At 36.9% G+C, this 269,021-nt stretch overlaps 11 protein-coding genes, 1 long non-coding RNA gene, 4 other non-coding genes and 2 pseudogenes across 20 annotated transcripts in view; 13 read left to right on the top strand and 5 right to left on the bottom strand.

Annotated features, from left to right (window-relative positions):
- Positions 1–2,615: 2,615 nt before the first annotated feature.
- LOC145781437 (uncharacterized) lies at positions 2,616–6,294 on the bottom strand. The gene is made up of 9 exons (XM_082593220.1): positions 6,177–6,294; positions 5,860–5,953; positions 4,423–4,529; positions 4,253–4,321; positions 3,909–4,049; positions 3,766–3,819; positions 3,247–3,340; positions 2,891–2,959; positions 2,616–2,713 (listed from the first exon to the last, which is right to left on the bottom strand). Exons 1-8 carry the CDS (start codon positions 6,198–6,200, stop codon positions 2,925–2,927), a joined length of 618 nt encoding a protein of 205 aa, XP_082449346.1. The 5' UTR covers positions 6,201–6,294; the 3' UTR covers positions 2,616–2,713; positions 2,891–2,924.
- A 5,312-nt stretch (positions 6,295–11,606) lies between these two features.
- Positions 11,607–21,567, top strand: LOC145780582 (fatty-acid amide hydrolase 1-like). The gene is made up of 11 exons (XM_082592208.1): positions 11,607–11,855; positions 12,382–12,489; positions 12,620–12,766; positions 13,122–13,255; positions 13,898–14,121; positions 15,617–15,765; positions 17,156–17,336; positions 17,736–17,875; positions 18,450–18,657; positions 18,789–18,934; positions 19,252–21,567. Exons 1-11 carry the CDS (start codon positions 11,607–11,609, stop codon positions 19,375–19,377), a joined length of 1,812 nt encoding a protein of 603 aa, XP_082448334.1. The 3' UTR covers positions 19,378–21,567.
- Positions 21,568–34,115: 12,548 nt separating this feature from the next.
- Positions 34,116–39,624, top strand: LOC145780848 (protein YIPF4-like). Of its 2 annotated transcripts, none has more exons than XM_082592495.1 (6): positions 34,116–34,250; positions 35,241–35,399; positions 35,594–35,702; positions 36,911–37,037; positions 37,275–37,466; positions 38,025–39,624. In XM_082592495.1, the coding sequence occupies exons 1-6, from the start codon at positions 34,181–34,183 to the stop codon at positions 38,160–38,162; spliced, it is 795 nt and encodes a 264-aa protein (XP_082448621.1). In that variant the 5' UTR covers positions 34,116–34,180; the 3' UTR covers positions 38,163–39,624. The 2 variants fall into 2 exon arrangements, with proteins under 2 accessions (XP_082448621.1, XP_082448622.1); XM_082592496.1 differs by lacking the exon at positions 34,116–34,250 and adding an exon at positions 34,398–34,542.
- Positions 39,625–43,260: 3,636 nt separating this feature from the next.
- On the top strand, positions 43,261–43,372 carry LOC145781483 (U5 spliceosomal RNA). The gene has a single exon (XR_014290771.1). It is a non-coding gene; the product is annotated as a U5 spliceosomal RNA (small nuclear RNA).
- Positions 43,373–46,598: 3,226 nt separating this feature from the next.
- LOC145781451 (U5 spliceosomal RNA) lies at positions 46,599–46,753 on the top strand (annotated as a pseudogene).
- A 1,782-nt stretch (positions 46,754–48,535) lies between these two features.
- LOC145781474 (U5 spliceosomal RNA) lies at positions 48,536–48,647 on the top strand. The gene has a single exon (XR_014290764.1). It is a non-coding gene; the product is annotated as a U5 spliceosomal RNA (small nuclear RNA).
- Positions 48,648–56,797: 8,150 nt separating this feature from the next.
- Positions 56,798–56,909, top strand: LOC145781482 (U5 spliceosomal RNA). Its single transcript, XR_014290770.1, has one exon. It is a non-coding gene; the product is annotated as a U5 spliceosomal RNA (small nuclear RNA).
- A 180-nt stretch (positions 56,910–57,089) lies between these two features.
- On the top strand, positions 57,090–57,208 carry LOC145781452 (U5 spliceosomal RNA; annotated as a pseudogene).
- A 1,144-nt stretch (positions 57,209–58,352) lies between these two features.
- On the top strand, positions 58,353–58,464 carry LOC145781461 (U5 spliceosomal RNA). The gene has a single exon (XR_014290754.1). It is a non-coding gene; the product is annotated as a U5 spliceosomal RNA (small nuclear RNA).
- Positions 58,465–61,482: 3,018 nt separating this feature from the next.
- LOC145781185 (otoferlin-like) lies at positions 61,483–159,355 on the top strand. Its single transcript, XM_082592961.1, has 45 exons — positions 61,483–61,561; positions 62,292–62,350; positions 63,246–63,334; positions 65,504–65,603; positions 65,771–65,907; positions 71,652–71,752; positions 72,325–72,427; positions 72,961–73,015; positions 73,144–73,338; positions 73,693–73,854; positions 74,600–74,679; positions 76,943–77,129; positions 77,781–77,967; positions 82,497–82,614; positions 82,867–82,972; positions 83,276–83,384; positions 83,655–83,844; positions 84,488–84,608; positions 84,919–85,113; positions 86,150–86,266; positions 86,803–86,955; positions 87,352–87,532; positions 89,602–89,726; positions 91,905–92,039; positions 97,911–98,072; positions 98,693–98,782; positions 106,907–107,029; positions 130,808–130,966; positions 131,515–131,674; positions 138,994–139,106; positions 139,956–140,054; positions 140,513–140,636; positions 144,024–144,151; positions 144,276–144,491; positions 145,471–145,652; positions 146,292–146,462; positions 148,118–148,275; positions 148,422–148,564; positions 149,660–149,748; positions 149,854–149,952; positions 151,075–151,210; positions 152,197–152,296; positions 152,947–153,131; positions 153,313–153,413; positions 157,282–159,355. The coding sequence occupies exons 1-45, from the start codon at positions 61,483–61,485 to the stop codon at positions 157,460–157,462; spliced, it is 6,003 nt and encodes a 2,000-aa protein (XP_082449087.1). The 3' UTR covers positions 157,463–159,355.
- Positions 118,055–123,293, bottom strand: LOC145781051 (uncharacterized). The gene is made up of 3 exons (XM_082592773.1): positions 122,999–123,293; positions 121,379–121,786; positions 118,055–119,416 (listed from the first exon to the last, which is right to left on the bottom strand). Exons 1-3 carry the CDS (start codon positions 123,239–123,241, stop codon positions 119,105–119,107), a joined length of 963 nt encoding a protein of 320 aa, XP_082448899.1. The 5' UTR covers positions 123,242–123,293; the 3' UTR covers positions 118,055–119,104.
- On the bottom strand, positions 124,921–127,679 carry LOC145781221 (uncharacterized). Its single transcript, XM_082592999.1, has 3 exons — positions 127,608–127,679; positions 127,000–127,080; positions 124,921–125,145 (listed from the first exon to the last, which is right to left on the bottom strand). Exons 1-3 carry the CDS (start codon positions 127,644–127,646, stop codon positions 124,921–124,923), a joined length of 345 nt encoding a protein of 114 aa, XP_082449125.1. The 5' UTR covers positions 127,647–127,679.
- Positions 158,997–161,352, bottom strand: LOC145781186 (uncharacterized). Its single transcript, XR_014290707.1, has 2 exons — positions 161,173–161,352; positions 158,997–159,712 (listed from the first exon to the last, which is right to left on the bottom strand). It is a non-coding gene; the product is annotated as an uncharacterized LOC145781186 (long non-coding RNA).
- Positions 161,353–174,458: 13,106 nt separating this feature from the next.
- Positions 174,459–178,685, top strand: LOC145781174 (transmembrane protein 47-like). Its single transcript, XM_082592950.1, has 3 exons — positions 174,459–174,759; positions 176,434–176,574; positions 177,302–178,685. The coding sequence occupies exons 1-3, from the start codon at positions 174,495–174,497 to the stop codon at positions 177,499–177,501; spliced, it is 606 nt and encodes a 201-aa protein (XP_082449076.1). The 5' UTR covers positions 174,459–174,494; the 3' UTR covers positions 177,502–178,685.
- Positions 178,686–178,735: 50 nt separating this feature from the next.
- LOC145781353 (uncharacterized) lies at positions 178,736–183,864 on the top strand. The gene is made up of 10 exons (XM_082593136.1): positions 178,736–179,364; positions 179,600–179,729; positions 180,022–180,268; positions 180,694–180,871; positions 181,041–181,575; positions 181,836–182,022; positions 182,254–182,496; positions 182,690–182,861; positions 183,004–183,152; positions 183,362–183,864. Exons 1-10 carry the CDS (start codon positions 179,138–179,140, stop codon positions 183,556–183,558), a joined length of 2,265 nt encoding a protein of 754 aa, XP_082449262.1. The 5' UTR covers positions 178,736–179,137; the 3' UTR covers positions 183,559–183,864.
- A 77-nt stretch (positions 183,865–183,941) lies between these two features.
- On the bottom strand, positions 183,942–185,304 carry LOC145781354 (uncharacterized). The gene is made up of 2 exons (XM_082593137.1): positions 184,813–185,304; positions 183,942–184,335 (listed from the first exon to the last, which is right to left on the bottom strand). The coding sequence occupies exons 1-2, from the start codon at positions 185,019–185,021 to the stop codon at positions 183,942–183,944; spliced, it is 603 nt and encodes a 200-aa protein (XP_082449263.1). The 5' UTR covers positions 185,022–185,304.
- Positions 185,305–189,210: 3,906 nt separating this feature from the next.
- On the top strand, positions 189,211–232,197 carry LOC145780775 (uncharacterized). 4 transcript variants are annotated; one of them, XM_082592406.1, is made up of 41 exons: positions 189,211–189,348; positions 194,095–194,247; positions 195,524–195,634; positions 200,572–200,646; positions 202,826–202,942; positions 205,263–205,346; positions 206,195–206,322; positions 208,089–208,254; positions 208,544–208,681; positions 208,941–209,075; positions 209,398–209,553; positions 210,114–210,334; positions 212,580–212,730; positions 213,018–213,217; positions 213,466–213,648; positions 214,291–214,435; positions 214,637–214,783; positions 214,888–215,118; positions 215,925–216,118; positions 216,498–216,625; positions 216,918–217,087; positions 217,212–217,346; positions 219,391–219,570; positions 219,830–219,973; positions 220,268–220,351; positions 221,056–221,217; positions 221,854–222,006; positions 222,906–223,073; positions 223,876–224,113; positions 224,203–224,335; positions 224,692–224,832; positions 225,068–225,203; positions 225,562–225,807; positions 225,890–226,069; positions 226,210–226,350; positions 226,630–226,749; positions 226,879–227,028; positions 227,157–227,357; positions 227,467–227,589; positions 227,957–228,145; positions 231,188–232,197. In XM_082592406.1, exons 1-41 carry the CDS (start codon positions 189,274–189,276, stop codon positions 231,263–231,265), a joined length of 6,210 nt encoding a protein of 2,069 aa, XP_082448532.1. In that variant the 5' UTR covers positions 189,211–189,273; the 3' UTR covers positions 231,266–232,197. The 4 variants fall into 4 exon arrangements, with proteins under 4 accessions (XP_082448532.1, XP_082448533.1, XP_082448534.1 ...); XM_082592407.1 differs by lacking the exon at positions 200,572–200,646; XM_082592408.1 differs by lacking the exons at positions 189,211–189,348; positions 194,095–194,247; positions 195,524–195,634 and adding an exon at positions 200,268–200,388.
- A 34,745-nt stretch (positions 232,198–266,942) lies between these two features.
- The window catches only part of LOC145781399 (uncharacterized), a 3,564-nt gene continuing 1,485 nt past the window's right edge, over positions 266,943–269,021 (top strand). Inside the window, exons 1-2 of the mRNA XM_082593191.1 lie at positions 266,943–267,292; positions 268,890–269,021. The exon at positions 268,890–269,021 is cut by the window's right edge and continues 173 nt beyond it. Coding sequence (XP_082449317.1) covers positions 266,995–267,292; positions 268,890–269,021 — 430 coding nt within the window. The 5' untranslated portion in view covers positions 266,943–266,994. The remainder of the gene's footprint in view (positions 267,293–268,889) is intronic.

Here is a 269,021-nt window from a genome sequence, read left to right as displayed (position 1 = left end):
ACTTTAACGGCAAAATTTCATTAACTGTCGAGAAAACCTCGAGCCAATCAGAAGCTACGTTGTCTGTGACGTAAAAACGTCAAAATCATGAATGATCATCGCACTGTGTTTACTTGCCAGCGCATACAATTATTATTATTGTTGTTGTAGTGGTTCACTTCTGTGAAAGATGGCATGAAGTCCACTTAAGACTATGCAGAGAAACAGCAACAAAACTTCTTGTTGCACAGAAACGAGCATATGGTCGTATAAGTCTTCCCGTTCACTTAATCTAAATCAGGGGTGACGAACCTTTTTGCGGTCGCGGGCCACTTTGTCAATTACACATGGTTATCGGGCCACACAACTTAGCGCTTGTCAAAATTCTATGACGTCACATATTGGAATCGACCAAAAATACAAGGTGAAGTTGGTGAATAGTGTTTTAACAACTTTGCCTTATAGCTTTCTTTTTTCTAACTGTATACCTTGAAAGTTAGTGTTTAGGGCAAGAAAATAGCAAAGGAAAGGTGTACCAGTGAATGCATAAAACAGCTTTGAGATGTCTTTAATGCATGAGCGATTGTTAAAGAGTTTTGCGGGCCTCACAAAACTCTTTGACGGGCCGCAGGTTCGTCACCTCTGATCTAAATCTTCAACCACCTGGCGTGAGCCTGGATACGACAAAAAAACTGCTCTTCATCTTCGGTACTATAAATCCCAATAACTTTGTGAAATTACTTTAATCAAACATACTTCTAGCTGAAATGTGTAAGTCTGCACTCTGCCACATTTAAAAGTTTAGCTCAATTAGCTCCAACTGCCTTTGTCTAAATCTTTTCTCAACTTTTTCTGCCGCTGCGGTACCCAAAATATATAATTTTTGTTTAACATGTGCGGTATAAACTTTTTGTAAATAGCCAATGCACTATGGCACTTCCACTATTGTTAGGCCAGATCATCATCCATGTGTCTCTCCTCCCCTTGCCTAGATGAGACCTGCCATTTGTCCTCGCAACCCTTTTTTTCCCGACCAAACTGAGAAGTTTAGAGTTTCGTTATTTGTTGGATGTAAGTAGACGCATGCTAACAGTTTTTACCACCTTAACACACTAAACCAGCTTCTGCTCAACATAGCCTACAGTTTTCAATTTTTGTCCCAGGAATTAACTCTTCAAGCAATACTTTCCCTAGTTTGTGTGTGCATTAACATCCTCAATTATATGTCGTCGTTAACAATTGCGACATTTGTGAATTCATTTGAGGCTTTGGTCATCGAAATCAATATATTTGAACTAACAAATTCAGTCCACAACACTTTCCATTAGGCTGTTATTTAACACTAGCACGTTAAGTTAAGCACGCATATGTGCTGCGATTTGTGACCGTGTTAGCAACTGAAAAAAACCTTGGTGTGAAGATCACAGAACTGTGCTTGCAACTGCACGGTGTTATCAACGTGCAAAACAACTCGGCTCCAGGTCCCCTGCGGTCACAGACACGCATATTATCCCTGAATTGGGGGGTATCGCGTTTGCCAATCGCTTATCAACTTAGCTGAGCAATTGAACTTCTTTGAACCTTGCGGGCACAGGTTCCTACGTACGGGAAATGTTGTGATCTGATAGCTGTGAAAACATGAGTCGCATAAGTGTTCTCACTTCAACGAACCTTATAGTTCTCACTTCTTTATACGACATTTAAAGAACTTTCCACTCAATTGTTATTACTTTCACAGCTAAGTTGAACAACTCATACAATACATAAAGGAATCACAGTAAAGCTTGACAGGAAAGTAATAAATGATATGGAATAAGGAAATAATGCTATGGTGCTTTATTCTCTTAAATTAATGCAAAGCCATATCTGAAGTGAATTATTGAACACAAGTATCCAGAAAAGTAACGTACTGCTCGGGAAACAGCCAACTCTCGTTTTCTATCATTCCGCACTTTGTTGTAGTCTTTCCCATGCTGACACATCAATGCAACACTTCTGGAATTGATGTACGGTGTATCAGATGAAAGATCCCAATGAATACGACTCTTTGCAAAATCTATCAATACATAGTACATACACAACATTTAAAGAATTTGTTGTAATAAAATATGGAAAAAGTGGTGTAAATTGTACTGCTTTCTTTCTGCCAAAAATAAACTAAAAAACTACACAGTCATGTCAAGTTTTAACACAAGTAGTTTTGCTGTATGTGATGAACTTGGTGGATGTGGAAGTTTCAAACTGCAGCACTGAAGATTGAACCTCATCAAATGAAGGTAAGTTCTGCTGGAAGATATTTAATAGGAATTGACAATACTAACCTACAGTAGACACACCGACACAACATAATACACAATTAAAGTAGCTACGTGAGGAACAATACAAAATCATATACAAAACCAATCACATTGAATCACTGAGTTTTATGTACACGATACATCATTGTAAATACAAACCCGAACAAACGTATCACGTTCAGGAGTATCGTAGCCTCCGTCAACTTCTGCGGAGTTCTAAAAGTTACAAAGAACATTTGTTATGACACAAAGTAATCTCCGATACGCTCCTTTTCAACCTCACTGTGGACATTCACCTGACATGGATGGTTGTGTTCATTTAGATTGGGAAAAGTAACACAGCATCCAGTCGTGCTTAGCCTTGCTGTATTTCCTTTCAATACTATTTGCAGTTGTTTGCTCATGTCCCATTTGGTCATGGAAGTTGGTGTAGACACCTTAACAAAACCAGAGGTAAATGTGGCATATTGTCAAAACCGAGTATGATATAGAAATACTTAAAAAATTGCAATTACCTTAAAACGAAAAATCATGGACAGAGTAATAGGGTACTACGAACATTATGATAAGTGATCATGCTAAAACCGAAACTCAATATATATGTGATAAGTTACCTTATATTCTGGAAATTCAGCAATTTTCCAAAGTTTAATTGTGGCATTGCACTGATCCGTCACTATGACCTGTCATGAAATTCATAGGATAAGTTGAAACAAGAAACAAGATGAAAAGTTGATGAAACAGAACACATTTGCAAATCTTTATAGCTTTCTTTTTATTGCAGTTAGTAAACCGTTTCCTCTTTTGTGATGCCTAACCTCCACTTTGGTGAAAACACTGTGCTTTGCAGAAACCTTTTTAGAATCTTTGTCAACAAGGAAAAGGCTTATTATTGTAGTATGAATATCAACACTTAGTACACTAATGAATTGCAATGGCAAGATATTAAAAATCAACATTAACATGGCACCGTATGCTTGTTTCTGAACAACAAGAAGTTTTGTTCCTGCTTTTGCTTCGTACTCCTCAATGGATCTCATGGCATCTTCCACTGAAGGCAACCACTACAACAAAAAATAATTTATTTTTTATAAGCAATCAAAGCATTTATGCCATAGCCTAACAGTGAAGAAATGCAAATACTACACACATGCAACAAATTTGGATTTAGCGAGTATAAGGTAGCTGATAGTTTGAAGCTCCAGTTTTTCTTCTTTCCTTCTACTATAAATAGACTATTTCATCACATTTAGGTTTGTTTTATTCTGATGACAGCTCCTGATGAGTCAGTAAAAAAAAAACTGCAGCTTCGAGCTACCTTTTACTTGCTATTTTCAAGTTCTGTACTACCATTTACTATTATAGAAGAGTTCAACGTATAGGCTACCAATTGTGTGAAGTTGGAAACAGTAAAATAGTTGAGAATTGGTTGGTGAACTGTTGAAGGTCTTGTTGGGCCCTAGTATATTGCAGCAACTACATTACAAACCTGTACCAGTCCATGACTTTCAGTGTCATCACTTTCCTCAACTTCTGCAGAGCTCTGAAAATCACAAAGAACATTTGTAATGACACAATATCTTTTTAAACTATTTAATTATGCTCTTTTTTAATCTTACTATGGACATTCACCTGACAGGGATGGCTCTGTGCATCTAGTTTAGGAAAGGTGATGCAACATCTAGTCGTACTTAAACTTGCTTTGTTTGTTTTTAAAGCCACTCGGAGTTGTTTGTTTAAGTCCTTTTTGGTTGTGGAAGTTTGTGTGGATACCTTAAAAAAGTAAAGGTAGAACACACTAGAAAAACTGGATGGTAAAATTTAAAAAAAAATTTCCTTCGTGTTAACATGATCATTTAAGCTGTAGAAAACCAATATCATTGAGTGTATAAGTTGAAGACACTTTGCAATGATACAAAAAATGTAAGAATTTAAAGATAGGCCTACTGGTGAAATCACACAATAGTATAAGTTACCTTATAATCGGGAAATTCAGCAATTTTCAGAAGTTTAACTTTGGCATTGCACTGATCCGTCACCATGACCTGTTAAACAATCTGTCATGAATCGTTATAAAATCCATAGGATAAGTTGATTTTACCTGAAGTAATGTAAGCGTGAGGCACTACATAATTTTGCTACATACCTGAGTACTTTGCTGTAAAGCTTCTTTTGGTCGACATTTGAACTGGACATATTCCAGCTTAATATATGGCGTATCACCTCGCCAATAAATCATGCTGTTTGAGATTTCTGCAATAATTGTAGTAATGTGTTTGGGTACCCGGACATTTTGCCGAAACTCATTTTGCCGAAAAGACAAATTGCTGAAATTATACAAATGTATTATCATTAACACATAAATATCATTCGCAAACAGATCAGTTCTTTCTGCAATTAGTCCTTTCGGCAAAATGTCCACACACGTGTGTTTGGCATGTTACACAATATGCAAAATCAAAATGTTGCTTATCAATACACCCGGTAGTGCTTTTTTAATTATCATATCAATTTATTTTTTGTCATTAATGCATCCGGAATGAAAACGATACCATTAGTTGAGGTACCGTAGTCAATACCCCAGTATGTAAATGAAAAGGTGACATGGCCAGTGGCCACAAAAATCTGTCCGCCCCATTTGCTCAGTGGTTAAGCACCCTACTAAGACCAAGCGGCGCTGATTCGACTATTGAGATGTGTTCTTGAGCAACACATCGAAAGGACAACTGTCCATTCAGCAGAACCTAGTGGATGCTGCACAATCTACTTCATAAAACAATCTGCAAAAAACTCGTGGTATATACATAATGCGGTGATAGTAGCAACACTCAAATCCTGATAAAAGCACTTCTCGTTGACATATTAGCCTACATTTTTATGCCACTTGAAAGTGAAGATACCACTTTTTGAAAAAATTGAGTACTTCTAAAAACGTTACTTCAAAACCAATACATCGAATTGCCGTAAAAAGATAACATTTACACAAGCTATGATAACATTATAGCCTGGCTAAATAAACTTTAAAATTTTGGATGCAACCTAGTTCGTACACTGAAAAAATCGAAAAAAAAAATAGCGCAAAGCCGAAGTTGCTGATCGCAGTTTCCGCAAACAAACAAAAACTCTTAGAATCCTTACCGGAAATTCTAAAATGTTTGCGAAAACTCCGATCAACCATAACCCTTTTAAAATGTTTGTGGAAACTCCGATCAGCGACTTCATCTATTTTTAATTTTTTCTTCTTGATCTTTTCCTAACCCTAACCCTTTTACAATGTTTGCTGAAACTGCGATCAGCGACTTCGGCGAACTCTAAGGATCATTACCGGAAATTTTAAAATGTTTGCGGAAAAAAGAAAACTCCGATCAGCAACTTCGGCTTTGTGGCAATTTTTCTCTTGATCTTTGCGATCACTGCGATCAGTGGCTTCAGCTTTTTTTATTTTTTCTCTCGATCTTTTCAGGGTATGAACTGTTCAGGGTACGAACTAGGTTGCACCCAAAATTTCTACTGTCAACAAAGGTAAACCTCTACAGTTCAGTATGAATTTTGTAGGATGTTATGTAGCAAACAACATACACACCATATGCTCGTTTCTGTGCAACAAGAAGTTTTGTTGCAGTTTTCTCTGCATACTCTTCAATGAACTTCATGCCATCTTCCACAGAAGTGAACCACTACAACAACAATGATAATAATTGTATGCGCTGGCAAATCAACACAGTGCAACCACATGCCATGTAGCTGACAACTGTTGAACTTCAAATACCACTACTTTAGTAAAAATATATAGCCTACTCAGTACTCATACTGTAAGATCTAAATCAAATATAAGCACTTTTTGTAGTATTAATAGTTTACCCTGAAGAATAGATCTGACTTAACTGAAACAAACCTTACCTGAGTTTCAGGATGATCATTCATGATGTGGGCTACTTGCGTTTTCCTGCACTACGCTGCCTGCTATGAAGCTAATAATGCAAATGTCAGCTAATGCAAATGTCGTCACACCGCCAGCTATGAAACTAATGCAATTTTGCAAATGGCGTCCATTTGGGTTTTCGCGCGTTTTTTATGATTTCACGTCACAGAGAACGTAGCTTCTGATTGGCTCGAGTTTTCTCGACAGTTAATGAAATTTTGCCGTTAAAGTGCTTACCGCATAGATGACTTGGCGTTGTCTTGCGAGTCGGAGTTTCCAAGCAAAAACCTCAAAAGTTGTGCAACAAAATAAAAACATGAAAATAAAACACAAAAGTAAAAAATATATTAAAAATGAAATTTTTATCTCTACATTAGTGGGGGGGTACTTTTGCATTAGTTACCCCCCACTCTGATTAGGGGGGAAGTAATCACCCCCGCGGCCCCCCTCTAACGGAGCCCATGAGTGAATTAATCATTGCTTTTTGACTAACGACTTCCAACCCTGGTAGTCATCTAGTCAGCCACCAGCTCACCACCCCATAACAGTAAATTAAACTACACATTCATACACACTAGTGTGCAGAGACGGGCACACTACTTCAATGAATAAAAAGGGTTTGCCACTGAGATTGAGAAACAACTGCTGTTGGTTTGAATCTCCATTCTTAGACTGAGTAAGCCGAGGATGAAAACTCAAGCCGCAGCGACCAAGAATTAACCAATGACCAATATGTGATTGTGTGCTAGAATACGCTACAGCACTTGCGATAAAAAAAGTGTCCAAACAGCAAACACTTCACTAATGTCAGGCAATCTAAGTAATTTTTCTAAGTAGCCTAAGGTCTGTTTTTTGTTCTTGCTTTACCAGAACTGCCAAATTTCTTTAGCAACGTTGAAATTTCTTTGAATTATACAGCTTGGGTAGAGAGTTTGTCTTGTTGAACCATGGGCATACGAAGCCGAGCAACGTTATCAAGTTTAACATATTAAAGATTATTATATTTACAAAAAACACAAAACTACGCAACAATTAAATATCGAACGTTTTCGACATCACAAGATGTCCTCTTCAGGAATAATATACATACAATTTAACTACATCCCCGACTACATCTGAATAAAATACAATGGTTAACTAAATCTCTAAACAGGAAAAGACAAAAACTCCACAGTACTTCTGACTAGCTCAAACTCAACGATATAGGCTCCACGAGAATCAAAGGTAACTGCATCAAAAGGTGTTAAACAGATCACATGATATGGTAGAAAGGCAAGGTGCGAAAAAACTAATTTTAAAATACAGAGAGCAAGAAAGACGAGCCGCAAGCATACAATTGTCTGTTCAAAAGTGGATTGTGACGTTTTATGTTCTTTGAATTAGATGCAGAATATTTCATTTGGCAACGCTGATTGGCTCAACATCATCCTCAACTGGGTTTTTATAAATCTATTTTTCCATTTCCGAGCATTTTTGTGCGGAAATTAAAATCATACTTTATTAAAACTAACTTTAGTAATGTCATGTTTTTGTGCAGTTTTTTCTGTTCAATGACTTTCAACGCAGCTGCTGAATCATAAAGTTTGTTTCCACCTTTAAGTTTTTTTGTTTTTTTAAATTATTTCGTTGGCATCACTGTTGCCACAGGAATTTAAAACGCGTTGTTTTTCTTTTTTCTGCACATCAAAATTTGGACATTTGTCATGTTGTTTATTATCATTATTACAATTTCATTGCAGACAAAACTTTGTGCATAGTCACCACACAAAAACGACAAAACAAGAAAACCAGACAGTATGAAAGAGCCTGCTGATAATATTTGAAGTGGTCTGATCTGTAGAAACAGTCAGAATTCACCAAAGACGTTATCATACTGTTGCCTGAGTTGATACAGTGCTGGATAAAGGAAAACATAACTAGGAACATGTGATAGTCCATGAACTAGCACATGACTAGGGAACTGTGTTCTGAAAGCTAGTGCAATTCACTATTACCACAGAGAACTCAGCACCAGGCTAAAATAGGTCGTTAATAGCAACGGTACCGTACATTGTGAAGAAAGGAAAACATGTTCTTTCCTAATACGGTAAGGCATGAAAATTAATAATATTACAATCAATTTGATTTTCACGTGGTGTATTCACATAATGTATAAAATTTAAAAGCCTTACGTAAAAAATTACGCCTCTTACGAATAAGCCTCTACAAGTATGTGAAACTGCCAGGAATAACCTATCAAGGCTTTATCAGTCCGAGGATAGAGATTTAAAACCAACCAACCAGTTGTGAAGCATATAAAGGTGGACAGAATAAGCAAAACAGAGTATTCAACAGTTGTTGGACATATGTAATATTTGCAATTTTAATTTGTTGGCAATGCAGTAAAGTGAGTGCATTTGTCGCGATATATCCAGTTAATCAGATAAGCAGTTATGTATATAAACACCTAAGTACTTAACCAACTTAAAAAGAAAATTTTCTCAGGCCCAAGTGAGATCTCTGGGCATCGAGTAAGTTTAAAATGTTGAGAAAATAGCGAACCAAAAGATTTTCTACAATTAAAAACAATGTTTTGTTTGGAGGCATACTGTAATCGTCATCGGTCCTGCATAGTTTGTTCACTGTACCAAGACTTCAAATACGAACAAAACATATTGGAACATTATGCAAAATCATCAAGAAAATGAAATATCTTCTGACAGATGTCAAACCCACAACAATGCTTGATATGAACGACTCGGTTACATGTCTTGTAATACAAAGGAATTTATTTTTACACGAGTCAGTTCAATCATAAACAGCTAAAAATCAATTTCGATCATCTAGTAGCTAGATCATCTTCAGTTAAGCTTATTCAAATAACTGAAGATGATCTAGCTGATCGAAACCGATTTTTAGCTGTTTATGATTAAACTGACTCGTGTGAAAATAAATTTGTTTATATTAAGAAAATGACTTTTTAAACAGTAGATGATGATTTACTTTGTCAAAGGCTTTGGAAGCATCATGAAAAGTAGAATAAACTGGAATAGAATTGTTTATATAAGATGACACAACTTTTTTCAAGAGAAATGCGCTTATGTCGGTTTGTGATTAGCTTTAAAACCAAATTGATCATCGGTAGCATTTAAGAATGGCAATGCATGACTGAGAATAAACTGTTCAAATAATTTAGAAATAACTGTGGCTACACCGCCTTGACCCTATCGAACATTTCAGTTTCAACTTACACAGTACCGGTAATAGCCCAATAGTATTTTATCTTCTCTGTTTTACTAAATTTACTTCATTGTTAGTTTGAAATCACCCCCAGACTGCCCAGAGGTAAATTTTTCCACTGTCAAGAACCTCTGTGTCTTTTATCGGAGTGGCCCGTTTTGGTGAGTCCGATCCCTATTCGGTGATTTTTTTTTTTTGTAAATTATCGGGTACCGTAGCCTAATTATCATTGCCGTGTTAGGGTTAGAGGTTAGGAACTCACCGAATAGTAGCAGACCCGTCTTTTATGCGTACTGTTGTTGAGTATGGGACACGCGCTTGAACAATGCATTATAAGGACTGCTCTCCATGGAGCGGCACCAAGTGGATGGAGTAATTCCTCACCAACAACACTTAACATTTCAACAATTGGAAACTTCACTTTGTTAATTTCTGTGACCGGGCCTGTGTCAGTAGTTCAAAGCTTCTACATAGTCTACAAGTATGTGAGATTGCATGGATTAAGTTTTTAAAGAAGGTTTCCCAGTCCGAGAATAAAGTTTTAACCAATCAATCTTTATTAACAGACAGTAATGTTTTTTTTTTATTGTTATGATTGTCTTTTTCATAGTCAAGATGTCATCCCATTCAAAAGTTATACATCTTGTGGATGACTATGTTTATCTGACTGGGAATGCCTTTTTGAGAGCTCAATTCTGGCAGTTGTTATGGTGGTTTGCAGAAGTTTTGAACCATTGACACCCAGTCACCCCAAGATTGACAGAGTAAAGTTTCTGCTAATTGAAGTGCGTAGTATTGTTTATAAATTATTCTACCCACTAGATGCCACTGAATTGAGAGTTTTTGTGCTTCTTAACCAACTCAGCAGATTATAAAGTAAAGTAGGTAGTCAATGGTAGTTGCAGAAGATAAGTGCTTATTTTTCAATTATGCCATTTTCATTCACCTCCCAGCTACAATTGGTTGATGGATGATCTGTCTGTATATGAGGTGTAAGAAATTTGTATTTCTGAAGAAAAGGCAGCCAGGTGATAAGAACTGGTTATGGTAAAAATTCATTGCTTACAATTCCCAAAATTTTCTTAACAAGACGCAGGATTGCGCTAAAAGCCTGCCATATTTGTACAAATCAAGTGGATACCAGCGCGCGTGACATCAGAGAGAGTGCTCAGGCGCTACATTATTCTACTTTCATTAGTTCCAACGACTTGAAATAATGATAACCTTGTTTTCATTACTCAAATTCTTGGTATCAACTTTGAACTACCTTTACCTTTTTTATTGTTAAGCATTCGCAATGAAGTATACCACTTTAGCCTACTACAGTTATTATTGAAGAATGAATAGTTGAATCAAAAAAATAATTTATGCTAGCTTAAAAGTTACATTCAGAAGATGTTGTAGCCTAACTGTGTGTCCAAACATATTCTTTTCAGCTGTTTCCTGTTGTTTGTATATTTTTTAAAAGTTTGTTTCCTGCATGAATTGCTCTTTGGCTATGGAGAAATGGAAAAAGAATCGTAGCGGGCTAAAGAATAGCTTTTGAAATTTTGTAAAAACAGATATATTTATCTTGGACTCATAGCTGTTATTTTCTCAGTTTGTGGCTGATAGTGATATAGTCAGTTTGCTGGTCAGTGATTGATTTGTAGCAATCAACATTGCTTATAATAATTGATCAATCAAGTCAATCACTCATCAATGTCATCATCGTCATTTTTTAGCCTATTTAATAATCATGTATTTTATGCTCTTTGTGGCAGCATACAGTATACTACAGATTACATATGCAACACGATTGAGGCAGCTGAAAGTAGCAAAGGGGCTACTAGTTACTGACTCAGCTCAGTTGCTCCTAAATATTTTGTATGCCATTATGTGTCTGTGCAAGTGCTCTCACTACCGTACTCTTTCATACTGGCCCTGGCTGTTCCAATAGTGGTTAAATGAGTAACATAATACTGTATATATATAACTGACTGTTCCAAGTTTTTTCCAACATAGCTCACTTAAGTGTTCGTGGCTTTTGTATTTTGTTGTAGTAGTGGAATACTTTTATACTTCTTAAGATATTGGAAATAGATAAAGATGACTGATCGAGCTATACTGTAGCATACTATAGAGTTACCAATAGCTAGACCAGGGCTAGCTTTAGCAGTCCTCATCAACGTTATAGGCTATTGACTTATATGACAAGTGCAAAACGAATTAAAGTGTTGTACATTATCATACAAAAGATGCTGTCAATAGCTTTAATTAAAGAATTTGATCCTAGAGCTGTTAAGTTAGCTGCATTTGGAGCTGCTTCAGTTTGTGGGCTGTCATTTTTTCTACTGAAATGGAAGAAACGATATACTTTGGGAGCTAAATCAACACAAAAAAGAAATGAAGAAAAAAGGAAGATTGAACAAAAGCTTCAAGAATTACAATATGAAGATGTAATAGAAAAATAAATTTTTATGAAACAAATCAATTTTATAATCAAATTTGAATTTTTATTGGATATCATATTGCTTGAACATAGCTGCTTTATTGAAGACCTCTGCTTTTAACTCCCTGTTGCAAAATCTTGATTTTTTTCAGTGTGGTTTCACTTTCTATATGCAATTTCTTAGATATGTTCAGTGTTTGTTCTTGGTTCTTTTGTTTGAGAAATCTTTGTGACTGTACTATAATTTACACAGCATTTGTTTATGTTTCAGTGGTGCTAAATCCAAGTGTGTTTTCTTTTCATGTTGATAAAGTAGAGAAGAAATGTCATTAGTCTTTACCCTATGATAAAACATAAATGCATATTGAGCACAATATTTCGGTTTTGTATATATTATGAAAAAGTGCATTTCATTGCCTTCACACTGAATCTGATATTACTTGCAGAATTTTGAAATGTTTTGTTTATATATATTATATATGTATAACTTGCTTTAATTTTTAATCTATATTAACAGACATATATGTTTTTAGATTGATAAAATGAAAAGAATTTTGGCAATGGATGCTTCTAGTCTCATTGCAGCAGCCCAAGAAGGAGTATTTGATCCAGTTCAAGTAATCCGTGCATACTTGTATAAGGTGCAAATGGTCTGATTTTTGTCACCAAGTTTGTCCGTTTTAAATGTTTCATTTTGATTTGTATTCAAATATCGTTCTGTTATCTTTGATTAAGTTTTTTCTTCAAAACCTTATATTTTTATGTGTTTAGGCATGCACTGCAACAAAAGAATTCAATTCTGTTACTGCGTTAATACCAAATGCAGAGCAACAAGCCTTGGCTTTGAAGTCCAGAAAGTCTCAAAATAATTCATTGTATGGATTGCCAGTTAGCTTAAAGGATTGTCTTTTCACTAAAGTATGTTATTTTATGATTACAATACAGTACATTATGAACAATTCTGTTTTTTTATTTATTTCATTACAGCAACAAAACAACAAAATCTTGAGCAATAGCATAGGTCAAGAGCAAAAGTTAAGAGAACAAAACATAGACAATGCGATGTGCTTGAAACCGAAATAAAATAGTTACACAGTAGGCTACCCAAACTTGTAATGATTGCTTAATACTACAGACAGCCTGCATTCAACAACTGTTGCCTTTACCAGAAGAAAACCAGTGTGATTTGTGATGCGACTCTCCTTAGTGGGACCAAAATAACCAATTTGTTGGCTATGGCCTTCCCGAAAAAACTGCTATTTTTTGTTTCTAGGGGATGGACGCAACGATTGGCGTTTCATATTTCATCGACAAACCTGGTGCGGACGATTGTGTGCTTGCCAAGGTTCTTAAGCATTGCGGAGCCATCCCTTTTGTTAAGACTAATATTCCTCAGTTAATGCTCAGGTAATTCGGCATTTTGTTTTGTTGATACAAATCGGTGCAAGGGATTATTTTTTTATTCCATTTTTCAAAGCAAGTTGTGAAAAAGCTACATTTATGGCACTTTTTCTCTTCTTTTGTGCAACCATGTTTTGCACTAAGATAATTGAGCTGATGATTATTATACATTCCAAAAGTGCATATAACTTTTATTTTTATAACTAAACTATATACGGAATTGTAACAGTGTGTTACATTTTCTTGTTGCGACGCCAAATTAAAAGTAGAATTTAAATCAACCAAAAACATTTGTCCCAAATATCATAGTCGAAGTAGGTAGTCTACACTCTACAAGTCTCCTAAACTATTTTGCTTCAGTTTTTTCATACCTTTTACCCTATCCTTCCCAAACTGCCCAACGGTAACCTGGTAAGTACCAGGTAATTCTTGTGAATGTATGTCGGAATTAAAACTACAGCCCATAACTTACAATCAACTCTACTGTGATTATGCATTGTATCGTTTTAAATCTTGACGATACCTCTGCTGGTGATTAACATGCGAAGTTTACGAGCGGTGGTGGTCTGCGCGTAATCTACACGTCCATGGTTGAATGAACGTTTTGTTGACGTAATTCTGATCATCAGTGTGCAATTTGCTTTTTAGTTTTGGTAGCAGCAACCCAATCTTTAAAAATAGTGGAAATCCTCACAACAAAAACTTCACCACTGGAGGCTCCTCATCTGGAGAAGGATCTCTGATAGCATCCGGTGGATCTTTGCTGGGGTTTGGCACGGATATTGCCGGAAGCATACGAAATCCATCACATATGTGCGGTATAGCGGGGCTGAAGCCGACAAAAAATCGATTGAGCGCGCTGGGAATACAAAGTATGTTCTGCAATATTTTTTTTAATTTTTTACCACTTTCAACGATTTTCATACTTTTTTGCAGGTTCAAGTGGTGAAGTGGTGTTTTGAAACATTGTACTTTTTGTAGAATACGAATCGGATGTCTGTACTGAACAAAGCATGACAAAAATGATCTTTGCTATGTTTGGCAAATGTTGTTTTTTGTTGTGATGGTCTGAAATAAGAAAACAAACTGAAACTGAATTATATAGCCTACAAGTTTATCACGAAAAAAGTTTTGAGTTGCTTGTACATTGATTTTTCATAGCACTTACATTGTCATAAAGTTAGAAATTTATCTTGTTTCACTGATGTTTAGCCCAGTGCCTATCTGAAACCTTTTCTCAACACAAAAGCTATGAGATGGGTTTCGTAGGGCTGTTGACTATTTTTCAGGTTCAGCTTCTTATGACAAAATCATGTTCACCTGTGGCGATAACGATTTTCCGAACTTCATGTTGTTTTTCAACCAATCCAATGTGAATTTTTGTATTTTTTACGATTTTGTTGACGCTATTTATTGCAAACTATATGATCAGCCTCACCACACAATGCGCTGATTTTTTTTATCAAAATTTTAAAGTTCTTGAAACAGTTGCTTTCTCAAACAACAATGTGACGAAATGCGGCGGAAGGAAATAGAGCCGGTTTTTTTAAGGCTTTGTAGTAGCAGCTGTCTGATATGCAGCTATAAAAATCTTGTGCAAGAGGTCAGAAACCATGACAATTTTTTTATGGTGTGTAATTTGAAGTCTTGTTTAAACTAAAAAATGCTTTATGGAGGTTTGTTAAGAAAAATTTTCACGCTGACAACTGTATAATTCACAGTTTGTTAACATCCAAACAAGCAATGTTAAAACAAATAGCTGCTTTTAATAAATACTTTATAAAAATAGCTTCATAGAGCCATTTTTCAGTCAACGTGTAAAGTTGAAAACCTAAAGTTATTTTCACATGATGAAAAACAACATTTGTGGCTGCAATAGGATTCGAACTCATAATCATAATAATGGTGTTGCCAACAGCAGTGCTTTTTCACTTTACATGATAAATTACACAATAAATACACAAGTGGAAATAAAACGAAGTAGAATACCACCAAAAGAAACCATAGACAGAGAAACAAACATCAAAAAAATAAAATAAAGTGAAATACTACCTGGGGTATATCGTACACAGCACTGCCAGACACATCACGTCTACACAGCGGCACAACGAAGAAACTGCACAAAAATAAACAAAAAACAACGAAAAACTCCGGGAAACATTACATAAGACGGGCACCTCTCATGTTACACGATTGACTGGTAGCATTTTTTTCGTCAAGTTTTTCCAAAATGGACTACATCATAGAGATGCGTGGTGCTAAAGGATTTCTTGAACGCTCATCATTACTGACAGCAATGTTCGGTTCTCAACTGAAGTTTAATGTCGCATTTGTCGAACATTAACATCGCTTCAACGTGCTTTGTAGGTGGTACTCCCGGTCAAACTCTGTTGGCATCGATGCTGGGACCAATGGCACAGAACGTAGACACTTTAGCACTGGCCATGCGAGCCTTGTTATGCCCGTACATGTTTGAACTTGACCCTTCTGTTCCTCCGATGCCTTTTAACGAGAAGGTGAGAGTAAAGTACTGGCAATATACAAAACAATCTTACTCTGTCTCTGTGCCGTTTATGTTGTTGGCATAATCGAAAGACTGGAATTATTTTTCGGAGCTGCGAAAAAAACAGTTTCATATCAACTTTTTGGCCTGCAAGATAATCTTTGATTGACATTACATTGTGACAAGGTGTGCGATGGGCCGATGGCGATATATGACTACAGGCGAAGTTTACCTTCTTTGGCAAAAGTTTTATCGTCTGTAAATTTATGACCCGTTCTTTTGGGCAATGTTCTGACAAGATGGCTATGGCCTAAAATGCAAACACGCAAGGTTTTCTTTGTAGGCCTATCTAATGATTCTAAGATAAATAGAAATACCTTGAGCAACTATCCTTTCTCATTTCGATGAAATATGAGTTTTATTTTTTCTTTCTTTCTAAGTTTGGTGGCTGTGCATTTTTAAGATAGTGTTTTCCAAACAGTGTGTTATCGATGCATATTTTAAACCTTTCGGTTTTGTCATCTTTTTCTTTTGTTGGTGTTAAATTCATGTATTTACCTTATCGTTTTCTACGTGCACGGACATTTTGCCGAAAGGACATTTTGCCGAAAGACGTTTTGCCGAAAGACATTTTGCCGAAGGGACATTTTGCCGAAAGGACATTTTGCCGAAAGACATTTTGCCGAAAGACATTTTGCCGAAGGGACATTTTGCCGATGAACAAATTGCCGAAAGGACTAAGGTTGTGAACGATAGACTAAAACACATTGTGGAGAATATCGATACATATAACACAAAAATGAGTTTCGGCAAAATGTCCATTCAGCAAAATGTCTTTCGGCAAAATGTCCTTTCGGCAAAATGTCTTTCGGCAAAATGTCTTTCGGCAAAATGTCCTTTCGGCAAAATGTCCGGGTACCGTTTTCTACATGTTTGCGCCAGCAACAAAATAAATTGAATTGATAAAATATTTCTTATTTCCATTTCCTCAAAAAGAAGGATTGTTTTCCTGAAAATTTAATAAGAGTGAAGATCTCTACCGGAGCTCAGTTGCTGAGGCTCAAGGAATGAGAAGATAAGGTTCTCATCATACTCAGCCTTCGACAATTGACACTAACGAGAGTGGCCAGTTCCTTTCTCTTGGCTGGCTTTAGCAACACCTCACCTAATTTATCACCAACACCTCACCTTACATCCTGGAATAGAGAAGAGCAGTGTTTTTGAACAACCAACTTAAGGCAGGTGTTGAACCAGGCTCGCATAAACGGAAAGCCAATTCCTTATCCGCTACTCCATCACACTGAAAGCTTGATACAATAATATAAAGAAAATCGCGATTTGGACTGGCGATAAACTTACGATCAGATATAAATGGACTGGTACATTTTCTCGTGCCGCCGCAGGTGTTTAACTCCAAGAGAAAGCTGCGCATCGGCTACTACTTCACCGATGATTACGTGAAGGCAGTTCCTGCTTGCCAGAGAGCGGTAGCCATCGCAAAAGATGCTTTGGAACGAGCTGGTCACACATTGATTCCATTCAAGATTCCCAGAGTGGAAGATGCCATTCGACTTCACACTGCAGGTTAATCCACTGTAGCAATTATATTATTTATATAGACCATTTACAGTCTGCTTTTTGTGAACAATTTAGGTACAATAAAACAAGCCTGTGTCCCTTGAAGACTTAACTGTATCACTTTTTAGTTCTGTTTAATAAGGAGAAAAAAAAACTTTTTCAGCAGTATTTAATACGTATGCTATAGATAGAGTATAGATAGAATGACTAACTCACTGGCAATATGTAACGACTTTACATTGGCAACTTCAGCGACAAGTATATGGAACCGAGTAATATTGGGGCTTTCAAACGTCTTTCAGTCCGAGGATAACAATTTCTATAATCAATCAAGTCACTACAGCAAAAAGTATTAATTTACCAAGCTATCTGAAATCAACAATTTATCCTAATGCATTTTTTCAGCGGTTTATGCCGATGGTGCTCAACACTTATTGAAGTTTTTACGCTACAGCGAAGTGGAGCCTCGTGTGATGGGAGATTTCCGAAAATGGACATGTCCTCGTTCAATCAGAGGAATTCTTTCATTCCTCATTGGTTTGAAGGTTTGTGAAGCGTTTGTCGATTTGAATACATTAAAGGCAAATTAAGACCGAGTTTTCACTTTTTAGGCTACCGGTCGAAACATGCGCAGGTGGCCACAGAGAAATTGATGTTAGCCGTCGTCCTTTGAGTCACTATGACCGCTAGTTTAATATTTTGCCATCCCAAGTTGTCAGTGTTTGCCCAGGCTTCAATGAGATGCTATAAGGGGAAGCTAATCATTTGCAAAAGTTAGCCAATATTTTATTTGCTTATTAAAACAGCTGTTTCGACATGGCGCCTTCTAACTCCATTTAACAGAATCCTAACAATCTCCTAGTGTGATTTAATCATCTAACACGTATCTGTCCATTTAGTGAAAAACTAACTGAAGACGGTGTAATCCGCCAACCTATAGTTGCCAGTCTTCAAAGGGACGATAACTCCACTTGACTCGGCTGTACTGAAACACTGGCATGTGAGCCTACTGCGGTACGAATGCAGAACTTGTGAAAAGTAGTAGGCTAGCTTCAACTTATGGATTAACTCACAAACCGAGGCGACCTGTGGAAAGTTTATTCCTTTGCTCGCTTTCAGTGGCCCCGGGTTGCACAAGATTTCTATTTGTACGGAGGCGGAGACGGTTCAGCTGCTCGCTTGTGGGATCTGCAAGTGGAAGCTTTAAAGTATTCACGAGAGTTTTTATCTGCATGGAACCAAGGACCTGAGAGCTTAGATGCGGTCATTTGTCCTCCTTTTCCCGCCCCAGCCGGACCGCAAGGGTCTATACTCGAGAACATGACAAGTAAGAACTCGCTTTTTTCCGCTTTTTGATTTTCAGATATTTTACTTCGCAGCTTTCTAATCAAAACGGTTTTGACAAAGTTACATCACATGACCCACTTGTTACTAGCTAATAGTAGGCTATCTTTCTAGAGATGATGAGTTACACAGCTCTTTACAACTTGCTCAATTACCCTGGTGGGGTGGTACCAGTGACTAAAGTTAACCAAGCCGATATCGAGGGCTTGAAGACGTACCAAGGCCATTATGATGACCCATGGGAAAAGCAACTTAAAGAGGTAATTTTGTTGAATATATAGTATACTGTATATAGTAAAACAAATTGTCTTCCTCAGTTTTACTTACATCAGTGTGCTTGTGTAAGCATAAATACTTTTAGGTCGAATCTTGTTTAATGTTAACATTTAGTCATGCAAGCAGTTATTAATTGTTACAACTGCTGCCTACACTGCTGATTCCTGCTTTTACACATGGCAATACCAGCTGTGTCCGATATGCAAATTCTACTGTTTCAAACCGGTTTATAGCCAGTTCTGAAAGCTAAGGAGCAAGGAACTGACTGCTAGTTTGAAGAAAATTGACCATCGTTTTGCAGGCTTCTGAATCGAGCATCGGAATGCCAGTAGGTGTTCAATGCGTCACTCTACCCTGGCAAGAGGAGATGTGCTTACGCGTGATGAAAGAAATCGAAACCCAAGTTAAATATCAAGTGCAGGATTAGTATGAAGAACAATGACAGTTCCTGCTATGAACAGGGACACTATTTTAATTTGTCGCAAGCATTTACACTACAGCATAATCTCATGGTTTATTGTTGATGTTTTTCTACATAAAAGAGGTATAGTTGTAAATGATAGTTGTGTGTAAGATTTTATGTCAATCTATCGACGTGCATAAATTATCGCTTTATTAGATTTATTATTGTTTAATAATTATGCAATCCGCAAACTTTGTTTCCACTACTCTTCCTTTCAAGCTATTGCTGTCAATGGTTGTCGATGTGTTTGATCTCTCGCAGTTTTAACGCGGTGCTGGAGCTACACTGATTCGACATTTTTCACTAATTTTAACTAGGCCTAATTCTCTGTCGCACTCCTCTGGATGCGGTTGGGACAATAGCCGTCGATATACACAAGCATTGCCAACGTGCGACCTAGAGCTCGATGTAACTTCAATTTTGATCTCTAAGCTAAATTTACTTTATATCCATCTGAAATGATAGTTTTAAAAATCTAATTGCTAATGTGTGATTACTGGCTCTCAAGTTACTGCAAAACTACTAATTTTACGTTGAAAAAAATTACAAACCTTTCCCTATTACCAGTGTTGCCAGACGCCTTTTGGATTTCCACTATAAGTTCCAAAAATCTAGTCCAATGTTTATATGATAACAAATAGCACAAAGGTGGCTCAAAATCACACAAAATATACGCAAAGACCATGTTTATTAACTACTAGGCCTTCTTAAACTATCAATTTATATTAGCGATTTTGGCTACTACCAGCAGATCGACCTCTAGCCAAATTTTAAGCTGCACATTGGCATGGCCTGTGTATAATACTAAAAGGTTGCCATGGGTTTGGATTATAACAACATGTTGAGAAGTGACCTCCAAGGTCTAACTAAACTGTAGAGTGTAGATCTAGCTAAACTGAATAATGTAATTGGGCCTATATATTGCGCTACCCTTGCTGATTGTGAAACACCGCCAATCGTGGTATTGTGTGGGGGAGGGTGACTAGTCCTCACACCTGTAGGTCGACGTAGCCTCATGCAAGAGTGGGAGCTCCTGCCACAGTCGTTTATCGCTGCTTATAAACTTGTTTAATGTTTATGTTATTCTTCATTTTAAAGCCGTGTGTGCTCGAGTAGCCAGTGTCGATGCAGTTTGGAGTTTATGTGCATATCCATTCAGTATGTTTTCATTGCATGTATGTTTCATTATTTAACGTACACACTATACACAGTCGTTGCAATAATAGTATCGATGTATTGTTTAAATAAGATTCAAATCATTTGGTGAAGAGCTATAGTAAAGAACATTTATTATGTTGAATTGAAGAAAATTGATGCGGAAGCTCGTCTTTCATTAGTAGCTTGCTACGGTATTGGAAGGAAACCAGCTAAACTTCTGGTAACCGGAAAAACGTTCCTGGAGCTAGATCAGGATGAGAAAATACTAAATACGCTTAATGTAGGCTATTTTGGTACATCTGTAAATTTGTGCACTTTATGTTGTGCCTAACTTTGCAAAATCTAAAAACAAACCAATAGCCTAAGTTATTAAGAGTGTGGGGACCATGATGGATGTTCATTGTTTTCAAATTTGTGCAAAATGTTTTTCTCGTATAATATTTGCGTTCCTTAAAAAAGTCTTGTGTTGTAAACAAAAATCATTGATAAATCGTTTTTCACCAATCACTCAATCACAGCTTTTACCAGGATTCTGTTCAATAGCGATTGATCGCTTTCAATTTTCTCCGTTTTAGCAAAATGTTGCATTATGACGTCAAATCGGTGATTTCATCAACAATAACTATTAAGAAATAGCGTCAGCTTCAAGTTGCTGTGAAGTAACAACTATTCAATATCTCCGCAATTCACCTCTATGACGAAATCTTAACATGAATTTACCCTTGTTGTTTTACAATCGTAAACATTGTTGAAATTTGCCAATTTTAAATTACGTAATTACTTGCCTTTTCTTTTAATTTGTAAGTGTTTTATACGCCTCCACACAAACAAACTTTGCCGTAAGATAACACATCATTTCATTTGCAAATTCAAAATCTATTCATTCTAAAAAAATCGCCAATTCAAAAATTGGTGTTGCCATTCGAAATCACGAATAAAATAATTCCTTGAGATTCATTTTTGAGCGTAGTTACGCCAGCAGCGGTTTTGCTGTCATCAGGGGTTATAAAATACAATAAAAAAAAACTATTATCGTAATCAAAGCTTTGATTGCCACATCCATCATCTCAAATTCAAAGATTGTCACAGATTCCCCATTTATGATAAAACTTTTTACAACAATGCACGCCGTTATCACCAGTCCAGTCCATTTGACAGTGACGTTCGGTGGCTTAAACCGTTGGGAAAGCAACTTGGAAATATGCTACAGCAAGGTAGTAGGCACGAAGGGCGTAACCGTCGGGCGAAGCCCGAAGGCGTGTTGCCGAAGGCAACACTTCCAGCGGGGGGTGTGGGGGGCCTCCCCCAAAAATTTTTGAAAAACACTTCCAATTTGGTGCGCTCTGAGAGCATTTCCAAAACAAATCAAAAATAAAAATCTGTCAAATTGTACTTCGCCTATGTCGTGATCATACATCCATTTAATGTTTAGAAGTCATAAACAATCTTAATTTTAACGTTGCCGGACCAAAATCCAGTGTTAGACATGGAATAATAGTTGTCTAAATATTTAATTCGTCATGAATGTTCATTCTCAGATATTCAGTTAGGCCTAGGCTACACTACAAAAACTAACACTTAGGCCTAAACATTACTACCGCAAGCAATTTGTACAAAAAGTTGGATAAGTTTGCCTCCTGCGCACCTATAGAAGCTTAACGAACTAAATATTGCATCCGCACCTGAACGTTCATTGGCGAAGTAACGTTAGGGGAAGGTGGGGCAAGATGGGACGTGGGGCAGGACGGGACACCGTGGATATTTTTAAAAGTATTAGCTTTAGCGTCCTCTACCCATTTAGATGTTAAAGGACACCATAATTCTCGATGACTTGCAAAAAAAAAGAGATGTTCAGAGAAAAAACGTGGTCGTGGCAACAAGATAACTGATTAGAGGCTAGTTGCTATAAGAAATCTTATCAAAACTTTTCACATTTTAGCATGATTTCAGAAAAATTTGGAAGATGATACGTGGTCTGGAGATACAGTAATAAAAGTGCTTTTTGGGGTATCTGACTTTTTAGATGTGAGTTGCATATATAAAAAACAAACAGAAAATTTCAAAATGTCAGTCATTGGGGCAAAACGGGACAGAGCTGCTTGGGGCAGGATGGGACATCTGTTCTGCTTATAATGGGCATGGCAATTTTGTATGTGATTTTTATGGAAAAAAGTAGTCTGTCATTTTGCCCTGATGTAATTACGTGTTCTGTAAATGCAAGTCATTTTTGAAATTACAAGGTATTACCAGTAGATTTGTGGTTTTACAGGTGATTCCTCATATGAACAATACGCGTCCCGTCCTGCCCCAGGTGTGGGGCAAGATGGGACAGATTAATTTTTTTTGTTTTTGTTAATTATAAGGTCATGCGATACTAACTGAGTCTTTGTATCTTGCTGGTTGGTAGTAGTGTGCAATAGAAATAACATGATACCAAAGTTACCGATATTGATAAAAAGGAATTCTGCAAAACATCGATTAAAGTTAAGTGTCCCGTCCTGCCCCACCTTCCCCTATATCAACGCTGTAAAAAGGGCAAAGGCATGAGTATGAAAGCTAGTAGGCTAAAGTACATGGCGAGGAGACATAAAAAACAGCAACAATCTTTTCGCCTTTATGATGCTGTGCTGTCTACCGTGACGAGAGACCATTCTGTGCGTATGACGAGATAGTCTAGCGATTGTACGCATTGACGTCACTGGGAAAGCAACTCTAACCATAACACATCTGATTGGCTAAGCAGCTGGTGACGTTTTGCAAAACGAGTGAGGATTGGATAAAACGAAGGCGTTTTTGAACGTGGGGAAAGCAACTTTGCAAGTTGATTTTCCTGGAGCCTCAGTGATTGTTTCTGACAGAAGCGTTTGCGTTAATTGGCATTTATAGGCAAGACATGCGGTTTGGTGAGGACTTAGACTACTCACAAGCGTTACGAGTAATTCTAGTCACGAACACCGTAATTTTCAAGTTAAAATAGACGTGATAAAAATAACCTAGAATTCAGTCATTATATTTTTGCATAGTTTTCGCTCAGGTAAGCACTGCTTTCCCTCACCGATCGATACGAAATTTAAAAAACTTGCACAAAAAATTATGTATTTGTAAAAAGTAGGCTAACTCTGAAAACAGGACTGCATAGCCAGGAGGGTTTTTCTTGGGAGCCAGCACAAAACTGAGTAGCCTAGTCTCCAGACTACACACGCTAGCTATAAAGATTATCCAATCAATCAGCCTGCTATGTTTCTAAGCAGCCGATTGTTGCAATACAAAATTTCAACCTCCTGCAAACTGTTACTGTAGGGCGTAGGCTAACAGCTTCGCTGTGGTAACAAAATTCAAACGTGATAAGTTTGTCAGTCGGATCCTGTATAAAAACTTTTTCCTTCAGCAATCTCTGTCGAAAGCAGATAGGCCAACAAAAAAAGCGTAGCTCATATCAAAAGAACTACAGATTTAGTTGTTTGATCACAATGAGATTGCACCGTTTGCAAAAACGAAGCCTAGCCTTAGGGCTACTCCAACTGTATGAAAACGGGAGAACAGTGAAAAAATAGCCTACCATAAAACAATAACCTGATGTCCCATTCAAAACCGTACGTCTGGTCACCCTTTCAGACTGTTTGGCAGGAAATTAAATTTCTAAAATTACACTTCTGACTTGGGAAATTTGTAAACCCTTGGGAAAAGAATCAGATGGAGCCAGTCAATAATTAAGTTTCAATTCAATTTGTCCAGTTTCTACAGGAAACATCGACTGAGGAGGTTTTGAAGACCTTTTAAAGAGATTATTCCAAATTAGGCGAAAAAACTCTGTTGAAGGGAAAGCATTGTTTAGAGCAGAGGTGACGAACCGGCAGACCGTCAAAGAATTTTGTGCGGCCCGCAAAACAATTTGACAATTGCTCATGCTTTTAAAGACAAAAGATATCTCAAAGCTGTTTTATGCCTTCACTGGTACACCTTTCCTTTGCTACAGGTCGAGGCTGGCTGACAGATGAAAATCTTTATGTGCAGTTGAGAGTTGCCACATCGTCTGTTCGACCTAATATTGAACGCTTAGTCGAGCAAAAAACTTTCCAAAAATCCCACTAAGCAAAAAAATTCAATGCTCCAATCAGGGATATCTAGAGAAGGGGATACGAAGGCTTTTATTACGTCTGACAATAGAAGGGCTTCTATTTATTTTAAATAATCTCTGTTTATGATACAATGACAATTGGCACATACAGTAGCCTATAGTAATTTAATAAACTTTGTTATGACAACCTGCATTGCACTATTACAACCAGGTATGGATATTCAATGAATGCTCATAATCACTTTGTTAATTCAACTACCCGTATACTTGCTTTACACCTAGCCAACTGCAAAGGTTTTGTAAAAAAAAACAGCTAAACTGGCAGGGCCGGATTTAGCTGATGGGGGGCCCGAGACACTTTTAGATCGGGGAGCCCCGGGCAAAAATTTTTTTCGAGCCTACGGCGCAAAAAACCACCTCTACGTCTACAGTAGCATTAATCCAGCACTGCACAGCATTTTGCAGAAACTTTAAAGGCTGAAAGAAAAAAAATAACATAAAATCACATTTTTTCCACGTAGGGGGCCCTTCAAAAGTCGGGGGGCCCGGGGCACCTGCACCCTCTGCCCCCCTAAATCCGGGCCTGTAAACCGGTAACCTTTCAACTGTCTTTTCAAACAAATATTCTTTAAATATGTTCTACATAACACTTGCTAACTGTCTTGTGTAGCTGAGTGTACCAGCTGCACTACAAAACTTTCTGCAATTTAAAAAAGAACTGCATGTTTAACGCGGTACCAACTACCGCCCTTCTAGTGTCATGAGAATCAGTAATCGCTCTGAGCCTTCGTATCCCCTTCTTCAAATATCCCTGGCTCCAATGTTATTTTTTAAGATTTTATGCTTCAATGCTACATTAGATAACTTCAGCTGTATGATTCGCATGGGCTTTTGTTTGTTGTTTGAAAAAGAAATTTCATTAACTGATTTGTTGTTTCGAAGCATAATGGTCGAAACATTTCGTCAACTTGAGCAAACATCCCGCGCTGCATTACTGAAGCGCCTGGCAGGCTCTAGCTGGGGGGCGAGGGCTGACACTTTGCGAATAGCGGCCTTAGCCCTTGTCTACTCTTCAGCAGAGTACTGTGCACCTGTCTGGTGCCGCAGTGCTCACTGCCACAACATCGACACTGCCATAAACAGCGCCCTGCGCACAGTGACCGGATGCCTGCGTCCCACACCATTGGACAATCTCCCCATTCTCGCTGGCATCCAACCTGCTGAGCTTCGTCGCGAAGAAGCCACTCTGTCCCTCGGTCGACGGGCACTGGAGCCTAATCATCTTCTCCACCACAAGATCTCTGCCTTTCCAAACGGGCACCCCCGCCGACTGAAATCAAGACACCCATTCGTGCCAGCCGCTCGGCTTCTGATCAACGAAGCTGATGAACAAGACATCTCTGCGGCTACTTGGGCGGACCATAAATGGAATTCTGAATGGAGGTCAAGCACCACCAGACTCCATTCATTCATCCCCGACGCCGACACGCGCCCAATCGGCCTGACACTACAAAGACAGGCATGGGTGCGCCTCAACCGTCTCCGTACGGGCGTCGGCCTTTTCCGCTCAACCATGCACCAATGGGGAATGGTTTCTTCCTCCTCCTGTTAATGTGGTGCCGAGGAACAGACCGCGGACCACATCATCAATGACTGTGCCATCTTCAGGCCACCTAACGGAGTGGAAGGTTTGCGCGTCATGGATGATGAAACTAAAGACTGGCTGCTCTCTAGCAGCCTTCCAGTGTAGTCCGGGAACATCGTGAATCTGAGGTGGTAAAAGGATAGACCCTCGGCCCCAGAAGCTCAGACGACGACGACGAACTTGAGCAAAAAAGGATAGAGCCAAAAAAAGCAGCAATCATACTCATATGAAAGCAAACGCTCAAACTGGAAAATTAAACTTAGAAAATTAAACTGTCGTCAGTGCAAATACTGTTGCTCTATCCTTTTTGCTCAAGTTGAATTGTTTTTATTTTTACTGCTGTATGTTTCGATTCTGCGTAAGATGATTTCAACTGTGTGGGTTTTATTCAGGGTTGCCAGATAGCCAAAATAAAAAAAGCCAAACTTGCCTTTAAAAAAAGCCAAATCTGCTACAAACTCTAACAAACCTATGTTTTTTCCTTAAAAGACACAAAACTACCTATAAACTAGCTTATAAGAAACAAAATCAGTCGCGACAAGACACTAAAAGACAAAAATAACAGTTTAACAATATCCTAAAGCGACTGGGTCTGTAGCGAATAGACAAACATAGCAGTCATCTAGTAAAAAAATTTAAATGGGATCATCGTCTTCTTGCAGCAGCCACAAAAGACTTTCTTCGTTTACTGAACCTTTGTCAACTTTGTCAGTTTGATACATGTTCTTTGATGTAAACAAAGATAACATCCTTGGTGTTTCTTTAAAGTGTTTACAGCATTGCTTTGAGGAATGCAAATGCGGTTTTATTCTCAGCAATGAGTCCAACATTTGCAACCGCATTCTATTTCTCTCCTTTGTTTTGGTCAAAGTGACGGTAGAAGTAATCCCTTCTACAACTGCATTGGAGGTTGGCATGGTTAACCTTTTTCTAGACCTCTGCAGCTCTGCTATGTTTGTCATAGGCCTATATTGTTTTTTGTTGTTGTGGCGGTCGGAAATAAAAACAAACTGAACTTAACTGTTAAACAAGACAAAGCATATGTGGCCAAGTTTGTAAATCCATGTGTACTTGCAAAATTTGTATATGTTTTGACAACAATCCAAAAATCTGCTGTATCTTTTGGGATTTTTCCAGCTAATAAGCTACTTCAGTTTCAGATGACCAGAGAGAGAGAGAGAGAAACCTTTTATTTCGTCTGTTGCGACAATAGTACGGTACAATTATAAACAATACGAATAAAATAGTACCATAGCTATCTAAATACCACAACAGACAGGAAGCAGCGAAAGACTATATCAGTCATCGAGTCAGCTGCTTCCCAGCTCTTAATGTGACAAATGTCAAGCATCGGCAAATTACGTTGAAACAAGATAGGCTGATGTTCAGTAATATTAATGAAAGAAAAAAAAATCATGTGCTGCTGCGATCCTTAAGTGAAGTCCTGTGGTTTTATTCAAATATAAACTTTATTCCGGGTGATTAAAAATAGGAAAAACTTTTGAAATCAATAAACTCTTGTAGCAAGGGCGTTTAAACTTCAGTGCAACCAAGAAAAGTTCAAGCCAATAAATAGTTCAAGGCTACGAGTAAAAACATTTTCAGTAACAGTATTACAATACAAAAATAATCACAATTTAAAAAAAAGGTATAGCCTAGGCCTATTGTTCTGTCATAAAAGAAATGGCTGAGTGACTCTCAGTGGTACCTGTTGGCTGCATGAAACTAGCGCAATGTGACTATATAATTTGACAAACAAATTGAATAGAATGTAAATGAGAAATAATTGAGTGTAACCGAATAACACAATAGGTCAATAATGTTTTCTTCAGACGAAATTTAACAAAAATCAAATCCAGACGACGTATCATTACAAAGTTTGAGCCCAAAATAACAATTTATGACAATTTTTGTCACTTTTCCACTGACATAAAGCAACAAAATTTAAATTCAATTAAAAAAATCAAACACTTCGCATTGAAATAAAAGCAAGAAAAAAAAAAGCATTTTTGTCGATTTAGGCTAAGTGCGATTGATCCAAACTTGTCTGGCAGCCCTTCTTAAAAACTGACTAGGCTTGATTGCTGGCCAACGTTCGATTTTTATGTCAAAAACTAAGTAAATTATCATTAAAAACTCTTGCGCTGGTTTAATTAAATTGATTTATACCGATACAAAACACACTAATCCAGAAAAGTTTAAAAAACAACTGAATTTAAAACAAAAAATTTTAGGACAAACTTTGAACCGATTTGATAATGGGCAGCAAACAAGATGTTACACAATAGAATGTAAAACAATTAATCCACATGGCTTACTAATGGTTGTTTGATAAATTTTCTACCGTACTGTACTTCAATTGCTTCACTGGATAATAATTTACTTTCCTCATTCCTATTCTTTCAAAGCTGAGGCTGGCGAGTCAACAGTCAACCAGTCAATAAAGCCTATCTTCCTGTATTGTTGCTCTATTTTCTGTACATTATCACCTTGGAGAAATCTCATTGGCAACTGATCAAAAAGGACTCGAGCAGTTTGGGAAAGGACTTTGAATAAATGCAAAGCACTTAGGCCTTGAAAAATCATCGTCATCCCATCACAACATGTTACGTTAGTTCAGTTCAGTTCTAGTATTTATTGAATTAGCACTTCAAGGTTTTCAAGGCAATTCTTCTCTTTTTGTGATAGTTTGATCTCTTCTTAACATAATACTCATGAAATTTTTGAATGAAACAAAAAAAAAGCCTAAAAAAGCCAAATTTCATTTGGATTTTTTTTTTAAAACAAAAAAATCCAAAGTGGTTCAAAAAAAGCCTAAATTTTCAAATTTGGCTTTAAAAAATCCAAACTGGCAACCGTGGTTTTATTAATTTCATTTGCCGTTTGTTACTTTTCATGAATAATATCTTGAGTCGTTTCTAAAAGATTTCATAGTAGGTTACGATTAAGAAGTTGTGTGGCCCGATAACTCATGTGTAATTGACAAAGTGGCCCGTGACCGCAAAAAGGTTCGTCACCCCTGGTTTAGAGAAATACTTGAGTAAGACTGAGATTACGGCTGGGGTCTGGGAAAATGCTTGTGAGATTATAAAAATTTTGAAACAGAGGTCATTGACAAATGACATGGAAAAATTCACTAAATGGCTTCTGGCAACACTGACAATTAAAACTTCTTTTTGACTGGTTGTAATAAAAATGGCAATGCAAGAGGGTTACTGAGTACCGAGTATAATACTGAGTAGGCCTAAGGAAAGCTGACTTAAGTGACTTTGTTTACTCTGTGATCTTTTGCTGTCATCGCAATACCAGTACCATAATCAGAATATTTATTTATCTGAGTGTTAGGTCGGCTGAGTGGTGAGAGCCATGATTTAAGTTTAAAAGGCACTGTTTGACACCAATCAAGAGTATGTGTCTTTAGCAAGGCATGCCATAGATTCACGTTTATTGGATAATGGCACTAGGCAGGCTAAACTATAAATCAAGGATGTTTGGCTTGGCCTTTCAGTATGGTTTATGGTTTTGAGCTAATCAGTACTGGTATGGTACCGATCATGCGATCATGCTATATTGGACCGAACTGATCTAGACACGATATTACTTACAACACAAACTCGTTATTAATTTCAAAAACAATCTATTGATTAGCACTGTAGTAAGTTGTATTATGTCACAATCAATATAGCGGTGAAAAAAAATAAGCCTAAACTTCACCTACTTTCTTGGAATGCCACCGATATCGTCCCCTGAACACATCGTCCCACCGATATCGTCCCAGGTCGATATCGTCCCCATGTCGATATCGTCCCTTGAGAACAGTGTTGCCAGAACCTCAACTTTTGCCTATTTAACAATGCACTCAATGTAGGTAAAAATCCAAAAAAATATCGTAAAAAAAATCGTAAAAAAAATCCGTCGGTTCCCCCACATGTCAAAATTGCCTAATTTTCGTCATATATCAACTTACGTACCTTTTTATTAGAACATATGATGCAATACCAATACTCCAACTTCGTTGTTTCTTTTACTAAACTGCGGTACATATTCCGTGATATTCCTGTTTTACAGATACGATGCTGCCATTTCTGACATGAGTCGCATTGGAGTGCTTCTTGTCGAGGACGAACAGAGTTAGAACAGACAGGGCAAATATCTGACATTTCGGCGAGTAGTTGTCGAACGATTGAAACCGATTTTAATAAAGTGTAGTAGGTAGATCCACAGCTTTTTATAAGGATGTCTTGCCCGTTTTTTTCAAGCTAAAATAATTAACACAGCTTCGTGTCTTTTTTCACACTAGGTGCCAGACAACCAGATGTAATTAAAATAGATCCACACAAAAGCATTGCGATCTCACCAGGGATTATTCTGCTTAGTTTGCCTGCAATTACACATTTTTCTCTATGATTTGGCACCTAATTCTTTGTTTTAGCTTGGAAAAGAGGTTGCTTTGTTGAACAATTCATAAACAGGACTACTATGTTTCTTTTTCGATAGTAGGACCAGGGGTGCGCAACCTTTTTGCTATTGCCGGCCGCATTCAAATTAATTCTGCAAAACACGGCTGCTAGAGAGTTTTAAACGGGATTTTTTAATTTGCGTTATTTAAGAGAAGAATTTATTCGTTAATATTTACTAAACTTATCATACTTATACGGTTATACCTAATAGTGCTATGAAATATCAAACACTTTTGAAATGAATTTATTCCGTCTGCGACATTGCAACTAGTGACTCCCTTGATTTTGCATATGAGAAGATAAAATTGCTAAGTTGGGAACCTCGCGAGATACAGTCGTACTTGAGACTCCAGGTTTCCGTCCAACAATCGCGTTCGGTAGGCTACGGTACTCCTTTTTCAGGTACTACTTGTGAAAAGGCAGACTCGCACACATAGCCTAAGACTAAGTGCTTCCGAAAAGAACAAAAGTTTCTCTTGCCAATTCTCGCAACATTGGATAATCAAGTGCACTTTTCACATTTTTGACACAGGTTTTCCTTGACTCGTCTAATTTTGCGTAATTGTGTGACATATGACGACGAAAATGCTGCTTTGCATTATCTCCTTAAACAGTTTTAACTACGGTACTTGACTGCATATTAGACACATCATAGCATGCGCTGCCGGCTCGATCATGAAATAATCCAACTTCCATTTGGAATTGAATACCCTTTTCTCCTCTGCTAGTGTTCTTTTTCTTTTTAAAGACTTAATGCAATGTAGGCTAATGTTACAAAGAAATTGTGTTGAGGAAAAGTTTTGTCTCTAAACGATTTTAACAATACAGCCTAGCCTGCAAAAACTTATGATGAAAATGTTTTTCAAGCTCTAAAATTTGAAATTTTATATAGGCCTATAATTACAAGGGTATCCAGTGGTTCTAGATATCCCTGTAGCCTATATTTAAAATACATTTCATTTTTTTAATAAAATAATTTTTTCATTTCAACAACAGGGCACGGCCGCCTATACATGCTTATGAAATTACGTGTTAACGGCGGCATAATTATTCATCGACGGCCGCAGGTTGAACACCGTTGGTATATAGACTACCATAGCTATATTCATAATTAAACCTTTAAAATAGCTGTGGTTTCAAGTGGACGGGGCGGCATTGCTCAACATTTTACTGGAATAGGCCTAAGTCAGACTTGGACAACTAGATAATTCTAGTTGTCTAATTCGATGAATGAAAGAGTAAAATGTTGGTGATGCTAATTCCAATTTAATCTGATAAAAACTTGTTTACTCTAGTTCTAGTTTTAATCTAATCTCCGGTTTTGCTAAAAATTTTACTTTGTCCAGCAGTGTTTTTTAGCAAAAGAAAGGGAACTACGCTCTTATCAACTTCATGCAAGTAAAATGCAATAAAACGATCAAGATTAAAGTGTCACTCTATCGCTTGAGCAGCGAAGTCTTTAAAAACTCGATTAATTCACCTACATCACAATGTGTAGCCTACTATGTCCACATAAAAATAATAATGTTTGTATTTATATAGCGCTGTATCCATCGCAGAATGCGTTGCTCCTCAACGCACAGAAGAATTAAAGCAGTGTTTGTTAAATTTTATTTACAGTTCGAAATTCAATACGTCTAGCTTTCATTGATGTAAATCCATAAATTATATCGTCAAAAGGTAAGGTCTCGACTAAATCACTTTCAATGAACAGTATTGCTAGCGCAGATAGCCTGCTCCTCCCATAGTCGATCTTAAGCAAGATTTCATCAACTTAGGTTTTAAAAAACTTCTTTCACAGCTTGCGATATAAAAGGCAACGGTGAGGTCACACATGAAGATGAAGGAATCCAGTCTATCTACCACAGACAGGTGGTAAAGGTGACAGTTACTCGATGACCTCACGGTCTCTTCTTGTCTCCACGCAAAAGTGAAATAAAATGAAAACTTATCTAAACTTAACTATACCGAAGCTAAATTGACAGAGCATTGTTATAGCGCACAAGTAACAGCAGACATTCTATTATGACTTCAACAGCATGAGTAGCCTATCATTATACAGTCACAAATACCACATAATGAGTCACAATCTAAAAAAGTTGCAAAGTAGTTTAGAGGCATAACTTGTGTAATTTTTTGGCTTCACTTGATCAGTGTTAACTTAGGTCGTTTAAGTCTGAGTCTCTTTGAAAATAAGTTAATGTGACTGTCTTTGTTCGTTTAAAACATTCTCACATTTTGCAGCCCTTCAGCAACATGCCGCCCCTGGATTTATCCACAAGATCCATTGGGTAGCTACGCCGCTGCTTCAAACTGTGGTTTCCGAATTTCACTGCGCTATGGGTGACCTTTTGAATTTGTCTGGGCAACGTAGTGTGACTATCAAAAAGCCAAACCATCAACTGCGTGACAATGTTTTTATTTGGAGAAGCACTTAATACCTGAAGGGCCATTTCACTGGCACCAATTTGCACATTTAAACAACAATAATAATTAATCGTCCATGCCAAAACTAATCTGCGTTTTATCTTACCTAAATGTAGACCAACACCAAGCAGAAGTAATTAGCTTGATTTTTCTGTAGACCTAGGCCTGGAGTTTAGGATTTTATTTTTAATTTTATATAAAACTGGTTTTGTTATAATTTGAAGAGAGAAATTTAGTGTATTTGAATGCTTGATTTGTTAATTTGGTGTAACTTTACAGAAAAGATTGTTTGTACACGGTATCAGGGATGTAGCCCAGCCTTAGGCTTAGTAGCTTAGACTAGGCTGAGCTGTTTTTAAGTCTTGATCATCATTCAAATCATACTTTTTTGTATTTGGCTTACCTATTACACGATAGCGTATTTTCAGACACACAATTAAACGAAAGTGAACAAATTTATATAGTTGGTGGTGCAGTAAATTCAGTAAGCCTATACTGTGCTCTCATCACAAACAAAATGGTTAACCCAGCCTCGCAAGCATCTGAAAAAAATCATAATAGCCTAAGTGATCAACTTTTATTTTGGAAATGTAGTCGAATAAAATCAGAGACTTTGAAAATGGTGCGGTATTGATTGTTTTGTTTTGTGTTTGTAAAACTAATGAATGTAGGCTACTCATGTTTACACATGAGCATTAACGCTCCAGCTGAAATCCAACAGCCCGCCGCTTATAAAGCTTTATCTGGCGGTGTAAATACTTGCAAATCTCGTTGAGACGATATCGGCATTAACGCTCGAGTTGAAATCCAACAGCCCGCCGCATTTAACGCTTTTTTCTGGTCGCGTAAATAATTGCGCATACCGATAAATGAGGGGACGATATCGGTGGGACGATATCGGCAAGGGACGATATTGGCGCCACCCCTTTCTTGTCTTGTGTCAGATTATAAGGTTAAACAGGCGATTTTAATTCTTTGTTGAATTAGCCTCGTGGAGTGATGGAAAAAGAACAGTTACCTACTGGATCTAGTTCTGTTTCGTCAGAATTTACCTTTCTTTCTTCTTCTGGTAAGTAAAATAGGCCGTGAATTTTTTTTGAATGTCTTTAGGAATGCTACTGGTAATGATTTAACACTGAGAATACCTCTGTGCAGAATTTTATATATATAATTGATTATTTGTTCTTAAATAATGGCACTAAGCAGTCTCCGCTGAATTGAAGAACTGTCATTGACATGCATTTTTGAACTCTTACATAAGAGTTTGAACGATCATCTGTTCAGTCATCTTGCTATTTCTTCATGCTACAAGTTGGATGTCCATTCACCTAATCATCAAAGCAAACAATAATAATTTTAAGGTGCTCATGTTAGATTGTATATTTATTGTTTATTTGTTCAAAAATCAAATACATGAGTAAATATAATGTCAAAATTTACTGTGTATTTATATTCTGTAAAACTAATGGCACCAAAGGAATTAATTAATGCAAGATCAAGAGTTTTTGTAAAGCTTCTACATTCATAGACCCGTAAGTTTGCATCACAGCAATTTTTGTTAACAAACCAATTCTGCATGAGCTGTTTCATGTTCATGATATGTGATGATAAAACATGAATTCTTGACTGTTTAATTAACAGCAAGCTGTTTCTTGCATTTACTGGCACTAGACAATTAGTTTTTTAACAGTTTCAATGAAAAGGTTTTTGTTCAATTAAAATTCTCAACAATCATAATTTATCAGTACGTATAATCGTATATTACATTAACATAAACTGGTTGTCACAAATTGGAACTTGCAATCCCATAACTTGAAAGTGTAAAAGTAGACTGACGATGTGAAAACAAAGTGTAAAGATTCGTTGCAAATTCATTTATATCTTGTACAGAGTGATGTGTCATGAAGCACAGTGACAAGAGTAAGTCAAGTTCTACTGTATATATATATATATACATACAATCTTTCAATATTCTGTATCATGTAGCAAAATCTGAATTAGTTTTAGCTTAAACCTTTTAAACCCTTTCAAAACTCATTTGATTGTTATTTCCTCACAGAATCATCAGAGTCGTATAAATACAATCAAATGTCTGCTTCAACTGGCGAAGTTGCTTTGGATATGATGGACCAGTCATTTTCTGGCAATCTTGCTGCACCAGAAGCATCATCTGTAGATGCCAGTGATGGAGCCTTTGGGTCAATTATAAGGAAAAGAGGTCTGGTTTTTATTAAGAGAAATATAATACTTTTGTCTCTTTGAATAGATTCTTACTTCATTTGATGACAACTATGTCAGTGGTTTTTAATATTGCTATGCAGGATTTAAAGCAGCCATTTAATACCTATCATGTATGATGCAGGTTGCACACTGCACAGTGCTGTTACGTAATGTTGCTTGGACCGGTTTCAGGTTATGGTTGGCTTCTTGAAACTGATGACACAGACAATGCTTCAGAAGATGATCGACCTCTTTTGGAAGAACTTGATATTGACCTCACTGATATTTATTATAAAATCAGGTGGTACTTTTTAGAAAATAAATGAAAACCTTGTCTTTATATATTATTTGACTAAAAATGGTATAGGCTATACAAAAATTTTACAGATTTTATTTCTGAAACGTTGTTTAATTTTTTTTATAATTCTAACTTAGTTTTTGTTGTTCTTGAGACACTGCCTCTTTATATGTGTCCAATTATGGTCCATATAATTTCAGTAGTATTCTCAGTAGTCATGTTAACATCATATAACATGCATGTGACTGTGAGATAAACGCTCTTGCATTGTGCTATCAGCAAGGCATTAATTGTTGCCTTCTGTGAGTAGATCACTCCATCAACTGAATGATTAATGTTTGCTGCAAATGTTTTCATATTTTGCACGAACAAACACCGTATCATATATACATAATTTCAATGTTGATCGGTTGCGGCGCGCCATTAACAGTGTGGATGGTTAATGTGGGGGACATATCTCTTAATGTGCCCCCTTCCACTGACCTGCAATGGCCAAATCTATTGAATAACCATAAGTTGCAGACTGTAAATTGTAATTAGTAAAATAGGTAGCCAGCCGTAATCAACTTTTTTTGCACTTTTTGCAGTCTAAAAATGTTTGGTGACCCTCGCTTTAGAGTTGATAGCCTACTATTTTATAATTGATTTGCTTTTAATTTAATAGCCCATTTGTAAAAAGTCATGACGCGACAATTTATCGAAAGACAATTTATCGAACGGCAGTTCATCGAACGACAGTTCATCGAACGACAGTTCATCGAACGACAGTTCATCGAACGACAGTTTATCGAAAGACAGTTCATCGAACGACAATTCATCGAAACGACAGTTTGTCGAAACGACTGTTTATCGAAACGACAGTTTATCGAACAACAAAGCACATATGCAATGGAATACTCAGGGTTAGGGGTTAATGGTTAGGGGTTAGGAGCTAGGGGTTAGAGGTTAGGGTTAGAATTATGGTTAGGGATTAGGATTATTGTTTGGGTTTTAGGTTAGGGGTTAGGTTTTCGATTAACTGTTGTTCGATAAATTGTCGTTCGATAAACTGTCGTTTCAATAAACTGTTGTTTCGATAAACTGTTGTTTGATTAATTGTCGTTCGATAAACTGTCGTTTTGATAAACTGTCGTAGTACCGTAAAAAGTCATTCCAAAAGGTTTGTCACAAATTTTTTCCCAACAAACGTTTTTTTCATCACCTGCATATAGATGTGTCCTGCTACCTCTCCCATCTCTTGGGTACAATCGTCACATTGTTCGCGAAAATCCTGATTTTTGGGGTCCATTAGCGGTTGTTCTACTATTCTCAATGGTTTCTTTGTACGGGCAGTTCCGAGTGAGTCTTGTTTAGTTAAAGCTGTTCACTGTCAAGTAAAGTTTAAACAGTGTTCGCTACAACAATTACTGAAGTAGCTATACAGTATGCTACTTTTAACAGTAACATCCATTGCAAGGTCGAATCAGTGTCTTGTTACCACTGTATTGTTTTTTTTCAAACCGTCGACTACTCATACACTTATTTTCTCCGAACCCGATCTCCCCAATAGACGTCATTTACAATCGACTATTTCAGGTTGTGTCGTGGATTCTGACAATGTGGTTGTTTGGGTCAATGTTGATTTTCTTACTTGCTCGAGTACTAGGCGGAGAAGTGGGTTACTCTCAGTGCTTGGGAGTCATTGGTTACTCCCTACTGCCTCTCATACTCACAGCAGGGCTGTTGGTACTGGTCGGCCACATTGAACCAATCGCCTTTCTCATTCGGGTAAGCTGTGGATTCACGTTCAATTTACGAGTGTGTGCAAAAAATAGTTTGTTTTCCTTACCCTTTTTTATTTACTTGTCACTTTTTTCATTCTATCTGAATTTAAATACCTGGTAAAGCTCACTGTACTTAAAAACGTTTGACTTATAATTACACTGTGGACAAACTTGTAAATCAGCTAAGCTTATTTCAAGACATTATGATGACAAAATTTAAAGAGCTTAATAAAATAACTACCAGTTTGTGAAACACATTATGAAAAAGTCTATTTAGCAGTTTCTTAAAAATTGTTTTTATTTATGCATTTCATAATTCTGTCAAATTTTCGTTTGACGGTAGGAACGTCTGAACTTGTTTTGTCACAAATCACTGTGATTGATGAAACGTCAGAGCAGACGTAGAAAGCTATCACTCACAACGTCTTGTGAGAATTTGGCGTTTGTAGACCGCAACATGTCTAAGATACCTGATGAACAGTCTCCGGACCAAGAATTTTTTAGCCTAGTGCTGACGTTCGTACTACATGCTAATCGATTTAATAAAAAAAAATTCTTGCAGACTCTCGGAATATTTTGGGCGTCATATAGCGCCGGATCTTTGCTTGTGGATGAATCCTATAAGAAGAAAAAGCCTTTGCTTATCTACCCAATCTTCCTTCTTTATGTTTATTTCTTTTCTTTATACTCTGGCGTTTGACGAGTTGTAACAGGTTTTAACCAACATTCAAGTTTCTTTTCCTATCTTTTATTTTTTTAAATTACATAACGTGCGGGTGAAAAACAATTTGTTGCGTTCCTTTTTGCAGTAAAGAATGGATCTTTAACGTTCTTGTGAAAGAAAAACGGCGAGTATTTCAACTTTGAAGCATTGAATGTCACACACACGATTTAATTGCACACTCTTTGAAGTTTCAAATGTAATTTTTTCTTGGAAGAAAAGATCCTTTGCAAAATTACATGTTTGTTGCCTATACCTGCTTTTGTATTTTATATGCACGCGGTGTGCTTAAGCAGAAAGAGTCCCTGTTGAACAGCATTGTTTTTATTGGTTACAAAAATTGTTTAGCCACTCGTCTCAAACTACTTCATGGGTTATTTGTTGAACTAAACGTAGTTGTACGAATTGTACGCATCCGTTCGGCTTTCCTTGCTTTGACCGAAAACTCTTCCACTTTCCATCGAAAGTGGAATTTATAATTAAATAACTGACGAGTTATTACTTTTTTTTGTTTTTTGATCTATTTCATGACCTCTTCAAAGTCATGTTAAATCATATGTTTGAAAGGTGCGATATTTTTCCACTTCAGAGCCTACCCGTGTAGTTTTCAAATTTTAGGACCGACAATCACAACGAGTCAACTTTCAAAGCGTTTGCTTTACCACCAGTTTTCTTTCTGTATATTACTTTATTTTTTGTGTGCCTTCCAAAGCAACAAAGAGTATAGTTGTCAGTAATCGCACCCACAATCCCACATGTCTCTAAAATGTCACTAAATTTATTCAAACGTCAACCAACCCTGCAATAGTATTTTTACTCCATCTAATGTCAAAATTTGTTGACTGTTTACGGTTTGCAAAAGCGAGCTTCTTTATTAGTTTGCGTGACTTCATCTTGGCCATAGCATGCAACTTTGTGATTGACTTTTCAAATGTTCTGAAAATGAAGTGGCAATCTCGTTACCTCGATTTGTTTCGAGATATTTAAGCACAATGTGACACCCCTTGACAGAGTCAGAATTGCCTCAATGCTGTGTGATGTGTCGATTTGAAAAATGTCACATAGTGGTCGATTTTATCTCATGTGGAGAAGATAAAAAAAAAGGGTGAAGCGTAGTGAATATCCCCTTGGCTACTTCACCTTTTTCCATAACATCGAATACTGTAGCTTCAATGTGTTCGAAGTATAACAAGCAACGTTTTCACACCTATCCAGATTGCACAATTGTAATTGGCCTAACGGATACATTCTTCCGTGATTTACGCCGACTTCTGTCTATGTTGTCGCTGCCCGGGTAGCAAATCAGTCGCTGTTTACATTAATTTTTCCATGTAAAAATGACTGATTTGCTGTCTGGGTACTTGCAGTAGGGTTAACGTGACTTCTTAAGTGTATATCCGTGGTGCGTATAATACAGAGTATTTATTAAAGTTATGAAGCTACGAAACTCATCGTCTGTCATTTATGGAAAATGTTGTACATGGCGTCCATAAAGTTACAATTACTTTATTTAGCAACTATATATTTAAATTGTTATATGAGCCGAGAGTCTCTCCTTTTGCCACCCTGGATTTGCATTTTCCCAAACTACACTGGAAGGCTACTAGAGAACAGCTAGTGTTTGGTTTCATCATCCAAGACGCAGTCTTTAAGATAGGTCTACCCTGAAAAAAACTAAAAAAAAACGTTTTTTTTTTTTAAAACACTTTTGGAAACTCTGAGATGTCTAGTTTTAAGTGGTAGGCACTTTAGCAAGCAGATTTCTAATAATCTACGCGCGTATCCAATCCAACCACGAACCAATGAGATGCTACGTTATCTGCTATTGTGACCATTCCAGCATTCAGCCAGAGAATTAATAATTACTTTGAACTTTGTTTGGTAATTACAGAAGAAAAAAGAGCTATAGCAGAGATGGGAATTAAACCCACGTCATTGTAATGACTACTACCGCCCTAACCCAATGCGCCAAGCCAACCGATGGCAAAGCGATGATTTAATTTAGCTAGAATTTGCGTTTTTCCTTTATTCTTTCCAAACGCAATCTTGATGACGTCATGAAAAGTGTAGCTTCTGATTGGTTCGTGCTGGATTGGATATCTGCATGTTAAAGTGCCTACCGTTTTAAGTACACTTTTGAATTGCGCGTAATGAGTAAACTGTGGAAAATGCGAATCTGAAATATTACTAATCAATAGATGAGATAATATCCCACTAAACCTGAAAATTTCAAACTTTTATCGTGTACTTTTTGCGCAAAGCGAACATATGTGAAAAGTATTAACTGACCAGTGACCAGCCCTCCCCCTAATGATACGGGATTTGATCACTTTTCTTGCTGAGCGCCATTTTTTGTCTTATATTGAAGAACCATAAATGTTATAGGCCTAGGCAGTAGCTACGTTACCGATGTTAACGTAACGACGCGAAAGTTAGGCTACCCTTCGCATGAGGATCTCTTGCATATGCGCCACTGTGTAGTAGTGTCTAGCTACAGAAAAGTACAGTATGAAATTTTATTAAAGAATGAAATTAACTGTTAGGCCTAAATTAGCAACCTTCCTTGAAACATCAAATTCATGACTGCTTGAAAATTTGCCAACCTACTAATTGTGGACTGAACCACCCGCGATCTGTGAATGTGGCAAAGAGGAACGAAACGCAAACCTCGTCGGCCGTCAACTGGATGGATGGTCATTTTATTTTTGTTTGGATGTTAAATGTACATAAAACAAACACGTACACTCAGACTACTCAGTGTGCATCCAATAAGAGAGTGCGAAAAACCGTAGCCCTGAAGGCGTAGGGCGTGTATCAACTGACCCCTACCCAGAGGTGGGCAGTAGCGCGCTACTTTTTAGTTGGAGTAGCGGCGCTATTTTTATTCCAAAGTAGCGGGAGAGGCGCTTAGAATGTGTTTTCTATAACAACGTTAATATGACAGCGCAAACGAATGATAACATTCGTTTTCAAGGTCATTTTTGCGTCACTAGGGACGAGTGTTTCCTAGTGTAATTTTAGACAAAAGTAGCGGAAGAAGTAGCGGTAGCGCGCGCTACTTTGGCCCAGGTAGCGGGTAGCGCGCTACTTTTGTGAATTGGTAACGGTAGCGCGCGCTACTTTGGCCCAAGTAGCGGTAGCGGGTAGCGCGCTACTTTAAAAGTAGCGGGTGCCCACCTCTGCCCCTACCTATAAAAATAATGCAATGTCCATTTTTGAAGTAGCCTAATTACCTATGCAGATAAGCAAATAAAAAATATCTTAGTTTAAAACCTCTATTCTGATTAATTTAAAACACTATCCCATTTTATCTGATAAGTTTTCCGGTTCTTACAAGACGACGATAAAAAACATTAAAAAATTTACACCTAGTTTAGTCATTCCGTTTTTTTCAAATTACATCATAGTCTTTCGGGCAAATTCATTTAATTATGTTTTCACTGTGGCTTTTTAACCTGAATTATCGCTAGCTGGCAATACTTTTCCGAAAAGTTTTATTTTTCCCTGGAAAGGGGGTGTAGCCTATCAATTGACCTTCCATATCAACTCACCCGCCCTTCCCCTATCACAACCATCATTATGGTGAATCAGATTTGCTCGTTGAAGATTGTGTTTGCTGCTTGGATCATCTTAATCTATCAAAACAGTGTCTGCCACTACATCAGGGATTCATACTTGAATCATGCTATGAATCCCTGCACTACATACCATTCATTACAAAAATAGTTCCCCCTGATAGCTCAGTTGGTTAAGAACCTGACTTTACAAACAAAGAAATTACAAGATCAAGCGTAGTTAGTTCGCCTCTCGGGATGTGCGCTAAAGCATTTCAAGGACAGCTCTCCATTAGTTCGCCTCAATAGCTCAGTTGATTACCGCGTGACTTCGTGAACGAAGAAGTTTTAAGATCAAGGGGCGCTGGTTCGACTTGCGAGGTGTGCGCTTAAGCAACGCATTCTAAGGACTGCTCTGCATTCAGCGGCACCTAGTGGATGGAATAGTTTCCGGAAACAACACTTCAATAATCGGAAACTTCACCCTGTCAATCTCGGTAACCAGCCCTGCGTCAAAAGCCTGTACAGTGTACAAGTATGCGAAACTACCAGGAATAACCTATCAAGGGTTTGTCAGTCCAAGGATAAAGATTCAAAACCTACCATTTAGCGGTGCCTGGAATAATTCACAGACAACACTACTTTAATAACAATCGGTAAATGTACTATGTAAACTTGTTGACCTGGTCTGCGCCAATGGTTCAAAGCCTCTACAAGTAGCCTCAGCTGCCTCAGCCTATGTGAAACTGCCAGGATTAAGCTCTCAAAAGAGCTTTTTCAGTCCGTGGATCAAGATATAGTCAAAATGGGGATAACCAGACAATTTACTAACTTACGGAGTAGTTTTTGTCGAAAGTTAAAAGAAACATTACATTATTACCTCGCCCTAAAGGTAAAGGTGGGTCCCATATTTGATTCAAGCTTTGGGGGATGAGAAGATAAGGTTCTCATTGTACTAAGCCTTCGGCACTAACGAGAGTAGGGTGGCCAGTTCCTTTCTCTCGGCCGCCTTTCCTTCAGCAACTACGCCCACCCAATTTATTACACCCTGGGTACAGGTTCTTCTTCTTCTTCTTCTTCTTCTTCTTCTTCTTCTCTCGTTTGACTTGCAGTAGCTTAGATTGGCAATGCCTCCTCGTGCAGCCAAGATACGGTAGTTGGGTCCAGTTGTCGAATACCAGTGATTCCACTTGGGGGTCGTAAGATGGGACATTCGTGGAGTATGTGTTGCATTGTTTGTTCTACCGCTCCGCAGACACATATCGGCGAATTATGCAATCCCCACCTAAACAGATTAGCTCCAGTACAGCCAACGTCACATCTGATCCTGTTCAATGTGACCCATGCCTTTCTTGAGAGGTCTGCTCCAGGAGGGATGGAGAGTGCTGGCATAACTGAGGATGGAGAAGTGCTGGCATAACTGGGTACAGGTGAGCGGTGTTTGTCAACAACCAGCGTAAGCCGGGAGTCGAACTAGGTTTGCATAATTGGAAAGCCAACGCCTTATCCGCTGCGCCATCCCACCGCATGGCTTCTCCAGTTCTCCTTACAGAAAAAATCTTTCGCCTTTTACTAAAGATTTCCGTGGGAAGGAGCAATGCAATGAATCATTTTTTGACCTCGCTAAGGCGGGATAACAATTATCTTATGTTATTTTTTTTAAATAAATTTTAAAAGATGTGGCAAAAACTATTCGGTGTGTCGGTGTGTAAATTCCCATCGATGGATTGAATCTTTAGCCTCATACTGTAAAACTTAATCCTGGCAGTTTCGCGCAGTTATAAAGGCTTTGAACCACTGACGCAGGGCGGTCATCGAGTTTGACTGAGTAAATTGACCGAAAAAGTGTTGTTGTCTTGATCTTGCAGTTTCTTTGTTCGTAAAGTCAGATTCTTAACCAACTGAGTTATACGGCAAAACTATTTGTGTAATGTATTTTATGCATTGGCAATGGTTGACAAAGCAGGACAAAGTAAAGAATGAAATCATCAGAACGAACTCAAGTCGGAGAGCTGAAAGACAAGCTGAGAGAAACACGATTTAAGTGGTTGGGTCACGTCGCAAAGAGAGATGAAAATTATGTCGAAAGAAATACGATGCAATTGGAAGTTCGCAAAAGAAAGCGAGTAGCCTAAGACAAAAAGAAGAAGAAAAGATTGTGTGACAGAAGATATGGAAAATAGTGGGAGTGAAGGAGAAAGATTCTGCTGACAGAGTGACGTGGAAGACTTTAATCTGGACCGGCGATCCAACTTAACGTTCGCGTTTTGTCGCTCCTACCTTTTTCTCGACCTTTGCTATGCTGACGTGCATTGTTTTTGATATGATGGTCAGAAATAAAAACAACTGAACTGAACTTGAAGTGGGAATAAAGCCAGAAAAAAAAAAGATTCTACGCTGTGGCGGATGGAAACCACCAGACCCGTCATATGCTGAAAAAAGGCTGCGTGTCTTGGATGATGACACCAAGGTCTGGTGGTTTTTAATGATGTTACAGCGCAATGCAAACTAACAAGCCAAACAAGGCAAGCCCTTACCCCCATTTCTTGCTTTTTTATGATTTAAAATTTTTCAATTATCGTCCATTTTTTTATTGGAACTTTAGTATTCCACTAATTTCTTTTCAAAATCCGCTACTTGGTTGGAAGGTCAGCCTCTCCTTGTTGAGCTTGAAATTTGAAATTGTTGTATTGTTTGAAATACGTTGCTCAAGCGCACACCCCGAGAGTCGAACCAGCGCTCCGTGATCTTGAGCCGGGCGCGTAACCAATGAGCTAACTGGGCGGGCGCATAATATAACCTACTGCAACTTTGATAAATAGGCTACTGCTGTGTTACTGTTATTGTGTTACCTGTTACAACTACCCACTTTGGATGAGTTGGCCGCGAAGAGCTCCACAATCACCCCTCCAATAAGGAAAAAAGTGGTGCCGACCCTCCATCAACACAATGACTTGTGGTGGAGGAGACAGTGGGAATCCAAACCTGACCAAGGCAAGACGGTCAGTGCCCATTGCCTGTCTGGATTTTCAAATTCCTCGACCCGGCGCCCGGAGCTCCTGGATCACGCGGACCGAGTATTTGCGTACAAAGCTAGATTGAATCTAATGCCACTTAAATCAAAACCAAGCCATGGCCGCCGTTACCTACCTGCCATGTGTCGTGCGTGTGGGAAAGCGGAAGAGACTCTCCCCCACATATTGAATCACTGCCCTACCGTGATGACTGTCGTCACGGAACGACACAATTCAGTATTGAGGGAGATCGTGGGGCACGTGCCTGCCGAATGGCAACCCGGGCTTTCCATAGACAGTACGGTTCCACAGCACGCGGAAGCGGCGGTACCGATCTGCGTCCTGACATCGTCTTGCAACGCCCTGACCGTGTCACGGTCGTATGTGACGTCACATGTCCGTTCGACAACGGCGCGGATTCTCTTCGAAAAGCCGCCGACAGGAAACACGACAAGTACGGCGAGTTATGTGTAAACATAAAGGAAGACAGGAAGCGCCCTTGCAGGGACGTCCTGTCACTTCCGTTCGTCGTAGGCTCCCTCGGGAGCTATGCCCCGACGAGCTCTCGAGCTCTGACGGCCTTGGGCGTTCCTTCTCGTGGGGTAGCAGAGGTGGCTAGAAAAGTGGCTTCCCTCTCAATCGAAGGATCCTTCCGCGTCTGGAAAGCTTGGAACGCCGGGCTCACTTGTGGAGGGGCTACGTCATAGAAAAGACGACTTCAGCGATCAGAAACTTATTCCCCAATAACAGAAACGTTGCAGTAAGTATCCGAGCGCACAAGACAGCAAACCGTTTAGACGTCATAACCTTATATCAATAATTGTCTTAAAATTCATCACCTTATGTCTATAAACCAGTGTCATCTTTTTTATAATGCTCCAGTCTCATCAAACCCAAACATTCAAAAATGAACAAAGGAAAGGAATAAAATGTCTCATGCACATTGTGAATCGAGACTGGTTTAACAGCAATTTAGTAACTTCAATCATCACTAGATCTCTATGTATTAATCAATCAATTGTTTCGAATTATCTTACGCTGCCTTCGCCTTGTAACGCTGTTCTTGCCCGCTCGGATCAACCTCGCTCTGCTTTCAACGCATTGATCAACACGATCCCCTGATCAACTCGATGCAGCCTCAAAATTTCCACCCCAATTTTCTACTTTTTCCTGGTAATGTAGCCTATCAGTGCCTCTGGTTTTGATCGCTAGCCTCCCCGACCCAGCTGGGCGTACCTGCCTCAACGTCTGGCCAGCGCACACCCGTGCTCGCCGAATCAAAGCTTACTCTTCTCTAGTGAGTATGTATTACATTCCTACCTATATTTTTTGTTTCTATTGATTTATCGAGCCTCTGCTCCACATTTTTATTTGAATTTCGTCTGCCACGAGAGCCAAATTATCTTTAAATAGTTGACTCTCTTCCTCGTGGTAGACCCCAATTTTATCCGCTCTGCCTACTGGCAGACCGGGTTTAAGAGTCAAGTACCTGCGCCGAGGTCGCGTGAAGGAGACGTGGGCGCCGCCCGGCATTCAATTACTGCCGGTTCCAGCGTCCACACGCGACGGGTCGCCCGGCCCGTCGCAGGCCATCTTTCTGGGCTATGCAGAAAGAGCCTGTCTCCCTGGCCCGCTCCGCCATTCTAAATTTGCGGACGGGTTATGTAACGTTTTCGATCCACACTCTCCCTCCACAGGTACCTCGACTCCTCAGCCTGGCCCCCGCGACCTAAGCTGGTGGACTTACCCCTCCGGGTGCATCGTCACCCCTAAATCACGCCGCTCCCCGCCGCCGCGGGGTGTGGCAGGCCGGTTTCTGAAAGTCTTCGACCTGGCTATGTTTGTTTGTGCTCTCTCGCCGTGTCAATCCTTTGTACCCGTGCGCTGTTGATGCAAATAAAACAGTTGAACACATAAATCTTTCGCCTTTTACTAAAGATTTCCGTGGGAAGGAGCAATGCAATGAGTCTTTACCAATTTTTTCACCTCGCTAAGGCGGGGTAATTTATGGCAGCATTTTTAAAAATGGCTTTTAAATATTGCCTGGTGTAAGGGGTGAAACACGATTTAATTAATTACAATCGATTTTAAACTCACTGTAATGTTACAAAACACATCGTCGATTCGGGCCGGTTGTAATGTTTTCTCTCTGATTTTGACGTTGCATAGATATTGCGTCAATATTCGTCCTGACAACGTCATGTTTAGGTCTACATTTATCGCCAGTATGGTGGCGTTTAAAACTCTCGATACGAATCACGTGGAGTCATAGGACAGCGACTTTCTTTCTCTCTCGCTATGATGTCTGTGTTTTGTTGTTCAACGTAGCTTCTGTGTATTTAGTAAGATATGGGCCACTGCTTTCTAAGCGCAAAATTGTCCAGTAGAACGCGCTTTCCATCCATCGTCCAATTTATTTGACCAGTTTTAGTAGCTTGATGTGAGCATAGCATGTATTCGTACTTTTAGTGCAGCTTCATTTATGGTATGAATATAAACAGTAATAGTTTTGTACTATCTTTCAGATTTAAGCTCGTTGTAGGTATTTGCCACAACTATTCGAAATCTCTCTCTTTTTCTTTGTCTAAATACCAATCTCAATTTGATACCTAGTTTATTTCGAATTTGTCTATTGGAAGCGTACTGTCTTTTGAGTAGAAACGTTGGAAATTAATAGAGATTATTTGAGAGCATTTCGTTTGGTACCTGCAGACGAGAAGATTAGCGACCCAATTGCCTAAGAAAGCAGCACCGTCTTATCTTAGCTATTCAGGTTTGGCGAGAGATCTCAATAGGTGAAATCGCTTGCTACGTAGAACATAGGGTTCTACAGTAAATTCAAATGATTTAAGTGAAAATGAATTATAAGTATTTTTTTCATAACAAAGCACAATATCTGAAAACGCAAATGAATGTACTGCAAAGGTCTTTTCATCACAAATTCTTTTGTGTCACGAAGATGTATCCAATTTGAAAATTCATTTACATTTTGGTTTTAGCTATGTAGTCAGTACAAAAAAAAGTTTTATCCCAAGCAAGACGAGTTCATGTGATTAGCAAATCCATAGCTTAATGAATATGGAATGAAAACTACAACCAAGATTCTCCCTCTCCGGCGCTGATCATTGTCCCATCGAAATGCTTGCTGTTACAGACATGAATGTGTCTCAATTCTGCCGTTTTTGCACCAGAGTTATAGTACTTTCACACGCACTGATGGCAAATCACAAATTTTCTTTCGTGAAGTAAGTGGCGTTGACCAGCCAATAGCAGATCACAATATCGACCACTGCGTCATATGCTAAACAAAGACTGCGTGTCTTGAATGATAAGACCAAGGTCAGGTAGTTCTTTAATAATATCACAGTGCAGTGCAATCTTAGTTAACAAGACAAGTCCCTGTAGCCCGCATTTCCACATTTTTTGCCTTTAAAAACTTGCAGTTTTACTTTTTAAAGCATTTTTTTATTCAGCTTATTGGAGCTTTGATACTCCAACAATTTTTTTTTCAAGATTTGCTTCTGGGTTGGAGAGTCAACCTTCCCCTATTTGAGTTTGATATCTGAAATTGCTGTAGGCCTGTTGGTTTTTCATGGGTTTATCACGCGCGTTATCAAGTAAGCTTATTTCTTTTCATTATGATGAACATGCGACAGATGTGTTATTGTGTGTCTTTTTACAACTACCCACTTTTGGTGAAATATGGTTGCTCTGCTCCTCTCCTTACTATCCACAAACGAGAGTGAATGTTTGTTAATGACTTGGAAGCTACCGATGACATTCGTCACTCTGGCTTCTTCACACAGAACAAATCTTTCGCCTTTTACTAAAGATTTCCGTGGGAAGAAGCAATGCAATGGGTCTTCACAAATTTTTCGACTTCGCTAAGGCGGGGTAATTTATGTCAGCATTTTTTAAATCGGCTTTAAAATATAGCCTTGTTTAAGGGGTCTAACACGATTTAATTTATTACAATAGATTTTAAGCTCACTGTAAATTCAAATGAATTAAAATTATTTTTTTTTATAACAAAGCACAATATTTGAAAACGCAAATCAATGTACTGCAAAGGCTATCTCATCACAAATTCTTTTGTGATATACTGTCAAAAAGATGTATCCAATTTGAGAATTAATTTGCATGTTGGTTTTAGCTGTTTAGTCAGTAAAAAAAAAAGTTCTATCCTTAGCATGACGAGTTCATGTGACTAGCAAATCCGTAGCTTGATAAATATGGAATGGAAACTACAACCAAGATTCTCCCTCTCCGACGCTGGTCATTGTCCCATCGAAATGCTTGCTGCTACAGACATGAATGTGTTTCAATTCTGCCGTTTCGCACCAGAGTTATAGTAGTTTCACACGCACAAATGGCAAATCACAAATTTTCTTTCTAGGAGTAAGTGGCGTTGACGAGCCAATAGCAGATCACAATATCGACCATTGTGTCATAACTTGTGTCATTGTGTCATAACTATCATAAGCTAAACAAATACTGCGTGTCTTGAATGATGAAACCAAGATCAGGTAGTTCTTTAGTAATATCACAGTGCAGTGCAATCTTAGCTAACAAGACAAGTCCTTATAGACCCATTTTCCTTTTCTTTTTGAATTGAAAATTTTGCAGCTTTACATTTTCATGCATTTTTTTATTCAGCCTGTTGGAGCTTTGGTACTCCAACAATTTTTTTTCAAGATTTGCTTCTGGGTTTGGAGGGTCAATCTTTTCCTCTTTGAGTTTGATATCTGAAATTGCTGTAGGCCTGTTGGTTTTTATGGGTTTATCACGCGCGTTATCAAGTATTTCTTTTCATTTTGAAAAATAGGCGACCGCCGTGTTATTGTGTATCTTTTAACAACTAGGCTACCCACTTTTGGTGAAGTATGGTTGCTCTGCTCCTCTCCTTACTATCCACAAACGAGAGTGAATGTTTGTTAATGACTTGGAAGCTACCGATGACATTCGTCACTCTGGCTTCTCCACACAGAATAAATCTTTAGCATTTTTTAACCTCCTAGCTCATCAAACTTATTTGCAGTACCGTAATTAACTGATATTCAAAGCCTAATTCTAATTGCATTTAGTAACGTTGAGTCTATGTAAAAAAAAATAATTATCAAATTTTAAGTAGTAACCTCTGATTCAACCCTCTTGTAACCCGCCAGTAGTTCTTTGTTTTTGTAATCCGTTACTTTCATTTTCTAAACTTTGAGCTGTCCATGTAAACTCCGAAACATCTTAAACTTAACCAACTTTTTATATATTATATTTATACATTTTCTACTGAATATGTCACGCCATTTAAGTCGCACAGGTTCAAAGACTTTTCAAGATAACCTGGCCGGTGTTGATATTACCTCCCCGTCTGCTGAGTCCACTAGTTTAGGCTGGCCGACGAGGAAGCAGGTTCCTGTGAGTGGGCACTCAGTCCCACTCAACCCAGATGGTGAAGCCTCAGCGGTAGACTCTATTGCTTTCACGAACTCGTTGCTTCGTCGTGGCGACGAGTGTCCGATCCGTGATCCCACACCACACAGTGGCTTACCTGTCGCATGCCACGAGTCAGCTCCACTATATCTGAGGTCGAATAGACTGCAGTCCGTCTGCCCTATTCGCCTCACCCTCCCCAATCTATTCCCCCTTCTCTGTCCTTTCTCCACTTGCAGGAGGGCATCTCGACCTTACCGAGATGTGCAGGCGTATCAGGACCATATGCGAGCATTCCATGGTTCGCGCGCCGAGTTCCTGATCACCTGTAGCAGGTGCTGCCGTGTTCTCCCTCGAGCTTACAAGCTGGATGGGGCCTTAGAGCACTGGCGATCCTGCCCCAAGGGCCTTCAATTGCCAACCTGCCTTCCCTGGCCGAGCAATGACCCGACGCCGTCGGAGAGCCAAACCAGGCCCCCTATGATGACCAAGCCTGGGCCTTCCTACGCCTCTGTTGTTAGGCATGGAAGGCGCCGGCCCTCGACTGCAGGCGCATCGGTCGAGGGGTCATCTCTTCCTTCCTCTTCCTCTGTCATCCGCTCTCAAGTCTTCTGGCACCAAGACCTGGAAAGCACTTCCACTTTGCTCCCCCCACCTGACTTTATACCAGAACTTTTCCGTACTGTTCTATCCCATTCAGGCAAGACTTCGCTCAGCCCAGCTGATGCTGACAGCTTGCCTGATCTAGATGTGCTGTTTCTTCCTCGCCTGTCTTCGGCCGGACCTGGGTCGGAAAGTGGGGACTCTTCCGACTCGTCCGACTCGTCGAACAGCAAATCTCTTTCCTCTTCCTCCACTTCCTCGCCTGATAGCCCAACCACGGACGGTTACGGCCCTACTGTCAGTGCGAATCCTTTTCTATATGCACCTCTACGCAAGCCGACCTCCACCGGAGCCGTGGCAGTGGACTCGCTCGGTTTATCCAAGCCGGCTTCGCGCCCATCTTCTCTGCCTCGGACGGCTACCACCGGAGCTGAAGCTGGGGACTCAATCAGCTCTTCCAAGCCGCCCATGCAGACCTCTTCTTCTAAGTCTCTCCAACACTACCCATCTCACTCCTCCTTATCTTTTAATCCTGTTTCCATCTGTCCTATACAATCTTGTACCTCGACGCTGTCTGCCGAAGCCCGACCCTTTACCCCACCTACCCAAACCACCCACAATGAATTCCATTCCACTATCTCTTCCCAAACCTTGACTCGACCCCGAAGCGACACCATGGCATGCAACCAAGCCACGCATGACCCCGGACTCCCACAGACTACCCCAGGGATGTCCATCACACCCAACACTCAACGATCCATCCAAGACCCTGTTGAACCGGTCAGGGAAAGTAAGACGAAGAGCTCCAGGCGGGCTCTTTGCAGTTTAGTGAACCTTACTTTAGCGGGTGGCATAAATTTCGACCAGTTCTGCATTGAATTAGAAGAGTGGACCGCTGGCACTTCGCCGCCCAAGAGGACACGTCCTCGCAAACCACGCTTCAATCGTGGCGCCCGGGCTCGCGCGGCTCGCCGTCGTTCGAACGGGGGCTCTCCTCGGTCGGACGGCGGGGGTTCGCGCGGGAACGGAGCCCGATATCGTAGGGGAGTGGAGTTGCGAGCCGCCTTCTCGCGGGACGCGAAGGGAACGGTCCGTCGGATCGTTGAAGGAAAAAACTGCGACCTTCACTGCGAAATTCCCCCTCAAGAAATTGAGGAGAGATTTCGACGTGACATGGCCGCTCCTAAAGCTGGGAGTTGCTCGCAGATACCTGAGTGGATGAACGCCCACCGTTACGAGTATGGCAATGTAAACCTCTCCCTCATCGATGACGGTGAAGGTCCCATTACGGCCCGGGAGGTGGAGGCGGTCCTCCAGTCGCTTGATGTCGGTTCCGCCCCTGGTTCTGACGGATTGTCCTACGGTTTCTGGAAGACCCTGGACCCAAGAGGGGGACTCTTGGCCAGCCTTTTCGAGACCTGCCGGATCAACCGTCGTGTACCGGACCAGTGGAGAACCAGCAGGATCACACTCATATGCAAAGACCCTGAGGGTGATCTGCACGACGTCAGCAACTGGCGGCCCATCTCCATCTGCCGAAACATATATAAGATTTACGCCGCCGTATTGGCCCGACGCCTGCAGCGATGGGCGGTGGGGGGGAATGTTATCAGCCGAGAGCAAAAGGGATTCATGCCCACGGAGGGCGTCTACGAGCATGTGTTCATGCTCGACACCATCCTCTCGGATGCACAGTCACGCAAAAGGCCTGTGTCGGTTGCGTTTCTGGACATTCGAAACGCCTTTGGCAGTGTCCGGCACGAATGCATAGCCGAGGTCCTGCGTCATTTCGACGCCCCCACAGACCTTATTGAGTGCATCTCCGACATATACGTCGCTAACACCTGCACCGTCCGCTGTGGCAATGGTGAAACCGACCGTATCCCTGTGGGGCGGGGAGTCCGTCAGGGCTGCCCGTTGTCTGGGCTGCTATTCAATTTGGTCATCGAGGTGCTCCTCAGGGGCGTCCGTGACAAAACGGATTGCGGCTACAACCTTCCTGCTAAAGAAGACATTAAAGTACGTTGTATGGCATATGCGGACGACATCTGTCTCGTTTCTTCCGATCGCGAGCAGATGATCTCCCTCTTATCTACTACTGATCCCTTCTCTTCCTGGTCCGGGCTACGGTTCAACCCACGCAAGTGTGGCACCTTATCCTATAGGAAAGCGTCGGCGTCCCGTCTGCGGGTCGACCCGGAACCTTTCTCTCTAGCCGGGGGGGAAATCCGAGTCATCCCCAAAGGCGAAACGTACAAATATCTTGGCGCTCGAACCGGTTACGCCTCGGATGCGTCCCTTACCCAACCTTTCATCTCCACCCTGGAGAAACACATTTCCTCTTTAATGAAATCTTTCCTTACTCCAAGCCAGAAACTTCTGGCACTTAATTCTATCATTCTTCCGTCCGCGTCATACCATCTGCGAGTGCGGCGCTTCAGACAGTATGAGCTTCTGAAGCTCGATCGATTGGTATTGCAGTGTTTGAAGGTGGCGTGGCGTCTTCCCAGGTGGGCGTGCAGCGCTTTCTTTTACTGTAAGCCTGCATTGGGGGGCTTTGGTGTGTTGAATCTGTGTCGCGAAAGCGACACGCTTTCGATAGCCCAGGCCTTCAAGATGCTGACGTCTCCTGACGACCGTGTCTCTGCCATCGCTTTCGGGCAGCTTAGGCGTTGTGCCAGTCTGAGGTTCGGCACTCCAGATCCTACCCCGTGCCAGCTAGCCAGTTACTTGAATAAGGACCCCCCACCTGAAGGTGCCCGTTCTCGACCGTGCCCAACAGGCGAAAGCTTGTGGGGCCGCGTCCCGGCGGCTACCCGTCGTCTAAATGTACGTTGGTCCGCACGCCCGGATGGCGGTCTCGAGTTGACCGCGGGGAGCTCCAAAATCACCCCTCCCATAAGAAAAAAAGTGGTTCCGACCCTCCACCAACACAATGACTTGTGGTGGAGGAGACAGTGGGAATCCAAACCTGACCAAGGCAAGACGGTCAGTGCCCACTGTCTGTCCGGATTTTCGAATTCTTGGACTCGGCGCCCGGAGCCCCTGGATCACGCGAACCGTGCATTTGCTTATAAAGCCCGCCTAAACCTACTTCCCTTGAAATCAAAACCAAGCCATGGCCACCCATATAAACCTGCCATATGTCGCGCGTGTGGGAAAGCGGAAGAGACTCTCCCTCATATATTGAACCACTGCCCTACCGTGATGCCTGTTGTCACGGAACGACACAATTCAGTATTGTGGGAGATCGTGAAGCATGTACCTGCCGAATGGCAACCCTTGCTTACCATAGATAGTACGGTTCCACAACACGTGGAAGCGGGCGGTGCTGATCTGCGCCCTGACATTGTCCTGCAACGCCCTGACGGTGTCACGGTTGTATGTGACGTCACTTGCCCGTTCGACTACGGCGCGGATTCCCTTCGAAAAGCCGCCGACAGGAAACACGACAAGTACGGCGAGTTATGTGTAAACATATTGGAAGACAGGAAGCGCCCTTGCAGGGACGTCCTGTCACTTCCGTTCGTCGTAGGCTCCCTCGGGAGCTATGCTCCGTTGAGCTCTCGGGCTTTGGCGGCCTTGGGTGTTCCTGCTCGTGGGGTAGCAGAGGTGGCTAGAATAGTGGCCTCCTTCTCAATCGAAGGTTCCCTCCGTGTCTGGAAAGCTTGGAACGCCGGGCTCACTCGTGGAGGGGCTACGTCATAGAAAAGACGATTCCAGCGATCAGAAGCTCAATTCCCCAACAGCAGAAGCTATGCAGTAAGCATCCGAGCGCGCAAGACAGCAAACCTCAAAACCCGCCAGTAATTGTGTGACGTCATAGTATGTTAAATCCATTGTTTCATTATCAATTTACCTGTAAACAATTGTCGTTTCATCAGCATGCTGCAGCTCAATGAAGAATACAATCATCATCAATAAAATAAAATAGCAATATATGAATTAAGTATATATTGCATATCGTGAATGGACTCATATCATCATCAATGACGTAATATCATTAACAACACTGGATCTGTATTTTCTAATTTCAATATTTTAGATTATCACACACTACCTTCTCCCGATATGCTGCTCTTTCCCGCTCGGATCAACCTTGCGTTGCTTTTAACTCATCGATAATCATGATTTCCCGATCAACTCGATGCAACCTCCAAAGTTTCATCCCACTATTCTATATTTTTCCTGCTAACGTAGCCTAGTCATATCTACGCTTCGATCGCTAGTCCCCCCGACCCATCTGGGCGAACCTGCCTCAACGTCTGGCCAGTGCACACCCGTGCTCGTTGGTTCAACGTCAACACTTTTTCGGTAGGTAAGGCATACAATATATTCCCACTTACCATCTTTTTTTTTACACCAATTAATTGAGCCTTTGCTCCAGATTTTATATAATTTTCGTCTCCCACGAGTATTCAAATCGTCCTTGTAGCTAAGCTTCTCTTCCTCGTGGGAGACCCCAAAGTTTATCCGCTCTGCCTACGGGCAGAGCGGGTATAGGAGTCAAACGTACCTGTGTTACGGTCACGTGATGGAGACGTGGGCGCTGCCTGGCTTTATAAAACTTCTGTCGCCCGGCCCGTCGTGAGCTGACCTTTTTGCGTTTGCAGAAAGCAAATCCCGTCTCCCTGGCCCGTTCCGCCATTCTAACTTTTGCGGACGAGTCGCACAAAAATCTCGATCCACACTTTCCTTCCACAGGTACCTAGACTCCCCAGCCTGGCCCCCGCGACCTAAGCTGGTGGACTTCCCTTCCGGGTGCATCGCCACCCCATAATCACGCCGCTCCCCGCCTCCACGGGGCGTGGCAGGCCGGTTCTTTAAAGTCTCTGACCTGGCTATGTTTATTGTGTTCTTCTCGCCGTGTCAATTATTTTGTACTCGTGCGTCGTTGACCAAAATAAAACAGTTCATCATCAATTTCCGTGGGAAGAAGCAATGCAATGAGTCTTTACCAATTTTTCGACCTCGCTATAAGGCGAGGTAATTTATGGCAGCATTTTTAAAAACGGCTTTAAAATATAGCCTTGTGTAAGGAGTGAAACACGATTTAGTTGATCACTATCGATATTAAGCTTCCTGTAAATTCAAATGATTGAAATAAATTATAAGTATTTTTTTCAATACAAAGCGCAATATCTGAAAACGCAAATAAATGTATTGCAAAGATCTTCTCATCACAAATTCTTTTGTGTTATTGTTGCAACGATATGAAAAAAATCATTTACATTTTAGCTATTTAGTCAGTAAAAAAAAAGTTTTATCCTTAGTAAGACAAGTTCATGTGACTAGCAAATCCATAGCTTATTAATGAATATGGAATTAAAACTACAACCAAGATTCTCCCTCTCCGGCGCTGATCATTGTCCCATCGAAATGCTTGCGTTACATACATGGGTGTGTCTCAATTCTGCCGTTTTTTCTCCAGAGTTACAGTACTTTCACACGCACAAATGGCAAATCACAAATTTTCTTTCCAGGAGTAAGTGGCGTTGACGAGCCAATCACAGATCACAATATCGACCATTGTGTCATAAGCTAAACAAAGACTGCGTGTCTTGAATGATGAAACCAAGGTCAGGTAGTTCTTTAGTAATATCACAGTGCAGTGCAATCTTAGCTAACAAGACAAGTCCCTAGCCCCGATTTTCCTTTTCTTTTTGAATTGAAAATTTTGCAGCTTTACATTTTCATGCATTTTTTTAGTTAGCCTGTTGGAGCTTTGGTACTCCAACAATTTTTTTTCAAGATTTGCTTCTGTGTTGGAGGATAAACTTTCTCCTATTTGAGTTTGATATCTGAAATTGCTGTAGGCCTGTTGGTTTTTATGGGCTTTTCACGCGCGTTATCATGTATTTCTTTTCATTATAATAAATAGGCGACCACCGTGTTATTGTGTGTCTTTTTACAACTACCCACTTTGGGTGAAATATGGTTGCTCTGCTCCTCTCCTTACTATCCACAAACGAGAGTGAATGTTTGTTAATGACTTGGAAGCTACCGATGACATTCGTCACTCTGGCTTCTCCACACAGAATAAATCTTTCGCCTTTTACTAAAGATTTCCGTGGGAAGGAGCAATGCAATGGGTCTTTACCAATTTTTCGACCTCGCTAAGGCGGGGTAATAATTATATGATGTTATTTTGTCACAAAAAAAGATTGTAAAACATGCGACAAAAACTACTCGTTATGTAGTTTTATCCGACAAATACTTAGTAGTTAAAAACTAAAGTAGTTTTATCCCACAGACAAAAACTATTACGACAAAAACTCCTCGTTATGTATGTAGTTATATCCCAATCAATTGATTGAATCTTTATCCACAGAAGAAAAAAAATCTTTCGCCTTTTACTAAAGATTTCCGTGGGAAGGAGCAATGCAATGAGTTTTTACCAATTTTTCGACCTTGTTAAGGCGAGGTAAGTTATGGCAGCATTTTTAAAAACGGTTTTTGAATATAGGTTGGTGTAAGAGGTGGAACACGATTTAATTGATTGCAATCGATTTTAAGCTCACTGTAAATTCAAATGATGAGTATTATAAGTATTTTTTTCATAACAAAGCACAATATCTGAAAACGCAAATGAATGTGCTTGCAAAGGTTATGTCATCCCAAATTCTTTTGTGTTATTGTTACAAAGATATGAAAAAAATCATTTACATTTTGGTTCTAGTCAGTAAAATTAATATGGAATGGAAACGACAACCAAGATTCTCCCTCTCCGACGCTGATCATTGTCCCATCGAAATGCTTGCTGTTACAGACATGAGTGTGTCTCAATTCTGTCGTTTTCGCACCAGAGTTATAATACTTTTGATTGAGTTTCGCTTTTAGCAGCATGATCGTTGCTTACTTCACAAGGTAGATTTAAACGATCTGTCTTAGCCTGATGCTGCGAGTTTGCTGTGGCAATAGTAAGTTGCGCTAGCTTTCGGAACACAGTTCCCTAGTCATGTGCTATGATGAATGTAATACTTTGATGAGTATAATACTTTCACACGCACAAATGGCAAATCACAACTTTTCTTTCCAGGAGTAAGTGGCGTTGACGAGCCGATAGCAGATCACAATATCGACCACTGCGTCACAAGCTAAAGAACGTGTGCGTGTCTTGAATGATAAGACCAAGGTCAGGTAGTTCTTTAGTAATATCACAGTGCAGTGCAATCTTAGCTAACAAGACAAATCCCTAGCCCCCATTTTCCTTTTCTTTTTAAATTGAAAATTTTGCAGCTTTACATTTTCATGCATTTTTTATTCAGTTTATTGGAGCTTTGGTACTCCAACAATTTTTTTCAAAATTTGCTTCTGGGTTGGAGAGTCAACTTTCTTTTCTTTGAGTTTGATATCTGAAATTGCTGAAGGCCTGTTGGTTTTGATGGGTTTATCACGCGCGTTATCAAGTATTTCTTTTCATTATAATAAATAGGCGACCGCCGTGTTATTGTGTGTCTTTTTACAACTACCCACTTTGGGTGAAGTATGGTTTGCTCTGCTCCTCTCCTTACTATCCACAAACGAGAGTGAATGTTTGTTAATGACTTGGGAACTACCGATGACACTCGTCACTCTGGCTTCTCCACACAGAATAAATCTTTCGCCTTTTACTAAAGATTTCCGTGGGAAGGAGCAATGCAATGAGTCTTTACCAATTTTTCGACCTCGCTTAGGCGGGGTAATTTATGGCAGCATTTTTAAAAACGGCTTTTAAATATAGCCTGGTGTGAGGGAAGGAAAATGTTTTAATTGATTACAATCGATTTGAAGCTCACTGTAAATTCAAATGATTTAAGTGAAAATGAATTATAAGTATTTTTTCATAACAAAGCACAATTTCTGAAAACGCAAATGAATGTAGGCTACTGCTTAGGTCTTCTCATCACAAATTATTTTGTCAGATTGTTACAAGATATATCCAAGATTTAATTTACATTTTGGTTTTATCCATCTAGTCAGTAAAACTCGTAGCGGTGGGATGGCGTAGCGGATAAGGCGCTTGCTTTCCAATCATGCAATCCTGCTTCGACTCCAAGCTTGAGCTGGTTGTTTAAAATACCGCTCACCTCTATACCCAGGGTGTAATAAATTGGATGGGCGTAGTTGCTAAAGGAAAGGCGGCCGAGAGGGCTACCGTGCTCTCGTTCGTGCCGAAGGCTTAGTATAGTGATAACCTTATATCTTCTCATTCCCCGTATGCTTGGATTAAGTATGGGACTCACATTTACCTTTTAGTCAGTAAAAAAAAACAAGTTTTGAAATAGATTGTAAAAAATGCGACAAAAACTATTCGTTGGGTAATGCCAATGATTTTTCAAAAATTTAGTTTTAATTTGTGGGTTATTAAGTCAGGCTGAAATATCACATCTAGTCTGAAATGCAGAAGGAGCAATATAATTGGCACCTATACTTGTAATTACAAAACTAAATATGCCTATCATTGCAAGACCTCAGCCTTTTAAATGGTTTTAATTGTTCGCAATTTACTGCTCTACATGTACAGTGGCAAACAGCAAAAAAATTTGGTTTAAAATTCGAATACGAGCAGGAAAGTTTTAGAAAAGTGAGTTGAAACACGAGCTTTTAACTTAAATAATGTTCATTGTAAACAACGACTGATTTGCTATCTGAGATTGTTGCTGAGACTTGGGGGCGTACAACGTGATATGGTAATCTTGATCGAACAGTTTGAGCATTTTTTTCTTCGGGTAACTTTAGCAATTTGACTCACGGAATTAGATTTCTAATTCTAGTTCCATGATCCATGATTTGTGATCCATTGCAACGTTTGATACCGTAGGCCTAAAACATCAACGCAACCAATTTTAAGGTTGATTTGCATCAGCACAAGTTTTTGTTGTTGTTTTGGTTAATGCCAAGTGGTGACGATTTCAAATAAAGAACAGAAAGAAAGGAAAGGAAGGGAAGGGAAGGTTGTTTTTTTTTTTTTTTTTTTTTTTTTTATTGTAAACTTTTCAACAGTTTTACTGTACATTGTGTTTTGATTTATTGTACATATTTTTCGCAGCGGCCAATAAACAAACAAACAAACAGCTTAGTATCCAACTTCAGATATGGCCTCATTATTATAATAATAAAACTCTGTTTTAGGCAAGAGTTTAACTGAAGCCCTTTCTAATGTCGGTTAGTAGACATTAGTTTTTAGAAAACAATTACTTTATTTGTTCTCCAGTAACCTGCCATATGACATGAAAAACTTGTGAAGGCAATTCCTTGTGACTTCATCTTAATTTACAAGTTCAACATTTGCGTAGGTGGTCAAGGGTTGTGTCGTGGTTGATTGAAGGCATGCTATTTCATTGGCCACCTTTTTTGGATTGGCTTTTGCATGCAAGTGTACTTGCGATTGAAATCAAGCAAAGGATGGGATATCAGATTAAAGGGAGGTTTGGAGAGGAGCTGGTAGGTTTGTAGCCTACAATGCATTTTACACATTGTAAGTATATAAGCGTGGATTAGAGGTTTTTGAAACAATTTTAGCTGGATGAAACGAAAGTTTCCTTTATAAAAATCCGTTCAAAATAGAACAAAATGTTGTTTTTATCCATCAAAGAGACTTAGGCTAAATCGACATGAAACGAGGCAAACTAGTTTTTTGTTTTTAGAAGTTTTTTTGATTCAAATACTTTTAAGTTTTAGTTAGGACTGGCGAAGGTTTAAAGAATGTGAAAGAAAGCCAACGTCTTAACAATTTTACGGTGGATTCTTTTGCACTTAATTTGCTTTTCGAACGCAAAGCGAAAGTTTCCGAATGTTGAAATGACTTGAAGCAAAACATTTCATCACAAAACCATCAGTTTGCAAGCCTTGGTTTACATTTTTTCATTATAGTTTAAAACAGTGACATTAGGGTGTGATATATTGAAAAATCTCTTTTTTCGTTTGTTGACTTACACCGCAATATCCTTCTTTCGCCATCTTGACATACACCTCGGAGCGTAGTGACGCGCTGTACAAATATTAGCCAACTTCAAATCAACACAGCGGTCAAAGAAGAAAAGGAATGTACCTCAGTTTTCTGACAAAGAAACGCAACGTCCAGTTATTTACAAACTTTGAAGAGCAGGTTGTTTGAGAACGTCATGGCTGAAGTTGAAATAGTTTTCTACAAGCGACAAAATCGGTTGCGCTGGCTTGATTTGGTTTTTCAAGGCGTTACATTGACACAATGACACTCATACAGGGATTTACGTTATGAAAGAAGCTGAAAAGGCTTGTGATAATGGAGAAAACTTTAGTTCTTTGACAAAGAATAAGTTTCAGATGTTAAGTTGCTGCTTATAGCATGAGATCAATGAATAGTCAATTGAAGATGGTAAAAGTACAATGGCTACACGTTTGAAATATGCGGATATTTGAACGTAAGGATAAAAAACTGCGTTGGTAGCTACAATTCGTGAAAAAGCATTTGGATAAGTGATCAAAAAATATACCCAGTAGGCTACATCCAGTTTATGAATGATTTCTTGGTAAGTAGTAGGCCTTCACATTTTTGTGAAACCCAGCGACATTCAATGAGAGTGTGCGGCTGTCTGCTACTTACAAATTGCTTTCTAGTGATGATAGTTTTTGTTGTTTAAAATATTGCCTTCGGCATTTTTATGCAGTTTCTGCTGAATTTAATTATAGTCTATCGGCCCTTAGCATGAAACGGGATGATGACATTTAAGTAATAGGATGTCGCTTCAAGTCAGAATTTTAAGCGTGACGGGGCTCAAAGGAAAAGGAGCAAGAAATGCCAAAGTCACGTTCAGAGGTACAGTGGTTAAGTTGTGTTTTTTAACTTTTTTTTAAATAACTCGGCTTTACTTTAAAGCAGATCTATTGGCTGACAGATGTAGCCTATGAAGACGTATGAAGGAATGCGATTGACAGAATTGTAGTGACAAAGTGCCGACACGATATTGATACATTCTATGTAACACATGGTTTAGTAAAGTTTAGTCTATAGAAATAGATGATTGCTGTGATTGCTACGAGTCAATTTAATATTCCCATCCTGCCCAAGATGAATAATATTAGAAGAAAAAGTATCATTTGATTTTTTTTTGCTTAAAATACACTTAACCTTTGGGCAGCCCAAAAGGTTAAAGAAAATATAGGCTTCATATTACCATTCACATCAAGTTCCATGGTGTGATTTATTATCTTATTACACAGATTGGCAAAGGAATACGTATCTCCCATGTTTTCCACATGGGCGTCGGCATTTTCTGCTCAACCAGACATCAGTGAAAAATGGTATTTTCCTCTTCCTGCAAGAAACAAGTAGCGGACCATATCACCAGCGATTGCACTACCATTCGTCAACCAAGTGATGCAGAAGGCTTTCCTATCATTGATGATGAGATGCGGTTTCCAGTCGCGTCTCACTTACAATCCAAGAAAACAGTGGCATTCTTGGGTGACAAAAGACCCCAGAGATTCAAACGAAGAAGATTGAGGGATGCTTAATTTCGTTTTTAATTGTTGCATTATATTTTCAGATTTATCTTATCGCACTAGAACAATAGAAGATTGTGAAAATGAAGCTGATTTCCATGAGGTATGTTTATTGTCATACTATTAATAACACAAACAGTTGTCAGTCATTTACATAACAAGCCTTTTGCCGCAAAAGCTCAAAACCAGATTTGAGTTGCTCAATGCTCAGCTGGCAAACTTGCTTTTTGTAGGCGATGTCGTTTCATTGTCGGTAGACCTTGAAACAACTCAGAATTTTCAGCTGGACTACCGAATAAACAATTAGCGTAAAACGCCTTGTTTGAGTGCACGACAACTGAACTGAACAATAAAGCCTTCGAATTTGTTGTATGGAGATCTTTTTGGTTAGTTTCAAAGACGCAAAACTACTTTCTGCTCAAGCTCAAACGGTTGTATTTGCATCCAACGTCTGCATTGCAGTTTGCTAGCAGGGGTACTAGCAAAATTTAAGATTTCTAAGATGGGAATATTGTTGTCTTTCTTCATTTCTTTTCGGCATGTTTTGTAACATGACAGTTTGATTTTATTCTTCCGTATTGTTTGTGTTTCTAACGTAAATATTCATAACAATTGTATAACCAAATATTGAAAGGTTTGGATGTTCATCAAGATTTCTTACCTTTCTTACAGCAGTTGCAGTGCTCAACCAATAAATTCGAAAGTGCAAGCAGAAACACATGAATATATTTCTTGCGAATCTGTATATTTTATTATGTATTTCCTAACTCATCGAACGAGCACTGCGGCTAAAGCAAGAAAAACATAAAATACATTGAATTACATTCTTCTTGTGTTTTCGTTTCATGTTTTCTAATAGATTCGTTACTTGTGTTCTTAAGTAGATTAGTTTTATTGGTTTTACAAATACGTTAACGTGTGTAACGTAAAATGATGTTTTTGGGTAAAAGAAAGTTAACCGCTTGTACGCACTAATTTACCGATATTTTGTGAAACAGGATTTTGAGTGGCCTATTGCCAGTCAGATTGAAGACACTGACATGCTTATGGTTGATGTCTATAATTACAGCAAAGTTTTTTCTAATAGGTGAGTAATTTTAGCTTTCATTTCAAATAGTTGAACTATTGATTATTTAGTGGTATAGAATTTGAAGATGGCGAGGATAAAGATGATCCATTGCTCGACGTACGTTTGCAGACACCAAGCTGCTTGCAGAAACAACACCACAACCCTATTTTAAAAATTGCAAATTTTCGAAATTTTAATTTCAAAGCTTTTTGCAAAGTCAGTTTTGAAAAACGTTTTTATCACACTGCCATACAAATCAGTACATGGAGATTTGTTTGAGCTTACGAGTGTTATACCACTGTGAAATCATTGATAAGAAAACGAATTGACAAAATAAACCACAGTTTTATAAATGGTAGCAGAAAAAATATTGAGAGTAGCATCTTTGTGGCATTACGTATTTATGCCCTTAATATCGTTAATTGGATTGATAGCCCATACACTACGTTGTAATAATCCTCTCATGCAAACGAATATATCTTTTTGAATCTTTCGAAATACACTATACATTTTCTTTTTCATCAAAATAAGCATAATAGCAGAACTGTAAGCGATTAAAGCTGAAACAAAACTGGCTCTTTGCTATTTATTTGCTGCTGGGAGAAACCTTGAATTTTATAGCCACATGTTTTTTCGTGTCTCCAACAATGCAATTGAATACGTGAATTCAAAAAGGGCCCAATTCACACAAAAACGTTTTTGAGATAATGCCTTTATTTATTGTAGTCATTTACTTTTGTTGTGGAATTTCGATAAAGATTATATGCTTAAACATACGGGAAGAAGTATTATGCCTGAAAATGTCACTCGATAAAAAATTTGTGGAGAAACTATTGAAAATTTGAGGCCCAATTGCTGGAGTTAGGCCTTTTTTTAGAATCAATGGAAATATTGAGGGGGGTATTTTTCATGTTTAGGCTTAAAAAATTTTGCCTTTTTTTGACACTGACCAGAATGGGAAAAACATAAAATGTGAAATTTGAAAAAATTGAAATTGGGCCCTTTTTGAATTCACGTATTCAATGTATATCTATTAAAAAAAAAAATGGAAAAACGAATCGATGCCTTCGAGCTCTGGTCATACAGGCAAATGTTAAAAATTTCATGGAAACAAAAAATCACTAACGATGAAGTATTATCCAAATTCAATTCAAGTAAAATTCTCTTACAAATAGTCAAAAGAAGAAAATTGAAGTGTTTCGGACACACAATAAGGCAAAACTCGTTACAAAGATCATTAATAGAAGGGAAGATAAATGGTAAAAGAAACAAAGGCAGACGAAGAATGATTTGGACATCAAACATCACTAAATGGACAAAATTAAGTTATGAAAAAGCAGTACGAACAGCTCATGGTCGAGAACAATGGCGCATTGTATCCAACCCTCAATACGAGGAAGGAACATAATGATGATGATTCAATTTTTACATGGGCAAAAGTAGTACATTTTGTTTTCTGCTTTGTTGTACTACAATGTATATGTATCATGTGTGAAACATAGTTTCTTGATTGGTACCACTCGTCAACACGATCTTTTTGTTACATAAACTTTGACGTCTGATTGAGGATAATTTAGAGAGCTGGATCTGAATCTGAACTCAAAATTCTTTTATCCCGTTAGGTATTTAAGATACTGTAACAAAAATTGTTATTTTTGTCAAAAGTGGAATATTTGACGTTGTTTTTATTTCACATAGACCTCTATGCTATTATATGTCTAATTTGTGGCATAGGAAGGAAATGCCTTAAATAGGCCCAGATTTGGTGCCAATTTGTTTTATATGCAAAATTATTAAAAAAGAAGGAGTAAAAAGCTAAAACGAAAGTTGAAACCCTCTTTTCCAATGCTTTGTACCAAACCACATAAATTGATGGAAAATTTTGACCAGAAAACTTTTTTAAAGCTATTTTGCCACTCTGACATAATGCTTTGGTTATAGCTCCGCATATAAGTGGCACTGCAACGTAATTTATGAAGCGTTTGTCAAAACAGTGAATTATTTTGTGATACCTCACAAAATTACGTAAAAAAATTGCGAACTAATATTCGGATTCATCAGCAGCTCGAAATGACCTTAATTCAGCTTTTAAAGTTTGAACAAACAATTGAAAAGGTGTTTTTTGGTCGAGGTTGACCTGTGTATTAAAATTCTCACTTTACTATATGTTCTTTCTTCAATATATAGACTTATTGGAAGATTTCAAATGGTTCTACAACAAGTTGTGAAAAATGGAAAGGTATCACTCACGGAATCTTTACTTGATCAGAACAATACCGCACTGAAGGTAAACGAATTTATGTTAACTTTAAAAAATGATGTTTGAGTGATCTTTGTATCAGTTGATTGTAACAACTACATTTAAAAAGTTGAGTATACAGTAATCTCAATGCAAATCATCACCTTTCTTTGAGGAAAATTTCTGCACAAAATAAAGAACTCCGTTTTCACCAGGTGTTTGTTAGCCTTGAGATTAAGTACATGGCTCCTGATGGGACGGTGGGAGATTGGTTTGTGGAGGATTTTATTCCACAAGCACCGCAGGATAACTTCAGCATTAAATCAACAACAACAGCAGTGTCTAAACGCAGGTTACTTTTGTTGTCTTTTTTTATTTATCCTGAAAGCACATAAATTTTATAGAATTTATATGCACAGAGCTTTAGTCTATAAAGATTTCCATCAATTCAAAAGGTAAAAACAATGTGCGACAAATAAACTGAAGCCAATAACTCCGCAATTGATATATGCTAGTACAGTGTACTGGCAATTGAAATTACTAAATGCAGGTTTCAGTAGGTAACATAGGCTAACAAGTTGCATAAGGCCGTTTCAAGTTGGGCTAATATACTTTTGATTTGTATGTAACAAGTTATTGCCATTGCTGCCCAGAGTTATTTAATGAGATCTTATTTCGTATAACTTTTTTAAACTTAAATTAAAAAAATATTCAAGCAGATGCCATGACCATGAAGGTACTATGCCACGATTAAGATTTTCATTACCTTTTATTAATTTAAGATTGAGATAGTGTATCTACACCAGTATATAATTTTATAAGAGTTCTTTTTATTTGTACTTTCAATTAGAGATGAACAGAATTATCCGTTTTGAAATATTTTACCTGGTATCTGTTGTGAAGTAATTTCAATAGTAAACTTTATGTTTCACATGTTTATGCGTATCTGGGGTTAAAAATGATAAGTTTAACTCTAAGTTTCGTAATGCAGCAATAGGCTACTTAGAATGAATATTAATATATGCATTAAAATCAAAAGTTGATTGATCAATCTTTACAGCTATTTTTTTCCCTACATCTTTTGGTAATCACACCATCGATTATTTGGTTAGCCTTTAGCAGCAGTAAGTACTTTATCAGTGGCAGAAAGCTTAGCTTGCATTTTGATTTTAAAATGATTGTGTTATCTTAAGATAGGCGTTTTTTTGTTGCTATTTGTTGTTACTTTTCACAAACTTAACATTGTCATCACCATTTATGTTGATTTAACTTTTTCGGACGTTGAATCAATGTAATGTTTGCCTAACATAGTGTTGAACGAAAGGTATTTTTATCCATTTTACGGAGAAGCACAAGCTCATTCTTCAAAGGATCTCAACCACCTGTACACTCAAATAAAAGGTACAGTCTAAGCACAATTTCTGCATAATCTACTTCTTGTCAAGGACTTCAAAAAGACAATTTTTTAGTCAATAGCGGATTGAGAAAATGTATTTTTGTGAGCGCCACTGTTTGGTTTTCTAATAGTCACGGCTAAAGGAGGCAAAGATTTAGCCTTAAGGAGCCCAGCTCTATCTAGCCTTTGTCTTCGTCACACCTTTTTACATTTTTTGCAGTTCTCAGATTAGACTGGACCAGAGCCAGAGTGCGTGACAAAATTTTTCCTTTCTCAATCCGCTACTGCACCTAGCTAAAAATGTTTATTGTATTGGGAAAAGATTAATTCTTAAACCATCAAGTCTTACACCTGCTGTTAACTGCTCTGTATATTCGATGTGTATTTTCTAAAGGATTAAAAAGTACCGTACGTAGCATACGATGGTTGTCGTGATTAAACTGATGAGGAAATGATCACCAAATTTTAGGCCACGAAATCTCCTTCAGTGTAGCCTATATGAAATAGGCATGCAATATTGTTTGGTTTATTACGACCAAAAGTACTCTCACTTTAGCTGTTTCTTATAAATTGGCCTAAAAAGTTACTTGTTTTAAATTAACTTCATTTTCATTACCATCGAACACCCTTTTCTCTTTTTCTCAAATTACTGTCAGCTAGCTCCATCGTTACATCTCGTTTAGAACACACGCCAAGATTAATTCATTTGTTACACGCTTATGTTAATTCTTTCGTCGCTCTTGCATCGGCACGTGTAAAATCAATTTGACTTACAGCAGGACATAACTCTTTGGTAAAGAGATCTTACTCTTTTTAGTTCTTTCTCTGTCGCTCAGGTAGCCTACCAGAAAGTGATTTGGCTCCAGTCAAAATTTTATACGTTTTTCATTGCGCAATAACATCCAACCGACATCGTATAGTTGTCTGCTATAGGCTACTTTCTTGCGGTAAAGTCATACAAAAAAATATTGACATTTTTACACAATCTACTCTAATCTATCAGACCAAAAAAAATGTTTTGATCACTAACAATTTTCAAATATTCTAATAAAACCGTCGCAATGCACTATATTACTTGGGTACATACAAAAAGCTAAGCGAAAACAATCCGGGTGTTCTTTGGGTTTTATCATGACAGAAATATATTGCAAAGCTTAGTGTTTAATGCCCATGTGTAATCTTCTATAAACGTCATAAAACAAGCATTTGAAAAGTTAGAGATTGGATCTGTCGTACATGTTTATGAGGTTGCCTAACATGAGATTTCCAAAAAAAAATCTTTGCTTTCTGCTGTCTTGTTTTCTGTTCGATAGGTAGATTAGCATTACTCTATGTTTATTTTACGTAAGCGTAGGTCACAAAATATCTAAGTTGAATTGCATTCGATAATACGTTTTTTTGTGGCTTAGTGCTCTTCAGCCATTGTTAAGCGACCAAGATTACGACACCAGGTAAATACAATGTTCTTTGTGTATCTAAGGTTGTCCAAGTAGCTACATATATTTCCCTTCACCGTGTCTATGTGAAATCTACAGTATGAAAACTTGATCTTTAAGAATTTTTGCGTTTGTTTTTTGCATGACAAATGTGAAAATTAAGAAAAATAATTGCTTTAATAAAAATTTTCTTCCGACTTTTACAATTTACATGGCAAAAGTCGCTACAGTTCAAATGAAAGATCTTATTCTAAACGGTAAACAACATGTTACTATGGCTATGGTTCTCAAGCGCACAGATTAAGCTTTCGACCACAATAAGCGTTAGAGTTTAATGATCTCGAATTGTCTCGAACAGGTAAACTTAAGTTTTCATGGCTTAATTATTTGCTTCTCATGTGAGGTAGACATTTGGCGATAACTCGATATGTTTGATTATCGAAGGCAAAACTTTTAACTTTGAATTAACCAGCTTAAAAATAAAATCAATTTTTAAGTTTTTAAAAATGTTAAAGGGAACGAACTAGTTATACGGGATTCCTTACGATTACAACTGTAGCTCAGAAGAAAATTTTGAATTGCTTTGCTCTGACATTAAGTTCTGTGTTTTATGCGCTTTGTACCAGAATATTTATTTACAGTAGTTTCAAAATCTTAAATGTTATAATTTTAACCTCTGTCTCACTCATACTGTAATCAATTGTGGTTGTCTGTTTTTCCACGTTATACCTGATGATTTTAAACCCTCGTCCATTTACTCAAACTCATGTCTGATTGCAATTTAAAACTATAATCCGTTCATTGTTTCGTTAATGAATGCTTTTTGTTCTTTTCATCAGTTCATGGTAAGTTTGTTTATTATATTGCTGCTGGTGTTGGGTCCATTTTGTGAGTTCGCAAATTATGCATTTGCTGCTTCTGTGGGTGTCATCCTTTTGGAGTTGTAAGCCTGGTCAGGTGTTTTGGGCTTATTTCGTCCAGATTCAGTACCAGCCAAAATTTGAAGAGATGTAGCTTTGCCTGAAGTCGGAACGCCAGCGCTTGATTTTGGAAACCTTTGCACAGTCCAACCAATATCCAACTTAAATTTACCGTTTAAAATGTTTAACTTCTTGGCTTAGTTGAGTATCAAACTAATCGTCGGGTTGTGGTTGGGTTCAGACTTATATTTTTGGGTTTGAACCAAAAAAACAAGGCTTACAACTCAGCTGTCTTGAACTATCTTCTCTCGAATAACAGCGTCCATTGGTGTATTGTTACGCATTTATAACGTCTTTTAACATTGAAATGGTGCAACTTTATCAAATTCTTGAATTGCATGACAGTGCAGAAAAAGAAAATGGTAACGTTTGTGTTGTGGTTTCATCAAATTGCAGATTTTTCAACATTGTAGGGAACCACTGTGTTATCACAAGTTGTCTATTTAGCGTCTAGCGTGCCGTCTGGCAACGTTAATGCGATGTAAAAAGACAAGTTTTGTTGGTTGACTCTCAGACAGCAATTCACCTGTTTTTTTTTACATTGATTCAACTTATGCAGACGTTGAGTTAATGTAAAAAGCGAATGATTTGCTGTCTGTGTTGGGGCTGCTGCTGTTTTTCATGCCACAATAATTGTTAATGTACCGTGATTTTTCTAAGGCTCAATAAAAGTCAGATGTCCTAGCAACAATATACATTTTTTCATGCATGAAACAAACGTTGCCTAATCTTATTCTATCAGCCAAAATCAACACAAACCTAGCATTTTACTGTTCTATTTTTGAGTTAAAGTAACAACTTTAGTGAAATATCAAGAAGTCAAAGTTACAATTCAAGAAAGCACGGGTCAAGCTTTCTATAGTGAATAACTTTCGTTTTTAAGGTTTTTTGTTTGCCAAGTGAATATTCAGAAATCATATGCGTTTCCATTGACATTTCTTACGCTTTGACGTAGCCACACACTTTTGTTTGCCGTCCGAGATCTTTGAAATGATCGACGACTTGTTAAATATCCTGTTCATACGTTGCTATTTTCCCAGCTGAAAACATTACTTCTTTTTACTTTGATTTAACGTCTCCAGTCGCTTAACCAATGTTGAAAACAATTTTTGCTATCTGATTTTATTTCAAAGATTACCGCTAAAGCTTGTACACACTGTATATAAGCTACGAATTCGTATTTCTCGTATTTGTAAGGAAAACATGCAGTTAGGTTATGTTGTGCTGCACTGTGAAATTTTAAAGTTGATGGCAAAACGCAGGCACACTACTTACTTCCAGCTTCTAATTACTGGGTTGTCAGTTTTTGAAAAAGGTCTCATTGATCACAATAAGATCCACACAAACCCTCGTGAAACTGGTACAGTATAGGCCTGTTTGGGTTCAAAAACAAGCATCAAGGCTACAAATGCAAGAGTGATTCTGAGACAACTAGTTTGCTGCAAAAGTTGCAACATTCATCGATGTTTGCACGTGTTCATTTATTTATTTCTTGATGCCCATTTCGCATGCTACACTTTATTCAATAAGCCAACACTTTTGCTGCAACATCTCGCATTTGCAAATATTACTTGGTGTCTTTTTAACATTCTGTTTAATGATTATGTCAACCTGTCATTGTTTTCTTGTAAAATACTGAACATTCTACTTTAAAAAAATAAAAGTTAATATTTGTGGTAAGTAAATGGGAGAATTGAACAACTTGTTTTCTCAAGCAAGCTTACACTGCTTGCCAAAACCAGGGAATTTTACTTAAAATTATGGCTGGTGAGCTTTGTTTTCGTTAAAGTTGTTTCTGGTACAAATCTCTGCTGATGCTACTAACGGTGAAGTAAAAGCTCATCTCAAGCACTGGCTCCTATATTACTAACTTCATTGGCGAATGCAGAAAAACTTTTCCTAATAGTGGTGATAGTGCTTAAGAATTTGGCTTGGTTTTGTTGCTTGAACGCTCTATATTGTTACAATTTAAAATTATGAGCTTTGTTTTGAAATTCGAGTGTTTTTAAAATTTTCAGACTTTAATTTGGTGAATATTTTTGTTTTCTGAATTGCCTTGCTTTGTAAGAAATTCAGTGGGCTACTTAGTTTACAATATAGTTGGCATACAATTTTGACGTTCGTTGCGAATACCCAAATTAATACACTTGTTTTGAGCATTTACTTTTCGTTGACGGATATATTACGACTATTTTGAGAACGAAGGAATCACCTAGATGCAGCTGATATTAATTTGCAAATATAAAATAATCAATGCTGTATTTTTCTGTTTGTTGTATTTTAGTCAAAAACCAAAAGGACTTCTCCATGCTGTTGGCATCCGAAGCAAGAAAAGGCCCAGAGAAGAAGAAGAAGATTTAATAATTGCAAATGGAGGAGCTATCGGTATGTTCCTTGTGTTACTGAATAGCACTTCTATAAACAATTACTTTTCGTGTCGAAACGATTATTTCCACAATTCGAAGTGCAAAAATTAAGAGAAAGAAACAACGAAAACGAAATTTGCAACCGCAATAACTACTGTGTGTCATGAATCAAACTTTTACAAACATAAAAGAAAAAGGGTTCTCCGAGATTTTTTTTAATGTTTTTAAATTAAAGAAGAAAATACTCACAAAAAAATAGAACGGCTCACCTAGTGGTGGATTGTGATCATTTGCAATAGAAGGGGTGCAATCGTGATTCGATTTGTTGATTTGAGATTGCCTGATGAGCCCGGAAAACTAAGGTAGCATATTCATGCATAAATAAAGTCTTACATACAATAGGCATAGCCGGTACTGTCGAGAGAATAATTTGGGCTTGTACCCCCAGATTCCTATTTAAAGGTATTGTTTTTGATATTGATAAAAAAATTTGGTTTGGAAGGCATTTAAAGCAGCATTATAATACCCAAACTACTTTATAAAAAACGCAGTACGCGGCCCCAAACTAATAGAAGGTATATTTGATGCCAGGTTTGGTACCTACGACAAATCGGGAACCGAAAATTCTCATTCCACTTGATACACTGTCAGTGGCTTCTATGACTATGTTCGATCATCCTGTGACAAATAAGAGGTAAATAATACATTTGATATGAAAAACGTATAATCAAAGTATTCATTTGTGGTGTAGGACTTGCAAATGGCATGGAGGAGGTTTCTCGTTACTCAAGTTGCACTTCTTTTAACCTGACTCTCTTTAAGAGCTTGTCACCAGAATAAAGTCAACATGTGGTGAGCTCGGTCAGACGAAAAGTACTGCAGCTTCAAGAAATGACAAATCTTCTGCTCGCCAATAATCAAAATGCTTAATACTTAATAACAGAAAGACTTTGAGTTTCAATAAAAAGTTGGTTGAAGATTGATTTTTGCAAAACATTTTTAGTTTAGTGAAAAAAAAATAGCAGCAAACTCCATTACACTGATCAGTAGGGCTAAACTGTAGTAACAAATAGCGTTGTTGTATTAATGTAACTAAAGGTAACTGCGCTTAACGTCTTGAATTCAGCACGCGTCTTGAAATTCAGGACGCGTGCTGAATTTTCCTCAGGCAAATTGCTTTTATGAAAGCAAAACGATTGAACTTTTTTACTTCATGCTTTGTTGTAGGTCTAAGCCTGAACTCAAATACGAATGCGGAGTGGCCAAAGCGAAAGATTTTCAGGTTAGTCAAAAGTTATAGTACGTGGAAACTCCAATTATTAGCCTACTTTAACACTAAACATTAGCCTAGATTTTGACGGCAATGCTAAGATATACAGTTTTAAAATTGTAAAACGAGCCAACATCCAGGTTTCTGTCACGGTGATTGAAGCGAGACAGTTGAGTGGAACAAATATAAACCCGGTTGTCTCAGTACAAGTGGGAGAGGACAAAAAATACACTACACAAAAGGAGTCGACAAATTGCCCTTATTACAATGAGGTTTTTGTGTTCGACTATCATACGCCCCAAGAAGTACTTTTCGACAAGATCCTCACACTTTCCGTAAGCATGTTTTGAAAATTTGGTGTAAACTAAACGAAACTATCACAATTCTTTCAGGAGATAATCCCCGTTTATTTATATTCACATTTAAACGCAGCTTGTCACCTGGAACAGTTTGTAATTAGCTTAATTTACTCCAGTAGGAGTAGAGCGTCTCAATCCGTCTCATGTTATTGAAGTAAATGCCTGGTGAACAGCCTATATGCGAATGTTAAATTTGTCATGACAGCCTACAAAACACATTTGGTTTAGCATGGTTTCATGAACTTTAAAAACTCATCTGTTCAAAGTTAAGTCAACCATGCGAACGCAAATGGCTGACTACTTGTCTTTATCTGTTTATCAACTCGTTAGGTCGTTCATTCACGAAATATTTTGCGATCTGGAACCTTGTTGGGAAAGTTCAAGATGGATTTGGAAGCTGTCTATTCCCACACAGATCACAACTTTTATCACAAATGGGCTGTTTTAACTGATCCAAACGACCTCAATGGTGGCCCGAAAGGATTTTTGAAGGCTAGTTGTTATAAAATGAAGTACCTATCGTAATTACAAAGCTTTCAAAGCTATTTTGTTGCTTGGTCAAGGTTGATTTTGACAATAAAATCAATCATGAGACAAGTGAATTGCCGCGCATGTGTGTAATATTGTTGCTTACGACTTGTAAAGTGATTTACTATTCAACACTCCGTTTCAAAGTTGCTGTGCACATTCATTTATCACTCAAGTTAAAAAGCTTTTATTCTTATGTCTTTTCAACGTCTGTCCATTGTAGGACTATGCAAAACTGGCAGTTTGTGTAAGAAAATTATGTTTTGGGGTCATAGAACAGGCTAGAATTTAATTTTGTTTTAATAAATTTCAAAACTGAAGATAAACAGAATCATCTAATTATAAAATATGAACCTAGATTATAGGATTATTTTGTCATTATGCTATGGCGAGAAAGATGAAGGATGCGTAGGCTGTAGCTTTTGATTACCAAAAATTAACGCAATATGATGGCTTTTTATATGTACAAACGTTGTAAAAACAACAATGGCAGCTTTAAACCACACCCTTATGAGTTTGTTTCATTCATATCACATTTAAAATCGAGAAGTGCTTGCAGGTTTGCTCTAGTTCAGACTCTCAACTCATACGATTGAACTCAATGTAATTTTCCAAAGCGAAAAGACCTGATGCTTTCACTTGAAAAGATTTTACCACAGTCAATGTTAAATATAACCGTCTTTGTTGATTGTTGTTGTTGGTTGATCAGGTTGATGTGTCTGTTGTTGGAAAAGGAGACAACATCAAGGTTCCAAAGTCAAACGATGGAAACGAGGACGACATTCAAAGGTAAGTGTTGACGTTTGGCCAAAAACGCATGTCACAGTTGCTGATAAAACTTATTTTTTATGCCACTGTCTCATTCATGGTGAAGGTTTTTCCAAGAAACAAAATACAAGACCGGGCCATACAACCAAGGGGTGGAGGTAGGCTACATGGTGAGAAAGTATGAAAGCTACAAAAAGGCTCATTCCTAAAGGACGATTTGAAAAATGTGTTAGATTAATCGGCTTCTGTAAAGTCTACCAAGGAATTGAAGGTATTTCACAATAAACACGCAACTTGGAAGATTCCACGAAAGGTTTTAGATTTTCTTGAAGTATTTTCTTGGAAATCTGCGTGAGATATCTGTGGCTTCACTTTGCGCAACAGAAAGAGATAAAAGTAGAAGAAAAAAAAACGATTGACGATTTGCTGTCTTTTGTAGTCTCTCAGCAATTTGCAAAGATGCAAGATCATCGAGTGGCCTACAAGTTTATGTTGAAATACCAAACATACAACCAGGGGCGGAGGGTACTGTAGGTCTAAGGCTGTTTACTAGAGAAGGGCCTATTTTTGCAAACCAAGCTACAAAGAGTAATAAAAATACATACATGAAAAAATGAAATTATTTACTGCAAAATAACATAAACATAACAGAAAAATGGCTAATGATGGCGCATAATTGGTTTTGGAATTTTTTCAAGTTTTATTGTCAAACTTGAAGCAGATGGAAAAGATTTTGGAAAGAAAGAAATACTGTAGATAGTAGGCACCTATGGTAATACGTTACCTAATGACACTCTAAACCAGGGGTTTTCAACGTTTTTTCCATCGCGACCCCGTCAGAGCAATCAATGTAGTCTCGCCCCCCCCATCCATAAAAGTATTCAACAAGAGCATATTTATTGCAAAATTTAACCAAATTTGATTCATGGCGACATCCAGTTATGTTTAGTTTTGTTGTTCCAACGAAAACTTCCGAAACAAAAAACTTTTTTTGCGATGTTATCACGGCTTTTATTACATTTCCTCCGACTGTTATTTCCATTTTCTATCAAGCTTAGCTAGATAATAGGAGAAAAAATAATGAGAATAATCTACGTTTTCGCACTGTCACCGGTTGAATTTATTGCAATCTTTTAAGGATTTATTTAAATCAATCTCAATGAGATGGTTGGTGCTGCACATTTTTAACTATTAAGTTTGTCAATGCGTGCACCTGTTGCTGAAAGAACTTTCAAACAAAATAGCCGACACCACGGCTGCCGACACTAATTTTTTTCAATGCCATTGAAAACGATACTGAGAAATCTATATTTTGCATGGGATTCTACATAGTTTTGCTTCTTTTGCCATAGTGCTGTTACTGGTTAACTTTAGTCTGCACAAAACAACGAACAAAAACTTGGTGAAAAATATCGAATGCTTTCCTATAGTTAAAGCCTTTGCAACGTCTGAAAGCTTAAACGATATACTGTAATAACCTCAAGTAGAGGAATAGGCGATTGTGAAAAAAACACAGTTTTTAACCTTTTCTGGCAAAAAGGAATTGAAAACAATACACTGGAATTTCAAACGGCCCGTGACCCCCAGGTTGAAAAGCCCTGCTCTAAACTCAAAATTTGATAAAAGTGGCGCCTACGTGGTTTTGGAAATGGGCTCTTCATATGTATTGACTCAACTTAGTCATTCGTTTTTAAGCAAAAACTGTACTGTAAGTAGGCTACTGGTACTGGATCTGTATCACTATCAACCTTACAAAAATTGGGGGCCGAATTTTTCCAGGGCCTAAGGCTATAGCCTTATTAGCCTAATGGTTAATCCGGCCCTGCATACAACCAGTGAGGCGAGTCATTGTTTTTGTTTTGTAAAAAGGCTTTCGCAAGTATGTTAAAGATGCCATTGAAATTCACAAATGAGGCGAGTTTAGGCGCAGTATCAGGTTTGCTTCATAAGCCATCAGATAAATCCACCTTTTAGCTGGTCTTCCAGTCAGCAAAAACAAAATCAACGGTTTAACAAATTTCCTCTGTACATTTTTCAAGGCTTTATGCATTTATTCAATGTATCTTTTACTAAAAGCAAACCTAAGCTTAGTACTTTTCTTTTGTTTTGTACAGTTGTGGTATTACTATTATCGTATAGATTTACGTAATTATATGTAAAGTATGTGAACTAATTAGTCAAAAATGTGTTTTAGTATTTGGCTTTGTTTTCAATGCTTTCCCATGCCGTAGTGATGTAATTTTTGTGAAACGTAACCACCTAATATTTATTTCTGTATTTTTAGTAATCTATTACTTCCTGCTGGGGTGATTGCCGAGAGACAAAGAGCTCGATTTATCTTCAAGATCTACCGGGCAGACGGACTTCCTAAAATGAATACGGCCATCACTGAAAAACTGAAATCAGTTTTACAAGGAGAAGCAAGAGATTTAGTTGACCCCTACGTGGAAATAACGTTTTGCAGTCAGAAGGTACGAATTCATGAAAGTTACAGGAGATTGCATGACATAGGCTACCACGACACAAAAGTTTGGTTATAAATTTTGATATGTAAATGAATTGCTCTTGGTAAAAATTCACCGGTTGTTAAAATAGATGTGCATAAATTTTGGCTATGAAGCAACTGGAAAATAACTGCTTTAAACTCCTAATAATAGCTCTAATTTTCAATGTTGAAGTTTTCGTTACACGTGTATGGTTGTTCCAATTAACCAGTTTACTCAGCAGGTCGTGCAATGGTGCCTTAGAACAAACGCCTTGGAAGTGTGTTAATAAACTGCACGGACCAGTAATTAAATGCTATAGTTTATCGGTCTTGCAATTTACTTGTTTACGGAACCAATATTTCGTGATTAAATCATTATTGATGGGCGTACACGCCGTACAGTAGCTTACCTCGTTTACTGAGCCTTTGTTTTTGCCTGGTCCTGGCCTTGCCAAAGCACTGCTTTCATTACGTAATTGTAGTAATGGTAAAACTTTGTGTGTGGGTTATTTGATATTCGATAATTTCTGTTGTCAAGCAATACTTTGTAATTTTTTCACAAACCTTAAGCACTTAAAACATTGATATTTTCTTTTTATAGAATAAACTACACGTGATTTTTTGTTTTGTTTTTTAGGGCCAGACTTCAGTAAAAAAGAATTGCTATGAGCCCTGCTGGAACGAGCAAATTATTTTCACCGAGCTCTTTCCCCCTTTATGCAGAAGGATCAAAATTCAAATTCGTGATAAAGACAACATAAAGAACACTGTGATTGGTACAGCATTCATTGAGCTGGATAAAATATCGAATTCAGGAGACAGAGGTAAACACTAAGGTTGTTGGCTTGATTTTGCACTCGGATATCTTTTTACGTCAGAAAATAGAGGTCAAATCATTGTGTTTGTAGTAAGATTGCATTCATTTGCAAGCAATCACACACTGGTTCATTTGTAACACACAACCAAAACAGTAAGCGTAATTTTGATATTTTAGTTTTAAAAAATCTTTAACACCTCACTGATTCTTTTTAGTTGATACCAGATATATTAATGTAAACATGTTTACTCTTATTATTTCAACAAACGGTTAAACGAACGGCGTTTGTTTTTTAAAGTAAACTTAATCATATATGCAACTGCATAGGGATATTGTATGAACATTGTTCAAGACAGCTAATCCATAACTGACTAATTATGCAAATCTTTCTGCTCGCACGAAAAAACAAAACTATCAGACAGTTTAGCATTCTTGTGCATTGCAGTCACTAAAGATGACTATGTGTTTGTTTAACTAGCAGCTGAAGTGTTGCTACTATTGATTTATTGCATCTGACAAAAGTATGTTGCTCAAGTGGATCTGGCTAAAGCCAAACTTGCGTTTCTTGATCTTACGGTTTCTTAGTTCGCAAAGTGTCTAACTTATTTACTGAGCTATCGGGAGGGATGCACAAGTTTAAACTCAAGGGCAGATTTGAAAGTTTTTCTGGCGCTTAAGTTGGCAATGTTATACAGAAGCACTGCTATGTAGCCTATGCACCGCAAAAAGGTCACTGCAGCACTTTCACTAGCACATTTCTACATGCCAGCAAGGTTTATTATAGATAAGCTATGCTTTATTTAGAGGTTTTTATTAAAAAACTAAACACTGCATTATCTTTTATGAGATTGTTGTTTTCTACTAGTGGCGTACGCAGGAAAAAATTGGACTGTATTCCCCCCCTCTTGTTTTTTTCTTTTTTTGGATAAATTTTAAACAAATGTATCCCAATCCCTAACTTGTCCATGCTTAGCTTGCGCCAGTTTATAAATTTGTGCCAGAGCTGTCAGAGCTGCCAGGTTTGCTAAGATGTTGAGCTATTTGCCCATAAGTCCATGAGTTGGCGTTAAAATTGGACGTTTTGAATGTCACCAACTATGGCTAATGTTTAAATAGGGCACAGTGTGGCCATTAGTCAAACTTAAACATTAAACATGGACATTTTTGGTGTTCTGCTAAAGCATACCTTTCATTTTATTTTATATTTTTTGGATAATTTTGTACTGATTATAACCAAATAGGCTAGCTTCAGTAAAATATTTTTTTTTCTTATTTTGTGCCAGCTAAAATTCAACTGCTAAAGTCACATTTTTTAAGTGGCTGCCTCGAGAAAATCTTGCGTACGCCACTGTCTAACACCCTCTTGCGGTAAAAAGAAAAAAATCTTCGACAATGTTTTTTAGCTTGTTGTATTTTATTGTTTCATATAACTGTGCCTGTGTATATTGTAATATTTATGCAGTATTACTGTTTATATGACTTGATAAAATGTAAACTTCAAACAAGTTAAGTCAAATTTTTATCTAAATCCTCAACAAATCTTAATGCATCATGTTGCAGGAAAAAATTAAAGTTACAATGAAAATTTAAAAAAAAAGTTATGATCCTACCTGTGGTAGAGCCGGACTTAATTGTTGAATTAGCTAATTAGCTTAGTTATTTTACGTACTTGACAGTAGATAGTTGTACTCTTTAGGTTTCCAAATATGATTTGTTTTGACTAGCAATATAAATTTTGCTTTGTTTTTCATGATTGGATTGACAGTCCATTTTGGTAATATACATGTGTGGCAACGTGTGTTACTTTAATTAATCATTAATGCTGATTGATTTTAACAAACGATTGCAGACAATGAGAGCTTTGATTTGTAGGCAGCATCAGCTAAATTTCAGAATGTTGTGATATCAGAACGCTATTCTGTGGTTGTTCTCAGCCAGATGTTTTTAATTTTAGCTGTGCATAAGTAGCCTACTAACCCTTTTTTTATTGACTTAATGTTTGAGTTGTGCACAAAACTTTACAATGCTGAATGCTTGGATGACGATTGTCATCTTGTTTTGAAACACACTAGAAAATCCGACAAATTCGTGCTTTGTAACGCTGACATTTGAATTTATATCAATGAACAAGATTAGGAAAAATAATACACAAAATACACAAAGAATTAAAAGCTTTGTAATTTTTGTACGTTTGTTTTATATTGTTCAGTAAATGTGCATTGATATAATGTGAAAAGGTGATAAAACCACAGCGTTATAAAAAACTCCATCTGCAGTCCATTCCACTATCTCATGCTGGTACTTTGCAGAATCATAACATTATGCTTCAAATGAGATGAAAACTTTCAATGAGAGACAAACAATTATTTTTTTTCGATTTGGAAATGAATGCATTTTGTGACAACGATTTGCTGTGCAGTAATTCAATTACACTTCTTCCCCTTTCTAAACTGTTTTTAGGTTTAGGTTCTTTTGGCAATGTGAATAATTTTTGTGCACTTTTGTATCTTTTATCTTTGCTTGAATTTCGTTTCTGCCTGTTTTGTACCTGTATTTACAGACCACCTATACAAATACTCTTCTTTTAGTTGAAGTTTCAGTTCACACACGAAAGCAAATCAAGGCGAGTGTGGTGACTGGTGATGGTGTAGTGAAACATTTTAACTTTTACGTTAAATAGTCTTGCTGCGCATCACTACACTGAACTTTCGTGGTGTCAAATTTTTAGAAAAAATGACTTGATTGGTCCTCATTGGGCATTGTTTTAGGTATTGAATCTTCATACAGAACGCAGTAGCAGACCCAAGCGGAAACTTAGTTACTTGCCCTTTTAAACAATGAGAAAAACATGCGTTTTACTGTATCTTTGCAAAAGCTTCTCGTTTACTCTTTCAATAACGCTTGATTACGGTCACCGAATCGATTCAACAGTAAATTCAGATGAAAAGTTTTTCAAGTACCCTTACCCCTCAAACTTCGGCAGCATAGCCGAGTGGTGAGAGCACTGGCACGACACTCGAAAGGGCGCCGGTTCAACACCGCTCAAGAGCATGCGATTGTGTCTTTGGCAGGACACTTTAAATGCATGCCTGAAGGTAGACATGAAGATTGGTTTTCTTACCTTTCCGTCCACTTAATTTTAAATCTTCAACAACCAGGTGTAAGCGTGGATACGACAATAATAACCCCTCAAAAACTGAAAAAAGTAATACCTTGAAGTAAGAACATTGCTCACTCAACTAGTTAATAATTTAACCTACTTCAGCGTTAATGAAGGTATATGAGATAAAAGCTGCCTTGTATGCTAGTAGGTTGGGACATCTCGGACAAAATAGTGAAATTTCACTTGAAGACTACAAGCCCAAAATACTCAATAAACCTTTGTCAAAAAATAATATTAGTGAAATCCTTCTGTTGCCGTGAAAAAGACAATTAGATACGGTGCTGAAGTTTATTTGTAAACAAAAAAACATTATTCCATCTCCTACAAAAATCTAGTTTTTATTTGACAATCTCAAATTTCGTAAAATCCAAAGTGTGACAAAGTCTTAAAAAAAAGCATTGTTGGGACACAAAATACACAAAAAGGGATCAAAACAAGACAAATTTGTCAAAACTTTTTGGGCGCAATCTCCTCAACATCTTTTTGCTACTGAGGATCTCTTCTTTTACATTGTCCAATTTCTTTTAGAGTTTTTTTCTTCCGTGAAACTCCTATACCTCAAACATTTTTTGTTCAGATCCGCTACTGAAAGAATGTGCATGCCTCTGATACTAATTTTCTGATTTTGCAACAATCTACTTCGCGTAGGTGCATGTTAGTTTTGTAATTATGATTTGTTATTATTCAATTTTGTTACAGAAGATTTTGAAAAAATTTGAAATGGATGTTGCTAACTGACAACTAAGTAATTGTTGGTCTTTTTTATGCTGATTTGGTTTGTGCTCTCACTTTTAAATGCGATTTCACAATTGTCAACTAAATTGGGTCAGGGTTTGCTTTGGTTAGAGATCACTAGTTTTCAATTTATTGTTTGTGAATGTATTGTGAACCTCAACCGTAGATCATAGGACGTAAGGCCAATAAGCTCAACAGGCTGCATTGGGTTATAGTTAAAGAGGGAGTGCTACCATAGCGGTTTATTGTAAATCTACGTAAGATTAGTTTTCTGTTTAACACATTTTGAATACGTTTTTCTAAAACTAGAGCCATATGACCATATAAGACGGGCCTGCTCTGGCCCATGGGCCGAGTGTTGGACGTCTCTTCCTTAAGCCAACAAATATCAACTAATTATACAATTGTATTTTGAAAAACGTTGAAATCAGATAACGAACAGAACTATAAATTGTCCTAGATCACATCACTTTTATGATTTTATTATACCAAACAAGCATCGATTTATTTTTATGCAACAAATGGTTATGGACAAAAAAACTTTTAGATAGCAAAAAACTTTTGTTCTTTTCTAAACCGATCCCTTTTAATTGAAGCTAAACAAGAACTGAACCTTTTTACTTGCACAACCACTGCAGGCTTCCTTCCTACATTCGGCCCGACCTTTGTAAACATGTACGGTTCACCTCGCAACTACACAATGGTCAATGAGCATTCGGATCTCAACGAAGGACTCGGAGAAGGTGTTGCTTTCAGGTATGCGTTTACTACAAAATTCGAACTTAATCTTCATTTTGGTCTTCGTGTAAAACTGCTCGTCTTGATCAGATTTGGCCGATTTTTCGCATCTCACAATATTATCTGCTATATCATTTGCTGATGGATACCAGTCTAAAATAAAGAACTGTGTGCCCAACTTTAAAACATGCTATTGAAGTCAATTGTACTCTTACATGTTTCACGCATATCATGAGCATACTGAGTAGCCTACTGCTGTTCTTGCTTCAGAGCTCGGCTGCTTATGGGCTTATCGGTTGACCTGGTCAACGTCAACTCAAGCGAAGGTCAAGGGTCAGCTGACGTAGAGGTGGAGCTCATACCTGCTTTGTCAGAGGTATTATGAAATAGCTATGAGCAACACTACAGGAAGAGTGCTCAATGTCAAGCAGAGTAAATGATTGTAGTTTCTATTTGAGAACCGGTATTAAGTTTTTACAAATTTCATTTTAGGATGAAACAATCTGTAACATTTTTTGAACAACAGTAATTGACTTGATCAACTGGTGTCTTTTTTGCTTTTGGAAAGTATTTCATGGAACTAGTTTGCGTGAGTTTTTGTTTTGTGCAATTTTTCATTTTTGAGATCTTTTTTCTGATGTCGGGCAATCGAGTTATCTCAATCATTTTTGTTCTTCAGCTTGGAGCAGGAAAACCTGAAGAATTTTTTCTATTTGGATCGTTTCTTGAAGCCAACATGATCAACAAAAAGTTAGCTGATAAACCTGTGACTTTTGAGGTTACTATAGGTCAGTAGTTTTCTGTTGTTTCGAATTTATATAATGTGATCAACTGATCAAATAAGATTTAACTGGACAAGTATAGATTGATCAAGTACCTCTTCCGCTGTAAGTACATATTTACGAGAGCAAAAGCTCAACGAATATGCTTTACATTATTTATGATTTGCTATGATACCTTTAAAGGTTATTGTCAGTTCATTGTTTATGTGAGAATATAAAATATTTCTAAGCTCTCATTGCATTCCATGTTTGCAATTTTATTGGTTCAATTTGTAGGCAACTGTGGGAATGATATTGACGGAAAAAATCTGAGTCGGAAAAGAAAGAGAAGTGATGCTAATGACTCAGATGGATCACTAGAAGACACAGACGATGAGCAACAAAGCTTGTTGCAAAACAATAAAGAAGAAGATGACCCGAATATTCGACCTTTAACGCCAGCTGAAAAACCGCTTTCTTCTGATGGGTAAGTACTGCATTCGTATGGCTGGTGTTGCGTTGTGTTGGCTTGATGCTTTTTTGTACACTGTACGTGTACAGTGTACAGTAGAAAGGAGGTGTTTTACAATCTCGGTGTGGTTATACTAATACGTTATAATGCGGCCACCAACGTTCTTTTACCTAACTGTCGGTCTTAGCAGACCAGTAGGCTGCTGTATGATCCAACAAGTACGACCTACTGTACTTTGCCATACCTACATAGCACCTCCATAACTTTGTACCAAGACGAAGGTTTTTCTAGAGAATTACATTTAAAATGTAAAGAAGAACTAGCAGTTAAATTATGGGTTACCATACGCGTCTTCTTTTTAAAAAATTTGTCTTTATTTGAAAAAGCAAATGACTTGTCCTTCAAAGACGCTTAAAAATGACAAAATATATTATCACGATCAGGAAAGTTTTTCATCAAAACGTTGTGCTCCAGAGCTTAATAAACAAGACTTAGATAAACGTCTCTTTGCTGCATATCTTGCTCTTTATCAGGTCTATAGTTTTTTTTTTGTGATTTTAATTCTAGTATTATGACAAAGAAAAATTAAATCTCTGAAGTTATTGCAGTATATAGATCAATAAGAAATTTCTTGAAATTGGTCTGAATTATTTTTCAGGTTCTACCATCACATGCCTTACTTTGAAAAAAAGCCTTGTGTCTATCTCACCAGCGTCTGGCACGACCAGAAGAAACGACTTTATAACTCAAACATAATGCACCGTATTGCCGACAAGTTGGTGAGTGGCAAATATGTGAAGCAAATTAAGACCTTTTTGCCACTTTAAAAACATGTTGCCAAATGGCACAAAATGGTCAAAATTGAACAATTAGTCTTTTGTTAAATGTGAAATTTCCTGCCAATTCTGCAGACGTCACAAAAAGTAACACACAATTTTTTTTGGCTCAAATTTGATACGGTACACGATGCCAGGCGCAGTTATTGTAGTCGTGTCCAATTAGATACCAATCTGAAATGGCTAAGGACAAGCGGACGTACTCTGACGTACACGTTTACTCTTATGACGCAAATTGTATTGACGTCATCAGGAAGAAGGGATTGATGACGTAGAAGAAATGCTGAAAACTGGAGAAGAAAGACCAGACAGGCGACTAAGGGGCGTGGCTGAAGAACTGTCCAATGGCTGTGAAGCATACAACCGCCTGGTGAAGGGAACGGGTGGAGCGGCCCTGGGAAGGACAAGGCTGGATCGTGAACGCCACAAGCTGTGCTTGAGAGAAATTGTAAGTTTTATCTAAATTCAAAAAATAAAAAATGAAATCATTGTAATGTCATTAGATTATGCTGCAAAGTGTACAAAGCACACCTCGTGTGGGACTATTTTTTATTGATAACAGAACAAAAAAAATTTTTTTTTACGTTGATTATTCTTCTCCGCTGATTGGCGCTCTTGTGCTAAACATTCTGTTTTAATTGAGTTGACTTTCTCGTGATCATTGTTTGAACCGTTAATTTTCAAACTCTGCTTTTTCAAATACTTTTGGATCGGGTACATATAAGTTCAACACTGGTTATTGAAAGCAAAAAATGCTGATACTAAAGACAGTTTCTCGAGACATGTTAGTTTAAATCTTCTTCTTCTACTTAAAAAACCTAATTTTTCCTTTGCGATGAAATTTGTTTCATCGGATAAATATAATTTCAGGATCTTGAGACTTCTGTGGCACATATAAAAAATGATTTGTGATTTTTGCTTGCACTGTATGTACTTGCTCAAGGTTTAAATTTTGCTTTGGAAATCCGCACTCTATTCAAATGTTACACACCTTTACGTCTTTAAAGTCACGGTCACGTCTTTAAAGTAAAAAGTATTAAAAGCATTTTAAAGTCAAGATTAATAAGAACTTTTCATTTACTTGATGTCGGTCTTCAATACAGATTGAAACAAAAATATGAAAAATAAATTTGAAATTAGTTTATTGTCCCAATTTAACATTTAAGGGTTAATCTGCTTAAGTATTTTCAAACGTGTTATTATGAGAAAGCATCGCAATTATAACGTCAATGCTGTGCCTTGATATGGTCAAGGAATGCAAAGACAGCGTTAGTTGGACAATAAGCTTTAAATGTGGAGTTGGTAAAGCGACATGGTTGATGACATTTCATGGATTATGGTACCAGTCTGGTATCTGCACTGCGGTGTTTGTGGAATTATTACCTCTAGCGATATGCAACTCATGCAGTCACATGCAATTTTCTGCAAGATGGTGAAAGTTTTTATTAGTTTGTATCATAAGCTGATTTTCTTTATCATGCAAGGATTGGATCGGAAACGAAGCTAAGAAGATCAAAACGCAATTAAAGTTGACAACCTTAAAAGACAAAATGATCCGAATGAAAATCCTCCTTTCAAAAATCAAAGCTCTATTCGACGACGTGAGTTGAACATCGACCATTTTGCAATAACTCTGAAATTTAAAACAACTTTGAAGACGAAGAAACTTGCTAGACACAACTAAATTCCCCTTTCACCTCTGGCAAAACTCGTAGCTTGTTTATCTTTGCAGCAGGTATTGCTATTTATCTGTTATTGTGACCGTGGATGTCGTCGAGATTAATCAGATTGCCTGATAATTTCCACGCAACACGTTTAGTAGTCTAGCCTGAAGTGTTGTGATTAAAACCTCGAGCACGTTCTTCATTTTGGTAGCAGCATTTCCTTTGTTTGTTCGTGCAAAAATTGGAAAAAGGAAACAGTAAATATTGACGTTGTTTGGGCGTTAAGTGATAAAAGCAATACTAATCCTTGTATAAACATTGTTGATTGCAATCGAGAACAAAAACAATTACTTTCATAAAATTGTTAGGATTTCTCTGCAATTAATGTTTACTTTATGATGAAACCTAATTTCAAAACTTCACAATATGTGCCTATCTTTGAAACACTACAACAAAACCTATGCATTTTTCAGCCTCAAGATTCTATTCCTGATGTGTTCATTTGGATGCTAAGTGGTAAAAAAAGAGCGGCCTACGCAAGAATACCAACTAGAAAAATTCTTCATTCTGTAAGGCAGGAAGAAGCAGGTGTTCATTGCGGAAAAATACAAACCATCTTTCTCCGGGTAATGGCTTGTTTTTTTATGCAGTAAAACTCACCCTTAACTTTCGTTTTACACTCTTTTTTTTTCATTGTTTCATGCTTTATTAGTTTATCAGAAATTATGTAAGTAGCCGAGTGGTGAGCGCTCATGCACAAAGCTTGGAAAACTGTTAATTTTACACTTGTCAAGAGCACGTGACTGTATTTGTTGAGACACCGAATGACGTGCTTGAAGATGAACACGAAGATTGGTTTCTTTGCCTTTGCATCCACTTAATCAAAATCAACTACTGCGCATTAGCCTGGATACGACAAAAAGCTGAAAAAAACTTACTTTCACAGCAACTTTGAAACCTGGTTCTTTTTTAAAGTAATTTGAAATACCTGGCGGGATTGTAGCTGATTCTCTTGTTCGCAGTTGCCTGGGAAGAAGAGCGTGGGTCCATCTGGCTGGAAGATTCAGGCAAAATTGGAGGTTTATCTTTGGTTTGGGATGACAAAGAACAAAAGAGATTACTTGAAAGGTCTTCCATCGGGTTATGAAGTCACAAGAGCTGCAAAATCTGTCAACTACCCACCTTTGTTTTTGACTTACAAAGGTAAGATATTTAGGGATCAAAGAAAACGTTCTAAACATTAAAGATGAACAAGCTGATAAAACATGGTTCAATTTAATAATTAATAATTTATAAAATTACTCACACTATTTTAGCCTGTAATCTCATCGTTTTACGCAAAGCTTAACTAACTCTATGTTCATTCTTTGTAACGTGTAGGAACGGATACAGCAAAGTTTCACGGGTGGGCGATTTTAACAAAACGCAAATATGTGAGAGGTGTTTACATTAATCGGACCTTACAGATACACAGTAAATAAAGTTACTTTTCTGTGTGGAAGAGGGTCTATCACATCCGCTGCCCCCTTCCTTAGATCCGCCATTGATAACATGTGAAGAATATAGTATACCGTTCTCTACACAGTAGGCTTACTTTCTTTTAAACTTTCTGTAAAAAAATTTTCAAATACAAATTGTCACCATTTTCTTGGTTTTCTTCCACCCTTTCTTTTGTGACGCAGAATTTGTCACCAACTTATAATGCCCTGCAACTTTTTTGATCCCCGAGGGACCGAGGGTGTCACATGTTTGATCGTCTCTTAGGTGATTTCACTTGTCTCGGGATTGTGGAATTTAAAGTCAACACTCAGTACCGGGATTACAAACCGCTTTTAAATAATGTACGAACGATTTTCCAATTACACAAACAATAATATATTCTAAGTAAATTTCCAAGAAAACATTTTCCAATTTTGTTGCCCTGCTAGCTGGTGTCCGACGTTTTTTTCGTAAACAATTGTTCGTAAACAATTGTTCGTAAAGTTAATTCTTCGTAACACAATTCTTCGTAAAGCATTTCTTCGTGCGTGCAATTGACCGTGATACTAATTGTTCGTAAAACAGTTACAATTCTTTACGAACAATTAATTAGGGTAGCGTATATGCTGGAGATGTGCTACATGTGACGTGCTGTAGACGAGCAGACAGAGTGTAGAGTCCCTGATTCACAATGGCAGCGAAAAAGGAAAGCCAAAACTTTTGTATGATGGCCAGCTTTATTGCAAAGATTATAGTGCACTTAACGCACAAGGGCAAGAAACTGCTTATTGGAAATTTGAGCATTTTCAAAGGAAATGTCCTGCACGAATAACAACAGGGGCGCCGAAACAATTTTTGACTGGGGCGGGGGCAGGATTATGAAAAAAGGCACTTTTGTTGCTGAAAGGCCAATTTTTTTTAAACTTTTAAGATAAGATATAGCGATAATGCTCATCTATCAGCTCACTATCGAGTAATGATACAAGTGTCCGGTATACAAAGAAGGACATCATGCTATGTTATAATGATATAACCTACTGTGTTGCAGAATTTGTGCTGTGAATATTATTTTGAGCTTTTGATTGAAAGCTTTTGATTAACGATTTCAAAAATATTTTCATTGCCGATTATCTCGAAAACTAGAACCAATTTGAAAAAACTAAGTGCATTTTCGGAATCAGGGGCCTTGAAATACTTTAAAATGACTCTCACCTTTATTTGTGCCAAAAAATTTTTGTTGGCCTGTGTTATAATTAGGCTAAAAGCGAATAGCAGAAATTTTTATATTGCAAAATGTGCAGCAGCTTACATGACTATAAAAGGGCACCATTGCCCCCCTGTCCCTCCATGAAGCCCCCCTGCCCCCCGCTTCCGGCGCCCCTGAGTAACAACTGAAAAATTGTTCACAAACATTTGACCTATCACCTGTTTACGAACAATTCACTATACGAACAATTGATGTATACGAAGAAATGATTTACGAAGAATTGTTTTATGAAGAATTAATTTTACGAACAACTGTTTACGAACAATTGTTTTACGAACAACTGTTTACAAACAATTCACCTATAACCTTGGTAGCTATAGACATATACCCGACTACCCGTACTAAACAACTATTCAAGTAAGTCTTTCAAAGTTTTGCCACCCTTTTCCCTTTCATTGTCGTGCTGGTATGTCGATTGTTATTTTAACTGGTAATATTTTTTTCGTTCCCGCAACACGTTAATGACGAAAAATGATATGATATGACAATGTGAATGCTTTGAAGTATTTCATATCATCATTTTCAGATCGGCAACAGTTCGAGCTCCGTACACATCTCTATCAAGCTCGTAGCCTCCTCGCAGCAGACGACACGGGGCTGTCGGATCCGTTTGCCAAGATCATTTTTTCCACAAGCACGGCCACTACTCAGGTATATACCGGCTTAGGGGTTTTAGCTCATGAGGAAGTGAAACTACATTCGCTTTTGGCTTATCCGCCACATTAGAAGGGTTACGTTTTTTCTGATTAAAAAAGTAGGCTAATGTACATTTTATGGTTAATATAACAGCAGTGAAGTTTCAAGTAATTTAAGGTTTTTGTTGAAAGTAAGTAAACTTATAGCTAAGCGAAAAAATGTCATATTGGCAATTGACTCTTCTAATGTGGCCGGAAAAGCGGATTGGCCTCCCATAAAGTATGATGTCCCAAATACTGGCTAGGTATGCACAGCACAGATTTTAGTGCTTGAGTTAATTTTGGATCCAAAACGACTCTTCACTAAGTTGAAGCGGTTGAAGGTCTTCAGTTGTGCAATAATAGATTCTCAGAAAAGCCACGTTCTTCATTAAGCATGTTTATCCTAATCCGGTGATAAAAGCCAACGTATTTAGTTTTCATCTTCGTTTTAACTTAATTCACAACCATTTGCAACATTTCTTGATGGTTTATATGGGAAATCAGGCTTGCTCACGAATTTTTTATTTTTAAAGAAAATTATTTTTTAATTTTAAAAGTGTGTTGTTACCACTATAAAAATTCTATTTTAAGTGTCAGGTTATTTACTTAAACACAAACTTGAGAGCTGTTTCACAATTTATTCCAGTGACGTAGCTAGAAAGAAATTTTTAAAGGGACAAAAGCAACTGTTGGGGGGATATTTTGAAGTTTGAAACAAAGAGTTTATTCAAAAATATATCTATTGAATGCAGGCAAACATTCATGAATTTTTCAGTATCCATTTGTGAAGCGTCATTCCACAAGTAATACTTAAAAACATATTTTTTGGGGCGGTTGCCCCCCAACTCCCCTGAAACAAACCCTTGGCTACGTCTCTGATTTATTCAAAGTGCACTTCCACCATTCTGGCGCAACCACAATGGACAGAAATCTTTTCAAAATATATTTAGTAAAAGACTGGATAATTGAGTTTGTGTGTTTCTTGAATACTTTTTGAAAGTAAAGTTTTAGGACTTCTCCTCATTGAGAGTATTGGTTGTATGGAACTGAAATTTCTATTGAAATATGCATAGCGGCACCGCTTTGGTAGATTAGACCAGTGGTTTCCAAACCTTTTTGCTCCATCACCCTCTTATCATTTCGGAAACAATACTCCCCCCTTTTTAACTTGCAGCAAGCAATCACCCTAGAAACATATTTAATTGTTTCTGATAAGGGATTCATAAAAGTTATTTTGAAAACTACATTGCCATCTACGTAGGCTATGCGTCATAAAACGCTTGTGGTTAAATAAGTACTGCTTGTTTGCTAAGCAATGATATTTAACTGAAACAGCGGATCTAAAAAACCAAATTTTGTTGGCACTAAAGTACAATAAACAAAATGTCTGGAGGCCTGCTCTCAGAAAATTTTGCCTTTATTAAGTCGCGTTTTGAGTACGTTTGTTTCAAATATGCTTTTCGTACATCATCATCATCATCATCATAATCCATCGTCGGTTTGTTCCCCACTAGTGGGGGTGGCCGATTGTTTCCGCGCAGCAATTGTTTTAATCCCTTTTCTCCATTTCACCCTGTCCCTTGCATCTTCCTCCTTCAGTCCGACTTTTTTAAATTCATCCTTCACTTGTTGTTTCCACGTTCTTCTTGGACGACCGCGTTTCCTCTTCCCATCCACCTTTAGATCTAGTGCCTTTCTAAAAAAACTTCCTTCCTCCCTCCTTATCACATGTCCATACCATCTTACTCCATTTGCCCTTGCCAGTTGGTCTATGGTCTCTCTCATCTCTAGCATATCCAACAATTTACACTTTGTGTTTAATCATGGCCTCATCCTCAAGTCAAAGCTAGATTTTTGCAGTTTTAAAATTTTTATTACAACCGTCGTTTTTGAAATATCTTTGCTAAACTTTTTGCAGTACAAAGATCATGAAATCATACAAAACAACATTAAAGTAAGGATTTGTTTGTCATCTCGACTAATTTTCTGCATTTGCAATTTATGCGTGATTTAGCTGAGAGCTGATACCTAAATCGAAATAGGCTACATGTACATGCTTCGAACTCTTCATACAAACTCAGTCATCAAGGTTGAAAGTTTCACATACTGCATGTACTAAGTTTATCAAGTTGTGTTGATATGTCTTGTGCAGATTTTGGAAGAGACGCTTAATCCCACATGGGATCAAACTTTGATCGTTCCAGACATAACCTTATTTGGGCGTGCAGAAGAGCTGAGAGACGATCCTCCTTTGGTTACTATTGAAGTGTTTGACAAGGACACATTGGTATGTCAGTTATTCAATTATGTAGCTTTATTCAGATGAGAATCAGCAGTGTTGCAGCCTATAAAACAAGCAAAGTAGTAAAATATAATAGATGGAGTTTCGCTTTTAACAGGAGGATCTTTGTTTAGTTCACCTGATACTGCGGGTTCGCTGTTGCAGTAGCGGTTTTTACTAGCTTTTGAAACACAGTTCCCTAGTCATATGGTATGACTATTCATCATAGCACATAGCACCTTCATCATAGAACATGCTGGCTAAGGAACTTTTTTCCGAAAGCTAGTGCAAATCGCTACTGCCACAGTGAACCCGCAGCATCAGGCTATAACAGGTCGGTTGTATCTATATTTGTGAAGTAAAATAATAAAAGTTTGGACTAGCTTTTCATAGAATTTCATTGTGTGTTTTTGAGTTAGTTCAGCTGTTACAAAAATAACATTATGTAGCCTTCTAAATTTATTGATTGCGCAATTTGTTACGTCAACTTCATAATTTTTTGGAAGGAATACTACTGAATAATCCGGGTGTGCCATAAATACAATTATCATAGATTACACCGGTTTTAAATTTGGTCTTTTCGATTCTTTATAAAGCACAAGTGAGCAGTCCCGTTGTAGTTATACTCTAACATATAGCTTCTTTCTGATACGGTTGAAAACGACTGTTGTAAAACGAATATAGCCTGCACAGGAGTGGCTATACAGCCGCGTTACGCCTTGCTGATAATCCTGGTAGAGAAATGAAATAGAAATATAACAATAGTGGTTTTGACAAATTCTAAGAAAAACTATCAACCAAAACTTTCCAAATGTGGTTCAAACGTCACATTGATCATGACATCATTAGCAAAACGCTGGTTACGCTTTCCTAAAGAATTAGTATCTGATTAGGTGAATTTTAAGTTGCGAAAATGGAAACAAAGCTTATAGAAGATTGTGCATTGTGGTTATTTTGCTTCAGTACTTTACACATGACATAAGGATTTACATCTGAAAAAGTTTGACAATGTTTCTACGAAAAAAAGGGATAAAGCTGTTTGCTTTAACTTTACAGCAAAAATCATCGATAACTTAATTCTTGTCACTCTGAATTAGGTTTGTATATGGCGGCTCAAACTTTGGAAAACGAAAAATTATTCTGGTAACTTGGACCATTGCTATATTAAACGTATTTTAGAGAAATTATCTGTTAGTGATTTTATCTGGATTACCGGCGTTGTAATATAAGCGAAAATCTTTCAGGCTATGTGTCGATCAGAGCTTCTATTATCAGCGTTTTTTCACCGAAAAAGCAATACTTAATTTTAATATAAAATTGGAACTTGCCGCTGGATTTAACGAAAAAGGTCATTTCCAATTTTAGCTAACAAATTTGTTCTTACGCCCAAGTCTGCCTCACGATAACATCATTTTCTTTTTACTCACTGTTGCTCACGACAGTCGACTGTCAAGTTTTGTTGAAATATGTGATTGGTATTTTTTATGCCTTTAACTTTTAACCAACGTAGGCCTACTTTGTTACAAATGTAAACTAAGTTCTGAAAAGCCTTTTCACATCTACCATGATCCGTTTAGCTCTGAAATAAACTAAAGATGCAATAATAATGGGGAAAATGTTGTGAAAACTTCAAGCAATAAGACATGAAGTCAGTTGTGGAGATTTCGACGATGGTTGAAAAAAGACAATTTTGCTTTAGAAATGTATGAACTTTTCAACCGATCAATCTGGAGATCGGACATACACATGTGTGCTTTCAGCAACAACACGCGGGTGCACGATTTTATGCGCAGTATTTCCTTCAACATGTTAGCCAATATTGTTACCACCATATTTGTTGTAAAGAATGCACTTTTCTACGAATTATTGCCTACATATTTGCAAAGATTTGAATTTTGCAACTTGCACTTAAGTTGGACTAATTTGTTTTTGGAACTATATTTAATTTTCTTCAAACATGTTTTCAAATTAATAAAAAATTTCCTTACGAAGTTATTTGTCGTGGTTTGGAACTTCGCTGCCAAAATTTATGTCGTTGCATGTATGTAAAGTGTTTTTCATAAAAAGATATTGAAACTGAAGCAAGGTTACTTTGGCATTTGTTGAAACATCAACATTTTTTATTGTTTTTTGAATAAAAGGCAATTGTGGATAAACATTTCCATTTGACATAAACATCTTGATTTTATTGATCACGACTTTAAATGTCAAACGTGTGTTGTATATTGGCAACAACCGATCCATCCAGTGTTTCTAAAGCAGTGATGCTTAAACCATGGGCCACAAAGCCTTGACTACATGGAAATTGCAGGGGAATTGAGAGACAGATGAGATTACAAGTGGACTGTGAAAGCCATTTTAATGAACAACGTTTTAAACAAGAAAATATTCTGCATAGCAATGAACTTCCATTTCTTAATACAAACTTTAGATTGTTTAAACGTTTTTGGTGACTTTACGATTTTCGTAAGAACATTGAATCAGATTAGCCAGTCTTCTTTCTTTACGTTACTGACAGATACTACTTTACTACATGGTTCTCAAATATTTCGTTATTCTTTTTGTCTTATTTTTTTGGCTTGTACAGTACACATAGGTGTAGATCCAGATCCTACTGTAGAGATTTTAGAAAATTTTCAAAAGCTACTTTAGATCAAGTACGTTCTCGTATCATACAGTATGTCAGTGTAAGAAAAGATTAATTGTGGGGCCCATCAATTTATCACTTTGATGCACTTTTATGTCTGGACAAATTCTTTAAAAAAGTTTCAGCACTTGAAAATCGGCAAGACCTTGAAACCCTTTGCTCCATTTTATTAGCTTGAACTTGAAAACTGTACTTATCATTATTTTGTTAAGAGACATAGCAGCCTACTGCACTTTGTTGTCAAAATTGTTGATGAATATTCAAACTATGCTCCCATGAGTTGTATAAAAAAGAAATAATCCGTTTACGAAAATCTTTTCTTTTCGTCAAAAGCTGTTTCAAAAGACGAAAAACGGTTAAGCAATTTGAACAAAAAATAGTGTGTTAATCCTTTTTTTTGTCATTTTGCTATAAATAAAAGGATTGTTCGAGAATTTAATTTGTTTTGGTATCGAGACAGTTTGTGTCGGCTTGATTACGATTTTGTTCCAACTTTTCCTCATTAAATTACTTCTAATTGCAATCTATAAGTATTTAATCCATGTCTGTCGTGACATGCGGCATAACTTCCGTCACAAATCAATTTAAATACAAGTTTAGATCTTACCCAAGTTTAGGTTTACAAAAAGTTGTCCTTTCTTTACTCTCCAAGGTTCGATTTGTCAAAAGAATGACGACATGTCCTGTAGCGGTGCTAAACGTACAATTTTACTACATTTGCCACAAACAAAAGTGTTTGGTAAAACTCTCCCAGTTCAACTAAGTGATTCGTCCTCTCTATTCTACTTGACCACCCACGAAAAGGGGAAATGTTTTAAAAAAGATTTTCCGAGAACTCGATTCCTCATTCTATAAATACTTTGTTCTGTACAAGAAGACATATAAAAACGGTCCGACGACGATTCAACTGCCCGCATGTGCAGGAACAGCAACCCAGTTGCTCCTAACCCTGACAATTTTTGCTCCTTTTTTACGAAGGTTTAGTCTCTGCGCAGCCATAACTTCACAAAGAGGGTCTTCTCTACGAATATTTCTTTTCTGCCAGCAATCATCACCAATCATAAAATTAGTTAGTCTTTATACTCTTACCCGCACTGCCTGAGAATGATTTAAAGTAGACACAGGATATCTCTAAGTATAAGGAAGTCAACAATTGGGGAAGTCGGCAACTTCTCAAAACATGTGTAGCAACACTAAATGTTTAATAAAACGACACTTCACTTTAAACTAATTTCAGAGTAAAGATTAAAATTATGAAGGCCTTGTTTAAATCATTGTTGTATAAGTTTATTTAGATAATTTTGCATCAAAAAACAATTATTTGCATCAAAATAGTTGCACTATCTTGTATACGGTCCAAATATTTCACGGCATGAGGTCACATTCATCACAAGGTGAATTTTAAAGAGTTTTATATTTTGTGTGCAACTAAATCCCCTTTTCAAAATGGAATTAACGGTGGCTTTTTTAACAGATTGATGATTATGTGCCTGATCTGATACAGACGTTGGCGATCATGGTCTTCCAAACTTCTCTGTCATTTGCCATTCGTATAAAATCGTTCGTTTTAACTGTTGTGTTTGTGGCCCATTGATTCAAGCTGTTTAAATAAGTTAATCTTTGTCGACCTCTGCTTCTTTTTCCCTGTATCATCCCCAATAGAGCTAATTTTTCCAAATCTCCATGTCTGTGAATATGACCTACAAATTGCATCTGACGCCTTTTAACTGTTGCTATTAATCTCCTTTCTGCATTTGCCAATTTCATAACTTCGTCATTACTCTTCTTTTCAGTCCAAGATATCCTCAACATCCTTCTGAGAAACCACATCTCAGCAGCCTCTAGTCTTTTCTTCATATCTTTACTTATTGTCCAGCATTCACATCCGTAGGTTAGAATTGATTCTACATATGCTTTTAAAACTTTAATTTGGTCTTTATTGTCATGTTGCGATTCCTGAAGACTGTGCTCATTTTACTGAAAGTATCCTTTGCTATGGCGATTCTCTTTTTAATTTCAGTGTCACTTTTGCCATCGGAAGTTATAATATATCCAAGATATTTAAATTTATCAACTTGTTTCACTGTAACACCATTGAGTGTTAGGTTGCAATTTGGATAAGTTTTCTTTTTTGATACCGTCATGCATTCTGTTTTTCTTGAATTTAACTCTAAACCCATTGCTTTACTGTTATTGACAACAGAATTTAATAAGTCCTGTAGATTGTTTGCAGATTCTGCTATCAAGACTGTATCATCAGCGTATCTCAAGTTTGTTATATTTTGTCCTCCAACCTTTACTCCATTCATATTTTCGATGTCTCTCAAAATCATCTCACTGTAAACGTTGAAAAGATCTGGAGATAGGACACATCCTTGTCTGACGCCACGTTGTATCGATTTGAATTCGCTAAGATCGTTATTTATACGTATTGCAGCCGTTTGTTCCCAATAGAGGTTTCGTATGACTCTGAGGTCTTTAACTTTAACTTTAACAGATTAGGCTTCACAAAATATTTTGCTCCGGCTAACCTTTGGTTTTGATTGCAGCTTTCGTTTTTATAAACTTTCTCTCCACGATTTTCGTTTTAAAATTTTTTTCCACGTTTCTACATAAATAGCCCAACCTGATATCCGTGCACCACTGTAACTAAAAAGACTTAATTCTTTTGAAGATAAAGTTAATACTTATTAAAATATCCTAAATAAGATGCGTTGTTGCGATTACAAGTGGTTTGGGCTTAGCTTCAAAATGACGGTGTTTTGTATCTGGCGAATCCAGTAGTTAGCTGATAACTTGCCAAGGACTTGGCAGGATAAAATGTAATTTAATCACTCCATTGTTGTCAAAAAAAATCGGAAATAACAATTTTAATAGCTTTTGTAATAACTTACTATGTAACGGATTACGTAAGAGTAAGACACTGACAGACATAGTGACGTAAATTCATGTTTGTTAATTTATTTCATTGACTTCCTTTACAAGTTTTTCAAAAATTGTTGATAAATATTCAGAACTCTAGCTGTTGCTGAGCACCAAAGTTAAGTCATTGATCTACGAAATGCACCTGGTCTTTGCCACAGAGATATTTTAAATTCACCATGTTTATTTTCATTTGAAAACAACGATCGGTTTCTTTTGGCTTGAAAAGACTAATTAACAGACATGAATGATGCACCTTACAAACATTTGCAAGCTGCATTTTTATGCAACTCAGTTGTTGTTTTCAGGGGAAAGACGAATACATCGGACGAACGATCGCGAAGCCTCTTGTGAAAATGAGCAGCGAAAAGTACGAATCTCCGAGGTTTCCTCCTAAGTTAGACTGGTATCAAATCTACAGAGGAGTGACAAAAGCTGGAGAAATTTTGGCATCTTTTGAACTTTTGCAGGTCTTTTGAAAGCATGGGCTAATATAATAGTCTACTCGTTTAAAAGTAAATAGGCTTATTTGACTAACTGTTGATTTGAGGGGGGCTAGATTTATAGAAGGCTACAGATTGCAACAAATTTTCTCTCACACAGCATTTTTGCTAAATAAGAGTGTCTCTGCTAAGGTAAAAAGTCTTCGATTTTAAAAGTTAAGTATTGGTATGAAACTGCTCAGATTCGATTGAACTTGTATTGAAAAAAAAAATCATCAGTGGAAAATCAGTGCGGGCTGGCTTTATGTTAAAACAATTTCGTTGTTTAAATCTTTTTATGCTTGAAAACTTCCAGCTTGTACGGCAGCAGATGAATCAGGTAACAAATTCCATTTTATATGGAAAACTGTGAACCTGCAAGGTGTGGTGGTATCCATCTTGAACTCTGAACGTTGCGCAAAAAAAACAAAAAAAAGGAAAAAATAAAACGGCAGCACTGTTTTGACTTCTTAAAAATCATACACACAAAGATGGTATGGTAAAAAATTGTGCTGTTTCATAAATATGTCTCGGATTCAAGTGTGAATTTGTTCATTCATAATTTGACAAGTTGTGAAAAGTTTATAATAATTGTTATTTATTTTCAGATACCATATGACCAAAAACAAATGGACAGTCTTTTGATGGAAAAGTGGAAAGAGGTGAAAAGAAACTCAACAGCTATAAATTCTTTTGCGGTAAGAATTTTGCTTTGACTGGAATCAGGATGCTATATTAGGCTAAACGTTTGCCAAAACATTTTGAATTGATCCACTCAACAATAAAGACATTCAATTATTAGGGTGCAATGGCTTCAAAATCTCTGCCATTTTGATTTGCTCTTCAAAGAGTCATGATGTACTGTAACTTCATCTTACAGTCGTTGTTGAATTTACAGTAAAGAAGCATTTTACTTGACAAAAAAATAAAACTAAGCTTTAATAGTCTATATTTAGCCATAGCTGTTTACATCACTTATGGTCTTATGCCACTGCAAAGTGCAAACCAGTTGATAAAAAAAACTATCTTTTTCCCTGAAGTTTCATTGGGACCCCTAGGTATTGTACCACAAGCCACATCCGAGGGCGTTTGATCCAGTATTGAGTAAACCGCTCTAGATCAATTCAATTCAGCTTTTGGTTGAAATTTTTAATCTTTTACTACAAATTTTATTTTTACATTTTTAACCTCTTCTGCAAATTAACAAACCTGTTTTAAAGTTTTAACGTTATTGGTCGTTTTATAGATGTCCGCTTGACTACAGCTGTTAGGTTGGCTTATTCTTTTGCAAAAATTGCTTTATACTGTAGGAATTAAGAGAGTGGTGGTGGCGAGAAGCATGAACAATTTGTCTTTTGACTTGATCAAACAATACTTGTGTTGACATACTGGTGTTGATAGAGCCATCCGGTCGATCTTCATAGCAATTGTATGTTTATCTTCATCATCATCATCTATTTATACAAATCTTGAAAATACCCAATTTTTGATATATAGGCAGCATACGTTTTTTAGTCTGCTTCATCTTAATTGAGATCATCAGAAGGTTTTTTTTTAAAGAATTAAACCGGCTATGTGGTTTCCTATATGGCTATGCGGCTCTTCTTGTTTGCCATTTGACGAGGTGTTGGTTAAAAGTGCTATATATGCAAAAGTCAACATATATGGGAAACTTGAGCATGAACGGTTATGAGATAGGTCAAGTTAAGGCCGCCAACCTTGTTTGTATTATAGTCTCCCTTGTAGAAAATGAGAATGGATTCAAATACAAAAGTGCCCTTGTGTTTGATGTGCTTTTATAAACATACCTAATTTTTCATACTTTGGATTGTCTTTATGATGATTTCGTGGCTTCAGCAGATTGAAAGATAATTAGTTCACTTTGAAACGTATGTTGGGTTTAGCTCCTTGGGTATAATTAATAAGGTTAAACAAAAGCTATTAAATTGTGGTAACCGTCTCAAGTTCTAGTAATATCGTACGTGGGCTGTCTGGCTATAAGCCGGAGATAACAGCACCTTTCGACCTTCACCGTAAAGTGTTTCTATTCTTCTTTGCCGGCTTAGAGAAATGACAAAATATAAGTGGGAATTCCCGTTTCTTCTTCCAGTTAATAATCGTTTAAACTTAGCTGAGGAAAGAGATGACTAGAGCTTTTGTTTTGCAAGACTGGCAATTTATCGGCGGGGAATGCTTTGATTACAGAAACGAATTACGATTCTTAAAACATTTGAAAGCTTTTTAAGGCTTAGAACACGTTGTTCGGTGCATTGCTGAAGCTACTAATTTATTAGTCACGATTTCTTGCCGCTACTTTATTGTTGTTTAATTTTATTTTGAAATTGCACAAGAATTAGTTCCTATTCGAAATAGACGACTGAGGAGACCAAATTAGAAGAAATCCCCATTTTTGTAATTTCAACCACTAAAGAAATGGAACTTTGCCAGCAAGAGGGCGATTGCGGCTTTACGTTTGTGACCTAATAATCTTTTCGGTAGGCTACGTATTTGTTTAACAGCTTGTCAAAAAAAACCTTCAAAACCTAGCTTGTGCCTTTCTAAAGATAATAACCTTGGTAGTTTTATAGTAAACCTGGCACGGTACAGTTAATGACACATAGAAATCGTTCTGTAAATCCAATCAAACAAAGTTAATGTTGCCAGCCAATTAAAATCATTTTTGTTCAATTGATCTTTGATATGCTATTCTTTTCGTGTTTGTTATTTGTTTGTCTTTGTTAGCTCAACATACAGAGGATTGAATGTGTTTCAATATATACAGCTTACATCACTCAACTTACTTTGTTTGTTATCTTGGTATTAAATTTGCCATTTGCATTTTAATTCTCTCCCAATTTGCCATAAGTTAAAAATCTCAAACTTTGCAAAAACCGTAAACAATTTCACCATGCACTATTTCAATTACTTTTTAAGAAGTGAGTGGGCTTTTCTTATTAATACAGATTGAAATACATTAAACTGCAAAATCCTTCAACGATTTACAATCAAATTCGAAATTATTTAAACAAACAAAATATGTGATGCTCCGTAACTAACGTAAACATGATTTCAGAAAAGCTTAAAGTATCGGCAGTTTTGTTTAATTTTCATGTAAGGCTTTCAAAAATGCCCACTATATTAACATTTAATTTATAAACAACCGTTCTGTTATCTTGTGTTCAATAGCTCAAATACGGCTTCGCAGATAACAAAAACGTTTTTGCAAAAAAAAAATGAGTTAATCAAAGGAATGTTCAAAGCAAAACAAAGCCTCATTTGCTTTTTGCTTTTGCGCATTATAGGCTTCAGGTTTCGTCTTTACTTTTGAAGTGTGAAATCAACGGGTTATAAGCTCCTTTCCTGAAACATAGCCACCACTGCCTTTCTTAGAACTTAGTGTTTTTTAGCTTTGCTTTGCAAGCATTGCTTATGTCTTTTCTAAAAGAGCCATTGCATTTTTTGTGTTTGTTTACTTAACAATTTTTTATCGCATTGTGTGGTTATGATAGAACATGCGTAGACATTCTGATTGAATTTTTCGTTATTAATGCCCGAAGTGAGCACGTAGGCTACTTCAGCTGCTTCTTCTCGTAAGAGAAGTGTAGACATCACATTATTGTGAAAACTTTTTTATAACGTTTATTCCCAATGCTCCGATGCAGAATGCAGATCCCACAGAACATGTGTTTGGAAAAGTTGAAGAAGAATAACAGAATGATTTGTGAAATATATAAGTAATTTCAAATGTAGCGGTTGGTATCTAGGCTTAAATCAATACACTATACACACCCGAATTTACAGGCAATCAAACAAGTGCTTGGAAGCTGGAAGTGTGTGTAAAACAATGAAAGTTCAAAATTACACATTTCGAAATTTTGCATTATCTCTAATCTCAAAGCTCTTTGTTTTCTGTGACGCTCAATCGTGGGGTTACAATATTAGAACTCGGCTACTGTTGGGCAGGATTTCACGACAGAGATTCTTTGATTTTTTGCTTCCATGACGTCAGATAGTATTTGCCCGCAGTTTCTTGGCTGTGGTACAACTATGTTGTATTGTTGAAAGAATATACTGCACTTATCTGTATTTACGTTACACAGACCAACGTCTTTCCACAATAACGGCTTAAGTAAGTTGTTTTTGATTACAATATTTATCAAGAAATTCAATTACATTCTTTATTAGGTTTATATCAAAACATACGGCAATGACGTGATGTGGGCAATTGAACAGGCTTATAGGACATGGCAGGGTTACTTCAGTTCATCACAGTGACGTAGCTAGAAAGAAAATTTGAGGGGGAAAGCAACTGTTTGACTGTTGGACCCGGCCCAACAGAACCCGGGGTTTTGTGATCCTTTCAGGTCCCAGAATTTAATGAAAATGCCGGAAAATGTTTTTGTTTTCCTACTGTCGGAGGTGTATTTTCTTACAAATCTGATATCTTGCTCTCGTTTCTTCTAGGAAAGCCTTTTTTTTAGAGAATACTGGTTTGGTTGTGCAATGTGCATGTTTGATTCTTCACAACGGCTCATTCTTTTCCGGGATATTTGTATAAGACGGTCACAAAATCAGCGATCCTAGATGGATAACCCAGTCCAAACCATCTGTTTACTGCGTTCAATGCCCATATAGCAGATTTATCATCGAGTATAATTATATTATCAACAATATCTCTATTTTGTGTGATTACTGTAGATGTGATGATGCACAATGGTTGAACGAATACTCAATCATCTACATATGAGACTGCAACTGAGTTGCCAAAAGTAGCAAGTAGCATCTTTCCAAAATGCAAACAAAATATGAACAGTTCTATAACACGCTTCCAAATAATCTTGAAAACGTGGTGATATTGTCCTTTCCGTCCCTTCTTAAAAGTTGGAATTTTTGAATTATCCTGAGTGGTTTTCTGTGTTGTTGCCTTAGAAACCATGTGAGAGTTTCTATCCTTGTAGTTAGAAATTTAAAGTTTCCCATCGCGATACGAAAGATTCAGATGTTTTTTAACTGTGAGGTACTTAGATACTTTTCCGCTATTGTTAGCAAACCAGCTCACTTTCTCGTTGCCGTGCTGGGCTCACAATCTTTGCTTACAGCACCATATCTGTCCAACAAACTGAAATATAAATATTTGGACTGCGGTTGATAGAAACAATGTAAAATGGCAATCTTACTTGACACGGCGGTATCCAAACCGCATTCATTCGAGCAACACACACATAGAAACTTTTCTTTTCGTTCTATTTTTATAATATTTGTTAAATCATCAAATATTCCTTCGGTTTGAAGATTGCTGAGATGATGTTTCAAATATAATTTCTTGCATTGCTACAAATTTCGCCCCGATTTAATCAAATTTCCAGTTTCCTTCATTTATTTTATGCTCCTATGGATCCTAAACATGCTAAAATAATCACTTCGAAAAGAATTTAAAACACCGCTACCAAACCTCTATCTCGTGAAGTTGCCTGGGTTGAGCAACATAATTATTTATCACGCGATGACAATGATCACTTCCAGCAGTAGGTTAAGTGCCTGGGCCGGTCAAAAGATAACTTTGGCCGGTACCAATGAGATTCTCGGGCCCCAAATCAAGACATTTCCAAAAAAATCACTACCGGTACTGTATATAAAAAGAATATGCTGTGATTTCTTCAAGTTCCCAGGCCCCTTAGAAAGGTAACATGCCCTTAAAATCATTCCGGGCTTAGGTCAAAAAGTACCACCTGGACCCCCATGTCAACGCTACTGCTGAGTGCTGGCACACTGAGTTGGGTTCATTGAAAAATATATCACCATGTATAATATAATGTTCTTCATGACTGCCTTACAACTATGTTCAACTTGGTTCAGGTACTCGATAAGTGTAAAGCAAAGTAAAACAGATTGCAATGTTCAAGTGCCAAGTAAAAAAGAAAATCAAAAATGCCACAGTGTGTTCACATTTTATTTGTGTATCTGTGTTAAAGTAACTTGGCTTTTTATTGTAAAAATGTTTCAGTATTTTACTTGCAGTAAAACCTATAGCTGTTAGTTCCGCTGGCTGGGCCCCTGTATTAGCTCAATGTTTCAGAGTAGGCTATAGGCCATGTGTTGTGTCATGTGCGTGGATTGTAGTTAACAGTTACTGTATGTTACAGTTTAGATTATCATGTTTATGATAGTGCAAATTCAAACCACGCTTTTCTGCAAAAGTCGACGTCTATTTGCGTTATTCATTAAAAATAACTTCGCTTTGAAACCAAAGTGAATCACATCTTATGCAGTCCTACACGTAAGACAGTAATCGTTTACGTCTTTAGTAGTGTGCAAAGCTGAAAAATTGTGTTCATTGATTGTTGTTGTTTGTCTTTTTTCCAATACTGGTCTAATTATACACTTCTTTAGAAAGCAATGAATAAATTTTAATAAAGCTTTCCACCAAAACTATTTTTACTAGGCTCATATGTATCTGCTGTGTTTGCTTTTACGCACTCAGTGACCTATCAGTGAATCATCTTTTATTGGCGACTATATTCTCCTGCGCTCCGGTAGGCGGCGATAGGCTATTTTAAACCTTTTAATCAAAATTCTCCTGGTAGGCTTACTTTCGACAAAAAGTTGATGTTTTTACAAAGCTTTTTTTAGCTTTTGCTATTCCGATACGCCACATGTTTTGAATTCAAAACTGATGTTTATAACCTTTTTGAAAAAGAAAACTGCGTAATTAAATCTTGAAGAAGACGTGACAACTTGATTTATACCCTTGTGATTTTCCCTTAGTTATTTTTGAACTAGGTGAAACCTAAGCAAAAATTGTATTTTCTAGCAATCGAAGAAAATTTTGACTCAGAAAACTAGCTGTCAAGGCACTTCGTCGTTGCTTTATGAATAAACCAACCAGTGACATTTATCATTAGTCATTCAGCGAACAAAATCGATCCATGCCTACGTCGTTCACTGACATTCAACCGGTGCTATCAACCATAATTCATCAAACAGTTTAGTTCATCAAATTCTACACCGTATCCAAACCGTCGATCACGAGACGAAATGTTGACATGAGTGCTTTCCAAGTAGGTTTACCATGAGACTCTACAGCATTTCTGTGAAAAGTATGTAGTCTGATAAAACACATTCTTAAAAAGTTGGAAGCGATAATTAACAAGTCATGGGCTGATAAACACGGACCAAATGTTTTGGTATCAGTAGACTTACTCCGCCCCCTCAAAAATTGTAGGTTTTTATTTTTCAAATAAATTTTGGCCAAAAAAAGAATTTCAAATCTACAATGCATGGAATAACTCATGTACAGTGACGTTGACAAAGGAGATCCAAGGGATATTTTGGACCGACACCAGGGTAATATTAGGGGCCAGAAACCTTTCCAAAGAGCTGGAAAACTTAAAAAACCATTGCAATTTTTTTTGGTAATTCTATTTCTTAGAAGTGCCTTGATTTGGGCCCTGAGGGTTTTGTTGGTGCCGGAAGTGCCTTAGAAGTGCCGGATCAAAAATATCCTCTCAGCCCCTGCTCATGTAGGTATGCATTATTTTGTCGAAATTTGTTCAATACGTTATCCAGGGCAAAATTGCATTCACACCTTATGCACTAAACAAACTATTGGATGATCTGTTGTATTAATAGATCTACTCAACCTTCACATAATAGTTTAAACAAAATTATCCAACTAGAAACCTTTGGAATCTACGAATTATCCATGTGGTTTGTACGCACGTTATGTTGTTGATGTGATGAGGTTCGTCCTTCGTTTCCGAAGATGACCAACGAGTCTGAATCAGGCTTTCGTGTGTGGTTAGCGTGCATGATGGGCACGAAAATGACTGATGAGGCCTATCTGTGCGGTAAAACTTCTGCTGCAGGAGGGACACGGGCAAGATGGTTGGCTAAAGTTCTTGTTCAAGGCTTGGGTCTTGCTGCGCTGTTCCCTTTTTAAACAGCAGATAACGTAAGCTGTTTCTTGGCTAAATCTGCGCCTTTAGAAATAAGGTTGCGCCATGTTGGTCGTCCTACGGCTAAGTCTTTCCAAAGAACAATATCGATAGAGATTTCTTGGAAAGAGAGGATTGAAAAGTTGTTGATATAGATTGTAGATTATAGAAAAACCACATGAGCGAAATTTCTTTATTAAACAAAGTCTTCACGCTGCATACACTTAAAATCGCTCTAGATTTTTGTTTTTAACTTTAACTGGCTTGCTAAATAACGTCTGCATAGTGCTGTGTTGCACAGATTGGATAGTTAAGGACGTCTTAGTTTGCTTTTTTTTAAACTTTAGATACGTATATTTAGTACGCAAGACCATGTGATAAACAGTGTTAAACACAGTTTTGCGAAATATTTTGTGTGGGTGTTTCTGTTTCCACTTTTTGATCCTCTTAATACCGTCTTCAAACTACTTAAAGTTGGTATTAACCTTTAAAATGATGCTCGGCTAAGTTTACAAATGCTATATCATAATCGGAGCAAAAGGTCTGCGTGTCTTGAACGATGAGACTAAAGACAGGCAGCTATTTGCTGGCCTTTCGGTGTAGTCCAAGAAAACATCACCAAGCTGGGTTGGTGAACGATAGACCCTCCGGCCCCAAAGTTTGAAACGACGACGGGTTAATAATTTTCGAATTTTCTTTTCTTACCCACACAAACTATTTGCATTGTTCGTGTTTTTCACTTTTGTAGCATTTTCCTTTTCTGAAAAATATAGTTGATTCAAATGTTACTGTGGTGTAATTTAAGCACAAAAATGGGTTGTAAATTGTAACTAACAAAGAAGCTAACAGAACAAAGTTTTTCAATAACAATTTATGTTTTAATTCTAGTCGAAGGCTGGAGAAGGCCGCAGGGAAGCAGGAGACACCATCGAGACAATCCAAACGTCACAGGGTCAAAAGTTCAATGTTCCGAAAGGAATTCGTCCGCTGCTAGCAAAATATAGAATAGAGGTAAGAATGAAGGAAAACAAGGATATTAAAACTATGTCGTCTTACTAAGACTGTAGAATGTAGATTGTACAATTTGTCGCATAAAGGTTTTTTTCGATGTTGTTTATTGTTGAGACGATGACGCATAAAGCACGAGGTGCATCATAAACAACGGGAGTGAGACTTCCAATGCCGAGACAGCTACTGTAAATAAAAATATATTTCAAGATTTAATGTTTTAATCGTGACAGATAATTTACATATAGCCTAACACGGGGTTACCTTGAAGTTTTGAAAGCTTTTTTCTATCAGTTGATTGTCAAAATGTCGCAGGTCGTGAAATTTTGCATCTTCTAAAATTTAGAATAAAATAAATAAAATAAAATGACCATTGCAATTTTTTACTGGGAAACACTTTAGTGAATTTTAGTATTTCCAAACCTCTGAACTGATTCACCTGAATATAATCCTATATTTATTAACCTTCTGCGGTTTGTTGATGTGTCATATTTATTATTCGTTTGCGCTTTAAAAGTATTAGGTCTTACTTAATCAATTTTTTTGAAAAAATAATTATATTGGTGAACTTGCAATCGTCAAACACAACCAGGAATGTAGAAAACTCATTCAATCCGCTTTCCACGTGCTTGGGAGTGATTGGTTGGCGTGCGCCTGGATAAACGAGATCACAAAAACACAGCACATGCCAATGCCAAGTACGGCACTCTTTAAAAATTGTACGCAAATCATATTCCAATGTCCTAGATTAAATTCTCGCAGCAAACATGCAGTATTAACATTGTGGTCTAGAAACTCAACTTAAAACTGCTCTGCGCTCTGTTATCAAACGCTTTGAGAAATCTACCTGAAAGAGCTTTTGATTGAATTAATGGAAGAATTCCAGATAGAACGTGAAGTCATTGAGAAAATTGAACAGCAGTGGCAACATTTGATAATTTGTCGTTGGCAACAAGGTTGCTTGATTTTTTTTTTAATTGTAGTCCAATTGCCACTGAAAGTTACCCAAAAGTAAGCTCTATCATTCAAAATTTAAAACAAGAAAAAAAGTAGCTCAAAATTTGAAAGTTTGCACAAATAAAAGTAAAAAAAAATTGCTAAAAATGGTATCTATTGTCTGAAATTTGGTTTGAAATGAAACGACAACAACTTGTACAAAACCACGACTCCGAAACAAAACTAGCCCAATTACGCGTGACAACCGTCGAGCTGGCAATTCTAGTTGACAATAATAATAATGTTATGGTTTTATTTATTGTCGCTCTACAACAGCTAAGGTCTTTTAGCGACAGGGCTCATTTTTAATTTATATCTGGCTTACGATGTTATCACATTATCACCCGACTCATTCTCACTGCGCTATGCAGGATAGAACACAATCGGTACCGTTTTTAAAGTCTTCGGTTAGACCCGACCTGGAATCGATCTCAGATCTACCAGCACCAGAGCCGAAGGCGAAACCACTCGGCCACTGAGCTGGTTTCTAGTTGACAAATGCTGCTGACATAGCAACGCTTTGGATGAAAATAACTTGGCACAGAGAAGCCGTAGGAACAAACCCATACGAAGAACAGACTGATTTTGCTCAATGCATTTTGTGCTTATCACAATCTCTTACGGAAATTGAACAGGTATTCAGCCAGATGAACATTGCAAAAGCAAAGTTGAGAAACAGATTGAGCACTGAACTGTACTGTACGATGCAATTTTTACTTTCCAGGCTGAATAGAAAAATTCAATGAAGCATGCTAGGATTACAAATTCTAGAAACTGTGACAAGTTTTTTATTGGCACTAGTTTGATAGATAACAATAATGCGGAAACTTGTGTTTATGTGGATGACTTTTTTTGCAGAATCAATTTTCAATTTGTATAATTATTTTCCTTTTCTGTGATTGTTTTTTTGATTGGCATGTCGTAATGCGGTTATACATCACTACATCAGTATCAGATGTTGGTTCATTTTTGAGTTTATTTCTGTTTGAGTTTGATTTATTCTGGTCTTTTTTAGATTCTGTTAGTTTATTTTAGGAAAACCAAATTGGCAACACTGATTAGAATTGCAGCTTTGTTGCAATGTTTTTTTTTTCTGGGTAACTTTGTTTGCGCTTAATTTTGTCTTTGCAAATTGCACGTGACTTGGGTCAAGTTCTGTAGTGACCGTTTGACTATCTTGAAATGGAATTAGCGATAATTTACACCAGTAGTTCTCAACTTGCATGAACTCACAAGTTCTTTACAAGTTCTTCACATTTTTCAATCTTGCATTTTGATATTAGCACTCTAAAAAGAAAAAATAAGGAAAAAAAAAAACCGCCTAGAAAATATTTTTAAAGAAGTTGAATATGTCCCATCAATAGTTGCTACTACCGAAACTAATAACTTCTACCATAGAGACTCCGAAACCAATTGAGGCGGCGCAGCTTACAAGTAGCGTAGCGCCGTAGCCTACGTAAAACAACACTTTTCAATTATTACCGATAGAAAAGTGATTTGGAAGATTGAAACTGGCTTAAAAAACTGTGGATAGAAGTTGGACAACCAACCGTAAAAGTATTATAGTTAAAGTTATTTACAGAAATCCCAACAACGAGTTTAATTTGTTTTTAAGAAAACTGTTGTATACAGCAAATGATTTCAAACAGAAAAGAACAATTACTATTAGGGCTATTTGTGGCAATTTCAATGTTGGCCTACTTAAATCAGAAAACGGATATGAAGTTATGGATTACCATCTCTGAATTCTGATGGATACAACTCCGTTATTACTTGTCTGGCGGGCTTTCCATCAACATCCAACTTTCACTGCTGGACCATACGTTATTCGAACATTTCATAAAATGTGAAATACTTCGGAGCCGCCGTTTATGACATCTCTAATCATTTTCCCACCTTTGTTGCTTTAACCAAACACTTCCAAGCTAATTGCACAAACAGTTACAGTAAGACAAACCTTCCACGAAATCGTTTGATACTGAGCAACAGTAGCATTGACTGGGAGGTCCAATTGGTACTTTTACAAACGGGCAGGAGATCGCTTTGAGGGCCATAATTTTTAAAGGGAGCCTAAGAAAGACAAAACAACGCACATTCTTTGGAGTTTTATTGTTTAGATATCCTCTTATTTGGGGGTAATCCAGACTTCTGATCCGTATTCTCTCAACGACCCTGCTGAGTAATTTCCACTTGACTTAATCAACTCAATCAATGCTGTGAAGATTATTTAACTTGGTGAATCCTCGAACGTCAAGAGCATCCACGAGTTTGTTGCAACGTTAACTCATAATATTGACAAACATGGGCCAACCAAAAAACTATCACGACCCGAAACTTCCCGCAAACCTTGAATAACTAAAGATATTCTAACCTCAATTCAAGTTAAAAACAAAACTTTATAAATCCTTGATTAAACATATTTGATTTGACACATTCAAACATGTCTCTTGCAAAAAATACTCCAACAGACTTACGTTAACAAACATTCAACATAGAAATACTACAAAAATTTATTTATGGAAAACATTCAAGACACATCTCAAACCTGAAACGTAATCAATAAAGTTTTTCAAATGATAAAACTTTCTGCTCAAACAAAAATTCCTGAAACCATAATCAGCAATGAGACTCAACAAACATTTTACAGAAGTAGAGGTAGGCTACCTATAGTCTAGGAGTCATTTGCGCATGACCAAAGAACTGTGTTCCGAAACGTGAAAAACCGCTATTGCCACAGCGAACCCGCATCATCAGCCCGAAAAAAGCGTTTAATTTGTGCTTGTGAATTAATTCAGTTTGTCTTGCAAGGAAAGAAAGTTGCTCAAATATATTTTGCAATACAATTTATTGTTTGTTTGTTATCTCTGCGATGCAGGTCGAAACTTTCGAAGGCTGACTGAAACCTTAAATTTACGATTACCTGTTGCCGCTGGCATAAATTCACAAACAGTCTGATCGACTACACCTACTGGTACCTCGTGTGACTTTTGCGGCCAACACGTAGATGAAGGGCAACATACGAATTTATTTACCGACATAAAACATGATTCACATTTGGCTTATTTGTGGACTTACAATATTAGCATCACACAACAAACCAGAGAAAACTAATTATTGCCAACATGTGAGCAGTGCTTTCTCGAAACACACTTTTCCGCACGTTTTTTGCTTTTGATTGCACAGAAATATCCCCACACCAAACATAAGAGTAATAGACAAAGAGTAGTGGGAGACTAACACCCAAAGATAGCAATTTCAAGAACTGGCTCCGTTTGACGAACACTGTGACCAGAAGGCCCATGAACTGCGGCTTACCTAAATTTGTAGTTGCCCGCCAATCATATGGCCATTGGTCATCTTCACCCCAAGTATGGGTTGCTATGCCAAAAGGTTTAGATGGGTCTAAAACGCATTTGATCCGCCTTATTTCATCATCACTATTTGTTAAATATATTGTTGAATTTCTATGGCACCTTACAAAAACGTAAATAAATTGCGTGATATTTTGTAAAGCACGCTGCGTTGAACGTACTGCGTGATGTCTAGCAAAGCGCTTTACGTGAACGTGAGTATCATGCGTAACGTCTTGCATACCACGTTATGCGAACCTATGGTTTAGTTAGACTTTAGAGAAAACAAACTTTGTTCAGCTTTTGGCCAACATCTTCACTGCAAGTCAAAATTTCTTGCTGTTTGATTCAAATAGTTTCTTCCTAGGTATAACTTCATTCGCACCTTAATAAAACCGGACAGGTTTGTTGTTCTCAGAACGCGTTTGAGAATGAAGAAACAAAGTCTCTGAATCAGTTTCGTTTCAGCCATTAATCGCTCTACGAAAATGTCGCCGTAATATGAAAACATAAACACAAACCAAATATTAAAAATCTTCATATCTGACCTTTATTGAGTGATACAAATAGTTAGCGAGTGTCTGTCATTGTAAACTGTTTTCTACTTATAATTGTAAATATCTGACAAACAGTGTTGCGTAAATTTTCCCACCGTTTTCTTACACATGCGATCTTCATCAGACGTGTAATAATGACAAATAAACAATCGTGTTATTTCCACAAAAATAATTTGTTTTGCGAAACTTCACTTAAACATAAGTGAATAGTCAGACACTCGCTTGTAAAATTATTGTTTGTTCATTTAATGCTAAAGGAATCAAACTTTAATAGCTGGCGTGGAGGCCACACTGTTATAGTTAGCGAATTACAATTCCTCGCTGTTCCGGTTAGTAGCCTACTCGGCCTTGAACTGACAACCAGGAGGAACGCTCCTTTCTACACAGTAGGCCTACTATATTTTTTTCGCTGACAGGCAAAACCTCCACTCTTTCTACTTTGCATTATTTAAAGAAGTTAGAAGTGAATTTTATTTTGAACCGCCAAGTAGACTATTTATTACTAACGTACCATTCATAACATTTATCAATATTCATAAACAATAAATACATTGAACCAAAAGCTATCGTTCAGTAAAATATGTTCTGTAGACTACTACGACGTCCCAGTGATCTGAATTTATTGACTACAGCGGGTTGTTTTTATCTTCGTTCTGAGCAGTAAGATGACGCAGTTTATATCAAGTAGGTTGAAAACACCACTCTTGCACCCAAGGGGTAATAAATAGGGTGTGCATATAGTTGCTGAAGAAAAGACGGTCAAAAGAAAGAAACTGGCCACCCTACTCTCGTTAGTACCGTTGGCTTAGTCACTAAGAGTAGTCACTAAGCCTTGATGCAATAAAATTCTTATTTTCTCATTCTCCGAGGCTCAGTAACTGAGTATGGAACATATACCTCTGCTTTGCTTTTGTAGTTTGTTAATGACAGACGATGAACCCACAAAAATTTGGTATTTTTTATATCGTTTTAACGTTTAAAACTTCAAGTTTCACATGGCACCGTTTGTACTATTAACAGAATGATTTTTTTTTGAGACATAAGGCAAATCTACAAAGGTGATTAGGGAGTTTGGTAATCTAAAATAGCTTTCCGCTTGACAATTTATTTATTTTATGCCGAGCTAAAAATGGTTTTAAGCTTTTTTCTGCATGATTGATAAATGTCTCAAGGACTACAGAATTAATTAAACGAACATTAATTAATGCTTCATTACATTATGTTGCCTGACCTGCTCATATAAAAAGAAGCAAATAATGGATTAGGGCAGTGGTTCTCAAACTTTTTTTTGTTGCGACGCCTCTGGAAAAGTTTTCTGGACTTGCGACGCACCAGCAAATAAAAGTTAATGAGGAAACATATGATTAAAGTTTTGTTTATTGATACAACAACAAAAAGCAATGCATATTATTTAATGTGACGTGCGGGCTTGTTTGCTTTCACAAAGTTCATTGAATCTTGGGAGAATTTTTGAAATTGCCCCCCTCATTTCTCTTTCACTGTTTATACGTGATCGATATTTGGTTTTATCACCGCCAAGGCAGAAAATTTTGCTTCACATAAATACGACGTAGGAAATGGGATAATAATTCGCAGTACTTTCTTTCACCAAGCCTGGATAATCGTCATTTATTGAATTCAAAAATTTGCCAGATTTCAAACTACGAAAGGATCACGAATCCATTCGTAGTTTGGAAATTTTTCCGGAAAGTTTATTACAAATTTCAACTCCAGCTTAGACAAATGTAAATAAATATGCTTCGCAAATTTGAAGGGAAAAAAACGCACTTGCAACCTCAACTCTTCACTGTTTTCAAACTGAAATAACACCAAGAAAAATGATTCAGAGTTTTCATTTTTTTTAAAGGATAGACATCCAATACTACGTTAAGGTATCAGGCCAGCAGTGGCAATTTTTTTGGTTAATTGCGGTGTAATCGGCTAAGTGCATGGGACACATGTGTCCCAGCGGTCCTCAAAGAGCTAACCTCATTTTCATAATCTCAAACTGAGTTCAGCCACGAAACGGAACTACGTTAAGGTATCAGGCCAGCAGTGGCAATTTTTTTGGTTAATTGCGGTGTAATCGGCTAAGTGCATGGGACACATGTGTCCCAGCGGTCCTCAAAGAGCTAACCTCATTTTCATAATCTCAAACTGAGTTTAGCCACGAAACGGAACTATTCTGCGACGCCCTTGGAAAAGTGAAACGACGCACCAGGGCGTCGCGACGCACAGTTTGAGAACTACTGGATTAGGGGTTAGTGAACTTGTTTGTTTTTACTATTTTAGTCGTGAGGAATGGATAATAATACAGAGGTCGACCTCACGCTGTAGTAGCACCAAAAATTACTTCCATCATACAAACTTTTTCGGTAGCTAGGTTTTCTGAATGTTAAACTTAGCATTTCAACCTCCATAATGTTATATCGTGCGTTCGGCATCTCTTTAGCAAAGCGGTCTTCCTTTGCATTGATTAAATGTCTAGTATTTGTTCAAGTGCATTTTTCAACATTCAACAACTGCTCTGTTGTTAAAACCTATTTCAATGAGATGATAGACAGTGCAAGAAAGAATAGACGTTACTAGCAGCCTAATAATTCATTCTTGGGCTGTTGTAGTGTTGACATTTAGGCTCTAAAACGTACTCTATTTCCAAGTTCATGGCTTATGTAACAGTAACCCGCGTGACTTCTGTTGTGGCAAACTTTGACATTTTTTGAAAAGAGGTCTACATCGACCGAGGCAAAAACCTATAACCGGCAAAACAATTCGAAAAAGAAATGTCTTTGAAACCAATGTAACCTTTCCTTGTGACCCTTTTGAATTTTTTATTTAAACTGTTGCATAATAATCAATCAATCGATCATTAATTTTCTTACCAAGAACGACACTAATTTGTAATAAATACAACGTTTTGCATTGACGGGAAGACAAAACAAATTTTATGCACCTCCATTAGAAGTGACTGCTACACTAAAAACCATCGTAAGCTGTGTTTAGTTATGAAGTTACACTAATACTGAGATTGGAATAAAGTAATTTTTTTTTGTTTTTCACCTGCAAGGTCAATAGTAGAAAACGTATTGCTGGCGTCTCAAAGGCTGGCAGTGTGACCTTTTCCAGGACTATGACTGTCTGAGTTTTCAAGGCATGACTTCTTTTCCTTCTATTTGCCTCTTATTTAATCGAAAGCACTTTTTGTCTCAGACATACTGTAGACTTATGCGCAATAAAAAATGGTGATTATTTTATCAAAATTAATTAGTGACGTGTTTGAACGACGACAACTCTTAAGGTTCAACAGCTTTAATGGTAGTCGCTTATCTCTTCAAAGATAGTTGTGCAAACCTTAGAGTAATTCAAATAAGGACGGGTGATGCTATAGCTAGGTAAAGACCTACAAAAACCCCAGAAATCACATCTAAATCTAGCCATATTTTTCTCACTCAATCTCGAACAAAGCCAGCAACTGAACAACTCCCAAACTCGGTCGAGGAGAACCCAATGCATTAAGTGCATGTAACTCGAAAGATGCAAACTGCATTCAATAGATGCAAGGTTGCTAACGAGGAACTATGATTTTGTTAATCCCATAAACGTCACGTATTCTCGACCGACTATTGTAATTGACCATTTTTGACCAGTTTTAGTACAGTCCTTCTTTATTTTAAGTTTTTACTTTTCAGCAACCCGAAAGTCGTTTGATTCAAAAAAAAATGTTATAATTGTTCAAGTTTAAAATGTACCGCTAATGTAGGTAAAAGTGGCATTGGGTGAAGATGAAGGTTATTGAATATAATAATTATCTAGAACTTTGTCAAAACTTTTGTATTAAGTCTGCCGTGCTGAAACGACGATGCCAGCACTTCACTATTAAAATGCATTAAAACTTACACCCATCTTGATTCTGATTTATTGAACTTTATTTATTTTTGTTCAAAATTGTCAAGAGCCACTGGTGCCTCGGGCTTTGTAAAATCCCGGCATTGTTTGTAGCTAGAAACTAAGTTATATGTCTGGCCATGTCTCGGCTGCACATAAATTTTTGGTTTGGATTTATTATTTAAGGCTTATCCTTTGCTGACTTCACATTCGCACAAACTTGAAAATTTTTATACCGAATTTTTTCGCTTTATACCAACAGTAGATTTGGCATTTAGCCAGGTGATCCTGCTTACTAAATATTCTTTGCACCCATGAAAAGGTCGGTGGATGTTTAGGCTGTGCTGCTATCTTTTCAACATGAAACGTAATGCAGCTGGGAGTGCAAGTCTAAATTTGTCTGCATCGCATTTATTTTTAGTTGCAACTTTTCCTTTGAACTCTCAGTTCTCAGAGAAATCGTTCGTAAAACTTTTTTGAAAATAATTTCTACATGCCTAAAGTTTGGATGGTAAAAATATGTACGTTGAAGCGTGCCGTGTTCAGAATGATGTACACACAGTGCATTGTACACTGAAGATCCCCATGTGACGAAATAAAGGTTAGGCTTCTCCGTTGGCGCCAGCAAAGAGAAGTTTTGAAGTGGGAATTACAATTTTCGTGAAAAATTGAAAAGGGGATGAAAAACAACTTGTGGATAATACCTTTGTCATAAATGGTCTTAGTTTTGATTAAGTGATTTACAACACAGTAACTTCGAAAGGGGTTAACTGTTGTAATATTTTATGCAAAAAAATCGTTTAGCTGGAGTGATGTTGAAAATGGATTATGATCGGCCATTTCAGAATAATTAAACTCTCAATCCTCAGACAGCAAATTTGTCGTTTTTCACATTGATTCAACGTCTGCAAACGTTGAATACATATGAAAAACGACAGATTTGCTATCTGAGTCCATACTCAGTTCTGCAAAGAGCCGGTTTTTCAGCTTTTTAGTAACTGAAACGACGACAACTGATGATGACATTCTTTGTGGTATTTCAAGCTGTTGTTCTCAAGTTTGGCTTCAAGTAAGCGGATTACTACAGCTTTGCAATCAGTGTTCGGATCTCCTTATCTTGAGAAGAAATCTTCGTTGACAAATAATTACCACATTCTCACTTTTCCAATCAAGCTTGAGGATAACTGTACGGAATAACTGTATTGAAGAAACACACGACAAAAAATAAACAAGCTTTGACTTAGAAATTCATAAATAATAATAACATCGACTGTAACAAAGAACGTGAACAACTCAAAGCTTGCTACCAACTAAGGAGCGGTTAATTAAATAAACTGACTTGCGTCCTTCTGGTGACTATAGGCTACTAGGTTACCTCCTGATGTGGATGATACCTAGCTTTTATTACCGACGTTTTGTCTTTCATAACCTAGTAGCCTATAGCTTATAACCTATATAACCTATATAACCTATATTTTATAACTAAGTAACCTATAGCCACCAGAAGAACGCAAGTCACTTTATTTATCAAATGCCTGGTGAACAGTTTCACTCTGTTTTTACTATTAGAAGGAAACGTTTGGTACCCTCTATTATAGATGATGTGAAATTGTGGACATATGGAAGCTACAAATTAAAATCTGGTAAATACTTTCGAGCTATAACAACATCTATTGAAATAAAATTTGCCAAGCTGCAGTTAAAAAGTCCAAGATAGCGTTTTGACTAGAGGGGGTAGTGTAAGCTGCATTCAGAGCATTGCAGCATCTTTTTCTCTTCCAATCGATTCAATAGACATCGTACGTATCGTAAAAACAACTTCTCTGAATAGTGGGGATATAAAAGTACTAACGAGTAGCGGTTATCAATTGAGCAGAAAACATGCAGCAGCGTAACAAAACTTGGTAAGAAGCCACTCGTCAACAATTCATAAAAACACAGTTTGATTCATGAAAACTCCCGATGGTATAGAAAGCGAAACTATGCAGTATGACTTCAAAAAATGGCAGCCACAGACATGGTACTGTGACCTTTGGATAGCCTTATCAATATTTCACCACCGTTGCTATCACAGATGTCTAGCTGTTTGAATTTCAACCCCATGTACTAATGTTTGTATTTTTTCCAAATTGTTGACAGTTTCTTGTCCAGTTTTGCTGACAAATTGATGTACCCCACCCATCCGTACTCAACAAACAGCGTGAACACAGTGACATATTTTGAGAAAACTCAAAAGTTGGTAGCTTTGCAACATTTTAATGCAATTGCATTACTTCACCAAAATCGCACATCGATGAAAGGTGGCACGTGCTTCTTCGAAACATCTCCCCAGACAACAAAATCTGTCATTTTTGCATTATTCAACATCTTCAGACGTTAAATCAATGTAAAAATGATGGATTGTGTTATTCTTGGGTCATTACGATTTCAGCATATTTAGACGATGACAGATTTTTAATCTGATTACTCACTTTATGCAAAGACGCTATGGCTTTATTCATTCACTGTTTAGTTTCTTTTTACTTTTGAAAGCATGTCATTAACAAAACAAAGCATAACAGAAAAAAAAACTTTAACAAAGTTTAAAACTGATACGTTTTATTGCCATGCAGGCGCAGACCGACATAGCGGATTGTGAAATATCCACCAATTCTCACTGTTCAACAGTTTTTTATCAACTCATCTTTATATACCACGTGTATGTTAATTAGCACATGACACAAACATACATTTTTGCAGTGAAAAAGCATTAACTTTTAAATAAATCTTGCAGTGGCTGTAAACCGGATGGCTTACTGGGCATATGTGGTAACTACACGCCAGATGCTGCTATACAGTGGTTGAAGATTAATGACCGTAATGTCAAAACACCAGCATTTGTCGTTTCACTGGAAACAATTCAGCAATTTAACCGTTTTTTACATTGATTCAACGTCTGCAGACGTTGAATCAATGTAAAAATCTGGGATGTTTACGCCCACGCAGTCATCATTCTTACTTACTTGTTCTTCTAAAGCACCATTGCTTATATGACCAAAAAACAGGTAAAACATTTCTTAGAAAAAAAAAAAAAAAACAGTGGGTAAGACAGGGCGCTGGGTTTCACTTAACCGAACACTGTTAAACAAAGAATACACTGTACATTATGCTGTTTTGACTATGTCAAAACATATATAGCATTTTGCTTTCAATAAATAGTTTTGTACATGTTGACTTGCAAAGTATGCACTGAAATCTAAATAAAAACATCGACTTGCTTTTTCTGAACTTCTCGGCATGGTGGTTCAAAGTCAAACAAAAAATGCACATGAACTTTCGATGCGTACCCAATCGTTGCAATATATGGTGGTTGAGTTTGGATTTGCAGGCTTGAAACAGCCAGCGAATCTTGGGTGCAAGGGGTCATACCTTTGTCCGGTTAGGGTGAAAAACGCCTTGTGTAGATTATATACAGTTTTACATCTTCCAGCTGGTTTCAAGGTTACAACAGTTGTGTTGCCGACACATCTTCCACTGTGAAAGAACTGCTGGAGCCCATTGTATGTGGACAGTCTCACAATTTCTCTTGGGGAATGACGGCGAGCGTGTGTTGGTGTGATTGGCTGAAAAATAAATCACTCACATTACGATAATTATCATCACAAACTTGTAGCTTTAGTATCAGTCATTGATAAAAAACATATTGCATTATAATTTATTTCATTTGAGCAAATTTTTAAAAACGAGATATACTAAAGATAGACTTTACCTTTACGATTGCAAAATGTTTCACAGGTTGTTAAAAACTTTGGTGCTTTAATGTAGCTTTGATCATTATGATCATGGTCTCTTTAATACATCAACATTGAGTTTTTAGAAAATAATTGCAGTGATCTCTCCGGTGGGACAGTAAAACTGAAAAGACACTTTGCAGCATTTTTTTTTAAATTGTAACACAATGAGTACCGATGTTTTCAGCTGAGATAAAAGCGACTCGTTTCAGCTCTCGGTGTTTGCAGAAAATGTATTGATTAAAACATTCGATTGAATCATTCCAAGCTTTTTAAAATTGCGATCTTGCAATAAGGAATCTCTGTAAAGTTCTGTCCAAGCCGCTATAAAGCTTGGCCTCATTTCAACTAATTGTTGAAACTTTTGGCGCGTAAATGCTCGACTAAGAGTATTGGCTAAGTTTATCTTTTGGTTAAGAGTAATCTTCTTACATCACCACTTAAAAACAAGGCTTTTTGGAGAACTTGTAACGTGTTCAAAAATGTCTTAATTAAAAAAATCGTTTTTCTGGTCTGATACCAAATTTAGCTTCGACAGTGCAATCTAAAGAACAGATCACGTGTTAATGTTCCAACGGCTGCTTCACCAGTAGGGTATAACAACAGGTTTACTTTCTCTCTTTACTTGTGTTCGATTCCGGGCTAGGGTAAGCCAAAAGAAGCAGAGATACTGTAAAATTAGTTATAGTAATGCAATAGCACCCAATTTTGAAGTTTAAAACACATGACGTTGCAGAAAGATTTGTAAAAATACTCAAATCTGATATCACGACAGAAAAACAAAGATACAGTAAATATGAAATCAAACACTAAATGCTGATATATGACAGCTGTTCAATAACGTGCTATTATTGAGGACGTTTTATGGCAGGTTGTAATTTTATTCACGCCACCAAAATTAGATTCATCGCGTTACAAATCTTGAAACTTTCACGCCTTTCAGTTTGCAGGAGACATTTTTGCAATAGCTCCATTCTCAAAACTATCGCATATTTTAGCCAATACAGTTTGTTGGAAATTTAGCTTATTGGAATTTTGACTGTCAACATCATTAATCTCGTCAGGTCGTTATACGTGTCAGGGATGCATCTTAGGCCAGCAAATAGATAACCCAACAGTTCAAATTTTTTGTAGATTATATCATAAAAAAGCAAGTCAATTATATTTTGAAGGTCACTTTAAAAATATCAACTTTTCGTCATTGATGCAACAAAGCAATAAACTCACAGTGGTGTGTAATTGCATCAATTGGCTTAATGCAAGTCACACAGAGATATCAAGTCATGTTAAACTCGGTGTATAACTAATTTGGATCTATGCTTTGACCAACCCAACAACATCGCACAAAGTTAGGACCGGTCTTTATCATCGGGTTCGGGCTGAAATTTAAAATTGAAAAATGGGCAAAATTTTAATTAGACATGTACCAAAGGTGAGTTGCTTGGTCTAAATTAAATTATTAAAGTAGTTTCGTTTTCGTGCCTATATTTAGGTTCAAACACATTTTTTGGTTTGACTTTGGATTAGCATTTTCCGGTTTTTGATTGGTTTAGGTCAGATTTAGGCCTAAAATATAGCTCCCACTTACGAGTGGGACCTTACATTGTCCATTTTTCAACGCCCAGAGGTTTTTTATTATATGTGAAAGTAAATTGAAACGTGGTAAATACTTTACTTGTGCAACAGCACATCTATGTGCGTTTGGTATCGGTAGTCAATTAATAACTTTAGTCGATTACACTTAAGAACTCTATATGCTTCAGTGTGTATATCTGCGTATAATGATATATCTACCTCGTATATTGTCGTGCACACAGGCTGCTCTTCATCTTCTTCTGGCATTCCTGCATCAGTAATTTCTCCAACTCTAGCCATTGTTTCTCTCTTTCCTATGTTAGATAGTCCATCAATGTGTGTTGTATTTGGCAGTTTGGTCTCGTTCGTGAATCTATTGCGGTTTTCGCGGAACATTTCCTCGATGTTATTCGTGTCAGCTTCATCCACATGTTTAACTGTGGACGGCAGGCACTTGAAAGCTTTCTTTTTTGCCTCTTTTAAATCGTTGGTGCATTTGTAGTATTTCATGAGGAAGTCTGAAAAAGAACTCATCAAGTCTTGATGGGCACGTTGGCAGAAACGCTGCATGGTCTGCATCTTTTCTTGCACGTCACTTGGCAGGGGCGATTCAACTTGCAGTGTGTTCTGCGTAGTACGAAAAGCAACCACAATATGAATTACAAAAACAACAAGTAAATTCATTGCAGTCCTACAGCTCATTATGAATTTGATAAGCACGCCGGATCACTCGCAAAACATCTAGAACTGGCGCTACAAACAAATGGCAGTGAGCTAATATAAGTTATCTTTTTTTTACTTTTTCGTTTGTGAGATATCCACAAATTTTCGTTTCGGCACTATCTACAATTGCGACGATCGAACATCTTGTGGAAACAAAAAAAATGTGATCTATGTCTCCGAAATTCCCCAGGCTTTTGTGGCTATCGAGCATAAGTTTTGGTTGTCAGCGCAAGAAACTCGTCGTTAGTTTTTGTGGTTAAATAATTAGAAAGAATTTTAAATTTTTGTGAGGCCGAAATATTTTTTCGCCACCGGCTTCCACCGAACCTAAGAACAAGCGTTGTTATTATATATTTTTGTCTTAGCAAGCTATAAGTTAGTTTTTCAATATTGTATGTTTGAGGTAGCCTATGATAGTTTTCAAAACTTTTTATTATCTTAATTTTAACCATAACAAACATTTTTTTGGGTATAACACTATTCATAGTTGACTACGTTGCATTTTCCTTAAATATAAAAAAAAATCCGCCAAAATGTAAAAACCTGCCAGAGAAAATTTTAAAACTTGTTACGTTTTGCAATTTCGATGAAGTATCATTAATAGGAATGGCCTAGCTGGCGTTTTAATGTGTTTCTGGGTTTTCAAAGGAGTTGAAAGTTTGAATCGAACAACATGTCAACTGGCAAAAGCATATAGGAACTTAGGAAAATTGTCTTCAAGATGTAAAAAGGGTCAAAGTTGTATAATTTTTTAGTTATAATAAAAACAACGTCGAATTAAATGTCGCATATAAAATTAGTGAAAATACCGTACAGGTGATCCCTTATCGAAAATCGAAATGTTAAAATCAACCATAAAAAAGGTTTGTGATTTAATTACAGTACAAAGTGTCGTTGTGTGAAGATGTTCGGATTCAGGTGACCCCAGTTTTACTGCAATTTGATTATAAATATGAAATTGGGAGCCAATAAAAAACGAGATTAAATGTCTTGCCATTAAAATTCATGTCGTAATAGCTGCTAAGATAATAAAAGAAAGTATCCGATTGATACAGCAGTTTTTAATTTTGCAAGCAGTGTATTTTAACAATAGAACTCGATTTTTTTATCACTTACATCGTCTTTGTTATTGATGAGACATCGATGGTTTTTAAAAAACAGAAATAAATCTTTTGTCTGATGTTTACAGCACTCCAGGCATGAGCGACAAATTCCTTCGCTGAGCGTATTAGGTGCAATTGTCTTGCAATGGAGGAGACACTTTTTGCATCCGATATTTTTTGTCTTTGCTTCTCCACTTTTGAGAAAAACCAAAACAATGAGAGAGAACAAGCAAATGGGTTGCAATATGTTTGCCATTTTTTTCCTCTTATTACTCCGATATGTTGTTGTGTTGGAATTTGAATTTATTCCTTCAGCTTTTGATGGCAGTAGCTTTTATTTTCATTGCAATTCTAATTACTCTGTGCAGATAAAAACTTGTTTATTTATTTGGATCATTGTATAAATTATAGCTGAAAAAGGCGGCAATTTCCTGAACCTCAAATGTTAGATCAGCGTTACTGATGTCTTCTTGTTAATGATCACTTTTGACAAATCGACTTTTCAAATATCACGTTTTTTTTCAAAAACACAAAGAGAATCTTGAGTTGTGAGCTATTAAAATACTATACTGTCAGTATAATTATGTAACAATGTCTTTCGAGTTCTTTTATCTCTGTACGCTTTTCACATTGATATAACTTCAGTCTTGAAGTTTAAAAAAGTTATGGTTAACTTGAACAAACTCTCAAATTTTTTTTACAAAAGTGCAAATTAGACCTCACATATCGATTTAATATCTGGACTCTAAACTTTTAACGTACATTAATTACTCTCTTTTTGCTGCTGCAACATGAAAATACGCAATCTTTCACGGAAGTCTACCTGACCTCTGTTTTATCTCTGCACTCAACGGCTCTTTTATTGCTGAAGAACAATTTTTATATCGCAATTTTTTCTTCTGTTTTTATCTTTAACTTGTACGCCTACCGCAAGAAATTTTTGATCAGTACAGAGAAAAAACTTCGGAATAAATTCAAGGCCGCATGGTTTGTCATAAAATTCAAACGAGTCTTCGATATTTAATCCGATTGCCTTAGCGTGCCCATACAGCTATACAGACTAAGCAGTTAAAGTATGCCATATTTCTAAACCAATCTTTGAGAAGCATAACTTTTGCTCTGGTTTGAGTAGCAGACTTAGCTTTGATAATGTGCTGGCCGTTTCAAGAACCTTTTTACCGATGACAGTTCCGCCGCACAAATGCACTAATTTTATCTGCTGCACGACATTAACTTTGGTTTTATAACCTACGGCTAAAGTTATAAATGCCTGTTCTTCTTTGATTATTGTCAGGTAAAGAGCATATCAAGCGTAAATATTTACAGATAATTTTTCAGTTTTTACTGAGGTTGGCAAATGCAGCATTTTACAGACAACAATTTTGTTCACTGTTTATTGTGCATACTACAAAAATCAAATTATACAGAACACAACGGGAAAGGTTTAAATCAAACATCTCCTTTTTTAAAACAAAGGAGGAGCATGCTTGAGTTACAACGATACATTTTCGTTTATTCACCAGACTGTGAAGCTTAATGGAGAAACAAGGTGAACTTTTTGAAATACACTTTTTGGTCGTCAAAGTTTTTTTTTCGGCTTTTTCTACGTAAGCAGACAGGCTACGTTACGTGGATGGAAGAAGTTGGGGCTATTGTACGTTTATTTCCAACAATGTGATTGTCATATACCATACCTTCCTTTAGTTTATTGGTATAAAAAACAGTTAGATTGTTGCTCTGAATTTCCCATGCATTTGCGATGGTCACAGATCGGCAAGTTGTTTCGTTTAAAAGTCTCATGTATAATAATACAAAAATATATATGTTGTAGCATTTTGAAGCATGACAATAAAATATCTTATTATATTCTCAAAAGGAAAGTATAAAAAAATAAATAAATTTTAGCAAATAAAACAAATTTTACACAAAATTTTTTTAAAGTTGAATCTTTAATTGACAAAGTCCAGGCAGTTCGATCCATTCTAAACAGTGTCGTCGCGTAGGATTTCCTTCTACGACGTGACAGTTGTGATAACCATTATCCATGGCTTCCTGCGCCGAACAGCTAATAAAGGAACGGTGCTTTTGCATTGTGATTGCACAAATTCCTTCAGTGTTACTGATGGGCGTGCTGAACGTGCAACTTCCAGTACTGAATTTCTAAAAAGAAAACATACTTATTGTTTAAAAAAAAAAAAAAAAAGACGTATCTTCTAACAGGAGTCAAGCCCACAACAATGCTTGATATGAACGGCTAGGTTACATGTCTTGTAAAACAAACAAATTTATTTTTACACCAATCAGCTCAATCATAAGCAGCCCAGACAGCAAAATCAACGTCATTTTTTAATTAATTTAACGTCTGCAAACGTTAAATAAATTTAAAAACGATGGATTTTGCTGACTGGGAGCTAATATATCGATTTTGATCTGTCAGCAGCTAGATCCTATTCCATTTGGCTGAAAGCAAACAACACAAATAGTCAAATTATGATGGTGCGAAAGAGTTAAAACGTTTGAGTGGAATAAACAAGCAACAACACAATTCATTTGTGCATTGATTACCTTGTAAAAACATTTTATTAAATTATTATCAGAACGATCATATGACAAGTGAGGTTGACATATTCTCTGGTAAAACAACGATTTTTGAACATAATGCCTCGTCTTTTCTACGTAAAAGAACGTCTTTTTCACTTTGAAATTTTACGCACAAACAAATGGTCATAATTTCACTTTGTCGACTTTAATGCCAGATATCACTATAAGATCAAGCGACATGGGGTTAATTCTCAGAGCGTGAAATTGAATAAGGTACTTTAACAATAGCTCTCCATACAACGGCCCCAAGTGGGTAGATTAATTTACAGGCAACAACACTACAAGTACGAGCGAAAAGTTCGTTCTGTCAACTTCTGTTGCCAGAGGTGCCAAAGTTGTTCAAGGCCATTATGCAAACCTTGCAAGATTAAACTTGAGCAGATACTTTTTTAATCCGATAATGAACATTAGCTTGATCAATCAACAGCGGGGGTATTAAACAGCTGTGAACATTCTTAACAAAATAAAAAAGTTTTTCCACCAAGTACAGTCGATCAAACCAGATCTCTATTGAGAAATATCAAAACCAGACGATATCAATTTATCGGTTATACACCATCAGAAAGCGAAAACTGGAACATCTCTTTTCAACTGGTAAAATTATTAATAAGCAGGTACTTGGAAAACAAAGACAAACTCATCTGAAACAATTTAATGACAAGACAGAAACAATTGTCCATAAATCATATGCCGTAAAAAAAATGAAGTAAATATTCATCTGAGGCCGCTTGGTTAAGACCAGACAATTCAAAAAAAATATTTTAATTTCTTCAAACAGCGATCATTTAGAGTTGGTTTAATTAAAAAGATTAATAACGCCTACAACAATTTTTTTTATTACTCTACATTTCAATGCAGTAGGAGTTCTTTATGCGTTTAGTAATCAGATTTTCATGAATGTTTTGCCGAAAAGTTTATTTTGTTGCTGTGAGCAATGACTTATTAGATTTAGCGCAGCTTAAATTTTTAAGCAAAGTCACAGATTTTATGCAAGATTTTTAATTAATTTCGACTTAAATTTAACCGAATGTAGTGTGATGAAGGGAAATGTAACGTTTAAACTTTAAACCACAACTTATTTCACATCGGAAGCACAGCTGATTTGATGACTATTGCAGTCTTGCAATACAGTAATTGTACTTGTCTGTTGCGTAACTCCTCTGCGTTGCTCGTTACAACTACGCTACAAGGCATTACTGTATATAGCCTACCGCTATTACAGAAACAAAGGAAACATTTTTTCTTTCTGTAACAACGGTACAATTTTGCACTGCGTGGCATCTTTTCTAGCGGCTGACAAGGGTCTCCAGCCCTTTATTATTCCACAGTCACCTGACTAGGTGCAAAAGTATGACTTTCTTACAAAATAATCACGAAATACAAGAAGCCATGAACATTTTTCAAACCACTTACCTTTCCTAGGTACCCCCGTTCATCCACGAGGTAAACTTTTTGCCTCGTGGTGTAGTGAATGGCCGTGTACTCTGTTTTCGTCTGAAACCATAAGGTGACTGATATCACTTACAATTTTTTTTCTCTTTTAGTAATTTTTATCCATTATACCACACAATTGGAAAAACAAATTTCTGGTTTCTGGCTCAAATAATTGAAGAGTTTTTGTACAGTTTTGTAACATGTGTTATAAAAAACTAAGAGAACATAATTCAATATTAAAAAAGAAAATAATTTCAGAAATCAAAAAATATTGTTACCAATAACTTTTATCCTATTTTTGTATTTTGCATCACAATATGTGCAATTCATATTTTCTTGCCACAAACGACACATTTCAACAAAGAATGCATTCCAGTTAAATTTACAAATTTCTCAAAAGTTTGTAATAGCAAGATAGCATAGTCATTGAACTGCAGAAGGTCGTGGAAATTTTGTTTTATGGTTTCACGAAACACTGCATTTTCTTATGCCAGAATTCGACATAAAATCTAACAGTTGAATTCTTTCTTACTCACACTTCATCTTTAAACATTTCGATGTTTCTGTATAATTTCATAATCTCTTACCCTGATGTCACTTGGACAAACGCTGATGAGTTCACTCATGTTTATTGGGTTTGTACTCCTTCTTACCACCACCTTTTGCTCTTCTCTTCTGAGAACATTAGCATTGGATAGTGCTATATGTAGACCCAGTATCGTAACTATCAAGTTTAAGTTTAAAGTCATCTTGAATAGTATTTGACACTTGTATTTCTTTGTTGTCTCTTGAGTTATATTTCTTTGTATGTGACCCATTCTAGCAGGACCTTCTTATTTATGCTGAAATCAAAGCTATGTTTAGCTGCTAATGAAGCATAATAGTATGCGACGTTTCACCCCATATAAGATTTCAACTTTAATTACGGTTTATTCATGGGCTATCCAGTACTTATTACGCGTGTTTTGATTAGTTTCTTGTCTTTGATATCGCTTGCATTTTTTTCTTTGGAATGATATCTGTCTGTTCTATTACGCAATCAGTAATTACAATATCGTTGGCGAAGAAATGAATTGAGAAAAGTACTGACTTAATATTGTACCAAAAACTTCCGTTTTTCAACAGGAAGTTGAACAAGTTATACCAGAATACGTCATGTGCGGTTTTGTTATTCAATATTACTTGCCCTGTTAACAAAAAAAGTTATTCAAACAACTATTTTTAAATGGCAAATACTAGCAGGACAACATTTTCGAAAAAAAAATTGTAATGGAATTATTCGCGACTTAAATAATGGTTGGGTTGCATCATATTAAAACGTTTTACAAGATTTGTCATAAGATGTGTGTTTGCAGGCCTACGATGTGTGTTTGGGCTTAGTGCAATCTCGTTTATGCCCATTGGTATACCTCTCCAAGTTCAACACAACTTTTCTAACCTGATAATCTAAATGGGCTTTTGCAGTCTGATAATATTAACCAAAACATTATAAATTTCTGAGGGAAATCATAGCATCATTGGACGCCGGCAAATGCGTATGCAGGCATTGCAAGAATGGATTGCCCTAATCGCCCCCCCCCCTCCCCCTAATTGAATCCACCACTTCGACATCGTTTTTAAACGATTAGACAGAAAAGGAAAAATCATCATCAGAAAATAACTACTGTATAAGGCAAAGTAAACTCATAAAAACCAAGTAATAAATACTGAAGACCTAATTGTTCGTCCTCTTTCTCTCTTCAATGCTGATGCCCAGTCTTAACTTTCTACAGATATTCCCGCACGTGGTTTCTAAAGTTTTAGTTAATTGGGTTATTTTGGATACTCCTTTCTTCGACAAAACGTGCGTTTTTGGAATTTGTCTTCACAAAACACACAATTCTAATGAAACAGTATATTGGCCGTCGAATTTAAAGCAGGAAACGATATTTTGTTGAAGAATGCAGCATCATAGAATTAGAATTGTTGAAACGCCAGACAAAAACACACATTGTTTCCAACAATTTTATTTCAGTTTAAAGTTAAAGCATCTTCGAAAGGTTGGTTTGCATGGATACGTGAATAAGTGCCTCTGGTTGATGACGTAATCAATAATCATGCAATCCCTACGTCATTAAGTCAATATCGACGGCATTAAATTTAACTTAATTTATGTGGTCGCTTTGGAGTGAATAAGCAAAAAAATGTGGAAGGTACATCTGTAAGCCTTAAAAGTTCAAACGGAAATTTCTCATGACGCAATTCGGTATAAGAGAAACAACAAGATTATTTTCCGCAAAGTGTTTAAAACGGCAGCCGCAAACTATTTGATCTGTGAGTCAAGAGCAATTAAAACTGTTTAAGGTCAGAAAGCTTTGTAATTTAACAGTTGATGTGCGTAAGAAAAGCGTCTGGTGCGTATGAAACCCCGATTGGTCAAGTTAATTTAAGCTTGGGAACGACTAATTAACAAAAACTAACCATGTTGAGGCCGAAGTGAGGTGATACTGAAAAATTTACATGTAATTTGCAATAACATTAAAAGGTTTTACAAACGTTTCATGTTTTTTCTGGACAAAATTTACACTTTATTGCCGTTTTATCGTCACCTATTACATCTTTATTTATCTGTAAGTCTGGTCTTAAAGTTGGCCTATCTTACGTAAAAATAGCACCGTGGTAATTTTCAACGACTTCTCATCGTGTTGAGAATTAGTGCAAAATATATCTGGTAATATCACATGACAATAGTGGAATAAATTCATTTAGTGCCAATTCATCGATTACAAATAACATTTTTAATATAAATTTTAATTCATCGCTCAAAATGTCCGACATTGTTAACACAACTTAAGTACGTGTGGAGAAAATGTGTATTCTTGTTATATTTGAATGAATGTGAAGTATTAAAAAAACTTCCCAAAGATATTTACGAATTGAGTAGCAAAATCCATGTAATAATGCGGTTAAGTGTGTGCGATAAATTTCGGAATCAGCTGATTATGACGCTTGTAACTCAGAAGGAACTGGAATTTTGATTGAACGTAAATTAGCATTCGACATATACCTACATTCCGGGAAAAAAACGTCTTCCTCTTCGTGATACAGGGAACAATTTTTTTGCATTCAACTAGTTATCTTTCTCTGGTTCATATTTATCAAAACTTTAATGACCACTAAAAAATCGATCAATCAAACTCAATGATTTGAAGTAGGCTAAGTATAATTCTTTGTTCACTTTGTCTTGTTCTTAACTACACAAGTCGTTCCTTTTTTTATGATTAGTTGTAGGTCAAGACAAAATAAAACTTAGGTGTTTGAGGTGTTTAATGTATTTCTTAAAAAAAGATTTTTTGCTTTGCATGATCTCAAAGTCTTGAATTAAACCTGAAAAGTTTTTAAATAATTTGAATATAGGAATTTGTTGCAAAGGAGATGACAACTCGACCGTCATCTTTAGTCATTGTTAATAAACCCAGTGATCCATGATGCTCCGCACAATACTTACCAATTACAAGCTTACTTGCGTCGGCTGCATAGCCGAGTGGTGAGAGCCCTGGAACGGCAATCGAAAGGGCGGCGGTTCGACACCGCTCAAGAGCATGCGGCTGTGCCTATGGCAGGACACTTAAAGGCATGCCTGAAGGTGGACACGAAGATTGGCTTCCTTGCCTTCCCGTCCACTTAATCCAAATCTTCACCTACCGTGTGTAAGCCTGGATACGACAAACAACAAACAAGCTTACCTACTTGGCCTACTTATAACCCAATCCCATTTACTTATCACTTCTCTCCTACTTGTTTCTAGGTATTATTTTGGGGTCTTCGAGATTTGAAGAGGGTCCAACTGGCTTCTGTCGATCAGCCTCGCGTAGACATAGAGATTGCTGGAAGATGTGTGTCCTCATGCGTCATTGGAAATTACAAGAAGAATCCTAACTTTGCCGAGCCTGTCAGATTCATTGAAGTAAGTTCAACATGGCAATACTTTTGATGCCTAGAGTTCGTGTTACCCATGTTGTACCACAGACATACAAAATAAAGCAGCTTCAACGGATTTAACATATCTTATTTTTATCACACAAAAAACATACAACTTAAAATAAACTTTCGAATGTTGTCAACACAGCATTGTGTTCTTATCAGGAATATTTCAAATATTAAATAAGTATAATTCAATTTGTTTTTTCTTATTCACTTTGTTTCTTTTGGCATTCGCTGCGCAATTAACTATATGTACTGTAAGCTCTTACTTTTAGCTATCCAATTATTCAACTTTGAGACATCCACTTTCTCTTATATTCACTGGAAAACGGACTATATCGACAATGAACCATATGGCAATCACCACACTAGTAATCGAAGTCCTCGTAAATACATGCATAAGACTGCTTTTGAAAGTAGTGTTGTAGCTTATCTATAAATTCTTCAACTAACACAAACGGGTATGAAACAGAAACAGTGACAAAATAAACCTTAAAAACAACATCATCAGAAACAATATGTTTATTCCAGGACGTTGATCTTCCAGAAGTGGAATATTGGTGCCCTCCAATCAGCATCACGGTGGTAGATTGTCGGGCATTTGGAAGATCGGTGTTGGTTGGAACTCACATTATCAGCAACATCTCAAAGTTCATCTTCAAGCCCCATGACAAGACCAAGACTTTTTCAGGTTGTTTCACTAAATTGATGCAGTGCTGCAATTTTAGTTCACAGATGGCATGTCTGGTGATGATGAGATAAAAAGCAATTACTATACCTATGAGTAAAAGATTGCACTGTATATGGTATTGGTGTAGTTTACAGTGTGTGTGTTGTGTTTTACATGTCATGTCAGAAATACCTTTGATACCTTACCAGAAAGGATTAAAGCATGTTTTAAGACTTGATTGCTTGTGCAAAACATTATTCCCGAAATAAGAACGAGTCTTCTGAATCTCAATTCTCATTAGATTTATCTTTTTCTGTAGCTCATTATGATAGAGCTCTGGAGGACTGCTTATTGCACTATAACTGTGTACTTTTCATCTCTAAACATTTACAAAAAAGCTTTGCAAAAGTAATCCAAATGTTGCAGCTGCAAAAATGCTGCTCTTTGGTATTTTACACCATGAAGTATTTTACGAATTTGTCAATATCTGAGGTATCGAAAATTGACTGCAAGTCAAAAAAAAAATTTCTGAGGATAAATTTGTGTAGACAGACGATGCAAAGGTTGCCGGTTATAATATTTTAAAGAAAGTAAATTAAAGTTTGTGGTGGATTAAGATTTTGCAAAGTCACATAAAACAGTTGTCGTGTTATTCCGAACTAGCCTAATTCCAGTTTTAGAAGATTATTTTGAAGCGCAATCTGCCTGAGGCGGATTTGTTGCAATAAGGAAGAAAAACCACGCACCGACATTGGTAGGCCTACATTATTTTAAAGCAATGTGTCTAATACACAAACATAACAACTACACCCAAAACGGATCAGACAGTCACTCACAGATCATTCTTATTATGTTTTCTGCCAACAATGCCATGTTTTAAAAAGAAAATGTTAGGTTTTTTATGTCATTGCATTAAAATAAATGTTAAAAGCCGCAATAGCATAATTAATTAATCCAATTTTCGTGCAGGCAATTGTTAAACCATTGTTTTGAGTATAACATTGCAAGAGTGAAAAGTTCAAAACCTACATGTTACAAGCCCAACTAAACTGTCTTAATATTTTATAGCTTCTTTAAAATACGTAAGACGTGGTGGTACTATACGTACTGCCTACTGTACAATTAGATACAAACTATTACCTGTTGAAATCAACTGCAAACAGTGAATTTTTCTTTTTTGTCTGACAAAGTAGAACAGTCTTGCAACTTTTTCCAATATAGAGCTTTAGCGTAGAGTTCGATTGCATGAAACCTTTAATAGGAAGCTAGACAACAAAAGTGCGAATGGCTACATATTTCCCCCCTTTTGTATATTGCAGCTTATACCATGGACATGAAATCTTCATTGTTTTGAAATAAAACAAACTAAAGATTAACCTAAAGTCCAACTTATTAATTTTACAGCACAATTTGATAACCACCTTATGTCTATGTCAAACGACATAAGAAACGACCTTATCTTTAAACTATCTTTTCAACTTGATAATATTTTGAAGCAAATGTAGTATTCCCGGTAACCGGCCCTGCGTCAGTGGTTCAAGTCTATACAGTCTGCAAGTATGCGAAACTGCCAAAACTTGTCAGAGGCTTTTTCAGTCTGAGGGTAAAGATCCAATCCAACCAGCCAATTTTGGTATCCGTGAAACCTAAATGTTTTTCAACAATCGCTTGCGCAGTAAGTTTGTTTGTGTTTATTGATGTCATCGAATCCTTTCGCTATCCTTGCTTGACTTTTCTATTTGATTTAAGTTTATATAGAATTTATTTTATTGCAACTTCTAAACTCCAAACCCAGACCTAAAGTCAATTGTAGTCGCAGACATGTCTTAGCATATCATAGCCAAAACAATCCACTGTAGGCTATAGTGCAGGCCCTTAGGGGCAAAAATGAGCATCTTTAGGCTAAACGTGTTACACGTTGTTTTTTTGCATTTTTTTGTAGTTGATGAATCTAACTTCAATTTTAGTGGGTGCCGCAACTTTTTGGGTCACGTGATCACCCCCAAATCGGGGATTCCCCCCAAGTCAATTTTGAGCTCTTTTCACGGCATTTTTATGCAATTAGATACGTTATTTTTTTACATTTGGACTGACTGCCACTACAAAATACACGAGATAAAAATGACACAAAATTATGTTATTAATGACGTCATTTTGACGTCATGTATTAATTTTTTGCTTGTTTTTTTCTTATTGTAGTCGCTTGTTTGTTGTTGGTGTTACTTTTTTGGTTACAATAAGTTACGAATGGTTTTTCAACTGATTTGATTAGTATTGAGTGTCAGTACTAACATATTCAAAATCTTAAGGAATCCAACTTCCGGAAAGTGGTTATTTTCAAGATAGCTTCCAAGATGGCCGCCAAACCATTGAACAAAACAGTAAATTGACCATAACTCGGTCATCATATGACCAAAACATGTAGTTTTGGTGTCTATATCTAGGTTTTTATACCCTGTGAAGTCAATGAGACTATTCTCAGAATTGTTGAATTATCTGATAGCCTATAAATTCAATATGGCAATCCAAGATGGCCGCCAAACCATTAAAATAACAGTAAATTGACCATAACTCGATCATCCTATGACCAAAGCATGTAGTTTTGGTGTCTATATCTAGGTTTTTATACCCTGTAAAGTCAATGAAACCATTCTCAGAATTGTTGAATCATCTGATAGCCTATAAATTCAATATGGCAATCCAAGATGGCCGCTAAACCATTAAAATAACATAGTAAATTGACCATAACTAGGTCATCATATGACCAAAACATGTAGTTTTGGTGTCTATATCTAGGTTTTCATACCCTGTGAAGTCAATGAGACTATTCTCAGAATTGTTGAATTATCTGATAGCCTATAAATTCAATATGGCAAACCAAGATGGCCGCCAAACCATTAAAATAACAGTAAATTGACCATAACTAGGTTATCATATGACCAAAACGTGTAGTTTTGGTGTCTATATCTAGGTTTTTATACCCTGTGAAGTCAATGAGACCATTCTCAGAATTGTTAAATTATCTGATAGCCTATAAATTCAATATGGCAATCCAAGATGGCCGCTAAACCATTAAAATAACATAGTAAATTGACCATAACTAGGTCATCATATGACCAAAACATGTAGTTTTGGTGTCTATATCTAGGTTTTTATACCCTGTGAAGTCAATGAGACTATTCTCAGAATTGTTGAATTATCTGATAGCCTATAAATTCAATATGACAATCCAAGATGGCTGCCAAAACAATTAAAAATGTACAATAACAATGTATTGTTTTTAAAAAAACCCGGTAAATTTCTATCACAGGGATTTCTATATATATTTGGGTTAACTGAGCAGGCACAAAGAGCTCATACGATGTGGTCATGTAGACTCTTGACATAATCAGCGTAAAGAAAGCAAATGGATCAAGTATTACTAATGCTCATCGCTGTCACTCTCGATGTCATCGTCTGTAGTTATGTGATTGCTGTATGGACACATGAACCAGTTTGGCATGGTCCACATCCAGCATGGTATGGTAGCACATATCTCCGGCAACTACAGTGAGGTGAACACGATTCGCAATTGCAGTGATCATTTTCAGTAGGTTGTCCGGGGCAGCTTTCATGTCCGTCATGATTGGAACCATCTGATTATTGTCTACTTTCCATCCCCAGTCTAGAGCATCCATACCATCGTCAGTAGCCTACCCATCCTGACCATAATCTGGTAGTAAACTCTGAGGCAGTGGAATTTGGTAGGCTATAGGATGATGTAGGTGGCAAAAGTTCATGGTGAACAAGGGATTTGGCTGTTTTAATTTTCTTGACCAATGTATTGTATCGCTGTGTTTCTAGGTTACTACTGCCATCGTTGCCAAACATATCGGTCATAGCTTTGTTTCCAAGATCCTTAATGATGTGGTCTGTCTGATTTGGGAGAATAAAGCAATTTGCACATTCTTTGATTATTGGTTGACTTTTCACTAGTTTCTTGAAAGCGTCTTCTTCCCGATACCAAATATCCTTGACGTTGAATCACAACCGGTGAATGAAGATCGAGGAGCTGTAAGCATAATTATGTCTGGTCCGATGATTGCTTTAAGTTTGTTGATGTCGTGTATCTTGGTTGCGTAAGTCTTTTCATAGCGGAAGTAGAGGTCTTTAATGTCTGGGTCAGTGTCAGCATAGCGTAGTATCAATATTAAAAGGTCCGTGTCTTCACCAATTAAAGTCGTACTATGTCGATGAGGGCTGTCCATCTGCCGTCTTGACGATGTCAACATCTGCATCACCTGGAGCGTTCATCACATTGCAGCTTCTATTCCTCAGTTGAGCAGAAATTAATCCTTCCTTGTTGGAAGCTCGAGGCAAGAACTGCTCCTTCTTTCCAATGAACTTGGTGTCTACAGTAAAGTGAACAACCGGGTGGACGTTCATGCCGCGTCTTTGATGGGTATTGTCTTTGATAGACAGACCACCATATCCATCAAAGACCACCGTTGCTAAGCGATAATGACGAATGGTAAAATCTGCATACGACTGTGCAATAGACCCATAACTGTCTCCAGTTTCCATGGCACTCGATGCAACAAGAACCCTCCATCAAGGACGTAGTGATCGGTTTTCGAGGCAGATTCTTTCACTACTTCATAATCGGCTGACATCACACTGCTGGCATGTTCTGTGATGGCAGTAGCTATTTGAGGTTTATCTTCTGCAAGAAACAGGGTCTGGATGTTACGTGGCTGTCACAAGTAATACTCGTCTTCCTCTCAACTGGTCTGAGTTTTTGGGAAATGACAGCAACAAAACTGCGTTATATCAACTGGTTCAACAAGCTGTGATAACTTCAGTCGATCCAAACTTGTTTACGATTGTTGTAACATCGTTAGATACAGCTCTTAACAATCAAACATTGGACATGTCTGAGGTTTCCCAATGTGATCACGAAGAGGCAGACACCCGTATGTTTCTCCATGTAAAACATGGAAAATCCGATGCCATAGTCAAAACAGTAGATACTGATGTGGTAATTATTGCAATTTCGTGTTTTGACAAGTTAGAAATCTGTGAACTATGGGTTGAATTTGGAGTTGGAGAAAAAACTCGCTTCATTCCAATCCATGATATTGTTTCATCTTCACCTCAATCTCCGATGATTTGCGCTTCTTTACCTTTGTTTTATGCTATCACAATCTGTGATACTGTTTCGTCTTTGGAAAAAAAAGGCTTGGGATTGTTGGATGCTTAATCTTACCGCAATGTGTGGCTTATTTAACTCTCTGAATTTCTCAAGCTCACCTAGTTCTATAAATGACATACAAAAGTATGTCATAGCTCTTTATGGCAATGGTCCTACTATCACGGATGTAGACGAATGCTGTTATATGATGTTTACCAGTGGTTGCACTATTGAAAAGCTGCCACCAACGTCAGCTGCTCTGATGCAACATACACGCAGAGCGATACATCAAGCTGAAATACGGAAATCAAGCCTCGTAAATGTTCAGCAACTACCTTCTCCTTTAGCTTGGGGTTGGAAACATAATGATGCAAATCAGCTTGTTCCGTTTTGTCAGTCTACTTGTGGCTCTCGATGTTCCTGTAAGAAAAAATCCATAAAATGCGCAAGTCTTTGTTCACGCGAGTACGAAACATGCAATTTGACCACAAAATATCCAATCCTCTCTGATGTTTCATCTTCAATCCACATTGACGTTTCATCTCCAATCCACACTGATCATTCAAGAAATGCTTTTGACTTTCTAAACTCTATCTTGTAACTTGAAAAAACTTGTCGTACACGAATTTTTTTAACATCAAATTACGTGTGGTAGGAATTTAACATCGAAAACCGCTAGTTTTTTCATCTTGAATTAACAGTGTTAAGACTCTGACATTGCATCATCTGGGGTCGTGTATTAATTTGATTTGTAGATCATAATTAGGCCTACATATTATTTTAAATTTTAAAGTGGCATGACCAAAAGGGAAATTCACCCCTGGTAGCTGCTCTTCTGGTTATTCCCTTGATGACGTCGTTATTGCGTCATACTGTACTGGAATTATTGTTATTGCTTACAATTGTAAAATTTTAAGCATTTGCAAAACGTATAATGAGAGTATTTGATCGCTTTTTTCGGAATAAACTTACCTTTGGTTCCTGAATTTGAAATTGTCTAGTTTTAATAATGTAATGATGACGTCATAAAAGATGCAATCATGACGAAACTACTTTTAGGAATTGTGAAATGGTTTTAGTAACCGGTACTCCAACTAAAACCAACAGCAAACGACCAAAATAGGTTAAAAAAGCAAAAAAAATATATGTGATGACGTCACAATGACGTCATCAATCAAATTATTTTGTGTTTATTTTGTCTCACTTATTTGTATGTGCTTTTTAAGTTAAAATATACAAAAATCAAATATGTAATTGCGCAAAAATGACGTAAAAAGAGCTGAAACGTGATTTCTGGGGAAATCCCCGATTTGGGGGTGATCACGTGACCCAAAAAGTTGCGGCACCCACTAAAATCAAAGTTGGGTTGATCAACTGCAAAAATATGCAAAAAAACAACGTGTAACACGTTTAGCCTAAAGATTCCCCTAAGGGCCTGAACTACTACAACATATTGCATTTAAATAGTTTGTTAGCAGAAGTTGTAGGCTACATTCGTTTTAAACAAGTTGTCTTGCGAATTAATTTGTGAGGGTACAGTGAAGCTGAAGCAGTGAGTTTTTATCATATAACTAATTTCCGCCTTAGCCAAGCAATATTGTAGCAATCACAAGAACCCTGCTCGCTGCCAAGACTGGAAGTATGTTTTTGTAATAATCTCAGACTGTTTGACAATATTACGTCATTTGCAGTTAATTTTACAGTTTGTCTGGCTTCAAATTACATTTTTTTTATTTATGTATTGCATTGTGCCTCATCTAATGCATTAGGAACAGTTTGAACTCAACATGGATAATGCAATTGTTCATTTATCCTTTATTCCAAAAATAAAATTGTGACATTCGTAATTTGAGTATAAAAAGTACTGAAGTAGCCTACAATATCATGATTTTACACACTAACCTAAGTGATGTCTCATGCATAAAAGTAGGCTATCAGTATTTTTGCTTCTGATAAGTTTTTTATCAAAAAGCTTGTTTAACAGCGGTACTAAATTCTTCACAGAAAAGCAAAGTTTTTACATGAATCTACTTTACGTGCAAGCAAATATGCACTGCATAAGCTTTTGCATGCTTAATCTGAAGATTGTAAGAAAGTGTTTAGTTCAAATTGAAGAATTGTACTGACGAAAAACTGTTTCAGCGTCGTGACATCTACGACACTTTTGCAGGACTTCATAATCGGGCCATAGATGGAGTTGTAATGAACACAGAAGATGTGGTCGTTACTATGCAAGGCACCAACAATTATCCACCCAACAGAACAGTTGAAATAAAGATCCAGGTGCTTTAACATAATTATATTATTTCAAAAAACTGTTACACAGAGACTATTTGTACATTTGAAGCATGTGTAGCTATGCTTCATAAAAACGTTATAGTCTCTGTATAACAGTTTTTATATAACAGCCTTTGCATCCAAGCTTATTTCAAAATCGGGACATCAATTTTAGTTTAACCTATTTGAGGATTTTTCTGTAATTTTATATATGCAGCTTTTCATCACAAGCAAGTGCCACAAAAAAAGATATTTCATACAACTACTTTAATTAAAATTGATTGCAATGCTCAGACATTTCAACAGACCAATCTGAGAAAAAAAATCAACTCAACCACAGAAATCGCCATTGGTCATACTTTTGATCAAAACTTAACCCAGAGCTTAATTGTAGCTGGATGTGCAGAACGTTGATCCAATATGATTAATGTATCTTATGATGTTTTTCCTATAGCTGCTTGCACAATGTCATTGTCAATGTCAACATATCATGTATATATGAGGCCATGTACACCAAAGTAAAAAGGTAAAGGGGGTCCCATTTTTGATTCAAGTGTCGGGTATGAGGATAAGGTTCTCATTGTACTAAGCCTTCGACACTAAGGAGAGTAGGGTGGCTAGTTCCTTTCTCTCGGCCGCTTTTACTTCAGCAACAACGCCCATCCAGTTTATTACACCCTGGGTAGAGGTAAGCGGTGTTTTCAACAACCAGCTGAAGCCGGAAGTCGAACCAAGTTTGCATAATTGGAAAGCCAACGCCTTATCCGTTGCGCCATCCCACACCAAAGTATATATTAAGATACAAGCCAGCTGGCAAAATTGCTCAGGACTAAACCTGTTTCTCTGTTTTATCAGGATGACAAGAAAAAAGGCGAAGAAGAAGAAGATCCTTTGGATGAAACTACGTTAGATTGGTGGTCCAAATACTTTGCCTCGTTGGAAACTTTAAACAAGGTATTAAAAACGGTTATTTTTGCGTAAAAATTCTACATTTATGTAGCTTGCTCCATTTGTCATGCAGTTTTACTTAAAAAAATCCAAGTTGCCAAACTTTTCCTCTATTGACTCAATTATTCTCTTTTGCTCTCTAATATGCTCCAAGATACAATCACTTAAATAATGCTTAGTGGGGTACGTGCTCTTTTATGCAATGCACTTGGAAAATTGCGTGTTGCATAAGAAAATGCATACACTTCATAGGGTGATATCCCTTAGAAGAGTATAAGGCAATTTAATTATAAAAAAAATGCATTTCAACTTTAATAAAACCGGATTCATAATTGTTCTCAGATTTTTTTTTCAATAAAATTTGGCATGTAGCCTACGTTGTACGCTACATGTAAACGGCAAATATTTTAGAAACCAACAGAACGATAAGGTAGTAATATAATTACAAAACATTGACTGAGCAGGTGAAAAAGCGTGAAGAAGAAGCTGAATCTCAAGATCCTTTCGATAATGATGCTGAAGAAGATGACTCTTCCGGAAACGGCAAAAAAAAAGCGAATGGAGTAAAGCACAAATCGATGGAGAAAGGTAGTTGTCGGCGTTTTTGTTTATATTATAGACATTACATGCTGCCATCATAAATAGCTACATATAAAACAAATTTGGTAAGTAAAAAGATCAAGATGATTATACTGTACAGTAGTTACTGACATTTTAGCATGGTTGAATTCATTTGATGAAACAGCGTTTCACTTTGAAACGACCCTAAGTTGTTTTCTAATGAATATTCTTCATAACATTTGTAAACCAAATTTATCCTGTCCGCAACAAAATAGCCAAATATACAGTTCGTTACATTATTTCAAAGTATGGGTCATTAAACCTTTTGCGCTATACCAGAATTGATGTATGTTTGGAATTAAAGCCACGTTTCCTGTGATGGATACATAGCAGCCTTGCAAACGATTAGCGCAGCGCGACGAAAGATGAATGCGCTTATTATGAAAGTATTGGTAGACAACTGATTTTTTGAAGACAAACTCCTACTTACGTCATTCGTCTTGATAGCTGTCTTTTTTTAGCTGCTTGACACACTGCAATGTTAGGAATTTATCTTTGATATTTTCCGCAACTTTCGTCGAACATGGGCCATGTATTTTCACTGATAATTTTTTTATTTTAGAAAAATTAGTTTGTTTTGTGTTTTGGAATCCACTGAAGCATGGAAGTCGGTCCCTAGATCGGATATGTGGGATCGATAGCTCATCGGGTCATACCAGATCTTTTGAAAATGAAATTCTTTCCTCCATTGCACTCAGTTAATGCGCTCATTGCACTCTGCAATGCGTTTTGTTAATGTTTAGCGACAGCAACAAAGTTTTGCTATGGCAAAAATGTTGAATGAACGCACATATTGTTTGTAATATACATGGTGTTCATAAAGTCCTGTTACAATTCCAAACTGTAGAGAACTGAAACTGTAACAGGACTTTTTGAACACCCTGTACATTTGTTTATTGAATATTAAATAAACAGTTGTGACAAAACTCGATTACCACTTTACAGTGTAGCCTAACGTTTAGTTTTTTCTTTTCTACACTTCGTATTCCCGCTTTGATGCAATCTTCCTTGCAAAAAAATTGTACATCTTCAAGCATCAAAGCAAAACTTTTATGGTTAATATGTTTGTAAGACTATTCATGCTCGATGTGGGTACATTCATATCAATGTAAAAAGCATCAAAAGTTGCTTTGCTAAAAGTAGTATATATAAGGAGTAGTAAGTATATCAGCATTGTTGAAACATGCAAGACATTTTTATGTCTTTGTTCAACAAGATTTTGTATTTTAAAGAGGTGTATGATACACTACAAGAAGTTCAAGAGCTGTATATTAAAATATGATGCTATCATAACTTTTCAGCTTCTAAAATGTGGTATGGCCAAGCTATGCCAACAACAAATGGTATATATTTTTTTGTCTGTTTTAATCGGGTTAACAATAATTTTTATGAAACCTGCATGGCTTGTGTGTTGTATATGAGCGGTTGGAGTGTCTTTTCGTCATTTGCAGACAACTTTAAACAAAGGATTATTTAATTGGAGTTACTAATCAGTTGCATGTGATTTATTTATTTTTAGATTGTAAGTTTGAGCAAAAATAATTGGAGAGTATGATAGGCCTATTTATGACGTAATTTTCTGCGTTGAAACACGTGGTGGTTATTTAACCAAGGGCTGCTATTGAAAGTGTTTGAAGCTACGTTTATTACGTCGAAATGAAAGCAAAACCAACAAATTTCGAGCCAAAGCAAAATAAACTTTTATTTACAATTTTTGAATAATTTAGGATAAGATTGATCATTGTGGATTTTAAGACCCTTTTTGATGATTTTTGAGTGTTGAAAGTTTGCTACGTTTTGTTTTTGTTTCAAGCTCACATCGAAACATAATTGTTTTGATGACAATGCGAAACTATTTGAAATCTAGATAGGAAATTTTTGCATCTAAGGAAAACGAAATGTTTGATTAAAAATGTCAAAATGTCGGTCTATTCAAAATAAAAATTCAAAATGAATATCCTTGCGTTGGAAAGAAAGCTGTTGTGCTTTTGCTGCAGTTTTCACGTCATACCTATGTGAAAGTGGATTTTCCGTATTAAGGAACATAAAAACTAAAAAAATGAGAACGATTGCTTACAGTCGAGAAAGAAATGCGGGTGGTTTTATCGAATGTGCCCCCAGATATTATGGGACTTTGTGGAAGAAGTCAAGCCCAAATTTCACACTGACTTTTGAATAAATGCATTTATTCATGCGCGCTATACTGTACATTGTACAACTCGTTCTGTGTTATTTCATACAGTATTTGAAATACAGAAACCACATAAAATTGGTCCAGTTTTACCAGAGTGCCGCAAACTATTTATCTCTTTGATAGGGTGCCGCAAGGTCAAAAAGGTTGGGAACCACTGTTTTACAGTGTGGTATCTAAGCTTGCAAATGTGCCTTTTTTATTATCCAAAGGTCCATACTTCTGTGTTGCTATTTCTTTTAGATACTTCCTTACTTGCAATACAAAATAGTATTGAGAATAATTTTCTTTTCGGGATCTACGAATGTGGTGCTTAAAGCATTTTGTGAAATGTCCATGGATGTGTTAGATTTAAAAAGTCTATTAGTTGCTTATATTTAAACCTTGTCACGAAAGTAACAAGCTATTTTTTTAGTTTGTTACAAACCTTTTTTGTATACCACATCTCTATTGTATCGTTTCTATTTAGTCTCAAAAGTACAACAACTTCTTTTCTTCAGCTTTTTTTTGTTTATGTTCAATTTTCAAAGACAAATCTCAAAACTTCTAGTAGCTTCGTTTTTTCTGTCATCTTTTAACCCACGTGACTGTGACGTGCAACTACGTAATACACAAGAACCTACTTTGTTTAATTATGTACTACCCAAAGTTTAAAATTAAAATGAGAGTAGCATGAATAATAAAAACTAATTTATTTTCACTGTTTATATGATGTCAGAATCAATAAAATGTAATTTCAGTTTTCCTTGGCACTAATAAATTAATCATATTGAATTGTTTTCTTGTAATGCATGATTGATGTGAGATTTCTTTGGCACCGCAACTGTTGCTGAAAGTATTGACATTCAAATAAAAGCTTTGATGGATGATCTTTCAAGCTGTTCATTGCAGGCGTATGGTTTGTATTGCTATGAGCGAAAGTAGATTGATTTTTGTGACGAACGTGAAACAGCAACAGTGCGTTTGTTTGTGCTGGTTGTACAAGTAAGGTAGACTCAAGATAGACAATATTTACGCTTTGTATCGACCTATTAGACCGGCTTTCCAGTTCATAGTAAATTTTATTTAGAAGATGTACATTTTTAAATCACGTGCATCTTTTATCCAAGCTGTTAAGCTTAATATTGTATCATAAACGCACTTACGTTTGATTTTTTTTTCAGACAAAAAAGGCAAGTCTGGCCGTAAAATGTTTTTCGGAACAACTGGAGGGACAAGTTCTGCCAAAAAAGACAAAACTACTCCAGCAAAAGTGACAACACAGTTAACAGTGCCAATAGACGAATTAAAGGTCCAAGAGTGGTTCTTCGGTTTAATTAAAACCTGTTCAAAATGCAATAGTTTGCGAATCTGTGTCTAGCCAAACACATGACTTTAAAACTTGCTGTTCTCTGACATTTAATGTTCGATTTTAGATTTATGACACTGAACTCGAAAACACTGAAGACTTTTCCGGGTTCAATGACCTTTTGAACTCGTTCGACCTCTTCAGAGGCAAAAGAGAAGAACTGGCGGACGAGATTACAGACCAGAGACGGATTGTTGGAACCTTCAAAGGTTGTTTCAAGATATACAAGTCTCCACTCCCGCGTTACATTGAACAGCCTGATCCACAGCATGGCATGTTTAAGGTGCGACTCAGTTTAAGAATTAATTTGTTTAAGTTCATGGATATTGCCAAATGTCATGCTTTAAACACAAAAGAAGCTTATGGGTTTGACGTGGAGGAGGTATTGCAAGAAAACCTCAAGGCCTACTTAAGCTGTTTTAGCGTCTTGCGTTATGGAAACATAATCAATAAGTAAAAGAAGTAATGGATATTTCTTCCTCCATGTGAAATCAAGTATCACGCTTTTTCCTCTGTTTGCCAGTTTTGATGAATTTGTGGGTGATAAAATGGCCTAGTAAACAATAGGTCAAGGATTCAACTCATTCTTCTTCGTCGTGTGTCACACGGCCGTAGCCCAGAGCATCACGCAAGCTCTTGCTCTATCGTTGAACTCAGCTTAATCCTGTGCATATAAGCACATGACGAAAATGTTCCAGTTGCAAAGAAAGCCACGAATATTTTTTCACATTTTCTTACTTGAAGGATTCTGCAAGGCACACAATACATTGCAGAGATAATTTCAGATAATAAAAACTACTTGTCTTCCGTCGTTTCGTTGTGTAGTAACGTTGAAAAGATGTAAAATCGAATGTATCCAGTTTTGCCTATTGCATTGAAAGCACAGTAGCGTAGTTACGCAGCAAAGATGTGAAAAAGTGGCGGGTTTTTCTCTCTCTCGCTCACTTTAATTTTCTTCAAAGATGTATGACTTTCGTTCCAAATATTAGGCATACTAAAGTTGACCAGTTGTCTGCAACGATCTCTCCATTTTCATTTCTAATTTTAAGATGCATTTAATTTTAATCGCAATATTCTATTGCCTATAGGCCTACCTACCCACAGCACAAGGCTAACACTATTTTGTACATTTAATTCGAGTAAAGCTTCATACAACACAATGTGCCAACAACCTTTTGTGAAAGCAGTAGCCTATTCATAAAGTAAACTCATCATCTCATAAAAAGTGCTTTCAGGCCTTAAAATGAATTTTTAAACTTCAGAATCTTCCGTCAAATGATCCTATTCATGTCTTGGTTCGAGTTTATATTATCCGCGCCACGGACCTGCATCCTACCGATCCTAACGGAAAAGCGGATCCTTACATTGTGCTGTCGCTGGGGGAGGACAAAGTTAATGACAAGGAAAACTACGTCTCAAAGCAATTAAACCCTGTGTTTGGAAAGTAAGCATGCTTGTTATGTGTGCGATAAGTCGGTCGAATGTTTTTTTTTATTTGTTATGTAATATTTTTTGCTTTGTAAGGACTAATCATCGGAAACTATTTGGCCTGGACACAATGACAGAAAACTTAAACTTTTGAAAAAAAAACTTTTAACTTTTAGCTAAACTTTGCAATCAACATTAACATTTTATTGTTTTATTTTGAAAGATTGAATTTCATTTCTAACTTCCGTCTTCAATTTATATTTTTATCATTAACATAACAGCCAACATTGAATTAAAAATAACTTGTCCGTCTCAAGAATGTTGTCAACCTGCTATAGATGAAGTAGCACAAGCGGCTTATATGAATGAAACATTTATTACTTTGGTATGCACCTGTGATGTCTATCATTCATCATCTAAACTGTGACAGGTTGTCGTAATCTATTTGCAAATTAGTTCTTGTTAAAACATATAAGAGTTAAGCAAACCGTCAAAAGTAGAGCAATTTATACAATTGGAGTAACGTCAAAGCTGCTTATAACAGGTCATCAATGTACTTATATCTCGCTTACTTCAAATCTTACATCATTACTGCATGTATTAGAATGTGAGAAACCATTAATGCACGATTAGAAGAATCACTGAACTTTTGCAGAACGTTTGATTTTGAGTCTACCTTTCCGATGGAGAGCATTTTGACCGTTCAGATTTATGATTGGGATCTACTGAGTGCTGACGATCTTATCGGAGAGACTAAAATCGATCTTGAAAATCGTTATTACAGCAAGTATCGTCCTCTATGTGGAATCGCTGAAAAATACGCAATGTAAGTGCAGTGCTTTACAGAACGTTCGTAAAAGCTTTTTTTCCCAATTTTGTTGTCTAAAAAAACTGGGTTTAGCTTGATAGCAGTTTGCACGGGAGTGTCCTTGTAGAAGAAATGCTTATTGGGGGTGCAAAATTTTTATGTGGTTGCTATTTCCACAAAAACCAAACGCAAGATGATAAATTATTATTATCGACACATTTCGGTTAAATCTCACAAAATCAAACACATAAAAAATTAAAAGCTTTCTATCTAGTATGCTTTTTTGTGACAAACTTTCATGTTGTTTGAAGTTAGGCTATTCAACATTGAACAAAGCTTAAATTTAATTAATAAAGTTATTGAATTTAGGCTACTGCTTGTTAGAAAAATGATTTTTACATAAAACAAAGCCGTGCTTATTTCAAATCATCTTTGATAAAAACATTTTCAGAGTAACTACAAACCTTCTAGGAAATTATGACATTATGATCTTCAAGTCTTGCAATTTTCTATTTTCTCTTTGGTTGTAAAAATGTACTGATTCGTATCAGGCTCGATTAAATACTAATTAAGTTTACATTAAACAGATGCAGGTTAGCTTTTAAAGGTTAGCATAACTTATTTAAAACCTTATTTTGCATATAAATTTTCTTAGTGGTTTGTTGGAGACAGCGTGTCTACAACATCTAGTGCAATGCTTTAAGAATCTAGCCATAAACTCCAGCTCTATATTATCTTCTTACCATTTCCATCTTCCTATAGTTATACTTTCGTCAGCTTCTTCCCAAACCGTAAAATCCACTTTTTTGCATTTATCCAATAGAAATATAAAAAAACAAGGATTTTGTTAGGTTGGTTGCTTTTTGTCATTGCAGAGCTAATGTTCTAGCGTAGGCAAAAAGTTTGTTTTGACTATCATTCGTTTTTTGATGTTTGTCACATATTCCCACCAAAATTGCACAATCGAGTTCAACGTGATTCCATGCAATCTTCGCAATGAGGCCATTCTCTTTTCTAGCGTTTTCGGCGGGCCATTGTTGGAATTTTTTAGCCGTTAGCCTACCACAATTTTGAGAAAAAAACAGCTTGACGTATTGCTCTTTCACAATTGAGAATGACACATTGCATCGCAGAATGAAACTATGATTTTGTTTAAACAAAATGTTCTGGAGCAGTTTAAAACTGAAGCAAATCTCCTGAATACTTGAAAACAGTACAATTGGTCATTAACAGCTGGAAAAACTGGCCGAAAACACCGTTAGTTTTTTGAAACCATTTTTAGTCGTCCAAACAGCGTATGCAGAATTGTGTCTTTGAAGAGCAAATAGCAAACCATGCCAGACAGCAACCTAAAATTCAGGCCACAGATGTTGGTATCAGGCGATTTTTTTCTGATTCTGCGAATACCTCTGTGGTTACAAGCAAGAGCAATAAGGTAGTTAATACGACGCTTTGTGAACTGTGAATGAACTTTGAATCAATTCATGAAAATCCAGCAAATACTGGATAAATCCTATTCAATGCATCCAGCAACAGAAAGAAGACCATGTACCTGTCATAATTTGCTCTCTATTATGTGGGTCCAGATAAACTTCAGTGGCCTGTGGTTTTATTTAGATGAACTATAAGGTAATTTTTAAAGTTTAATATAACATTGTTTATAATGGTTTCAGATTTGGGTACAACCAATGGCGTGACCCCATGAAGCCCTCACAAATCTTGCGAAAACTATGCAAGGATTTGAAAGTGGACGGGCCGCACTTTTCTCCTGGGAAAGTGCGAGTAGGAAAGAAAGTATTTACAGGGCCCACAGCTCTGGAAGACGAAAACGGTAAGTTACAAATTTAGAAAAAAATCACTAGCAATTTTACCGTTAGCAACGCTACGTAGATTGAAGTTTATCATATAACCTACAACGTAGACTGTAAAAGAATTACATTTATTAAGCACTTTCATCATTTTAAATAACTATTTCAGGCCACGAAAAGCCCACAGAAGAACACGTGGCACTGATAGCGTTGAGGCATTGGGACGAAATCCCAAAAGTGGGATGTAAACTTGTACCTGAACATGTGGAAACGAGATCCTTGTTTAATCCAGAAAAGCCTGGCATTGAACAAGTAAGCTTCAACGTGTAAAACTAACCAGACAGTTTATTATGTTTTGGCTGCGCTGTGTTCCACCTCCGTTCATGTAGTTGAAAAAGCTTTTTGATTGTTTTTGAGCCCACGATAGATGTTATTGTTTAGTTTAGGTCCCACGTAGGCTACAACGTATTTTCAAAGTACTCGCAAAAGTATTTCAGCGAATGTGTGTTGTGAGATATTATCTCGTGCGAAGTTATTTCTCAATTGTAGCTGCTGATTTTAATGGAAAGGTATTGTGGATTTATTTATCCAAATCGTTATTTGATTAATGAATTGACTCATAAGTCCACAAAAGTATATTCTTGATTTACAGGTGCATTTAGTTATTTGTTTGTCGTAGATGCAAATTTTAATGGAAGGGCACTGTAAAAGCAATAAAACCAAATCGGTATTTAATTGATGAATTGACTCTAGGTCTATAATCTACAAGTATATTCCTGATTTACAGGTGTATTTTGTGTTTTGATTTGCTTGTACACAGCTTAGCATATTTTAATGTTTGGCTTCAATAACCACCAAGAAATTGTTTCAGTCTTCAAAAACCTTATCCTACCCTTACTTTTAATAATGCACTTGCTAAAGAATTTTAGCTTGTTATAAAAAAAAACTAACAATAATGAACATTTAAAACTTTTAACGCCATGCATTGAGAACGGCCTGACCTGGACCAAAGATAAATCCGTAAAAACTACAAAGAATTTTTCTTGTTGTAAAAGGAAAAAAATATTGTATTTTTGATTTTTTGATTACAAATTTGTGTCCACTGTCCAGGCATCTTAGAAGATCCTTGAAAGCACAGACAAATATTTAAGCTTGAATGTTGTAATATAGGAGTCTTACATAGCGTTAATAAAACAATGAGTTCTTCGCAGAAGGAAATAATCTACGGTTCAGACACACACACAAAGTTAATTCAAACTTTACATTCGAACAACTGAACAGCATATTTTTGATTTGTGTTATTTGATTATATGGTTTACACAGAGTTTAAACCACCTATTGAAATTCTTGTTGGTAAAATGAATGTCTTTAGAAACATTGAAACGATGTATGTTGTTTGGATTTCAGGGCAAGGTCGAGTTGTGGGTGGATATGTTTCCCATGGATATGCCACCTCCAGGCCCCCCTGTAGATGTGTCCCCAAGAAAGCCCAAGGGGTGAGTCAAGTGATCTGCTTGGTTATAAAATGATGTCATCGGTCAGTGAAGCTTCGATTTGGGAATTTTATCACTTTCTGCTAATTTAATTTTTTTTATTTGAAGCTTCGAACTTCGCGTCATCATCTGGAACACAGAAGACGTATTGTTACAAGACGATGACTTCTTCACGGGAGAAAAGGCTTCTGATATTTATTTAAAAGGGTATTAGACGATAATTCAGTATTATTATGTGTATATAATCATTTTTACGTGAAGAGAAATAAAAGTGGTTTTCTTCGCACTTAGAGCTTATTTCATAAATAATACTTATTTGTGTTAATATGGGGTGTGCCACGTGTTCGCTTTTTTAAATGGTTAAACTTTGTTGAGGTTGTACAAAAGGTTCAACATCAAAATTGGCCCTATTTAAATAATCAAAGCTTCGCCAAATTCTTAAGTATCAGTGATAGGCCTGGATATTTTCAAATTCCTTTCAAAAAGTTGCCTTCGACTTGTTGGTTTATTATTTACGTTTTAGGTAGGTATATCAAATCATTTTTATGACGATGGTCTCCTGCGAATTACGAGTCATAGTCAGATCTGAAATACATGCACTGAAAACTCACTAGCGTTTCGTTATACCAGGTGTTTTCCGGATTCATTACAATGAAAGTTACCACTTTGTTTTGGCTACGCATTAAGTAACACAAATAACATAAGCTGACTGAAAATCATCTTTCGTCCGGATATCTTTTGTTGTAATGGCAATGGAAAAGCAAATGAAGTGAATATGTTTTCAAGCGACTTTGTAACTTTGGGTAAAAAACAAAAAAACCAAAAACCAGAAGCTAAATCAACGTTAATAAAGGTTTCAAAAATCGAACTGTTTTCATCATCAGTAATAAAAATCAAAAAATAAAACCCCAAATGCCGCCAAACAGTTTTGTTTTCGAAACTTTTGCGAACATGAGTAGGTTTTACTCAGATTAACAAAGCATTCCAACTTGGTTACTCTTTTGAGATACTGACCTTAACCACGACAAGTTGTTTCTAACCACAAACTTTCGATGATATTAATTAAACCAGAACTTTAATTAATTTCCAAGATCGTTGTTTGTCTCTACCGTTCTCAACTTGCAGCCTACATGAAAAGATCAAAATACACAACAAATCTGCTATGTTTGAAACTTTTCGATACAAAATTAATTCAATTCCCAGATAGAAAAATCCATCTTTTTTTACATTGATTCAACGTCTGCCGACGTAATGTAAAAATGACGGATTTTGCTATCTGGGATTGTATTGCAACGTGTTTTGACTGTTCTTTTTTTCGTTTTTAACAAGGTGGCTATTGGAGGGTGAGAAACAAGAGACTGACATTCACTATCGGTCATTGACAGGAGAAGGCAACTTCAATTGGCGATACGTATTTCCCTTTGATTATTTAATTGCTGAAGAAAAAATCGTCGTCACCAAAAAGGTGAGTTTTTATGGTGTAAAAAGAGTTCACAAATTCACACAAAGGTTATTACTTCGGCAGTGTGCACCAGCATTCAACAAAATTTTGTGAGCCATTATTGTATGGTGTATACGGAATACGGATTACGTCTGTCTGGGTTTTACTATTTCCGATATGCCTTGTACAGTATGAATGACATCTGTTTTGGCACGTACATTTTTTGGAAATATTTTTTATTTTGAAGTGGATTACCCAACACAAAAAGCTACATTTCAACAAAACAACTCTAAGAATAATTAATTAAATTAAAGACATTTTATCACATCACATACATTGAAATAATTGTTAATTTTTTGCCAAGCATTTGCTTGTTAGCTCCATCTACCGATAAGTAAAATCAAAACGGATCGTTCGCATGTTTAAAGAAATTTTCTTCTAAAACAACAAGTGCCATTCCTAAAGTTAGTCGTGTATGTTAAACATGATCAGTTTTACCATGCATGGTTTGTGGTAAACGCTAATGGATTATATCTTTTTTGCTGTTCTCTCTTTGTCATGGAAAAAAAATACAGCCGTCTTTGCGGCAGTTGCACCTGCGCCTAAAACTTGATTAGACATTTATCTGTGTATTGAGAAAAACTTTTAGAAAACTTATCTTTTGCGGTAGTTCCGTAAAGCTATAAAGGTTTTAAGTTACCGTTGTACATTATGTGACTGACTGACTGAGATTGATGCTTTAAATCTTTTCTGCCTTTCGATTTTGTGGTCACTAACTCTGAATGGCGAGCTGCTACACAGTAGAGTGAGTTGGTCAACTGCACAGGCTAAGAGTTGACGAACGGACGCCACATTTGCTTGTTTCAGAACCAAGGTCATATCAACTGAGGTTTTAAGCTTTGTGGATGAACAATTGTTATGACCATGGGTCAGTAAATTTACTTCAGTCACCAAACGTAGTCTTTGTAAATTCGCTAGTTTGATGGTTTAAAATGTAAATGTTTTGGCAGGAATCAATATTTTCCTGGGATGAAACAGAGACTAAGTTTCCACCCAGGCTTAACTTACAAGTTTGGGATGCTGACCACTTTTCTGCTGATGATTTTCTAGGTACGTTGTACTTGTAGGCTAATATATTAATATTTTTAGTTACAAACGAAAAATAAAAGTTCAAAGCATGTTACGTTTGTGTGGTGAGTGTTAAACTAAACGATTACTCAACCACATTTAGTTTACGATCACCGCAAGAGCACACCGTTGAATTACTACAGATGATGGAGAAATGTTTTAATCAAACATTAAAGTAGCAAATGGGTTATATTTTGGGACTAAACTTCACAATCCCATTGAAATCCCAAATAGGTCTAAAAGTTAAATTTTCCCTAATGAGTCAAATTTTGATAAATCATTTACAAAGTACGATCTACGTTTTACTATCTTGCGTGCATGCAGGTAACCTTCGTAAAAAGAAGCCGAAAATCCGAGCCAAAAATTGTGAAACTAAAATGTGATTCCATATCGGAGTTCTGTCCAACTTGTTTCCAACAGATAGCAGTAGTAGGCCTACCGACATTTAAGCCGTTCATGAAAATTCTGGCCAGATTTTCAACTCTCACATTCATGCTTGAAGTTAATTTCAATTTGAAAGTAACCTTCAACTCTCATTCTTTCAACTGTCATGCTTAAAAGTGAAAGCAAGCCAGGCAATACCTTGCACAAGATGAAAGCCAAGAAATGAGCCGCATCTGTTTGAATTTCAGGCTCAATAGTGTTGGATCTAACGAAGCTTCCACGAGGAGCAAAATCAGCAAAGAAATGTAAATTGAAACTTGCCAACATAGATGAAGATTCGGGTGTGCCACTCATTTCTCTTTTCAGACAAAAAAGGATAAAAGGCTGGTGGCCTCTAACAGCTAGGAACGAAATGAATGAACTGGAAATAACTGTAAGCAAACGTAACGTTTCCTATCTGCTTTTTGAAAAGCTGTTATTATTTTATAAGATGCAATGAGGAAATGCTATCTCGTTAATTCGTATTTGTATAGTAAATATTGTTTGAAATGTGTTTAAACACGTTTGTACCTGTGTTCAAATGTATTTCCAAGTTTCTTTTTTGCATGTTTCAGGGCAAAGTAGAAGCAGAAATCAGTTTGCTAACTGCTGAAGAAGCAGAAAAAAGTCCCGCTGGGTTGGGTCGCGATGAGCCAGACCCTCTGGAGAAACCCAAGTAGGTGTCTTCCAATTGTGAGCTGGTTATCAGCGATCGGTTACATTATAGCCTAATTTGATCTTACAGCGAATTTTATGTCGCGTTTTTTAACTAATATAAGATATATGAAGCGAATCATGGCAATGTGATCTTTTTGTCGCATGTCAGCTAAAAAGATAGCGACACATTCTGACTTGCACTAAATAGAAGTGTAGGGTAGGCGGAGAAAGCCATTTAGCGGAGGAAGCCAAATAGCATAGATCTACTTGTGTGCCAATTAGCTCATTTGGTTATAAGTCTTGAGGTAATCTATGAATAATTGACCAGTCACTTCAAAACAGCACAGAATTTGGCAAAACAATACAGTAGAATCATAGAATACATAATACATCAGCTTATGTTTTGTTTGGTTGTGTGTCATCTACTAACTTGCCACGAAAGCCACAAACCATACAGAGCATATACAGTATACACTCCCTTACAGTGGAACAATTATATCTTTATAACAAGCATAACAACAACAGAAGGAAGAAATGGGGTTATGAAATCTTGGGGGCGTGCAACAATTTTTTTTATGGCGAGCACTTAACCGACTGCCACTTAGATCCTATCCTTAATGGAAGCACGGCGTGCTCTGAGTTTGGTATTGCGTAGCGTTGGCTGCTACGATTTTTGTGTTACTATTAATGCATTTTAACAGTCGCTTGTGCTTGAAAAATTGTGCACATTTGTTTTGCAAATTTACGTTTTTGTAAGCTCTTTTGCAGTTTAGTTTCCATTAGCAAATCTATGGTCTATGGCAGGGGTGTGCAACGTGCGGCCCGCAAAGAAAAATTGTGCGGCCCGCGACGATGTGCCAATTTTGAATTGTGTGTGGCCGCGAAACGTGTTCATAATTTAGTTTAGTCTGGTACGTGCGAACAATTCATTGTAGAGTGGAATATTGTACATTTCGCACCTTCTGTTAACCATTTTAGAAATCTCCCACCAGCCACCGCTAATCCGATTGTATTTAATTATTTGGAACGTCAGTAGACCTGAGGCACAGAATTGCACAGAGAATAGCTGAATTATAAAAACGTATTCTGACGGTAATATTGTAAAGCAGTGTCTTATCGATGTCGCAGAAGAAATGTGCCTTAAAATAAAGAATAAAGCTCGAGAAAATAAGTCTGTCACGGTGGACGATAGCGAGGCGTATCGATGATCTTGCTTGTGATATTAGTGACACTCTCAGGGATAAGGTGAAGAACTTTGTTTCATGGAGTTTCGCGATTGATGAAAGTACGGACCAGAAGGACACAGAACAGATTGGCCGTAGTTGTAAAACGAGTGGACAAAGACTTAAACGAAACGGAAGAGCTTCTGTCACTACAGTCAATAAAGGGCACGACAACTGGTGCTGACAGCTCACTGAAGTAATTGATGTTTTTGACAAGTTCGAACTGGACTTTTCCAGCTTATGCGGAATCGCAACTGATGGTGCTTGATCCATCTCCGGAACTGGCATTGGATTCATAGGTCTCTTGAAGTCTGCCTTGAGGGAGAGAAATATCGATGATGACATAGCAATTGTTCATTGTATCATCACCAGAAAAATCTATGCGCAAAATCCTTGAAGTTCAAACACGTCTTGAGGCCGGTTATTAGGACAATAAACTTCATTCGAGCACGAGGGCTCAACCATCGTCAGTTTTAAGAGTTTCTGGATGGTCTCAACACGACACATAAAAGATCTACTGTACTTTTCCAAGGTGCGTTGGTTAAGCAATAGTTGCATGTTGCGACAACTTTACAAACTGCGTAAAAAAGTCGTGAATTTTTGGAAACTTAAAGGGCACCCAATAGCTGAAATGGAGACAAAAATTGAATATGCGATCTAGCTTTCTTGGTTGATATAACTAGGCACCTGAATGATCGCAATACAAGCCTGCAGAGAAAAAAATCAGTATGCGAATGAAATGCATGGTCACATAAAAGGCTTTATGAACAAATTACGACTTAGGAAACTCCACATGCAGACAGGATATCTTTTCCACTTTCCAACTTTGAGAGACTATGGAATGCATCCTGAGGAGAAAACTGAATTTGCAGAACATCTTGAAAAACTATTGTATGAATTTTTGCCTCGTTTCAAGGACTTCAATCTCATGGACATTTCGTTTGATATATTCTCTTTGCCATTCAACACGGACAATGACAAAGCACCAGCTGATATCCAATTTGAACTGATTGATCTTCAAGAGAAAACGAAATTGAAAGCAAAGTATTTAAAAATGAATCTTGGCGATTTTTACCGAAAACATCCCAATCAAGATGACTTTCCACATTTGAAAAAATTCATGGCTTCAAAAATGGCTCTTTTTGGCTCAACGTATTTGTGCGAACAATTTTTTTCTAAAATGGGTGTCATAAAATCTCCCTATAGATCGGTTCTGAGAGAGGAACACTTGGAAAATGGACTTCGAATTGCGAGCACTTTCATTAAAGTAAATTTAAAAAAAAAAGTCGTCGGGAAAAGAAGCCAGCTGCAAATCTCTCAATGAACTCGTTTAAAGATGGTGTGGCAATAAATTTGAATAGCAGTTTTCTTCAGAAATTTATGGGTCTTAACTTATTATTTCTGCAAGGAGATAAGGTCCCTTAATAATGCCGTAAGAATAACATGAATCATGGACTTCTAAATAGTAACATCTGGACTGGACATTCAGTGGTCAACATGAGGCCAAACAGTTGGTACAACAGTTGGCCAACAGTGGGCCAACAGGGTTAGTTACTTGGCTGTTGGCCCACTGTTGGCCAACTGTTGTACCAACCGTTTGGCCTCATGTTGTCCACTGAGTGTCCAGTCCAGATGCTACTATTTAGAAGTCCATGCATGAATCACAAAAAAACTACTTTTTTGCCTGCAACTACACACCCCTGGTCTATGGTCATACTTGGCCAAACAGTCTTATCTCGAACAAAAACCTCTACAAAATATGCAACAGTGAACCATTGTCTTGCAAGATCTCCACCATGAGATGGAACATGTTTGGACACATTCTGAGACTTCACCAGGACTCACCTCCCCAGAAAGCCCTTGAATTTGCAATAATTGGCAGCAAAAAGTACCAAGGCCGAACCGGACGTCACCGTACCAACTTTACAACTGCTGAGATCTGACATCAGAAAAGCTGGCCTGGAATCCCTGCTCAGCACACCACATCTCCATCGATTGCAAAACATCGCAAAAGACAAAACAGAATGGAGATCCTATCAACCTTGTTTGTTTGTTTTTGTTTATCTTTATCCTCCATTGCGGGAAAGCGGACTTGAGCGCTATGCATCGGTGTACGCCTTCCGACGTACACCTGACCCACGCTGCAGCCGACGGCAATGTCTTTTCCGGTTGTCTACTCTACTTATGACTTAAATTTGGTACTACCCATTACTCGAAATCGATCACTGGGTAGAGGCAATTATCGTAAAGTTTCTTGCCCAGAGAAACAACAGCAAGTGCGGGTGGCTGGAGTCGAACATGCAGGCTCTCGACTGCGAGCGCAACGCGCTAACCACTCGGCCAATTGCTGCCGACCTTGTTGAAAGACTGATCGAAGCCAGCGGATGCCAAACGATTTGGCTACACTGGCGGCAGAGACAGTTACAATAATATAATAGCAAATCTATGTCAATGCCAAAAAAATATTTTTTACTGTCTTGTAGCTGCATTGATGTGATTGAAGAACGTTCGTACAAGCTTTCTCATTGTTTAAGTTTTTCGTTTTTGCATTCATAATGCATTAGCATGACAAAATGTGAACGAACTCACAACTCTATTGATTGCAATTTGTAAAAATCTGCAAGAAATTAAGCATAATTCAACTAAACCTTTTTTTATTTTCAGTCGGCCAGATACTTCATTTGTTTGGTTCATGAATCCTTTGAAATCCTTACGATACCTCATCTGTGCAAGGTTTAAGTGGCTCATCATTAAGATAATCATTGTTCTCATTTTACTGGCTCTGCTTGTTCTTTTCATTTACTCCGCTCCGGGATGGCTCATGAAAAAGGTTGTTGGAGTTTGATTTTTGGATATCGTGATACCGTGAAAAGATATCTCAAGTTTGTTCGTGCTATGATGTACACTTGAATTTATCATACTGTAGATTGTTGTAACTGCGTATACACACGCCTTTCGGTATTTATACAACCTTTGAATGCAGCAGTCTTCACTAAGATATTTTTTCTTTTGTAACAGCTTTTATGATTTTAAGCGACTGTGTGATATATTTCGTTACTCCGTAATTTAAACATTGATTGTTCGACTTAAAGGAATTGTTATGGAAAAACGCTTTTTTTAATTTTAGAATTTTTGTGGATTGCGTTTTTGCGATATGATTGTGCTGTGAATATTTTCTTACAGTTTGTTATTGATTCTTACTATTTCTTGCAGTAGTTTTCGTTTTATCTTATTGCGAATTTTTTCCTGCATCTTTGTTAGATACGTTATGTCAATGATTTTGGTCGACATTGTGTGATCCAAAAATACGCACTGCGCGTATGAAACCGATAAAATTGACATAACCGTCTGTCACTTAACACTTTCAACAGTCAATTACCAATATATATACTATATAGGCCTAGCAGTTAACCTACATTGCACCAAATATTATTTTTTATTGTAGCATCCAGTGTTATGCTAAGGTGCTTGAATATTAACTTTTCTAGAAGCAAATCTTCGTGTCACAAGGTGCCTTGCCAAGACACGTCAAGGTGCTTCCCGGAGGTGTCAAACCGACGTTCTTCGATCGTCGCACAGGCGCCCGCACTTCGACCACTCCTCTGACAGAATAATAATCATGTTTTCTTTTTGCATCCATTTCGGTAACGCATAATAGCCTACACTGCGATAACAGAAGCAACATGTAGTATAAGAAGCAGCGACGGGACATGTAATTGTAATCTAGCCATCGAGTCTGCTGCTCCCATTATTTTGGCGTGTCATTTAGTGCCTTGTTGAGACAGTCTCTTGCTCTGTTATCGTAAACATTTGACAACATTGACCCGTTATTACTTCACTGGTTGTTTTCAACCTTCGTAGAATACTGAAAGCATTTAAAGAAAATGAGAGCGAATGTTTTATAAAATCGATTTGATTTTTCTTTTTGCAAAAATATAATGCGTCATTTTAACAAAGCTTACCCTCTAAATGGGTGTGTCGTAATTTTTGATGCACAGCATCAATTAAAATCTTTCAAGCGTGATTCATTTGCTGGTCCAATTTGACGCAAAGCTGTTTTGATTTGGCATTCAACTAGTTGCACTCTATTTAATTCTTCGCCATATTCGGCACAGTAACGAGTGAATCAATTTTGCATCGAGCAACCTACATTTCCACTGTTTTGATACAAAAGCTTTTAAAAACCAAATGAATTCATGGCAGAACAGCCAAACGAATGCATTTGAACGCACAATTTTTTTGTCATTTGGTGATTTTATTGAAAGTTTGTCTTTTATGTTTTTTGTGTCTTTTATTTTTGCATCTGCTTCGTCGTTCACTTCTGAATTCAAGCGTCTCACTATTGTTATCCAGTTTTATACAATCAAATTTATTTTGACAGACATGATGCAATAGTAAAATTCGATCAAAACGGTTATTTTAAAACAATGTTGCACTGTTTTTTTTCGCAGGTTCTTAATAAACACATGCACAAGCTAAAAACTTGAGTAGTTGGCAACGAAATTTTGCAGTTTTAAAGGTGGAAAACTTGCAAATGCGTTTGCTTTTTAGAAAATGCTTGTGTCTTCAAGCTTTCACAAGTTGCTTTTCATAACTCCACGATTCATAATTTTTCGTCAGTATCAAAACAGCATATACCATGGATGATGAAAATCCCAATTGAGGCAAGTTTGAGCGTCCACTACTCTCCAAACGTACACCAAACACACGCAGGATACCACCCAGCTGCTCATAAAAATCTGAAAATTTGACTCCACGAACCGCTTGTTGTAGCAATCGAAAAAGTTGGCAAAAAAGGCATTAACAGGGGTTCCTCCTAAGAGGTTGCAGAGATGAAGAAATGATGCAGGTAATCCATCACTTTTAGGCTCACTACTTACTCCTTCAACAAAGCAATCCAATAAGTTAAAACCGAGTGTGATGATATTGATGAAGATGGCATGATGAGTTATCACAGTGGAACATGCTTGAGAATAGTAACTTGCAGCAGCGTATAACGCGATCAACAGAACGCCACAATAATTCCCTAACTCTTGATACCAGTACGATCGAAGTTCCGCTGCCATTCCAGTGTTACAATTTCAGTAAGAAATATCTGAAAATAAAGCTTCTGTTTGAGACCTGCTTATCGCGTCTACATTAGTGTACTGTGCAAAACCGTTTATTCATTTTTTGTAAGTTTAGATTAACCTTTTGTCTTGAAATTAAAGAAGTTCTTTCTCTACCTTTACGAGTTAGGCCTATGCAAAAGCGTTGAGCCACTTTGAAGCATTGATCAATTAATGCAAACTTAATTAAAAATAGCAGAAGACCAATTTTTATGTGGTTGCAGAAAACTGATTGTAAAGATTACCTTTGAAAGTGCATTCAGGGACATTTCAAACCAGCTATGCTTGACTTTACATCAAAACTTGCACTTCTTTGCGAATTTGGATGTAAACATATTAGGCTACATCCAAAAATTCGTTTGAGTCATCTATTAGGCTACTTGATTTGGATATTTATCCAGTTCTACAGTATTTAGCAAGGCAATTTGTTTTTGGAAAAAAATTGTTTTTGGAAGAAAAACTTTGCTTTGCAATATACTGTTCGAAACAGTCAGAAGCTTAAATTCATAGCCTAGTTTTTATTTTAAATAAGAACTTTTTGAAGATTTCACCAAAGGGTGAAGCAGACTGTTGTTTTTGAAGAGTAATGAGTAAATTTTTTTTTAGCCAGGGTTAGTACCAGATGTAGACAAAAAATTTTTGGAGGAGCACCAAAGTCTGCTCCCGAGTTTCAACAAAGCAAAAGTTCTATTGGAAAATGGACAATGTAAAAGTTGAAATCTGAAGAAACAAATAGTCTGGGATTTGCCAGAACATTTTGACAAACTGTAACTTGTCTTGCTTTGATCGCTTTTTAGTTGAAGTTTTCACGACTAAGGAAAAGTTTCAAATTTTGATTTATTGACGAAGGTTTGTATAATGATTTTGTGCAGTTTTAGAAAACTTTTGAACATCTTCCTGAGATGTCTCCTTCTTCCCTTATTGTACATGGAGCATATTTTACCTCATACTGTGCATCAATTGACAATTAAATAGATTAATTTTTAATTAGTGGAGTAAATAATGTGTTTTTTTCTCGAAATATTGAACTTCTTTCGTAGTGTTTGAGAGCACATTCAGTGTATAGGTTTTTCCCCCCTAAAATCCATTGATGAACACATGCACTCCCAGCAATGCTGCCAGTTAGATAAATGAAATGGGATTGTGTGGGTAAAGCAAAAGAGAAAAATTACATGCTTTCACTTTTTGAAGGATCACATGACCAAGTAAACCCCCTAGATCGGCTGCTGACAGGGCTAAGTTGTAATTATTATAGTTTTACTTTTTAATGTTGCTGGGAAAAGCAATTAGGCTACAATTTTTTTATTAAAGTTAGTCTCAGCAGATTGAATTATTATAAAAAATAAAACAAAAAAAATTTAGTTTGGTTTATAGAATAATCTAGGCTACATTTTATGAAGTTCAAAAGTAGGCTATGATGTTTCAATATATTTGTGCACAAGCCTACCTCACAGCAGAATAGAGGTTGGCGAAATTCACAATTTGATGAGTTTATTGCAAGCTAATGGATTTTCCATCGTTTTCTGCTAACCTCAACAACAACTTCACACACAACGAACAACAAATATAAGGATAAATTAAAAGAGCGGTTTAAATAGCCTACTTATCAAATACCGCTGATCCTCTAAAAATCAATGCCCAAATGTAACTGTGATGTAACAATGCATCAAAAATTTTATGTATTTTTTTATCAAAAATGTTGAAGGGATGAGTATTGTCTATTGTGACGCATTTTTGCTCTCGAATTGCTAAGGCTACGTTTGTAAAGTGGAAATGTTTCATTCAGTAGCGGATCTTACAAAAAATTAGGGCGGGTTCCAGAGTTCAATCGTGGCAAAAATAGAGAATATAACAATTCGAAGTATAAATAATATTTGAAAAATGAATGTGGGTCTTGAGGCTTAACCTCAGAAAACTTTGACAAATTCTACTTTCTTTAGATCGCTTTTGGAATATTTTCTGGCTTCAAAAATATTTCAATTTTAGTAGAAAGGACTGAAAGGTGATTTTTTAACCATTGTTACGGCCAATCTCTGTACAAATCAAACGTCATATAAAACCGTTCAAGTCTACTGAATATTACGTCATGGAAGTTGCTAGAAAATGTGCCAAAATTGCACCAGCGTTCATAAGAATTGTGTCAAACCTGTTTGGGCCTGTTTAAACAGGAAATATTACATCAGCTTTAAACACCTGTTGGAATGACTTCATAATTGTCTTTCATTATTGCGTCACAGTACTGCATACGTGAATTTGAGATATTGCTATCTATTCTGGTCATTCGTAAAATGATTGTTTGAAAGTTGGCCGCACATTTAACTGTTGGCTTAGTGCTTGCTAGCTGGACAAAGGTTCCGTCTTTTATCCAAGTAATTTGTATTGTAGTGACAGTTTTTAGGTGTACGGCGTTGCACCAGTCATTTCGATAGCCTCGGGCTAATTTTACTGGAATACACTTTTGAATAGACGTTTCGAAAGTGTGTTTATTTTTGGGTCATTGCATGCAGACGAACGGATTTGGGAATCTTACGTTACAATTTTCCCACGAAGAGATTATGGTTTACCGCTGTGACCATAAAAAATAAAAGACGAAGTTAGTTAGTTGGTAGGCCAAGAAGCACTTAGAAGCAAAGAAATAATAAAAGAAGATCTTATTGGTTGGTAGTCTAAAGAAGCAAAGAAAATTAAAGACATTTCTTCTCGGTAGGCAACTGAAGAACTTTAAGCTAAAAAGTAAAGACATTTCTTCTCAGTTTGGTACAGAAGAAAAATAACTTTGACATTCATTGGCAAGAAAGAAGATTAAAGGCAATCCATCTGTGCTTGAAGATTCAAGTGGAAGAATCCAAGCAAGTTTTGTGGACGTTTGGACTTCACATACTCGTACAGCTACGGTATCGTGCATTTAAATTCTTTTTTGTATTTTTTACGGTCTTGGCAGTTAAGTTTTTTATAACTACTGTAGCCTAATAATTTTGTGTGTTTGTGTAACTTAATTTTTTTAATTGTTAATTTAGCCCCAACATTTAATATGTCTACACTCGGTGGCGACAAGGACTCGACCGCCGTAGACTCGACTGAGTTTAAGCCTGATGATGTTCTTTGCGGTCGGGCAGGCCATTCTGGGGAGGGACCCAATAACGATGAGGCTAAGTCAGTTCGAGAGGCCCGGCATCTTAGACGGGATATTTTGACTCAAATTGGGAAACTTTCTGTGGCCCTAGGTTCTTTGAGTGATAAGCAGGAACTGTTAATTTTTCGATCTAACTTATCTACTTTAGAAGAGGAATTACGGCATTTCCATGCTCTCTTGAGTAAAATTTTTAACTCTGCAATCTTAGCAGAACTTCGTGATAGGGTAGATCCCGAATTTAACTCGTTAAAAAATAACTTCCAACAAAAAGAAAGTGAGTTCTCAGATAGGTTGGATGCTGACATACATCCTGAAGATAGCGCCTCAAATGTAAGCACTAGGATGTCTGAGAGTTCGTCACGGATAGTGGCACAAATTAACTTACAGCTAAGACGAGAGGAGCTCCAGATACAAGCCGAAGCCGAAGCGAGAGCTGCTGAGGCTGCCATGAGAGCTGAGGCCATACGAACTGAAGCTGCCATGAGAGCTGAGGCCATACGAACTGAGGCTGCCGCGAGAGCTGAGGCCATACGAGCTGAGGCTGCCGCGAGAGCTGAGGCCGAAGCGAGAGCTGCTGAGGCCGCCGCGAGAGCTGAGGCCGTACGAACTGAGGCTGCCGCGAAAGCCGAAGCGAGAGCTGCTGAGTTCGCACTCAAAGACGCTCAGTTGAGGGCTGAACAACGTAAGGAAGTGGCATTAGCTGAATATCGATCAGAGGTGGGCTCCCGGCGTAGCTCTAAGAAGGGATCTTCTAGGCATTCCAGAAGTGAACATCAATCACAGTTTAATTTACATAACCTTTTCCAGACGCCTGTTCAATCTGTAAGTGGACCAGTACAATCCACATCTTTTCAAGCTGTTTCAGGAGGTCTCAGGGCCGCGGCTAAGGGTCTTCCGAAGGCTGTAGAGCCAAGGTCTGCAAATTACAACCGAACTCCTCCCCCAGAGCGTACAGGTCACGGGGCCGCCATTAGCAGTAATGCTTTGCCCCCTTCAAAGTTTTCTGCGCCGCTAGTTGCTGATCGCCCAGCTACACGTAATTTGGGTGGTTGTGAGAGGCGTATCGTGTCTCCTGATTTTAACGTGTTTGAGGATCGTGATCAGGCTGTGCATGTGACTGAGCCCACTCAGCCCCTTAAGGGATATAGCTTGTCTTCTCCCGCTAAATCAAGTTCTCAACAGCAGGATTGCTTTTTTGAATACCAAAATAGTAGGACGTTCTTCGATAAGGCGGCCTTGATTGGTTACGATGGTAATAATATGCCATTTGTCTTCTTTAAAAATCGTGTTATGGCCTTGATGGCAGCTTCGCCCTTTAAGGGAACTCGTTTGACTTTGTTGCAAGCAGCTTGTGTTAGAACAGCTGCACAAACGATTGCTAATTTGGTTTCTGACACTCCTGGCTTGTCAGAGGAAGACAGGATAGAAATGTCGTTAGCTCGCTTGTCCCAACGTTTTGGAGTTCGTGGAGGTCTTTTCGCAGAACCGGAAATTAGAAAGTATCGCTATGGTAGCAAATTGACTTCTATCTCTTCCAGTGATTTGAAAGAGTTTAAAGATGAATTGTCGCAGTGTTTGCTTTACGCGAAAGCTTATGGTCAGCGTGATAAATTAGAAGGACGTTTTGTTTTGGATTTGGCTAAGCGACTCCCGTTTGACGCTAAGCAGCGTTATCTTGACTTTTTAGGTGATCAGTATGGTAGCACTGAGGAACCTACCTTTCAGAGTTTGTTTGATTTTGTAGTACGGGAGGAAACGCGCAAGTCGACTGATTTTAGCATTATGCTAATGGGCGATTCTGGTGAGTCGCAGCATTTTAAAAAGTTTGGCAAAGGAAAATTGCCTTCATGTCCGGTTAGGCAGACGTCGGTAAAACCCCATGATAATGTGATTTCAGGGAGTTCGCAGTACTCGACTGCTGTTGGCGCACCGCGCGGCGGTGTGGCCAGACGTAGTGACATACCGGCATGTTTTTGTTGTTCATCACGTGGTCAAGTTGAATATCATTTTTTGTCTAATTGTAAAGAATTTTTGCGCTTGACACCTAAAGGTCGGAGAGATGTCATTGTGAAAGCTGGAAAATGCTTGAACTGTTTGCGCCAGCATATGGTTAAGGACTGTAATCATGCAAACAACTGTCGTCAGTGTGGGCCTAACAACGATAGGAAACACTATTTTCTTCTGCATGATTTTTATGTGACGTCACGTGATTCTCTGGATTCGGTCGGTAAAGATGATGCTGGTGCCAGAGTTCCTGTGCGTAATGTTAAGATTGGAAATGTTAAAGCAGCCTTTAACCGCGTTACTGCTGCTCGTGTTTTGAATCCAATGACTGGCAAATCGAAGTTGGTGTATTGTCAGCATGATCCTGGTTCGCAGTTGACCTTTGTTTCGAGTGACTTGGTGTGCGAACTTGGTCTTAAACCGTATGATAAAGCGTCGTTTAAAATGGATACTCTGGCTGGTCAGAAACCTACTTGTGCTGACCTTGTTAAACTCAACATCCAGTCGTTAGAGACTGATGAACTGTTTTGTGATATAACCTCGGTGGTTAACCCAGCTTGGGCTGACGATGTTAAAACTTTACCCCATAAACAAGATTTAAGTGGTTTCCGTCATTTTCATGACGTGAATATGTTTCATTTGAATGATTGTAGTACTGTAGATGTACTGATTGGCAATGACAACGCTTATTTGATGTGGACAAAAGAAGAACGTGTTGGTGAAAATCGTAGTGAACCGCATGCTTTACTCACTCCTCTCGGTTGGTTGGCTTGTGGTGGTAAGTCACCCTTAGTTGAAAGCGTTGCTAAAGTGTGCAGAGTGCAGACGTCTTCAGAGTCGGATGTCATCTCTGGCTTTCAGCGTAAAATTGAGTCTCGTGATATGGAAATAGCAGACCTGAATAAAGTCATTCAGGATTTGACTTTGCAAAATGAAACCTGTGAATTGTCTCGCAATGATATTTTGGCTAGAGAACTTGTCGAACCGAATATTGAGTTGAAAGATGGTCGATTTGAGATACCTGTTCCGTTGAAGGAAGATATTGATCTACCTAACAATTTTGTGTTGGCGTCAGATAGAGCTGCTGCTTTAAGAAAGAAGGCTTTAAAACAACCTGAACTTCGTGATTTCCTTACTGACACCATGAAAGATCTTAAATCTAATGGCTATATTGAGCGTGCTGGTGAAGCAGGAAATGTCAAGGGATTTGAATGGTATTTACCATACTTTGTGACGTCACAATTAAAAAAGCGCATTGTTTACGATGGCAAGTCTGAATTTCGAGGAACTTGTGTTAATGATGTAATGTTTTCGGGTCCTGACTTGTTAAACCCTCTGGTAGATGTCTTGGCTAGATTTCGGCTTGGTAGATTTGGTCTCATGGCTGATGTGACTAAATGCTTCTTTCAAATAATGTTACCTGAGTCGCAAAGGGATTTGTTTCGCATATTGTGGTTTGAAGATGATGACCTTGAAAGTGGAAAGATTGTACCATTTCGTTTTTGTGTACACCCTTGGGGAATAAAGAGTAGCCCATATATCGCTTGCTTGGCTATAAAGAAAATGGTCGAGCAGAACCCCAGCGGTGCTGGTGAACTAACTCTCTGCAATATTGCAGATAATATGTACATGGATGATTTTATATTTTCGGCTGATAGCTTAGAGGAAGCTCAGCAAATCACTCATGAATCAATTGCTTTGTTTGATAGCCGTGGGTTTAAACTTGTTAAGTGGAGTGCTAACAAGGAGGCTATGATTGTCTTGTCAAATTTGGATAATGAGATGCTTTCACCTTTGATTCGTGACATTGACTTTCAGACTGAAAATATGACTTTGCCATCAGCGAAGACATTGGGTTGTGTGTGGCAAACCGAGTCTGACGAGATGCGTATCGCATGTTCCTTAAAGCCCTTAGCTAAACACACGCGCCGAAGTATGCTCAGTCAGCTTGGACAAAATTTTGATCCGCTAGGCTTTGGAGCGCCATTTTTTCTAAAAGCACGCCTTATACTTCAGCAATTGGCGATAGACAAGTTTGATTGGGACACCGAGGTCCCTGATAGCTTTGTTAAAGAGTGGGAGTCGTGGCTTCGCTCTTTGGACATGCTTAAGGATTTTTTGTTACCGAGATGGTATTTTGCAAACTCTGGTGTGTGCAGTCCGGATGATATTGTTTCATATCAATTGCATGGGTTTAGTGATGCTTCGAATCAAGCTTTCTCTTCTGTTGTTTACTTACGTAGACTGGTTAACGGAGTTCCGAGTGTGTCTTTCGTTCTGGGTAAATCTACCATTGTTGTAAAAAATCAGTTTTCTTGGCCGATAGCTAGGAAAGAGCTTGTTGCCGCTTTAAATACAGCAAGACTCGTGAAGCAGGCCTACGAGGCATTGAAGATGCCCGACTGCAGTAAGTATTTTTGGTGTGATTCTCGGACTGTGTTGCAGTGGGTTAAGAACCCTGATTTACGTTTGAATAAGTTTATTACGCGTCGAGTTGAGCATATTTTATTGTTGTCTGGAGCCCAGGATTGGCGTTTTTGCCCTACCGATATGAACCCAGCTGATGTTGGCACAAGGCCAAATCTTATTACAAAGAAAGAATTTCGAGAGTTGTGGTTAAATAGTTCTAGTCTTCTCTATCAGTGTGAAGAAATTCCATCTGTAGAAAACCCCACTCCAGTACCTGTCCATAGCCTATATCTTCGTGACGAAGAGGGGTCGCTTGACGTTGGACAGGGTGGCCTTCACAGATTGATCGAGGCCGCACCTTCTTTGTATGTTATGAAAAAGAGAATTGCTTATTTGGTTGCTTTTGTTGAATTTTTGTGCTGTAAAACGAAAAAGCGTAGCTTTATGAAGCCAAAACTGGACGCCTCTTATCTTAATAGAGCCTTAGACTTAACTGTGAAGTTTGTTCAGAAAAGCGTGTATGGCGATGTGTTACATTTAATGACCAAACGATCGCCGGATGCACTTGAGGAAGTGATAAAGCGGGGTAGTGTTGGCGCTTCGCAACGTGAGAAGGAACGCTTGAAAGGATTGCGTTCACTTAAAAAGTACAGACCTTGTGTAGATGATGCTGGTGTAATCCGCATTGAAGGGCGCTTAAGTAATTCTCCCGAGATTTCTCTAGAAGCAAAGCATCCGATTGTTTTGCCTTCGAAGCACCCCTTCACTAGGCTTGTTGTACTGTCGCATCATAATCGAAATGCGCACTGTGGAGTACAGCACACTTTGTTGTCTACGCGACAGAAGTTTTGGATCGCTAATGGTAATGCTTCCGTGAAGAGGTATCTTAATGATTGTGGTGTATGTGCGATTGAGAAAGCTCGGCCTATAAGGCAGCTCATGTCTGATTTACCTTTGTCTCGCACAACTGCCCATAGGAAACCCTTTTTTGATTGCGGCTTGGACTATCTTGGACCATTGACCTTTGTTGAAGGTAGGAGTCACAAAAAAGCTTGGGGACTCTTATTCACATGTATGGCATCTCGCGCTATTCATGTTGAGCTGGTTAGGTCATTGTCGCTGAGTGATTTTTTACTTGCCTTTAGAAGGTTTACAGATTTACGTGGGCAGGTTAATGCTATCTATTCCGATAATGGAAGTACCTTTCAGGCAGCATCTAAGAAGTTACCCGAGTTGATAGAATCAGCTGAATTTCACAACGCCCTGAGACAGAGAGAGATAAACTGGGAATTTATACCTCCGTATGCTCCGGCGCAAGGTGGCGCCTGGGAGGCAATGGTTAAACAATTTAAAATTGCATTTTTTTTCACATTTTGGACTCTTCAATTCGTAAGCCCAATTTTATTGAACTGCTTACGTACACAGGCAGTGCCGTTCGGATCGTGAACGAACGCCCTTTGGTACCTTTGAGTGACGACCCTAGGGATTTTACTGTCATCACCCCTGCCTCACTTTTGACCCCATACTTAGACCCATACTGTGCTGTTGGGCAACCACATGATCGTGACCAATTAAGAAGGGATTATCGGTTCAATTTGTCACTTTCTCAGCAGTTTTGGAGTAAATGGATCGATTTTTACTTGCCAGGTCTTCAGGGCCGGAAAAAATGGCTAAAAATGGCCGAGAATTTGGAGCCTGGTCAACTTGTAGTGGTAGGTTCTCTCCAAGACATTGGTAAACGTGGGAAGTATCAACTTGGGAGGGTGCATGAGGTAGTTCCACAAATTAGGAAAGGGAAGCCTGTGGTTCGTAGAGCCAAAGTTGCCATCTGCAACTATGATGAGAGTACGGGGAAAGTAAAAGTAGACTACGTGTTGAGGGATATTTCGTGCCTCGCCCCCGTAAAGAACACCTAAGTGTTAGGGTTTGAGCCTGGTTTTGTCTGCGGTGGCCGACCCTTGTCTGAGCCCGGAACAGTCGGTTATTATCGCAACTATTGTATATAGCGTCATTTTAGCGTGTACCTATGGTACCAATTTCATGTATCGTCGTGTATTATTCCGTATTGTTGTTCATTCTTTGCATGCCCTTTGTATTTGCGTATTAACTTAAACGTGAGTGATTCAAACAATTAGTGTATCGTATGTTTTATTCATTGGCTCACGATTGTCCGTCAATTCTTTTTTAGTTATGCCATGTTAGACTGTCATAACTAGGGGCCGCTATGTTACGGCCAATCTCTGTACAAATCAAACGTCATATAAAACCGTTCAAGTCTACTGAATATTACGTCATGGAAGTTGCTAGAAAATGTGCCAAAATTGCACCAGCGTTCATAAGAATTGTGTCAAACCTGTTTGGGCCTGTTTAAACAGGAAATATTACATCAGCTTTAAACACCTGTTGGAATGACTTCATAATTGTCTTTCATTATTGCGTCACAGTACTGCATACGTGAATTTGAGATATTGCTATCTATTCTGGTCATTCGTAAAATGATTGTTTGAAAGTTGGCCGCACATTTAACTGTTGGCTTAGTGCTTGCTAGCTGGACAAAGGTTCCGTCTTTTATCCAAGTAATTTGTATTGTAGTGACAGTTTTTAGGTGTACGGCGTTGCACCAGTCATTTCGATAGCCTCGGGCTAATTTTACTGGAATACACTTTTGAATAGACGTTTCGAAAGTGTGTTTATTTTTGGGTCATTGCATGCAGACGAACGGATTTGGGAATCTTACGTTACAATTTTCCCACGAAGAGATTATGGTTTACCGCTGTGACCAACCATAGACAAATAAAACTAAACAACCAGACGGCATTTAACATAATAACATGCGAATAAACTAAAAATTACAAACGTTTTCGGCCATAGGCCTACTCACTTGGTTACTTGAAAAGGGCTAACATGAGTAGAGTAGGCCTATGGCCGAAAGCGCTTTTTTAGTTTATTTTCATGATATTATGATGCCGTCTGGTTGTTAAGTTTTATTTGTCTATGGTCAAAAATATTTCTTGTTTAAGACGAACAATTTGCATTTTGTCCCACAAGTCCCAGATCAAAACTCGGTCATTGTATGGTTTGGTTTGGAATCTTAATCCTCGGACTGGATAAAGCCTTGATTGGTTATTTCTGGTAGTTTCGCATACTTGTGGAATGTGGAGACTTTTGACGCAGGGTCGGTAACTGAGATTGGCAGAGTGAAGTTTTCTGATTGTTTTGATTTTTTATAACTTTTGAACAACCTTTGTGATTAGAAGGTGGAGACAGTTTGGATAAAAGGAAGAGTTTTGACAATTTTCTCCAGCCCGCTAACTTTATGCAGCTGATTGTGTTACTTCAGAAGAGCGTAATTTCTCAGCTTTTTATAAACTTATGAATATGCTTGTTCAAGCAAATCTGCTACCGCTGCTGCACAAGTGTCCTGCCGTTCGTCAGGTTATAGCCTAATCACCAATGTAATGAAATTGAGTGAGCGAAACAAGAGAGACAACTTTCCAAAAGCTTCGAAAAATTTAGATGTTTTTATTCTAAGAGTGGGCACCTGAACAGGTACAGTAGCACATCTAGAAAATAATTACGGGGGTCTACCAAAGTTTCGACATAGCAAATTTTAAGAGAGAATGAACAAAATAACTTATAGCCTACATTGAGGTTCAAAGAAACAAATGTTGTAGTTAGGTTGTGGGGGGATTGTTCTCAGAAAATGATGACAAATTCGATCGATTTTTCCGTTGTGGTCGCTTTTTATGTATTTTGTGGCCCATTATGCTTATAATAACACATACTTTTATTGCACCATAATCATCAATGCTGGACTTAGATACAGTAGTATGTAGTAAAACAAGTAGGGCCAGGTACGGCGGATTCAGGGGGGCACTTGGCCACGTGACCAATAAAATAAGGAAAAACATTCAATTTTTCTCCGTTGTTGTAAAAATTTCAGAGACGCTTGAAGCCAAAAGGATAAATAATTTGAGTCAAACCAATGTAACCCCTGGCCCTCAAATCTAGACATCTTTAAAAGAAAGACAACCTCTAAAAAGAACACCTCTGAAAAAAAGCTTAAGCAAACAGAGGCTAAAGCAACGTATTTCCCAATTTTTTAGATTGAGCTCTAATCAGGGGACTAAATCTTCATGAAAAAATATTAAGGTGTTCAATTTGAATTGTCCAGTCGGTCCTTTCTGCGTCATAACAGATTTTGTAACAATATTTTTTGGTCCTCTGCGTGTAAATTTATGCCTCTCGAAAAGGTTTGAGTGCGTCCCTGCATGTTGCAAAAGCGGCAGACACTGTCACGGGCTACTGAACAAGTGAAATGTTCAAATGACGTAGGCGCAGAGATAGATACGCTGTTTGGTAATTGATAAAGATACAGGCGTTTGCTCACTTTTCCTCAGATAGGCAAAATCTCATAAAATGAAAGGTAATGAAATTAGCCGACTTTGGCGACACTTTCTCATTGTTGTACAACTAAAGGTTACAGACGAAATTCAACCTTTACAGCAAAGTTTACAGGCTATATCAAAGTATACCTTTAGGCGAAAATGGTAGTAGGTGAGCATTAGGTATATGCTTGAACTATTAGTCATTTTCTACTTGCAGCTTTCAGTCAGATGGCAAACAACTTCAATCTGCTAACAACGCAACAAAAAGTCATCGTTGTGTCAAGTTAGTTAATTCAGTTGGGAAAACGCAAGCTATTTGTTAATGTGCAGGCCAAGTCGTGAATGAACGTTGTTTCTACGTGGAATTCGCACGCTCAGCATTGTCTTTCACTTTTTCAAACAAGAAAGCCAGCTGCCAGAAATACTTAACCATAGCGAAGTAGTGGTGAGAGGTGTAGTGGTCAGAATAAGATATATCATTTACTTAACGATGTTGCCGTCAGCCTTCACAAGTATTGAGGTATCTGCCAGTTTGCTTTTCATCTAACATTCTAACCTTTCTTGTTGAATGTAGACAGACTGCTTACACAGAATATCTGGGGGGTTTTGAGGTTGTTCTAAGTGAAAAAACCCACTTTGAATAAATAGCTATTCATAGACTATGAAAACTGAAACGAAAGGCAAGTTGTAATCCAACCACGCACTCCTACAACATTTTGTATTTTGGTTGCTGCTGGAGTTTTGAAATGAGCATTTGGGCAGTGTCTTTGTCTTTCAAGATTTTCTTAGTTGTTTCAGTTTAGGCTTGCACATCTCTCTTCGTCCTCTTGCTGTTGCTTGTGCCTTTTCAGTGTAATATTTTTGTTTGGCATTGATTATATAGGCTATTAAACGATAAGTCAGCAGTTGTGGACTGAGCAAGCGACAACTGAGCTAGCAACGTTGGTAAATGATGAAACTGAGCAAGTAACAACTGAGCAAGCCATAACTTGGCATGTCACAAGTCAGCAAAATCAGTTTGACAAGCGATGACCGTGCAAGTCCGACGTTAGCACGTAAATCTTCATTTGCTGACTTGGCAGTAGCTAAAATGTAATTGCTAAGTTGAACACTTGCTGAGTTGTTGCATTCCGAGTGGTCCGACGACCCACAGATGCAAGGTGTAGTGTAGTGTAGGTAGACTACACCAGTGCCGGTCTTTGGGGTGTGCAAACCGTGCGATCGCACATGGCTTGCAAATTAGGGGGCCCGCAATTTACTCAGAAAATGCAGTAATGTTTGTCATTTCCAATGGAAATAATTCAATTCGATTCACAAGCAAGTACCGGTAACCTTGAAATCCGTTGCGGCTTTTTTCCGAAAAATGCCAAAAAAAACATGATCTTATCCTTTTGCTATGCCACCGGACAGCACCATTATACAGTAATATTCATATCCAAATTTTTGTTGAACATGCTCTCAGAATGCACCAAATTCAAAATAATTGTTCAAAATGAGACAGGCACTGACTACACAATACATATTTTGTACATGAGCCTAGTGGTATTTTCAGCTTCATATTTGAAATCCAATAACATTGGAATCCACAACCCCAGACCTTGGACGAGGCCACCTGCAGTGCATCACATAGTCAAGAGCATCGCAGATACAAAAATCAGTTTCTTTTGCAATAGTTCAACGTCTGTAGACAAAAATTTACTTGCTACAATTGGTGGAAACCTGGGATCACAAAAGAAGATGGTTAATTGTTGGAGAGCTCAACGTCACAGAAGCATGTAATTTGTTACGTGAAGTGGGTTGTAGTTCCTATTAAAGTTGCTGTAAAATAATCTCAATCCATGCTCTGTAGTTTACATCCAGCCAATTAGAAATATCTTGCTTTTTACTTGAATCGATGTGTACAGACGTTGAATCGATTAAAAAAGACGGACTTTACTCACTGAGTGTTTTTGAAGACATCTTTTGTTCCATTCGGTGAGCATGAAAAAGGCACCAACTGTTGTCTGGTCTATTAATAAGCATCGCGTCATCAGCTTAATTGAAAGATAACTCGATGATGAAAAGCCTGTGACTGTACAACCACCAACTAACTGAAGATCTTATTGAAAGTCAGGGTTTCATTTGAGTAGACCACAAGGAGGCTGCATCCATCAAAATATCATCAAAAATTTGTTTCTTTCTTAGTACTGGTCCCTGGTACCGGTACAAGCGAAAAGTAGAAACCCAACATTGAAATGAGTTATCAGAATATTATGAAAACATTAGGAAGGACAAAGGTTAGAAATGCATAAAATCCTTTTAGAGATTACACAGCACAGTGGCAGATCGAAGGTTGTTTCAGTCTTGGCCGAACCAACATCTTTGCAAAATGTAACTATAAGAAAGCAACTACAAAAAGAAAAAAAAAAAAAACTATAAAGAAATCACAGCCTACATTCTCTTTCGTCATGTTCACAATTTTATGAGAACAAGTTGACCGAGAGCAGTTTATTGAACGAAACGTTTAGGTGCAGTACCCTCGATAGCCTATGAAATCGCAGAGATCTCATAATTTCGGACGCCAATCACACAAAAAGTATAGGCTGCTTTTAGGAAAACTAAATCGCAAATTTTGCTCTAATCTTGGTTTTGGTAGTAATTAAGTGCTGGCAGTTTTGATTATAAAGTATATATTGTCAAACAACTTATTTATAAATAGGGGTCAAGTATATTATGACGTTTTATGCAATGAAATAAAGTTCAGAAACGAGAAGAAAATTTTTTTTTCTTGAAATAAATATTTTGACTTTACAGGTGACCTAAAATTTTCAAATTTTTGTCAAAATATTTGAAATTATGGGGAAAGAATTAATCATAGAAATATCATGGCTACGTCCATTGAAACTTATTGGTCTTGCCAACCTGCTGTGTGGGATAATTGCTTTTATATTGTCGATGTCGCTTGAAGATTGGGCGGTAAGCGAAGAAGCAAAAGATTTTCAATTCTACATGAGCTTGTGGAAGCAATGTTTGATATTACCGCCAGAAGAAGGCCCCACGGTGGCGCCACAGGACCACGACGAGCACGAATGGGATTGTCAGGACTCAACCGTTCGTGGAAGTAAGATGTCGCAATTATGCTTTCATTAAAATCAATACCAACAACAAGTAAAGTTTAGTTTATAATACTGTAAGTGGTTGGGTATATCGCTTTTCGTATATAGCAGTGGTTCTCAAACTGGGGTCCGCGGTCCTTTTTGGGGTCCGCGAGACAATTTTCTGGGACCGTGAAACACCTTCCAAAAAAATTAACACGATCTCAAAGAAAAAAAAATTGTAGAAAGTAAAAATTTTAGGCAACTTATTTTCCAAACCAAAGTTAAAAGATATATTTTAGGAAGCTAGCTTGGCATCCCTCCACAAGGTTTTTGAAGCGTGGCCTTTCGTATGATTGTGATAGCTTTTGTTTCGTTTCTATCACCTTTGTGACATCAAGGAGTGCATAGTGGTGATGTACACCTACAACACTCGTGTTTACCAGATCAAGAACAGAATTACGAAATACTGTATACTTGACTAAAAAGGAGTTAGGCGAAGTTGATTTAGGCTGGTTACTTAATTTTACTGATCAAAGTTTTGAATCGAATGCCTTTCTGAACTTTTAGCTTTTTTAGCCTTAGTCAAATTAGCCCAAAATAATAACTTTACTTACGGTATTGAAGTTACTTATCTCAAAACATGTTGGATGTAATGCATAATATCAAGATCATATTGAACCAAACATAGAACTGATAGCACCCAAGCAGGTGCACTACACTCATTTTATTGACGTGTGCATTTTCGAGTGCATGTAACAAATAAATTATTATTTACCGTTTTTGCGCAATTTGCCTTAAGTTTTTGGTGGACCGTGAGTCGTAGAAAAAATCGCAAGGGGACCGTTCAGCAAATTTTTTGAAAAAGTTTGAGAACCACTGGTATATAGGCTATAGATATTTTTATCCCTTTGTTTCGAACATGCTTTTTTAGACTTTTTTTCACTCTTACCATCTTCACTTACGTTCGGTCCCGAGCACGTTGTAACATTCACCTTTTGTTACGTCTACATTTTTCTAGACCCTTGCCGTACGCTGGTAGGTATTGTTTGTACTTTTGATGACCAAATGTAAAAATAAACTGAACTAAACCAGTATTTCGAGAAAAAAAAAACGAAAATGGTACAATAAAAAATTGAACCCACTGTCACCCCCTCTCAGATGTTTCGAATCTAATCCAAGATATGCCACTTTTTCAAATTTTTTTCGTTACCACATAATTTTCAGTCAATATGACAGCCAAGGTTAGTTTCATACAAGTCATACCCACAAGGAACAACATAACATAATTTCACAAAGATCACTTTTTTAAGATGTCTAATCTTTCCATGATACAGTCAGTGAATTAATGAGCAGTTCATATCACACAATAAACGCCAAGGGGATCAAATACAGCATGGTTGTCATACTTAAAAACAAATTATCTACGTCATGCTAGCAACGTAGACAGTCCCTCATCTCACAATGGAGCAAGCGTTCTCATGGGGTAGTGTCGTAGTGACATTACTGAAAGATTGGACCAGAAATATAAGTGGTATTGCGAGTTCGATTTTCGTTTCTGTATCAACATTTTTGCGCAAATAAACATCTAAAGGGTGCATTAAAACCTATTTTCATCATCTTTTTGTTTCGACCACAAGCCCAATTTCACTTCCAAGTTTGTTGTTGGTAAGTTTGTAACATGATGTCATAATTTACAGCTTACGTGTCAGTCGTCCAAGCTCTGATAGTTATTCCGTTCATCATTGCTGTAATTTGCTTCATAATTGGATGCATTGCCTACTGCAAACGGGAGTGGAGAATTCTGTACAAGATAGCCGCTATTTTCCTGATCATCGGAGGCAAGTAGTTGGTTTAAAAAACTAAACTAGTGAACTGATCTGGTCAACATATAAACTTTCAAAAGTAAAGCAACAGTTCAAGGTAAATTGTTTTGTCATAAACTCGATTAACGATGATATGAATAATGATATAATAAATAACAGAACTAAGGGTTCGATGCACCATGGCCTAAGGTCCTAAGCTAACGCCACTGATGCACCACTAACGGATCTTTTAAGCGGCTGATTAAGCTAGCCATGTAATTAGTTAAAATCGATAATCAGTTGCGCAAAGTTCATCTTTAGATCAGAGTACTGCTATTTTAATCAGCAGATTGTTGATGCATAATAAAAAATTAGTATGTTTATTTAGCTGCGTAATCGACGATTTGCTTAATCGGTAGATAATAATCTGCTGTTGGTGTATCCAATCCCAGGTAATTCCTAATAAAAAAAATCAACATTATCTTATGGTTTGCATGGCCCAATGGTGAAAGCCCTTGTATTCCTCTTGGAAAGGCACCAGTTCGACACCACTCAAGAGCACGTGGCTGTGTCTCTGGCAAGACATTTCATACCATGCTTGAGGGAGGACATAAAGATTGACCTTTTTGCATTTCACTTAATCTAAATCTTTACCAATTGGCGTAAACCTGGATACGATAAACGACAAAGAAATATTATGAAAATGTTCAACACACTTTACAATACCCTAATTCACGCAATTTCTGTTTATTTTATTATACAGCTGTCTGTGTATTGGTCGCGGTGATTCTTTTCCCTATCATGTTCCTTCAAGACTTGCCGTTCTATGCCTTCTTTTGGTTCTGGTGGGGTTATGGGATAGCCTGGGCTGCTTTTTGCTTCATCTTAACCGCTGCCGTCCTTTTCCTCATCAGCCAAGACAAGAAAGAAATCTATCACACCCAAAAAAAAGTGAACATCTAAGATCATCTATGATGAACCATGGAACCATTTTTCAACAACTGTGTTTATTTTGAAACTGCACAGCATATTGCACAAGACAATTTTTTGTGATCTGCGCAACCGTTACTTTCGCTATTCCTTCAGCAAATCTAATGTCTGCGAGTGCTTAGAAATGATCAGCCGATGTGTTGAGTTTGGCACTAACCCGCAAAAGAATGCAAAATTGGAAGAAAAGACACTGCTATTCCAAAATAGAACAATGATTTTAATGATCTTTGGTTGGCATGTAGCACTGCCTCCGTTGCAGGTATACATTGCTCTACTTTTCGCTTCTACTTTTTTCCAGGCCCCTGCTTTGTTGTACTAAGTAATATTTTTCGCTTTGCTAGTCGGAAATAAAAAATGAAATTGAGCTGAATTGTTCTCAGAGCTTTACAATACAGATCGTTTGATTGACAGAAATATAAACACATTTAAAATAAGGAGCTTTTTAATTACAGATTTCCTTCCAAAATGTTGTATAGGCTACTTTTTTGGCAACAAATAAATGACGCTTTGTGAAGTCTTTGGAGCCTGTTTATAAAATTGTGCTAGGTTAGGATATTCAACAAAGTTTGCTTGTAGAAGAAATGATTTATGTTTGAATCACCTCCACTAAGAAAATTTTAAAGCCATATACAACACAACAAATACAGAACAGTGCTATGTAGCAACATTGGTACGTTGTATTTGTTATTTCTATCAGCTGATCTATTTTTGTCGAACATATTGTTGTGCATGCTTTGTCCGACTCCAACGAAAATGTTTGATATCAAGCAGCTTTGTCAATCTCCATGTATCTATACGATGTAACGTTTGTTGTTACCCCTATTGCGAGGGTTGGACGTTTGTACATCGTTAGAATGTTTTTTAACATTGCTATAGTTTGTTTGTAACTTGTTGCTTTGTTATGCTGTTCTAGTGAAGCTTAAAGTATTGCAAGTTTCTTCTAAAATTTTATGTTCAAGCTGATTTGGTGTTACGAACGACTCTACTATTACCCTAATTCAACGGTACGCCTAATGTGCTGTACCCTAATTCGATTGTTTGCTTAACAAAACCTTGCTGATTCTTGATAGCACATGCTTAAAAAAATCTTACTATTGATAGTGTACAAAGGAATGAAATTCAATGATATTTTAACCGATGCCATATTATAATTAATGAAATTACTTTTGTTAGTCTTGAACTCAGAGCTTTAAAGGGCTAGGGACATGATTTTTTTGATTGAGGTTTTTTGGATTATTCTTGTAGAGAATAGTATCATGAACAACCCCTATCAACAAAATTGGTTAAAACAAGCTGAAAGTGTGTGTTTTTATTTTTTGAAATCACGAATCCAACACATAAGGTTTTTGTAGCCCCTTTCCGAAAATGTCTTCGGGAAATTCCCTTTCTACGTCACACCGGTGAATTGATGAACGATTGTAGTTTTTCACTGTTCAGTTCAGTTCAGTTGTTTTTATTCCTAACCTTCACAGCAAAGACAATTACACGACAACATAAAGACATATACTGCATTAAGACAGCTGAAAGCGACGTTTCATTTGCTTAGTTGAGGTTTAGGCTACAAAGTAAACTGTTAATTCATTTGTAAAAGTTATTTGTTGGAGCAAAAATGCCTGGAAGATGTGTTGTTTGGGGATGCAGCAATAATCCGAAGCCTGGGATAAGTGTTCATCAGTTTCCCAAAGATCCAAACCTGTTTAAAAAATGGCAGAAATTTGTTCAACAAAACCGAAAGTATTGGAAGGCTAAAGCAAGCTCACAAATTTGTTCCGTACACTTTGACAGTAACCAATTTGAAGAATCGAGTCTACAAGTACAATTGGGGTTTTCAGGCAGGTAAGTTTCTACAGCCTAGCCTGGGTTAGACTGCATTTCCAATAGTGCTCATTGCTGCATTGCTATACTAAACTACCATAGTGTTATTAAGCTAGACTACCACTGTCACACATTAATTGGGTTAGTCTAATGTCGTTATTTCAAAGTTGATCTTTGATAAGGTTTACAGCAGGACAAGAAAGTTTTTTTTTTTAAATAATCTTGAGAGTTAACTGTAAGATAATTAAACTTTCAGTAAAAGGATTCTCAAGAAACGTGCAGTTCCATCAATTCTTAGCCTGCGGCAAAACGTAGCTTGTACGTCTACGGCTGAACCACATGCAAAGACAGAGAGGAGTGCTGTCAGAAAGCGCCGAGTTCAACAAGTAAATTAGCTACCATAGCTAGCCTATAAATTGCAAACCTACTAGTTATATTCTCTCATACTATTCAGGTTTTGTGTTTATACTACGTGAAGGTTAGTAAATTATCTCGTAGCCTACATATAAAGGTGTTAATGATCAATTTTCTTTTCTACTCATAAGACTGCCTTTAAGTACCGTACTTTTTCTTTAATTAACACATATGTTAAGTTCTATACTGGCATGTCAAGTGCACTGCTGTATTAGTCTACTTAGAGAGTATTTTATGTGGTACTGATGCCAAAAAATATTTCAGCTTTTGCAACATGAAGTAACTACAGTGCATTCGAAAGAAACCCAAAATATTGGTAGCAGCCTTGTAGATCAACAAGTGGTGTCTGTGGAAACAGAGTTAATTGCTGGTCAAAACTCTACTAGTATAACAAAAGAAGCAATTGATGAACAGGAACAGCCTTTGATGATTTATGAAGCCATGTTTATAAATCCACAATGCAAAGTTGCAATGACCCAAACCGTTAATGTTTCCAATACCAGAAGTATAGGTAATAAACTTGTTAAATAGGTTACTAGATGCTAGCCTATCGATGTTAGTCGATTTCATAATCATGCTACACTGCCCAAGGTTTAAAATAAATTATTTTTTCCTTCTTCATCAAGTTGTAAATAACTTATTGTACTGCAGTGAAATATATTGTATGTAGGCTACTGGTAAATTGTTACACAATCCACATGTGCTAAAAGTTTTCAATGATCCACTAAAGTTATTGTAGTGTCATCCAATAGTTAACATTGCATTAAAAGTATCAAAGATTAATGTTAGTGTTACAATGAAAAAAAGCAAATCCTTCATTGAGACAATACCACAGTCATAATACTACTGTAAACATTAGTTAACATAACATACATACTAGTTAACATAATTTATGACTAGCTGTATCAGCCACATTTAATTTCTGCAATGTTTTAGGCATCCAATGCAATGTACCGATAAGATGTAGTGATGCCGCAACTCAATGTGTAATACCGGTAATGGATTTTATTCAATCTTCTACTCCCATCCATAGTGAAAATGAAGAAGACATGCATGAATGTTTGGATGAAGATTACAATGAATCTTATGATTCCATTTCTTTCGAATGTAATGAGTAAGTGATGCATAATATTCTGGCTTGTGTTGACACTTGGAATGTCTAACTGGAGTTCATAGCTGCCTATTGAGCTGGAGTAGGTCAGGTCTTTATTGGCAGAATGCCTCAATTTGTCCAGCTACATCCACTTTGAAACATGTATTGATATTTTCTTTGTATTTTCCAGATCAGAAGCTAATCAAAAATCAATACCGGAAAATAAATATGTGATTTTCCATAGCATGCTCATGAGTTTGTTTTTAATCTGTCAATTATGTGGTAAGGCAGGAGCAACAACTTCCAGTACATGCAAGGGAACACTGTTGGCAGTTAAACAAATCTGCCATCACTGCCGTCAGTCTTACAAATGGTTTAGTCAGCCATTTGTGGGTGGAATACCAGAAGGAAATATTTCGTTAAGTTCCTCTATTTTGTTCAGTGGAGCACTACCTACAAAAACTTTACGTTTTTTGCGCTTTTGGGGTGTTCAGTGTTACGAAAAGCGTACCTTTTTTCGACATCAAAAAAAGTTTTTAATACCTGCTGTCAACCATGTCTGGAGTATGAAGCAACAGAATGTACTGCAAGAAGCAAAGAAGGATGTTAATCTTATTTGTGGTGGTGATGCAAGATGTGACTCTATGGGCCACTCTGCTAAATACGGAAGCTATACTCTGATGGATGTGAAGCAAAACCGTATTTTAAGCATGGAAATTGTCCAGGTAAGTTTACATGTTCTTACGATGCTACTTGCTACAAAATCGTGTCCTGAATTATGTTATGTTGTATTTTCATCTTTCAAAGGAATATATATAATATTGAATGGAGTTACCCACAATTCTGATGTCGTAATTTTGCTATTTCCGCAAATCACAAATGTAATGGAAAGCTCCCCAAAAGTTACATGAGTATTGTATACAACGAATACATGTTTTCCCTCAGTAGTTACTACTGTTCTACCTAATGTAAGACGTGTGTTTAGAGTAATGAGGTCAAGGGAAGTTACCACATGGAATTAGAGGGATTGAAAAGGTGTCTCCATACCCTTTCTAGTGCTGGAGTCAACATATGCACATTGATTACGGACAGACACCTGCAGATACAGAAGTGGATTAGGGAGGATCATGAAGAAATGACGCATTACTTTGATATATGGCATGTTGCAAAAGGTAAGCGCTAAACATTGAAGCAAAGAAAACCATAAAACGATTAACGATCTAAACAACAAGTTTAACTCTATTAGTCTACTCATTTTTCATGTAGTTTAGTTTGTGCCAAAAAAGATCTTGCTAAATGCATTAGTTATTGCAATGTGAATGGAGCATTTAGTGATCTAGTCATTCGTAAACCATTTTATACTGCAGGCAACTCGCTAATTCTGTAAATTTCCTTTGGTTAAGGTCTTTCGAAAAAACTTGTTGCTGTAGAAAAGAAGAAGGGATTTGAGCTTGTTTCGAAATGGCGACAAAGCATTATAAACCATCTGTATTGGTGTGGTTTGACAAGTGATGGAAATGGTGATTTAGCTTTAGCTAAATGGGACTCTCTGCCAAATCACATATGTGACATCCACACTGGACACAGTGAGTTATTTCCTTCGTGCTTACATCTGCCACTTGCGAAAAGGAAGTACTTCACAGCAGGTTTGTTCTGTACTTATTGTCTTTATTAACCTCAAGTGTGATTGCAGTAACATAAAAGAAGGCTGTTTCAAAAGCATGCTAACTGCTTATATTCGCTCAGTGTTGGATAAAGTACCTTGTGCAATTTTCGACTTGGCTTTTAAGTGTTTTAAGTTGACATGTGAAGTTTAGTAGCAAGACTCTTTATTTTCAGGATCTGAATGTTATGAAGCTTTGACAGGATTGTTGGGAAGCAAGAATCTACGAAAAGATGTCACGAAATTGTCCCCGGAAGGGCAGACGTTTTCCATAGAGGCCTACCACAGTCTTGTCAATCAATTTGCACCCAAAATGTTTCACTTTGGTTATGCTGCCATGAAATGCAGGTAAGCCATTCAGCAAATATTCTGCCTAACCATTGTTAAAGAGGCTTTTAAGAATGTAATAAGCCTACAGAGTTATAATGCAATGAGATTGCTAAAAAACAGCTTGTCATCGTCAGTAATCAACGCTTATGTTTAACTTTAGATTGTTACTTGCGGCCCTTCATTACAATGAAAATAGCAGAAAGGAGCAAGCTAAAACAAAAGACGGAAATTTGCAGTTTTCTCTTTCCTTTCCAAAAGGCAAAGGAGGTTCTCACACGCTAAAAAAGATAATGCAAGAATGTACCTTCAGTAAGAATACATGTCTTCTAAAATTGAAATATGTGCTAAAGTCTACTTAAACAACCTAATAGTGCGTTTATTCGTTTCTAAAACTCATAAGCATTTGCTAGTCCCTAAACACTCAGCCAGCTATTCTTCGACAGTTGCAGCTGCTTGCTTCGGTTAAATTACGCGATGAACATTGACTAGAAATATATTTTATAACCCTTGCTTTGCAGGTTACGTTGCTGAACTTATAGCTGAAGTGACTTCAAGAGTTGAAGATGCTAGTAATGACATTCCAGAGGAGTTGTCATGGGAAACCCCTCCTCCTTTATGTCACAATCTCAAGCGTCCAGATAAACAGAGTGTCGTCAACAATCATATATCGCGTTTTCTTACAAGCGCACCAGTTAATAACAGTGAAAGTTCATAACCTTATAGATGTACTTCTGTGTTTTTTGAATGTACGCCGTACAGCATATTATTTCATATTTCGCTTTCGTTTGGGATTGGTGGTCGTATTAGTTTATCTTTCATTGATTTCATTTTTCACCATTGCCATTTCTTTGACTTATTGCTTAATACCATCGCGGACATACTTAACCGCTATAAAGTAACTTACAATGCAACATAAGTTAGTAGCCTATTGCACCATATTTGTATCAAACTAGATAACACACATTGGTGAGTCTTGTAAAAGTACTTTATTAAGGGGGCGAAACATTACGTATTAAACAATAATATCGATATAACCTAAGACTTGATATGGCTTCTTCAGAAGAAGCCATATCAAGTCTTAGGTTGTTCTTCAGGTATTTACAGTTGAAATCCAACGAAATCGTCCTCATTGTTTTGGAGCGAGAATTGGGTTCTTATACAAGTCACGGCGCATGCTGGAAGAACCACTCTAAGGTTTCGACCAAGGTACCCCCAACACCAACGGGCTAATTGCCTATATGCAATGTGCCTATGGCGCTTATGTTCAGGAGCCCCATGAACTCCATACTGCTGCTTGTACTGCAGCCAGGCAATTTCTAACACATCCACATTGAGACAGGCTGCCTGAAACCCAGGGTGCTCTGTTATGCACTTTATTTCGCAGCCATACGTCTCCCGTCCTTCTCTTACTTTTTGGGCAATGCACTCTATTTCGGTGCAACACCTGCATTCCGCTACTGTTGGAAGGATATCGCAGTTGTCGCACTTGCACCTGTAATTTTATAAAAAAAAAATCAAATTGCAATAGCCATACGGCATGCATATCACTTGTGTACTGTGGTGTTAAAATAAACACTGTTTTGATATCAGTGTAAGGAAGTTTTCTTAGAAAGGCACTAGATCTAAAGGTGGATGAGAAGAGGAAACGCGGTCGTCCAAGAAGTGAAACCTGGTGGGTAACGCAGTCTACTACCGGTAGGCCTACTTATAGAAATGCTTGGGATGATTACCGTAATGGTCGCATCGATGAAAAGGAATGTTTATAGAAGGCCACATGTTGTTATATAATAACTTCAAAGTAAATTGAGTAGCCTAATATTGCGCAATGCTACACAGCAAAAAAGTTATTGCCTTTCCCACAGTTTAAGCCATTTATAGGCCGCAGACAAATGTTTGTTTACAATTGGTATCTATATTGTGTAATGCTAATTAAATTTAGTGTGTAAAAATACAAACGCTGACAACATACCAGTTTAAGCTGTTCGTTCGAAGCTCAATATCCGAATCCATTGCTTCACATACTTCAATCTCCTCTTCTGAGCTGCTTGCCAAAGGCTCGAACATGTACGGTTGAACATGGTCGTGATCAGATTGCATCGGAAGATGTTCATTTCCAAAGTCACAAAATACTTCAGCCTCTTCATCAGAACCGCTGCTAAAATCTTGTAATGTCTCCATACCACGTTATTGAAACAAAATAACTTCACTTGCTGCTTGTCCGAATTACTTATTTCTGCAGTGCGATCTGACATCGATGCGAGAGAATTCCCGGTGAAACGTCATCGCTCAACAGTCGCCTTTACGCAGTGACGCGTGTCGGATCGTCAACTATCAGAAAGTGAAAATAAAAGGCCCTCAAAGCACCCCAAATACAGCTCAAAAAAACTTTTTTTTTTCAGGCATTCTTATTGACCACGTATAAAATCAGAAAATCACTTTTGTAGAAAAAATTTTTTTTCATGTCCCTAGCCCTTTAAGGGTGTTTAATACTCGTCTAACCTTATTTTTGCACTGAATGGTGCTCCTTCTTGGTTAACCTTTTTACGTTATTTTTATGTTAGTTGATACCAAGCCATTGTATACAAATACATTGTATCAATTGAAAATAATATCGCTTGCTTCATGATTCTACTGTAAATGCTGTTATGCAGTATAGCCTATATTGAAACAAAAAAGGACGCAACGTTAATGTACGGTATTGTAGATGATATCAATTTCAATAAAAAAGTTTTTTTTTTTAAATTGTATTGCGTTGCATTGCAATCTGTTTGCTTGAGTGTACCTCAGTGGAACACGTTACAAAGCGTTTTTCTTAACTGATCAATCGTTCTTCTATTCATATCAAAGGTGTTTGTCAAGGTTCAGGTTCAACCCGGCATCGGTCGGGAACTTCTGATTGTGTGGCCCGAACTTCTTGATTAGGATCTGACAATTGTCACCAATGTCGCAATTGAAACTATTAAATCGTGACGACTATTCGACTTGTCTAATTGCATTTTTGCCTAGAAAAATTGCAAATTTAAATGATAAACCTGACTAAAATACGTTGGATCGGCGATGTTCTAGTGCTTCTAGAAATTATATCCTACATATAAAATTAAGCACTCTAGCAACGATATCTCTATTGTAGTGTCGTGAACGATCACCTAACTGTAACACCATACAAGACATGTGCATTCATTTGATAAGAATAGTATTATAAGGTTTTTGCAGAGCATGTTATTGTTATTTCGGACTTTCGTTGTTCAATAGTTTTGATATATCATTTGTAAAATATTTGCGTAGGGTCTATTGAAGAGCTTTTGGCTAGTTGGTTACTTCAACTAAGTTTAATTATATTGTTGTTAAATGCTGCAACGTGTAAAGTAAACTATCGCTGTTAATTCTTACCAAAATCGGTTGCCGAAACATATTGCTTTACATGTTGATTTAACTTATGTTCAGCTTTTAAAATTCACGTACTGTAAACAAATCTACAAATAACTTATCAAGTTTCCCTTTTCTCATCTGTTTACATTCACTAAAGTCAACTTTCAATTTAAGCTTTAGTTTTAGGCTAGCATGAATTTCCCATATATTAAACTGTCTTTTCAATTGTTTATTTAAGTGATCGTGTTTTATTTAAAACTACATACCGGTATTGGCGATACACTTTTGTTGAGTTATTGACACATGGTATTGTTTGTTATGGTTTTATTAAAATCATCTTCCGTTAGATACGTTTTTTGACTCCAGAGAAAAAGCGCTACACTAACTAAGATAACTGTTTGGTTTTAAAGTTTAACCAAATGATTGTAAAATCCTGGTCTGATTTACTTTCGTATTGAAACTTTATTGACGTCTATCAAAAATAAAAAAAATTTATTGCTAGATTTTCTATATAAAAGTATAACTTTCATTGTAAAAACTGCAAGGCATAGCCTAATTTACAAAAGAAAAAATGCGAAAAGACGACTCTCAGTTGAAAAAAGTTACATTTTTACATCGCTTTAACGTTACTGGACGGTGTGGAATGGACAACGTCTGTTGAGTTTTATGACTTGTGCTAGATTTTATGACTTTGCAAAGTAGAAAATTGCATCAGATTGTTTCGTTTGTGTTACTAAAGCAAGTAGGGCAAAATTCAATCGTTTATTAACATTCTTGTTAATTACGCGTATCACTTTCGCTCTTACTATTGTCCGGTCCAATTCATGTTTAAATGTCCATCAGTTGGTGTAGTGGAATTCAGACGCTCATAAAACTTCAAATTACCCATACAAACCATTGTGCTCGCAATAGAGTGTTTATTTAATAGGCCAGCTATCTCGTACGAGTTTTATTGTTGTCTTGGTGCCCCGGCATTGTGGTTACCATGGCAAATGACAACTCAAACAACAAAGCGTCATAATTCTTCGAAGATCTCCATGGCCGTTGAATCTTCTTCGTTAAAAAACATCGCCTTTTGAAATGCGTTAATTCAACGTAAAACTATTGTTAACTCAAACCAAGTTGCTAACCAACTCTTGGTAACCAAAACTGGGTGACACTGAAGCTGGTTTGGACAAAGCCATGCATCAGAGTTTCAAAATCACTTTTGTGTTTGCTAAAGGAGCCATCGGACATGTTTCGCAAATATTGTTAACAACGGCAATCAGTGACGTCATCAAAGTACATCAATGACTTCACACAAAGAAATTTCGCGTAAGTCGTTTAAAAGTAAATTTGAGTGAGGTGCGATATCAGAAAAGACGTTTGTGCTGCAATCAGTAAAATATATGAGTTTAGTCACCCGTGCTGTTCACATGTCAGTTAGCAGAAATTTACAGTTTTTTATAATTTCACTCGACGTAGTGCAAGTTCTTCAAATGAGAGGAATCGTGTAATTTTAGAGATGCAGCATTGTGGAGTGTAAGTGAAAACGTTGTGAGTTACAAGAATAATAAACCAAAACATATTTTCCATTTCTTTCTAACTTTATATGTTTAAGATTGATACGACGTCGTATTGACAAAAATATAACATAAGGATGTGCTTTGCAAAGCAAGGTAATCCACTCTTGGACTTCTATAAAAATTGGTTTAGACCTACTTTCTTTGTACTGTATAAACCAAACACTTAAGGCCTGGAGTGTGATGATTTTTTTTGTAAATATTCACAAAACGTGTGATTACCTGCTTATTGTAGTAGGTTTTTCAATGCCCATTGATCAATATATCACTTTTTCAGCTCACGATAGCAAAACAGTATCATTCTCTTTTGGACGTTCTTGAAGAATTAATTTAACAAGTTTTCAGCCTGTTTACAATAGAAAGTTTCCAAATGTTGGTGGTTGCTCTCATTAGCGCAACTGTAAACACAAAAGGGTCAGTCAGGGCTGATTTAACCTATTTTACCATTTCTTTTCAAAAGAATTTTTCATCGAAAGCAGGTCCATTGTGTTCATACATTAAACAGGCTCTCGTGTTGTTCTCAATTGAATAAAACATTTTCCGTACTCAATCGTATCCGCCCTATTGCCTCCCTTTACTATTATTTCCAAAGCTCACTGACACAAACTAACAAGCACTGGAGGCTGTTTGCATGATAAAATTTTTAAAGAACACACCTACTGTGAGGCAATTTATTGGAACAAATGCATTAAAAAGTGCAAATGTCTGACTGATTTAAAAAACACATGTAGCTTCCATTGCGTTGCATCGTAAAAACGAATGAGATAAAGCAGAAAGGCTCTGGATATATCAAACTTTCAGAGTCCAAATTATAACATGCCTGCTTATATTAACCACAAAAATGCAATCATGGTAAACTGGATGCAAGTTGTTGCAAAAACCCAAAACCATCCATCAAAATGGAATTTTAAAAAGTTTTGTTGCAGCGTGTATAAACCGTATTTTCTTTACTCCTTTATTTCAATTTTTGGTTTCCTTTTACTCTTTTTCTACTCTCACAACTCTTGTTCTCTCGTTCATTCATCGGCGCTTCATTCAAATGAAGGATCTTGAAGCCGTAAAGGACATTTGTTATACGCTTTCTTGAATTTGTTGGTTGTTGAAAGAACAGTTTATGAAGCAGACGAAGCAATGTTCAAAAGCAAATGAACAACAGCTTGCAAGTATTTGAGTGTAGAAATGCAGCTTGAGATGACCAAAGTGATTTAGTCAATTTTAAAAGCGCAGTTTTTTGATGATGCAACAAACTGTGGTCAAATGCCGGAGATGTGATAAGTGTTCTTGAGAATACACGTAAAGTGACAATGACAAGTGCTTTGTGGCTACAAGTTTGTAATGAAGAAACAGTCGATAAATTTGAGAATAGAACTCAGGCAATCGTGTAATACACTTTACTTGCGTTTCAGTAAAAAAACATTTTGCTGCTACTGTTTGTAATTAGGTCTTTATTGATACTGGCTAACATTTAGCCTTAGAGTTTTATATATTAGTGGATTCACATGAGTCAAAGACACTCAAGAAACGGACAAACAGACGAACAATCCAGAGATATTCCGTTGGAAGAAGTGATACAAGTAAGACTGCATCTCTTGTTAATATTGCCAAAGCGATTTATTTGTACCTTGGTTTTTGCAAACATTTTGTAGTTCTTACTTTACTTTATGAGGACTAATGAGCTAAAATTTTAGTGCGATAGGTCTATTTCACTGGCATCTTAAGGTGAGCAAACGTTGCACATATTGCAAACCAAATTGTGAAACAGAGCTTTTTTAACATATAAGCATGAATCAACAAGAAAATAGACATGTTTTTCCGCAATGTTTGCGACGGTTATTTTAAAAAGTCTTCATTTGCACTCAAAGAATGTTTCTTGTCAAAGCTTTCAAAATCAATGTTTTCAAGAGGTTACGAACTTCTCTGGTTGTTTGTCCATGTTTGGCATCTTCACTAGCTATCACACATTCTTACTTTAAGTATTGCTGGCGGTAGTGTTGACAGGGGGGTCCTAGGGGCACTTTTGGACCTGGGTCCTGGAAGATTTTAAGGGGCCCGGAACTTGAAAAAACCACCTCGTATTCTTTAGATATAATGTGTTTTTCTACAAAGAGTCGATTTAGACCCCGATGATTTTATTAGTACTGGACCCAATTTATCCTCTCAAGCGACCTGCTTTTGTTGGTATTTTAGGTATAATTTCAATGCTAAAGACTCAAGCGCTTACGACCCAAACATTTCCTCATGTTGTTCATGCTTTGTAAAACAATTCCAAAAAATTAGTTGTATCCACTGACTTACACTATTTATGGACAACACGAACAAATAATAAGACAATGGGATTTTGTGTATTTCCAATACATATAAACCTATGTTTCGGTGTAAAGGAGCAGTGTGCGCAAGGTATCCAGTTACGTGTCGGCTCAACCCCTATCGTTTTTATTTGATGGTCTTTGGTGTTAAATTGGTTACCATTGGCTATTTAGCCACTTATACAAGAAAGTAGAATTTTAGTCTTTTGTTCTCTAAAAATTTTCTTCACAATTTTGTAGAATCTCTAAAAATCACTCTTGATATTTAAACTTACTGCAAGGAATAGAATGAAGATCTTTTGTTTGCGATTTCCTTCAGTTTACGAAATTTGAACTGGAAAACCGTTGGTGTACTACCTCAAGCAAACAGTGAAGCAAGCACATTCCTGTCCGGACTTGAAAGTTAGCTTGAGTCTTATGCTTTGCCTGCGATTGTCATATTAACATGATAAAAAGATTAAACCTTTATCAGTGTATTTTATTTTGATGCAAAATAGGCGACCTAAGTCAGCGCATTTCAAAGTTGTTGCCAGGGAGGTTGGTGTGTGGCTGGTCCAAGGAATGTTTGGATAATCCACTTTAAACTTGTTGTTTGAATAAGATCATCATCTGTCACAGAAAAATTTATGATTTTCTAAACAATTAACATAAAGCATTTCTAAGTAAAAAAAATAACATTAAAAATGTTTACCAAGAAAACATTGTTAGTTATTACAGTTAGTGCAAGCGTGTATGCATACTCTACACGCTTGCACTAAGCTCAAGCATATCTCAAGTTCGGATCAGCAAAAGCCATGCCGGTAATGGATAGACCATGCTTTATATTGTTAAATATTACGTTGTTTCCTGATGTACTTTGCAGCATACATTACTACCTGATGTGTAAATTGTATACTTTAAAATTAGATGCTAGAACCTACACCGTTTTGTAACACTTAGGGGGTAGTGACGTCTTGTCACATGTTTGATTTGGTAGGTCCGCCGTTTGTTTTTATTTGTGAATTTCATGTGAAAAAAAAATTATATTGTAGTGAGATTGCTCAAAGCACGGCAGTGTGAATATTTTGGTCACGTAACGGATCAATCGATTTTCCCTGCTCTTTATTCCAGGTTTAACTTCATCTTCACTTGCATTGTTTAACATTATTCCTTTAAATCAGCCATCGTTCGTTGGATTGCATGAGTTTTAAATTTGTCACGTGCTGTTTTCTGGCGGGAAGTTACTCAGTAACAAGCTCAGCTCTCATCATTACAAACGAACTCCTATAAAACTGTGTTTGACCAGCATTTGAGCAAACACTCAGCACCACACATAGTTATGGGAAAGTGGTTTTGAAAATCAAAGCCTCAAGTTTAAATGGGGTTTCCCCAAAGAAACCGCTGTAAATAATAGAGCGTCAGCGATTTACTTTCAGCAACTATTTTTCTATTTGTCGATTGGTTCAGACAGGGGTTTACAAGAGGGCACGAATTAAACCTATCTAAGTAAATTTATTTCGCTTATCAAAGAGTAAACTCAATGAAACAAGAAAGATATATATTATGATTTATGACACATTCATAAACAAACTGGAAAGGGGTATCCTATGTTTACTTTTGTAAAGTAGGTCGTCAGTGAAGACCACAAAGGTTATGAGCAGCTTGATTGAGGCATTGTAAATCAGTCCTTTTTAGCCTACATTGATTCAACATCTGGAGACAATGAATCAATGTAAACAATGGAATAGAAAAACTGACTAGCTGCCTGAGTTCTTCACAGATGTGCAATTGTGCATGAACGTTTTTCTAAACTTGTATTCGGTGGTTTCGTTTAAATATTATCAAGACATGTTAAGACATATCAAGACAAGCTGAGGGTTTGTAGTGTATTTTTTTTCGGGAGAGCTTTACTTTACCGTTGCATCACTGTGAAGCAGTTGCCAGCGTTCGGAAAGAAATGAGCGGTTACATGAATTTAGTCGGGCTATAGTCTGATGATGTTACAAAGTATCTATGTTATTGAAATACTGTTTTGACAAAGTAATCAATCGTCACTTCCCAGTTTTGCCTGACATGAATGTTCCATTTGTACGTTTTTTACAACTTTTTATGGGTGTTAGCCAATACTGTTTTGCACTCGCTTTTTTATTTCGATAACGTTTAACGATCTTGCAATGAGCCAAAATTTATGAGCTTTTTATGCCCTTTCCATGTGAAGGCACGAACACTTCTTCTGTAGCCTACAATGAATCCGTTATTAATTTATAAATACGATAAAAAAACTTTACGCAGAAAGTTTTTTATCTTCTGGTTTGCAGAAATTAACAGCAAAAGAGTTTAAATTATGTTCATCACCTGGAAAGTTTTAGATGCACCAACGGTGAATATTAAGCGACCGATTAATCTAACCGTCTAATTAATCAGTTAATCGACAAAGAAGTGGCGCCAAGTTTATCGGTGGATCAGTAATCGGTTGTTTTAATCAGGGGAGTACGGTTGATGCATAACGCGTACGAAAAATTGTTTGCAAATCAAGTCGGCTAATCAGTAAATTAGCCAAATCGTTTTATAGTTCATTCTTTACGTATTCAACTCTTAGATAATAATCTACAGTTTTATTTTTGATGCCGTGCCTAAAACAATTGATTCTTGAACATGTTTTTGCGAGAACAAAACGCTTCCTTTTACACGTGACCACTAAACCTAGAAACAAACATGGTGGTAACTTTTTTCACTTGCCGACTGATTTACACTTATCAAAAAATGTTTTGCACTTGCTGTCCGCTTTGTGTTTCTTTTTTTATAGCTCCACGCTTGTCAACTCATCACTGATGTTGTCTAAGTAGCCCAATTTAAAATGTTAAATGGCAGCACTGGCAGCAGTAAGATTTGAAGTTATTATTTACAATAAGGAAAACAATTAGTAATATTGGCATTTAACAGATAAGAAAAAAATCGCTTGCCAGCTAGAGGAATCTGTCAGGCAAACAAGGTCATGTAACTCCCATACTTGATTTGACTACAGATGAGCTGCCAGACTAAGATTGGCCCAACCCGGCATCACGCCAAAGCTTATATTTGCTCCAACGAAAACAATCAAGATAGGCGACTACTAATTTTGCTCTGTGAGTCGATGCAGGCAGACGTATTAATAGAATTTGTCGGGTATGGTCGTTAATGAAATCGGCTATACAACAACTTGAATGGAAGCTACGCATCTGTGTCTGTAACTGTATGTATAAATACCATGATTGCGTGTAAACAAGCCTAGTACCTCAGCTGTATTTTGTTGGTATCTGATTTGTGGTTGTTCAATTTAAAATTGTACTGTAGACAACAAAAAAATACAATGTTACTGTAATCGCCAAAAGAGAACCATTATATTCATGACCTCATTGTACTGGTATTTAAGAATTCACCTCAATGATGAATTTAAGAATGCGCAGCCTGTTCCGTAGAAATATTAGATTAGGTTTTGTGTAAAGTTCTCAGGCTCTACAGTGGGTGATAAAAGTGAAGACGAAGTCACAAAAATGTAAAAAAAGTTGAAAAGTCATCTTGGTAATTATGTGCATTTTGAAGTGATTATATCATAGTGTGCAGAATGACCTGTATTTTTTGGAAAATTTCTTTTGGGTTTGGAAAGAATCTATAAAAATGTTAAGTAACCCTATGCTTTATTAAAGCGAAATGAGACAGCAACCAGAAGCCTAATTATGTGTATTTTTAAGGAAGTCATATTATTCCTGGTTTAATTTTTCCCCCCCAAGTATAGCTTGGAATGATGTTGAAATAACGGTTGAGTACGTTTTGGATGAAAACATACTGAGCGAATGCAGTGGTAACACTAAAAATTCAAAAATTAAGATTTGAAATGTTTGTGTTGGTCTCAATAGATAGTCACGAGGAATATCAATGCGGTATTCCTTTCTAGGCCTCTATGGCAATTTTCTTTCTCCAACAAGGCATCATGCAGAAAATCGCCATGTAGTGAAGCTTTAATGTGACACGTATTATATTTTTTTCTTTTTTCAGAACGTTGAAGATACTGTGCTTGGAGATAGAGACACATCTTTGCGGTCGTCCGTTGGGGCGAGGGTAAGGGAAATTATAACAGAAAATCTCAGAGAACCAGATAGAACCGCCCAAAACCAGCAAGAAGAAGACGCAATGTCACGATCACTACAGGTAGCAATGTCATTTGGCCTGATTGTATAGAAACAACTACAGCGTCGTTTATATTCTTTTGATTGCATAGAAAACTACGCCATACGATTGGTCTATATTTTTGCAATACGCTGTGTAAGACATTAGCTTCAAACAAAGTTCAAAAAGTATTGGAATACCACTGTATGTTTAAGGTTTCGATCAAAGAATGCTGGTGAAAAAACACGGCATTCATTGTTACGTGATGTGAAAACACTTCATTGTGTTGGCAGCTTGTGACAAATGGACGCATGAGCGTCGATCAGAGCAACAAACATATTAAACCAACGTTGTTTTCAACTTGTCAGTGTTACAAAGAGTTTTTTGTGTTTACTGAATAGCCCAACTCTTCGGATGAAGCAAATTCATTCACAAAGACTTTTTCTTACTTCTGTGGTACAAATATAAACGGATTTAATTGCAATTCAAGGGTCCGCTTTATCGATTGTCATACAATTTTTCGTAGTGCAGCGTTTCATGTAACTGTCACAGAAAAGGAAAAATGTTTTATGTAAATTGCTTTTCGAAAGATAATTTTTAATTTCAAGTTGCTATTTAATGGCATATGTAGCGGCTATTTGCTTTCAAAAAGAGGAAATACCATAAAGTTTTATTTTGTCCAACTGATAAATTTTTTGTGCTTATCCATAGTCACCGTTTTATCCAGACAGCAAATCAGGTATTTTATCACATAGATTCAATGTTTGCTGATCTTAAATTCCTGTTAAAGAGTCTGATTTGCTTGTCTTGACAGCAGAGCAAGAATGTTAAAATTTATACACAATCGTAAAAAATAAAGCAAGTTTTACACAGCGCTGTTGTAAGAAAAACTGGTTGTATTCTGCACAAAAAATTGTTTCCAAAAACACCGCGACACATTACACATGGAATCCAAAGAGCGTAATTTCTTTTGTCTTTGTCAATCAGATTTGCTGAGTAATTTGTGAGTCTAGTGTAATCAGTAATCACGCTAATGATCTAACAAAATTGTATGCATGTAGTCTACTGCATTTAGTATTTTACAGTAAACTACTTAGTGATAAGATTGCTTGATATGAATGGACCCTTTGAAGTTCCTCTTGACGCCAAGGTAGCGAAGGGAGCCTCGTCTATAAAATCCCGAAATAAAGTAACAGTCAACGTGTTTTATTCAACTCCAAGAAAACACTTAATTTTTTTAATACTGCTGCTAAATATTTGTTGCAACGAAGACTTTAATAAGAAGTTGATTTAACGCAATCTTTTTATGACGTTTCAGGAAGAGAACCGCATGCTCCAGACGGAGTTGAACAGAGTTGAGGACCAACTTTCACAATCACGAGCTGATCGTGATGAGTTGGGCGTCAAGTACAATGCAGTGAGCGACCGGGTAAGTTCATGCAACTTCTATTTTGGTTCTAAAAACTAAAATCGTCTTCTGGTGTGAAAGTTTTTTTAGTAAATGCTTTCAAGTTTTAATTGTGCCTTTGCGCAACTGGGTCCTGTCTCTGATAAGTCTTGCTTGTCGTGCGTACATTGTAGATATGGTTCGAACTACAATGCTTGTAACGTGCAGTGAATTCTCAAAAGGAAAATAGTGGTGTCGCTGTTTTTATTTTGATTACAGGAGGTTATATTGTTAAGTTCACTCAATCAATACTTTGACTCCTTTTCATTCCCGAAACAGGCAACAATGTTTGCAATGAAATACTTGTTCTGATTAGCAGCCTTTGACTTGTTTACACTTTCAAAACAAATTTAATTCAAAATCATATCTCATATAACTTAGAACAGCGTTGAAAAAATGCTGCAATTGCTTTTGTTCATTGACCAATTGATTATTAGTTTTATGGCATACTTTAAAGTGCTCGTGTACACCAAGGAAGACAAAATCTAGCCCAGATCATGGGTTGCTTTTGTGGTGATTGCTCCATGTTTAAATGTTTTGAAGCCTACGGATTTCACAAAATCGACTCAAGCACTGGTCAATGCTGTTCCATTTTGTAGATTAACTTATCCTTGTACAAATCAACCTGTCCTAGATAAAAAAAATACTTGCAATCAATGAAACAATAAGTGTTCTATTGAATCTTTACATTCGATTTAGTATATAAAATATAAAATAATAAATGTCCTCCCTGTTAGCTCAGTGGATGGAATAATTCTCCGGCAACAACATTTCAACGACTGGAAACTTCACTCTGCCAATCTCGGTAACCGGCCTTCGTCAAAAGCCTCTCCAAGTATGCGAAAACTTCCAGAAATAACCTATCAATGTTTTGTCAGTCCAAGGATAAAGATTCAGAACCAATCAACCAACCATAAAACGTTCAACAGTGAGAACAACTCGGCTACTATTTTTATTGACATGGCTAGTTGTGATATGAAACCGCTAGGTGGAAATACAGAGTTATAACAAAAAGACGACCATTAAAATTTGTGAAGGAGGTGCAGGTGCTACTAAAGTGGTAAAGAGGCAATGTAACCCATTGTACTGTTGTGTTTAATTTGGCCTTTACACAAGGATCGTGCTCTTGATCGATATGATTAAATATTTAATCTACTTTACGATATATACTCCAGAACACGCTCTATGACGCTTTCATTGTGCCTTGACAAGCATAGTAGGCTTGCTGTTTTATTACAATTATTGATAAACAGTTTAACAATCTTGAAAAATATGACTTTGTGGCAATACTTACTACAAAGTCGGTTTTCTTGCTCTGGTCATGTAGCCCGAGACTCATTTGTGATTTAATGCTGTTTGAGTAAAAATTAAGTGAACTTCAGTGTACGCATCATTGTGCAAAATCGTTTCTTGTGTGATTTGTATCTTTGCCTACACTGTTGTACCAGGAGTATTTTCTGATGATGCAAGGAACACATTGGTTAGTGACAGTCTAGCAGAGTCAGTAGGCTATATTCCATTTGAGGGATTTGTTCGTACCGTAAGCTGAAGATATTCAAAGGTGACAGGTTTAGTGTTTGTGACAACAGAAACTTGACGTGTCAGTTGACGATGCTGTGTGTTATATCATAATTATGTGTACAACCAACTGCTCTAACGTCATGAAGAAGATTTTATTGTCCGCTTCTGTGCGTACATAAGACTATTTAGAGATAATTCTTAAAAATCTTAATATTATTGTCAAACAAGAATTTTTTGTTGCAATGTGAAAACCTTAAGTTGTATTTATGTTGGTATCAGACAGGAAGTAGCATAACTGAAAGATCTGGCTGAGTAGAACAATTCTGAATCTACACAACAACAATAGTAAATCTTGATTGTAAATCCAATGAATGGTGACCGCGTAACCGTAACCTGTTCAGTTTCATACGATTTCGTTTTGTATTATCAAAGTTTAACATTCCCTTGAAAAACGCCTGACTTTTTCTATCGATTCAACGAATAGAAATGTTTAATAAATGTAAAATTCCATAAGTTACTGGCAGGACATGCTCTTCAAATGTCCTTGTGTCGGCACTAGTATAGTGAAGAGGTCTTGCTCTTTGAGCCTTTCGCATAGCTTCAATTTTCTATTCCTAGCGTCAATACCGGTGTTCAATTACACTTGTTTAGTTTCACCATACACCTAACCATTTTTATTCCTTGATTTGATAATAATCATTATCCTACAATATTTCAATGTCCTTTTTAAGATTTTGGTCAGTTTTTGTTTTAGAATAGGAAATGACTTTTGTACGTACGCATTATGGTAATCGATTGCACTTTTTACGTGAAGAGTATATCTTTTGTTTTATGATGCCAACACTCGGGTTTACGTTGGCTGTTTAGCAATGTTTAATTACTCATCTTGTAAAATGTGATCGCTATTTTATTGGTAACCTTTGTGGATATTCCATATAGCAGTCGATACCTTGTTATTTCAAAATATCAGCTCACGGTAGTGGTTCGTTTCCTAATATGCATTTTGACGTTTGTTAAAGTGAAAGAAGTATGATTACTTTTGTTAACATGACGTGGCCAAAAGTGAAATTCTCTGCAAAGTTTAATTTGGGAAATTAAAATTATCTTTTGCATTTTTGGCCTTTCGTGGGTTAGTCCGAGCTGAATATTAAGAAAACAAAGCAGAATTTGATACAACAGTTGTTTTATTCCTAAACACACTCACGATTAAGTTTCTCAAATTCCAGAAGGTTAACAAACACGCGTTCTATTGAATGCTCCGCATATTGAATAACAACGCTAGACACCTACTGTATGTTCATTAACTGGTAGGGCTTCCATAAGATAATTTAGCGGTGGCGAAGAGAATTGGTTCAAGTTTTCAAGCTAGGCTAACTCAGCACAAGTTTTCAAAAATGCTAACTTTGTTGTTAAACGCTGCTGACTGGTAACATTGCAGTAGCTCAACAAACATTTTAGGTTAAAAAATGAGCATTTTTGTAGTGAATTTAGATTAGTGACTGTGATGTCGGCGTGGTGTTTAATTGTGGCTAACTCAGCAGGCCATTGAAGTCTATCTGAGAAGTTACAAAAACTATGAATTAAGATTTAAACCCAATTTGTATAACATATCAGGATCGTGTAGCATGGCCTACAGTTGACCCAAGAACACAATTTTGTAAGGATCTATCCCAGATCAGTCGTAAGGATCTACTCTCAAAGAGAAACAAAAATTGCCCACGGCTAAATAAGCTCTGGCATTTTTTGTTGCAACGAATTAGTTGTGAGCCTATTTAGTTTAAGTGATAGGTAAACACTTTTACGAAAACTTGAAAGCCAACCTAATGTTGGATGATAAAGTCGAGTAGCTGTACTTCAATAGCCTACTAGGCCATACTTCAAAACTACAGTATTTTAACAACGTGTGTGAATTCATTAACCTTTAGTGTTGTATTAAGATCACTAGCACGCTTACAGATAAACGCAAAGTAAAACATTTTTGATTTCGAACAGTGGATATCAAAAGGTGAACTATTTCCATGGAGTGGTGAAAATAACTTTGGTAGTAACGTGGCACTACAATCACGCAAAAACTAACATCCCTCCGCATAATAAAAAAGTCACTACAAAATAAATTTTCTCCCCATAATGAACATTGGCTGCTCGTAAGCCTCCTATATTGCGGCCTTTCTGTAATTGGGCCTCTTGTGATTATAATATAAAAAAACTCTTGTGATTATAGTAGGTCTATCCCAGACAGTCACTTTATCTAGCCCAGATTTGGTAAACATGTGGTTGTGGTCAGATCCGTACCCGATCTGGTAAAGGTGTGGACCAGATAAAGTGTCTGTCTGGGATGTTTGTTGCAGTGATATTTCTTCACTTACTGATACATATTAAAAAGTGTATCAATGCGAGGCACAATTGTTGACTTTTTCGAAGTGAAACATTGGCTGTTGTAGGTCTAACCCTTATGGTTTTCTTGGTTAGAGCTTTATGGCTTAAAGTATGTAAACCATTGATTTAAAAATTTTGAGTTATCGGTTATGCAAAACTTTACAGAACTGATAGCCAGAATTCAAAAACTGCAAATCCAGTAGTAAAATAAACGTTATATTTTTAAGGTTACTTCGATAAAACATTACAATACATTGCAGTGTGTAATGGGTATATTTGTGAATGCAACTCCTCTGTAAAATATGATTTATTTCATACGCCAAACTGGATTTTCGGTACTTAACACGTTGGATACCTATCAAAGGTTTAAGAATTTCATGGTGGCTATTTGCCTTTCTAAAATCTCTTTAAGCTTGCGTTCCGCCATTGTTGTTCCCAATTACCTGTAATTTCAATTTTATTGAGCACATATTACTTGGCATTCCAACGTACAAAAATGTTAGTTTTGCTCCTTAGCAAATTGAATAACATCGAAAACGTCATGACTGCATACTCAAACTCGCTTCTGCGTATGACGATTTCTTTTATTTAGAGATCAGTGCTGGTAACAATATTTGCCGAAACATTTAGGCTACATTATTTTTAATCTAACTTGTTTCCACGTAAATCTAATCGTGAGCTGCATTTTGATTTCTTTTTTTTGGATAAAACTTATTTTAGCATTTTACTTTAAGTGGTAAATAAGTTTGGGTTAGCGCAACGGCTGTTTGTACCACACCATGGCTGACGATTCTATAGAAGAAGAGCCTGTAGAGTCTGTTAGAACAAGAGTTAACAGAGTAAGTAATTTTAAACGACTAAGATGTTAGAGATACAAGTGACAATTAATGACCAGTACCCATGTAAAAAATGACCGATTTGCTGTCTGGGTAGACAATGAAAAAGATCTTATCACGAATATTGAAAACTTTAGTCATCATGCAGTGCAGTCCAGTTACACTGTAGTCTGCTCGTTTTTGCAGCTTGAGCAAGCCTTGCGGCTGGAAAAAGGAGAACGAGACAAGGGAGCCGCTGAAAACAAGTCCTTAGCTATGCAGGCAAGTTGTAGATGGACTTGTTTGCTTTAGTATCATTGGAACTCTTGAGCTTGGTTTGAACAACCCATTGTGAACACACAATAGTTTGAATGAAAAATGCATGTGTAGTGCATGATGTATTTGACATCTCAAATTTTGACGAAAAAATGTGCTGGTATTTGAATATGCAATACACGTGTAACAACAGTCACTCTCAAAAAATATGTAAATTCTTAAAAAAGTTTTTCATGCATATATTTCCATCACTAATTGTTGATTTATGTTTTGCACTATACGAATAGTTTGTCTGTTATGCTGTATGCGGCGCCTCTTTACAGTATGTGAAAAAGATAGAATATAGCAGACCACTTTCTACACTATATCTTCTCTCAACTATTGGATTAAAGATGATTTTAGCAGTTAGGGGTGTTCAAATGTTATATGACACCATTTTCTTCTTTTTTCCTAACCCCCCAACCTATGCAGCACAATCTGATAGATCTGACGCCCCAAGGGAGTCATATGACATTTGAACAAATCCTTGGATGATTCTAGAACCGTTTGTCTTCCGTGTAGCCCACGAGTGGAATCCACTGTGCGCAATGCATGCTTTCAGCCGTAGTAAAATCAATCACAACTGCAAACGTACAGAATAGTGTCGGTGGGTTACCCAGACAAACTATGGTGAACCGTAACCCACAAATGGTCGCCTGTGCTTGAATTGTACCCTCACGTTATGAGTATAGAATCGTTACGAGCTGGTCTAAACATCAGATTATCTTAGATATCTTGCATTTGAAGATGCTTATTACTTATCCATATTGGATGATAGTTAGTGTTTGTATTGCGTGGTGCATACCCATTTGTATTGTATAGACCAGGGATCGGCAACCACTGGTCCACAGCCCGGTGCCGGTCCGTGAGCAATTTCTTATCGGGCCGCGCAAAACCAAAGCCAAATTGATCCAAAAGAGGTTTTTGCTCAACCGGGCAACTGCAAATATATCAATTTTATTTTCAATAATCAGTAAGCCAAAGTTTTGCTGCCCACAATACTCAAACCAATAAAAGACAAGAATTTCATAATGTGTCCTTTAAAAACAGAAAAGCAAGATAAAATTACAAAGTAGGTTGGACATAACCAACACACTGTACAGTATGTGTTATTGACTGACATAATCCCAGGGTGGGAGCATCTCATTGCTGCAACACAAGCCCAGGGCTTTTATGGAAGCAGCATTATGATGACTGAATGAGTTGAATGAACCTGGGATAGTAAATGATATACCCTCGGCACCAGAAGCTTACACGACGAAAATGAAGAGTTGTAGCCTAATATATTGGCAATGGGCATGTGCATCAAACATATGTATTTTCTTGAAGCCCGGTTCGCAAAACAAAGTCTGTCTTAAACCGGTCTGTAGTGTGCAAAAGGTAGCCGACTCCTGGTATAGACTACGTATGCACAAATGCAAGGAAATGTTGTAGCCATGCATGTAACTTTTAGGAGGCTCTAAATTATATCACGCCTTTGAGCGGTAGTTTGTTAGAACCGTTGCATGGGTGTAATAGAGTGATGGTAAACGTCATCATAATGATTTCATATGTTGGGTTAAAAGTTTTAAGTAAAGTAAGGGTTTAAAGTAAAGTAAGTAAAGTTGGGTTTCAAGTAAAGTCTGAAAAAGCCATCATATGGTGTATGAACATTGAACACCCTTTAACGGCTTGTTAGGACCTTTGTGTTGTTACATAATCGTTGGATACTAAGTAGTTGTAGTCATGTTCTGATAAAGAAATGATGAAAACAAAGATTGTCTTGATCCAATGTGTTTTTGTGTTGATGAAAATAGGTAATGGCAATGTTGTGTCACACACATTGTTCTCAAATGGTAGGCCTACATCTACTTCTTGTACGGACCATACAAACAATACAATTTACGCAAGCAATAAGGCCAGTTTAGATTGCTGCAACGTTTGCAGACGTTGAACCAATGAAAAGAAGACTGTTTATGCCCAGCACATATCACTTATTTGACATACGTTATTGCCTATTTGCTATATCTTATTGAAAGTATTTTTGTAGCATAAAACACTACACGTTTATCAAACCATTATCTTATCACCGACTGATTGTGTTTGAATACAATATTTATTGTACTGTTTCTTATAACATGAAATCAGAAAAATATATATATTACAGAACTCTGTTCTTCGCCAAAAACTGGAGGAAGAACAGGCTTCGTACAAGCGAAAGCTCCAAGCATATCAAGAGGGCCAACAACGTCAAGCCCAGCTCGTCCAAAAACTTCAAAGCAAGGTATGTAGCTGAGTGGTTTTCAATTTTTTTTAATATCTGGGCACTTTGATGATGAAACTGAATTTCTAGTCATTTGTAATGTCCTGGCTCAGATTTTGTTTTCTCGTAGTCTTTGAGGAGGTATCCCATTATGAAGGTCTTAAAGTTACTGCAGTTAAGTCTTGTCAAGAAGACAAAACATAGAAAATGTTCATTACAAGTTTATGCTTCATTGACATGCTGTGCACAATCAAACAGTCTGAGACAGCAAACTCGCAAGGTGAAGTGTTCAAGATCCAGTGAAGAAGTTGTGGGCTTCTGTTGATTTTAGCTAAGTATAGGTCTCATCCAGGTCTCGATCAGCCCCAATTGTTCTTTTCAGCTAAAACAAACTAGATTGAGCAATGCTGGGATCTTCCCTGCAGGTTGAAATGTCATGTAGGCCTACCGGTAGATGAAAAAAAAAACAGTGCCTAAGATATGTGTATTTCAGCAGTTATTTACCGCAGCAGCTATTTGTGCGATTTTATTATGAGTTGCATCACAGCAGTAACAAATTGTTACTGATTTGGCAATGTATTGTCAGTATACTTTGCAATTTTAACTGGAACTTAAACTCGCCATTTGTTGGTTTGGCAGTCGGCTATAGAAGCGTTGTATTTCATCATAGGGTTTTGTTACCTTTGTGGTAAATGTGGCACTTTGAAAATGCGGTAACCAGCGGCAACCGAAAAGCTATTGTTCGTTGGCTTCAGTCGGCGTGAGTGAAACAATAATTTGTTGGTTAGAGCTCTTTGTTTGATTCTTTAAACTCATCATAGGGCATTGTGCTTAAAACTGATACTTTCAACCTGGAGAAGGGCGGTAGGGCCATCTTTAGATTGAATTAACACTAAACAGAGATGATCCGTAAGGCTTTGAAGGTTCATATAATATATTGAACATATGCCAAATTTCAATTTATTATGTCATCATATGGACATGATATACTCTTACGAATCCCATTGTATGCCTTGATAATTTTACTGTCTTTGTTTAGACATAGTACAAACAGGTATCAAATCTACAAAACAAACACGTCCTTGAGACAGCCACAGCTTAACACATGTTGTTCATGTGCCTTTTTTATAGCTCATTTTAAAAAATACACTTGCAAAAATTCTCTCTTCATCATTATTTTCAGAAATATAATTTTACGATTATTAGTTGGGAGTAAAAATGTCTTGAAAGTGATGTTTTAGCAGTGTGAAAAGGCTTTTGTAGGTGGTAAAAGCTTCTATTGCTAGTGTTATATACCATTGTTTTCTTTTGTTATTCTGCGTGAATTTACAATGATATCTCGTATCTACATTATCGGTAGAAGACGCCGGTATAAGAAAACAATAATTTCACCAAGTTTAGTTTTCTCAGTACGAGTAGATCACAGGGTTAGCCGTTTCTCGTGTTAAGTTTTTAAAGCTTTTTAAAATGACTATTAAATTCCTTACCGAACTTTATGCTGTATCTCTTTTAAGCCTATTACCAATTCTCAATTCCATTTTGAAGTGTTTTGGAAAGAAAAGTTATTTTTCAATAACTATTTTGTTGCTAGATACAGCTTCAGGTGGAATCAAGACAAAAACTTAAGAAGAGTGTCAGATCAAAGTCATTTTCTTTTTGTTATCACAGGCAGGATTACACTAGGAAAAACTTATGGTTGTGGCTTATTTCCACGACAGTACAGATGGAAGAAGTTCCAGTCAGATACAAACTTATTGGTATTAATGTATAGCGGAGTTAATTCTCGTTCTCAGATCAGAATTTTAAATCTTTTATAATTGCACCCTGAAAGATATGCTATATATTTATGCTATCAGCCGCAATTCCTAGCAAAAATCTAGCAGTTTCTTTGTTTGCATCAAATTGCAACTACAAAAAGATGAGGCAGATTAGTGAGAACACCTGGAACAGTTGTTGATTTTATGTTCATTTCTGTGGGTTAGACTGGAGGAACACTCCATAGCTTTTATTCCATAACGTATTATTCCGTAGGGTTTAAACTAAGATACGACAACCAAGACTGTCAGATTTTGTCAAGAATTAAATTGTATTTTGGAGGGCATAGTTTGAGTGTGTGATGGAACAAGTCGCGGTTGAAAATGGTAATCTCAAACAGCAGGTGCGTATATTCAGCTGGTGTGAACAAAGCATGAGTTTTCGTTAATTTCATGCTACCAAGAATTGAGTGAAAGCAAAAGACAACTGACTTTGGGACTTGACAAATCTGCGCTTCTTTGTTCGTTTGTGAAGTTTTAACTGCTTTAAATCGGCTGAAATCTTCAACAAGGCTTATGTAATTCAGGTTCTCCAATACAAGAAGAAATGCAGTGAGCTCGAGCAAGAACTGGATGTACTGAGATCGGAATCGGATAGATCGAAAATGGCAGTAAGTTAACCGTAACTAGAGCACAATTTAGGAAACAATACGTGTTAAATGTGAAAAAAGCATAAAGTTTAAATTGTATCTGTAGTTTAGTACACTGTAATAACCCGTGTATCTTTCTATTAAACGAGTGTTTTTAAACCAATTCAGATAAGCAGATTTTTCCACTTGTTTTTGAAATATTTTTTTACTTAAACAGTGTAATAAGTAGTGTGAAATTACGCAAACTAGATTCTGAAGATGTCGCGACAAGGTCGTGACATGAAACGTAAATAAAAACATATACAACGTTGTAAAATAAATGCTATTAACACTACAAAAAGTGCTCAATGCCAAGCGAAAAGACATTTGAATTAGTTCTCTCTGATGATCCTATTAAGGGAAACAGGCTGTTAAGGTTTTTAGTGAAGTAGTAACTAATTTTGATGTACAACGTTGTATGTATAATGTATATGCAAAGTCGTGTAAGAATTGTAATCAGCTTCATCGTAACATGAAGGTTTAATAAAATGAGAATAGCAAATAATACAGTTGATTTTTATCTATGGAACCGTTAGTTATTTACATATGACTGAAGTGAAACTGAAACACAAAATATCAGTCTGTCAAAGAGCAGAAAGTTAAAGGCCATAAAAACTTTTATGTGTAACCTATGCCTTTCAATCAAGACTTTCCAAATCCCTATTACGGTATCAAGTGAACAAATGTCACGTCAACACATGCATGAAATGAAGTTGCTTTGTAGACAAAAAAATCTATTTTGGGTAATTTACACCTCACGTTTAACCTACGACATCAAAGAAATGCAATAATTTAGATTGTATTTCTAAAACAGAATTTGTTATGTTCAGTTGTCCGAAACTACTGACTCACTCCAGAATCGGCTTGATTCGACTGAGGCACGACTCCGGAGAACTGAAGAAGCTCATACTGGTGACTTGGAAGATGCTCTCATGAAGCTAGAGGAAGAGAAACAAAGGTATGTCAAAAACATTTCTGCTACCAACAGTAGCATTGACTGAGGGGTACAGGGGGTACTTTTGACCCAGAGTGATTTTAGGTGCCCGTAGCCTTTCTAAGGGCAAGGAAACTTTAAGAAACTGTCTCATATTTTTGAATAGGTTTATAGTGCGCTTTTCTGAAAAGTTAGAAGTGTCATGATTTGAGGCTCCAGGATCTTACTGATACCGGGCCTAAATCATCCTCTCAACGGCCCTGGTTACAATCAGGAATGTCATTATTTTTCATTGCAACATATACGATTGTATTCATATCATTTCTGATGTGCGCAATGCAGATGTCCATTGTTGATTATACGACTGTTATCTTGTGTATCTCCAAGAAATAACACTTCGCTAAGGTGTTGAAGCAGAGGCATTTCAAAGTTCCGTTTCGCTGACTAGAAAACCCCTTACTGTTGTTTTCGTTTAGATACCTTTGTAAATCTTTTTTTTTGTTCATTTTTCCCAAATTAACTTTGTTTTGAAGAACTCAATGTATAGAAATACAGTGCGTTTGAGGTGATGAACGCAATTGCTGTTATAGCGATAACTGTGAGGTTCCCACATAGTAATTGCAAGTTATGTTACAATCGGATGTTACAAAAGGAAGTCACAATGCTGATGATACTCTTGTCAAACATAAAAACAGAAAGTAAACTATTTTTCAAACTACAAATTTTATGAATCGGCAACAGCTCAGGAAAATTTGTGTCGTCTGTATGGCAAGAAAGCGACATTGCCATGATGAACATTACTTTTTCACGATCCAGGTCTATACAAAGGCGTAATGAAATGTTTTGTTGCGCAGCTTTGTTTCGCTCTAAACCACCTGGCTCTTAAATGAGTAGGTCTACTTTTCATTTTTATTAGTTGTTACTATAGCTGTGTTTGAAGGAGGTTCACAGCTCACAAAAATATTTTCAAACCATGATGCTCTCCATCGCTTTGTCTTCCAATCTGCTAAGATGCCTCAAAAATAAATCAAAGAAATCGATAAGGAACTATATGCTACGTGGCTGAGTATGTTATTTTAATAAATCGTACAAAACAGCCTCAGCCAATAGGAAGGCAAGCTGCGGCGTCGGGTGTATTGTTACCGGGTTCTTTCATAGAAAATCTGGCGTGGGTTTGCTCTTTCTGTTCGGAAATATGCCAAGCGTTCATTGTTGATTTATGTTGCTCTAAAGTCAATATTTAAGTCTAACCGTTATTTTCTTGAAAGTGAAAGGTTAGTTTTAAATGCTCGACACTGACAATTTTTAACAAGTTATGTTTGCCTTCCAACGTACGCAAATACAATTTTCATAACCGAAATTTTTATCGGGTGTTAAATGTCCTTCCATAAATTAACTGAGTGAATATCACTAATGACTTAATGATGCACAAAGCTTTTATTTCCTGTGTTGACTGAACGCTACAAAACATTAACTGGATTAGAAATTCTGTTTAACATTTATGGACATTGGACAACAAGGATGCTATCTCATGCGAGATTCTAAATCAATATCACAATGTAGGAAATCATGATCAATCTAATTGAAAGGGCGCCGGTTCGACACCGCTCAAGAGCATGCGGCTGTGTCTTTGGCAGGACACTTGAAGGTGGACACGAAGATTGGCTTCCTTGCCTTCCCGTCCACTTAATCTAAATCTTCAACCACCGGGTGTATGCCTGGATACGACAAACAAAAAATGATCAATAAAACTTGGTTTTTTAAAATATTCCATTTTTGATCATATCTAGATGTGAAAGTCTTGCTGAGGTCAATTCCATGCTTCGCGAACAACTCGTATCCGCTAACGATTCAAACGCTGCTCTCGCCGATGATCTTCGTAAAGTCACCGAAGATTGGGACAATCTCAAGGACGAATTGAAGACCAAAGAACGTGAATGGCGTGATGAGCAAGAGGTGAAGTGAAAACGGTGTAAATGCGTTGCGTAATTTTATATAAATGTGACGTGACAACATATAGATATCGTTTAATCATACAAACACAGACATGCGAAAGAAATTTGATTTCAATAAACTCGCAACGTTATCAGGTCATGATAATATGATTCAACACAAAACCTGTATCCAGATTAGCTCGTATTTTACTCAGAGCTCCAGTTTTCAATGAGTATGCAACGTAGCCGCACACTATTTAATGTTATTATAATATTTTCTTTGTTTTTAAAGTTAGAATCGTTCATTACAGAACTTCAGCTCTTACTTCGGAGATGAACACAGCCGCCTGTTGGCGCTGTGGAGAGCAATAGTTCAAATACGACGCGGATTCGGAGACTTGAAATCGAACACCCAACGAGACCTCGCTCAAGCTGAAAACGACGTTCAGGTGCGTATTCTACAATCTACAGCAATCAGATCGGTTCTTTGGTTTTATAGGTTGAAAACAGCATAGAATTCGCCTTTAACTTTCTTTGTATTTATGTAAGCGAAATCTTTGGCATGCTATTGCAGTTGCAAGGTGGTTGAAACAAAATAACTTACGTTATCCAGCCCACCTCTGCGCTTACAGAATTAAGTAAAATTCATTATAGAAATGCTAACTTTGCACTGCGATATTTCGTTGTACAAACCTGTTATTGTAACAGCGAGGAGCACGACAATTACATGCTGCATGCTTGAACCTGAGCGCAAACCAAAGCGTACAAGATACTTCGGCAAAGGTGTCGCTAGAGCGCGAGAAGAACGAGAAGGGTGACGTTGAAGATCAACTGCGAAAGAAAGTGAGTGATGTTTCATTAAAATACGTTTTATTTTACAACCCAATTTAATTCAGTTTGAAGATTCACAAGTTAGTTCCTCATGTGTCACACTGCCATTGCCCAGAGCATCACGCAAATTCTTGCTTTATTGTTGAACTCGGCCAATTTTTGTGCAGAGCACACATACAAATTAGCTGTAAGACTTTGCAAGCTAGCATAACTTCGTCTGTCAGTTTGAAAATTGAACCCGACACAATTCTCTATCCATTTTCTTTTACAATTCTGGTAAAGAGGTGATTTTCTTGAACCATAGACGTTCTCTTTTATGTGTCAATCCATTTAGGTGAAAGAGATGCTTCAAATGCAAGCGGACTGTGATGCCGACAAAGCGAAACTTAACGCTAAGATAAACGAGCTCACAGTCGCCCTCGACCGGGCAAAATCACATCTCACCGACAAGGATCGAACAATCGAAGAACTGAACACTTCGCGTCCGCTGGTGGGTGAAGTATTACTATCAAAAATATACGCCTAAAATTAACTTTAGTTGTGCTATCGACTCGGCATTTACTTTAACTGTTAGTTATGGTTTTATTTATAAAAACAATGTAGGCCTATTGACCGACGACGGAATCTATTTGGGGTTTATTTTAACTTACATGAAATGCATTTTCACCCTTGGTTGGGATCATCAGAAGGTTCTTGATCAAATAGACTCTACTTAAATAAGAACCTTCTGATGATCCCAACCAAGTGAAAGAGTCTGTAAGGGTTTTAGAGACTGCTAACTGCATCTGATGTAATTCGCTCTCCTTGGCTTTCTTGTTTGGCATTGACTACTTTTTGTAGTGATAGCAGTATATGGGGTTTATTTTATATGACAAAATATAGTTGACATAGTTAGTAATAATAGCTTAATCTATATTCCCCTTCCCTTAACCTGGAGTTGGGCATAAATTGCACGCCTCTAGGGTGTTTCAAGCATTCAGTCTAAAAAGAATTTGCCAAAGACAATGTTTTTTATTTGTTGTCGTCAAGATGTTGTGCTAAACTTGACAGGAGAGCACGAGAATGGATGGAAGCTCTGCACCTGAAGACGAAGAAACTCTAGCGACTATGCAAGGAGAAAAAACAGCCTTAGAACAAGCCTTGCGTGACATAGCTCAATCTGTAATAGCAGATGCTGATCTCGCTATGGCTTTGTCCGACAGTCCTCGTGCCTCAGCTGTGGATGACTTGACAGAATCAATGGCAGACTTGGGAATGGGGAGATCACCGAGGTTAGTAACTGTATTTTATGCAAAGTTGAGACTTTCGTGAATTTGAATTTCAATAAATTCATTGAAAGATTCTATCATCATCATCATAATCCATCGTCGGTTTGTTCCCCACTAGTGGGGGTGGCCGATTGTTTCCGCGCAGCAATTGTTTTAATCCCTTTTCTCCATTTCACTCTGTCCCTTGCAACTTCCTCCTTCAGTCCGACTTTTTTAAATTCATCCTTCTATAATAATTGTTAATCACATGTGTATTGGTAAAGAGTTTGTGCTTTTATGATATTGGCAGCTTGTGTTATTTCAACACCAAAAGCTGTAAAACAATTTTTAACGAAGATTTGTAGTGACTGTGGCCACTGTAAACACACTCCAGCAACTAACTTTAGTTGCCTAACTATCAGTAACAAAAACTCAAAAGCTTTCTTTTTCAAGATTTTTCAAGTACAATTTCAACCAAACTAATCTCTCGTTTAAAGCTTATTGAAGTACGCGGTGGAATGCCAATTTTAAGACACTCAATAAGGCTGAAAGTGACAGAGTCAGCACGTAACGCTTGCAGCAGAGATAAGATCTACTATTTGCGAGGATTTAGTGATGTGTCCTGTCAATTGTGTTTTGTTGTTATTTTAGTTTAGATTTAGATTGCAAAAAGTATTTTATTTTTTAAACGATAGGTTTGCAGCCACGGAAAGTTTCTTATTACTTGAACAAACGACAGCTTAATGAATTATTTTGGGCTTCAAATCTTAACGTGTTTACTCAATTGGTACAAAAAAATGTAAAAATATGATTCACTACTAGCCTACTACTAAGTGGTATTTGTAATTGCATAGGTCAGAAGTCCAAATAGGGCATAGATAGTTTAGCGTGATGAGACATTTCAGATACGTCAGTTCAAATTAATATTTCAAGTACTTTAAAGCTTTAATTTTCATTTGATCAGAAAGCTGCAAGTTGTTTGAATAGCGGCAGTAAATTCAAAATGACTTCCTTTGCTTTCATCCCTGCTTCTGCCTCAAGACGTGGAAAAAAGACACCGCTGGCTTCCAACTCCAGTTCAGACGACAGTGGATTCTTTTCTCCTACAGTGAGGTTTTCATGGGAAGATTTAACAAAGAATTCGTTTTCGCAAGACAGCCATGTCGTCACGTTGGAAAAAGAGGACCATCTCACCCCATTACGGTCAAAGCATGATAGGTATTTTTCTCAAAGTCTTGAGACTGAAAAAAGTCAAGCTCAAGGAAATATCTGCTGCTAAACTAAACACGCAAAGAAAAGAGCGTATTCAACGCGTCAATGTCAGAATAGCAAAAATAAAATATTCTGAGCAAGCAAATAAAAGATTGTCCACCTCAAACCACAATTGAGAAATATTCTGATAAGGCAGCGGCCCTTCACTTCTTCATTAAGATCAATATTTCGCTAATGACAGATAGTAAAGAACTGATCATTCAATAGTAATGTTGCAATGGCCAACTCATGTGCCACAGCGGCAGCTAGCGCTTGGTTTTACAAAGTGCAAGTTGCGACATTCAGCACCATACTCGCCTTCATCATGTGGATGTTTTAACGAGTAACTTCGGTATTGTTTCAATTGGTACCAAGCCAACACATGGTTTTCGTGCACTCGTAGATTAGCATCGAACAATTAAAAATATCAAATCAAAAAGAGTAGCCTTTAAGCTACAGCATTATATTTTCTACTAAAAGCAAACCTTTACATTACATAGTAGCTGTTGTAAAACTTCTAATAGCCTACTCTCTCAGTGCACAGTCGTTGGCTTCTGGCGTGATTCGTGAAGCTCTTGTTCACGTTTATCAATGTATATTTTTCAGTTCAGTTGTGTTTAAGGATTGTAAAGAGTTTAAGTGCTTACTTTATGTTTATGTATAGCTACGTTTTATAAAGTCTTTGTTATGGCAGCTTTATTAAGTAAATAAAATATGATAGTAGCTACTGCAGAACGTATGTGCAAAGGCACTGTACTTCCTAACCAAGTCCATTGAGTGATCATAGTTTGCACAACTACGCAGTCAAACCTGAGTTATATTGCATTTAAAAATTGAAATTCATTTCCTTTTCTGTCAAACAAACTTGCAAAAGATAATTATTTAGATTTTAATTGTGTAAACACAGAAATCAATCTCTAACCCGAGGGATATGACAATCTGGTCAATATATTGAAACTAAATAAATTGATTTGACTTAACTTTTTTTCTGGCTTCATTTACTGTGATTTTTTTTCAGACGTTACTCACCACTTCGGTCTCCATCGCCTGGTCGTCGTTCGCCTCGAAGAGGAAGATCTCCTGGTATTCGAGGAATTTCTCCTTCGTTTGCCGATTCCACTTACAACGCCGTACAAGCAGCTCTTCAGAAGCGTCAGCTACAAGTGCAGGTTGGTGATTCGAGAACAAAATTGTATTAATTGTACTGAAAGCTGTACAAATACAAGCGTAGTTTACCTATGGAATTTAATTGCGCAAAAAAAAAACAATTCAGCGACATGGCGCTACAGCATCAATGAAAACTACTGCCGAGCCTGAAACCTTAACAGTCTGTGTCTCAAACGAAGCATGTTAGATTTCCTGTAGAACTTTATCAGTACTTCAACTTTATTCCATATTCCACATGCAAAGCTGCAATTATAGCTTTTGATAGCGACTTCTCACCTTTGGTATTTAGGAACTCCGCGCCAAGTTGGAAGCAGCCCGCGATGCATCAGCATCTCTTAAAAAGCAAGCCAGTGACAATGATGCGGATAAGAAGGAGCTTGAAAACCAACTGATGGCACTTAAGGAGGAGCTGGATAACATCACACGAGCTAAAGATGAGGCCAACCGAGTTGCCTATCGATACAAATCCAACGCTGAGGTGGTAGGAAGGTATGAAATGTCGCATTGCGTTCATGATGTAAAACAATCTTTTTCTGGATCTGTGTATATAAAAAATGTAACCCACTGTTACAATGAAGTCAGTAAAAAGTTACAGTCTTGTGCAAAAAGCTTTCTTAATTAATCATTGATCAACAAAATTTAAAGCTTGTGAACACGTATTAATTTTTACTCTTGTCGTTTTCCGTAGCAAGACACGTTTCTTTTCACATCTCTATGTAAGTGTGACGTATTTTCAGTGAAAAACACGAGATGGGCAAAGAACGAACGGGGCTGCAGAAGAGAATCGACGCCTTGCAGCTAGAGAAAGAAAAACTTCAAGCAGCCAATGCAGAGTTGCAACGGCAGAGAGATAACGTTGAAGATGAAAAGGAAGATCTCTTGAAGGACCTTGCAAGAAAAGAAAAGGATCTGGCCCGCGGGTAAGTGTTTTGCAAGGCAAGTTGGTTTCGTTCTCTAGAGTTGAGTCCCTTAAAATTTCCTTTTGAATCAGTAAGGAAATGCGCCTTTACGTTGGCGAAAACTTGATCAAAATATATCATACAAGGCACAGAACAATGAAGATGGCTGAACTAATTCACGGTCATAAAATACTTGAGACACCTTGATTTCACCATGTCCCACGAAATGGCTCGATACGGAAAAGACTGAAGGCTAAACAATTAACATACACTGCCGTTGATCGTTCTTTCAGTAGACTGTTTTGTTTTATTATCTTTATCCTCCATTGCGGGAAAGCGGACTTGAGCGCTATGCATCGGTGTACGCCTTCCGACGTACACCTGACCCACGCTGCAGCCGACTGCAATGTCTGTTTCCGGTTGTCTACTCTACTTATGACTTAAATTTGGTACTACCCATTACTCGAAATCGATCACTGGGTAGAGGCAATTATCGTAAAGTTTCTTGCCCAGAAAAACAACAGCAAGTGCGGGTGGCTGGAGTCGAACATGCAGGCTCTCGACTGCGAGCCCAACGCGCTAACCACTTGGCCACGGCCATCAAATATTGTACATACTTATACAAAATTATCTTGTTGCAAAGATCTCTCTTGCTTTTCACAGAAAATCTGCAGTTGACAACATGGATGGTAAACAATCTTCTCTTCGTGAACAACTGGTCACGACCAAGGAAGCGCTGAACAGAGCCGTGCTCGAAAAAGAAATCATGGAGGCTGAGAAGGCAGAAGTGGTCGAGGCTCTACAAAAGGTGGCAAAACGTTATATATTGCACCAGACTGTATTTTCATGTTTTAATCATCAAAAATGACGATGGAAATCGGTAATATAAATTTTTTTAAATCATATCAGGTAGTATTAAATGAAATATCATAAAACTAAAATACAAGTGCAAAGAAAAATTGTTTTTTTCTTAGTGTCACTGATTTTCATCTTTTTGTGATACTTTCAGGTCGAACGTACGAACGCTGACATAGAGTTAGGCTCAAACAAACTGAAAACTGAGGAGGCCGCTCTGCGTGATCAGCTTGCCAAAATGCAGGCTCTCAATGAAGGTTTGGCTCAAGATAAGGTCGATCTCCACAAAATTATCGCTGAGGTTCGTCACCAAGCTAAGAAACTTAGTGAATGACCTAAAAATGAAAATTGTTGCGTTCGTTTACGAGAACATTGAACTAAGGAATGTTTTATTTAAATTATTAGATGGAAGAGAAGTTCAACGCTCTGGGAGCAGCCAAGTACGATCTTGCTTTGGAGAAAGATTCAATCCGAGCTGAGCTTATTAAGACGGAGCAAGAGAAGATGGATCTCCATAACGAGAAGGCTGGGTTGGATCACAGCTTGATCTTAACTGAGCAGAGCAGAGAAAAATTGGAGCAAGATCTAATGATGCTGCACCGCGAAAAAGCTGAACTGACAGACTCACTTGCTCAAGTAGGTCATATAGGATTGAAAGTTCAAGTATAAAATAGTTAAGAATTCTATTTTCTTATACACTTTAATATTATTGCCCTAGTTCTCAATTATAAACAACAAAGCCGTTGCGTTGAATGTTGTTTATTTTCATGCATCTTTATTTCAAATTACACCACTTCTTTGCTGATGCTGTATTACCAACACGGAGTGGCAAAATGATAGATTCTCGACACCAAAAACTCATACAATGACGACCAAAAAAATCGCAATCAATAGCGAAGTGACTGCTCTGCAATATAGGGAAGGGGCTCATACGAAACAAGCCGCAGTTTTTTATTCCTTTTTTTGCATCGGTTTGATCTCAAACAAAGCAACGTGCTGCATCAGTTATAGCCACACTGAAACTATTGAGGAGGGATGTTGCGTCAGTGGTCATGATTTAGTGCCATGGCATGATAAAAAAAAACGCAAATCTATAAATCTCAACAAATTTTAACTATTTACTATTTTGCTTTCAACAATTGAAATTTTGATTCATTCCAAACTCTTTGTTTGTTCGCTATTGCTATGCAACTGTCATAAAAAAGCGATTACCTCTTCGGTCATTTCGCACACCACGAGGGGTTTGCCTGGTTCGCTTAAGCACACATTGAAATGAAACACAATGAACTTCTCCATTGAAAGAATTTATGCGAGGAAGAATGTGTTTGTTCAAAATCCTTTAAGACTTTGTAGTGTGTAACCGGCACAACAATAAAAATTTTACTGCGATTCTTCCAGTGTCACACTTCAATTATGACTCTTAAATCTTGATATTCTTACAGTGTTCAAGACAGAAGGCAAACTTAGACGAAGACATTGGTAGGTGCCAGGAAGATATCAATCGTATCAATGAATTCAATAACAAATTGGCACGAGAAAAAGAAGAATTGGCAAAGGAAAAGGCTAATCTGATAGTGCAACTAACAGCAACGGAGAGGGAGAATAGGACTTTGTCAGAAGAAATGGCTGGGCTCAGGTAGCCTGAATAGTTTTCTTCTAGCTAGCACATTAAAGACTGTGTACTGTGTAGGCACTATTTTCAAACATCTGAAAACATGAAAAGTAAAAACAATAACAAGATATGATGGTGTGGTTATAATTTCATTGTTGTCTATGTTGTTAAGAGAGTTTTTCGTGTTCCATCTGTTGTGTGGTGGCTTGGACAAGTGTGTTAAGCTTGGACCGGTATGATGTTGCTGTTACGTTGCTTTTTACATAAATAAGTGATGTTAACTGAACACCAATCAGTCTAATCAGAAAGTTTATGTAAACTGACCAGTGCTTGCTCAATGATATTTGATAAAGTGTATATGTTATGAAAATCAATGACAGTACCGTGTGTTTGCATTTGTCAGAGCGGACAAAGAAGCTTTGGAAAACAATTTGTTTGACGCACAAAATGTAGCAGCCAGCTTAGATGCAAAGAAAGAACAATTAGAAGAAGTCAACCAAACAGCAATGATGAAGAACGAAGCTCTTCAAGGTGAAAGCTTTCTTGAGCAGGCCTATAAAATGTAACTGTAGTTATAAGAAACTCAGTTTTCCATTCCTTTCAAAAAAACTAATCGCTTTTTTCAACTTTTATTTTCTTGCCACACGATGTCGCTGCCGAGTTGTTATAACATCGCTACATCGCAAAACCTGCAATTCGATTTCAAACAATTGGTAAAATACTAGATTGTATCATAAAAAGTTTTTTATATTGAATTCAAAACTGGACAACGTATTGATATGAATATCAAAGTGCACATTTTGAATTAATATTTACATTACAGTTGAAATTGGACGAGTGCGCAAAGAAATGGAGGTGGAAACTGCTAAGCTACAACGTGACATCCAACTACTTAACCAGAGCATGATTCAGCAGGAAAGAGAAGCCCAAGTTGCTCTTAAAACCGAACAACAAGCCCACGAGGAAGACATCGAAAAAGGAGCAAGACAAAAGGTAAAAGAAGGAAGCTGCGTTTTATTATTTGGGCATCCCGAACATTGTACGACCGCTTTCGATTCTAGCACAATAAAAGACTTTATGTTTTTACGTTTATTAACACTTTAAATTATGTTTTAAGGATACACTGAGGCTTGAAATGCAAGCTGCCAAAGAAGAGCAACTGCATCAATATAATTTGGAGAAAGAAGAGATTATTGCTAAATACGAAGCAGAAAAACAAGAAGCACAGGAAGAAATGGAAGCAATATGTCAGGTAAAAACCAGTAAACTAACGAGCTGTCGTAAGTCGCGTTTGGCAAGAGACCGAGAAACAATTTTAGGGGCATTGCAGATTAGTTTGAAATAAACATAATAATCAAAAGGCCCCAAAGATTTTAAGTTTTGGGAAGCATGCCTGCCAGAAAATTTAAACAGCCTGTACAGTGTACAGCCTATGCCTGTACTAAAATTTAAACACGTTCTTCACTGGATAGGTTTTAAATGCAGCAAATTCAGAAATGTAGCAAACCAATCTCTTGATAAACAACTCTTGTTTGATATGAAAACGTAGTGGCTACATAGCAAACTAGGATGTGTGAACAAACAATCGTACTTTATTTGCTTTCCAGTTTTAATTTGTATTGGTGATTGAAACGCATACTGCAGTTTTCTTTGTTTAAGTAATCTTTCTAAAACTGTTTGAGATTGCTTTAATAATGTTGAAAAACTTTTTAAATTCTGAATACAATCATTAGCTCTCTGAACAGCTCTACTGGTGTAACCTCCACTATGAGAGACCGGTCACTGAAAGCAAACATACTTCCAAATTTTACACCCATTCAACAAGATCAAACGGCTTGCAACGCTCTGTTTGTTATTCAACATCAACGACGTTTCTTAGCCAAATAGATAGCGCCATGACCGTGAAAAACTCGGTATTACTAAGACAAAGAGAAAACTAAGCAAAATTTTTCAGAACTTTTATAAAAGACATATTTTAAGGAACTGTATAACAATGCATGTTCACTACACCTGTGTCACTGTCACCCTGGATCAAATTTCAATTAAACTTTTCAAGTTTGTCCTTGAGGGTAAGTTGAGACAACCTAGTGAATGTCTGCAAAGTTCTTTCATATTTCATAACAGTTTGAAAGAGGATATATTGAAAATTCAATCAATAGCATAAGTCGCTGTCAGTTTTTAGACGACGTAGTTAAAATTACATCGTGAGAGCACAGCCAGAGAGCAATGAACAGACAGCAAATAAAACGTTTTATTCAACTATATGCACAGTTTGTACAGAACAGGAAACATAAAATTTCAGTCTATACATAACTGTTTTGTTCAATTTTTCTTCCGTTTATGAAAGAAAGTTGATTTTGTGAAGCGATTGCCTAAAGAAACAATATGTAAAACACAAATGAAATCAACAACTGATGATTGAATTATTTTTGAACTAATGTCTTGGTGAAAAGAATAGTTCAGATGGCTAACTTTGATACAGATATACAATTCCGTTTGAATCGATATCATTCTTGGGAAAAATACAAAACGAGGCTAAACTTTCTGAAGAAAGTAAGAAAAAGTTGAAGTTTACAAACTTTCTAATTGTCATTTCAACAGAAACGTCGTGTTGACGTAAATAAACGTTGTGTTGACGTAACAAAACAATAAATAAACAATTGAAGTAACGGCTATTCTACTTTGTAGGACAAAAAGTAAATTTGAAAAGAATGTTTGAATGAATCATACCAATTGTATTTGTCGGACTGATGGTCATGTGTGTTGCATAAACGGTTGATGTTTATAAAACCATCTTTCAACTCTGAGCATTCACGTATAGAATGAAGTGCAGTGAAATTGATATGAATCTCATACCGCTTAATATTATCAGCAAGAATGTTTAGAGACTGCTTCTATTGAAACCGTCTTACTCACAATCCCACCCAAATAAAACTGGGTCAAGCAAAGTGCATACATTTTGTTTTGTTATGAGCAGTAGGCGCACTACGTACACATTATATAATCAATAGCGTTACTTGTAAATATACCAACACGATATTGTCCTTACTTCATATATGCAGTAATCTGTACAACAGGCGTTAAAACTGGAAGTTTATGCCAAAGGTAACTACAGCAATTCCGGTAAGCCTGTGTTTACATCTAGCTCACCGGAAGATCCCATTTTTAACCCCTTGTATGACTATGGATACAAAAAAGCATTGGTTGGCTTTACTGACACGTTTCCTGCATCTAAAGGTATAGGCCTACATGTGCGCATACAAAGCTGTATTAATTTAATGTCAATATTCTTCCAGGAGCACAATGAAGCTCTTATTATGGCGGAAGCTGAGAAACAGCAAGCTCTCTGCATAAAGGAGACGGAGAAGAATGCTCTGCAAGAAAAACTTAACAACGCTAACCAAACCAACCAGGAAATCGAAGTGGAATATGATAAGCTGAAACGGCAGGGAACCACCAAGCAAGAAAAGGACAGAGTAAGACTATTTTCTTGCTGTTGCAACGTAAATTGTAAATCGTTTATACTGTAACTCACAGAACTTTAAAAAAAAATCCTCTCCCAAAGCTATACTTTAAAAAAAAATTTTGAAAGTCCATTAAAGTTAGTTAAAAAGTCTCAGACAATATAACTTGCCTTTTTTACGTATGAAAAAGTTGTCGAATTCAACAAGACGATTTTTCAACTCAATGCCTTTGATGGAAATTTTGTGATAACTTCACATTTTGCATTGCCAGGGCACGATCAATCAGATTACGCAAGAACTTAAAGACTTCCGCACTCAATTTGAACTTGCAACCGAAGCCCATGAACGTGAGATTAAGGGCTTGAACGATGCTTGCAAACAAGTACACGCAATGAAGGATGCGGCTTTGAAGGAGGTACATCACATATTTATATGATAATTGAAAAAAGCTTCCCATACGATCGTCTCGATATTAAAAAATACATATCCGCTCAAAGGTGGCCCAGTTCCGTTTTATTGTAACAAAAAGTTAATTAAGAATTAAACGACGAGTGTTCAGCACAAAAAACGTTTTGAACAGCTCTAAAAACTATTTCAGTGGCATCTACATTATCGAAAAAGGTGTATGTTACATGATTTAAAAATACTGTTGACTAACAATCCATATTGCATGAGCAAATTGAGCATGTTACCTTGTCTCCATATATAGGTGGAAGAACTGAAGCTGCAGTTACGCATGGTGGAAGACGCGCGAGACGGCGTACGTCGGGATCTTATTGAAGCCCAAAGAAAGGTGGGTCTACAAAGCAATGTTTTTCTTTGTAATAGCCTTAATTATGGCTATTATCGTGTGTGGTCATGAGAACGAAAAAGTGTTTTGTGCCTACTTAGAAAGTTCTCCTGGTAAGCATCATAGTTTTTTTTTTTTGACGTTTCATACATCATATCAAAGCACATCCTCACAGCAAAAAAGAAATGTGAATTGATGGAGCTGACATGTCATTTAATCAATGAGACTTCACAATAGATGAACGAAATCTTTAATACTTAAGCCACATTCCAGTCCATTTGACGTTGACGACTAGACGAAAGCTCGCACGGCAAACTAACTGAAAAAAGTATCGAAGTTCACCTTCCACTAGCCAACGTTTATACAAAAATCTTGAAAACATTTATTTCTCAAAACTGACTTCTTGCTGTAATTGCGGCAATTTTAAAAGTACTCCCTTCAATCAGTTAAATTTGGTTCGCATTATCAAGCAATCAATTTTTGAAAATGAAGCAAACCTTCTGTTCTTTAGTATCCATTTGCAAATTAACCAACAATGTATAAAATGGTGCTATCAGTAATTTAGTACACATTGCATTAATTTACCGTCCGCAGTCGTTTGGTGGCTGAATTTCTAGCAGGCTGACAGTAAAATTAACAATAATTTTGTTTATTAATACAAATAGGCGTGAACAAGTATTGATATTTTTCTTTGGAATTGTCTGTAGGTCCGAGAGACAGAAGAAGCAAGAGACAGACAAAGGAAAGACAATCTCGAACTAAAGCGAGGAATGAACGATGAAGTCCATGAGAAGCAAACTCTGACAAAAGCTAACGACCAACTGAGGGCGCAAGTGAAAAAGGCAGAGCAAGAACGCATCGCGCTGAAGGTAAGCCACCTGTATCTGTATGGAACGACAACAATACGTTGTGTAGATCGCATTTCCCACGTGTCAAAATGTAAGAATATCGGACACAGTTCAATCAAAGAGCCACAATCACTTGACGCTGTTTATCCAAAAAAATCAAAATTTCCAAAAAACATGTAACATAACAATGAACATAAAATAGAAACTTAAAGCAACGATGGTTCGACTTTCTGTACCTGCAGCTGAGCAGAATACTTCAAGGATATGTTGCCATTCAATGGTCCCTAATAAACGAAACAGTTCCGATTATAATACAAGTGAAATCTTTACACCCACTTCGGTGACAGAGTCAGTAGTTTAACGCTTATTCAAATGCGCGAGACTGCCCGTTGCAGGTGGTATGTGTGAAGAAATGTCAACATGTATTTGAAAGTTGGAAAAGGTTATTCTATCAATCGATCTATCAATTTAGTATTTGTTGACAAAAAGCAAACACCGCTTTGCCGTAAACAGTTTGAAAGAAAAATTTAAACTATTCCGCTCCGTGCTGAAATTTTCAAATTGAATGTTTACAGTACCTAAGCAAGTTAAATATTTATGTTCAGTCCATCACGACTTATGAAGCATACACAAAGTAATGAAACTTACATAACACAGAGAGCTAACGAAGAGAAGGAACAGAAGATTTCTGTGATCGAAGAAGGAAGAAGCAATACCCAAAAAGAGAACGGTGATCTTCGTGCAAGCCTCCGGGAAGTTGAGAGGAGCAGATTGGAAGCAAGAAGAGAACTTCAGGAACTCCGTAGACAGGTGCCATGTATATACTAATTAGCGTACGCTATATTTACTTACTAATGCTTACAATACACCCAAATGGGGAAAGTTTCTTCTTTATATAGATGTGGCACACGACGCCGCAGCCAGACGATCACGAATTTACCTTGTGGTGTACATTTTATCGCTTGTAAACACGTTTTGGATTACTTGGCGTAGAATGATGTTTTTTTATAAAAAGAAACACGACTAACTTGTTTGTAAAAAAATCTAGTTCAAACTAGTAAAGACAACTATAGCTAGCTGGAAAGCTTTAAGTTGCTCACTTTTCAAATTCTGCTCAATTGATGAGTTAAAATGAAATATTACGCAAAATAAAATAGAAATGTAGATTAATGATATGCTATATTCCTGGAGCAAAGCGGTCAGTATCACGCGCCTGTAAGCGGCAGAGCTAAATACATGACCGCTCTAAATCGATTTTGTCGATGCTGAATGCGAAGCAGAAATGAATTTAGTGCCATTTTTATAAGTTCTTTGGTATGATCCGACAGGGCGTCGAACCCACACTTACTGACTCAGAGGTTAGCAGTCTAACCACTGTGCAACCGCGTCTATGTTTAAACCACATTTATAAATCATTGATAAATAAGCCAAGTTATCAAAACATTTTTTTTCTGTTGTAGTTATTTGGTAGACTCGAAATGCTCCATAGTCGAAGAGCACTATTTTAAAACTTCTCAGTTCTTTATTGTGCGACTACAATATGAATATTTATACAAAACAAACTTATATAGAAATGGTGAGGGTTATCGGGCATATCAAGTTGTGCAAGCACACAATGGCAGATAACCTTTAAAGGCTCGACTAACAAAGCATAGCACTTTTAATAGCTAGTGATTTTTTTGCCAGCATTACATTGTATTGTTTTTCAGGTCAAAATGTTGGACGGCGAAAACACAAAGAAATCGAAAGAGGTGGAAGATTTACAAGCTCGTGTGTCTGAAGATGAGCAACGTGAAGAGGAAGCTAGGCGAGAATCATTCGGACTCAAGCAAAAGATCGTGGCTACTGAGGCCAGCAAGGAGCAAGCGTTGAAAGAGGTTCATAGCACGATTATAAACTTACAAGACTTTAAACTTGTGACTTTGGTAAAAGCTAACGTTGAGATGAAATCTGACATTTTGTGAGTAAACTAGTAAACAATACAAACAGTTAGCTTCCTGCCAACCCTCAACGTTTGTTTACAATACAACAAACAGTTTACATTATAACTTTCTTTATCACAAGGCCAACTAAGGTGGGTTGATTATATCTTGCAGCAACCATAGCTTTGTACGTCAAGTTTGTGGGTTTTTTTTCGAAAATGTTTGTTGATTTGGTTTCTGGGAATAAGAAAATATGTAAATACTTTCTTGAAAGCATTGCTATTTGACCACTTTTCAAAACAGCCAATATCGTTGTAAGGCAAGCAGTATTATCACCTGTACGAAAAAGGTGTCATATTGTTTCACGAAAACACATTAACAGCAAGATAAATATACGTTTTAATGCTAATATTCCCTAACTTCGTACGAGCTCGATAACTTATATGAAGAAACAAGACATGTAAACCTAGTTTCACAGTTTAAGAACTTAAGTGAAATGATGTCTCAAGCATCTGCACAGCCCGATCCAAAAAATGTTTTTGTCGAATCAAAACTTCCAATTGCCTTGTTGCAGTTGTGTTTTATTGTTTGTTTTATTTTTTGAAACTTAAGTTGCGATTTTGTTTTGTTCACATACCACAGCCCGGAAGAACTGCGACAGTTGGCTGAAATCGCCAAGTATTGAGACTTTTTATTGATATTATTTTGCACCCAACAAGTGTAAAATAAATTATTATTATTACCATGTTTTGATCAGAACGCGATGCTGCAACGTAAATTGTCCGAACTAGAAGAAGAATGCAGAGCAAAGGAACGCGATTACCTTGGACAGCTCGCTGAGTCACATCAAACATCCAAGAAGCAGAAAGACGACGTTCGGTGCCTGGCAGTAAAGCTCGACGCCTTGGATGAGGAGCTTGCAGAAAACAAGTTGAAACTCTCAGCGTCAGAAGGGCGCGTCACTGGACTAGAAAACGAAATCGTCAAAATTGAAGGTAAAGTGTGTGGTAAATGTATCCAGATCTTTTTTTTTGCGATTTATTTCTTTTGCTTGTTTTGATTTTACGTTGCTTTCGTCATCTAGGAAACAAACGAGACGTCGAATTTAAACTGGGAAGTCTGCACAGCGCCCTTCGTCGCACGCTCGGCATCTCACGCCTTGGTCGCACAATGAGTCCAATGAGAGGCTACAGATCCACCAGCCCATCTCCCCGCAGGTAGAGCATGATTTAATACTTTATTGTTGCAGCATTTTCGTCATACTCAGTCTAATGCCTGGTTGTTAAAGATTTTAAACCATTGGTCGTAAAGCTCATTTTCTTTTATGCTATCAAGTTGCTAGAAGACAATCACGTGGTCTTTTAGCCAGTTTCATCCGATTGCACTTATAAACAACCCAATATGCTTTGCACAAAGCTTTTGTGTTTATGTAACGAATACTCGTTACACAAAAGCAGGGTTATTTATAACACAGAAGTGCAACCCACATCCATGAAACTCAGCTGTATGATGAAACTTAAAGCGTGTTGAGTTTATATTTTGTCTCTTGCTGAATCTTTTTCAAATTGTGCAGACGATCGCCTTCCCCAGGCAAAGGTTTCGACAACACATACACAACTACTACTGGAGGAAAGGGTACTCCTATTCCTACTACTGGATCGCCGGATCGGAACCGAAGCCTTTCTCCCAGTTACCGTCGTGCGGCCTCCCCAACGTAGGTTCAGTAATGCCAATAAATGCTTTGTTGGTTACAAAACTTGACTGCTATGATATGGTTAAAATGTGGCCAGTACTGACAAGCCCAGGATACAGCTGTCTGCAGCTATGTTTTTTTCATCCAGTCGAAGAGAAATGTATAGTCATTAACGCAATGTTATGGTCGTGTTTAACTCTGCTTTTTCGGCTAACATGCAATGCTTTTATGTTCTTTTTTTTTTCTATTTGCACAGCCGAACGGAACAACTTGTTCAAGACATTGACCCAGAAGTAGTACGTGCATCCCTGCGCGATTTTCTTCAAGAGCTCAAGGATACGCAGCGAGAGAAGGATGACGCAAAGATTGAAGTTTCAAATTTAACAAGACAAGTGAGTTAAAAAGTTGTCTATTATCCACATTGCCTAAACGGTGCTACGGCGAAAATTCGTGACAGTCGCGCATGTTGGTCGATTGTAAAATTTTATTTCTATGAAACCAGCAAAATAGACTTGTAAGCATGATTAGGCCAAATAAAGAACAAACTTGATACAGCAGTGTTTTGTGGTAGCTTGCACGACAATAACTTTCCTTAAAACGTGAAGATTATTCATGTTTTCGAAAACATTTCGGAAAAGTGGCACAGGTTAGGATTTTAAGAAACATTGTCGCTGTAGATATGCTACGACAAGGTCATGTTAAACCACAAGTAAACACACATAATATTTCTCGCTCGTGTTTTCTCTACAGCTAATGGAGATGGAAGCTGATAGAGACAGGGTTAACCAACGACTCCAGCAACTCCAAAAATCTCTTGGAGAAGCAGAGGAAGGAAAACGCGGGGCACACGGGCGACTTGCATCAGCACAAACTGCGTTGATGTTACAAGAAGAAACTATCAGGAGAAACGAAAGAGAACAAAAGAGTTTGGCGGAAAAACTTTCCCAACTTGAACGAGCTCAACAAAACTCTGAAACTGACCGCCGAACACTGCAGGTATAAACCGTATTACAACAATGTGTTTTCTTTTAAGAACTTTTCGATAATAAAACGAACTTTAATGTTTTGTTTTTTCCAGGACAAAATTAATAAAATGAAAGCTCAGCAAGCAAAGCTGGAATCTGATAAACGGAAACTTAAAGAGGCTTTCGATATGTCGGAACAACGGGCAACCAAACTTGAATTGGCCCGTCGTGCTCTTGAAGGAGATCTTCAACGCAACAAACTGTCTTTGACTGACAAAGAAACCAGCAATCAGGTATGAACGGTCTTGACTTGTATTTTTTCCGCGTTTCTTGCTTATACTCACTAGATTTGTATTTACGTATTATCACTAAATTTTGATCTAATATCTATTGCCTTTGTTTGTTGGCTGGTTTAATCCGTTGTGGTATTCAGGTGCAACAAGAGCGCATGTCTCATCTCGCTGCACAAATACAAGACTTAGAAGGCAAATGCACATCTCTCCAATTGACTATTGATAGACTAAGCACTGCTCTAGCGAAAACTGAAGAAGGTGAAAGTCATCTTAAGGATAAGGTACGTGCATCCTTAGAACATAGATAGGATTTGGGCTACATTTGGCGACTACACTATTACCTTATTTGTTAGGGTGTTGCGACTGTGCCATATTTTAAACTGATCATTCTGTTTCCATATCAAGCACGTTATAACGTTTGCGTTTTGTCGCTTCCACCTTTTTTCTAGCCCTCTGCTTTGTTTGGTATATACTGTTTTTCGTATTGATAGTCAGAAATAAAAACAAACTAAATTGAAGCAGCGAAATTGGTATTTTACTTATGCTCTTGTTGTAATTAGGTACAATCACTTTCTTTATCGATGTCCGAAAAAGAAGCAACAACTAATTCTCTCAACGAAAAGATCAGTCAACTGCAAAAGATGCTCACTGCTTCTGAACATGACCGTCGAGTGTTGCAGGTATATAGCACTCTTACTTCGTCCTCATAGCCAGTGGCTATCAAAAAGCGGGATTATGCATTATATCATAACTACTTGATATCATTTAAAGTTAAACCACGACTTACTCAGTTTATCGTTAATTTTTAGGAACGACTCCAAGCCGCCCGGCAAGCAGTGGCCGATTTGAAGAAACAAAACAGCGCTTTCCAAGAACGGGTCCACAACCTAACGCATGAAGTTGAAGATGCAGAAGTGAGAAAGTCGGAACTTGAAAATCAACTAAAGAGCTTACAACAAGTGAGTTACTGTTGTTTGCAAAACAAGTTATTTTATGCAAGGAACATAGGAAGAATTTGATCTGAGGTCTTGGGAGTACTGAACATATCTTATATCGTTTTAGTGATGCCTTTGTGCGTATTTTTTAGATGGTCACACAGCATCAGGATGCAGAAGGAGCCGGGTTGGAAAGAATTCAAAAGCTTCAAGAAGAAAAAAGGATCCTTCAAGAGCGCATCACAGGCTTGCAAAGAGCTATTGCGCAATTGGATTCTGAAAAGAGAGAAACTCAAAGAGGAGCAGTTCGGTTGGAGAAGGATAAATCTGCTCTTCAAAAAACATTAGACAAAGTGATGACAAACTTCAATTATTATTTAATTTCATGCTGTTCCAAGTTATTTCTTGTATTTTGAATTCATAAAAGGGTTTTGAAAATAAATCACACCATCTTTCTTGCAGGTTGAACGTGAGCGCTTGAAAACAGAGGAAGACGCTATCAGACTAAACGAAAACAGAGGTCAACTTGACAGGTCACTCAGAGATACCGAATCTGAACTCGACGATTGCAAAAAGACTATACAGGTACAACCGAGATTAAAAATAAGAAGAAGGTGGTTTAAATCAGACGCTCTTCGATTTTATTCATATTTATAATGTAACTAAACTATTGCTCCAACCCAGAATAACTTGGCATTACGCAAGAAAGAATGCAACTGTACTATTGTAAAGTTTTTGGTATGGCCTCACATGGAACTGAACTAACGCCTGCTGAAAGCAGTTATAAAAACATTATCCAGACTGTTACGAAGGTGGCATTACCGAATTTTCAGCAACCAAGGCCGATTGTGTAACCGAAGCTCAGCAACTGAGTATGGAACTACTTTCACCTATGCTGCCTCATTTAAAATATCACCTTAAACGTTGTTGCAATGCTCGTGTTTTGCTGCAGGCTCTCCAAACACAGCTTGCTGAAAGTGAACAAAGCAATGCGCAAAGAATGATCGACGTGACCAGCAGGCACAGACAAGAGTCTGAGCTCGAAATTGAACGTCTTCGAACCGCTCAAGTACAATCTGAACGTACATTGGAGGCGAGAGAGAGAGCACACAGGCAGAGGGTGAAAGGATTGGAAGAACAGGTGAGACCGAAAATATTGTTAAAGTTGCAAAAGTCATCAATTGATCTACTGATTCTATTTCTTTCAAGTATTAAAATAGAAACATTTTCAAAAAAGAAGTCAAAATGCAACACCATTTTAATTTTTGCTGATCAGATGGTTAGCTTTATATGATCAATTGTGCCTGATTGATAAAAAATGATGTTTCCGATCAAACAATTACTCAGAGGTTTTGCTCAAATCTTTACGCAATAAGTTGAAAATTCGAAACACTTGGCTTTCAGAACAACTTGTGCTAATCCAGGGCAGGGATATCTAGAACAACGGGATTGCTGACTTTGCAAATTTCGATAGAGCGATGGACACGAGAAGGGTCAGCGCTGTTAACGCCCGAAAATGAAAAAGGCGAAAGCGCGTGTCAATTACGCTGTTGAGAAGTCGCCTTTTCTAGATATCCCTGTTGTGAAGCTAAAATAAGGTCTTGAAAGTGGGCCCTCCTAGGCATCTTCCCTAGCAACGCCCATAGCAACAACTAATGGCTGGCATTGTCTATAACTTAAGATCATCATTTTAAAGCAAATTTTTGCTGTTAGTCATCCAAGACTATTGAGTAGTGAACGCAGCTTTAGTTTTCATATTTAATTGATTATTGCATCACTTTTGAGCAAGTTTTAGTCATCAAAGATAGGAAATAAAAAAAACATGAAAAGAAGTAAGAAAATTCAATTTCGTGGTATTGCTAAACAAAGAAAGTTGGATAAGGTTGGTTGTAAGTCTAACAATGGTGGTAGACTTGATGAACTGTTACTGTAACACAAGTGTAACCTTTCTTGTAACACCAGAAAGCCATCCAACAACAGAAGATCAAAGCCCTTTTTGCCAACCTTCTACTTCGGCAAAAAAAAATTAGGAAAACAAGACAGTAGCAAAATCCCTGCATATTCAGAAACCTGCCAAATACTCGACAAGTTTTGACTTGACAAATCAAGAAAAAGAAGCTTTGACACATCCAAGGCCAGGAGAAAAACATTAAAAGCACTTAAGAAAAAATTACAAACCCAAGCAGAGGCAAAAAAGGGTCTACTTATGATAAAGGAGGCTTTAAGGTGTTGAAAATGTTTATTGTTGTTTTTCGTAAAATGTGATTTTTGACCAAGTACCAAACTTTAATCCCAAATATCTCTTTCATTTATTTGCCAATCGCTTTCAAATTTTTAACACTATTAGACAGAGTAAACATGCAAAGCCTCTGGTCAAAGAATTTGGGAAATTTTGTCCATGATGCTGTAGGCACCCATTTGTTTTATGTCCGAGGATCAAAAATTTTTGAAAAAATGCAACAATTCGAATAACTTTTTATTTTCTCAAAATATCTTGATTTCCTTCCATAGAGCTTCAGTCTTGATACTTATAAATTCTTATACTTATACTTATAATTCTTTTAAAATTTGATTCAAATCCAGTAAGTGGTATTAAAAATATTTGTGTTTAAAATTTGTGTATTTTTCACCACTTGGTGGCGGTTTGGGGAAAAACGGCCACATTTTCAAAATTTTTTTTGCTTTTTTTAAATTATTTCATCTTCAAGCATCATTTTAAAAACAAGAAATGGGTTGTATGTTGAGAAATCCACATTTTAGTTTGTGTAGTAATGAAGCAGTAACCCTCTTATTGTCCACTTCAAAACAGAGTCAGCAATCCCGTTGTTCTAGATATCCCTGATCCAGGGGTTCCCAAACTTTCTGTTCATCGGTACCCTTTGATCAATTTATGGATTCGCTCGTGTACCCCCAAAATTTTCTTATATTTTTGGCTTTAGAAAGTTTAGATATTGCAACAGTGAAGCTGCATTAGAAGACTACATACATGATATTTTGTACCAATCAAAGCACACAAAGTTATTCATAACAATGTAATCCAAGGTTGAACAAACACTACAATCAAACAAACAATATATCGGCTGAATACGTCCAGCAATCCTAGCTAATGTGATGGATGAGCCTGCTTTTTAGCAACAAGCTCATTAATACGAAGTGAAACATTAGCAGCAGCACAACAAAGATCATGTTCAGGTGTTTTGAGCTGTGATCTGTTTTTTTTTTATTTGATTCCAAGCAGCACTGAAAATGTTGACTCACACAACCATGTTGATGGAAACAACAACAATGCCTGAATAGCAGGTTCCGCAATATTTTTGTACGACTTGCACATCGTAAACCAAAAATCCCTTAAATTTCTCTCAGAGTACACATCGCGTGCAAAGCCATCATGTTCGAGTTCAATCAGTTCCTCTTGCATCCCTGTCCCAGCCTGCAGTGTCTGAGCGTTCGCGGTGAAAGGATTCCTAAGATATGCAACTTTGCAATATTTTAAGGCAGATTAGAAGTTATGGAAAGAATATTCTTATACCTAATCTAATGTACCCCTTGAAAAGTCGAAATGTACCCCTAGGGGTACATGTACCCCAGTTTGGGAACCCCTGCTCTACATCAGAATATTAGTAGGATGTGTCTTGTGCAAATAACTAAAGCTGACAAACTCCCATCCTTCATACAGCAAAAGAAGGCAAAATAAAACATTCTCTTTGTTATCATATTTTTAGTGTAGATATTCACACTCACTACGTTGCATAACTTTTCTTTGAAGATGGCTTTCGTGGTTGCTTAGCATATTTTATTCGCGGAACTTTTGCTTCACGGTGTGCATTGTAAACACCCAGTTAATTGTTTTCAATTGACTGTGGTAAACATATAAATCTTATCAATTGCGATAACTTTGCTCAAAGCTACAAAGCCATTACAAACTTCTAAAACCGTGTGTCTTTATCTTCAAACAGTGTTTTAAACGTTATGTCTGTGACATCAACATAAAACATACTTAGTTGATTGAGTAGGTTTGCATCAGACTCATTTTGATTTGACGACACCTCATGAAAATCGGTTTTGCACTTATCGTTCATTTGTGATTACAACAGTAGACTGCAGTTTTTTGAGCGAGCAGGTGATTACATGTTTACTCATATCAACTGGTGAATGTTTTTCTAGTGACATTCTGTCTTTGCAGGTTGCAACGCTGAAAGATCAATTAACCCAAGAAATTCGCAGGCGTCAACCTTACACGTCACATCGCTCAAAACAGTAACAATCTCAGTATAACGTCACTAGCCAAGTAACTTCAGTATATCTGAAGGTCTGTCTTGTGTCCTTGAGCATTTGAAATTATGTTTGCATCTTGCGGTATTTTTTTTAACCTTAACCAAAGCTTTCACGGCAAAGATTAATCTACTAGTAACCAAAAATAAGTCTTCTGTGTTTCTCCTTGCCTTCGGTTCTGTATTATTTTGAAAGCATTCGAGTGAAATAGCTTTCTGTGTCAAGTATCATTGTGATGTAATTCTAGTCTAATTCATTTCTTGTAGATATTTTCTGTGCTTCATTTGTGATTATCGCTTTCCCGCTGGCATGTCAAGTTATTTTGTATAGATTTAACGTCGTATTTTGTTGTATAAATGTAAAAGATGAACATTTTCTAAAGTCAATACACTGTTTGGTCCGCTCTACTCAAAACGTAATTTAGTTGTTTGTATATAGTATACCTATATAGTCTATTTTGTTACTTTTTGTAATCGTTTCAAAATTTGTACTTTTGTAAATTTGGTCAAAAGCAATGAAATGGACGTTGTAAACTCTTTAAGAAATCTATATACAGTAATTTGTACACAAATTGCTTTTTGTATTATTCTCCAACGATGTACATTGTATACAAACCAGAGTATTTTATAAAAATAGAAAATCTATTTTTTGTTTTTCTTTTGATAATGCCTTTAGCACCTCACCTCTTGACGTATGTGACTATTTTGCATATCAAATCACAATTTTATAACATCTTACATTATTTCCACTTTGTTACATCGTTAGCATTATTTACTTAATGGGAACGATAACTCCGTCCACTTAAAGCAAGAGTCACCAGTGAATAGAATGGTGTAAGAGTTTGTATTAGATAAACTAGCTCAGCATTTTAAACAAACTGCTTGTTTCTTTTCACAAATAATAAAGTATGCTTTCCAACTTCTTTCGTAAATGCCAACCTAAAAGTATTTTCAAAGGCATTTTGACATTCCTCTGGCGTCAAGCTAAACTGTCACAGGCATTTTTACCCGAAAGAAACATTGTTCAGTGTGCTGCTATGTGCTACAGGATTATAGCCTGATCTAGTCGCCTGAAGAAGTTAGTCGTGTGTAATTAACGATACGCTTGAAACGAATGCAAACCTTCACGCTCACATCTAGTGATCGTTTAGCTTTGCACCAGCAGGAATATAATTTCTTGTCAGGAAAAGAAAATAATGTACCAGGTACAGCATGTGGTATACCAGCACGTCGATGTACAAAAAAGACAGCAAAAGTTAAGTCGTGTATGAACAGCTACATGTCTGTTGCAAGCTCTCCAAGAAATGCGATGCTTCACTTAAAGAATTAAGCCACTCGGAGACGCCCGAGTGCTAAAACTAAACCCAAGTTGCTGCTGTTCGTATGTTGACAAGACTAGATGGACGACATAAAATGTAACGCAAATGTAAGACATGATACAGCGAAACACAAAAAAATTCATATTGCAGCATTTCGAAAGGCAAAATACATAGCAATAAAAGCAGTGTATTTGAGCTCTCTACATCATGATAAAAACTGCTTACAAATTTTTAAAAAGGTGAAAGTGGTCTTATAGCCTATTCAGTTACTGAGCCTCGGGGAATGAGAAGATATGGTTAACATTGCACTCGGCCTCCTGCACAAAATTATAATCGACTGGTAAAGAAAATTTGTTTTCAATAAACTCTAAATATATAGTTTTACCCTCAACTCTACACTCGTACTAGTTAAGTCACTCTAACTAAAATAGTACAACTATCTGCAATCGTGCAATACTGATCGTCAAAACTCCGGGTGATTAGTGTTTTTGGCTCAAGTGGTATTTAATCATCTTGGTAAGTTTGAAGTTACACATTTTCAAGAAGCAGTTTTAACCAGCTATGCATTGGGACATCACAAAAGAAATCACAGAAAAATAAACCAAATTCTAATCGAGTAGTCTATGGTACGCGACTATACCGACTTCAACTGTACAAACAAACTATATAGTTCACAATACAGCCTAATTTATTTTCATTTTCAAACTATCACACTTATAATATAAACTGCAGCTAATAATAGAGCAATAATAATGCATTTGTTGATAATAACAACTGCCCAAAGAAAACCTTGTTCCACCGTTGCTTTATTGTCTCTATTAAACTTGCAAAGTTCACTCTTAAAATAGATCACGCTGTTTCTCCTGCGCTATTAGCTTACGATGGAAGTACCTGGGGGTGCGCAATAACAAGTTCACTAACTCCTAGGTTACGTTGAATCAGTTACGTTAAATAATATTGTTGCGTGACGGATGTGGTTGACGCTTTTCACGTAAACAGAAGCGCGTAGTTCAATAGAACGCAGAACGTCGATGACTCGTTTGCACAACTTATAACACAGCCATACCTCACGAACAAAGTTAAAAACAGGCCTATACATTTTTATAACCAGCGCAATTATTCATTTGTAAGCTGCGTTGAACACGTTCTTTTTTTAACGAATTAGGTGTGGGCTTTAAATACAAAACGGTAATTCATTGATGTAAAGCAAAGTATTAATTCTGCGAATTTGACTGTGTCCAAATCCGTTAAGCCTACAGATTACCGTGGCTTATTGTCAAAGCAACAAATACAACTTCCAGCTAGGGTTATGCAACAAAAATGAATTCTCAATCAAGCAGCATATTCATGTAAACCCAATCTAAAGCAAATTACCTGTCAGTCAAAAGCAAGAGCATGGCCAACACAAACGAACTATCCCACGGATAGAACAAAAATTGTCATACAGTAATATTTTCATGATATCTCAAGAACACACTTTCTTGTGTGCAGATGACACACTCAAAAAAATAAACAAACGGGTTTTGTTGAATATAAAAGTAATTACTCCATGATTAAATACTGTAACAAGTTCACAAAATTATCTCCGACGTTAATTAAAATGTCATAAAGCATTTGTCATCGTCAAAAACAAAGTAGAATGAGCAAGCAATGCGAAGACAAAAGAAAAATCTAATCTGAAAGACTCAACTATGTACCATCAAATAGCATATCCAAATCAAAGCCTGCGTTTTGCAAACGCAACAGACCAAAAACGTTCCTTTATCTTTGCTAATAAAGTTCTTTCGTTTAAGTCTTTTAAGACGTCAGTCACAGTACAACAGCCTACCATGATTTATTATTTGAAAGCCTGAATCTTAATTATTGCAACTAGGCTAAAACCTTTCCGCAATAGCATCATTGTCTTAAAGTTGCTCCTGATGCATTTTAGGCCATTCTTTTCGCGTAAAACAAAAGTTACAGCAGATTTTTTTTTGTTTTGGCAATGTGTGTTGAGAAACAAATCATTTGTCACAATAAAGCCATAGGCTTTGTTTGATTCACGCGTATCTCGTGTTAAAGTGTGTTGGTTTAATATAGCTTACATTTTCAATTTTTTGATCAGTTTCGTAGCTTCAACAACAAACAACAATATCGAAACAAAAGGACTCGACTAATGATGAAAATCAGAGGAGAAAAAGACATAACGTGAAAACAATACTTTTGTGTGAATAAGGATGCACGTGAGGAAAACATAAGGAAACGGATGTTTGGAAGGCTTGGCGAGATTTGCGTCATATGAAACCGCGTAGATTACCTGCCCGAACGGTGATTTTGATGACCTCTTTGTGAAAGTGGACTTTCTAACTTTTTTTTGGCACAAATAATAAGTATCTAAACTGGGCGCATTCAGCCATGTATGAAAATTATCCGAGAAAAGTACTTTTTTGTGCTTGACGTTTTTGATTGGTTATTTATGACAAGCTGTTTGCTCACTTTTAGACACAGTCACTCAGTGAAACAAAGGTCTGACCGCTTCTTTGCTGAAAATTAGTTGGTGGTTTATGCTTTGTTCCCTTTGTGGCTATGATAATTAAATTACTAAAAAATACGTAGTCTCAACGATTTTATAAAAAAAATGTGTTTAGCCATGGAAGTTGTCACAATACTTTTGGTACGGAAAACTTTGTACCCGACACTGAAGATAAGGTCCTCTTGTATAAAGCAACAACATTTTAAGGATTATTTATGGTCCAGAAAGTTTGTTTGCAAGTAACAAAAAAGTTTGATCTGTCATTGAGCCTGACACCAATGTCAACAGCTTGCTTATTTGCGGCCGATTTTAGCTCGGGGGAGAAGGCTCATTTCTGTCAGACTCTGAAGACTTGTAAGTAAGTAAGCACTCTTTGAAACTTGGAAGATGAAACTTGCGAACTGTTTTATGCCTTCATGACACACATTTCGGTCTGAACAACTTTCGACCACAAAGCTTCCATGGCATGAAGCTGTTGATTGAATATGAGAAAAAGTAAGAAGAGTGTACTGTTATAACAAAGAGTAGGCTACACTCTTCTTAGTTTGTTATATTATAACACATCTCTCTCATCGGACTACTACCTTAACGTGGTGAGAGAGTTTCCGTGTCTCAATGACCTCTAGAACTGTACTGGTGGGAGCTAACTGCTCCCAGAAGGGTCACCCATGCCAGGTTGGTCGAAAAGTAGAGGCCAGACAAAACGTAGCCTAAAGTACCCAAGTCCCCAACGGCGGAACAGGCAGATAAAGTCAATCAAGTTCAACGACTGTGAAGGCTGTTGAAAGCCGAAGGCGAAGGGAGGCTGCAGCATGTTACCAGCTCCAATCGTCTTGGCTTGCTATTGGACAAAGCTGATGGCCTTGTCAAGTTTAAATCAATTGGTTATTAAAGGTATAGTAGAAGGAAATAGATACAGGGGAAGGAGAGGAACTTGGGGAGATGATGTAAAACAAAGGGCTGACTTATTAAGCATCGGAGAAGCAAAAAGAGTAGTGGAAGAACATAACGTGTGGACTGTGGAAACAACTGACAGCCAACCATCGTTTCGGAGACGACGCATGATGCCGTCACCGAGACGGAGACGAAGGTGGCTGAGTGCTAGAAGGGTTACAATTGTGATGCTAACCACTTAAACATGTTCTGATTGGTTGGCGGTGTCGTTGCTGCAATTGGGATCTTACTGGGAATTAACAAGTTTAAGTGGCTACTGTCTATTACCTGTCAGTCAAACTTAGCCATAGCAGACTGTTTGTATTGTTTCTATCTTTACAAACAAAATTGCTTACACTTCGAGAAAAACAAAGAATTCCACATCAAAGCGAAAGAAAATGTTTCCATTTGAATACCTCCAGTCAGTGTTACAATAAATAAGCATTCTTTGTCTGATTGGCATGCGAGGGTTTTCATCTGCCACGATACTTCAGTTAAGCTCCCGACTTTATGAACGAAGAAACGGTTAGATTAAGTGGTCCGGGTTTTACTGTACTCTCAAGGTGTGCGCAACGCACTTCAAGGACAGTTCTCCATTCAGCGGAAACTAGTGGATGGAATAAATCACAAACAACAACACAGAAACTTCACCCTGTCAAGTATGCCACACTGCTAGGACTGCAATGCTTGCCAAGAAGCTTTCTCAATCCGAGGACCAAGATTTCCACAATCAATCAATCAATCAAGCTTTTTAAGTGATCCCGGCAATTTCATGAATGTTTCGAGTAAAAATCTGCAGATTGCAATCTCGAGTTAAGCCTACTGTTGAAGCATCAACCCTACATACGGTCTGTCGAGTATAGTTAAAAAACTGAACTCAAACACGAAGAAGTCACACCTAACAACTAAGGGCATCGCACTTTACTGTCTTTTTGCACATAAAACCTTAGGAAACGACGAAAACGTTGTTAAGGAAATAAATATGGTGGGCTATTTGCGTATTCACTAGGCCTAAAAAATGGTCTAAAAGAAATAAAACTAAAAGTAATTTACAAATGAATGCTTTAGAACCTTGCACTGTATCGAAGGTCATCAAGAGGACATCTTGTAGTGTCGAAGTTCAATCTTGCTTTTACAATTATTCGTTTAAATTTCCCCCTTTGCAAGTTTGAAGTCAAAGAGAGCAGAAATTTTTATCACTTTACTTAGCACGCGAGTTGTTTGTTTTCTCTTGTCATGAAGTCTTCGTCTGCGCAAGAAAAAATCCAAAGCTGGTATATCGGCACTTGGCCAATTCGATACTTCTGGCGCGTCACCTCTGTCCTCAGGTGAATCAGAAGAATGATAAAAGATTACAATCATTGCATAATGCAATACTAAATTTTGGAACGACCGAAGTTCATCGAAAGATATATGAAAGCTTCACGACATTCTGTATCAGCTCAAATGGTTTATTGAATTATCGTTTTAGTTGTTTGTATAAGAGTGATTACAAATACCACACATTTGTGAGAAAATGTAGTCAACTTTCACGATTTCTTTCATAATCCTTTTAACATAACTTGAAAGTTTTTATTTTGTAAGTCAAAACCGAGCTAACTTGACATCTTGATGCTTTTACTTGAGGCAACATTTAGGGTCATGGTGATGCGGACTCAAAATAATTTTTGGGGCTTCCGGAGTTGGCGTCGATCTTCAACAACTTCGGAGCCAAGTACTTTTGGTCCAACTCGTTGGACTAAGTACAACTTGGTCCAACATAACCTTTTGCAAGGTTACGGGTTGGGAAGTTGAAAGATTTGGATTTTTAGAATTAGATTGGATTAAGTCAATCCGTTGTATCACCTTATACAGAATCAAAAGCTTTTCTTTTCTATTTAAGCGCACACCCAGAAACCTAAACGAACCCCACGAGGTACTTCTATCTTTCGTTAGCAAATCTGGAATCCTTGGTGCAAACATCCAAATGATACGACTGTGATTTACTAATTGTCGCTCCACAATATCTGAGGTTTATAGCGACGGTATTTTTGTTATTTGGTATTATCAGTTCAGTTTCAGATCAGTTTGTTTTTATTTTTGACTATCACAACGAAAAACAACATATACCAAATTACCAAACATAGAAGAGGTCTAGAAAAAAGTAGAAGCGACAAAACGCGGACGGTATAACGTGCTTGGTAGTTGATACCAAAACAAGACAGTCAGTTTATTATATGCCACGGCCGCAACGCTTTGTTTCACTTTTTAACTACCTCAGCTTATCCTCACCGTTTCACGCAAGAAACAACACAATTGACACCATTTTTGAAGTTTTCGGTACGACCAAAATTAGTACCAAAAGCAAGTGTTGAGACGCTAAACAGATGACGCTGTGCTCCATATTCTTGTGTACTTCAAAACACCAAAATAATATCTGCAAAGCTACATTATATAATGCTTTGGGGTCTTACCAAAATTTCTTAATCCAGCCTTACCATTTAAGATAAGTTGAAACTTTTTTTCACAAACTATAAAGCTGTGTGTTCAAGCAAGTTTATTTAATTGTGGGCTTTGTGATTGCTAATAATTAGCTGTATGCTTGCATATCGATCTTCGGCATTGTGTTGGTCAGTCCACAGATGCTGTGAACTTTATGTGTTCATTGGCAATTGATCTATGTCTACACATGCTTGCGATAACTTGTCTGTACCGGTAATTGTGCCTCGTTAAAAAGTTGCTAAACCAAAGAAATATTACTCACTTTGGATTATTAAAACCTGTTAAACGTGTTAAACAAAACATACACATACACGAATTACACCTATAAAAATAGCACTGGAAATTAACCTTTTCATCGCAAATGTTGCTTGTTATGAATGCGCTACCTACTTTTGGAAGGAGAATGCCACAGTAAATGATAGTTTAAAAATAGACTACAAGAAAAATTGCGATACGCGTAAAAATTATAGTGGAATTTTCGGATGTCAATAACTTATAGAGTGCTGGACTGCCGGTATCAGAAAAACTTAACAAAAACTTTTTAAAAAATTAAAAATGTAAAATTACCTGCGTTTTTCGCTTATAAAAATACTCTACTTGTCAATATATAAACTTAGTTTATCGAAGTAATAGCCTCCACAATCGACCATGACACGTTTCGGTTATGAAAGAGACCAATTGCTTATGTGGCAGAGTTCATCATAATACCTTTAACGAAGTTTGGACTGCAGTTAATGCATTAGAAAACTTTAGATAGGCGTAACCGTCACGAAGTATCGAATTATTTATTCTAACTTACGTCATCGCTATTCGTCCATTTTGTTGTGAAATCTATGAATATAAAAACCTTTTTCTTTCGCTGCATGTGATAAAATCATAATTGAGTCAAAACTGATGAGCTGGCATGAGTTGCAGAATGTAGGAAAGCAGCAGAGATTAAAATTCAACAAAACAACTTTAGTGGCGCACGTCAAAAAGAAAATACAACTGTAAAAGTAACGAACAATCACACTCAACTTTGCACGCGAATAATTTGATTTACTTCACAAATATCTATTTTATGGAAGTAATCTGCAATCGCAAGAAGCCCTGCCTCCATCTCTTGTAGTAGAAAATTATTCACTTCGTTTCGGCTTATGAGTTTTGGCGGTTTGTAAGTTACAATAATATTTTTTGTTGTTGTGTTCAAGGGTGCGTTACCTTTTTGAACCAATGATATAAACACGTAGCATGGTAGGCTATAACGTTTTGATAAGCAATTTGTTACGGTTTGTTATTCAGGTTCATTTCTTTGTAAAATGCTTCGGCGAAAATCATAATTCCCTGGGTGAGCTGAGCTCATAAAAACTGAACTACCGTTGGATGTCTCCATAAAACAATGAAAAACAGACCAAAAAGCATTTTGAACTTTTGAGAAACCTTGGCAGAAGAATCATGTTTCAGGCAAAAACACACTTATGTTCCATCAAAGCGACAAGTTCCACGAATTTTTACCACAACTGAAACTCTTCAAAACTGCCAATCAAATCCGCCTGTCACTGATTTAATTATTGTTGTCAGTCATTACTAAATGATTACTATTATCTCCATCAGCAGGTGCTAAAGTGACAAATATGTTGATCAGCTCAAGCATAACTATCGCATGAGTGCGCATAAATATTTATTTAATTCTACTGTACCTGATATGCTTCGGACTGCATGCAAAATATTTCCCCCAGTGTCATTCAACCAAACAGCCTCAATACCTTTGTATGGATGAGAGCTTTTTTTTCTTTTTTTTTTTACAAAAGTTTGTAAACCAAGGCAATGCATGAAATCAAACAAAGATAAATGAAGTGGTTTCGATAATTTAACAAATTCATGATGTTGTACTTGCGTTCCATTGTACGCTCGGGGCAATCAGTCAATCATAACAGTATTGTTTCTGACAATAGACTACGTGCAGAAGCGTTTGTTTGCAAACACAAGCAATAACGATATTTACACAATTGAAATCTCGAAGCAACACCGAAACCATGAAAGTTTATACCACAAAATTCGAACGCTTCAACTCACGCTAACCTGATGCAGCGATATGATAAGTGTATCATCTGTGGTGAACTAGCTGCTGAGATGATGCGTGCAACTCAGAAATCACCAGCTACTTTACCATGCTTCATCTCTGGTGGTCTATTAACTGGTCAAGTTAACCCCACCGGGTTTTTAAGAAGATTTTATGTTTATCGTTGATTTATCTTTTGGCCTTAAACTAGCCAATAAAAGTGGAAATATACAAAGTTTTGACATAAGTTACGTTTTTCTTCAATCAGAAAATTAGAAAAAAAAATTAGTCAAGAAACAACGTGACTTTCCGCAATGTCACGTAGAAGTTTTTCTATAAAATGATAAATGATTTCTATAAAAAAATATAAAATAGGCTACCAATGGAAAATTTGGACTACGGAACCTGGAGCCTACAACTGAATGATTGAAGCCCCCATTCCGTCAAGCAAAACAAAGCCATATGTGTTAAACCATGCTGAGTTAAAGTTTTCATAATAAGTACAAGGAATATTACAATTACTAAAATTATCTCTTAATGTCCCTTTTTTTGCACATTCTGCAGCCAAACAACGTCTTAATCAACATGTATTTTTAATACAGATAAAATGAAAAATATGACCTTTATAGATTTATTCTTTTCTTTTTCACTCACGTTACGTAAAACGTTCATGTTAAAGTCTCAATCAAGTCTTAATTATAGCCTAGTAGTAATTAGCTAAATATTTTTGGGCAAGGCCCAAAACAAACCAAATCTATTTTAGCCGTTTAAAGCTACCCATTCCAAGGGTAGAGTAAAAATAGCAAGTTGCGTTAATTAGAAAACCGTGCTACCAAAGTTTGCAGGATTAACTAGTTACAAGTGTACAGCAATTTTCCTACCAGAAAATCGCGGTAAACCAGGCCTGATTTTCTGCCTAGGTTAATGGAAGTGTGATCGGAAGCAATTTTGATGATTTCAACAAACAAGAAAATAATTCCTTCTTTTTTCATTATAAAAACGCAAAGTTTCAGTTGGTTTTTGTTAAAGTTTCTCAGTATCTTCTAACACTTTTTAGGCGCAACATAGCAAACAACACTTTCAGACAAGCTTGTCATGTCAAGTATATTTTGTAAACATTCTTCACAATAATTCAATCTTTTCACTAAGATGGCAGAATCCGCCATTTTTTGCATTGATTTAGAGTTTTAGACGCCTGCTAATGTAAGTGAAAGGTTTGAAAGATTAGGATTTCGTTTGCTGGACAAAAAATTAAAATTGGCACTGTCCTTTTACAAAAGATTTACATTTACTGCAATCAATAGATTAAACCATTGTATTATTTAAAATCTGTAACATGCTGATGTCAAATTATGTTACTGGCAAAGGCAACGTCAGTTGCAGCAGTTTACGACTTATTCAAATTACTTCACTTCGTATACGAGCTTAGCGTACATTTTCGGCTTCTTGATTTCTCAAAACTGCAAATAAAGGACATTTAGATTCAAACTCATTAGAAGAAATGTTGTACAGTAGCAGGATAAGAAACCAAAATCCGAAGGACTGCTGTTACTGAAATTCAAAAAAACAAACATTTTACTTTGACGTTCCAGACGAAATATTATAATAAATTAATAGATTCTAAACATATAGATGTGTCTCTGATTTTAACTACAGATGTTCAACCTTCAACCAAATTACCAAAATATAAATATACTAAAAAGTGTTAGCGTTTGATAAATTTAAATTTTTTTTAAATGACTTAAATGCAGGTTACATTATATCAAGAAATCGTACACGTTTGAATAAACACAGAGTTTCATTTTTCGTTATGTCGTGTAAAAGCGGTTATCAAAATTCATGAACTAACGTCAATGATAAATGGCTTAATGAAGTTTTCGTTTTGAATGTCAGTATATTTATACTACATATTTAATTAAGCAGATTTACTAACTTTCAAAATTCAATTTCGAGCACGGTGGGCCATGTTCTTGTGCATAATCTTGACATTTATGAGTTTTTTGAACGCATCACGTAGATAGCTCAACGTTTCAAAGCTCGTACGGCTAAAATTAATTTGCTTCATACGTACAACAATAGCCAAACCATAAGCATATGAACTACTGTAGACCGGTAACAATATTTTTAGCATTTGTGAAGAGTATCGAATTTTTTTAAAACTCAGTAGGGTGCATTTTTCTTTCATAATCTGTCGAAAAAGTAGGCCTTGACATTGCCAAATGGGAATAAGTGGGTTATTCGCCTATTGAGAAGCAAAGCGATAATTTGCCTCAGCCGGTCAAATGATGACCGGTAATAATGCCACAAGTATGAAAGAGGAAAAGATCACTTTTGTTTTATGATCGGTAGATATAATTACTATTCACTGAAAACCTTAGCAGGCTGTTTCACAGTGATTAGGATCATCGGAAGGTTCTTGATAAAGGTAAACAATAAACATATATAAAAAGAAAAACGCAGAAACATGTTGCCATCGCACCCTGCTGCTTTTTGCGGTATCCACAAAGTAGTTCGATGCCTTTTTACTTGAATTTGCTGCATCAGGTTGACGTGCAAAATTTTCGGGTGCGAACTGCAAAGTACGTCGGTTTACTTCATGACAAAGATTAGCCTGTTGCTAACATGTTAATGGCATTTTAATGGTGTTTTAACTTACATAACGCACTTAATAACTGCATTTAAATAGAGGAGTAAAGTTTTTATTAAACACCCTGTTTTATCTGTTAAATTGATAAACTTTATAGTTTTAATATTGTAAAAGAATTTTGATCGATAGGATCATCAGGAGAACGGAACTCCACAGTAGACAATTCCAAAAAAATTACTTTTGTAACATTTAGTACCACCCACAATCAAGTTAGTCTTCAATTTTAGGAAGAATCAGAAGATACTGTTTATTATATAGTTTAATATATTATTTAAAGACCATTCATTCGGTAATGCGATAGGCCCACAGTACATATCAAATTGCTATCAATAAATAAAATAAAGTTCAGCTTCATCAAGAAGTTTAACTACACGTTAAAAGCTTTCAAACTTTCTATTTTTGCAAACATTTTTGCATTGAAGTTGTAAATTTCTTAAAAAATTAATAATAATAAATAAGGTAGCTGAAACACATAAGTAGATCGTTCGATGGCAATCAACATTCAGATAATTTCCGGTTGTCAAACTGATGCGCCATAGCGCCCTTTTGTGTCAAGTAGTCCACAGCACCCCAAACATTTATGAAATCAGAAAACTGTTTATTAAATCCATGTATAAATCCCACTCAGGACTAGACCAGGAATATTAAAATGTGGGTTATTGTGCAACAATAAATTTGTCTTATATGTTGTCAAAAAAAAAACTTTATAGGAAAGGAGAAATACACAAGCTCATTTGTGTAAGCATCAACGACACATAAAATTGATTTCAAAAGGACTGTCATAAAAGTTTTGAAAAGATCTGAAAATGGCGGAGTCGGTGTCTTACCTGCTATATCAACTACTGGAAAAAAATCTTTTTTGAGTCAACGACTGTAAAACCGTATACGTAACTCAAAGACATTTTTATGTGGGCATATAATCCAGCTTGTTGACAGTACAACGTAATCTTACAAAATTGAAAAAAAAACGTCTTTTTTTATGTAACACCTTACGTTGATGACATTTTCAATACATGGGGATTCATGTGAGAAGGATTTTGACAAACCAGAATAATTTTTTTTAAAGCTGTTAAACAAAAACTTTTGTACAATTAACTTCTATTTTTGAATAAAGCACGTTAGTAAAAAAAGCAAGTGTGACGGTCAAATGTGAGAACAAAATCATTACCGATCCACAGTATTTGCACCCAAAGCATTCTTTGGAAATTTTTAGCGTAATTTATTCCCAATTAACTGTTGTTATGCAACGATGACTCCTTTTTAAAGAACAACTTTAGGCTCAGACAATAACTACGTCTGTAATTGAAACTTTCAGTTCCGAATCGGAAGCTTGAAGTGAACTTTGCGCTTTTTCATAGCTTAACAACTGATGTAAAATCTAATGAACATAAACACTTTACCGTACTGTATTACCATGGAAGAAAGTAGATACCAGTTGAGAAGCCTGATAGAGGTGTTTCTGTAATCGTTTAACACAATAAACAAACGTCTACGAGTCATTCCAACTTTTCACAAGTATTTTCAGGTGTTTCATAACTTTAAACAGCTCATCACACTTTTTCAAAAGTAAGAAATACGACATACAAAAACTGCTATAATAACAAAGGATTGAAAAATCTAATGCAAACGCTGGTCGGCCCATGCATCAGTACTGCACAAATACTGTAAAAGAGCATAATAGTCACACTTCATAACGACCATTGCTTTCTCACTTTGGAGCTTCCAAACTCTTCGTATCGCCTTTTTTTGAAGGCTCAATGGTTTGCTATTCAATTGCTTCAGCTGATTTTTAGCACAGAAAGTACACCGATATCAGTGACCCTACGGATGTTTAACGTGATTTCAAGTCCAGACAAATTTCAATCCTATAGTCAGGGTTGCCATCGACATGAACCCAAAAATAAGGACAACCGAAAAATTAGATTAGCATTTAAAAAACGTTTTTGGACATACTTTGTATTTATACGAACTGTGTCATATCACATTCCATACTTTTTGCCAGAAACAATCTGCTCTGGCAACTCTTGTTATTAGAAATTGCTTTATGGATCTCACGGCAGCTCAGGTATAGGTTTATCTTTACTTGTAGCTGGGATTTAACTGTCATTGCACTAAGCCTGTTCCTTTCCCTGGTCCACTGCGCCGAAACAAGAGAGAACATTCTTTCCACAAACGCATTGCTGACCGGAAGAGAAAAAATGAAGCTAACCAGCATGTAGAGCAGCGGAAAAGAGTTGTATCCGGTAAAGATCTTCATCCACTTGGCCACAGTTTCATCCTTACTGAACACATCATCTGGAATCTTCTTGAACAGAGCGTTAACAGCCGAGACCTCATCGAACAGCTCATCTTTCATTGCTATTAGTGGATCAACTTAATTGCTTCGCCAACCCCTTGACTTCCTCGTACTCGATTGCTTGATCTTTCAGCAAGGTCCAGTTGATGTGCGTTGGATGCTTTTCAAATCGATACCACTTGTTGATATATTCAAAGGTAATGGTGTAGAACTCCTGGAAGCTCGCTTTGAGAACTTTAGCATGCTCTTCACCGACTGTTCTTAGTAGTTCGTCTGTTGTTTCTCCGAAACACCCTGAACACTGGCGTTGCAATATTTTGGTCTTGCAAGATTTAATTATCTCTACCAGTTCTGGAAACAATATAGTTGACTTTGTAGGAGTAACAGTGGTTTATTGAAGATGTGGAAGAATGATACGATAATCAGTGACTTTTCTGATTTAAAGAAATCCTCCAATATTCTTGATGAAGGTTTCAGCGAAAGAATATGCGCTTTGAGTGGTTCCCGTAGATCGATCATTCGCTCGAGTACAGCATCAAGTGTTGTCTATCGGCGTGTGTGTTGGTAGAGTCAAGTAGTTGCTACTTCTCAATGCAAAATAAACTGCAATTTTGTGTCATCTGAACTTTTATTGTTTTGGTATGGTATCCTACGTCAGTAACATAATTATATTACACAGTTAAACTTTCTTTGCAAAAGTCTGGTTGTAGGCTATGCATCAGTTGAGCAAAAAAGCAAAGTAATGTGTGCTCAAACGTAAGGAAAGATTTTAGTGTAGTGAGATGACAGTCTGAGACGTACCTCAAGCTCGATATGCACATTATGATTTAGTATAAAGCAACATATCACACCTACTTAAAAATATGTGCAATAGCGTGACGCGACAATTTATCAAAAGACAATTTATCGAACGACAGTTCATAGAACGACAGTTTATCGAAAGACAGTTCATCGAACGACAATTCATCGAAACGACAGTTCATCGAAACGACTGTTTATCGAAACGACAGTTCATCAAACGACTGTTTATCGAAACGACAGTTTATCGAACGACGAAGCACATATGCAATGGAATACTCAGGGGTTAGGGGCTAGGGGATAATGGTTAGGGATTAGGGGTTACTGGTTAGTGCTTAGGTGTTAGGTTTTTGATTAACTGTCGTTCGGTAAATTGTCGTTCGATAAACTGTTGTTCGATTAACTGTCGTTTCGATAAACTGTCGTTCGATAAACTGTCGTTCGATAAACTGTCGTAGTACCGTGCAATAGACACTAGACAGGCTAGCCTACAATGTGATAATAAAAATGATTAAACACTTGCAAAGCAAAGCCTTTCAATCAATCAAGGGGTTAAAAATAATTCTGCTATCTTACTAAAATGATCTCTTCCCCCAAGTAGACTCGACGCTTTTTTATATAAAAAAAAATCAAAAAAATCTGATTTAAATCAAAAAAATCCGATTTAAATCAAAAAAATCCGATTTTTTTGATTTTTTTAAAAAAATCATGATTTTTTCCAACCCTGATCGCAGGTCAAGAAGACGCACTCGCACTCTAACTTCAAAGGCGTTGAAGAATCTGATGACTAGAGGAAACTAATTAGACTATCTTTAGAATATCATGCAACACCGGATACCAGAGGAAAACGATCGAAGTTCTGTATACATAATTGTTGAAAATAAGATGAAATAAGGACGCAAGTCGAAAAAAAGGACATTTCTTAGAAATAAGGACATTCAAGTTTTCTAAGACCTGACCCCTCAAAATAAGGACAAATCTTAGAAATAAGGACGGTATGGCAACCCTGCCTATAGTTATAGTCAGATATGCCTGACCTATTGCGATATGTTCAAGCTAAATCACATACCAGCACATGCTGCAAATATTAGCATTAGACCACGTACTCTAGTAAAACTAGTTAAAGAAAATGGCCAATATCACAACTCAGACTTATTCGTAAACGTTTAAATTAACCTTGTAGCGAATAACCGTCGTTCACGTCATAAGTCATCACAAAGGTAAACCGTAATTGCAATGGAAATGTCAATTTAACCAAAGATAAATAACACTCTTTACAAGCAGAATGGCCCGTTTCGGTGAGTCTGATTCGGTGAGTCCGATCCCTATTCGGTGATTTTTTCAATTTTTTTTTTAAATTATCGGGTACCGTAGCCTAATCATCATTGCCGTTTTAGGGTTAGGGGTTAGAAACTCACCGAATCGGACTCATCGAATAGTAGCAGACCCCTTTACAAGAGTGGCAATAAATGGAAACAGACGGACTTTTACCGTTGGTTCCTTATACAGTAGGTAAATTTGTAATGTAGAAAATCCACACTAAGCTACTACTGAGTCGGTGAACAAGATAAGATTCTCTTACTAAGCCTTCGCACAAACGAGTGTAAGGTGGCCAGTTTTATTCTCTTGGCCGCTTTGCCTTCAGCAACCGCCCACCAAATTTGTCACACACTGACCCTAGGTAGAGATGAGCGGTGTTTGCCAACAATCAGCTCAAGTTGGGTGTTGAGACCAGATTGACATAAAATTGGAAAGCCAACGCCTTATCCGCTGCACCATCCCATCATTTGCAACGTAATCATGCGAAAATTGTGAAAACTGTTGTTTGGCCGAAACAAACACTTGAAGGAACGTCAGCTTCATCCTTTCATCTCAAATTTTGTCGCATTTTTGAACTGACACATACAGTATGCTGACACACACGCTCTACAATTTTAATGGAATTTCACTGCACTTGCACAAAGACTGCAGTTAGAAGTAAGGTTGTTTAAAACGAAGATATTTCTAAAGTATTTCAAAACTTCGATACTGTTTGTTTTAACGCAAAATTCTCTTCCTTGGTTTTGTCTCATGTGGAACAAAAAGCAATTTTGCTTCGTTGTGGATTCGAAACGAAATAATTTGGCAACTGTTCAGGCTAAGGAGTGATTAACACATAAACAGGCTACTTCCTTTTATTTTGACAAAAAAATGTTCGTCTTCACATCGTTTAGTTTAGAATTAACTTGTTCGTTTAAAGATTTTTGTGAACAGGCCTAGATGTAAACTCGATCGTTTTTATTTTTTATTCGCCAAGTTTTCATGTTCATTTTCTGTAAATTTGAGTTAGGTGAGTTTGCCATCGATTTCGTCTTTCTGTAGAGGAAAAGTGAAGTTTTAAAATAGAAAAAAATTAACCATGAAAAAAAACACTTTCCTAACATAATATTTGAGTCATTGACATTTTCACTATTAGCCTACTGGCAGTACTTCTGCTGCAATAGATATATCAATTTTCATTCATTTATTTTTTACATAACTTTTCCGATAAATCCCTGTTGCATTTTTTCGAGTTTATTAATTTCTTTTACTGTGGTTTAATAAAAAGATCGAGTTTTTCAAGTAGGAGTTCGACTTAAACAGAAGCAAACACAGACTTACATAATTATCGCATTCTCAATCCAACCCAGCCAACAAATCAGTCTTTTTTTGGTTTTTGATAAAAAACGAACTGATTTGCTGACTGGAAATGCCCAATATTACTTAAAATTACAAGGAAAAGTTTACTTTCAGTTATGGCTATGTTCGACGTTTCGAGAAAGAGTGCAAAATAATGTCATGGTCAGACTGAGTATAAACGTAGACGTCGTTATAATACTATTTCAGCGACGTCCACGAAGTAGGCTTCAATGAAAAGGTAACACTTTTCACTGAAGGCAAACAAGAGCGTTCATTTTTTTTCTCCTTTTACATTTTCATTACCAGTACCTTGCTTTCGATTTTATAGTGCTAATAGTTTCAAAAAGTGGAAACTATCGATTAATTACCAAGTAGGAACATGTCAAAAACGCCCAGATAAGTTCACCCACGCAAATCTGATAGTTCATCTGTCAAAAGCGATTATGGTAAACTTACTCTTAAGTATCGAAATCGATTTACTTTAGTTCGTGTTTCGTCTTTATTTCATTTTAATTTAATTGTGAAATCAGCATCAGCCATACCGATGTATAAACTCGCTGGGAGAAAAAGAAAAGCCCTGACAAACTTGCTTGAGAAATTTCTTGTTTAAGAAGAAGGCTACGCACGTTGTTCATCGTTTACGTTAGCAAAAACGTCACAACAGATGCTATTATTCACAACGTCATTTCTCCATTGGGTAAGTTGACAGAGCGTAGCTAGCAGTAGCACGTTCAATAACCGATAAATCTCATAAAAACGATGTGGTGAAAAGAGATCGAAACCTTTGAGCAGATCTGGGAAATTTAGGGTCAAAGCAGCCAATTTGTTCATCGTTTTGTTCGTGGCTGTGATCACAGTTGTTTCACTTAATAGGCTTATGGGAAAACCAGAAGGTCTTGAAGGGTCACTGCAAAATGATGTGTTATTGACAATTTGTGCCATCGTATCTCATTCACTGAGATTATCAAGATAAATTTATCGCAAACTTTTCTATCAAATTGAGCTATTGGTTGTTGACTCCAGTCACATTGATTCGTCATCAAACTTTTTATTTTGTCATTACCAGCTGTTCAGCGGAAAGCAGCACTTAATAAAAACAATACAAATGATGTGGAATAGGAAATACTCTTACCAAGGTCAAAGCTGCAGACAAGAGTGTCATTATAGCAATTGTTTCAAAGGGTAATTTAGACAATTGTGACCAAAATTGGGATGATTCTTTTGTGTGTCATTTGGAAACGACTAAGAAAAGCCGATCTGTTTAAAGTCAAGCAGCTTCCATGCCAACTCAAACGAAAATATCCTCCAGGAACCTTTATTTTACTTATGAGTAACGTTTTAAAACATGCAATTAACATAAAAATAAACAGCTTATAATAATAATCAGCCATATCCTTCATTCTAAATAAAAACATTCTAGAAATGTCAATTGAGGCACAGTAGATAAAACAATTTGTTTATTTAAATTATGTAACGTTAAATTTCTACCGTTCCTTTCTCCACCAAAAGTAATGGAAATACATCTAAGTTCAAATAGTGGTCAATCAGATTGCTTTGTTTTCAATGTAAAATATTTTGCATAGTTATAGAAGAACGCTTAGTTCATTTAAGATGGCGGCAAAGGGGTGTCCAATTTAGTTTTCTTTTTCCCTTTTTTTCTCTGAACAATTACGTCATGTGGCTTTCGTTTCATCACTGGGGGGCGTGTTGACGTTTTTCAGTGCTTCCCGCATATCTAACGCACCAAAACATCGAATTACGTATTTATCTGTTATCTGTTTAAAATCACCAAGTTTATTTCATTTTGACGTCATATAAGAATGCTGACCCATCAAAACAATTAAATTGTTTCGGCCATTTGAGTGCAAACTTCCAAAAACCGTGACCCACAAAAACGAAAAAACAACTAGCTATGAACAAATGAAAGTTTCAATTCCAGTTCCTTTTACAATGCTTGGATGAAGTTGCTTTCTTAGAAGCATTCGCAACACGACCATTGCTACCATAATTCTAGTCTCACATTTCAGCGTACTCCATTCAATAAAAAAAAACAACGTTTAAAGGCATTGAATTGCATTTTGCAAAGCATAACAAAAATATGAAGGACATCGCACTAAAAGCAACTAAAATTTCCTATTGGACCTTACGAAACTTGGACGATTGTTATAGCCCTTAAAATGATCCGAAAAAGTAATATAAATAATATAACAGAAATGAGTGGTTTCATGTTGACTGTGAGACAAACGCTATTTGAAAAGTTTGGTTAAATACATACTTGCTTAAAAAAAATCAACCAGCACACACGTTGGAGGTTGAAATAAAGACGAGATAATCTGCATAGATAGGTCATACTATATTCAGTCTAACCATATGATTTTGTGAATGTTTATTGTTTGTTTGAATCATTTGAAGCTCGAATGGATATTTGCTCTTGTCTTGTATCCAATGTGACAATACGCAGTAGGCCTGTACTAGCATACATGTTGTACAATAAAGTAAAATAGTATAGCACGATTGCATTATTCATTTTCAAATACACTCCTTTGAAACACTACTGTATATGAATAAGCTATCCTTTCTTTGAATAGCAATTTTGTATCGTTACCTAACCAGGGCTTGGCCTGGTAATAAAACCACTCACTGACTCAGCGGAGTGAAAAGCAATCATGGAAAGCACCACGGCACACGTAAAAACTATTTAATAATGTCTAAACAAATAAACAGTTCCCCATTCAACACCAACCACCACTTTTGTTTGCATCGTGCTTTTATAACCAGTTATACTTCTGCAAAAACACATGTGTATAGTTACACGGTCAGGCGGTGCTAACCTTCAATGCTCTGGTAGACTCTCGTTTAAATTCACAATATCTAACAGTTTGTTCATCGCTACAGAAGTTAAGACTAGGAACTTTGCACAGCGAAGACAAACACTGCTAAGTTTCACAATAATAATCATGCTTTATCTCGCGCCCATTGCGCCAACATGCAGCACACTGCAATCCCTGATTTAAAACAATAGACATGTTGTCATAGAGTCAGCTGCTCCTATTGTATTGGCGTGTCGTTGGGTGTCTTGCTGCGACAGAGCCGCGTGCTCTACAGCGGTGTCGAACCGAAGTTCTTTCGAATGTCAAGTAGACGCTCTCACCACTCGGCCACATAACCGATTAATTAGATTAAACTTTGTATCGATTCTTTCACGTGAATAGTTTTTCAAGTGCTACATAGATCTATTTATGAGTTGAAGTCCGACTGTCAATGTATTTTAAAAGTTTTTTTCATGGTTCCAACAAAAGCACACTAACAAACAGTTATTGTGCATTAGAAATTAGTACGATGTTCAAAACATGCATTTTATTCTTGTAAAGGCTAAGTTTAAAAAATAAGTTTCGTTGCAAATAAACAAGTAACAGTTAAACAAAACAAAAACATTATTGCATAACGTTATTGACATACCAATAGCCATTAATATCGACAACAAAATGTCTGCACCAGAAAAAACTTCTATTTTAAGTATATACAGCGGCGGCTTTCTTTCGAGTCCGCGACTGCTGTGAGGTAATGCGATAGCACCTAGTTTTCTTGTTGATGTGGTGCAGAAGTTATGTTAGCACACATTAGAGAGTGTTTCCTTTGATTAATGTTGGAAATATAAATAAAAACAAAGTGTTCCACTCATCTTCAACACCACTGTCACGTTTTTCTAATCAGTTATTAGCGTTTGACACTATCGGCATTTTTTACACAGATCTGCCACAATGCAACCTAAATATTTGGTCTGTGGAAAAAACATATTTATGTAAACAAATCATAAGATTAGCAATCAAACAGTTCTTCGTCACGAGATGTGTGTGTAAGCAATAGAGCAAGATAACACTGGTTAGTATGAAGGAACCAAGAATGACAAAATAACATCGGCTTATCCAAACAATAACATTTGAACAATATCTTCACAACTTTTCTGAAGACCGTGATCCACAAATCACAAAAATCGCTTAAAACTAACGAACATTCACACCAAGATTGTTATCTGCAGCTTATATAACTAATTGTTTTGTGTGCAAAAAAACGAATGTTTCACAAACACAATACAATGGATTGTACTTCACTTGCGCCATTTCATACAACGGCAAACCTAATACGGTTTACGTGAACAGCATCAAAATGCCTGCATCATTTACGTAGAAAGTAAACAAACAGATAAATGAAGTTCATTAAGGAAAAGTCTTGTCATAATATTTCTGACACAATCTTAATTCGTGTGGTCATTCAAAATGAAATTCCACTAATCAACGTCAGAAACTTGCGAAACTTGTCGTGACTACAGCACTACGTGAAAAAACATTAAACAACAAGATGATCAATTTGCCGAATTTGTAAAGTTTCACTGTTTGGACATAATCTTTCAGTATGCAACTATGCCAGTAGAGTTTCATCACAAACAGGGTGTTTTTCTTTGAAAGCTCTGGGCCTGTTGTTGCATAAAGTGTTTGCTTTGCAATGATAAGCGATAATAACTTTAACTTTTGTGCCGTATAACCACATTAATTTGGAGTTCTACTTTCAAAGCCAAAGTAATTGTTGTTTAAAACGATTCATCTTCTTTCTATGAGTAATATTACAAATCAGCAAATAACGGGATTTAAGCGTGATTTGTTTTTTAACTTATTGTATTTTTTTTTTTTGCAGAAATGCTTGATCATAATCTTCGCATGATGTGTGAAATCTGCTATAACAGTAATCTTGTCTTCTGAAACCATATCGATTTTAATGCAAATTATACACAAAACACAGCTTCATTCCTGAAAGCTATTTCACCATTACGTTATATGTTTTCAAGTTAGAAATCAGATAGCCATTTTTTTCCAAAGTTCTGACAACCCGATTTTTGTCCGAAGTACCGGTACTCGAGTTTTCAGTTTGATAAAATCGAATTGTAAACAAATTTAAAGAGCCAAACATTTCACAAAACAAAAACATCATCTTGTCAACTAAATGCAGATTAGATGTTTGTTCAATAATACACAACGCAAAGACAGCAATTATATTTGTTTACTGTATTTTTCCTGAAAGCAGACCTTACTGCCAGTTATAAGCGTAATGTTAATGAAAATGACCTGCACTGTGCAAAACGTGCAAAAATTCGTTGATAGCGCGAAGTGTCTTCCAGACGATTGTGATAAAATCTCAATTGTAAAGGTTTTTGTTTTAAAATTTAGATTGATGAGGCATTTGGTTGGATTCATCAGTGCTGTTGAGTTGCTTCAGCAAGTTTGAACAACCTACTTGCAATCGCGCACTTTTGAATTATTTTTCAGCAAGCAAATCAGACTTTTTTACACCTTAGACGTTAAATTAATGTGATAAAGGGATAATTTGTTGGCTGAGTCCATGCATAGCACTATGTGGTGCAGGTACATTACAGAATTAAGATGAGATATACCAAAACTAAAATTCACACAAAACAATAAACTAAAACAACGTTTGCCTTGCTGTGCGGAAAGTTATCATAATGAATCCTGTGTGGTTAGTGCTCTGCATAACCAGGTTACTTAAAAAATATATACGGTACTTAAAAACTTTTAAAAAAATATGACTATTTGAAAAAGCTGGTCTGCCCAATACGCCAGACAATACACTCACCTATACAGACCAAGCTTTACATTGAGACTGCACAAGCAACTTATAGAATAGAGTAGTAGACTTCCACCTCGATGTCTCACGGCAGTCAACAGCGGATTTACAATATGATGAAATTAATGGCAAAACAAAGATTTAACAGCGATCCAACACATATCTCGTGATACCCAGTAGCAATAAACAGCTTCTAAACTCACGCTTACTCATACTGTATGAAGGTTATTTACATTATAATAATATACTTATCTTGTATATTGACTTTGTGACTATGATAGTTAATGTCATCAAGCAGTTTCTTTGAGATGTGCATTGTGTTTTGTGTTATTTGTTGTGATTGCCGTTATCCATCAAATCTATATCTTGGTGTATCTAAGTTAGTAAATACCAACAAACAACTCAACTGTCAATAACATTTCATTCTTGTTGTTATTTGTTTATTTATTTGGTTATAAGTTTTAAAACACAAGAAAAAAACTTTAACGAATAAATTAGCACTTCGGATTCAATAAAACCGTTTTATCGATGAAAAATCACATTCAATGTTTACAATTCTGCGAAAAAACTCTAAGTCATCACTCCCTGTCAAACTGTCATCAAATATCAAGCCTTGCTATTGGCTTAACCGTTTGAAGCTGTCACAAAATTCCAGTTAAACAATCTATTATGCATCTAATTGGCATATTAAATCATACGAGAAGTAGACCAAGTAGGCCGTCCGATACAATATCAATAAAGCAGAAAAACAATCACCCTAACAAACTGTGACATAATGCTGTCACCTTCGTTTCACATAACTTGTCAACTATCAAAACACAAGCATTCAAGAGTACGGTCAAATACCTATATGCAAAATGCAACAATTTCCAATAAGGGTACACTGGCTTTGCAATGAGAGCAGTGTAAAGCTTTAGTTGTAGCTTTAAGCATGAACGTGGCGATTGAGTGCAGCTAAAGTGTTTAACTGTTTACTTTGCATCATCGCTTTCTAAATCGTGAGTATGCCAACTTGTCACATGCATGCTCCGACTCCGCAACCTTCAGCATATGGTAAAAGAACCTTAAAAGGTTTTAATATAACTTTTTTAAGATATGAGGCCCTGGTGACAAACATGATAATACCACAGAAATCGTGCGACGCAATGGCACCACCACAGTAGCATGCTTTAATGTATTGTGGTTGCTTGTTTCTGGCAATTAACTGAGACTATTGCTTCGATGCAATATTATCTGCTCTCAACAGTAGGCAATTTGCAATTTGTTCTGCAGTAGCAACTTCTTGCAGCCACAAACTAATAATAAAAAACTATATGACTAAAATCCTAAATTAGAACACAAGAAAATCCGGATACATAGTCTCAGGAAAGAAATGTCTTTTTTCTGATACAGAATAAAAGAAAACATTAAAACTATACAACAAAGACAAATGAACCTACCGCCAAGTGTACGATTGTACGGTAACTAATATTTTTTTGCTTTTTTGACCTATCGAAAGAAGAATAACAGTGCAGGATGATAAAAAAGATGAATTATTACTCAGAGAATATTTATAATGAATATTTGTAGGCACAAAGACACTTTTTCTGACACATTCTGAATGACGCTTAATCGGCCAAAGGTACTTAACTCCCTTGTATGCCAACATATCGTATTTTTAAGTTAACAAAACCATGTTTTTCTTTACGTTACCGGTACTTCATGCAAGATGCTGCACAGTGAATGAGATTTTCCACCACAACCTTCTAAACTTGAAAATATATTGTTACAAGAATTTCCGCTGAACCTACATCAGTATGTCTTTAGCCTGTACCAAAGCATTAAGTAGCTACAAGGAATAAGATTAGATTCAGGATAAAAGATTAAATTGTTGTACCAAATGCCAGCAGTTAGAAGAAAAGTGATCAAAGGTAAATCAGTAGCACTACATAAAATAGCCGTTTTTAACCTGCTGCTGTTAAAATAGTAAAGGGTGTGCTGTGATGCAAATATTACAATTGATACGCCTACTGAAACGCACAAATTGTCTTTATGCTAAGGTGAACGTATGTTCTGATGCCTTCAGTTGCTGTTCAACAGTTGTCGGTTTTAATGTTCTTTTAACGGTGTCGAAAAAAGCGCAAATAGGTTGTGGTTATCCAAAACAAACTTTAGCTACCTCGCCTTGCAAACTTGCCCCTGACCAGGGCCGTTGAGAGGATAATTTGGGCCCAGTGCCAACGAAATCCTCGGGCCTCCTTGAAAAGCTTCCGGGCCCATTGAAAAGGTTACAGATTCCAAAAGCATTCCAGGCCAGGATTCAGAAGTACCCCTGACCTCTGCTCCAACCAAAGCTGCTGCTCTTCAAGGCTATGAGAGCACTGTTAAGCTATCCAGAAAGGTCCTCTTTCTATAGTCTCTCAATCATAGAATCAACCATGCTTTCACTAAGGTTTTGACTCTTCTGCAAACTCAAAACGTGATTACAATTGCGGAAACTTTGCTTGGACATGTGAACAAATTGCACCAATTCTTCTTGTCGAGGTAAACCCTAATTGTTTTAGCACGATAACCTCTTTCGAAAAGCAGGACCTTGTCCGGAGATCTTCGGCCGTCGACTGTTAGTTACTGCTAAGTTACAAAGTCTATTGAATGACGTATAAAAACTAATCGCCATGCTCAGAGCTGTTGTAAAATATTGAGGGCCCGGTATCAAAAAGAGACCGTCTCCAAACTAGGACACCTTTCAAGGAAACAATTGAATTCCAGACAATATGCGTTTCACACTTTACCAATATTTTGGCATTTTGCAATATCAGACACGTTAAGAAGTTTGTCAGAGTGACAGTTTACCTGCCGAAGTTTGAAAAAATGTGGTAGTGTTTTTTTTTCCGGTTTGGCAGTTTTTCATTTTGGAAAAGCAATCTTGGATATTGTGTGTACAAAGAGCAAAATATTTGGTATAGCACTAAATAAAAAGAATACTGAAACAATGATCATAAGAAAAAAGAAGCCGAAACTTCCATTTGTAATTTATCAGTTATTGGAACAATTCTTAAACAGGTTAAAAAATTCAAATAACTCGGTACTGTGGTGAATTGGGATGCAAGAGACGAAACAAAACTCAACATAAGAACAGCTCAAGCAAAAACAAGCTTCCAACAAATGAAACCAATTCTTTGCAATAAAAATATCTCGTTGAAGACAAGATTTAGAGTTTTAAATTGCTATATTTATCCTGTCATTCAATGCAGCTCTGAAACCTGGAATATCTCAGCAAAAATGGCTGAAAAAATTAATGCTTGTGAGATGTGGTGCTTTTGTAGAATGCAACGTATTTTATGGCCTGAAAAGAAGACAAACAAAGAAGTTTTACAAGTGAACCAAACCACATCTTTGTTTAAAAATATTAAAATAAGAGAATATAAATTTCTCGACTGTGTAATAAGAAAGCAAAAACTGGAGCATCTCTCTATAACTGGTAAAATTTTTGGAAAGTGGGCACCTGGCAAACAAAGACAAACTCATCAGAAACAATTTAATGACAAGGCAGAAACAACCATTCATACAACATATCATAAGAATACTTGGTTTAATTATACATCCGAGGCCGTGGATGCCTGGTTCAGGCAAGGCAATTGAAGAAGAAGAATCTTCTTTACGATTTTAATGAGGATTAAGAGAATCACGAAAAACTTCTCCGTTTAAGAAATAGCATTATTCTTTTCAAAATATGTTCCGTTCAGATTACAAAAAATTGAAATCCTGTTATTTCAAGCACAACTTATGTCATGTTTTCCATGGATTTGACAAATTTTCCAACATAGTTCGAGGAAAAATTAAAGTTTTAGCAGCATGTTATTCCAATATGCAAGATCGCTTTTCCTTAGTTCTAATGACAACGCTTCCATCGAAATGTTAACAGCATTAGCAAACAAATTCCTAATGTAAGCCTACTATCAGCACATCCGTAAGATTACAGCTCTATTACAAAATACGTTTAGTGAGTTGTTGTTCTGACAGTAAATGAGCCTCTATTCTACAACATTAGGCCTACGCCCAACAGTAGGCTACTTCAAAACTAAAATTAAACAATGCAGTCGAAAATATAAGTTTCTTTAGTACAAACTAAGCAAAGCTACAAATAGCAGCAATTGAGGCATAATACCGCAAAACATTAAACAACTTTTATCACAAAAGAATTCAGGTGAAAAGATGGGTTATTTATAAGTACAGATAAGATAATTTAAGTCCGTTTTTGTGTAGAACAAGCGCCATTTTGTTTTCGCTGTAGCTTGCACAAACAATTTTGAACACATTGGTCTATGCTAGTGGAATGTACGGTAGGCTACGCTATCCAGTATGCATCATAAAAAAAAAAAAAAAACCTGCACATACTGAAGTTACGCATACCATTTTAATTAATTTGCTAATTAAAATCAACTGGGTGCATACAGGGCCGTTGAGAGGATAATTTGGGCCCGGTACCAATGAGATTTTTGTGACTCAGATTAACCCTTCTAAAAAAAAACGCACTACGCGGTGGTTTCGTCAAGTTTCCGGGCCCCTTGAAAAGGTTACGGGTCTCTAAATTTATCTCGAGCCCGGGTCCAAAAGTACCCTCTGGACCCCTTTCCAACGCTACTGGGTACATAAACAATGCAGGCTATTTGTGCAAATAACAAATATTGTTAAAAGGTGCATCAATCAATCGCATTGTAATTTAATACAAGGTTGCCAGTCTCGCTGAATTGGGCAAGTTTTCTTCGGGCTACATGATTTGTTAGGTTTCGTTTTTGATAACTTTGCTTTAAAAACATTTTTTAATTTCAGGCTACTTGTAACTTAGAACGATTTGGCTACTTTAATGGTATTTGGGCTGGCAATTTAAAAAAAAAGGCAATACTAATTTTATAGTAAGCTTAAATGAGAAACTCAAGTTAAGGTTTTAGGCCAAGAATACAGAATACCTGTTGTAGCCTAAACTCTGCAGACGACTTACCTCGTGTGGTGAATCGACGCGTATAAGTTCACTTCTGAAGTCTTCAGAAATCCTCAGCTTCACAAAGTCTCAACAAAATCGATCAAGAATAACTAAACTCAGTGGCAAAATACCTGAAGGCAATCAATCAATCAATCAATCAATTTTATTTTTTGCTGCTGGCGCAAATATGTACAGAACGACAGAGTAAATATACGAATTTGACACCAACAAAAGGGAAAGATGGCAAAACCCAAAAGTTTAAAATATACATCGATAAAACAGTACTAGATAAACTACCACTATCTTAAAATTGTACGGCAGCCACCAAACCTAGAAGAGAGATAGAAAAAATAAAATGTTTTTTGTGATAATAGTCCTACAATAGACAGAAACAGCTTTAAACAAAAAAACTGAATATTCAGGCAAAATTTCTTGCCTTGATTTTGTTCTGAATATTTACGCAAATATCTTGCCTTGATTTTGTTTTAAAGTGAGATAACTTTAAACAAAAGTAACACAAACGAGAATTGCTGAAGGCGAAACAATTCAAAACTAGAAAGTGCGCCTTGCGCATGTTCTTTGAAGAATTTTTGTTTTAAATTATTTTTCTTGTAAAGAATGTTTTTGATTTCGAACGGCTCCTCAAGTACAGATTCGTTGCGTTTCGAACGGTTTCAACTAACTAAAATAACTCGAACTGACTAAAAATTCCAAGATGCGGTGCGTTTACAGTGACAAAACAGTTCATTAAAAGTAAAACCACACGTAGCCTACAATCCGTTGCCAACTGGCGGGAATTTAGTTGCTTTCTAGTAAGCTGCAATCACTTGGATGCTGCAACGAATGGCCTGTGGCGGGAATTTTATTGGACTGTCGCGCGATTGAGCATTTGAGCAAGCTATTTGAATGCAAATTGAATGGACTACACAAAAGTTGCCACAAGCATTATTTTGTTAGCTGTAAAGATAACCAAAGTCCAAAGATATATAACACCAATACTGTAATTGCAAATTGATGAGTTAAAAACACAAAGTAGGCCTATACTGGGCTTGTTAAATATTGTAGCAGTTCGTGAGTCACCTACCTTTTCAATCCTAAAAAATGTTAATGTTTGTTGAGAGAAATGAGCACTTGGTAGCCTACATTTGTGTTAACGTTTTCTAAGCCTTGTTTGTGTGTTAACGTTTTCTAAGCTTTGTTATAACCGGTCTGCTGGAATCGAACTTTTGTCATAAAAACATTTGAATTCCAAATTTTTCTAAAAAATAGTTGATAATTTGAACAGTACCATATGAGCAGGGGTGTGGAGTCGAAAGGATTTTGGCGTGTCCGGAGTAGAAAAAGGCCGACTCCGGCTTATTACAAAACGAAAAACAATAAACTTTTTGTTTGCAATATTTTTTCAAAGTATTGTTTCTTGTTCTCTGTGTTGTGCTCTACAACTTCACCAGAAAATAAAACTGTTTGTTCTTGTTAGTTTTTATGAAAGTCGCTGTTACAATTTCAATTACACTGAAAGTGAAATTATATATTTTTTAAATTAAAAAGGGCAAAAATTTAAAAAAGTCTGGAAAAACCCCAAAACCGGCAACACTGAAATCGGAGTCGGCCAGTTAGGCTTATAAATCAAAAAGTCGGAATCGTACATTTTTCGCCCAACTCCACAGCCCTGCATATAAGCTCCGATGCCTTCTTTGACTGAACAAAAGGAACAACAATATTTCAAGAACAATGCAAAGGGCTATCTCCGATTCAACACCCATGCTTTACAAGTTTACACTGTGGGTCCATGACAGAACGTTAGACTAGGGATTTTAAAATACTAGTTAGTCTATCATCTCTTTCGCTATCTCCTTGGCACATTTGAAATTGACTCAACTAAACAGGTGTAGAATTTTCTTTCAGAAAACACACAATCAATCATATTAAATCGGAGATGATAATACTTAGTGTTGCTAGACGCCACCAAATGAATTTCTCCACGGCCGGTTTAAAATTTCCCAAATAGCAATTTGATTTAACCAGTTCTTTTCCACCTTAAAACGCCTTGGCGTGTCTTTCCGCTTGTTTTAAGGTGTTCTATTAAAAAGTTCTACAACCTGTTTTGATGGTGTTTTGCTGTCAATTCAAAAGAAATTTACCTGTTTTTGTGGTAAATTTTGCTGAATCCTGCATGTTTTTTAAAAATAATAAAAGTTCTTTTTAAACAAGTACTTTGCAAGGTGTCCTGTTTAGACCTCTTCCAACGTTTTTTTAAACTTCAAAATTTTCCCAATTTTAATTTTTTGTTCAAACAATGTTGTAAAGTGGGCAAATCTCGTAAAGTGGGGAACAAAATTTCCAGTCTGGCAACACAGCAAATATTTTTAATTATTCAATGTTGCCAGATGGCGCCAAATAAATTTCCTCACTGCGTTTTCAAAATTTCTTAATCTCGTTTGTATTTCCCTACCGTTTATCATTGCAGTGAGTCTCCTAAAAAGTAAAAGCGATATTTTTACCACGCGGTAGTTTCTACAAGTTCACGGGCAACTTGGAAAGGTTATAGGCTCCTAAAATCATCGAATTGACTAAGTTTTCAGTTGAACTTTGCTCAAATGACAGATATTGTTATGACAGATAGTGTTTAATTTTGTTTGATGCATGTGTTCTAACTAAAACTGCTGCAATATATAAATGTAGATTTTGTATTTAGAAAAAAAAAAAGATTTTTGGAAAGGTATTGTTAGATCAAACTTAGTTTTTCATAGTCTATATTTATAAATCCCTGATTAGCCGTCGGCCATTGCACAATGCACATTGCACAGTCTTGAAATAAAAACAGGTTTTTTATGTTGTTGCTCCAAATTTCAATACTCCATTACACATCAAAGCAACATACTACCTAGCCTACTTGTTGATTATAACGATAGGCTTACGACAATACTTGTTTTAGAGACAATAACTATAGCTCCAAAAGAACACTGAAAAAAGAACAAACAAAAAACGATGTAACATTTTAAAGAAATTGCAATTTTGTACTTGTTTTTGGTTCAAAAAGTATGATCACTCGACCAATTGTAACTCAATTGTTGACCTCACTGATGTTTATGTAACCATGACGTAACCCCAAAAACATCACCAAATTGTGTCGTACATTACCAAGAACTTAGTAGTCAGAGAAGAATTATTCTGTCATCTATCTTCATTACTATACTTTTTATCTCTTTAGTATTACTAGACATCATTGCGTATTACACGATATCAAAACTTTATCGAGCTTTTAAGTAGCTCCCAAGCGTTTGAGTTCTAAATAATGACCATGAACGTGCCACAGATGACCCCAAACTGGAAAAAATATCAACTTGAACTTTCTATTCATTCATTAACTCCCCACTCCCAGACAGCAAAGCAGTTGTTTTTTTACATTAATTCACGTTTAATCAATGTGAAAAACGACCGATTTGCTGTCTGGGTCATTCACCTGCTATGGCGTACAATGAGTGCAAAGTGTCACTCGCGTTGCGCGTAGCACCAGACATCATGAGAAAAGAACTGGGCAATATTGATCTCGATATCATGCTTCCTGTTATTAGTTCATATTTCTTATACTTTCACACTGTCACTTAAAGAAAAGATAAAACTGAGAATGCAACAATATATTTGTTGATAGGGAAATTTTCTAATTGTTTTTGAGGCTCTTGGGAGTTAGCCTTCGCTATAAAAAGTGCCAATGTTTGCCTAGTGACGCTTGTAATAATTTTATGGATATGGAAAAATCACCTTTGATAAATTTTCATTGAGAACTATTCAATTAAAAATAGAATTGAAAAACATTTGTGACTTATCTTTAAACGTAATTAGACAATCGAAAAACATATTTCTGTATATTTATTTTTGTTAAGAACAGCCTACACTTTTATAAAAGCGTCCGGATGCTTATTAATTCATTCATTGAGATGAAGAACAACTGGCATAAACGACAGAAAAAGATAGAAATTATGCTTTCAGGTAGATTACCTCCGGTGAAGTGGGGAAAGGCTTCTATGTATATTTGCTAAACATAGGCTAAGCAAATAAAATCTTTGCATTGTTTTGTTGGGCAAACGTAGCCTGCTGGAGCACATAATTTCTTAAAAGAGAAAGTTAATTGCATTCAAACAAGAAGAAACTGTTATCGGTGCTTCAGACTTGGTTAACGGAACGTTAGATTTTATAATCGATATACTACGATACTTCTGGAGGCAGTTACAGGAGCCTACATCATGCAGACTGGGCTAGTTTCATGAAAGGATCGCTTAGATTCAATATAATTCCATATTTTATAGCTGCCCAAATCAACACCATACAGTTGTAACCTAAACAAAAGAAATTAATAAAAGTTTATTTGTGTAACTATATACATCACTACCAGTGTCTCCCAAATGAAACTTCTACCGTACCACTCATTTGGACAACTTGTAATATATCTGACTGAATTGATTTTTGCAGGTTTTTGCATAGCAACTTTTGGCAAATAATTGCAAGTTTTAGCTCAAATTTGCTAAGTTCTTAACAAGCAAAAAAGTGCAGTTGCTTTTGTCCCACTGGCTTGTGCGCTTATGCCTTCTCCACTCGATAACAGATACAATTATGGACGTTGGAGGTCAGCACGGGTAGGCCTATACATTCTTGCTGAAAAAAAGTACGGCAAGCCTAAATGTATACCTAGATCAGGAGTTTTGTGCTAAGAGGAGTGTTGATTTTGGAAACCTATTTGACTGTTGAAAACAATATGCCACTGACAAGCCATATTAGTTGTTGATTTGAGACACTTGACAATTTAAGAAGTGCTGTTGATAGTCTCTTTTAGAAATCGAAAAAAATGTTTTAACCCATCAAACTTTGATGCAACTTAAGCCTTGAAAAAAATGATTAAATGGGTCGCGAAATTGTTACCTCGTGAAATTTTCAAAATTATCTTAGCTTCCAATCAATTCGAGAAAATGTTAATTAATTATGAAATCTTTCAGAGGAAGTGAAATCGTTTCCAAATTTTTTTGGTGAGTGAATTTACTTTGACAACTTACTGTACTAGAAAATTTGAAAAATAAAAATCTAAACCTAAATCTAGCCCTTGTTTCATGAACAAAATATTTTTAATTGTGAACTTATTTCGTCGTCAGTTATGTCCGATAAACTGAATCTAATGTGAACATAATCATTCGCCAGACGACAAGTCCTGCAAGGGGTTTAACTTAACACCTAATTTGTTCTACAGTAATTGGTTTACCACTGCTATTATTATTAACGTAGCCTACATTAGCCAAGTTTGGGCTATATGCAGGTTATTACACATGTTGGGCTGCACAAAATAAAACGACAAAAAATATGGTTTTTATGCTAACAAAAACATATTTCAACTTAATTAAAATTTAGGTGATTACACATAAGAAGCAATTCTTGCCAACAATCGGTCTCCGGAGAAGAAAATTTTACATTTCTTCAAAATATGTTGTGCTTTGATGGCAGTAAAGGATCGATATCATTTTAATAGCTATAAAATTGAATCTATTAACTGGTTACATAAGGATGTTTTTTAAACAAATGCAAACGTTTATTGTTTGATTAATCATAAAAAAATATTTCAAAATATCATTATCAAAGGAATCACACGTCCAACCGTCAAAATACTTTCAGAGATTAGGGTTTTACCGTAGCCAAATGAAATTCCACGGAATTTTAAGCGGCAAAGGTATTCTTAAATAAGTGTGTGTGTGTCAACAACTCAAAGCAGACACTACCGTGAGGCACTTTACTTATGTTTATGTTAATTTTCCGCTGCTTGATAACTACTTCATTGCCAAAAATGTGTTGGTTATAAATTTTGTTATCAAAATATTCCAAGAAATTAAAGATTATTTTAATGATAAAATAACTTCATTGTCGCTGCATGTCAAAGCTTGCTAGCAATGTTAGGTGCAAAAGCAAATGTGTAACATAAACAGTGTAACCCTACTATGTTAGGGAAATACTAAACAATTGAATTTCAGCTGAACATGTATTACTTTAAACGTCAAACAATACACGTCAGCTCCAAATTTGCTATTATTTGTATATTCACACAGACAAGGTTAACTCTTTGCACACCTAAAAATACAATTCTTGATTGCTTCTTGGTAGTCGTCTATTTACTGTCCACGTAATTAAGTAAATTTTAGTCACAATCCAATTGTCTTAAAAAAAGCACAAGAAGTCATATCGATTGCTAGTACAATGGCAAGCTTGCGATATGATGACTTTTTAATAGCAGTGGGAAAATATAAACTAAACTGGAACATATACAGTATGCTAAAAATACTACACCTCAAATTTGTTAGTCATGTAACATCCTTATTGTTAGCAATATTATCATATGTCACTGTCAAATGAAATTCAGTTCGTGATCCTTTGAAACATATCACCAAGATTATCTCATTTCTTAACAATCGTCACTTTTTCTTATTATTAGAAAACCTTTCGAAACATCAGCGTTGCAATGCAATATCCTGTAATATAAATAAACATAGGAACTCTCTATGCTTTTTCTGATCACTTATGAAATTAACTGTTGTCTATACAGACTACATGCAGGTTGTTTTCTTGATCCAAATCATGAGTCTGTTAAGTTTCAAGTTGGTTTGATTTAAAACAATTTATATATTTGTTAACTAATTTGAAACTGTCCATCGTCTTTTGTTAACTAAAAGACGTTCTTCAGAAACCAACTGCGCTAAGCAGAAAAAACAAAAACAATTATAAAAGCATTACAACAATTCGCTGCAAGGCAATACTTGGTAAAGTACTCCAATTAATTAATACTTTTATATGATTGCAAAGATATTTTAAGCCCAAGGGCTCAAAAAAAAAAATTCTTTTAACACCTTTTGGGGCTACAAAAAAAAACGTAAAAAAGAAAAATAAACGCATTGCCACATATTGATCAATGGTAAAAGGAAAATGTCTAACCTCATGCAAAATTGCAGATAAACGCCGGAACTCACCAGTGAAGACAGGTTTGAAAAAAGAAACTTTTTGGTGCTTGTGTGGTGAAGGCACTAATTGATTACTGTATAGCAAAGTTATTTCGCTTCAAGACATGTTATGTAACTTCAAGGTGTGCGCTAGAAAAAAACTCAATTTTCTCGAGAGCATAAAAGCGAATTGTCTGTCTTCTGGCGTCATTCTCGATCGAACAACCCAACAATAACTAATAGAAAATCCGAGAAAAATTGTGTAAAATTTTTTAAGAAGTGTTGAATCACAGCAAATGATAACAAAACGTTCAGTCGCTGCGGAACGTGTGCGAAGGGCTTCAGTTTTTATTTTTTACTAAGAAAAGAACTAATACAATACTCGTATTGTGTTTGCAGAAATATATTTTATTCCTGTAAGAGAAAGTCTTTTTTAAGAGTTAAAACTATTTATTAATTCAAAATGGAAGATATTTTGCAAGTTGAAACCATCAGGGAAACAGAAAGATGTTCCATAAATCACTCAAAAGAATGGAGCAGTCAATCATCATCAGAATTTTATCCACAAAGCAGTAAAGCAATCAGAAGAGTTGCTTCAACAAAAATCGCAAAGCGATGCTGCTCTGAATGTCACTGTGTTCTTCAGCAAAAGAATTCCTCAAGATATCAAATCCAATGTAATGCCTCTTCATTTCATCTGTCTTGTTTCAATCTCTTCGCATCAACTGCTACAGTCTCAATGCCATCTCTCTTCAGAATAGGTAAGTTGTATCTATGTATGTTGACTTTATGATTGTTAGGACGTAACTGAGAGTAGTAATGATATAATAATAAAATAATTAGTTAAGAAGCTGCTGATAAAAGCAAATGTCGAAAAAAGCAGACAAAGTCGCAAGTTAAAATTACATTTTATCCGCTAATTAGAGCAGTCACAAAAAACACAAAATACATGTCTAGAACTTTTAATATCACTTTTCGCATTATACTGGTGCTTAAATATATGGATAATTTAATTTTGATTCCCAAAGTAAAATTCAAACGTTGCAATACTTGTGAAATCTCTCAGATTAAACATTCTGGCGAAGGTCAATATCAGACATGTTTCAAAATTACAAGTGTTTATGCTACATAAATTATTGTTGCAACACCATCAAACATTATCATCATTTGAGAATTGATAAACCATTAGAGTGAAAAACATATATCGGGTAATTTTCCGCATGTGCAAAGTTAACTATGCGCAGCAATGACATTGATTCACAAAAACGAAACGCTGCTAACTTGCAAAACGAATATCTGGAGTTTGATTAATGAAGCCATAGCTTAATCGATTGATCGCAACTTAAACACATGAGTCAGAGTCGTTGGATGTGTCGGGTGCTTTGTAAAAATTAAAGAATCCTCCTAGAGATTAAACTTCATACACAAACTCATCATCTTATGTAACAAGAAAGTGGTGACCTCTCTCATGGTGTGACTAAAAGAAACAAAAGTGCCGGGGGATTTTAACAACTTAATTCTACGTGACAGCCGGTTGGGTACGAAAAATGTAAATTAGAATCCACTAATGCAAAAAGTTTGATATTTTTTTCTGAAAACGTAAAATAGACCTACTTACAATAGACTGACTAATCATAAGAAAGAGCTATCAAACACAACATTACTGTAAAATCGTGCTAGAAGCGAGATTAAAAAGACTTTGGTGAGAGACAAGTCTTATGTATAATAATCCTTTTCGTGACCAACCGGAACAAAGTATGCCCTGCTTTGACAAAATCTGTGTGAGAACTTGTATGATGTAGATGTTAAAGTTAGCATATTGAAAGAACTTTGTGTGCTCAAATCTCAATTTGACTTACTGCATTTTTCAAAAATGTTGTATCAAAATTTCTGCATCACCAGAACAACATTGACCAAATAAGGCACACAAAATGATCTAACTAAAGGATCACAAAACAAACACTTTTCTACCATTTAGCTTGCTAACTGCCACGTTTTGAGATCTGATCAGTGATATAACTTAAATCATAATGGTGGTAAACTTTTAGCCACATCATTCTTGACTAGCACTCTCTTTGTGTTTGTGACGGGACAAACAAATCACCCGAGATGAATGACACACCCATAACAGCAGAACAACAATATTGTACCATGCGTCAATATCGTCGATTGTCAATGTCAATTAAAACTTAAACAGCTTTGCGCTACCGTCTGCCATCAAATGGTTACTTTTTTTGATTGGGATTCTGCAAGCTTTTTGTTATCACAAATCGCAACTGCACAATATTGATTGCCATGAGCTTGTTTGTTGAAACGTTTGAGACATAAATGACATGCAATATTTTCTTTGTTTTACAGCACTGCTGCTTGCTGTTTTAAACAACGCTACTGTGTCATCTTTGCCACTACTGAAAAAGAAAAGCGGGGAGAATCTGTCACGATTCAGTTTGGAGCTTTCAAACTTGGATGACGTAAGCATGACAGAAGATG

This window comes from Aplidium turbinatum, chromosome 12, assembly GCF_918807975.1.
Source record: "Aplidium turbinatum chromosome 12, kaAplTurb1.1, whole genome shotgun sequence".
In the NCBI taxonomy this organism is placed as follows: Eukaryota; Metazoa; Chordata; class Ascidiacea; order Aplousobranchia; family Polyclinidae; genus Aplidium; species Aplidium turbinatum.
Note: the sequence above shows the minus strand (reverse complement) of the source record. Positions and strands in the feature narration are given on the sequence as shown.

What these genes read in the sequence shown, in the direction of transcription:
- LOC145781437 (XM_082593220.1), bottom strand. Translation starts at nt 6,200, where the DNA reads ATGAATGATCATCCTGAAACTCAG. An exon ending in ATGATCATCCTGAAACTCAG is followed by an intron (nt 5,954 to 6,176) that starts GTAAGGTTTGTT and finishes TTGTTGTTGTAG; the next exon opens with TGGTTCACTTCTGTGGAAGA. An exon ending in CACAGAGCCATCCCTGTCAG is followed by an intron (nt 3,820 to 3,908) that starts GTGAATGTCCAT and finishes TGTGATTTTCAG; the next exon opens with AGCTCTGCAGAAGTTGAGGA.
- LOC145780582 (XM_082592208.1), top strand. Translation starts at nt 11,607, where the DNA reads ATGACAAGTGCAAAACGAATTAAAGTGTTGTACATTATCATACAAAAG. An exon ending in AAGAATTACAATATGAAGAT is followed by an intron (nt 11,856 to 12,381) that starts GTAATAGAAAAA and finishes ATATGTTTTTAG; the next exon opens with ATTGATAAAATGAAAAGAAT. An exon ending in GGGAAAAGCAACTTAAAGAG is followed by an intron (nt 18,935 to 19,251) that starts GTAATTTTGTTG and finishes ATCGTTTTGCAG; the next exon opens with GCTTCTGAATCGAGCATCGG.
- LOC145780848 (XM_082592495.1), top strand. Translation starts at nt 34,181, where the DNA reads ATGGAAAAAGAACAGTTACCTACTGGATCTAGTTCTGTTTCGTCAGAA. An exon ending in GTCAATTATAAGGAAAAGAG is followed by an intron (nt 35,400 to 35,593) that starts GTCTGGTTTTTA and finishes GACCGGTTTCAG; the next exon opens with GTTATGGTTGGCTTCTTGAA. An exon ending in CAATCGCCTTTCTCATTCGG is followed by an intron (nt 37,467 to 38,024) that starts GTAAGCTGTGGA and finishes AAATTCTTGCAG; the next exon opens with ACTCTCGGAATATTTTGGGC.
- LOC145781185 (XM_082592961.1), top strand. Translation starts at nt 61,483, where the DNA reads ATGTCGCTTCAAGTCAGAATTTTAAGCGTGACGGGGCTCAAAGGAAAA. An exon ending in TTAAACCCTGTGTTTGGAAA is followed by an intron (nt 145,653 to 146,291) that starts GTAAGCATGCTT and finishes GAACTTTTGCAG; the next exon opens with AACGTTTGATTTTGAGTCTA. An exon ending in TCCCCAAGAAAGCCCAAGGG is followed by an intron (nt 149,749 to 149,853) that starts GTGAGTCAAGTG and finishes TTTTATTTGAAG; the next exon opens with CTTCGAACTTCGCGTCATCA.
- LOC145781051 (XM_082592773.1), bottom strand. Translation starts at nt 123,241, where the DNA reads ATGGCAAACATATTGCAACCCATTTGCTTGTTCTCTCTCATTGTTTTG. An exon ending in TCATCAATAACAAAGACGAT is followed by an intron (nt 121,787 to 122,998) that starts GTAAGTGATAAA and finishes CGTACTACGCAG; the next exon opens with AACACACTGCAAGTTGAATC. An exon ending in TGTGCACGACAATATACGAG is followed by an intron (nt 119,417 to 121,378) that starts GTAGATATATCA and finishes TTTATTTTTCAG; the next exon opens with CCAATCACACCAACACACGC.
- LOC145781221 (XM_082592999.1), bottom strand. Translation starts at nt 127,646, where the DNA reads ATGAGTGAACTCATCAGCGTTTGTCCAAGTGACATCAGG. An exon ending in TTTGTCCAAGTGACATCAGG is followed by an intron (nt 127,081 to 127,607) that starts GTAAGAGATTAT and finishes TTATGGTTTCAG; the next exon opens with ACGAAAACAGAGTACACGGC. An exon ending in AACGGGGGTACCTAGGAAAG is followed by an intron (nt 125,146 to 126,999) that starts GTAAGTGGTTTG and finishes TTTTCTTTTTAG; the next exon opens with AAATTCAGTACTGGAAGTTG.
- LOC145781174 (XM_082592950.1), top strand. Translation starts at nt 174,495, where the DNA reads ATGGGGAAAGAATTAATCATAGAAATATCATGGCTACGTCCATTGAAA. An exon ending in GGACTCAACCGTTCGTGGAA is followed by an intron (nt 174,760 to 176,433) that starts GTAAGATGTCGC and finishes CATAATTTACAG; the next exon opens with CTTACGTGTCAGTCGTCCAA. An exon ending in TATTTTCCTGATCATCGGAG is followed by an intron (nt 176,575 to 177,301) that starts GCAAGTAGTTGG and finishes TTTATTATACAG; the next exon opens with CTGTCTGTGTATTGGTCGCG.
- LOC145781353 (XM_082593136.1), top strand. Translation starts at nt 179,138, where the DNA reads ATGCCTGGAAGATGTGTTGTTTGGGGATGCAGCAATAATCCGAAGCCT. An exon ending in TTCCAATACCAGAAGTATAG is followed by an intron (nt 180,269 to 180,693) that starts GTAATAAACTTG and finishes GCAATGTTTTAG; the next exon opens with GCATCCAATGCAATGTACCG. An exon ending in ATTTCTTTCGAATGTAATGA is followed by an intron (nt 180,872 to 181,040) that starts GTAAGTGATGCA and finishes TGTATTTTCCAG; the next exon opens with ATCAGAAGCTAATCAAAAAT.
- LOC145781354 (XM_082593137.1), bottom strand. Translation starts at nt 185,021, where the DNA reads ATGGAGACATTACAAGATTTTAGCAGCGGTTCTGATGAAGAGGCTGAA. An exon ending in CGAACGAACAGCTTAAACTG is followed by an intron (nt 184,336 to 184,812) that starts GTATGTTGTCAG and finishes ATAAAATTACAG; the next exon opens with GTGCAAGTGCGACAACTGCG.
- LOC145780775 (XM_082592406.1), top strand. Translation starts at nt 189,274, where the DNA reads ATGAGTCAAAGACACTCAAGAAACGGACAAACAGACGAACAATCCAGA. An exon ending in AATGGCGTGATGAGCAAGAG is followed by an intron (nt 208,255 to 208,543) that starts GTGAAGTGAAAA and finishes CGTTCATTACAG; the next exon opens with AACTTCAGCTCTTACTTCGG. An exon ending in TGAAAGGATTGGAAGAACAG is followed by an intron (nt 228,146 to 231,187) that starts GTGAGACCGAAA and finishes CTGTCTTTGCAG; the next exon opens with GTTGCAACGCTGAAAGATCA.